This window comes from Argopecten irradians, chromosome 12, assembly GCF_041381155.1.
Source record: "Argopecten irradians isolate NY chromosome 12, Ai_NY, whole genome shotgun sequence".
Taxonomy (NCBI): Eukaryota; Metazoa; Mollusca; class Bivalvia; order Pectinida; family Pectinidae; genus Argopecten; species Argopecten irradians.
The window spans coordinates 7,401,817-7,630,091 of NC_091145.1; the positions used below are offsets into that span (position 1 = coordinate 7,401,817).

Below are 228,275 nucleotides of genomic sequence, written 5' to 3' on the forward strand. Positions count from 1 at the left end.
GGAGTATAATAATTTGGTTTTAACGTCCTTTAAGGAGGGGCTTAATTTTGGGAGGCTGTGGTACATTCGTATTTTATCTCTTTGTAATAGTGTTATATCACTGAATTATATAGAGATATTCTAACCGAGGGTCACAAAATGTAGTAAAACCCGAGGCTTGTCGAGGGTTTTGCAACATATTGTGATCCCGAGGGTTAGAATATCCCTATCCTTCATATCCACCTATGAAAAGAGTATTTTTTTCTTCTCATACCTCTCGACGTTTTATTGCAATTTTACATAACTATATATCACCGACCATTTTGAAAAAAATTTTGAAGAAATCCAACGGCCTGAAAATCGCAATTTTTTCATACAAGAAAACTTACCATATATTTTTCAACATAAAACTCGGTTTTTTGCATCTTTTATAGTAAAAACCAGTCAAGATGTTGTGAAAAAAATTAATGGTTAAACTTTTAAACGAGTGAAATAGAATTTTGTTGGACGCCGTGACGTCACACGAGGCTTTATTGCATGTATAGCCATTGCAATTACAGCCCTCAGGCGGTATGAGTGTATTGCCCTAGACCAGCCAGTATTACACCCGTAGGTATGACAGAAAAAGTGTTCAACAGTGTTATCTAAGCTTTCTACAATGGCTTTCTTATTCTTTTTTCTTGTTCAAACCATTTTATTGACACATAAAAAAGAGCTCTATAAAATCCATGTCAAAGTAACAAGCATTTTTCAGATAAATAATTCTACATTTACTGATATATGACTATAAGTGTAACCATTGTTTCCCTTTTCTATTTTAATAAGTAGTGTGGAAATAAGCAGTACGTTTTTGGTGGGCGTTAAGAAAATCCATATTAATCAAACGCTCTATAAGTATAGTCCGGGATGCAAATTCTTTAAAAAACATATTTGCGGTTTTAACCAAAGTAACATACCTTGACCATTCAGCCTAATATCTTAACACCTTTTGTCGGGCTATAAAATGTTCTTAATAACGTGATGCGAATGACTGTGTTAAAAAGGTATAGACACATGTAGCCTTATAATGGTACATTGGCACCTTATTGCAGATGATAGGATGTTGGAGTTTTTTTAACAATATTGTATATAAAGCCTAAAATGTAACAGCTGTCAGGATGATAATTGGTCCTATAACAGTTTATACAATCTTACCAAATTACATTTTGAGGACTTGTTTCGATAAATGATTGTTTGTTTCCTTGTTAATCTTATGATTAATATTATCTCATTTACTCTATTCCCTCTTCGCCCGGTGTTATTTATTGGTTCATTTCGGTGGACCTAATCACTGTTCTGTTTTTCTTAAATAATAATTCGTGTAATAGTGATATTTCAGATATATTAATGTAAGTTAATTTAAAAATATTTCTGCTCATGCGTTACTTTTAATGGTAATCTCTAAATCAAGAAGGCTGTGTTTCTTTCACCAAGGTAAAGTCAAAATTTCACTAATTTTACACCCGGACTCCACAACTTGATTAACGATTTAGATCCTGTTTTATGTTTGACCGGATTGATTGTTTTGTCATCAATAATCTACATACTCTCCCAAAGAGACCAAATTCTCCTACAACTGGACATTCTAGACCAGATAAATAATAGAATAAATACTTTTTACATCCGTATTAGAAATATCCAAAAAGACTTGAGTGATGCAAGGGAAATAGCAAAGAGCAACAAACAATTTTGCTTCAGGAAAATCCCGAACTTACCGAAAAATTTTCAAGACTACAAATACAATCCATGAAAAATAATTTGTTATTCTCGGGAATTCCAGATACCTGTGACCAGACAGAAAACTCTGAAAATACAGTTAAGGCTTTTCTCCGCGATTTCTTAGAAATTGAGGGCGTTAATGATATCGTTAATGGAAGTTTAAACATTGCTTAACATAATTATGTGACCTGGCTAAAAAGACGCCTCAAATAAAGATTCCGAGCTACTGATACTTCTGATTTAAGTTGTGTCTGGATTTATCAAACAAGTTGTTTACCTGATAATAAGTTTGAATTAAATTATTATTCAGAAATTACGTGGTCAGTTAATATACTCATGGTTCCCAAATCTCTTCGAGAGGCTCAAGGGAAGTGGTATGAGTCTGAAATTTTGAAGCGGTAGTATGTAATGTATGGTAAGAATTGGACAAACAGCATATCACCCAGAAGGTAATAGTCAAAAGAAAGACAACCACACGCTCCATAACTTACTGCGAACTCTGTGTCCGGCAAAGAAGAGGCGTTGGCCAGATCATATACTTGAATTAGTTTTTATGTATAATGTCAAGCCACAGTCATTCATGGTTTGATTAATCAAAATCAAATTTATAGCCAGGGTTATGTAAGGATGGCCTCCCATATATGCGGTGTGTACTATGTATGAAGTGAATGGGTGTGTGTATTATGAGACTTCGGTATATTCGAGTTGTGTCTTCTCGTATAGTCGGACTGTTGCCCTTCTTATAGAACTATATCACTGAAGCAGGCGGCGAAAGGCACCAAACAACACACTCCACCCGATCACATTATAACGGGCGAACCAGTCGTCACACTCCCTTAATGCTGAGCGCTAAACAGGAACAGAAACTACGTTACCAGTATTAACATCCTTTTAACAACAAGGGTCGTGTAAGAACGGCCTCCCATGTATGCGGTGTGTAGCTTGTGGTGCATGTTTTGGAATACTGCGGTATGTCAGATGATTGTCTTATATATTACATGCACGTGCCGGAATAGTTATCAGATGTCCAATGTGATAATGATGTCAGCCAGATACGTGGGGATTTACATCAAGTATAAGCCTCATGCCTATTTCTATGTTAAAGATGCTCCACCGCCTACAGAGCATAAATGATATTCATCATTTGAACAATAATTGGTGTTTAATCGTGTATATATATATGTCTAATTAACACAAAAATAATATAAAATAATTTTATTTCGCCATTGGTGCATGAGCAATTAGTATCTCATTCAATATATGAATATAGTGACACGGGATTTTTTTTTTTGGGGGATATGCAATTAATTTTTTTCCTATATTTAACTTAAAAGGATGCTCCACCGCCGACAGAGCATAAATGATTATTCCATCATTTGAACAATAATTTGGTGTTTAATCGTGTGTAATAAAAAATGCCTTATTAACACAAAAACATAAACATAAAAGAAAGTTTTTCTTTCCTCTTTGGTGCATGCGCAATCATCTACTTCATTGCCGTATAGGATATAGTGCAAAAACGGAAATTTTTTCGGGATACAATTAATTATTTTTTCATATTTTTAACTTGAAGTACAATTAGAAGCTCAAAAATTTTCAATGGATGGTAATGGTGTAAAGTAAGTAACTTTTGAAACTGAAGAAAAATACAAAATCGTCTGCTCCTGTTTTTGATAGCGAAAACATACCATTTGTCAGCGGTGGAGCATCTTTGAAAATGTTCAGAATGAAATAATTAGTTTTACGAAGTATTATATATGATTTTTTTTGTTTGATTAATTAACGTCCTATTAACAGCTATGGTCATGTAAGGACGACCTCCCATGTATGTGATGTGCTGCGTGTATGTTGTGCGAGGTGCGTGTTTTGGGAGACTGCGGTATATTTCATATTGTGTCTTCTTGTATAGTGGAACTGTTGTCCTTTTTATAGTGCTATATTACTGAAGCATGCCGCCGAAGACACCAACCAACACACCCCACCCGGTCACATTATACTAACCTACGGGCAACCAGATCGTCCCACACTCCCTGTTTGGCTGAAGGCGCTAAGCAGGGAGCAAGTAAACTAAATTACATTAACATTTTTGTTAAACAAGCATTGTACATAATAATGTATTTACATTTTTGCCTCGTCACTTTCCTTACAAAATTGAAATATACAGTGTATTACATAAACTTAGATACTGAGGGAAAAACAAGAAAAAAAAGTTAGGTTGTATAATCACTGCTAATAACCAAACATGTGAAAAGAGAAAAAAACTTGACTAAACTAGCATTTCTGTCTTGGTGGAGAATGAAATGTTGTTTTATGAGTTTCAAAAAATCAAATGTGGTGCACCTTATAATCCCGTTAAGAATATGGAATCAGTGCTGTTAGTATTCCTTAACTCTGTCTTTCTTCTGTAGTCGTCTATTGTTATATCGTTCATCAAGTTTTACCATTAATGCTATGATATTCGCGCATTGATTCCTATCTCCATAGACAATATCACCTGATGAGTGTATGCACGATTCAATTTATCTCATAAAAAACATAAATTATGGTAACTCCGCATGAGTTTACATGAAATTCAAATATTGAGTATGATTACTAAATTTTTTGAGAAATGTTCTCGTTGCATAAAGAATATTACATTTTGAAAGGATTTAGATACAAATGATACGTGGATAATGGACTTCCTTGTTACCCCGCTTTCAATCCTGACGCTTCTGTCCTGATTGCAATATGGACACATTATATCGGGAAAGCAAATAATGTCAAATATTTTTATAGCACTTATTCGTTTTTAATGAGTAAACAAGACGTAATGATTCGGTTTATTTTTTTATTTGACATAATAAAAACATGATAGTAAACATTTACAAAATATAATCTCAGACGTATATTATCAATTTTGCGATCGTCAAGTATAGTTATTATTACGATATGCGCTGTACTCCACAGGACTTGTATATGCGTACATGTATACTTCTCACAGTCTTATTATATATAGAACTACACATCCTGATGCCTTCTGGGTCTACATATCCGTCCCTTTATTTCCCCTGTGTACAAAGGACCCTGGTAGATCACGCGTATCGCACTCGACAAAGCAACGTATTAAGGGGTCTGTTTCCCTCCCTGGCCCCACACATTAAGTCCGTCCGGTCGACCGGAAACAGCTGGCGGATGACGGGCGCACAACAAACGGAACACGAGTTTTGGACCTTTCACTCTGATAGGCTCTGTAAATCCACCTGAAAAGCTAGTTAAAAGATATTTTAGTTGTTGTGAAACATTATCGGAATTTTTAGTTTGATAAGGCACATAAAATTGCTGATAAGATTGGATTTCGTCCGATAGGAATACCATTCTTGCATAATTCTTACATTTTCAGCAGCCATTTTAATTAAGCCGACGGAAAACAGACTTTAGTTCAGTGAGACAAAGCCTTGTTAAAAAAAAGGGGAGGAGTCACATAGGCGATTAACCACTAACAATAAGCCTTCTAATTTTTAATAGTATTTTCTGTAATTAATTTTTAAGGGATTGCTTCATACACTAAAAAAAATTAATTTAAACTCGTTTATTTAAAGTTTTTTGCAGCGGAAGACCGAAACGACAGAATATGACAAAGCAAAATATTGGAGAATAACGAATCTTGGTGTTTTACCATATTTCGTAAAATGTAAGGAATTGTGACTTACACGGATCCTTTGGTTCAAATCTGTCTCCACATTTCACAGAGTCTGGATGGGCACATTGCTTTACTGTCCTCATCGTACAGGGAGCGGGTAGGGACACTCACGTACTTCCGGTATAACAGGCAGAACCAGGTCCCCGGAGGCTGGACAATGTATGTATTTGGCGCAGGATTCTTTCACACCAGCATTACATTGTGGAGCAGGGTATGAGCCTGGGAAACGAAATAATAAAAGTTTTGATTTGGGATAGGGTCAGAACCTTTGAGAGTAACTCTGTTGTGTTTTATTTGTTATTGTTTTATGTTGGTTTGATTATGCTTGTGTGTATTTGCTTGATTAGCTTATTGTTATGGGCATGCTTAACCATAATGGATTACTTACATTTGTCCAGTTTGGATCCTTTGGGTATACATGCTTTACTGGTAGGGTCCGTCACCATGTTCGGAGGACACGAGTATTTCGTTCTTAGTCCATTGTAACACAAATAGAACACGGAACAATCTGTCGGGTCTTCTTTCCACTGAACACCGGTACTACTCTCGCACTCCTTGGTTATTTCAAAAGCTGACACAACTGACAAAGCTGATAAGAGAACAATTACTTTCATAATGAATGTTTGATCTAATGCTTTTTAACATGCAGTTCTTTTCCAATATCGGCTGAATGTGTGTCTGATTTTTCCTTTCTATATTTCCCTTTATATACATTTTGATCATCCCACTACCTCTGTGATGACGCCATTTTGATACGATTTACTGACCCGTATTTCCCCCACACTCACCTCACCTACCCACTACTTCTAAACGATACACACGTTCCCTCTTCGACAATGCTGATACCTCAAAACTTCTAGTAGTTACGATAAATGTGACGAAACATGTATGAATGGGTGTATTCCTGACAACCAAAAGACGCAAGAAATGCTGGCTATGTTGATCAGAACAAACGAGGTGTTACACATATACAATGTCCTCCGTAGATCATTTAGAAATTAAACAAATTACCCTCCCATCAACGTTCAAACAGGGCGGTCATTTTATTAATTATACGACTCCTGGTCATTGAAAGGTTAGACCAGATAGTAAGGATAAACTTTGGACTTCCAGCCACCTACTTATAATCCATCTTATCAACAGTTACTAAAATGTTATTGCGATGTCGGTTTGAATACGATTGAAGCAATCATGTATTGTTACCTTTTATTATTGGTTCTATCAAATAAAACTACAAGACGTTAGTTAATAAACAGAATAAAAACAGAATAATGTACATTGTATATCAAAATAGCAAATGAGTTTACTAGTTCTTTTAGTATTGTGTAATTTATTTTGAAATTTTAAGAATCTTCATGTATGTTCGACAATAATGATTCAATGTCGGGATTTCAGGTAGCTTACAATAAACTCACTTGTTGAAAATGAGTACAAATGAAATATTATAAAATATGAAACGAGGGAAGGTATGCAATTTATGTTTACCGTACATACATAATTGTAGCAATAAAGTTTTCGTTAAATTCTTTTGTGGATATCGACTACACATATTAGCAAGAAACATTACATACGGTTTAGCGAATTAATTATGTACTTATACTATTAGTTTGCGATTAAGGGAATTGTATTTATTACTTTTCTTTTATTTAAAATTGGTTATACAATGTGCAAATATGTTCTCTATCTAAACTCGTAACTATTGTTTTAGGTGGAAATATAATACCAAAAGGCCTTCTAAAACTCTAAATAAAATTATCAATTCTAGAGGAGAAGATTCTAAACACATCAATACTAATTGGATTACAATAAATCAGATGATGTTGTCTTCCACATTGATCTATTTAACCAATACAGTTTCTGTAGCTAAAGGTTTCAATGAAGGCTGTTTCCGCTGTTGCAGTTAATGTTAAATAACATAAGATACATCAGAACTTGATATTTTTGTAATTATATGGATCCTTCATCCAGGGCATAATTGCACAACACTGTATTCACTTCGAAGAGCAGGAAATGAACGATAAAGGTGAAATGTTAGCCATATTTTAATATAGTTATATAATACCTTTGAAGCTCTCTTTGGAGTTGAAATGGGTAGGAAAATGTTTCATTTACTATTCATTTCTATATTCAATAAGATTATAACAAGAGTATTTTACGTATTTTATTAGAAGTATTCGTTCTATGATATGATGATGATACTGTTATTTTTGCGGAAAGATATGCATGCTGCACTGAATAATTTCAACGCATATTGTAAAGTATGGAACTAAGTTAGAAGTAAATGTTAATAAAACTAAAGTAATGATATTTAGCAAGTGTAGACAGCAAAACAACTTTATACTCGATAATAAAATATTGGAAGTTGTAGACTGCTTAACATTTCTGGGAATTACTTTTGAATTTAACGGAAATTTTGTGGCGGCTAGACAGAGGCTTATAAAACAAGCACAAAAATCTATATTTTAAATTTTTTAAAGATGCTCCACCGCTGTCAAATGGTATATTTTCTCTATCAAAACAGGAGCAGATGATTTAGTATTTTTCTTAAGTTACAAAAGTTACTTACTTTACACCGTTATAATTAAATAATTAATTGCATCCCGAAAAAATTACATGGCACTATATCCTATATTGAATGAAGTACTGATTGCGCATGCACCAAAGGCGAAATGAATAATTTTATATTATTTTTTGTGTTAATTATACATATATACACACAACTAAACACCAATTATTGTTCAAATGATGAATATCATTTATGCTCCGTCGGCGGTGGCGCATCTTTAACAAAGTGATCGGAACAAAACATAACTATTTTACTATTACAAAATTTCGTACCTCTTATATGAAGTTCCCTATTGAAACTGGGCGATGGCGTGGTATCCAAAAATAGAATATAATATGTAATTTATGTCATGTTGATATTGGAGATGATTTTCATTTACTTTCATGAAAACAGGGAAATTAAAGCTATTAGAGAAAATATTTTGCTCAGTACTACACTAAATATGCTATTTTTTTAAATTAGGACGTCTATTGAATATTTGCAGTGTCCAATTTATAAACAAATTTGCAATTTGTCTTCTTTTTTCTATTTTTACACCTTGTACATGTAGATTGTGTATCCATCTTGTCATGACTATGTCTATGTATATTATTATATGTCCTCATGTAACACGTTTTCATGTGTCTGAGTGAAACAATTAAAATCTTAAATCTTAAATAAGCAACTAAACATTGAATACTGTAAAATGTGAATTTGATGCAATAACGAGAAATGATTAGTACAATATTTTTTTTCGATTTCAAAGATAAACGTTTTGGTGCGTTTTGACAATCCTCCGACCAGAATTACGGAAGATGTATATAAGATTTAACAATTTAAAGTTTAAAGTTTACTTTTACATCTCACGTCACCTTGTATTAGTGACGTAATAAGATATTAAAATAGCCGCCCATGTTACAGTTTTGTGAGAGGAGAATTTTTTAATTTCTATAGTAGACAGTAAAAGTGTTTGTACAACACTTTGGATGTCTCCACCAGCATTTCAGACGTTCCTGTCGTACCATGGTTGTTAGGAATATCCATGTCCATTCATGCTTCGTCAGAATTGTCGTGATGACCAGCAGTTTTGAAATACACTTACTACGTATACGCATAAGTACTGGGTAGATCACCGTGTGGGGGCGACATAAGGATCAGCAATTCATACCAATATGGCGTCATCATCTTCAAGTTTGTGGGATGTTCAAAATGTATATAAAGGGGAAATATGGACAGGCAAATCAGACACACAATTACTCAATATTGTAAGAGAACCACCGGAGAGAAATCATTTAAAAACTCATGAAAATGAACGTACTAGTTATTTTATCGGTGTTGACCTATGTCTCAGCCATAGATATTGGTAAGGAGTGCGAGAGTAGCACCGGTGTTCAGTGGAAAGAAGACCCGACAGATTGTTCCGTGTTCTATATGTGTTACAATGGACTAAGAACGAAATACTCGTGTCCTCCGAACATGGTGACGGACCCTACCAGTAAAGCATGTGTACCCAAAGGTTCCAAACTGGACAAATGTAAGTTTCTCGTATAAACATTACTCTATCCTTAGTATGTATATTATGTTGAAGCTACCGTCAAATCGCTTTAATGTAATAAAGATATCAGACTCTCTGATAATTAAAAGTAAAGTAACAATAATCGACTCCGAGTTATCCAGGTTTTACTTAAGCAATGATGTCACTATTTTTTAATTTTATCGGGTATGAAAAAAAAATTGTTTGCAAACTGTGTGAATCCGCGTAGCGGATCTCACAAAAGTTTGCAAACAATTTTTTTTTCATAACCCGATAAAAATTAAAAAAATAGACATCAATACTTATAATTAATTTTATACTCTATTTGATAAAATGAAGTATGTTTAAATGTAACATTATAGTGGTTTTGCAAGGGATTCAATAATCGACTCCGAGTTTATCCAGGTTTTTTGTTTTTGTTATTTTTTTTTTTTATTATTTTTTTTTTTTTTTTTCTGAAATCAATACGCAACGTCCATGTCTCTATTGTGACGTCCCACGTTAACGTCTGGGTTTCGCGCCGTTCTCGGATTTTTTTTTTCATAGTGGTATGCAAAAAAAAATATTGGCCAATCAGAAAGCCAGATTTGGTATGAAAACAAAGAAAAATTAATTATTGTATTATAAGAAATAGTTGAAAATTCGTAATCAACAAAATAGAGTAAATAATATCTTAATGGATATTTCTGTTTGGCGTTATTTTTATAAGGTAATTTTCAATGAATATTTTTTTTATTTCTACAGGCTCAGTCAAACTCATTCGTCCAAATTGTTATGGTGCGTTGAAAGAGTCATGTGCCAAATACATGTACTGTCCAGTCCCTAGGGAGCTGGGGACCCCCGTTAACCCGGAAGTACGAGAATGTGCATATCCACTGCTGTATGATGAGGACATGAAACGGTGTGCCCATCCTGACTTCGTGAAATGTGGGGACAGATTCGAACCCAAAGATCCATGTAAGTAGTGAAACGTTATATGGTAGTATTATTCTTCAGTAATTCAGTCGAAGTGAAATAAGTTGGTTTATAACTTTACAGTACTCTATATAGAAAACTTATATCTTAACCAATGATCAAGTTAATTGCTTTTTACTGTATGATTTATAAGGCCCTAAAACGGAATACTTCATTTTGATTAGTAACCTGCACTTAAGGATGCCTACGGTGTGTCGGAATCAGGCATAAGTAGCTAGATGGTCAATGAAATGTTCGACAATCGCAAAGTACTCGAATAGCTACTTCGCAATTGATTCTGTCTATATTTAAAAATATTTGCTTCAGGTGATTACAAAGCCAATCAGTGTGGAGGTCCTAACTGTGTTCCGTGTAGCGCCCGTCATCCCAGCTGTACTGGACGACCGGACGGACTGAATATGTGGCCCGGTAGGGAACAGACCCCTTATTTTGTTGTCTGTCGAGGCGAGCGTGTGATCTTACCAGGGTCTGTGTCCACAGGGAAAGAAGGGCCGGATATTTGACCCAGAGGCATCAGGATGTGTTGATATATAAAAGACTGTGATGTAATTTTATACGTATATATCATTCATTTAAAGTATTCCACGATGTTTTAATATTAATGTTGTGTTCACGATATTTATTTCCTGAGATTAACTGCAATATTTTTATTACATTTTATTTAATAAAATTTAGATATTTGAGAATATTGTTATTTTGGTTTTTTCTAGGACCCCCGATTTAAGGAAAAATATATCAAATAGTTTTTGTTGCTATTCTATGCCTATCTATACATTGTCCTAGAAACTAAAGATGTATAGTACGAATGAAACTTTGGTTGTAATTAAGGTTCAACTGCATGTATTGACGCTCAGTCATCCTACAACCTATTTAATTACTTCTCCTTTTGTCTTGATAACAACATTCTTGCAGGGATATGATCAAAATTTTTTCGTACGGTGGTAGATTTTAAGGAGGAAGATTGTTGACCATCCGAGTTGCCCTCCTTATACTCTTTTAACTGTTTCAGTGTATCATTACATTGTGCTAGAAAGTTCTTCTTTCGCCTACTTTTTAGGAGTAGCATAATGGGGAAGTTTTGATTTAACAGTAGCTATAACCTGTTTAATATATATTTCAAATAGATATGATCTGTATTGAGTCCAACATTTGCTGGAGTATAATAAATTGGTTTTAACGTCCTTTAAGGAGGGGCTTAATTTTGGGAGGTTGTGGTACATTCGTATTGTATCTCTTTGTAATAGTGTTATATCACTGAATTATATAGGGATATTCTAACCGAGGGTCACAAAAATGTAGTAAAACCCGAGGCTTGTCGAGGGTTTTGCAACATATTGTGATCCCGAGGGTAGAATATCCCTATCCTTCATATCCACCTATGAAAGAGTATTTTTTCTTTCATAACCTCGACGTTTTATTGCAATTTTACAACTATAATATCCCGCCATTTTGAAAAATTTCGAAGAAATCCATGGCTGAAAATCAATTTTTGATACAAGAAAAATTACGTGATATTTTCAACAAAAACTCGGTTTTTTTGCATCTTTTATAGTAAAACCAGTCAATGTTGTGAAAAAATGTTAAAATTTTACCGAGGAAATAGAAATTTTGTTGACGCCGTGACGTCACGAGGCTTTATTGCATGGGTAGCCATGCAATACATCCTCAGGCGGTATGAGTGTATTGCCCTAGACCAGCCAGTATTACACCCGTAGCTATGACAGAAAAAGTGTTAAACAGTGTTATCTAAGCTTTCTACAATAACTTTCTTATTATTTTTCTTGTTCAAACCATTTTATTGACACATAAAAAAGAGCTCTATAAAATCCATGTCAAAGTAACAAGCATTTTTTCAGATAAATAATTCTACATTTACTGATATATGACTATAAGTGTAACCATTGTTTCCCTTTTCTATTTTAATAAGTAGTGTGGAAATAAGCAGTACGTTTTTGGTGGGCGTTAAGAAAATCCATATTAATCAATGCTCTATAAGAATAGGTCGTGATGCAAATTCTTTAAAATACATATTTGCGGTTTTAATCAAAGAACATACCTTGACAATTCTTAATAACATAACACCTTGTCGGGCTATAAAATGATCTTAATGAAGTGATGCGAATGACAGTGTTAATATGGTGGTTTGACATGTAGCTTTAAAGGTACAGTGGCACCATATGCAGATGATATATGTTGTTTTTTTTTAACAATATTTATTTAAGCATATTGAACAGCAGTCAGGTGATATTTTGCAATAACTTTTATACAAATTAACCAACTTTCTTTTGCGACTATTCGAAAATGATTGTTTTTTCTTGTTAACACATGATTTAATTCTCAATACAATATCACATCGCCGGAGTTGTTCAAGGTTCATTTCTGGTACCACCACTATTATTATTTCTTCAAAAATTTTTGTGTAAAGTAATATTTCACATATATAAAAGATGCTCCACCGCCGACAGACCAAAAATGATATTCATCATTTGAACAATAATTAGTGTTTAATTGTGTATATAATAGTCTAATTAACACAAAAAATAATATAAAAATAATTTATTTTTGCCTTTGGTACATGCGCATTCAGTAGTTCATTTCATATAGGATATAGTGGTACGGATTTTTTTCGGGATGCAAATTAATTATTTTTTTATATTTTTAACTTGAAAATAAAATTAGGAGCACAAACTTTTCAATGGTGGTAAAGGTGTAAAGTAAGTAACCTTGTAACTGAAGAAAAATACTAAATCGTCTGCTCCTGTTTTTAATAGTGAAAAAATAACCATTTGTCAGCGGTGGAGCATCTTTAATGTACGTTGATTTAAAAAGATTTCTGCTCATACGTTACTTTTATGGTAATCTCTAAATCAAGAAGGCTGTGTTTCTCTCACCAAGGTAAAGTCAAAATTTCACTTATTTTACACCCGGACTCCACAACTTGATTAACGATTTAGATCCTGTTTATGTTTGACCGGTTTCGAATTTAAATGTTTTGTCATCAATAATCATACTCACATACTCTCCCAAAGTGACCAAATTCTCCAACAACTGGACATTCTAGACCAGATAAATAATAGAATAAATACTTTTTACATCCGTATTAGAAATATCCAAAAAGACTTGAGTGATGCAAGGGAAATAGCAAAGAGCAACAAACAATTTTGCTTCAGGAAAATCCCGAACTACCGAAAAATTTTCAAGACTACAAATACAATCCATGAAAAATAATTTGTTATTCTCGGGAATTCCAGATACCTGTGACCAGACAGAAAACTCTGAAAATACAGTTAAGGCTTTTCTCCGCGATTTCTTAGAAATTGAGGGCGTTAATGATATCGTTAATGGAAGTTTAAACATTGCTTAACATAATTATGTGACCTGGCTAAAAAGACGCCTCAAATAAAGATTCCGAGCTACTGATACTTCTGATTTAAGTTGTGTCTGGATTTATCAAACAAGTTGTTTACCTGATAATAAGTTTGAATTAAATTATTATTCAGAAATTACGTGGTCAGTTAATATACTCATGGTTCCCAAATCTCTTCGAGAGGCTCAAGGGAAGTGGTATGAGTCTGAAATTTTGAAGCGGTAGTATGTAATGTATGGTAAGAATTGGACAACAGCATATCACCCAGAAGGTAATAGTCAAAAGAAAGACAACCACACGCTCCATAACTTACTGCGAACTCTGTGTCCGGCAAAGAAGAGGCGTTGGCCAGATCATATACTTGAATTAGTTTTTATGTATAATGTCAAGCCACAGTCATTCATGGTTTGATTAATCAAAATCAAATTTATAGCCAGGGTTATGTAAGGATGGCCTCCCATATATGCGGTGTGTACTATGTATGAAGTGAATGGTGTGTGTATTATGAGACTTCGGTATATTCGAGTTGTGTCTTCTCGTATAGTCGGACTGTTGCCCTTCTTATAGAACTATATCACTGAAGCAGGCGGCGAAAGGCACCAAACAACACACTCCACCCGATCACATTATAACGGGCGAACCAGTCGTCACACTCCCTTAATGCTGAGCGCTAAACAGGAACAGAAACTACGTTACCAGTATTATAGACTTTGGTGTGTCTCGGCGGCCAGGTGACAGAACACACAACTATTTACTTTTTAGTATTTAGCGAGGAACCGAATCTTTGAATTGATGCGGGCTTGGTGTACGTAGTTCAGATCAAGATCAGGATGTCAGTAATGATCGTTGTTTTCTGGAAAATCAGGGGAAGCTCTGAGCAGTGCTTTGGAACAAACAGGGGAGCAGCTTCGTTTTGGTTGTTTGTTTGTTTGATTAAATTAACATCCTTTTAACAACAAGGGTCGTGTAAGAACGGCCTCCCATGTATGCGGTGTGTAGCTTGTGGTGCATGTTTTGGAATACTGCGGTATGTCAGATGATTGTCTTATATATTACATGCACGTGCCGGAATAGTTATCAGATGTCCAATGTGATAATGATGTCAGCCAGATACGTGGGGATTTACATCAAGTATAAGCCTCATGCCTATTTCTATGTTAAAGATGCTCCACCGCCTACAGAGCATAAATGATATTCATCATTTGAACAATAATTGGTGTTTAATCGTGTATATATATATGTCTAATTAACACAAAAAATAATATAAAATAATTTATTTCGCCATTGGTGCATGCGCAATTAGTACCTCATTCAATATATGATATAGTGACACGGATTTTTTTTGGGGGGATGCAATTAATTATTTTTCCTATATTTAACTTAAAGATGCTCCACCGCCGACAGAGCATAAATGATATTCATCATTTGAACAATAATTGGTGTTTAATCATGTATATATATGCCTTATTAACACAAAAACTAACATAAAATAATTTATTTCCTCTTTGGTGCATGCGCAATCATTACTTCATTCCGTATAGGATATAGTGCAACGGAATTTTTTCGGGATACAATTAATTATTTTTCATATTTTTAACTTGAAGTAAAATTAGAAGCTCAAACTTTTCAATGGTGGTAATGGTGTAAAGTAAGTAACTTTTGCAACTGAAGAAAAATACAAAATCGTCTGCTCCTGTTTTTGATAGCGAAAACATACCATTTGTCAGCGGTGGAGCATCTTTGAAAATGTTCAGAATGAAATAATTAGTTTTACGAAGTATTATATATGATTTTTTTTGTTTGATTAATTAACGTCCTATTAACAGCTATGGTCATGTAAGGACGACCTCCCATGTATGTGATGTGCTGCGTGTATGTTGTGCGAGGTGCGTGTTTTGGGAGACTGCGGTATATTCATATTGTGTCTTCTTGTATAGTGGAACTGTTGTCCTTTTTATAGTGCTATATTACTGAAGCATGCCGCCGAAGACACCAACCAACACACCCCACCCGGTCACATTATACTTACAACGGGCAAACCAGTCGTCCCACTCCCTGTATGCTGAGCGCTAAGCAGGAGCAGAAACTAATTTACTTCATTTTGTAACACAGCATTGTACAAATAATGTATTTCATTTTTGCCTGTCATGCCTTCAAATTGAATTATATGTGTATGACCTGAACTTATATCTGAGGGAAATACAAGAAAAAAAGTTGTTTGTATAATATCTGTAATAACCAAAATGTGAAAAGAGAAAAAAACTTACTTTACGGCATTCTGTCTTTGTGGAGAATGAATGTTTTATGATTTACAAATAAAATGGGCCCTTATAATCCGTTAAGAATATGGAATAGTGCTGTAAGAATTCCTTTACTTGTCTTTCTCTGTAGTCGTCTATTGTTAATCGTTCAGCAGTATACATTAATGCTAAGATATTGCGCTTGTTAAATTCCATAGACAATATCACCTGATGAGTGTATGCACGATTCAATTTATCTCATAAAACATAAATTATGGTAACTCCGCATGAGTTTCATGAAATTCAATATGAGTATGATTACAATTTTGAGAAATGTTCTCGTTGCATAAAGAATATTACATTTTGAAAGGATTAGATACAAATGATACGTGGATAATGGACTTCCTTGTTACCGCTTTCAATCCTGACGCTTCTGTCCTGATTGCAATATGGACACATTATATGGGAAAGCAAATAATGTCAAATATTTTTATAGCACTTATTCGTTTTTAATGAGTAAACAAGACGTAATGATTCGGTTTATTTTTTTATTTGACATAATAAAATCATGATAGTAAACATACAATATAATCTCAGACGAATAATATCATTGTGGAGATCGTCAAGTAAAGTATATAACATCATCAATTACATGAATATGGTCAAGTATATTATCACAGTCTTTTATAAATCTACACATCCTGATGCCTTTGGGTCAAATATCCGTCCCTTATTTCCATGTGGACAAAGACCCTGGTAGATCACGCGTTCGCCTCGACAGACAACAAAATAAGGGGTCTGTTCCCTCCCAGGCCACACATTCAGTCCGTCCGGTCGTCCGGAACAGCTGGGATGACGGGCGCTACACGGTACACAGTTTGGACCTTCACACTGATTGGCTGTGTAATCACCTGAAATGATAAGTAAAAGATATTTAGTGTTTGGAAACATTATGGAATTATTTATATGGCAATACAGTTGCAGTAAGATTTGATATCTCGGATAGGAATGCCTTAATGCATATTTCTACATTTTCAGCCACTTTTATTAAGCCGACGGAAAACAGACTTTAGTCAGTGAGACAAAGCCTTGTAAGGGGAGGAGTCACATAGGCGATAAACCACTAACAATGCCTTCTAATTTTTAATAGTATTTTCTGTAATTAATTTTAAGGGATTGCATCATACACTAAAATAATAATTTAACTCGTTATTTAAAGTTTATGCAGCGGAAGACCGAAACGACAGAATATGACATAGCAAAATATTGGAGAAAACGAATCTTGGTGTTTTACCATATTTCGTAAAATGTAAGGAATTGTGACTTACACGGATCCTTTGGTTCAAATCTGTCTCCACATTTCACAGAGTCTGGATGGGCACATTGCTTACTGTCCTCATCGTACAGGAGCGGGTAGGGACACTCACGTACTTCCGGTATAACAGGCAGAACCAGGTCCCCGGAGGCTGGACAATGTATGTATTTGGCGCAGGATTCTTTCACACCAGCATTACATTGTGGAGCAGGGTATGAGCCTGGGAAACGAAATAATAAAAGTTTTGATTTGGGATAGGGTCAGAACCTTTGAGAGTAACTCTGTTGTGTTTTATTTGTTATTGTTTTATGTTGGTTTGATTATGCTTGTGTGTATTTGCTTGATTAGCTTATTGTTATGGGCATGCTTAACCATAATGGATTACTTACATTTGTCCAGTTTGGATCCTTTGGGTATACATGCTTTACTGGTAGGGTCCGTCACCATGTTCGGAGGACACGAGTATTTCGTTCTTAGTCCATTGTAACACAAATAGAACACGGAACAATCTGTCGGGTCTTCTTTCCACTGAACACCGGTACTACTCTCGCACTCCTTGGTTATTTCAAAAGCTGACACAACTGACAAAGCTGATAAGAGAACAATTACTTTCATGGTGAATGTTTGATCTAATGCTTTTTAACATGCAGTTCTTTTCCAATATCGGCTGAATGTGTCTGATTTTTCCTTTCTATATTTCCCTTTATATACATTTTGATCATCCCACTACCTCTGTGATGACGCCATTTTGATACGATTTACTGACCCGTATTTCCCCCACACTCACCTCACCTACCCACTACTTCTAAACGATACACACGTTCCCTCTTCGACAATGCTGATACCTCAAAACTTCTAGTAGTTACGATAAATGTGACGAAACATGTATGAATGGGTGTATTCCTGACAACCAAAAGACGCAAGAAATGCTGGCTATGTTGATCAGAACAAACGAGGTGTTACACATATACAATGTCCTCCGTAGATCATTTAGAAATTAAACAAATTACCCTCCCATCAACGTTCAAACAGGGCGGTCATTTTATTAATTATACGACTCCTGGTCATTGAAAGGTTAGACCAGATAGTAAGGATAAACTTTGGACTTCCAGCCACCTACTTATAATCCATCTTATCAACAGTTACTAAAATGTTATTGCGATGTCGGTTTGAATACGATTGAAGCAATCATGTATTGTTACCTTTTATATGGTTCTATCAAATTAAACTACAATAAGTTTGTTAATAAACAGAATAATGTACATTGTATATCAAAATATCAAATGAGTTTACTAGTTCTTTTAGTATTGTGTAATTTATTTTGAAATTTTAAGAATCTTCATGTATGTTCGACAATAATGATTCAATGTCGGGATTTCAGGTAGCTTACAATAAACTCACTTGTTGAAAATGAGTACAAATGAAATATTATAAAATATGAAACGAGGGAAGGTATGCAATTTATGTTTACCGTACATACATAATTGTAGCAATAAAGTTTTCGTTAAATTCTTTTGTGGATATCGACTACACATATTAGCAAGAAACATTACATACGGTTTAGCGAATTAATTATGTACTTATACTATTAGTTTGCGATTAAGGGAATTGTATTTATTACTTTTCTTTTATTTAAAATTGGTTATACAATGTGCAAATATGTTCTCTATCTAAACTCGTAACTATTGTTTTAGGTGGAAATATAATACCAAAAGGCCTTCTAAAACTCTAAATAAAATTATCAATTCTAGAGGAGAAGATTCTAAACACATCAATACTAATTGGATTACAATAAATCAGATGATGTTGTCTTCCACATTGATCTATTTAACCAATACAGTTTCTGTAGCTAAAGGTTTCAATGAAGGCTGTTTCCGCTGTTGCAGTTAATGTAAATAACATAAGATACATCAGAACTTGATATTTTTGTAATTATATGGATCCTTCATCCAGGGCATAATTGCACAACACTGTATTCACTTCGAAGAGCAGGAAATGAACGATAAAGGTGAAATGTTAGCCATATTTTAATATAGTTATATAATACCTTTGTAGCGCTCTGTTTCATTTATCATTCATTTCTATATCCAATGAGATTATAACAAGAGTATTTTACGTATTTTTTAGAAGTATTCGTACTATTATATGCTGATGATACTGTTATTTTTGCGGAATGTGTTGAAGATATGCATGCTGCACTGAATAATTTCAGCGAATATTGTAAAGTATGGAACTAAGAAGTAAACGTTAATAAAACTAAAGTAATGATATTTAGCAAAAGAAAGTATAGACAGCAAAACAACTTTATTCTCGATAATAAAATATTGGAAATTGAAGACTGCTTAACATTTCTGGGAATTACTTTTGAATTTAACGGAAATTTTGTGGCGGCTAGACAGAGGCTTATAAAACAAGCAAAAAATCCAGATTTTCAATTTTTTAAAGATGGTATTTTTTTCTCTATCAAAAACAGGAGCAGACGATTTAGTATGTTTCTACAGTTACTAAAGTTACTTACTTTACACCATTACAATCTTTGAAAAAGTTTGAGCTTCTTTTTTTATTTCAAGATAAAAATATTAATAGTAATTAATTGCATCACGAAAAAAATCCGTGGCATTATGTCCTATATTGAATGAACTTCTGATTGCGCATGCACCAAAAGCAAAATAAATTATTTGTTACTTTTTTGTGTTAATTAGACATATATATATATATATGATTTAACACGAATTATTGTTCAAATGATGAACATCGTTTATGCTCTGTCGGCGGAGGAGCATCTTTAAGAAAATCGAAATCAGGCAATACCAGTAGATCTACAAATTAGGCTATGTGAATAATAATATTTCAACCAATTTTTATATGGGTCAGAAATCTGGCATTACGAAGATTAAAAGCTTTTAGAGCAAACCGATCTGAAATTTTGCAAAAGAATTTTAAATGTTAGGGCTAGCAAGCCTTGTTATGTGATCTATGGTTCGCACACATAATCCTCGTCCAAAGGTAGGTTTTATTAAAAATTTGAATAATAATTTATTTTCGAAACTTATTTAACAAAGTACAAAACATAATAACTATTACAAAATTTCGTACCGCTTATATAAAATTCCCTATTGAAACTGGGCAATGGCTTGGTATCCAAAAATAGAATATAATATGTAATTAATGTTATGTTGATATTGGAGATGATTTTCATGAACTTTTCAAATATGAAAACAGAGAAATTAAAGCTATTAGAGAAAATATTTTGCTCAGTACTACACTAAATATGCTACGGTTTTTTTTAATTAGAGCGTCTATTGAATGTTTGCAGTATCCAAGATATAAACAAATTTGTGATTTTTCTAAAAAAATTCTATTTTTATACCTTGTACATGTAGATGTCTATTTATATTATCATGTAGATGTCTATTTATATTATTATATATCCTCATGTAACACATTTTCATGTATCTGAGTGAAACAATTAAAATCTTAAATCTTAAATAAGCAACTAAACATTAAATACTGTAAAATGTGAATTTGATGACGGTATGGTGTTTCTGTCATTTTCTTGTGCAATAACGAGAAATGATTAGTACAATATTTTTTTTCGATTTCAAAGATAAACGTTTTGGTGCGTTTTGACAATCCTCCGACCAGAATTACGGAAGATGTATATAAGATTTAACAATTTAAAGTTTAAAGTTTACTTTTACATCTCACGTCACCTTGTATCAGTGACGTAATAAGATATTAAAATAGCCGCCCATGTTACAGTTCTGAAGAGAGGAGAATTTTTTAATTCCTATAGTAGACAGTAAGAGTGTTTGTATAACACCTTGGATGTCTCCACCAGCATATCTGACGCTCCTGTCGTACCATGGTTGTTAGGAATATCCATGTCCATTCATGCTTCGTCAGATTTGTCGTGATGACCAGCAGCTTTTAAATACACTGACTACGTATACGCGTAAGTACTGGGTAGATCACCGTGTGGGGGCGACATGAGGGTCAGCAATTCATACCAATATGGCATCATCATCCACTTTGTGGGATGTGTAAAATGTATATAAAAGGGAAATATGGACAGGCAAATCAGACGCACAATTACTCAATATTGTAAGAGAACTGCCGGAGAAGAAGCATTTAATAACTAAGGAAAATGAACGTACTAGTTATTTTATCGGTGTTGACCTATGTCTCAGCCATAGATATTGGTAAGGAGTGCGAGAGTAGCACCGGTGTTCAGTGGAAAGAAGACCCGACAGATTGTTCCGTGTTCTATATGTGTTACAATGGACTAAGAACGAAATACTCGTGTCCTCCGAACATGGTGACGGACCCTACCAGTAAAGCATGTGTACCCAAAGGATCCAGACTAGACAAATGTAAGTATTCTGTATAAACATCACTCTGGCTTTAGTATGTATGTGATGTTGAAACTTCAGTCAAATCGCATTAGTTTAATAAAGATATCTCGGACACTCTGATAATTCAAAGTAAAGTAATACTAGTCGAGTGTGTTATCCAGGATTGACTGTATTAGAAATAGTAGTTGAAACTTCGTAATCATCAAAACAGATTTAAAAACTATCTGAATAGATATTTATGTTTCGCGTTATATTTAAAAGGCCATTTCAATGAATATTTTTTTATTTATACAGGCTCAGACAAACTCATTCGTCCAAATTGTTATGGTGCGTTGAAAGAGTCCTGTGCCAAATACATGTACTGCCCAGTTCCTAGGGAGCTGGGGACCCCCGCTATACCGGAAGTACGAGAATGTGCATATCCACTGCTGTATGATGAGGACATGAAACGGTGTGCACATCCTGACTCCGTGAAATGTGGGGACAGATTCGAACCCAAAGATCCATGTAAGTAATGAAACGTTAAATGGTAGTGTTATTCTACCGTAATTCAGTCGCACTGAACTAAGTTGGTTTACAACTTTACAGTTGTCTATATCGAAAACTGATTTCTTAACAATTGATCAAGTTAATTGCTTTTTACGGTATGATTTACAGGGCCCCTAATTAAGAATACTTCTGCATTCTGCACTTAGGGATTCTACGGTGTGTCGGTATCAAGCACCAGTACCTATAATGGTCAATGAATGTTTCGAATGTATTCAACAATCGCAAAGTACTCGAATAGCTACTTCGCAATGGATGCTGTCTCTATTTAAAAATAATTGTTTCAGGTGATTACAAAGCCAATCAGTGTGAAGGTCCTAACTGTGTTCCGTGTAGCGCCCGTCATCCCAGCTGTTCTGGACAACTGGACGGGCTGAATGTGTGGCCTGGTAGGGAACAGACCCCTTATTTTGTTGTCTGTCGAGGCGAGCGCGTGATCTACCAGGGTCTGTGTCCACAGGGAAAGAAGGGCCGGATATTTGACCCAGAGGCATCAGGATGTGTTGATATATAAATGAAAAACTCGGATATATTTCCATGCATTATTTCGCAATGTTTTGACATGCATCTATTCTCCACGATATTCATTTTCTGAGATTATTTGTGAAATTTTTATTATGTTTTTTTAATAAAATATATATATATTGTGAATATATTTTGATTGTTTGTGAGAGCCTTAGTAGTTATTAAAAATAATTATCAACCTTCGTAAGAAATGTGGGTCATAATTGCAGTCCTGCTCATTATTGTTAACTATATATATATTACCATGAAATCAATAACCCTTCTTATAAACCCGAACAGCTTACAACGTGTTTCATTAGTTCTCCTTTGTCGTATCAAATATCCTCGCATGAATATGACCTAGAATTTCGTACGGTGGGAGAAAGTCATCTCCTGGTACTCTTACATAAGCTTTCGAACAACGTTATATCGTGATTGAGAGTTCTTCTATTATCTTCTTATTTAGACATAGTTTTAAATTTGACCCTGCGGTTTTGGAAATATTGTACTCTCAATAACCCCACTTTACAGTCTGTTTTTTCTCAAAATAAAATTTTACACACATATCTAAGCTTGGTAATATACTGAAATATTACAAACAACATCATTTTTTTATCTTTAAAATGTAAGTTTATATGGCTATTAATGACCTCAATGTAGTTTCCACTCTTAAAAATACATTGATTGTGAAATTTTACGGGAATGCTTATAAATGATAGCTAAAATGGCGAAATTTTCCATTTGTATTTCAACTTAAATACATAATTTCAAAAAATTGTGTTTTCCTGATATTTTGTCCACATAATTAGACAGTTGAATGAGTTACCAATAAAGAATATAAAAAATTGACCGCGGAATTTTTTGAGAAATTAACCTTTCTATACCCCTACCCCCTAAAAGACTTTTTCACAATTATATAAATAGACCAAAGTCGTGCGATATTATTTCTGTAAAGTACATCTTTTATATTCAACATTATAAAATGTAATGGTCTTATTATACAATTGTTATAACTGTTAATTTTATGTCACAATGCCAACGATATGACTCTCTACAAAGCTAAGAAATGGCACAAATAAGCCATCATTTTGCCAGAATATCATATTAAAAAAATAATTATGGGAAATTCTTTGTAAAGATTCCACTTCGTTTACCCTTTTGACAATCCATATTTCATACTGTTTTAACGGGAAAACATTTGATCAAAATATATTTGTCTGTCGTCAAGATATCTTAGCTTCAATAGTCGTTTTAGGCAAATATTCAAGCAGAAATTTGAATTTTGACGCCAAAAATGTAGCCTTGAAAAGCGTCTACGTGACAACGATCGAAGTTGATAACTTCAACTCGATCACAAAAATGTCGATAAAATCGATGTCATCATACACAACTGTATGCCTTTGTATGCTTTTTGAAGAGATATCTGCATACCTAATACATGTAGATATATATTTAGTATCCGAAGTATGTAAACTAAAACAGATTTTTGGATCCTCCTGGATTTTCACCCAGTATCAAGCTTTGGGCAAACCGAACTACAAATGTAAGTACAATCTGACAAATATGTCTTTATCGATTATACTATCCTGATTTTAATGTTAAAAGGTTAAGATACCGTTAGGCGGATAACATATAGATCGCTATAGAATGGATTACATACCTTAGTACCAATTCTCTCCGCTAGGTTGCGCTCATAAATACTATTTTCGAAGCGAAGCCTAACGGAGAGTAGAAAAACTACAGTAGGAAATCCAGTCTAAGATCGCTATTCTTCATAATCTTAGTCACAAAAGTGTTTTCATGTGCAGTTCCGAATGCACTTATTGACCCGAGGAGGTCCGAGAGAACGGCGCATTCGATCACTGTTCGGAACGTCCATAAAGACGTGTTTGGTTTTAGGAGGCTGTGGTATATTCGTATTGTGTCTCATTATAACAGTGCTATTCCAGTATGTCGCTAATGACATCGCCCCATACATCGCCCCATGCACCGCATCCGCACATTACACTGTTAACCGGCAAACAAGTCGTACCTTCATTTATTCTAAGCATTAAACTGGAGAGTAACTACCACCTTTGTAGAAGAAGAGAAAATATAAGATCCCCAATTTAGCCGCCACTTACGGGGCACGAGAAGAGAAGAACAGGTACAATTTTACCTATCGGTTCAATGTTAGCACAAATTAAATCCAAAGTTGTATACGGTGTAATTTAAGAATAATCCAATAATTTTGGATATTTCCATTTCAAAATAAATTCCCGCAGATTTACTTTCGGATAGCGAAACTTGAATATTATGATCTTTCTTGATTTCGATCGAGCAATACGTAAAAGTTCATCATAAATGAAAAATAGTTTTAAAATTAAACTATTTGAATGATTTTTTCAAGGCTTAGTTTTGGGACCACATGTATCATTTCTTCAAAACATTGTCTTGTTAAGGTATATTTATGATAGTTTACTGAAAGTTTAAATTTTCGCTGATTTGTAATTCTTGTGTTAAAGTAATAGTTGCTTTAAGTAAAGAATTTATTACAATACGTGGTTTTATTCATATATAGACTTTTCATAATTCATATAATGTCTACATTTCTAAAAAAAAAATATATTGGAATATTTAGGAATGAACAGATACTATTTGATATACTAAAATATACCCTTATCATAGCAATATATATTTTTTTTCTATTTTTTTTTTTTTTTTTTTTTTATATTTCCTTTGACAATTGAGATGTGAAATGAAATCTACATTAAACCATGTAATGTGCGACATGATAATAGAAATAAATATGTTACATAGCTTGACAAGTTTGTACAAAACAATTCTAAAGACAAATGAATAATTGACTATTTTACAAAATCCTGTGTATCGTGGCCTGGTTACCAAAATTGTCAGAACATTCAGATGTTCGGCACTTCACAGTCCTAAACATAATTATGAACGTTCATTGAAATTGAACTAGTCGATAAGGAGGATTTGCAATCGACATCCAGACCGGGTAATAAGCCTCAACGTCGATGCAGAGAGCACATTATATATAATGTTTTCTTTTTCTTTTCTTTTTTAAATTCAATCTACTGAAATTAAAATTGTTTAAGGGAAATGAATGCTCGCTTCATGCAGCTTTGAATAAAAGTCTTTAAATATATTAGAAATGTTTGTCTGGGAGCAATTTAAATTTAAGTTCCCATCTTTTCTTATTTTAAATATAAAACCAGTAACTAATTATTAACAAGGCTCGAGCTCAACTGTATTGTAAGGGGATACATTACATATAGTTTGTTTGTTTGATTAATTAACGTCCTATTAACAGTTATGGTCATGTAAGGACGGCCTCCCATGTGTGCGTAGTGTTGCGTGTATGTTGTGCGAGGTGCGTGTTTTGGGAGACTGCGGAATATTCATGTTGTGTCTTCTTGTATATTGGAACTGTTGCCCTTTTTATAGTGCTATATCACTGAAGCATAACGCCGAAGACACCAACATTACATATAGATTATTCAACGTTTATTTATAAAATCGTTATATTTTTATGATAGGAAACAGCTCTACAATCTCACTTTTGACCCCGATTTCTCGAAAAACGCACCTATGCAAACCTTTAATCTCTGTCATATTCCATGTAATTTGCCTAAAATATAGGAATACGATTGCTAAATTTTGTGGACTTATAGTAATTAACCTAATCGTGTTTATTTACTGTTATAAGTTTTAAGGTTTGTTGTCGGCATCCGTTTCCTATATAGCAAAACGAGGTTTTGATCGGTATATCATCCATGAAACAAAAGTTGTTCATATCCTCCAGAATTTTTTTCATGTGTTTAAATTATCGTTATATCATTGATTATTTTTTGGGTCTTATTTAGCTAGTTTTATTTTTGATTTTAATTTCAATAATATTTTCTGTTTGTCCTTCGGGGTCAAGTCGCGTGGGCGTTAGGTAGATGACAGTCCATAGTCCAGTTGCTGGGCAGGCGGGCGTATATAACTAGTACACAAACAGACGGATGATTATACATCAGTATTAAGATGTATGTATCATCCCTTGTAAATACCTATCAAGTACTTCCCCATAACGGGTCCAAGGTCCGTCACCCAAAACAACGCCAAAACCATATCAGCGGAAAGATTTTCTTGTTTAAGTGACATAAATCCCAGTCATTTGGCCTTTAAGTGGCAATATTACAGGACTGTATATGAATTGATTTCAAAAGTTAAATATTGAAATTTCAAAATATTTAGTGGATGAATAGTAATTGTCCTAGCCCTGTTAATCAACTGAGTTGTAAGTGTGAAACACAAGCTTTATCTTTGAAATGAAAATAGCGTCTATATCAATAGTATCATCTTAATTATATAAATCTCGGACAAGTATATATTAGTTTTTCAGCAGAAAATATCAGCTAAAGGATACTAATGTAAGTGTTAGATACATAAACCACTGTACATTTTCATTTTTGGAATGCGCTTTTTTATATTGTATTGTTTTCAATATCTGGGCAATCATTTTGACATTAACCTTTCAATTGATATCTAAGAATTCTAATTCATAAATGTATTTTTTAATTTTTAATCTGCAATGTTTGATTCAAAGTTGTTTTTTTTTATATGTATAATGCATCTATTTCGACGATAATGAAACTTTTGGGCGTTTTAATGTTTTATCATCAAAGACAGTAAAAATGCCTCGTGCAAATTGAAAAATTCACAACAGGTCCAAAGAGATTTTGTTTAAATCATCTAAACATTAATTTATGAAATAAAAACGGCAAAAGTTCCATTATTACAGAGTCACGACACGAGCATACTGCAGTCCATCCTCGATATTCCAGGGGTTCCGATCACTTACGATCTATGCACCCCAGGACTATCTCATAGTGAAATTGAATGCAGCTCAGAGGAAAATATTTGACCAATCACTGGTTATCAAAGATTTCCTTTGAAGACTACAGAGGGAACGACGCCTAACATCAAAGCCACACAGTCAACCACAGTGTACTGTAATACGGCTCTTTTGATGTACATGAAATGACTACATTACCTGTTCTTTTCTGTTGCCTCCAGTTTTACTATGAGATAATCCAGAGGTGTATAGATAGTAAGTGATAGGAACCCATGGAGTATCGAGGATTACTGCCGTCTCCCACACACAACACACCTCATTCATTAGACGTCGTCCTTACGTGATCCTGACTGTTAATCTAACCAACCAGCATACTTAACATGCCATTGTGTGATTTATCATTTGTAAAATTTTCTTTTTGTTACGATATGCCCATGATCTAGCCTTCTTTGTAATAGTAAATATACACTAATAGTACACTAGTGGCCATTTTTTCAAATACTAGCTGGAAATGCAGCTTTTCTCAAAACATTACTGCGAAAAAAGTTTCTTAAACTTGCTTTGTTATTCATGGTACTATCTTCCTTAAAAAGAAACTTGTTCTAAATGCACAAAAAAGCAAAATATACCTTGATAACGCAAAATAACGTTAAATAAATAACGTTAAATAATAATATTTTTTTGCATTCCAATAAGATAATGGAAAAAACCCTATAATGTTTGTTTGTTTGTTTGATTAATTAACGTCCTATTAACAGCTATGGTCATGTAAGGACGGCCTCCCATGCATGCGGTGTGTTGCGTGTTTTGGGAGACTGCGGTATATTTATGTTGTGTCTTCTTGTATAGTGGAACTGTTGCCCTTTTTATAGTGCAATATCACTGAAGCATGCCGCCGAAGACACCAAGCAACACACTCCACCCGGTAACATTATACTGACAACGGGCGAACCAGTCGTCTCACTCCCTGTGTACTGAGCGCCAAGCAGGAGCAGAAACTACCACTTTTATAGACTTTGGTGTGTCTCGGCCAGGGGACAGAACCCAGAGCCCTCCTCACAGGGGCGAACGCTCAACTCAAGGCCAAAAGTGAGGCGGTGCCAAGGGAGGCATTAGGAAAGATAAAGTCAGTTAGGAAGAAAAGAAAAGATCCTAAATTTAGTCGCCTTTTACGATCATGCAATAGGGGATTCTAACGCCCTACCTGTAGGGCCAGAAAACCCTATAAACAAACGGGCCTAAATGGAGCACCCTGTAGAACACACGTAGGGAAAATTATTTAATGTTGATAAGCTAGCACCAGATACTTATAACACTGATTGAAATGATTTACAGTTAGGGTCATTGAACAACTGCTTGAAATGTAAACAATGTTTGGAACATTGTCACAATCACTAGCGATGAAGGAAGGAAGCCGTCTTCTATAGAAACTTGGAAGATGTGCTCCTCTTGCGTTGATCATCCTTGTACAGCATGAAGACTCTGCGTTGAGTCTTCTAGTCACGTAGAACGAATACACGTACCCGGCCTACAATACCTTTCGGCCGGGTACGAAATGGTGCCTATGTGTCCTAGTTAAGCAGTGCCTCAGAAAATCACGCAGTTTTCTATACTTTTGTGTAGGTTTCCAATTATTTTGTGCGTATACATTCATTTATATATTATGTTTGTTAAAAATAAACATTACTATCATTCTTATGATATCTAACGTCCCGTTCACATAACGTGAAAATCACAATTGGTAGACTTGCCGTGTAAATTCCCTTCAGAAAGACTTTCATATGTATAATGTAAAAAAAAAATGTCATGCTGAAAATTTGCCATTTTTTACGGTTTAGTTTTATTGCCTAGTAGGTAAAATATATAAAACAAGTATGGTAAAATGCTTACAAGCGTTTTAATAATGGTTTGCATAATCATTACTTTGCTCCATTAACAGTAATAGGCACCAGTTGTAGCTCTAAAGTCGACACCATTATCTGTCTGTTTAAAAAAGTCTTTTGAGCTACAATATTACAGCTACTAGTCACACTACCTCTGGATCGACGGAGTTTCCCTTCTGTGACCATTCTGAGTTGAACGGGCATAGATGATGCCTCGTGATAGAGCTCCTGGACCAAGAGATAGAATGGCACAGGTCCCTTGATGTTGACCCCGGTGTTGAGGCGGTGGTGCTAACCTTTAATGTCGTTATTGGTGCGGATTGGCGTCTGGAATACGCTCCAATCACCGATGGGGAAGATTCTGAAGTAGAAATAAAAGTTACATCAAGAAGAAATAAAAGTCACTTCAAGTAGAAAAAAATGAACAAATTATTTCTTTCTTGGATTATTTTCCCAATAGGAATAACATACAGATCCTTTATATCACTACGTTGATATGAGGACCTGACAACATCCAATTAGGGGTCATGTTCTGGTGACCTTTGGAAATGGCCAATCAATTGCCGCTGCCAGAATCTTGACTGGGGACGAAATAGTTTGAAAAAAGCTGTCAGAATTATTTCCGTGTATGTAGTCATCTCGCCCAAAGAAGCACAACAAAGCTAAAGGTATACATATACTGGAACGAAATGGAGTTTCCAATGTCTACGTGGTAAAAAGGTCATCCGAACATGACCCCTTGTAATTCATCAATTCCAGAAGGGGTCCAGAGAATGTGCTCTCTCATAGGGTATCAAATGCTACAAAGATATGCTCCATAGGTAAGGCAGTGGAGAGCCATCACCTCGCTCAGAAAATTGTAGACCTCGGTGTGATCCTCTTAGGTTATATCCCTGCATTATTCACGTCTGGGAATCTGCGATGGATGGCCTGCTATAAACCTGCCTCAAAATCCAAACGAACCTATCTTTACTGATCCTGTCCAGACGTCGATTGATAGTTCTCAGAACCTGAAAAACATATTTTTATTCTATAAAATTTGTATTAAAATCATTACCCAATTTGAAAAGCAAATCCGCCGTTAAATTTTTATACTTGATATGCATAGTTTATCTGGAATTCCATAGCTTTGTTGATATCCTAATTACATGTGAACATGTACATGTTTCTGCTTTTGTATGTATAACGGTTTTTACTTTATTTCTAAATATTGATACTTACGGCATAATAATCGTTTCTCGCTTTCCAGACATGAAACAAAATGCCCAGGGGATCTATTTCATGCATTCGTCGGATTGATGTTTCGTGAACTGAAAACAGCCGCGTCCAAGGCTCGTTCACCAAATGGAAGGCGCAGTCCATGTACCAGGTCTTTGTCTTCTGGAGCTACTCCACTACTGACGATCTGACATCAATAGGATATGTCGGCGACCGTCCACCACGATACCTTTCCTGTAGAAACCTGGCTCTGAGGTGTCTACAAAGTCAAGATCAAGCTGAAATGAAAAGACATGTTAATCAGGCTACATACAAATATAATCATTTCGAAACACACTATGATTGGGACTAAATATTTATCAGTTGAAACAATTGAAAAGGGTTCATAAAATTTCGTTTTAAAAATGTAATCACAATAATTTTCTTTTTTTAGTTTCATTGATTACTCATTTAAATAAATTAAATTAATAAATTATTTGTCTTAAATAAAACTTATTATTTCTCTTCGTTATTTCATATTTATCTCGAAAACCATGTCCTTCGGGTCCTATATGGTTTTATTCTAAGACAAAACGAAATGGCGAAACGACCTTTTCATGAGTACTGAAACGACTTCCAAGAAGTGCCGAAACGACTGTGCCCCTTCCACTGGGATATATATAACATAGGCCTAAAACGCTATTATTGATGAAAGCAACAACAAATATACAGATGATATAAACAACTGCGATGAAAACAATAATGATGATATTGACTATCATCCTGACCGACCTATGGAGGATTGGGAACTGAACCTTCTGGAATGGAGACAAGGACATGGGGTTGGGAACTGGCAGTGTTTGTTTGTTTGATTTATTAACGTCCTATTAACAGCTATGGTCATGTAAGGACGGCCTCCCATGTATGCGGTGTGTTGCGTGTATGTTGTGCGAGGTGAGTGTACTGGGAGACTGCGGTATGTTCGTGTTGTGTCTTCTTGTATAGTGGAACTGTTGCCCTTTTTATAGTGCTATATCACTGAAGCATGCCGCCGAAGACACCAAGCAACATATCCCACCCGGTCACATTATACTGACAACGGGCGAACCAGTCGTCCCACTCCCTGTATACTGAGCGCTAAGCAGGAGAAGAAACTACCACTTTTATAGACTTTGGTGTGTCTCGGCCAGGGGACAGAACCCAGAGCCTTCCTCACAGGGGCGAACGCTCAACTCAAGGCCAAAAGTGAGGCGGTGCCAAGGGAGGCATTAGGAAAGATAAAGTCAGTTAGGAAGAAGAGAAAAGATAAGATCCTAAATTTAGTCGCCTTTTAAATGGAGACAAGGACATGGGGTTGGGAACTGGCAGTCACAAGTGACTTTTTTAGAGAAAGGGTGTGATGAATGTGACAACTTACTGAAATTATGCAATATTACAAATGAGCGTAGTCTTCTATACATAAAGGTTAATATCTCTAAAACTTTTGTAGTTCTGAAATTTTGAGACAATAATTAATTAGCAAATGTCCAGACATAATTGCCTCTGTGGCATAATAAGCATATATTGATTTAAAACAAATAAGCCAATGTCCCACAAACGGAATTATTTCAGCGTAACGGATATTCCAGCTACTACAAGTATATGTCACCTCACCGGTAGACATGTAGTCTCAGGTATTATAGTTTTTGGTTTTGTTTGTTATATTTACATGTACGTCGTTTTAACAGTCATTGTCATTTAAGGACGGCCTCTCGTGCATGTGATGTCTTGCGTGAGTGAAGTGCGATGTGCGTGTTTTGGAAGACTGCACTATGTTCCTGTTGTGTTAGTACAGCACGTACGCGCGTTCTTCCATATTTTATTTGTTATTGGACTGAAAAACTCGGGCTTGTTTTACCACTTTCAAAAGAGGTGTCCAAAACAACACCCTGCTAAACACAATATTAAACTAATTTTACAAAATGTTTAATGAAATAAAATATGACATCCCACAAGGTGATGTATTCAACCTTTCATAATTGTTTACAAATGTAAATTACTTACGGACACACATCGCGAGACGTAAAACAATATTCCAAAATGACAAAAAAAAAATCGTAGGTTGCAGGCAAGACACCACACACACGGGAGGCCGTCCTTACATGACACTGACTGTTAATAAGACGTAAATAAAATAAACCACGCCAAACCAAAGTCTCGGTTAATCTTATTTCATAATTTAGTTACCTGTAATTATAGTAGTTGTCCCCCTCCCCAATATAACATGATATCGACTGTGATCCCCTACTTTAACTCCCCACTTGGATTAGGGTTAGAGGTTGATCTACAACACTTCACATGCTACTTGAAAAATGTTAGCCATTCCAAAACTTGAAACTTCTTCATATGATAAATTGGATTTGATCCATATGTTACCACTTCAAGTACATACACGTATTCATGACCATTTTACAATGTATTTTAAAGAAAATGTTTGTCGAGCAATATGTTCTGCTGTCTCTCCTGGCCCTTTTCCTCTTAGTTTTAATTTTCCGTCCATTTTTATGCGTGAATTTGATGCTGTTTGATCTTCCAGTTTCTATCCATATGACATTTACAGAAAGTTTCGTGTCTTCCTATTTTCAAAACTCTCCTTCAAAAAGACCAAAATGGCTATGAAGCAATCTTCCTATCGCCATGGATGTTAAAAGAAATATTTGGATATTCAGACATTAACCAGGTAAATATCGACTTCTGGTGTGAGTCCCTATCCCCTACTTATACACATCATTTCAAGACGGCGCCTAGGTGGGAATACTTCGTCATTTCCTGTCACTCTTCACGCAGGTGTCGTCTTCAATGCTCCTTAGTAAACACACAAGGGTAACGTGCTCGGGCGTTTCTTTAGCATACGACGTCATTCATCTCAAATCCGTCCTACATTTTCCGCTCTGGCTTTTGACCACAAACGTTTTATTATCTATAAATAAAAATACTTCTTACGTTAAAACTAAGCAATGTTTATTTACAATTGCCATGTAAAGCATGTGATGGTTTGTAGAGTTTGTTCGTTTCTAGGCTAGATGGAAATTTAAAAGTTTACATAGGGGGGTTTTCATCACGTCCACTTACAACGCCTAATGCATATCAATTATAGTGTCTGGTACTCGCTATCTGTCGCGTACTTCAATCCGATGACGAAAGCAACATGAACCATTTCCTATAAAACACCCGTCTCTCGAGTTGGTATCATACCGATCTTTCCGACAAGGACCACCTTCTTACTGGATATTGCTCTAAACACCACAGCCATGTTTTCTAGAATTGTAGTCCTAGGTCTACTTGTGTGTTTTACAAAAGCAGACGATATTTGCGAGGGAAATACTGGTATTCAATGGCTGGCAGATCCTGATGATTGTTCCGTATTCTACCTGTGTTTTAATTCTGCTTCATTCAAATACACGTGTCCAGTCAACTCCGTCCGAGACTTCATCACGAAAGCATGTGTTCCTCAGGGATCCAAATACGACACATGTAAGTATTTTTGCATCAATGGTTCGTTTAGAAACAAAAAGTTTCTTAGCGAAATGGTTTAAATTCATCTGATAATTTTGAGGTAACTTTCTAAGCTACGCCTGCGAATGCCAGAAAGCAACTCATTTTGCATTCATAGATTGTTTTTGAAATACGGAATACATAACTTTTGATCTTGCCTGGAGTGACACTTTATAAAGACAATAGTCTATAAGGTTATTTGCTTTAGACTTGTAATAAATTATTTCTAAGAGAAAGGTACTACCAATAGACAACAAATATGCTTCGTTGACATTATACGATTAATCAGAAGCAGTTTATGTATACTATAGCATGATTAAAACATACAGGGCAACTACTTTTACTTATTGTAAAATCAATTAAAGTTAATCGTCAATTAGCTTGTATATCGTATGCCACGTTTGAAATCCTTTACAGTGGATTAGAATGTTAATATCCTCTTACATTGGTTTCGGTATTTGAAGAACATTAAAATTGGTAGTTTGGGTTTCCAATATTTTTGTTTGTTTGTTTGACTTATTAACGTCCTATTAACAGCTATGGTCATTTAAGGACGGTCTCCCATGTATGCGATGTGTTGCGTGTATGTTGTACGAGGTGCACGTTTTGGAAGACTGCCGTATATTCATTTTGTGTCTTCTTGTATGGTGGAACTGTTGCCCTTTTTACAGTGCTATATCACTGAAGCATGCCGCCGGAGACACCAAGCCACACACCCCACCCGGCCACATTATACCGACAACGGGCGAACCAGTCGTCCAACTCCCTGTATGCTGAGCGCTAAGCAGGAGCAGAAACTACCACTTTTATAGACTTTGGTGTGTCACGGCCAGGGGACAGAACCCAGAGCCTTCCTCACAGGGGCGAACGCTCAAGGGTTTTCAATCAAATATTTCAAGAACTAACATTATCAAAGCTGGCATCATATAATTATGAAATATATATATATATATATCCCCAGGTACACAGAAGGAGGAGTCCATATGCTTACCTGATGACACACTTAAACCCCACCCCACAGAGAACTGCGCTAAGTACGTGGACTGTGAGATGTTACTGACCAGAGCCTCTGACGTCAGATCCGCTACAAAGGAATGCGAGTACCCGATGTTATTTGACGAGAAGACGGGAGGCTGCCAAATGCCGGAAACTGCAGAATGTGGAACTCGCTCTGTTCCAAAGAATCCTTGTAAGTTATTTTTTAATACTGTGACGAAATGTAATTTATTAAATCTACTTTATAGAATATAGATTTTTACATCGAATACACATTTATATAGATAAAAATCACCCTACATAATATTGCTTAATTTGCGGATATTTATGGTCACGAATAATTGTTTGACCGTGAATGTAACGATATTTAATCTATCTCGGAAAAAAAACCCAGAAATTATACAGTATATTCGATTGTATTCTCATTTCTATTTTTGATCGATGAAGGAGATAGTCTGTTTTATGTTCAGTATCTAGTATGTCATTCAATGTGTAAAATTACTTTTTAATATTTGAAGATTTTTGTTAAATATTTTAACAGGTGATTACGAGGCTAATCAGTGTCAGCAAGGTCACTGTATTCCATGTTACATCCGGTTCCCAAGCTGTGAAGGACTTCCGGACGGTTTGAATGCCTGGAAAGGGCGGGAAGATTCTCCCTACTATGTCCTGTGTAAGGCTGAACGTGTGGTATATCACGGACAGTGTTCAAACAAACTCATGACTCAGCTTTTCGATCCTAAGGAGCGAGTGTGTGTGAAACAGTCGCACTGATAATGTAAAAGACTCGGACATTTTATAAACACATATAATCGTTATTCATGAAGTCGTATTGTAATTCTCATTAAACATATTCATCAATTTTTGTAGTCTTTGTTGTTCAAAAATAGAGAAAAAAAAATATAAACGAATTCTGTCCTTATTCGATAACAGTGTCTTTATGAATCTTGATATTACCAATATGCACGTATTCATCATATATTACACAATAACGTGATGTTGAAATGGGAGTAGGACTTGGCCAAATCATTTAACCTTTCAGAACTAGAATTATAAAGTTAATACGTAACTAGAAATACGATCAGGATTTAGAAGAAGGATAAAATACCCGAAATAATTCTTTAAATTGCATTTGAAAAAAAGATGACGTTAAAACGCGTATACGTCGAGTATTGCATGTTACATAATTTTTCAATTAAGTGAAAACACTCCAAAATTATACCTGCTATTCTCTACCAATTTCTCAAACTGTGAAATCACAATGATATATAGATCCTGTATAGTTTTTCTTTTGATTTAAATGTGTGCTGCTGGAAGATGCGATAAACTTCATTATCAAACTCGTTTTATTTCCTTTTTCTGAGTAAAACACCATATCCATTACTAAAGTATATTTACCAAAGATCGCAAAAGACGACTATATCTTGAATTGTATTGTCCTTTCTGACCTTGACACTACTGCACTTTTGCCTAGTGTTAGTCTCTATGAGGAAGGGACTCCGGGTTCTGTTTCCTGGTCGAGATACATCATACTGTAGTCTTTTTTAGAGGTAGTAACAGTTTCGGTCTGGCGTTCAGCATTTATTACAAATATGCTTCATATCCAAGGAGGATGTCCATGGTAGTGTTTACTTAAATGACATGATAATAGCTGTTAATAGGGGGCGCTAAACCTAATAAACTAAATCATACCGTAAAGGACTTTAAGTCGTAGCAATAACTCGGTAGCGTAACAATTAATATACAGGGAATGATCAACCTTTTCCTTAAATTATAAGCGAAAAAACGCCGACATAAGACAGAGAAATTATTTTACATGATAGATATTTTATTTGTTATTTTCATAATTACGTATGACGGAGGGAATACGCTACATATGGATATATATATATAATTTTGTATAGTATAAATACACATTGAATGACGGTTATATTGAATACCGTCTTATCAGAAGTATTTTCCCAATCCTCGAGTGTTAGTAATCCGTGTGTCTTAATGAAGGAACAGATTGCTTCTACATTTGATAGATATATGTTTCATATTATACCTTCAATACAATCTGTTTTTGTTTGTTTGATTAAATTACATGTAGCGTCCCCTTAACAGCCGGGATCATTTAAGGATGGCCTTTAATTGTATGCGTATCTATAATACAACCCTTGACATTAAGTTTTGATCACGCATTAAAACAAAGCTTCGTGTTATTTTCCATTCATTTATTGTAAAACAGCATTGTATCTTTTCCATAATGAAAATAATGAAATGTACAATCCTAAATCTCATATCAAATCAACAAATAACAAAATTATTCAAATTATTTTAATTACCATTACGTAATCTATATTTCGGTATATTCAAGTTTCTTGGCATCCACGCATTGTTTCTTAACGGGGTCGAACACATATTCTCCTGCACTAGAAGCATCCAATGTGCATTTTGATTGGAATGTTAGTCTTTCCTTGTAGCATGTTATGAAGTAGGGTGTCCATTCCCTGCCCGTCCATGGGTTGGGGCCGTCCTCAGCTCCCTCACAGCTGGGGAATCTCACCTCACATGGAATACAGTGGGAGGATAGTCCGCATTGGTAGGCATCGTAGTCACCTGAAAAAAAAGCGCAATAACTCATTGTGAAAAATCAGGTTATTTAAATCGTTAATAAGGCCTTGCATCGATACTGATATCTTAAGTGATGCCATGATTTTAGATGATGTGCATAAAATAAACTTATTCTAAATAAGCTAGATCTGGTTGTTCACAAACCCATGAACTGGAGGTCGGAAGGGCCAAGGAAACAATTTATTATAACCCCGCAACGACATTAAGGGGATATACTGGAATCGGTTTGTTTGTCTGTCTGTTTGTAGACACGTTCAACTTGCGAATTCCTCCTAAACTACTTGGCAGATTTTGATTAAATTTGGTACACAGAATATGGACATAAAGGGGAGTTGAGGTAACTTTTGTTTGTTTGTTTGTTTGATTCATTAGCGTCCCATCAACAGCTATGGTCATATAAGGACGGCCTCCCATGTATGCGTAGTGTTGCGTGTATGTTGTGCGAGGTGCGTGTTTAGAGTTCTGCAATTCCCAATTAATGTTCTAGTTTATCCGGATAAGAAAATATCATGAAAGGTTAATTGAAGTTAAACAAAATATTTCGAATTACTTAGTAAGTATTTCCAAATACTTTGTTGAAGAGAGCGGGGATGTAACAAATATCTTAGCTCAGATAAAAATAGAACCGGGTGGTCGTCCTTGTCAAACTTCCTCTTTTTAGAAGTTTTTTTGCGAAAACATGAGATCAGTGAGCTATTTAGGACTTTTAAGATAAACTTTTTATCCTTATAGGGACATTAATCACGTCCCATCAAAGCTCGGAGTAAATGTGTTTACATTGTGTGCTACTCTTGTCTGTGTCATCTGTCTTGATTATTTTATAGAACAACCTTGTCCTCACTTTTACCTCATCGCCTGATGACAAAGCATTTCAAAGTATGTAAGTCGGTTACATCAGTGTCCTTCAACAGTAATACACAACAAAAAGGTGAAATGCATTAAAATACATTAATAAGTACAGTTCTACGTTTTGGCAGTTTACGAAAGCTAATACATGTAACATCATCGTAAAACTGCACGTGCAAGCGTTACAAGTGTAACTGGCGGAATGGACTTACAGGGTGATTTTGGCTCTTCCCTCGACTGGCATTGAACTTTGTCGTGATGTTGGCACCCCTCGGCGTTGACGTCATACAACTGGGGATATGGACATTCGCGGACGACTGGAGTTCCTGAGTGGCAGTCTACATACTTTGCACAGTTCGAGTGAGGTAGCTTGTCCTTGGGGGTAGACTGACACACTGTCTGGGAGTGTATCACGTTCAGTCCTCCTAACGTCGGTTTCACCTGATCAACATCCGGTTTTGTTTGTTGAGAGATGGGTTTTCCTTGATCAACATCCGGTTTTGTTTGTTGAGATATGGGTTTTCCTTGATCAACATCCGGTTTGCCTTGGGGAACACTTGGTTTTATTTCGTCAGTATTTAACTTTCCTTGGTCAACATCTGGTTTTGGCTTGCCATTGTCCGGCGGCCCTTGTCCCTTTTTACCTGAATATGAGAAAGTCAACGGTTTAACTGTCATTTACGTAAACAATAAAACCAAACAACAGGAACATAAGCAAATTTACAGACATTGTAATTAATTGACATTATAACGAATTAAGTAAGGTAATTGTGCATTTCATTAACATATAAATAACATCATGCATTATTCCGGAAAGTATATATCAAATTCGTTGACAATAACCGATGAAGTTAGAAGTTTATTCATGTGCTACATGATAAATGAAAATAATAGAAACGGGAATATTTATTTGGTATTCGTATCACACTAAATATTCATTGTTAACTTTTAAACAGGCTTCAAAACAATTTTCCCCTTTGTTTTCATGTTTAATTCGACTTTCTAATTGGCCGATTCTTTTCTTCATATCACTATGGTGACAAAAAATCGAAAATGACGCGGAAAGAGATATCGACGTTACATATTGTTTTGGAAAAAATAATCCATCGGGAAATCAATGGAATCGTACATGTGAAAGAATTTGATTTAAAGTAGTCTGATGAATTATTTATAAGCACTGATGTCATTATTTGATACTTTCATTGGGTTATATGAAAATTGTTTACGTGGATCAACACATTTCGCAAACATTTTTCCATAGATCAAATTGAATTTTAAAAAAGCGACATCCCTTCTTTATTGAAATAAAACATCGTTTAAGGTTGCTAAATTTCAACATGAAAGAGATGACAACGAAATCCCTTATACCATGACTTAACTAGGCATGACTCGTAATAGTTGGACAGTAAAACAAGAGCAGATGTTCTGGCAATAACGTTGACACGGCTTATATTTACACAATTTGGATGTTAGAGATAGTTTTCTTCGTATTTAAGCTCAGTTTTCCATAAACATTTCATTTCTACAGAGTAACATAAAGTATCACTAATTGAAAATCATCAATTAATCGGTTCTGCAAACTAACTTTCTATCGCTACTACCAAATTTTGCGATTCCCATTTTTAAATAAGTTCGCAAAGATTAACATTCTTGGATTAAAATACATATCTGGAAATTCCTATCAGTGTCTATTATGTAGAATTTACTTGGATTGCGAAATTCGCTTAAAAGTAAATCGCATGCGAAAGAAAGATGGTTTACAGTATTAACAATCCGAGAAATCCGGGACAATACAATAAAATATTTTTTGCGAAGAATGCAAGTAGTGCACAAATACGCTGGAACCCACATTTTATAATTTTGTGAAGGTAAATCCAAACATTGCATTTAAGGTTACAAAAGATTATCTAGTTGTGTGCAGAATCCCAATTACTGAAACATTATAAGACAAAGCAGGCGTCTCCTAGGTTATGTATATGTATATATGACTTTACTTCAGTTAGACAAATTATGTATTCCATAAAACGAATTACATTCATATGTAGCAATGTAAATTATGTTTGTAAACTATTATACGTCAACGACAAACTAAGAATTACAACTTTAACTGTTAATATGACGCTCGTGTCTTGATCTTATAGTCAGGTTAGCGCAATGGCGAAATCTATATAGAAATTAGATTAGCACAATCAGGTCTTCGCGCAATACTGGCACAAAAAGCACTAAAATAAGATCTGTACTGATAAAATATGTACGTTTACAGTAAATGGCAAATTTTATAAGCTCATCATTTTTAAAGGTCCACTGTCTCTCAAAAACGGTGGGGTTTTTTTTAAATTGGAAATAAAACTAGTTTGATAATTTTGTACGGTCGTAAAAGTTAATAGCTTACCGTTAATATGACACTAATCATAATCGTTTGAACAATTTAATGAAAATAAATAAAATGTTATTTTCGTAAAGCGGGTCGTATTATGTTTCCCGTCGTCCTTCTAATTATCGCGTGTTAGTTGACTGTCACTGCGCCAGGCGGTAAAGCAGCAAAGTGAATCTTCACTGTTAACGTAGTTTATGCAACGAATCTTGTATTTAAATTAATTATTGTGTAACAATTGTTTTTAAGATATTTTATTTGGAAAGGTAGTGGACCTTAATATCGTTGTTGAATTTGGTGGTCACAGTATATTTTTCAAAAGTAAGAAAGGAGAAAAAAAACATTGTAAAGAATAAAAAAAAAAATAACTGTCAACTTACATATATCCAATCGTGATCCTTTTGGAACGCATGCGCGGCTTACAACATCTGTAACAGTGTTTGTCGGACAAGTGTATTTGAATTCCATTCCATGAAAACAAACATAAAAACTACTACAATCGTTTGGATCGGCTAACCAGCTGGATCCCTTCACATCTCTACAATGGTCTTCTCCAACCGCAAGGGACACGCACAAAGCGAGCAAAGCGAATAACAACATGTCTCCAAAAGTGAAGTTTGGAGAAGTTCAGGCTTCTGTACGGAAAGTTTGCTCGAAGCTGAATATGGGGTCTGGCTGGGGTCGAACGTATTTATAGACCTAGGCGCCTTTGTTTTCGGAAGTAGAAGCAATATTTATCACAATAAACACCAGAGGCGTGAAGGTTGGGAGATAATGGCGCGTGGACTTTAACTTTGACGGTGACGTCGTCGTGTTTGGCTGGTGGCGCTCCTTTGTGATCAGGGTTTGAGTCAATAGACAGCAGTAGTATCAGGGAGACGAAAGACATTCTCTAGATAGCCCGTCAATACCGGACATACCATCAGTTACAGGGCGGGCAGGGTTACATCTATAACGAAGGGATGACCTTACCCAAATAGACTTTCTATAATCCATCATGTAATACCACATAAAACAAAACGAAAGCCAGACCAGACATTCCAAAAAAAATTCAAACAAGTTATTTCCCCTGTCGGATGTATGCAAATACTGGTAACGATAAAGTATGTCGCATACCAACTGTCTTTAGGTAGGGAACATTCTTCTGGTGTGCGTTGATAACTCGTCACCATCAGTGTCCAAAGCGTCAGCATCAGAAAACAGGATGCGGATGTATATGGTATCATTAGCAGGATACGAATGGAGATAAATGAAAGTATACGTGACACATACACTTCGAGTGGCGACATATTGTGTGTTCTGTCGAAGTGAATCGCCGAGCATTGAACCCATGCTAAAACTATTCGTACGAAATAATTATGTCGGTGGTCCTTTTTGTGATCCCTATTTTATATATTACTACCTCAATGAGGCATTTCATTGGCAGATTTGTATGGGACAGTCTCCAACCGTTTGCTATTAAAAGGGAAGGAATTCACAAATGATAAAATGTTAAAAAAAATAAAACCAACAAATCAGCAATAAAATTACAAAGGAAATTTGGTCCAATATAGTCCAAAGGAAGATAATTTTATGCTTAAAGATGCTCCGCCGCTGACAAATAGTATTTTTGCTCCATCAGAAACAGGAGCAGACGATTTAGTTTTTTTCTTCAGCTACAAAAGTTACTTACTTTACACCATTACCACAAATGAAAAGTTTGAGCTTCTAATTTTACTTCAAGATAAAATATTGAAAATAATTAATTGCATCCCGAAAAAATCCGTGGCACTATGTCCTATATGGAATGAAGTATTGATTACGCATGAACCGAAAACAAAATAAATTATTTCATATTATTTTTTGTGTTAATTAGACATATGAATACACGATTAATTACCAATTACTGTTCAAATGATGAGTATCGTTTATGGTCTGTCGGTGGTGGAACATCTTTAAATAATCTATTTTAGACACCGATTATTGGAGATTAACAGACAAAGAATAATAACTTCAGAGACTTAACATTGAATTCTGTGCTCTCTGATTTCTGAAGCAAATTTCATTCATTATTACTGTAAAAACTTTCATTTTGAGATCATTTTATTATATTGCGCTACTCTAATTTTCTTTGACTTTCTACAACATAGGGTTTATTAGGGTATTTGATAATAATTGTACCTGCTGCCCCAATCCATGATCGTAAAAAACTACTTAATTTAGGATTTCATATTTTCTCCTATTTTTTCCTAGTTCTGTCTCTATGGCAAAGACACATGAATAAGGTTGTAGTTGTCGTTCCCGATTAGTGCTCAGAATCAACACTAGGAGTCCCGCTTTGATAAGGAGACAGCATCCTACCATCCAATACAATTTCAAATATAACATGTATAGCTTATTCTGCTCTGCTACCCTTATTTCATGATCGTAAAAGGCGACTAAATTTAGGATCTTTTCTCTTCTTTCTAACTCGCCGCCTCATATTTAGCCTTCGGTTTAGGCCTAGCGCTCGCCACTTTATATATGTCCCGACATATTACCATAAACCCTCCGAGACCTCAAGGTCGCGATTTCGAATCCCATATGGAACAGTTGCCAGGTACTGACCGCTGGTCAGTGGTTGTTCGATCCACATGTTCAGGATTTCCTCCACCAACAAACCTGGGACGTCATTACATGAGCCTGGCTGCTAATAGGACATAAAACTAAGCAAACCAACCCATTGCCACTGTAAAGTAGGCTCTGTGTTTTGTCTCCTACCCGAGAGGCACCATAGTCTACACCTGCTTAGCTAGCCCTGCAGGTAGGGCGTTAGAATTGTACCTGCTGCCCCTATTGCATGATCGTAAAAGGCGACTTAATCAAAAAGTTTATCTTTTCTCTTCTTCCTAACTGACTTATCTTTCCTCATGCCTCCCTTGGCACCGTTAACTTTTGGCCTTGAGTTGAGCGTTCGCCCTTGTGAGGAAGGCTGTGTGTTCTGTCCCATGGCCGAGACTCGCCAAAGTCTACAAAGTGGTAGTTTCTGCTCCTGCATAGCGCTCACCATACATAGAGTGGGACGACTGGTTCGCCCGTTGTCAGTATAATGTGACCGCGTGGGGTGTGTTGCTTGGTGTCTTCGGCGGCATGCTTCAGTGATATAGCACTATAAAAAGGGCAACGTGCCTTCCTTACATGACCCTGGCTGTTAATAGGACGTTAAAATAATCAAACAAACAAATCCTGCTGAGCGCTCATAATTAAGGAGTGGGAATGCTGGTTTGCCCGTTGTTAGTATTATGTTTGTTTGTTTGAATTAAGTCCAGTGAGGCGGTGTCAAGGGAGACGTTAGGAAGAAAAAAAGTCGGTTAGAAAGGAGAGAATAAATAAGATCCTAATTTTAGTCGTCGCCTCTTGCGATCATCCAATAGGGGTAGCATGTACAATTCTAACACCCTACCTGCAGGGCCGCGGTGTAATGTGACCGGTCGGGGTGTGTTGCTTGGTGTAATGTGACCAGATGTGATGTGTTGCTTGCTTAGACAGCATATTTCAGTGATATAGCACTGTGATGAAGAGGGCAAGAGTTCCACTATACAAGAAGACAACAAACAAAATGGTGTCTTCGGCGGCATGCTTCAATTATATAGCACTATAAAAAGGGTGAGGGTTCTACTATACAAGAAGACACTGTCACAACACGAATGTAAATTATATGATATTAATTTAATACAATATGTAATATCACTATTATCTATATCTATATCAAATATTACAAAAGATACATTGTTTGTTAGTTATTTCTTCTGGTGTGATTGAATGTTCTATAGATCTTCATTCTATACTTGTACGACCAAAACAAGCACAGACATTGCCGCAAGGCGATTCTGCCTTCAAAGTCGTATTGAGGAGGGACATTTTTTTCTCCAATAATTGTCCTGTATGAATTCAAATACATGTATTAAACATTTGTTACATCTATTCCGAATTTGCATATTGCAGAGTTATCTGCACTTGCGGGTAGGTATTGATTGTGACGTCATGTATTTGCGAGCGTAAGACATACGTTTAGGAGAAAACGGCGTGAATTGCGCTCACAAAATAATGACGTAACAATCGATATCTACCCGCAAGGGAGCTAACTCTGTAATACGCAAAGACGGAATAACATGCTGTGGCAAATTGCTCAATACATCTACAACGTGGAAAGAAAAAAAATAGGACATAATAAAATAAACATATAATCAAATAGGCAACCTCAGCAGCTGTCTCCTCTTTATGGCCTTAACTTAAGTCATAAGCTTCTCACACCCTCCGCATATCGTACAGATCTGTCTCACTAATTGCTCTTCTCTTTCTTGCTTCCTCTAGTTCCTCTAAGCTGTCACTCCTTCGCCTCATTGGTTGTCTGTATGTTTCGGCTTCGTTGCTAGTGGCTGAATCATGTACTTGATGAGTCTAATATTGGAATAACCGAAAAGAACTTTAATATCAAAATTCAATATCACATCAATATGTTAAAAATAGTCTAGCCCTACGCATTTGCTGTAATTAGCCAACGCTACGATATTTGTTGTATTTACTCTGATAATGGTAGAAAACCACATCATCGACTTTATAAGTCTGTTAGTTTCATTATGTAAACAAAGACTAGGGGCCAAAGGCGCCACAAAGTAAGGTAAGTTCATTGGAAAACATATCGCATAGAGCAATTTAAGAAATAAATAAATAATAAGTCACCTCTTCCCATTGTTTTCTTTGGTATTTCGATGGCACGCTACCACACCCACCACTCGCTGTTATTTTCCCAATCAACACATGGCTGCAGTCTATTTTAGGTAGGGCGTAAGAATAGTATCTGCTGTCCATTTTCTTTCTTTCTAACGTCTCCCTGACACCGACTCGCTTTTGGCCTTCGGTGCAGCGCTCGCCCTGTGAGGTAGGCTCTGAGTTCTATCCCTCTTATCAAGACACACCAAAGTCTGTAAAGGTGGTAGTTTCTGCTCCTGGTTTAGCGCTCAACATTAAGGGAGTGGGACGACTGGTTCACTCGTAATCACTATAATGTGATCGGGTGGGATTGTCTTTCTTGCTGTATTAGACGCATGCTTCAGTGATATAGCACTATAAAAATGTCAACAGTTCCACTTTGCAAGAAGATACAACACGAATATACCACAGTATCCCAAAACACACACTTCGCACTTCACATACGCAAGACACCACATACACGGGAGGCCGTCCTAAAATGACCCTGACTGTTAATAGGACGTAAATTTAACAAACCAAACCAGAGTCTATATCGCAGCTGACACTGATTCTAACCTTTATTTCCTTGGCGTTTCATGTTTTGACAGTTTGCGGGGAAAATCACGGTTTTTACAATAGTTTTCGATCTCCTTTCCAAAACTAGTTATTGTCCGAGCCGCTTAATCTTCGCAAAGACGTCTCAACTTATCTACAGTTGAGGATATTCTCGAGTAGCTTGAGGAAGTTTTGTACAATCGAAATTTGAGGAAAGCTTGGGTAACGAAATTTCAGATTGAGAAAATAGTGCGTAATTTTTTAGATCACCTGATGAGACAAAGTCTCAAGTGACCTATTCTAATCGCCTTTTGTCCGTCGTCGTGTGTCCATAAACAATTTACATTTTCGACTTCTTCTCCAAAACCGCTAAAGCAATTTCAATGAAATTTTACAAACCTTCTACGGCATAAGGCCAATCAAAATTGTGAATTGTATGACCCCTAGCCCCCTGGGGGCTGTGGGAGGGGCCAAAAGGCGTAAAATTGACTAAAATTTCAAAAATCTTCTTCTCCACTCACAGATCTGGTAGAATCAAATACTCTTCATAGATAGAAAGGTCTCAAGTTTCCCCCTGGGGAGAGGGGTTAAGTTTACTATATTTTGAATAAGGAAAACACATTTTTGAGCATTATTTGGTCATTTATAATAAAAAAAATAGTCAAATGTTGTCATAACTATCCATATGAGATGGTCATTGAATCCTATTAACAAATTTTCCATGACTGACCCCCAGGGGCCTTAGGGGCGGGGCCAAAAGGGGTCATATAGGCAAAAACTTCAAAAATCTTCTGAAATTCTGGAACTGATAGAATCAAATACTCTTCATAGATGGAAAGGTCTTAAGGTCCTTTTCAAAAATTGTGAATTATATGAACCTTGGGGTCTCGTGTTTCCCATCTGGGGTTGGGGTCAAGTTTACTATAGTTTATATAGGAATAACACATTTATGAACATTATTTGCTTATTTTTCATAGGAAATTATTCAAACTGGGTTAGAATTATTAGCCTAAAATAGAATTTTAATGTCATGTCCATATTGGTCCTTGCCGACCCCCAGGGGCCAGAGGGGCGGAGCCAAAAGGGGTCAAATTGGCTAAAATTTCAAATTCTTCTTCTCAATTCACAGATTTGATGGAACAAGATACTCTTCATAGATTGGAATGTCTTAAGGCCCTTTACAAAAATCGTTAATTTCATGGCTCTGGGATCTCAGATTTCCCCCTGGGAAAGGGGCCAAATTTATAATAGTTTATATAGATTCATTTATGAAAATTATTTGCTTAGTTTTCATAGGAAATTAGTCAAACTGGGTTTGAATTATTAGCCTGAGATAGCATTGTTATCCATATTGGTCCTGGCAGACCCCCAAGGACCAGAGAGGCGGGGCCAAAAGGGGTCAAAATGGCTAAATTAAAAAAAATCTTTTGAATTTACAGATTTGATGGAACCAATAAACTTCATAGATTAAAAATTCGAATTTATAAAATCCCTGACTGACTTCAGGGGCCTGATGGGCCAAAACATAGTGTTTATATGTCTTTGTTTCATTCTGTATCCGAACTCAGATGACCGTTAAGGCACATGGGCCTCTTAGTTTTTCTTATTATATATTTCAGTGAGAAACGCTACACACTGGGCAATAGTTCCACCTTACTTATTGGTGCAACATTTATACACCAAACCATACACTCGCACACAATACATTATATACATAGGAGACCGTAACCAAATGACCTTAGAACCTACATATAATCAAACAAAAACCAAAACGTTATTCATGTCTAATATGTCTTTTGGTTTTTATAGCATTGTTGCGTAAGACTACACGACCTTTCTATCGACTTTGTAAAACCTCCAAATCTCCACTGACAAGTCAACATAAACACACTAGCCCAACGTTTAAATAAGACTAAAGGGATCATACCTTAGGATAGGGTTGTTTTGTACACACAGATGTGGCGATCAACAAGAGGCTATCGGTGATACCCGGTCGTGACTGTACCACGCCTAGCATGCTAATGAAACCAGGCAAAACAAGGTCGTACTTGCAATAGGATTTAAGACACTCTTAAATATTCAAGTGGCGAAATTCTCGTTGTACATATTATGTTTATATTTAGTATTTTATTTATATCCTTTATTTTTCTATGTTATGCTCCACCGCTGACATAGCATAAACGATACCTATCATTTGAACTACAACAAATGGATAATCGTGTTTATATGTGTCAAATTAGCACAGAAATACATATACAATGATTTGTTTTGCTTTTAATGCATGCGCAATAAGTACGTAATTCCATAAAGGGCATAGTGGCATGGATTTTTTTCGGGACGCGATTAATTTAAATATTTTTATCTTTAATTAAAGGAAGAAGTTTAAACATTTTAATGTTGGTAATTGTGTAAAGTTAGTAACTTTTGTAATTGAAAACACTGATTTAGTCTATTCCTGTTTTTGATTGAGAAAAAGTACCATTTGTCGGCGGTAGAACATCTTTAAATAAATAAAGATATTAACAGAATAATATCAACGCGGAAATATAAGAAAGTAACAATAATACTGCGTATCATCATTAATGGAAATGATTGTTTGTTTGTTTGTTTGATTATTTTAACGTCCTATTAACAGCCAGAGTCATGTAAGGACAGCCTCCCATGTATGCAGTGTGTAGCGTGTGTGAAGTGCGAGGTGCGTGTTTTGGGAGACTGCGGTATGTTCGTTTAGTGTCTTCTGGTATAGTCGAACTGTTGCCCTTTTATAGTGCTATATCACTGAAGCATGCCGTCGAAGACACCAAGCAACACACCCCACGCGGTCACATTATACTGACAACGGGCGAACCAGTCGTCCCACTCTACTCCTTTTTCGCGCGGCTAGGGGACAGAACCCAGAGCCTTCCTCACAGGGTCACGCTCAACGCAAGGCCAAAGGTGAGGCGGTGCCAAGTGAGGCTAAGGGGTGAAAGTCAGTTAGGAAGAGGAGGAAAGAAAAGATCCTAGATTATGTCGCCTTTTACGATCATGCAATAGGGGCAGTAGATACAATTCTATCGCCCTACCTGCAGGGCCAAGTTAATCAAACAAACGAACAAACAGTGTAGCGTGTATGAGGTGCGTGGTGCAATGGTTTGTCTCTGCCAGAGGAAACCTTCCACACAGGGGCGAGTAATCAAATGCCAAAAGGAAAGTGGAAAGCGTTCTTAAGATCAGCGTCAATGTAAAATTCGCCATTTCCTAACAGACGCCAGGCGGAAATTTCTATATGACGTCATTACGTAATTAATCCATGACATCAGTCAGAACGACGTCACGAAATGTGTTCTACATATCACTACACCAACGGGATTTATTGGAGAATTATGATCTCGTGAGTTCCGGTTTTTGTTAGGTGACGATATTGTCAGTCCCGAACAAATGCAAGTATTATTTACACACACATTTGTTTTATTTCTTCGGGTATCCAACAGGGATCTATTTTGAAACCTTGCTTGTTTTATGAATCTCTGTTGTTTTGTTTAGCTCCTTAAACTATGTAAATCATTTGGTAAAATTTAAAAAAAAAAGTGATTGTTTACAATTTATGACGCAGAATTATTATTAGAATCGCACCTGCTTCCCTCACTGCATGATAGAAACTGTCGTATGGATCTGGTTTCTGCCCCGAACCCAAATTGAAGTCTGGAAAATTGATTCTTTTTGGCTACATATTTTACTGAAAGTGCTTAACTGTGTCGAGAGATGTACGCGTTGTGCTCCAGTTGACATGAAAGGAGTCCTGCCCCTTGTCTCAACCCTCTTATAATACATTTAAATACCTAGATTTGAATATCATTTGATTCGAATTTCTTTTTGTTTCTGTTTTGTCTTCAGTATAATTCTCATCGACCAATCATTTAAAGTGAAGAGATATGAGATTACATTCCTTTAACTTTCTCTCTAATAATACATGTAAATACCTAGATTTGAATATAATTTGAATCGAAGAGATATGAGATTATATTCCTTTGACTTCCTCTCTTATAATACATATAAAATACCTAGATTTGAATATAATTTAAATCGAATTTCTTTTTGTTTCTGTTTTGTCTTCAGTATAATTCTCATCGACCAATCATTTAAAGTGAAGAGATAGTAGATTACATTCCTTTAACTTCCTCTTCGAGCAGTTCTTGCTAAGAAAAATGATGGTTGGATAAACATTTCCGTCTTGCAAATGAAACAAATTGTAAGATCATTACAAAAGGATGTTCAGTGTCAACGCATGAATCCTAGACTAAACTGCAAAAACACTCACCATGTGTGTCTAGACAATTCTTGTTTGCTCGATTCTGTTAGTGTTTATAATTGCTGTCAGATGTAAAATATATAGCGTTAATTCTGTTGCCCTCTGTGCCGAAACGACCAAACCTTGGCAGCCATATAATGCAACAAAACACGACTTTCTCCCGCCTTGGCCGTAACAGCAACACATAGTCTACGTTAAAACATAGATTATGACCACAATACAGAGGATTTCTATGTATCTATGCAACACGGTTGCCCTTGTACTTTTGTATGTGAAGTGTTTTGGATGCAACGGGATTCGTTTAGCAAGTAGTTCCGTCTCAACATCATCAGCATTCTCACATGAACGTCTGGTGACTAACCTCCAGAGAGACGCCCAAATAGCCCAATAAACCTTGTCGTTATCACACTGTCTGGTATTGTTCGTTAGGTCAGCCATCTCTGTCCATAAATTATGATCTAAGTGCGTGAGTAGGAATTAGCATGTTTGCAAACATACAGGTTAATAATAAACGCTACACGGCAGTGTTGAATCATCATTGGAACATTGATGCGAAATTATCTAACATGACTAATTGTTTTGCACCGAATACTTTAATGCTTATGATACCCATCCCCCATTGGAGCCTCTCATATGACTCCCAGAAAACTAAAATGGGGTCAGTGCACACATGAACTCTGCAGTCAGGTGTTTCTAAAACTTCGTCATTTAGGGGATTGCGCTTCATAAAGTTTGCCCGTAAAGTGTGTGTCTAATTTCTGATTTTGATTTTGTCGGGTAGGTCCTGGAGGAAGTTGTTCCTCCACCCGTAATTTTTCTAAATAATGACATAATGACTTTGTTATCCACACTGGTCATGAAATGTATAAAAGAAGGATGACTTGGTTCCGTATACATACCTAGCCCGGCCACACGTCTGATTCTAGTCTTCCCTGTAGTCTAACCATGTTGATCCCGTTCGCCATTGTCGCCGTATTTGTGGGAGTGCGAGCGGATACAGTATGCCCGCAAACATCCACAGTTGTGTGGATTGAGGACAAGACGGATTGCTCTACGTTCTTCATGTGCTACCAAGGACGTCATTTTAAGTATATATGTCCATCTGGGCTCGTATGGGCGCCGGACAGCCGCATGTGCGTCAAGAAAGGGTCACCCGAAGACAAATGTACGCATGCCAATATTTCCTTATTCGCATGTAATGTTTCCCAAATTCATGGTTTGAATATTCAATAAGGTATATATACCTCGCCGATACAGCGATATAGGTGGAAGTAGTGCAATGTCAATTATAGTAATTTTAGCCAACCATAGGAAACGATTTTCCTCAAACTTGAGATTTAAAAATTATATTGAAAATTTTGCATTTTGTCGACATTGCTTCCTGTATTTGAAAAAATAAGGGGGGGACAAAAACATAATTGAAGACTTTGTTCTATAGATGTGTAACCGTTTGGCTGTTGGTACACCTTGACGAAAACGTCATGACAGTTGTTTAACAATTATGTTCTGTTTTAGGTACAACTCCCGTTACGGCCAGACAGCCGTGTGTGTCCGGGGTAAAAGCCCGGGAATCACAACAGGACAACTGTGCTAAGTACTACGAGTGTGGCGTGAGCCGAACAGCAGGATCCAGTACCCCAACCCTAATGGAATGCCCTTACCCTCTCCTCTTTGACGAACAGAAGGAGCGCTGCGAGTTCCCGGAAGTGGTGAAGTGTGATCAACGCAAGGAACCAACGGATCCATGTAAGTTAATATCTGAAGATCTTAGACATGAGCGGATTTCTACCGTTTTACGAAGCTACGGTTAGATCGATATGCAGAGTATCGTTTAAATTTCCATTGAACGAGCCTGTACTCCTGTTGCTGTCTAAATAACTGAACCTTGGGTCTCTCAAGGTGGCACATAAGCAGAGTATTGTTTACTGAACGAGCCTGTACTCCTGTTGCTGTCTAAATAACTGAATCTTGGGTCTCTCAAGGTGGCGTATTTTGACCATTTTCTGTTTTTGAATAGCATTGTCTAACGACGAAATCGAATTTATAAAGCTGAATCGATATCTGATGTCAAAATTAAGGTCTTTAACCTTTAGGGTCAAAGAAGTAATATCAACAGGATTTTCCAGATGACACGGGATTCAATCAAACATAAGTCTTTTTTACGAATTACTTCAAATGGTAAATATGGGACAAGGGAATAATTCTAACGTGTGGAAAAAACAAAATTGTCAAATTTTCGAGGCGATCTGCCCCTTTATCAAGACATACAAAACGAACACGATTACATAATAGGATACGAACAGTAATGTGGGACAAAGTAGACAAATATTGAACTATACAGCACAATGGAGCGCAATTTACCATTCGCGGCAAGTGGCAGCCGGATCTACAAAAATGTATCCATGCTGTTCGGCAGACTAATAGACTGTATGATGTTATATCTTTGTAAATTCAGAATTATATTCGCTTTTCTGATAATTATCAAAGCAAAATGATATTGCATTATTTCAAATTTTACCAAGGCGGTATAACACCATTTGGACCGAAAAAACTTCCTGTATTTTCATCTTGGATATGTATTTTCTTTGGCAAATGTCAACAACTTTCTCTGGTGTACATGTTAATTACAAGAAAAACGTTGACCATAGGACGCCACCCTGAAGAACGCGACATTTTGGCAATGAAGCTCACAAAGGAAAATTAACTCGATGTTATGCTATGTATATCGAATGTCGCGTAGCCATTTACAATGTGTATTGGCCAATGATTATGACAATGGGAAAGGAGAAAAAAATTCATAAGGACATCAAGCGAAAAAAAAAGATATGAAAGCGATGAGAGGTTTCATAAATACATAGCTTTTATCTACCCCAGAGTCATTGCGTGTTGTATTTTCTTTCAACTACCATAGTTACTAGCTTCAAGCTTCCAAACAAATAAGCATGACCTAAGTTATTAGACATTGTATTTCTATTTGTAGGTGAATATGATGTTAACAGGTGCGATGAAAGTGCAGACTGTCCTCCGTGTTACGTGCGATTTCCGAGTTGTAAAGGACTACCGGAAGGTCTGAACCCATGGAAAGGCAAGGAGTGGACCCCACATTTCACCGTTTGCAAAAAGGAGCGGGTTGTTTACAGTGGCACGTGCACTCCCACGGACAGCGGACAACAACGCATGTTTAACCCTGACGAACGGACATGCGTGGAACCCAAGATCCTTACTTTCTCACAGCCTTAGAAAACTTTCTAAACATTAAGTTCTTGCGTTTATGACGTATGGATGTATTTGTAAAATGGCAAACTATTCTATGCATATTTCTAGCCGTTCATCCTGTTGAAAATTGTCTGTCCTATTTTCCAAAATCAATCGCCCATTAACTGGAAAGATCCTTTCCATTTACACTATACATTTTGTTTTCTTAATTAAGATTGGAGAATGACGACTTGTGCTGGACCAATTATCTTTTATCTGATATAGAGTTTACCAGTGAGATATTACATTAAAATTCACCTTAAAGTATGAATTTCTTGTTGTCTTTATTTATGTGATCAAGAAAGAACACTATTTTCCTTTTCCTAACAATAATTATTTTCCGTACCTCGAAGAGTCACTGAGTGTAAGTGTACATAAAATGGTGTGTTTAGTTGAAGGAATATGACATCCAATCCGGTTGTACGTTTCACTTGAACATGAACTTGAATTATTTTTTCATATGTTTGTCAATATTTACTCAACAAATAACGCATTAACTGGAAGACATGAGGTTAGTTATAATGTACACTGTCTAAAAGTGAAAGATGCTGCACCGCCGACAGAGCAAAAACGATATTCATCATTTGAACAATTACTGATGGTTAATCGTGTATTTAATTGTCTAATTAACACAAAATACAAATAAAATGATTTTGTTTTTGGTGAGTGCGCAATCACCACTCAATTCCAGATATAGTAGGACATAATGCCATTGATTTTTTTTCCAGGATGCAAATAATTATTTTTAGATACATTTTTATCTTGACGTAAAATAAAAAAGCTTAACTTTTTATGGTGGTAATGGTGTAATGTAAGTAACTTTTATAACTGAAGAAAAATACTCAATTGCATGCTCCTGTTTTTGATAGAAAAAAAAAATATCATTCGTCGCCGGAAAGGATATGCTCGGTGTGAGAGAATCTCTTATAAATGCTTGGTCGACGGTAGTCCGCTAAACCTGCCTATATTATTAGGCTTTTTTTAATTTTTTTTTTTTTGCCTAATATATAGTCAGCTCGCGGTACCTCTTAAAAATGTGAAATCGTAGGCCAGATTTGGCCTACGCTACGTCAGCGGTATATTTCTAATATATCGTCCATGCAATGCCGGGAAAACATACACATACCTATATATTGGGATCTTATGTACTCCACTGCCCCCATGTTACATCCCATTTATGAAATTAAACAACTCTGCACAATGAAATACTTCCGAGACCCTTCTATTTCACACATTTGTAATGGCCGCCGTATACACATTTAGTAGAGCAAACGGCAGCCAATCAACTTCGCTTCCGGTTTTATTTTTAAAAAACCACGTGTAGTTGAAAGATAAACAAAATGCTAGCCAGTTAGAGTTTTTATAGTGAAATTATGGTCGACATACACGACATGTTGTCAAATATTCAAATTGAACACGACTATTGCTGGTACCGCATCACTTTCGCGATATTCACGTTGCATATACATGTAGCATATACACAGCTAGCATTTTGTTTGTCTTTCAACTACACGTTTTTTTTTAAAATAAAACCGGAAGCGACGTTGATTGGCTGTCGTTTGCTTTACTAAATGTGTATACGGCGGCCATTACAAATGTGTGAAATAGAAGGGTCTCGGAAGTATTTCATTGTGCAGAGTTGTTTAATTTCATAAATGGGATGTAACATGGGGGCAGTGGAGTACATAAGATCCCAATATATAGGTATGTGTATGTTTTCTCGGCATTGCATGGACGATATGTTAGAAATATACCGCTGACGTAGCGTAGGCCAAATCTGGCCTACGATTTCACATTTTTAAGAGGTACCGCGAGCTGACTATATATTAGGCCAAAAAAAAAAAAAAAAAGCCTAATAATATAGGCAGGTTTAGCGGACTAGGTCGACGGTGTCGCGGGGTTGGTTAAGGGGAGACAAATCTTTCAAGAACATCGCACAATGATCCAATATGTTTTTGTTTGAATTCGTACAAGGACGTATATGAAAAAGATATCACAAGTATAAATCCTTGATTCGTGTAATATTTCTACATAAATGAAATATTCTATAAACAGTACTGAGGGATATGGTTTACGAACAGATGGTTGTTTTTAAGAACAGTGCTGTTCAATATGATTATTTAGTCCAAAAATTAAATGAATTAGTCCAAAACTGAATTTTGTCTTCATGGGATATCCTATTTGTAAAATAGAGCATGGGCTTAAACATGAGTAACCGCAAACAGATTTACAATTAATGATAATAACAATCGGCTTATTAATCTGTAGTTAAATTATCGATCGAACTATCTCAAAATTACCGTACACAAGATTTATAAGTGATCTACGCCATTGCCGTACATATGTTATGTATACATATAACCGGATATTTTCGCGGGAAAACAATTTAGCAGTTTAGACTTAAAAGAGAAATTCTCAAACTTAAATTTTAGCGAATAAAATTTTGCGATATAGATATACGAGTACATATGGTTTTATCCATTACATATACTATTTTGCGTATGATATTTCCACTACCACGACAATGTACCGCGAAAATTTTATCCCTGGAAACATCTCCTGCTAAACAGTACTTCTTTCTAGAAGCAAATTAAATACATGTACATGTATTCAACGATGATAAGGAAATCATTGAATTCAGAAACTTAACCATTTCAAATATTGTCAATAACATGACACTTTTAATTCCATTTCTGAAAAGTTTGATTGTTACATGTTACTAGGTAATTAGCCCTAGATACTGGGCTACTAGGTGACAAAAATCCCTTCATTAGAAATATATCCGAAATATCACTCAATTCATATTACGTACTATATAAAGTAATTTCATTTTCAACATGTTCAGGAAATATCAGTTAGTATATAGGAAAGCAAATATAGAATATCACCTATTTATAATATCCAGCCTTAAAGATGCTCCGCCATTGACAAATAGTATTTTCCTCAATAAAAACCCGGAGTATAAGTTGTTTTCTTCACTTACAAAAGTTACTTACTTTACACCATTACCACCAATGAAATGTTTGACCTTCTGATTTCATTTCAAGATAAATATATATCAAAAACAATTAATTGCATCCCGAAAAAAATTCGTGCCACTATGATCTATATGGAAAGAAGTACTGATTGCGCATGCACCAAAAGCAAAACAAATCATTTTATATAATTTTGTGTGTGTTAATTAGACATATATATACATGATTCAACACCAATTATTGTTCAAATGAAGAGTATCATTTTCGCTTTGTCGGCGCTGGAGCATCTTTAATGCATAAAATTGAACTTAATTTGTATTGAATTTGACAAATGAATGAGAATGTACGGTGGTTATTATATAATTATGATGGCACGTTGTCACACCGCTGTGAGACTCGTGTGAATTTATATATCGGCAATGCAAAATATCACAATGTAACCTTTTTGCATAACCGGGAAAAATACACGTTTAAAAATCATTTTCATCTTCGTTCCAAAAATCTCTGAAAGAAATCGATGGTCTTTCAAAAATCAATAATCTGCAGTACAGCTTTTAATTTCTATGAGTTGTTTTCCCTCCGTACATTCAGTGTAAAGTATTAATATCCAAGCTAGCCCCTTAGGGAAATTCGTCTGCATTTTCTGAAGAAAGCCGACAAATATTATGCAATCTACAAAATGCAATATACAATAAAAAAATGTATATGTCTCAGTGTTGTAGAAAACGTATATAGGCCTCGTCCCCAAAGTCCGCGACGGAGGATTACGATTGAGATCATCATTATTTGATAGCTGAATATGATATGGCATTTTCCCGTTATTACTACTAAAAGTTAATTAAATGAAAGTTCAATGAAAATTGATGTTGTCATATTTGGTGTATGGATTGATAAATATATACCTAACAGTCTTGTGATTTTTTTCAGTAAATACGAAATTTTAAAAATTATCTAAAAAATATATAGGAATATTGAACTGGCTCCCTGTACAAACGATCGCGACCTTCCTCTCTCTACCCATGCCCATGGCGATTGTACTTCACACGTGTCCTCTATATCATCTCTTCCATCTAACAACGTTTCTGAGCAAACAGGTAAGCAGTACGTTTTACCTGCTTGCTCAGAACCGTTGTTAGATGGTAGATGATATAAATGACACAGGTGGAGTTCACAAACTATCACATCCCCTCACCGCCCACCCCAGCTACAGTCGCAATTTCCACCTGTTTGTATAGAGTTTCCGCTCCAACTAACAAACGGTCACACCTACCCCCTCCACCCACCCCGCCCTACTAATCAATTACACTGATATTTACCTTTGTGTTATTTGGAGCGGTTATTACAACTATAGGAGGTGTTAACAGGTATGACTCCCACCTTTTGACCTCTTGACCTTTCCCCAACCAATATTTGCCATTCCACACCCTATATATCGTAGGGACAGGTAAATCGTAACCGTTCTCTGAAATTATACTCCCCCCCCCCCCCACCCCTGACTCCCTTATTTTCCTAACGGCACCTGACCGCTCCGGACCATTGTTAATTATTCCATTATGCACATATATAAGTGTGTGGGTGGATATGAGGGTGTGATATGTGCGAGTCAGTGATTTTGCTTGACTATTATACATACGTCCTTGCTTAGCAAATAGTATTATTTCACTATCAAAAACAGAAGCAGATGGTTTGGTATTTTTCTTCAGTTACAAAAGTTACTTACTTTACACCATTACCAACATTGAGAAGTTTCAGCTTCTAATTTTACTTCAAGTTAAAGATATGAAAAATAATTAATTGCATCCCGAAAAAATTCCATGGCACTATATCCTATATGGAATGAAGTACTGATTGCGCCTGCACTAAAGACAAAATAATCTTTTTTATTTTATTTTATTTTTTGTGTTACTTAGACATATATATATATATACACGATTAAACACCGATTATTGCTCAAATGACGAATATCATTTATGCTCTGTCGGCGGTGGAGCATCTTTAACCATTCGCAAAGAAATAAATGTTCATAAAACATAAACAGGTTTGAACTTCATTATACATAGCAACTAAAATCGATCTTTCAATATATCAATATCTTTAATGCAAATATCTTTGCATCTCTGTCCAAAATTAACGTTAAGCTATTTAACAGAACGCCTTGAAGTAAGTTTATATATTGTCACTTACAAAGTAGAGTTGGGAATTTTTGTTTTTTTTATTTCTCTGTGAAGGCAATCCCGGTAACTCTGATTTCTTTCTATTACCTGTATACCCTTGTGATACTGGTGATAAAACTAAAATTGTTGTATTTAGAAATGGAGGTCGCCTCCGAAATGATGAAGTGTGGTTTTTTGATGGAAAGAAGTTAGAGGTAGTCAAGGACGTATATGAGATATCACTTATAAATCCTTGGAGGTAGTGGAACAGTTTACCTACCTGGGTTTTGTTTAAAGTATAATAATAAATCTAATATTGGACTAAAACAGCTTGTTGCTCAAGGCCGAAAGGCAGTCTTTGCTCTACTGTCAAAGTGTAAAAAGAGGAATTTAAATTGCCATACTTTAGTTAAGCTTTTTGACACTTATGTCGGCAGCATACTTTGTTATTCATTTGAAGTATGGGGACCTAGTAATGGTAGTGAGATTAGTAGAAAGTACAACTGGAATTTTGTAAAAAAATTTTAAGTGTTAAAAATTTCTACATGTAATATCATGATATATTTTGAATTAGTTTGATTTCCTTTAGTGTATACACACTATTATAATGTGATCGAGTTCTGGTTTAAACTTTTAAATAGTAGTAAATGTCTTCTTAGTACAGCTTACCAAATATGTTGTTGCCTAGACGTAATAGAATTTTAATTGGTAACTTTTGTGAAAGATAAACTTTTTTTTCACTTAGTCTTGGTGGTGTATGGTTAAACCAAAACAATTTAGATATTTCTGTAGATTTACCATATATCAAGCAAAGAATTTTTGACAATGCGCTCCAAAGTATGTATTTTTTACTAGAGAACTCTCCGAAATGTCATCTGTACAGACATTTACTTGATGGATTATCATTACAGTTTTATTTGAGTAAATATGTTTCAAACGGTAATAGAATTGCCCTTACTAGGTTGAGATTATCAGCTCACTCGCTAAATATTGAATCAGGAAGATATAGAAATATTGTTAGAAATGAGCGTTTTTGCAGAATCTGTAACTCTGGTGATGTTGAAGATGAATACCATTTTTTTATTTATATGTCCAACTTTCCATGACATTCGTTCAAAACGAATTGCACTATATTATTCGAAAAAACCATCTGTGTTTAAAATGATACAATTACTAAGCTCAATTAATTTGAAAAAAATTGTTTATGTTAAGTAAATACATTTACGAGGCTAACCAAATAAGGAGATATTTATTACCATGAGAAAAACTTGTCCGTTCTCTATGTATTTATTATACATGTGTACATGTAACCTGTCCTCTCTACACTGCTTTAGTGCAGTGCCTGTTTTGTAATAATGCTGTATTTCGTACTGGTGGCCTGTAAAGCGTTTCAACATGTGGTAAAAAATTTTTTTTAATATTATAAAAGATCAAAACATTGAGATATAAGCAAAAACAAAACTATTTTTTTCAGACCGTGCGGTCGCTTTCAATTGCACGGTCGCTTTCAATTTTTAATCGATAAACGAGTAGATACACCGATTATAGATACATTATTAGCCATGCCTTTGGTTTGATGGTTATGTAATACCTTGACCAGGATGTTGTTTACCTGTACACAACGCCATTCATCGAACTCGCCTGTGATTACCTGGCCGCGGGCAATTTGCTATATTCGGTCGACTATATCGGGTATTTGCTATTGTCTTACTGACAATCACGTTAGGACATCCGTTAATTGGATTGTGATTTGAAATATGGAAACCCCGTACATCTATGCTCTAGGTTTTTTATTGTCACCTCCATTTTTAAATGATGTAAAAGCAAATGGAAATGAAATATCCCTGATCATACCTAGGAATATATATTACATATATACATATATATGTCGTACCAAGGACGAATCACTTATAAATCCTTGGTCGTACACAGGTAAAACAATAATGAAAGTTGACTTATTCAGAAAAAAAATGGTTCTAAGAACTATTTCAACTAAAGGTTTACCTTAAAAAATATTCAAGTCTAGTACTGTAATTAAGGAATCGTCGTAGCAATCTTCCGTAATATCTAAGGTATTAGTAAAAATTCTAAGCATGTATTTCCACCGTTTCGAATCTACATATACATGAATAGTCATACAAGAAGGGTTACAACATTACCACACTAAATATACTTATTTAGATATCACTAAGTATATTTTAAAAAGGTACAAGATATTATATCTATTTATAATTCCTGTATACAAGTAATTCCATTTTTCATTTGAACACTATATGTGTCCACAGTTATCACATATTACGCAGGAAATCTTGCATTTCTTTGGTGTTGTTACTTTGTCTTAGGTCATCGTTATGTATTTTCTTATGATATTAATCTTTTAATCTAAACCTCAGCAGTTATAAATTTTGCTCCGAAAAGTAGATCTATGTAGTGGGCCTTCTTAGTGCGCTTGGTAAAATAAATAAAACATCATAATAGGAGAAATGGTGATATCAACTATAATATAATGTGTAGTAATATTGAGTTTAAAATTACACGAGCTAAGAAAAAGGCCTAAAACCAGGCAGAAGTCCCTTCTAAAGTTGCATTAGGCCCATACATGTAACGATGATGTACAACAGCCTCATATATTTTTTACTGGAATTATCTCCCTTTCCCTAGTTAAGTAGAACTTTAGCTTACCAGCCATTTAAATGTGTATCTGAGATATCACTGCTAATGTTGATATGTGCTTACTACAAAGATACACATGTTTTATTTTCCTGTCTTAGTTGATATCAATATACGTGTAAAGTAGATATGACACAGATTTTAGCATTCGATTTCCTAAGGTTGATAACTGAGTGGTTTCGTTTACTTTTTGTCCGCTAGGGGTCAGTGCGTGCAGCAGTCACGGAAGCGATTGCTTCGCGAAGGTAAGGCTGTGAAATGTTGTCAAGTTTGGATGTACTTCGTGTATGCTTTTGTAAACTTCATCACTGACAAATATTGATTGTAGTCATTCAAAAATGGATTTCATTTTTTCAGACGACTCCCTAAATATGTACTGAAGTGAAACGAGACGTTAAATTCCACCTAAGTGGGCTCACACCAAAATTTCGGCATGACAGCAGACGATTTCAGAGAAACAGAATAAATTCTCATCTAAAATGTCTGCAACGGTGTTACATTTCGGGGATATTGTTTCCTTGTATGCTGAAGGGAGTGTTTGTGGATTTATTTCGACACTTGGGTAAGTTTTACGTATTGTCATTTTGTTTGAAATGCGTGACCTGGCTATGTTTGAACACCCGTCAAAAGGGAAAACTCGAGTCTACACGAGTAGGCCTATGGATTGACAACCTGCATTCTGGACATAGCGGTGCATTTATTGCCCTTACCATAAATCCCCACCCTAGCTAAGGTTTCCACACACCAACGGATGTCCAGCCATCTACTGTATCAGATTTAATTTGAAGTAGGCCGAGAAATTCTATCTGCTTGCTGCTGGCCAATGTTGTAAAACAGAACTGATAACGTTTTATTTACCTACTTGTTTACACTGTCCTTGGCGCCAGCTCATCTTTTTAGCCCCAATAACCATGTCAATACACCCAAATTGTAAATCCTGATCCACATTGTTTGTTTATGTTATGAAGAGGGTGCACTTGGAACCCTTGCTGTTTTTTATCGACATTTTTAATCCACTGCAATGATGTTATAACTTATAAATCAGGCAAATGTTTTACTTGCTAAATATTAATTATAAAATAACCAGCACTGCATGCAGTCATCAGTGTCTTGAATTAATTTTGCAAATTTTGATTGCTTTGTAAAATTACTAGGCTAATGTTTGTCTACACCTCTTATAATTAAACATGAACATACCGCAGTCTCCCAAAACACTGACCCCGCACAAAATACACGCAACACACCACATACATGGGAGGCCGTCCTTACATGACCATAGCTGTTAAAGATATCGATGCTCCACCGCCGACAGAGCATAAATGATATTATTCATTGGAACAATAATTGGTGTTTAATCGTGTATATATGCCTAATTAACACAAAAAATAATATAAAATAATTTATTTCGCCTTTGGTGCATGCGCAATCAGTACTTCATTCCATATAGGATATAGTGTCACAGATTTTTTTCGGGATGCAATTAATTATTTTTCATATTTTTAACTTGAAGTAAAATTAGAAGCTCACACTTTTCAATGGTGGTAATGGTGTAAATAAGTAACTTTTGTAACTGAAGAAAAATACTAAATCGTCTGCTCCTGTTTTTTATAGTGGAAAAAATACCATTTGCCAGCGGTGGAGCATCTTTGATAGGACGTTAATTAATCAAACAAACAAACAAACTATATATAGTGGACCAACAATGCCAAGTAGTGGGCCTTTAAAGAGTCAAATTACCATACAAGTATAATTGGTGTTACTGCAGCTGTAACAGGAGAGAAAAAAATGTAGTGGCCAGACCGGGATTCGAACCCGGGAGCTCTGAACGCTCTAGAGCTCTAGCTGATGAACTACCTGGTTAAACCGATGATTGACCCAGTCCAATCCCACTACACTCCTTCCTCTCTTTTCAAAGTCTTCAGTTTTCACTCTCGAACACATGCAAGACCCTTATACCACCACCAATAATCTGTTAAACCTGTCTATATTATTAGGATATTATAAGTGGTAATTTTAGCATTAGTGGATGCCAATTTTGTAACAGGAGGAGAAAATGTTGCGGCCAGACCGGGATTCGAATTCGAGACCTCCAAACACTAACCAATGCTCTGCCACTGAGCTACCCAGAGCTCTCCAGAGCTAATATATATATAATACATATATGTATACCTGGTAGCTAAAGTTAATAAGCACTGTAAAATAGCGATGAAAATATGATGTCCTGAATGATGTAACTGCACTAGAGACAAATTCAATGTTATGAAGTGATTATTCAACTTAAAAACACCTTGCTAGCTTATTCATATATGTGAACTTGTCAGATCTATCATCAATCTAATTGAACTGATAACAGATAAATATACTTAAACTAGGTCATTATAATAAATTATATATCATGTACTAATAAAAGGCCTAAAAAGCCTGAGTCTATAAATGTGTCAAATTATTGTTGTAGGGTTATATATAGTACTGTACTAGCTAATATACATGTACTGTATACGGTTTACATCAATACAGAAGAAAACTTTCATAGTTTCATAGCTGCATGTACACAAAGTCCATATATATCTTTTCTGTCGATAAATCTTGTTCATTATATATTATATATTGTCAGTGAATTTCAATCACAATATTTCAAATCAATTATTATTGTAATCGGAATAAACATTTTCACATGTAATTTTATAGTATACTGTATTAGTATCAACTTCAATGTTTGTAACACATACTATATAGTTTGCTTTGTGTTATATCTTATAGTAACAGCCCACTTCATTTAGGATGTACTAAGGTTTACTAGGTGAAGGAAAGCCAGAGTACCTTGCGAAAAACCTCCAATCATGCAGTGGTCACATTCTTAGCAACTTGTTCCCACTAGAGGGATGTAACAATTAACAATACATCAGACTATTCATAAAATATATTGCGATTGTATACTTCCAATCAATTAATGACAGATTCAACAAGTCGATAACAATCGCCGATAATACACCAAGCTATCAAATTTGTTTTAATTGTCAGATATTTTTCAGAAGCTTGGACTAATTTATACTCACAGAGGTTTGATACAGTAACAGACTAACAGTCAGGGTAAATCTTACTTTTTGCAGGCTATTCAATGCCAAAGCAAAGACTGACAATATTAATGTTCTTCCTCGATTATGATTGTCAGCGTATTAAATTGCTACTGACGCTAGCAGGAAAAGGGAAATAACTCTAAACCCACATTGCCCTAGCAGGGATCAATCTAGTTATGATTTATTACCGTTTATGGGTAGTTTCCCTTCAAGGGATCAATTCCCTCTGGTCTAATTTCCCCTCAAGATTTAAAAATTCCTCTCTTTGAAGCTAAAAAATGACTTCCCTTGTAACACAATTTCTCCCTTGTGACTTATTTTTTATTTAATGTTTTAGACTCAAACTGTTCGTGCATACAGCTACTGCATATAATGATAAACTCAAACTTTTAATTTTATTGAGCTTAAAATTGTGCTTTACTAAATCTAAAAATATAGTTAGTTGCAATTGTCTTACAGTATTTTTTTGTCAAAATAAAAATAATATTTTATCAAAGTAAGAATGGTCAAATTCGCCGATATTTTGTCGAACTTTTCCCCTATTTTGAAAAGGGTAGTTTTCCCCAAAACTTAGATTGATCCCTAACTAGATTTACGCCATGGCAGCCAAATCGTCAACTGGAAGTGGAATTTAATAGAATTCAGAATGCAACTCCATTGTAATACTATTTCAATTGTAGTCTGCAATAGCAAACTATGCTATCGGAATAGTGTGTTCCTGAAATATATAGCAATAGTATATTGCATTGGTTAAAATTGTAGGTGAATCTGATATCACCAGATAGTCACCCCTAGTACCCACATGGGCTTATTTTCAACCCAGATATGTGGCGTGGAGGCCTAGCTATATATATAGTTATAGGCTTATTATTATATTAAGACTTGGGGAAATATGACATCTTAAATCACTCTAGGGAAATCTGCCTTGATATTGAATCTTCAGTGTTTTATGAGTTACAAAATGAAGACAACCATTTTTGCAATACAGTATATAATGTATGCATAAGATAGATAAGAAGAATCAATAGTGATTGTCAATTTGTCATCTTCGATGTCTCAGTTAAGAGCTTATGGACATCTTAAAAGAGTCGAGAGATCAAAGAGCTAGATAAAGATAAAATATCTCCATGGTACCATAATACAGCCATTGGCAATTTAAACATTTATCATGCATTATTTATGGGTTTAATACAACTATACATCAGTGAAGTGGAAGTAAAGTAAACAAAACTGGTTCTTTTACCTCAGGGAAATAGGTCACAATATATTTAAAGTCTAAAATTTGTATCTGAGAAATAACATGAATAAATAATATTTATTGTGAATTTGTGTGTAGACCTGTATATGTCTATGTTCATCCGTTTCTCTGTATAAAATGATTATCAGTCTTAATCACAATCGGTTTCCACAGATTTTCTCAAAAGTTCTGTTATTTAGTTTTTAAGTTTGACTGTAGAAGCAGTTTTCTAGAGATAGACGTATAGACGCCCCAATTTAACAAATGTTTTACAACATGTGATATGCCTCTAACATCAGAATTGTATCCCATATTACATGAACTTGCGAATCGATATCCTTTACATGTGAATCACGAAATAAAAATGTGTCTTGACTTAAACAATTAAAGGCATATATGCATGTATACTGTAACAGATTATGTGCCATGAGTACAGAAAGATTTAAAATATGGATGACTTTTTTTCGTCCACAACTTACATTTTGGTTCATTTATAATAGAGATGTCACGGTTGATGTTTTTTCAGCTCAGTTCAGTTTCAGTTTTTTTTAGCGGTTTTTGTTTTTTTCGGTTTGGTTCAGACAAATCTTACTTAAACACTATCTAAGTCTAGATATTTACTATCAAAAACAAGTTTTGCTTTAGATTTAAAAAGATGGTACATCACTCAATCAAACAAATGTTTTTTCCTATCAAAATTTTACTTCAAATTAAAAACATTAAAAATAATTAATTGCGACCTTAAAAAAAAAAAACCACGGCACTATATCCTATATGGAATGAAGTACAGATTGTGCATGCAAAAAAATTTTTATTTTATTTTATATCATTTTTTGTATGTGTGTGTGTGTTAATTAGACATATAACACGATTAAATATTATTGGCAGACGGAAACGGGATTGTTTACAATCGCAACACAATAGCGGCCTGATTTAGCTGCCGATAGGCTTCGGGATTGTTATCGAAAAAATTATAATAAAAACATCAACAATTACAATATATAAAACAATAAGTAAAATATATCATTTAGATATTATGTATGTGCAAAAAAATACCTGCATACAGCAAAAAAACGATCTTCTGAATGACTGAACTTGTACATGTGTTACACATATATGTCGGTCTACATGTATATTTCCTGGGATTCTGACAAACAATTTCGCCGTATTTTCAATGAAATTATCAGCAGCTGTACAGTTTATACACGTAAATTACAGGTAATATAGGACATTTAATTTTCTAATGAACCAAACCGAAACTAAGAATCATCGTACTGAACCGAACCGTACGTTTGATTATTTCGGTTAACCGTAATTTCGGTTAACCGTAACACTCCTAATTTATAAGCCCCCCCCCCCCTTTGTTACAATTATTTAAGGGCCCTGGCCATGGGCACTAATTACGGCTAATACAGTATTAGGAATATTTTGGTACAGAAATATAATTAAACAACTATAAATGAATGGCCATGAAGCTTCTAGCTTTTGAAGATGAAATGCATATTGATTGATCTATAGTATATAAATATACCGATAATGTTATGCTATAAACGTTTACGTTGTTGCCCTTGAAGTTTAGGGCATTGCGCATGGCTACATATAAAGACTGTACTAAAGCAGTTTAAAAGGCTTATTAATTGTGCATGGTCAGACTATAGATATCTATATCAGTAGCTGACCATACATATAATTATAAACAACACAAAGTCTATATTAATAGTAAAGTTAATTTGGGTCAAAGAAGTAATATCAACAGGATTTTCCAGATGACACCGGATCCTATCAAACGTAAGTCTGTTGGATACGAATTACTTCAAATTGTAAATATGGGACAAGGAAGTAATTCCAACCGTGTGGACAAAACAAAATTGTCAAATTTTCGAGGCGATCTGCCCCTTTATCAAGACAAACAAAACAAACATGATTACATAATATGATACGAACATTAAAGCGGGACAAAGTAGACAAATATTAAACTATACAGCACAATGGAGCGCAATTTACCCTTCAGCAGTAGCAGCCGAAGGCCGGATCTACAAAAATGTATCCATGATACAGTAAAGTAAATTTGATACTGTATGCAGTACATGTACAGACTAGCTGCTTCCTGATCTGAATTGTATTCTGAAGGGTTTTCATGTACAGTAATTAATGTGTATATGTATTATTGATATCAATCAATGGATGTCTTATTAGTATCTGGTGTCCAAGCTAGTGTGTATAGCAATTGCAAGTAGCTTTAGTAATACATATATATACTCAGGCCTGGGTCTATAGTTATACTGGTAAAACTTGGCCAGCATCTGACACTTTGGTGGCCTTGGCCTCTGCTCTGATTCTATAATTCTTTTGTGCATTACTATTGCAGATTTAATTAGTTTGGTTCTGGTGTTGATGTTTTGATTGTACCTTGGATTGGTTCTGATGCTTTGTCTGTACACCAGGATTGGTTCTGATGGCTTGGTCAGGTGCTTTTACCCTGGATTTGTTTTGATGCTTTGGTGGTACACTGAGTTCTGATGTTTTGGGGTAACTGGCTTGGTTCAGGTGCTTTGGCCGTACCCTGGATTGGTTTTGATGCTTGATGGTGCACTGGATTCGTTCTGCTGCTTTTGGGTTTAGTTCTAATGGTATCCTCCATTGGTTCTGTTTGGTGGTACCCTCCTGGCTTGGCTCTGATGCTTTGGTGTACCCTACTTGGTTCTGATGATTTTTCTGTGTACTGATTGGTTCTGATGCTTTGGTGGGTGGTTGATTGGTTCTGATGCTTTGGTGGTACCTGGCTTGGATAGTTGGTTCTGATGCTTTGGTGGTACCTGGCTTGGATAGTTGGTTCTGGTTTCCAGATGCCGCTTTGACCTAGTGGTAATGTGGCCCTGGTTTGATTGTGATCTTTGACCGAGTGGTAATGTGGCCCTAGTCTAATTTTTATATTCTGACCCTGTAGTAATTGCTAATTTGGCCCTGGTCTGATTCTGATGCTTTGACTCTGTAGTAATCTGGCCCTGCAATTTTAATTCTGGTGCTTTGGAAGTACTTTGTCTGGACATGTTCTGGTGTCACTATGCATTATCTGAACAACAAAGATGTATTACAAACTCCCCAACATTCTGTTCCATGTACTGACAATGAGGTGCTATTTAGTATAAATCACCAGACCTATGCAGACTATGGTAGATCTGCCACAGTGAGTTACATTGAGGTGTATAGTGGAGATGATTAATTACAAGTACACTAGGCAGTGATATACCAGGTATATACGTGTGATACATGTATAGTTTCACTCTAGAGTTGATTCTGAGGTCAATATGAACCCTATAACTATACAATACAACTATACACAGGTATACACACACAAATGTCACTTCTCATTTTCAGTGTGTTACTTTGTTTAGTAGTCAAAGCTCCTTGTTAACCAGTCTTTATTACTGCGAAGCTACAGGAAGCATTATTAATGTGCACTGCTAACTTAATGAACACTCTGGACCGCCTGGACAGACTTCATCTTTGACTAGCAGCAAATTTAGTTGATGTTGGCCATAAGCCCACCTTTGAAGCTGTATATATATCATGATACATGTACATAAAATCTAATTTTCTGTTGTAGAACTTTACAAGACCAAAGCATGTTAATGTCTTTGGTGACATATGAACAAGACTCAGAAGAACACTTAGGAGAATATTTGATAAAACTGACAAAAGCATTATATTGGAAAATATTTCTACACTTTTGTACAACCTTTAGTAGTTATACAATGTTACCGTATTCGCCATAGTTAGTGACCACCCTCCTATACTAGCGCCCCTTCCCTTTTCTGGAGAATTAAGAGTTGAAGTTGTATAAACGCCCCCTTTCCATGGATTTAACAAAGTTTTACAACATGTGATGTCTTTAATATCTGCATTGTATCCCATATTACATGAACTTGCAAGCTTTTTCATATGATTCATGACATAATAGTGGTATCAAAGGATAAAAGGCATATGCATTCTTACTGTATCACAGAAAGATTTAAAATATGGCTGATTTTTTTTGTCCACAACTAAGATTTTGATTCATTAATAAGCGCACACCTTAAGCTTTTATTTGCAATTATTTAATCACCCTGGGCGCGATATATAATTACGATGAATACGGAATATATTATTGATAGTCTATACACACAGATAAACACAACTTCCACAATTATACTATAATATATCTTAAGCTTCATGTCTTTGAAACTGACAGAAATGAAAACTAGAGTTAGAGGCTAGCACAGTGATGGAGTGTTGCAAAATGAACAGAAGAGCCAGGGAGTCAGTGTTAAAATCCTAACATATATATAAGCACAAGAATTCCACCTCTGGATCACAAATGCAAATCCTTTTAGGGGTCATTATCAACTATTGACCCCTGGTCATTAATGTTTTTCTCCTGGTACTCATATCCCAGTATTTGTACAAATTGTTTTAACTTTGATACAAATGAATGAATTTAAGATAGCAACAAAGTTAATCTGTAAGCTTGTCAGGATGAAAATGAAATACTTGGCCACTAACCCTAGACAATCATTTAATCGCTTTGTTCAGATTGTTCTATGTTTCAAATCCAGCTGATCAGGTATTGGTAATACTATGTAACCTTATATTATATGTTTGGTGTCTAAAAGGTGTTAGGATCGTGACCAGGTGTTGATCAGTGACACCGAGGCTTCATTTGCTTCCAATCCGATCACACTATAACCAGCATATATAAATTGGGTCTGACTGCTCTATCTAGACTTCTGATACTGGTGGTGTCTTTACTGTAATTTGGTTTGGTCTGTGTGAACACATCATGACAGTATGGCCTATTGATTTCAGGGAACAACGGATGAGACGCAGCTCAATATAGTGTTTAAAATCCAGAGTATTAAATCTACAACATGCAACAACCCTCTCTGATAAGATTTTTTAAGCAATCTGTCTGCAGATTAATTAAATTAGGATGTGCGTGGCAGTTGCTGTTAATTATTTAGCCTGTCTTGTAACATTTTGCTTTATCTTGCCTACACATTTTCCCATGTGCACAGCTGACCTTCAAAGCTTTCAGCTTCCTTCCTTGATGATCGTAACAACGATTTACCTTTAATATATTATATTTATAGACATAAATATAAAACAGTTGTTGATCTTGAAGTACTGTTGTGCTTCTGGTATAATTTTCGTAAGATAATATATTCTATATAGAGATTTATAAACTATTTTTGGTTTGAAGATGTCATAATGTAGGAATGATATAGCAACATCGTATGTAGTACACCTCTAAAATTTGATGGAAATTCCCAAAAATTGCAGTATTTAAAGTAGATGGGTATTGTAGATAAAACAAAATGATATACCAATAGTTTATGCAGATTATGACAATTTGAATGATGAAGCTTGTTACATATATATAGGTTCTAGATCTACTGTAAATGATTTATGCTATATTTTGCAATAAGACATGCTTTGATATTCTCATTCAACTTCTGAATATAATCATTAGTTCATTTTCTTACATGAAGCTTGCTGTACAAAATCCCTGATAAGGAATACATGAGCTTAAGTGTACCTCTTCTATTAAATTGCAATTGATCATGATGCATACATATATCTGGGAAAATAATTTAATTAACTCACATGCAGAGTGTTGGTATATATCTATATATAACAGATATAATTATCAGAAATGTTTGCTACTATGCAATACCCTAGAGTTCTGCATGATGGAAACCGCATTGCATATTGATATCACAAGGCATGTATCCAAGAAAAGTGATTGTGATCAATAATTATTTCTATATATGTATGCATATATATATATGTTCAGCAAACATGAATGCAACACTTTTTACCTACACATGACAAGGTTTTAACATATTACACTCAAACCTGTCTATAAAGACCAATCAAGGGACAGATGGAAAATTGTTTTTATAGCTATACTGGTGGTCACTGCAGCCCCATGTCACAAGAGTGATCCATGAGCTCATTTTAGCTGTTGCAACAAATGAACGAGCCAACTTTGCACAATCAAATCTAAATGCAATGTCTTGAATATAATGAAAATATGAAAATTGAAATAACTGGGGAATAAAAATATAAATTATTACAGTACATTGAACATTATGCAAATTCTGTCCCTTACACATGGACTATGCATTATTTAAGGAAACATCTTGTTGACATAATGATTATAGGTTTATTGATAACAGTGCATTTAGGAAGGATATTGATTAAGACAGAAGGTTAAATATTCTCACTCACATTGGGTTTTTTTTTTGGCGCTGTCTTGTTCAGGTTTACAGCTACCAAATTAGCAAGTGGTGTCTATTTAGGGTTTGCTGGAATTAGATGTTAAATGCTGCAATTATTGTATTGCATCCAAGAACGTTTCTGCTGTAGTTCTCTAAGCTCCCAGTGCATGGTCTTGCTGTTCCATTGTGATTGTATGAGAAGATACTTTGATGTTTAAGCTGCATTTCAAATTATTTCCATTTGTATGTTTACTGCTATGTAATATTACATATTAAACTACAATGTATAATAAGGAATTGCAGGTTTATGCATATAGAATCTTGAGAGATGAACTTTTGGTATGTAACAGCTGTGAGATCTATCTTTGAAGCAGTTATCTGTGTTTATATACAGGTGCATACAATTACATACTAGAATATACTAAATGGTAGAAATATTTCCAGTTATATATATAGAGAAACAGCTAACACTTGTTATAAATATTTATGTGGATAATATTTTTAGCTCACCATGCCCCAAATTGCAATTGCAAAATTAAAGGCCCAGACTATGAGCTTATAATTATATCATATATAGCGTAGTGTCTGTCAACATTTCCATTAAATTGCTACAGTATAGTCATAGAGTTCTGCATCGATTGTGATCAAAGGTCAGAAACATCCTTAGGGATAGGAGTTTGTATAAATCTTGGCCCTCACAAGGGGCTGAGCCCAATATAAATCCTTTAAATTGCTACTATAATCATATATTATGATGAAGTCTGTATGGATTAAAATCATATTTGGCCAGAAACATTTGCTTGGGACTGCTTGGGGCAGAAGGGGTGGGTCCCAATAGGGAAATTATAATTAGAGTTACATTTTCAAAATTATTGAGGAGATAACCGCTGAAACTGTATTCAGAACAGGCCCTCTAGACCTCTTGTCTTATGAATGCCAGTGACAGTATGCATAAAGAACAAAGAAACAATTCTGAGTTCCCGGGGGTGCTTTCACAGCTGTTACTGCTCATCAGGGAATGTATATATAACTATTTTATGTAAATGTATTTCATTAAACTAATTCAATGGAAACAGACTTCTGTTTCCAAAACTTCATCACATTTGTGATTTTGAAATTCAATTTAAGGTACAACAATATGAATCTTTAACAGGATGGCTATTATTTTTGAAAATGCCTATTTGGATTCAAGAGGGTTCCTTCCAGAGATAATACTGCATTAAGTATCCTCTTGTTTAAAATGTTTTATTAAACCACTGGGTATTTGTTTTAAAGTGAGCCTGGATTTGTACTCAGAACTTCCTATAGTGTTGTTTACTAGCATCTGTTAATGAGATGGGAATGGGGTTTGGCAACCAGAGGTTTCTATGCATCAAACTTGGCTCTGAGATTTGAATGTAAACACTCACTGCATGAGTACATGTATGAGACAGTGCTTTAACTCTAATGTATCCTACTGTAAAACCATGGCAGGATTGTGAAACTTATTGTTTATAAGAGGATGCTTAGGTTGGGAGATAGATATAGAAGTGTTAAAACACAGTACGTTTATCTCCCAGATAAGTATAGAGGAGGTTTAAATCTGGATTTTCTCACTCTGACACTCTTGAAATGGGATGGAAAGCTAATCATGTGGCAAAGTTGTAAGATTAGGGTAATTAACCTATAACTCCCAAGGACAAGATGAGCTAGAATGCAGATTTAGCCCCATTCCTCCAGGTTGATGAAGCTGATACACTAAGCCTTTACCAGGAGATTTGATCTCTGACATGAATATGATTTACACAGCATTGCATGGCCCCAGTCTGATATGTAAAAGTACTCAGGAAATTGAAAGCTTAGATAGGTGGCAGGTCTCAAAAGCCCTGATAAAAAATCCCTTAAGATTATGAAGTTTGAGATAATGGCCGGGTGTTCATGCAACCCAGTTGTATAAAGGAGCAGGACGATGATCTCAGAGTAGAATATAGGAGCGAGGTGGTGCTCTGAAATAATTATGTTGGCAGATAAATAGGTGTAGCTTTGTCCTTCAACTCTAAATATATTGGGATTTTAGATTTGTGTCATGATCAGGCCAAAGATGTTCAATTAAACATTTTGAATTGCTTTGCCTTTATCTAGACAGATTGATGAGCATGCTATATATATATGTATAGCTGTAGTCAACCCAGTAATAGTTGTTTCACAGAAGGGCAATGCTATCAGAATGATAACTTCTGATTTTCCCTTATGAAAAAATGATACCGGGGTAAACTTCTGATATTCCATCTCGTGTGATGTATTGTCATTAATTGCAGGGTACTGGTAGAGACACTAGACTACATTTTGTAAGCAACTGTTTAAGGAATTCCAAACTCTGTTATGTAGATATGTATGTAATACTTCAGTCCAAGTGTTATTGTCTATCAATCATTGCTCTGTTATTTTCTCCAGCTTTATCTTTCTGTTAATTGATATTTAAGCTGTTCAGTTGCATTTTCTCTACGTTTAATTACCTTTAAAACCTGCAATTGCCTATACTATTATAACTGTGCAGCATATTCATGCACCATAGAATATATATACTACAAGACTCCCTTGTGCTTTTACATTGGTATGTAAAGCTCCAGAATAATGTCTGCTGGGAATATAAACAATCTCAGGTCCTCAGAATTCAGACTTCTTTTACAGCTGTCTGTATTTCAAGCATCAACTTGAAGAGTCAATTCCTGGATTTCTCAGTTGTATAAGAGCTATATTGGCAGATGTATTTGGTTAGAGAACTAGGTGCCAGTGTTACTGATGTAGGCTGGCATAATTATGCCATTTATCACCAGGTATTTATCGAATAGTGAGAAAAAAATATCTTGTAAACAAATATAACGCTGGCCATTCTCCACACCTGCAACATATCAATAAAATCAAAATAAGCTGTAAAAATGCTTGGTATTTTTTGTGAAATACTCGGAAAAAAAAGTATACCAATATTAGTTTGTACGTTAAGAATTGTTTCAGTGACATATTTATTGCCTTACCATGAGAACAGCTCTTCTCCTTGAGTATACCCAATTTAAAATCTTCTTGGTTTTTCTTTGTCGAGAAGTATGTGGTATCTTTTTTTTACCAGTAGTAAATCAAGATTTCTGTGTTGCTAATGTCATTTTAAGAGCCTTTCGTACCTAAGGGAAAAAATGGCTTGATGTGGTATCATATTGAGAGGAATCTAACCGTTACGATGGAGCAGTTGATATCTACTCGGGCTAAAGATATAGATGCACCTTTCTTCTGTACTGTACTCATTCAGTTTATATATAATTTCACTGATTATTTTCAGCAATTAAAAAAGTAAAATACTAATGAAGAACACACTTTTAATTCATATTCCATGGACAATCATATAAAGACATTCAGACTGCAGAGCTGGGGAGAAATATGGTTTCAGGCCAATATTAATACAAGTTTTACATGTTGAAGTGAGAAACAGGAGTAATGGTACCTGCAGTAGGCAATAATGTTTTTGGCCAACAGATCAACAAGTTACACCTTGAGATAAAGAACGGAAGTCAGTGAAGAAGTTCTGTGAAGCGATATACCACCTCTTAGACACTTTATGTCTCCTTTATTAGATGGCTGTGTGGTCCCTTTGATTGGACATGTAGCTTTTGTGGGTAATGCTGTTACATAGAACTTTTTTACTGGGAGATAATGGCGATATTATTTGGTTTGATTACTCAGCATAGAGCGAACTGCATGAAGCTAGCTGGAAATTTAAATGATGGTGGTTTTATATATGTTTAAGTAGTGGTGGAGATGTAAGGAATAGAACTATTGCAAATTCTGAACTAAAACTTATAGTTTTGAAAATTCCTCAATATTCTTGGAACTTTCGAATTCTCATAATTTAAATTAAGGAAACATTGATGATTGGAGGTTTTAGGTGATTAATATCAATATTTACTGCATATAATAAATATTTATGTATATATCAACCTAACAATAGGGAGAGATTATCTCCTCTTCCTTTTAAGACAAGGTGGAAGGTGAGACTTTAAAAGCTTAAATTGAGGTGTTGCTTTTATGGCAGTGACAAAGGTGTCATTACGTTTGCATTAAACTCCATTTTTGACAATATTAATTACATCCATTGGTACTGATCTCAAACTTGATCAAGTTAACTCTTTGCATCGATCAGAATTACCTGTAAAACGTACAAAGATTTAAATAACAAAAATAAATAAATAAAAAAAAACAACCCAATCAAACAAGTTGAAGTAAGGTACTTTTGAAGTTAAAACCTAAGAAATGGTGGATTTTGAGAATTTGTTGTGAACATTTGGGAATTTACCATTACTTGCATTTCAAAAATGCGCGAAAGTAAATGCTCCGGAAATAAAATTAAAAGTGCATGAAGTGCATGGATACTGACTCCAAGTGATCCACTTTTCTACTGATAACTACCTACTGTAATAAATGTGTATAGACAGATAAATTATACCCTCTATAACAATAACACTCTAACCGAGACAGACCCCCGTCACAGAATTATGATTAGCAAACATATTTTGAGATTTACCCGATTATGTGAATGAGTAGGTCAATTAGAGTTCAGACTGTTACAAGAAACTGCAGGCTTACTGACTTACAATATAGTTCATTTTAATATAGTTTGCCTTCGTATCTCACTCGGAATTTAAATCATCACTGTAGACTTTTCTTATCATGGCGCCTTAAGTTTTGATAAATTGCAGTCTTAGAGGAAAACTTAATGTAAGATAGGGTTAATTTGATATCTTAAAATGATGCACAAAGATTACATAATTAATTTATTTCCACTGAATACTCCCCCTGTCCCTCCAAAAAATAAATTGCACACACAAGTAGCACATGTTTATTTTATGTTACTTATAATTGATTCCACAGCAGGTTATGTCTTAAGCTTAAAATAGCAAGACAACTAATTAGATTCCATAAGCATTGGCCATGGGTAGTGACTTTATTTTTTAAAGGTCAGGAACAACTACAGTAATACAAACTTACAGGATCATTCTCTCAAGTAATTCATGTTAACATGCAAGCTACTCTGCCTTACTATTGATGATCCAATTCTGCAGAAAATCATTATGTAGCTTTCTTTAGCAAATATCTCTCTTGGAACAACACATGGTTTTCAGCAATGGTTTCCAATTAAAATTACAGGTTGTTTTATGTATGGCACATTTTCACATCAAGGTGCTAATTATCTGCGTTTGGGGCTGGGTTATTGTTATTCTGTGGTAATCAGAATTGGAACAATGTGGTTTCTTTACTGGTTTCTTCATTTAGATGTGAAACAAGTTAATTATTTTTGGAAAACGTTTTGAGACTAATTCTAATTAAATTTAAAAGTGCTTTAAGTTGAACAGTATGTTTGAAGGAAGAATTGCTACCAATTGAAGGAACTTTGACTTGTAGGATTTAAATAAGAATCAATTCAATGTGATTTTGCTTCCATTAACATTCACCTGAGTACACATGCTATTTATTGCAGAGACTAAAATTGAACTCAGATTAAATTTGACATTGCTATAGAAGGCAAAATAAGGCCAGAGAAAGTATCCTTAATGTACACACAGAGAAAGGTAAAACGTTATTGGGGGATTGGAAATTCTATTATCATCGATACCTTGTATGGGATAATTGCGCAATGTGGCTGATACATTTATGTAGTGTAAAAGCAGTCTATGTCACTGACAACTCATGAAGCATGTATGATCTCTTTTCCTCTGTGAGCTGAACTGTGAATCAATCTGTCTGGACACACAGAGACTTTGATTTCTCATGTCCCAGCGCTCTACCATAATATGTTTTCCCTATTTTTCCTCACATTGGGGGTTTCCCACCAACAAACCTGTTTTTCCTCACATTGGGGGTGGAAACAAATAAATAATACACAACTTTTTATTACCCATGCAGTCTTTGAATTCGTTCTAAGGTCATCAAAGTTTTTGTTCCCAGTACAAATGATCTTTCATCTTCTTCAAAAAGTGTTTTGTTGTTGGTTGAGATAATAAATTTACTTGCATCTACCATATAAAGCAACAAACCTCATATAGGAAATGGGAAACTGGTCACAAATTGTTTGAATGCATTTGTAGTCTGGGATCTGAAGGAAAACCACTAATCACAATTAGCTGTAAATCTCTCTGGGACATCATGGCCTGGCCATTAATGTTGTTATATCATTAACAAGCATTTAGACATCTGAGCACTTGACAAAAATCCGGGGCATCGGATGGAGTTACGGCTATGAAGAGGACATCCCTTCCCACAGGTGCAATGATAGCTTCACACAAGTACGCCCACCTTTGACTGCTTGAATTCCATCAACATATATACATGTACATGTTGATGCCATTCAAGTCCAGGAAGACCTAGCTTTTTGTAAGTGAAGAACATTTAAAAAAAACCTATCACAGTTGATTGAAGGCAACAAAACAGACCATGTAACTTTTTGTTGAGTCCTTATGTATGAGGAGTACAAAATTTTCATGGGGCTGTAATTGATAACTGATAATATTAGGTGTCCTAACAAATCACCATGCCACTAGCCCAAGGCCTATGGTGCCTCAACCTTAGGGTAGTAAGTTGGAAAGTTGTGTGGGTGGGGCATAAGCGCAGGTGGCAGGTATATAAATACTGACTGTTCACAGGTTTTAAGTGAAATTTCTTCAGGTACTCAAGTCTTCCTCCATTGATCCTAAATCTAGCACAAGACATTAAATGATCCTGACTGTGAATGTTACTATTCAATGTAACAAAAAGTTTTGTATATGTGACTGTAAGTAAGAAAATAATATCTTCTAATTGAATGGATTAGTCATTTGAAGTGCAATAATGATATGTTTTGTGTTATTATGAGTAATACTGATGTGTCTTGTGTTATTACGAGTAATACTGATGTGTCTTGTGTTATTACGAGTAATACTGATGTGTCTTGTGTTATTACGAGTAATACTGATGTGTTTTGTGTTATTAAAAGTAATACTGATGTGCCTTGTGTTATTACGAGTAATACTGATGTGCCTTGTGTTATTACAAGTAATAATGATATGTTTTGTGTTAATACGAGTAATACTGATGTGCCTTGTGTTATTACAAGTAATACTGATATGTTTTGTGTTATTACAAGTAATACTGATGTGTCTTGTGTTATTACAAGTAATACTGATACGTTTTGTGTTATAGGTTGGTTGACAACAGATGTGTAGTACAACCAGAAGCAGGCGACCTCACCAACCCTCCAAAGAAATTCAGAGGTAAAATACTGAAACATTCAAATTCTATACTCATGATTAATAATTAGAGTTTTAGACTTGTTATAGTTGTGATTCCTCTGGAATATGTTTTTCAACATACAGTATAACTTGTCTAATCCAGATCCCTGTGCATTTCGGCATGATTATATGGCATTGTTCCTTCATAATTTATGGTAATTAAATTAGCCTAGTGTATAATCTGGAAACCTGCATATATACCAACCGAATATGCTGGTCCCAGTGGCATTCGGTTCAGACAAATTATATTGTATATTGACTGTATTTCTGATTTTGAAGCCCAGATAGTCACCAGTCACTTTTGAAGCAATGCAGATTCATAAACAACTGGGTAATGATCAGAGTGTTCAAACCAATTATTTTTTCACCTAAACTTAGCCTCTATCAAAGCTGTTGATGTACCAAGTTGTCTTCATTTAAAGAGGGGGGGGGGAATAACTCGTCAACAATTCTAACATTATCTGTATCACTCTACCAAATCAGCAGGTGCCCTCCAATAATATTGGCCCTGCAGGTAGGGCGTTAGAATTGTACCTGCTGCCCCTATTGCATGATCGTAAAAGGCGACTAAATTTAGGATCTTATCTTTTCTTTTCTTCCTAACTGACTTTATTTTTCCTAATGCCTCCCTTGGCACCGCCTCACTTTTGGCCTTGGGTTGAGCGTTCGCCCCTGTGAGGAAGGCTCTGGGTTCTGTCCCCTGGCCGAGACACACCAAAGTCTATAACAGTGGTAGTTTCTGCTCCTGCTTAGCGCTCAGCAAACGGGGAGTGGGACGACTAATGTGACCGGGTGTGGTGTGTTGCTTGGTGTCTTCGGCGGCATGCTTCAGTGATATAGCACTATAAAAAGGGCAACAGTTCCACTATACAAGAAGACACAACACGAACATACCGCAGTCTCCCAAAACAAGCACCTCGCACAACAGACACGCAACACACCGCATACATGGGAGGCCATGACCATAGCTGTTAATAGGACGTTAATTAATCAAACAAACAAACAAACAAACAAAGCCCTCCAATAACCGCACTATAATGTGTATTGCAATAAGTGCTAGTATACCGACAATGACAAAGAAGAGATGAAAATATAACTGATTTAATCATCTGTTGATCTCTACCAAAATGTCAAATTATGTATTGTCATATTCTTATATTTATCATCACATTAACATAATTTTATTAATGCTAATTGCTAATCTTCAATCAGAGACAATTATATTAATGTAACATAAATCCCTATAGTACTACCCCTTGGCCAGAATCTGTATATTAGATCAAGGTTAATGTGGTCTGATAATTATAACAGGAAGAAAACTCAAACTGCTACTGGTGTTTTATATGTGTTAATTAATGTGGCGGAAGTGGAGAAATGGATCAGCAAGTTAAAACAGAAATATTCACAGGGCTCATTTCAATAACAGGTCCTGTATGTTCACATACCATCAAAATATTATTTGTACCAATTGATATGTATCCCAAACACCAGAATACATTTAATTACACAGCATCTTGATCCTTGAAATAAAGAATGCCAATCCTTATTGATGGAAGGTAATTAGTTAGAATGACAGGACAATGCACAGTCTTCTTATGTCTACTTGTGTTGTAAGTCTTCCTGGTACATCCTCCTATAGGTTTAAGTACATCAATTTTGTAGTTATTTTCTTGGAAAGATGATTAATAGAATCTTACATGGGTCTGTTTATTAAGTGGACAGGGATATCTCAACCCTAGTGAAAGATTTTGGCTGGTTAACCCCAGGCTTTTCTCCCATATTTAAAAAAAAAAAAATCAGATTAGGAATTATTTCTATAGTGTTGATCATTAATGGCGTCCTTGACAATAATCTATGTATCGATGATGTCATTGTCAAGCATGTGTGAGGTATCTTTTCCCTACCAAGGTAAAAGACAGAGTAATCTTTTCCCTAGCAAACGCGGGATAACCCTGTCAGGTATATGAGAGAAAAGATTTTCTGTAATGCCTGATTTATTTTACAATAGCTAATTATAAAGAAATGCTGTTTACATGAAACGCTAATGTAATTGTGGTGTCAAAACAATCTGTTCACATGTCACTCCTTCAATCATTAAACTTAACATTTTTAAAGTTCATTGGAAAATACATTTGTCTTTGTAAATGATTCTATCATTATATAAAACATTACAGTATGTTATAATGACAATAGGAGCCTTTACAATTTGTTTATTTTTAGGTATTATACATTAATTCTCCATATCTAATTATAATGCTTTGTTTAGAATATTGGTTACCCTCAAGTATTGTTTGTTAGTAGTCTGATTGTATAGGGTATGTATTGGTGCATTATACACAAATATAATAATGTACCTAAGGCCAAAAAAAGAAATATGTCTGTTTAAGGTTATCCGACCGACCCTAATTTTTTTACCCCCGACCCTAATTTTTTTCCCACTTTTCTACCAAAAAAAAATTTGATAGTCGGGATTTCGATCCCAGACTCCGGTTCTGGCCATTATTTTCGAGTGAAAGACACTAAAAAAAAAATCTAAAAAAAATCCCGACCTACCGACCCTATTTTTTTTGCCAATGTAACCCTAAACAGACATATTTTTTTTGGCTTAATGGAATTATGATAAGGAAAGGTTGCATTTGGGTTATAATCTCTGAGCCATCCCTTGGAATTTGAAGGTGTTGACTTCTGTTGTATGAGAATCAGAGACAACGACTGGCAGAATACTGTATTATGGTTCCAGAAGGGAAAACAAACCTTTACTTTAGAGATGTTTTTACCACCACAACATACTTTATGATTAGCTTCATATGTTCTCTTTTCCAAGAGTCTTCTCCATCGTACTAGTCCTCTTGAACAGTTCAGATATAACCTGATCTAGATTGTTGTAGCTAACCTGAAAAATACAAAACTTGTTTCCAAAGAGTAAACAATCAGGGAAAAGAGTATGAGAGGTCAAATCTGCCATCTGGACATACTTATACAATGGTCTACTTCATTTACTGTTCATTTACTTCACTTTATATTTCTGATATATTACTGTTTGTAAACTGTGGAAGCTACAAAGATCACATTTAGGTGATCATGTAAAGTTTGTATAATGTGAAACAGTTGTATTTGTTAGGTATATAACATGTGATACATAGAGACTAATGTAGTGTTATATAAACTCTGACATCCTTACCTTTCCTCACTGGGATCTTGTTACTGATAATTAGTGCCCCACCATTAGGCTTGTTAGGCCCAGGATAAGGTACTTCATCCAGGCTTTGATGGAATGAACGAAGTTCACTAGCAGCCTTGTGATGTTGATGTGACCATGTGGAAAATGAACGCATGTACATGAAAATACTATATCAATATGTAACAGTAATTCTGTCTCACCAAAACTTCCGACTTGTCAACATTTTTTTGACATATAAACTTACCAACATTGCCCCTGTTTACATTGTAATTTCCTGATCATCATGAAAAAGAGGTTGATTCATAAAAGTATCAGAATTTTACTTTTTGTATTTAAGCAGATTTTGTAATTTATCAAGATTTTTATATGATCAGAGATGAAGGCTTTTGTTGTACTTGTTACCAAATTCAACCAAAAATCAAGATTATTGCCCCATTAACCCATTTTTCATATGACGTTAACAACAATTTAGATTTTTTTATTCTTTCTTCCAATATCATCCTTAGCGGAATGTTTGAGTTAGCCTAGGTATGACCTTGACCTTTATTAATTAAAGGCAGCCTAGGTATGACCTTGACCTTTATTAAGGTCACATGAAGTAAGAGATGCTGGAGTATTTATGATTAAAACTTCAAATTTTAGTAGCAGCAGGTAACAAAAAATGAAACACTGATATTGAGGCCATATGTAAATTACTTCTGGGGTGAAATTATTGATTGTTTAATGAATACATTGAGAACTACTGTATTGTGCCCATTCAAATATTCAAAATTATTTACTGGAGTAACAGAGTTTTAAGAGAAATGATGTTTGGCCAGTTAAAACATATGCTAATTATATAATGGCAACCTGGTGAAGATGACGGGTGGGGAAAGAGGGTAGTGAAATCAGTATGCTATTGATTAAATAAGGCAGAAAGCTGACTTCATGTTAATATTACAAGTAATTTGATTAGATTCCAAGTGAAAATAGAGTTTAAATTAATTAATTTGTTCTTCATTCTTCAAACTTTAGCCTTATGATCAGCATTTAACCATTAATGAAGTTGTTTCTGTGGGGAAACGTCACACAATTCATGTTTGGCATTTAAGTTTTGAAGCATTTATGGGAAACAAACTCAGCAAAGTACATCTTACCAAGTTATAGTTTTTATCACACCCAAATATTAACATGAATATAATCGCTTTTAGAGCAGTCACTGTCACACCAGCTGATATATTACAATGAATATTGATTCTTTGTTTATCTTGTTTATCCACATAACACTTTCAATACCTCTATATAGTATGCAGTAGTTATTTTGGGCACTTCTAGCCTCATTCTGGCAGATCTATAACCCTGGTATCCTAGCTAGCTTAAACTGAGTGTAACTTATAGTAAATGGAACTGTAGCACAACTATACTGATGTCTTTCCAAAGGTCAAGGCCATTATCTGTCTGCATAGAAGTCATTAAATACTTAGGATTAACAAATAAAGCTTACCTCATGTTTTGGATAAAGCAGTTAGTCTTGGAGATCTTTGGTTTCAATCAGAGATGGGAGATCTTAAGTTTCAATTAGAGATGGGAGATCTTTGGTGTCAATCAGAGATGGGAGATCTTTGGTTTGTCAATTACAGATGGGAGATCTTTTGTTTGTTGATCAGAGGTGGGAGATCTTTAGTTTGTTGATCAGAGATGAGAGATCTTTGGTTTGTGGATCAGAGCTGGGAGATCTTTTGTTTGTCAATTAGAGATGGGAGATCAGGATTGTTGAACAGAGCTGGGAGATCTTTGGATTGTTGAAAAGAAATGGGAGATCTTTAGATTGTTGAAAAGAGATGGGAGATCTTTGGTTTGTCAATCAGAAATGAGAGATCTTTGATTTGTCGATTAGGAGATCTTTGATTTGTCAATCAGGAGATCTTTGATTTGTCGAGGTGATCTTTGATTTGTCGATCAGAACTGGGAGATCTTTGGTTTGTTGATCAGAAATGGAAAATCTTTGGTTTGTGGATCAGAGCTGGGAGATCTTTAGTTTGTGGATCAGAAATGGGAGATCTTAGTTTGTGAGTCAGAAATGGGAAATCTTTGGTTCGTGGATCAGAGATGGGAAATCTTTAGTTTGTGGATCAGAAATGGGAGATCTTTAGTTTGTGAATCAGAAATGGGAAATCTTTGGTTTGTGGATCAGAGCTGGGAGATCTTTGGTTTGTCAATCAGCGCTTGAAAATCTTTGGTTTGTTGATCAGAGCTGGGGAATCTGTGGTTTGTCAATCAGAGCTATGTACGTTGAAAGATTTTGATTCTGAATTCAAAAGAAATGCTTAATTGGCAATTTTGATAGAAATTTTTACTGGTTTAGTAAAAAAAGAGCTAGATTATTCACTGATGGTGTGGAATATTTAAAGGAAAAAAAGTAAAAACATTAGGTTAGGGTTAAATCTTATGTAAGTGAAAGCTAAAAATGTTAATTAATTACTCACTAATCATTTAAATTACAGTCATATTAAATAAAAGTGTCAAAAATCTTGAATCCCATGCCGGGTTGTTGGTATTTATAAAACGCTGTCTGTCAAAAGTCAACACACTTTGTAGATCAAGTTACATTGAACAATTAAGTCAAATCCAATAACTAATAAAAGATTTAATTTCTTATTCATCATAACAGATTGATTACACAAATCTAGCTATTAAATCTGGGGAAGTTTGGGCTTCCATAGAATAGGGAAACTAAAGGCTATTGATTTTGTTGTGATTCTCCTTAGGTCAACCAACAAGGCTTTTACTGAAATGGAATTGTCTTGTCTATTGACGCTATAACAAATAACTGCACAGAGCTTAGGCAAACTAATTGGTATGTGTGAAGATATAGGGAAAATATGGATAAATGGGGTTGATCTGTCAGTTAAGATATAAATTTATCGTGTCCAAATTCTGATTCAGAATGATTAAATTATCATATGGACATGGCTCTGAGGAAGAATGATGGGGTTGTTGCATGAGCATTAGCTGAAGGAATATCAAATTCCATCAGACTTTTTTTTTTTTTGCTTAGATCTTGCAATCTAAAATATTGAGGTCATACATTGTCGTGAATTATTAAAAAATGTATTAATTTTGGACAGTTTATATTATCTTTTGTCAAAAGTTTGCTATTATTTTTCATTAATGCAAAATCATAGCAGATACATAGCAGAACGAAAGCCAGGCTGCAATGGTGTTAATACAGTATGTCAAGACATCTTAACTGCTCGGCACCACAGTCCGATATTTTACTGACATTGGAAATGATACTAATTTTGAAAGTAGCACTTTTCGATTACTCTGTGATCCTATGATAATGTTGATCTACTGTGGAAACCATTCCTGAAGGTTATAGTGGGAATGAATGAAGATGAACTAGTGTACACATTTATTTTTGGAGTTTGAAGATAAGACTTGGCAGAAGGCCTGCAAATACCAGTTTCTATATTACATACTTACACTCATATACCATGTGAATTAGTGTATTATATCATTTATTGATGAAAGTTGTATGGTCCATTGTTTCTAAATAATTGCATAAATCTGTATCAAAGTTGAATACCGTATTCCACCCAGTAAGAGCACGGGGCACTTATAATAATTACATTGTACTTGAAAACAAATGTTGGGGGTGGGGGTGGAAGGTTAATAGGACAAATTTTGAATATTTTTTCACAAAATTTTTGCACATATTTTTTATAAAAAGCTTGGGATGCTAATAGGGAGCAGGAGTGAGGGATGTCGCAGTGGGGGTAGCTGATTTGATTGAATATGGTATGTCAATAAAAAGTAATTTGATCAAATACAGTATGTGCTTGCCTTGTAAAGTCAGGTGTTGTAACCAGAGACTGTCACTATTCTTGATCATATTGGATAAATGTCTACAAGGTGGTTTATCTTGTTAGCCTTGCCTGTAACCACTCAAGTCCACCACTGACACAGACAAGATATTAATCTTCAGATTCTGTCAGACTCCCCACAGGATGGGGCAGACTTGGATGAATGGCCTGATGGTCATAGCCAATATATACACCAGATTTCCCTACCTGACCAAATCAGATCCTTAATACTATCTCAAACATAACCAGATTTCATTACCTGATCAGCTGAGAACTGGTGGAACATACCAGATTTCATTACCTGATCAGCTGAGAACTGGTGGAACATACCAGATTTCATTACCTGATCAGCTGAGAACTGGTGGAACATACCAGATTTCATTACCTGATCAGCTGAGAACTGGTGGAACATACCAGGTTTTATTACCTGACAATGAGATCCTTAATTCTGAACTGCTGGAACATACCAGATTTCATTACCTGATCAGCTGAGATCCTTAATTCTGAACTGCTGGAACATACCAGATTTCATTACCTGATCAGCTGAGATCCTTAATTCTGAACTGCTGGAACATACCAGATTTCATTACCTGATCAGCTGAGATCCTTAATTCTGAACTGCTGGAACATAACCAGATTTCATTACCTGATCAGCTGAGAACTGGTGGAACATACCAGATTTTATTACCTGACAATGAGATCCTTAATTCTGATCTCTGGAACATACCAGATTTCAATACCTGATCAGCTGAGATCCTTCTGAACTGCTGGAACATACCAAATTTCAATACCTGATCAGCTGAGATCCTTCTGAACTGCTGGAACATACCAGATTTCAATACCTGATCAGCTGAGATCTTTCTGAACTGCTGGAACATACCAGATTTCAATACCTGATCAGCTGAGATCCTTCTGATCTGCTGGGACATACCAGATTTTATTACCTGATATCCTTAATTCTTAACTGCTGGAACATACCAGATTTCATTACATGATCAATCGAGATCCTTAATTCTTAACTGCTGGTACATACCAAATTTCATTACATGATCAACCAAGATCCTTAATTTTTAACTGCTGGAACATACCAGATTTCATTACCTGATCAGCTGAGATCCTTAATTCTTAACTGCTGGAACATACCAGATTTTATTACCTGATCAGCTGAGATCCTTAATTCTTAACTGCTGGAACATACCAGATTTTATTACATGATCAACTGAGATCCTTAATTCTGAACTGCTGGAAAATACCAGATTTTATTACCTGATCAACCGAGATCCTTAATTTTTAACTGCTGGAACATACCAGATTTCATTACCTGATCAGCTGAGATCCTTAATTCTGAACTGCCGGAACATACCAGATTTCATTACTTGAAAAGCTGAGATCCTTATATTAATTTTAACTAACAAACATAGATTAATAGTGAGCTGTGCAATATATATGACCAAGTGCAGCACATCTCTGTCAAGGATTTTGACCATGAATTAAGTTAAAACATTTCTCAATAAGAATAACTCTCATTTTCTGGAGCTCACAAAATGCAGGAATTTGTATTGTTTTGGCTCATTATACACAAACTTCCAAAAGAAAGACTTAATTTGGGGTGTTCCCAAGGTCCTAGACTAATGTAAAATCTGTTAATGCTTGAACTTTATCTAGAAATGCATTAGTTAAGCCACCGCAATGCAGACATGTTAGGTAGTTTCTTTCTTTCTTTCTTTCTTTCGTTCTTTCTTTCTTTCTCTTTTTCCTTTTTTTTCTTCTTTCTTTCTTTCTTTCTTTCTTTTTTCACAATGCAAACATATTAGGTCAGCTTCTCTTTCTTTCTTTTTTCTTCTTTCTTATACAGAATTTGTAAGATTAAAACTAAACATCAGTGATCAAGTCTTGTTTAAGGGCAGTCACTTATATCACAAAGAATTAAATTCCGCCTCAACTATTTCAGAAGGTAATTCCTTTTCACAAGACCTTTGTTTAATATTTTGGTTTTGTATTATTCAACACACTAAAGTTTGTTTATATACAGATTTATGTAAATGTGATACCAATGTTTATTCATACTGGAATGTGTAAACATTTCCTAGGACCCGAACAGAGGGTAGTGCTATCAAAATGATGATGATTCAGATGTTTAATATTACAGTCGTCTAATTATCTTGTCTTTCACATCTTCACTTAATATATTTTACCAGGATGAATGGCGACAAGCCAAGCCTCTCATGATCATGATCAGTTCCATGTCCAACATAACGCTTGTTTGGTAACCGCCTATAGATGAAGCATAATTACGAAAAACCGCATAATCATTTTAACGTCACCTTTTATGAATTTTTACATCAGCGAGTATGACACTTCATTATAGAGAGAGGAAAGTGGTATGTGACGGTTGTCATTCACAGAGTACAATACACTTATACAGTGATCAAATGTTAGGTAGATTGATAAAGATTGGGGAGACCATTGTCAGATGGGTCGACAAAACGATAGACATTTAAAGTCCAGCCCACAGGTTGTGATAAGTGATAGCACTCTACCTGTAAGTTTTATATATTCCTTGGGAGGTACCTTAAACCTGACACTTATAAATCCTGATCAGACATATAGTCGCACAATCGGGTACAACGTAAAATTGTCATTGACGGATGGACAGGGAGTTTTTCAGTGAATCACTAATTTCTTCATTAACTTCCCGAGAGTATGTATCTATATGCTCCTGTAGATCTGAAAGCTTTTGGAGTTCACACACAGAGAAGCTAGCCCCATGTGTTCTTTTACGTAGACTTTTTTGTGAAGTGGATTACATGTTCTATATAGGTTCCTATCAAATGCTGCCTTGCTTGTGTAGAGGCACTATTCAAACCGAGTGAAAACTTGTAAATATTTAAAGGTTAAGCCCAAACAGGTGTATAAACTATCAGTCCACATTGATCACGCCTACAGCCCAGTAAAGTTCTCGCTAAACCAGTTTTGATATAATATTTATATTGTACCACAAAAACCATGCATTCTAAAATTCTACTATTCTAAATTATAATGCATTATGTTTGTTAATCTAAACATTAGCTATAGATTCCGCCTACTGCTCAGTAGATTTCTCACTAAACCAGTTATATATTCTACCACACTTAGAAGTATTTAGAATATCCTTCAGTTTGTTCTCAATAAAAAGGCATTATGTATTAAACTTCAACATTTGCTATAGATTGTTTTGAACCTATTCAGATATCAGAAATGATAAGAAAAAAGAAAAAAAGGTTTTTATAGCAGAGTACAGTGAACACTGGCCTTTTGCGATCACCACTGTTAATAAAGACCACCTGCTAATTGAGACCACTCTCCAAAGGTCCGAAATGGTTAGCTATTACACATTTCACCTGTGTATAAAGAACATGTAGCCATATAGACTAATGTTCCCTTGACCCACGGGTGGTCTTTATAGACAGGTTTGACTGCATGTATATATTACAAAATTTACATAATCATGAAGAAATAATTATGGAAAATTATCTATGGGGTATTTTGTGATGTAGATTGATATATCTCCAGTGTGTAAGTTTTCAGGAAAATTATAAGGTTTACCAAAAAATCATTCTGCTCATCTCTAGACATTATAACCATATATGATTTGTATAGCTATAAATCTCTGTGTGTATTGATTTTGTGTGTACCCAGCAGTTTGATGGATTAGTGGAAACCTTATTCCCGTTACTTTGACATTTCTCAGTTGAAGCTCATAATTATCATGCTCCAATTTTACTGCAGTGATGCTTTTATTTTTACCCTAGCACTGGCAAGTTTTTTTCTCCATGAATGTCTTAACAGTACATCTTATTAATATTGGTAGCAGTAAACCTTTCTGACATCCACGTGAATTATTTTATTCAATCCTATGCACAATATTTCAGAAACATATATTGTCGATTCAAAAGAGAAAATTTCATGACTTGCGCCCTATATCCAGCATCAAGCTCACGTCCATGAAGGCACCAAGCTGCCTAGTCAAACTATCCATGTCCTTAAAAGGACGATTTAGTGGCAAAATGATACTCGGCACGATATCCTGACATGATCATTGTGGCAATTAAATTATTTATATGCATGGATACGCTGTATACGTGGTATAATTTGAGGTATAAATATATTATTCCCATTAAAACAGTGACCATTATGTTGAAATTAATTAGATTTCAGTGATTGCAAATACAATATTTCATGGTTTCTATGGTAACCAAGAAGCGGTTTATGGTAACAGTCATAAAATAAGTATTGATCAGATAAATACATTAAGGGAAATTTTTTATTACAATTCATTTCACTTGAATATCAATATTATTAGATGGAGAATGACAAAGTCTGATGTCTGGAAATTATCTTTCCAGCCAAATAACTTTTTTTGCTAACAAAGCATAACACTTTAACAGTTTTGAAGCTAATACAACATAGGAGTGGTCCGATTAAAAAATCTGTTATTCAAATACAAATCTTTTTAAGTTGCATTTAAGGTATATATGTAGACGTACAACAATTGCATTGTTTTATGTATATTTAACATAAACTTACACTCAGATAAAACAGGAATTGTAATGTAAGCAGGAAGTGACCTTGCACTTAGATTTTGATCTGTGTATGAGAGACATTTAAGCTTCGTTAGAAGGAAGTGATATTAGATATAACATCTTGTGTTTTTGTGCATACATGCATATTCCGTCTCTGATAAGCTTAACTCCACTTTAGATGATACAAAATTCTCAAATGTTTTTCCTTACATCTCCAATTCCTGTGTTATAATTGGAAATGCATTGTTCTTCCATTGGTTGTTCATGATCAATTGTGAGTCAAGCAAAGTATAGGCTGAGGATGGATAGGTGAGAACTGCTTTAAGTTCTTTTTATTTTATATTTTAGGTCGCCTTAGATGAAGTCTCATGTTAATGCTTGAAGGAAAAAAAATAAAGGGAGACCATTTATTCTATCTGTCCATTCTAATATTGTCAAGTCTTGGTCAATTTGCTTCTAAATTATAAAGATTTTTTTTTCTAAAATTTCATCCCCTAAATCTAATGTGCAATGCATTGTCACTGTGATATGGACCACCTTAGTCTGATGAGATGATCTGTGTTGTCCAAATGATACTTTAAAAAAAATTACAAAGTGATCACTGATAGAAGATGTGCAAATCTACGATCCGTAATGTTGAGTTTTGGTGCTTTAAAATTAAACAACTGTATGCCTAAATGCAAAGGTAACACATGTACCTGAAAAAACTGTCATTCATTTTAAAAACATAAACAGAATAATGCTTTATAATTTTTGGTGTTCGCAAAAATTTTAATCCATTTCCTCTACAGATTGTTTTATGCATCATCTCAATGTTTAGCATCCTACAATAGTAGCTTGTGTTCTGACCTTTACTTAGAATTAAAGCCTGGTGGATTTAACCAGAATACCTGGGTTCAGCTGTCTTTTTCACTGTGATGTTGGATAGGCTGCTGTTGATTCCATCATGGTGTATTTTTGTTTGCTACGATATCCTGATGATAGTCTGATAAACCATGGCATATATATACAGTATCCTGATGATATATCCTACTGCTAACCTAGATAAGGAAGGCTTCAATGTAATCGCAGCATAGATCTTATTTTTGTATTTCTAGATAAAGAGGTGCAAATTAATCATTTGTAAGGTCATGTTTTATGGAAAGTAACAATGGATTCCATTTAATGTCATGAAAATCGCCAAATTGAAATAAAAAGTTTCTGAGCTGTTTTGCAGAATTTCCTTAAATTAATGAAGACTACATGATATACTTCTCAGGAAAAATGTGCTGAAAGCCATTGATTTGTTTTTAGATGTGTTTGTTTTAATGAATATCAAAAGATCTATGCAAGAATGAAGAAAATATTGATATCATCTCCATTTAATTATCTTTCTTTCTCAGAATCCTAACCATGTAGCGACCAAGAGTTTTGATATATTGTTTTAGTTCCAGCATATATATTAGTAAAACCAGTGCCTGTTGCCCTAGTCTGTCTGCAAAAGGCTGAATAATAATGGGGTTACGTATCAAAGCTATTGAGTTAAAATTGAGTATAAATTTGTTTATGAGTCTCAGACATCTTGAGTTTCAACGAAATGGTGACATATTTGTTTCTGTTCTGGCATTCAATGCTGTTATCTAGCTACTATGAGTACCATATATTATAGTTACACAGTTTGTTAGTGACCTAATATGGAAAAGAATTAAGGTTTAAAATCGCCTTGCAAGATACAAGTAACGAATTTATCCTGTCAAAGTCCCTTTCAATGAAGTAACTGCAAAATGCTAAATGCAAAAAAAAAAAAAAAAAAAAAAATACTGCTGTTGCTCAAAAAAAGAAATTTTATTGGAAAAAACTTATTGATCAATATAGAATTCACTTCAGATAATTTGACGTTGACTTAATCTTTTTTCAATGTTTCAATGACTCCTTCTTATTGTCTAAAGCTTGGCCACGATAATTGGCTGAATCCAGCTAAAAATGGATAATGTGCTAGTGTTGTACAATGTATTTGACGTCAATGTCAAATGTGTTATTTTGTCAATAACTCTTTAAAAATATGAGTGTCTTTCTTATGCATGTTTCCTTGGTAAACTTATATCTTTGTTCTGTTTGAATACCTTTCTGATGTTAAACCCATCTTATCAAACTACAAGCTCGATCGTCATATCTTTCCGCACAAAGTGATTTCGAATATTGATTTCCCAAACTGAAATGAACTATTCTGTTCATGTATTTGCAATTATATCATGGGAAGGAAAGCTTTTAGGCTGTTGTAGATTTCACTAAATATTTCTCTTGTATGGATTATTGATCAATGCATCTTTTATGGGAATTAATTCTTGGTGAAATGTGCACATGATCACGCAGCTTCCTGTTTTAGTCAGAGACGAGAGAAACTCATATAACGCTCTTTTGAAACAAGATTACTGTGTTTTTCAATAAAGAAGATCTTACACGGCTTAGCTGTATGTTTATATATCCTGTTCAAGTAACTAGAACAGTTACCGAGGCAAGTACTTGTCAATTGTATGAATTGCAGATTCCCAATACACATGGGCGTTCTGTACATGTGTATACTGTATGATAATTAGAACAATCTCACCCTGTGCAGCAGTTTAAATTAAGTTCCCTGGCCTTTTTTTGCTTGGGAAATTTTCTTTCTCTCCAGTCTCCTATCATTTTATGGCGGTCTGATTTACATGCACACTTATAATATTGCTGTGATTGAGAAGAAATTTCAATTTTCTATATCCCTTGGACTTTCCATTAGAGTAGAAAATATCTGCACACAGTTGTATGTCTGTCATTCATTAGATAAAAAACATATTAACAATTCTAATGAAATTTCTCTTTAGATCTCTTGACACGAGAATTATTTATGTGTGTATACATAAATAAAAAAACAATAATTAATACGTTCCTTTGTTGTATTAACATACAGATTAATTGAGATCAAATGAATATCATTTAAACAGTGTAAATATATACATCCGGTTTTGTGTACAGTGGCAGTGGTACACAGTGTTGTAGGAATAGTGTGTTATTTATTAGTGGTATAGTACTATACTTGTTAAGTAAGGATATAATCCTATTAGATGGTACATTCGTCATTCTCTCTACTGCCTAATTACATCACATAAAGTCGGTGTAAATGTGCCTCGCTGTCAACAACCTATTAACCTCTTACCTTATCACTGTGTATATGACAGCAAGAAGTGTTTCTCATTAGTTCTGGTGTACAGAACTGACAGAGTTGTCTCCCTTTCTCATGTCTTATGACACAGTATAGGGAAGGTTATTTTAGAGACTGGTGATCAGTCTTGCTATAGTATTTTGAAATCACTAAAATTTGGCTTGTTTGTCTCTGTGATGTAATCTGATTTCAGATTTGACCAGACTTTTAGTTTCAAGCTAGGGATACATAATCTAGTATTAGAAGTCTGCTGAGAAAATCTCATAACAACATAGCGGCTCTCAATAAAGTGGCCAGTCTAGGTATATACATAAATGAAGATACAGAGTTAAGCCCTAAGGAATTATAAATTAGCATCAGCCTTGCAATTAAACTATGAATTATCTACCGTCTTTCATAAATGATTAAGTGCTTAACAACCTAGCTCATCTCGAATGATTTATGATTGCTTTGATATATAGAATTAAATGTACAGCTCATGATACTATCTGATAGTTTGCTTACTCTGCAATTTATGAACCATGGATAAGGCTGAAACTCAACTATATATTTATATTGATTTGACATACTTGTCCGAAGTTATGTTCATTTTACATTGCTTTTTGGGGGTGGAGGTCACAGGATGGCAAGTAGATCCATCATTTAGTTAGAAAATGCTCCCAAATTCTTCTGCCTTGTTTACCATTTCCAAATCTAAAAAGTGAACAATGAATCCACCAAGTCGTAAAATTATGTAGATCATATTTGATTAAACCCTGATCCACATCAACGTTCTGTCAAATAAGGAAAGTGATGATTGTCCTCACAAAATTAACTTTAAATACAGTAATATCTAAACTCCAAGGGTTGAGATGTGCACATCAAATCTGCTACATTTACATATTTATGTAGACATATTATATTTAGCATATAAATTAGAAAGGGTCTAAAGATTGAAACTGAAAATGTTTGAAACATTTTGTCTTTACAGACTGCCTGTTCAAAATATGTCCTATGAACCGATATTCAGCCCAGAACCAGTTCTGGACAGCACAGCGTACTGGCGGAACAAACCTCACCAGTGCTCCAGATACAGTTCTTCTAAAGAAACTACACGTAAGTCTTAAGCAGATTCACCAGTTAACATCAGTTCCAATAAAGACTAATGTTTTAGTTATGTATATGATGTAGCAATATTGCAAATTAAGCTAACTTGAAAAAATTATTTTAACTTTTAAAATTTAAGTGTACATTCTTGTACCTGTTTCCTAGCACTGATACTCGATAGGGACTTAAGATATTGAATTCTAAAGGATTTATAAATATTAAATTCTAAAGGATAAAGTTTTAACTTTTTCAATTGAGTTTATAATTATTTCGCAACTGCCAAAGTAGTATGGTATTCAAAATGAAAACAATTGTAAATCTTGACTTCCAAACAAGCACAGATTTGGCTAACCATAATTCAAATAAAACTTTCAGTTAAAGATTTATATTGCATCCAGATTGGTAAAGCTGATTTTTGATGTCATTGAAGCCGATGTGTTTCTTTTTAGCATGCCGCGGAATTGGAGAAAAAACAGAACGAGGCTGAGAATAAGAAGCAGCTAGGGTCAGAAATCCAGTACGGCAATGTGATTCAGGTAACAATTTTACATGTTTAGATCTGTTCATAATAAACTGACTATCTCTTGACAAATCTATATGAAATGTGAGTTATGTACACTAAGACATCAAATTGACTTTTTATGGCATTTTCTGTTAAGTTTGAAAGAACAATTTCCTGACTGTTTCTAGCAAATTCCTATGTCTCATAGATATGCAATTTTGACGTTAATACATAAAACTTTTTTGTTTGTATAAAGTTTTATGATAATTCATTTTGTTAGTCATAATCGAAAGAAACATACTTGTTTATCAAAGCAAAAGTTGTTTAAAGATGTACCATTGATTTGAAATCCTAAGGCATACAAGTATTAAGCAATTAGTAAGTAAAATTATGGTTAAGTTACTCATATTATCCACAAGGAAAGGGTTGATCAGAGAAAATAATAAATTAAACATCAAATCATTCAATGATATTCTTTAAATGTACATATTTTAGTGTTAATCATATTTCAGCACTTTTCACGTCAGCAATAAAACAAAATTGTGTTAATTCATTATTGCACTAACCTGGTCAAAATCGTGTTAGTGCTAAAATTTGATTGCACAAAAATAAGTACATTTTCTACAGTAACTCTTAAGTGATGAAACAAAGAATTTATTTATTCCATAAGCAAAAAAAAAAAAAAAAAAAAAAATATATATATATATCTGATTCTTAAGTGATGAAACAAAGAATTTATTTATTCAATAAGCAAAAAAAAAAAAAAAAAAAATATATATATATATATCTGATTCATAAAAACTTATTGTTGAACAAATTGATAAAGCTAATGCCTCAGGGTTGGGGGTTTTGTGTAATGCAATACATAAATATGATGGCTCAATCCTTGTATGCCCAGCCACTGATTCCAATTATAAAATGTAGACCCACTGTATATATCACAAATACCAGCTATTTCTGGAAACATTACGCCTATTGACGTCATCTTAACTATTCATAACTGCTCCGTGCAGCTGATAAAAGAAGCTGGGAGAGTTGATTGATAAGGATAACTTGGTTAACTGTAATTATACCATCTCCCTGCAGACTTGTCAGTTCTAGAGGGAGCAATTGATCGGTAACATCACACAACTCCTGACAGAGCTCCAGCATTATTTATGATTCTCCGATCGGGGATCGTCTCAATAAGCGTGTCATCTGATGTATTCTAGTGTTGTATCTAGTAAAATCATTATGTCCCTATTTTCCGGAATGATACTGAAATGCTGCAAAAATTGCTGCAAAGAAGAATTTATCACTTTTGTGAGTGGAATTTGGTGTTTATAACACTCCTGAAAGTGTTTAGATTGCAATATGCAGTTATTGTTGTATCTAAACGAGATGCTCCATTTCTACATAACACCTACAGAACTCAATCCAGACAGCCAGAAACAATATTCACTATATATAGTCTAAGATATTAGTTCCATTGACATTTGTTCCCTGAAATTGGATTACTCTATACAGAATTCTATTATCAAAATACATTACCAAAGGTTGTGAACAACCAAATCTGATCGGTGTCTTGTTACCAAATGTTACAGTATGTTTGTCAGGTTGTTTTGTTATTGGATCACAGAACCAGCATTCCTTAAATGTCATAAGAAATTATAGAGTAGTTGTCGTCGGAATACGATCCATCATACGATTCTGTTCAGAATGTGATATGTCATAGGATTCTGTTAAAATTTATCAGCTGCCATTGCCTTTGGTTCTATAGTTTCTCTGCCAATAGGGCTTTAGAGCAATGCACTCCCAAACGAAGCATCTCAGTATCAATTAGGTCTAGTTTATATTGATTTTACAATATTTCCCTGTGTGAGAAGATATTAGTTAGGCCTACAGATTGTTACTGTATAACTTGACACCTGTCTTCATATCAAAGCAATAAAGAATATCGATCCATGCTAACCAGCTCCTCTACAAGCATCAGGAGGAATATGTGGCACTTATGATAGTAATACTACAATAATTATGATGGCTTGATTTGTGTCTTCAAACTGTTAATGCAAACTAAATTTTACATAATTTTAGTACAAGTGAGCTAGCTTATGGCATCACCCTTCCAGTATCTGTTACCCAGTCAGTTGGCTATCCAGTCATCAACTTTTCCCTATAAACAACTACTCTATAACTAAGAAGTCCAGATACATATCATTGTACATGGAACATTGTTGGTATGAAGGGCTTCCATGTTCGTTCAAATAAATTGGCCTTACCTTCATTAAAAAACAGTTGGGATTAAAAAGGCTACAATTCTTTGGACAACTTCTTGCCAATAACTGAGAGACCTAGTTGATATTTGATAATGGACCTGTGGCATACTATGAACATAATATGATTTTCAGCTTACAAACTAGTTCTCATGTGTGTATAATTTTATTACGTAGGTGCACCAATTTTGCAATTTAGAAAATTTTGTAGCCCTGAAAATAAAATTAAACAAATTCATCCTTTTGAAACCAAATTTACAGCTGAGCAAGCTATTAAAACAAACATTTTTATTTAACTTTCCAAGTTTGACTATTAGTTTATTGAATAATTTGTTCACTTTTGTCTGTTTGATGTTTCAGTTACTCCATCTGAAGAGTAACAAATATCTGACTGTCAATAAGCGTCTGCCTGCCCTACTGGAGAAGAATGCCATGCGAGTGACCTTGGACACAGCAGGAAATGAAGGTTCCTGGTTTTATATCATGCCCTTCTACAAACTCCGACAGGCTGGCGATCCGGTACGTCCACTATCGTTTAGGCTTTGTATTGTTTGATGATTAAATATTTCCTAATAACGCTATCATTGTTTCAATGAAATGAATTTAAATTCAACAAACAGGAAATATAAATAAATTTTGATATAATTGGTGAAAAAGAGGGGGAGAGCTAATTTATCGGATACCAGAGTTTTGATAGCTATACACTATTGCCAGTATTGGTCAATCAGTAAAGCTTTACATATCAACACAATTTAGATAAAATAGAGTTTTGACCTGATGCCTTTCCTTTGGTGTATGTTATTCTTATATCTGAATGTAAACATTTGATGTACCAATAGCTTTATTGTCTTATTCGATGTTCCTTTCGTTAATTTTCTTTTAAAAAGTCTGTTGCAAATGGTTTCCAAATGCCACTGATACATTGAGGTAGTGGCTGGCTCTTTCTTAAAATGAACACAAAAAATGGAAAGAAAAAAGGTGTGGAGGAGAGGAGAAAGAGAAAAATGGGACTGGGAGGGGTGGATAAATAAAAGGTGGTGGATCGGAGGAAGGAGAAAAAAAGAGGATGGGGATGGCAGGAAGGAGAAAAAAGAAGTCGGGGATGGGAGGAAGGAGAAAAAAGAGGTTGGGGATGGGAGGAAGGAGAAAAAAAACAGGTGGGGGATGGGAGGAAGGAGAAAAAAGAGGTGGGGGATGGGAGGAAGGAGAAAAAAGAGGTGGGGGATGGGAGGAAGGAGAAAAAACAGGTGAGGGATGGGAGGAAGGAGAAAAAAGGGGGTTAGGAATGGTAGGAAGGAGAAAAAACATGCTGGGGATGGGAGGAAGGAGAAAAAACAGGTGGGGGATGGGAGGAAGGAGAAAAAACAGGTGGGGATGGGAGAAGGAGAAAAAACAGATGGGGGATGGGAGAAGGAGAAAAAACAGATGGGGGATGGAAGGAAGGATAAAAAACAGATGGAGGATGGGAGGAAGGAGAAAAAAGCGGGTGGGGATGGGAGGAAGGAGAAAAAAACAGGTGAAGGATGGGAGGAAGGAGAAAAAAAGAGGTTGGGGATTGGAGGAAGGAGAAAAAAGGGGTTAGGAATGGGAGGAAGGAGAAAAAACATGCTGGGGATGGGAGGAAGGAGAAAAAAGCGGGGGGGATGGGAGGAAGGAGAAAAAAACAGGTGGGGGATGGGGAGGAAGGAAAAAAAAGCGGGTGGGGGATGGGAGGAAGGAGAAAAAACAGGTGAAGGATGGGAGGAAGGAGAAAAAAGAGGTTGGGGATGGGAGGAAGGAGAAAAAAGCAGGTGGGGGATGGGAGGAAGGAGAAAAACAGGTGAGGATGGGAGGAAGGAGAAAAAAGGGGGTTAGGGATGGGAGGAAGGGAGAAAAAAGAGGTTGGGGATTGGAGGAAGGAGAAAAAAGGGGTTCGGAATGGTAGGAAGGAGAAAAAACATGCTGGGGATGGGAGGAAGGAGAAAAAACAGATGGGGGATGGGAGGATGGAGAAAAAACAGGTGGGGATGGGAGAAGGAGAAAAAACAGATGGGGGATGGGAGAAGGAGAAAAAAGTGGTTAGGAATGGAAGGAAGGAGAGAAAAAAGAGGTTGGGGATGGGAGGATGGAGAAAAAACAGGTGGGGGATGGGAGAAGAAGAAAAAAACAGGTGAAGGATGGGAGGAAGGAGAAAAAAGGGGTTATGGATGGGAGGAAGGAGAAAAAAGGGGTTAGGGATGGCAGGAAGGAGAAAAAAAGAGGTTGGGGATGAGAGGAAGGAGAAAAACAGGTGGGGGATGGGAAGAAGGAGAAAAAGCAGGTGATGGAAGGAGAAAAAAAGGGTGAAGGAAGGAGAAAAAACAGGTAAAGGATGGGAGAAAGGAGGAAGTGGAGGAAGGAGAAAAAAGGGTTGAAAAGGAAAGAGAAAAAAGGGTTGTGGGAGGAGAGGAGGAAAAAAGAGGTGGGGGAGATAGAAGCATTTGAGAGGCATGTTCAGTAAAATATACATGTGTTCTGTAAAATGTGTAGCAACAGTTTACCAGAAATGAGATAACACTAACAATAATTAAGATGTTATTACACTGTTATATAGGTTGTGGTTGGTGATAAGGTGGTACTCAACCCTGTCAATGCTGGGCAGCCTCTACACGCCAGTACCTACGAACTGATTGACAAGCCGGGCTGTAAGGAGGTAGGTTTGTCAGGATTCTGCTACAGCAGATCCTCGAAAAACTGGACACTTGCGTCCCAAGCTGAAGCTGTCTAGACTGCCAAATTCTGTCTCACTCAATAATCAAATCTGTTCTATGACATTTAGGTCAGGATTGTGGATTTCTCAGACGATCAATGTCAGAATTATCTACTCTAGATAGTTCTTATAGTTGCTTACCAGAAATGTCCCTGATTCTAGTTTTGATTCTTTGTACAATTTAATTATCAACTTTCAACAACCTTTTAAACTTTACATCTTGTTAAAATCAACAGTGTTAAATTATTATCCATGATAGCAAATTCTTGAAAATTTGTCAGGATGTATGTGAATGTCCTTCTAAAATAAAGCTAGCATAGTAAATTCAATTTAATCTAAAGCAAATCAATGCATTTTTTGTATTTGAATAAATATGGTAATGTTTTACATAAGAGCTGTATCTGAAATTTAGTAAAACTTGTTATATTTCAGGTAAACTCTGTAAACACTGCTAGCCCAGCATGCTGGAAAATGACACTGTTCATGGACTACAGAGAAAACAAAGATGAAGTTCTCAAAGGGGTAAGATATTCTGAAGAAGTTTCAAAAGATTTTGAATTTTCGAAAATGGTCAAAATGTTTATTTCGCAGAAAAAGTTCTGATTCAGCTATATACTGGTTCTTGAAAAATCACTATATCATGTTACTTTAATAGGTTTGGCACAATTGTGAGGAAAAGAGATGGAAAATGTTACTTTGATTATATTGAATACTATACATTATCATGAGCAGTATTGTGCAGTATTGATATTTAAGGAAAATTAAATATGTACTTCTATTTTGTGGTATATATTTGTAGGGAGATGTAGTACGACTCTTCCATGCTGAGGAGCAGATGTTTCTGACGTGTGACGAGTATAAACGGCAACAATTCGTGTTCCTAAGGATAACTGCCAGGCAGACCGCTACCACAGCAACCAGCTCAAAGGCATTGTGGGAAATTGAGGTATTCATCGAACAAAAGTTTGATTCTTGATAGTGCTAAATATGGAGCAATTATCAAGTGTTGATTGAGTGATAGCTTTTTGGTACTCTACAGAAGTACAGATGTACTCTGTAGTATCCTGTAAAATAATTCAGTAACCTTGTTTGTCAACTATTGGTGCTGTATTTTCTGTTGGTTTAATTAAGATGTTTACTACTTTTAAAGGCTTCATTCATAACTACAGAGTTTGCCCTCGGTATTGTTTATATATGAGGTCAGTTTTAAGATGGACTCTCTGTATCAATGTCAATTGAATGCATTATCAGTATAAAGTGAGGTCCTTTAAATGTCTTTTTTGCAAAAACTAGCTAGATGTTGTAACAAAATATTAAAACTTAATACAATCAAACCTGTCTATAAAGACTACCCAAAGCAACCATGAAAAAATGTATTTATAACCAAGTGGTATTTATACACATGGCAATTTGTGTTGAAATTGACCAATTGGAACACTGACAAATTGGTCTTATCATGCATGTGGTCTATATTCGGTCTTTGCATATTACAGAGTTAGCTCCCTCGCGGGTAGGTATCGATTGTTACGGCATTATTTTGTGAGCGCAATTCACGTTGTTTTCTCCAAAACACATGACGTCACACTCACAAACACATGACCTCACAATCAATACCTACCCGCAAGTGCAGATAACTCTGTATGTAATATGCAAATTCGGAATACTGAAGTGGTCAAAAAACAGGTTTGATTTTATTGTCAAACTATAATTTGATATTGTACATTTAATTTATTGTTTGTAGGTGGTACAACATGACCCCTGTCGAGGTGGAGCAGGACAATGGATGAGTCTGTACAGGTTCAAACATCTGGCTACGGGACAATATTTAGCTGCGGAGGTAAACTTTACTTCAACTAACACATAAAATACATCCAAGTTAAAAAGAGGAGTTTTTGTTATCAGCGAAAATTTTGTCTTTGCATATAACAGATTTAACTCCATTGAGGGTAGGTTTCATTGTGACGTCGTTATTTTGTGATCGAAGTTCACATTGTTTTCTCTGAAAAGTTGCTTAATGCTTTAATCAATCGCATAGTGGAACAGTTAAAGAAAATTTGATCACTCCATATTTAATAGAAATTAGATAAAGTCTTAACTTAACTAAATAAAAATATTCTTTACCAGGTATTGACTGCTGATTGATGGTTTTTCTCTGGGTACTCACACTTTCCTCCACCACCTAAATTTGGCACATCCTTAAAAGACAGTAGCTGTTAATTGGACCTTAAACTTATCATTTGACCTTTATTTATTCAAGGTGGACAAAGACCAGGCCCCCGATACGATGAGGAACAAACTACGGGGGACCAGTACGACCCCTGTCTTCTGTCTCGTGTCTGTACCTCATGGTCATGATGTAGCCACCATATTTGAGCTGGATCCTACCACAATGACCAGAGATTCACATGTACCTAGGTATAACTGGTGCTATAAGATTTCATTTTCTTACTCAAATGGATTATAGTCTATTGTCCAAAGAAATAATTCTAACCAATAATGCTAATAATGCAACACTAGTTAGTGACATATATCATATTGTAATTTGAGAATTAATCTTGATGTTTTTGCCATAAAACAGGGGACATTTAGGTTAACCAAGGCCTGTCCATCAAGTCTTTGTGGTCCTTTCAATGTCATAATGGCTCTCATCACCTGCCGATTTCATATTATTGAAGTGGGAACATTTAAATCTTGCAGACATTTCTAGTTCAGTGACATTAAATGATAGTTTCAAGGTTATAGTAAATTTTTAAATACATTTTGTGGATGTCTATTTTGATGACAGTTATATTTACATTATTAACCTTTGATCTGTGATTGCCTTAATCAAACTTTTATCTATTCAATAATCAAAATAATATGTGTAAGACTGACTCTCCTTTACTGTACGTGTTGTAGGAACTCGTTTGTGCGACTACATCACCTATGCACCAACAGCTGGGTCCATAGCACTTCCATCCCGCTGGACAAGGACGAGGATAAACCAATCATGAAAAAGGTACATGCTTCTTCATTTTGTTTCTGTGAATGATAATTGCTAGACTTACCACCAAACCCTAAGTGTTTGATCAAAATTCACTGCTAAATTTCAAACTAGATGATTAAGTTGTATTTAAAGATGCTCCACCGCCGACAGAGCATAAATGATATTCATCATTTGAACAATAATTGGAGTTTAATCGTATATATATATATATATATGTCTAATAAACACAAAAAAATAACATAAAATAATTTATTTCGCCTTTGGTGCATCACAAACATTACTTCATTTTATATAAGATATAGTGCCACAGAATTTTTTCAGGATGCAATTAATTATTTTTTCATATTTTTAACTTGAAGTAAAATTAGAAGCTCAAACTTTTCAATGCTGGTAATGGTGTAAAGTAAGTAACTTTTGTAACTGAAGAAAAATACTAAATCATCTGCTGCTGTTTTTGATAATGAAAAAATACCATTTGTCAGTGGTGGAGCATCTTTAAACATTAACTAAAAAATCAAAAGAAGAAGACAAAATATCACTTTTCTGTCGCTAGTAGCTTTCAGAGTTGCACCATCCTTCTTCAGGCGATGTCCTATTTTAATGTCCTATTGCTAGAGTAGGCCATTTCTGTAATTGCCCCATATTCAATTTGTATACATCAGGAACAATGATTTGATAATGAGTAATTAGTAAATCTCTACTCTAGGTTGGCTGTGCTCAGATAAAGGAGGATAGAGAGGCATTCGCTATAGTACCGGTCCCACCATCAGAAGTCAGGGATCTGGATTTCGCTAATGATGCCAGTCGAGTACTGGCTGACTTTGCTGTCAAATTAGAAAAGGGCTGTATCACACAGAATGAAAGAAGGTATCACTTATTGTATTTTCAGATGACACCTTGTCATGTTGACAAAATTGGGCTTATATTCCGGAGTCCTGTTCTTGTTACGAGATGGATATAAGTGTGTTTTAACAAATTGTTCAGTTGTGATTTACCTTTTATTGAAACAATTAGGGATGATTTTCTGCATGTTCACAAAGTTTTGTCAACGAAGATCTCTTGGGTTGCTTTAGAAATAGTTAATTTTTTTTCTGTGAAAATCTAATAGATCTTCTTTTTTGATAAAAACTTGGTACATATTATTTTCTTGGTAGATTCATATTTAACTTGAATCTTGATGTTTATCGACAGATTTGTGACACAGCTGTTGTCTGATATATTACACTTTGTGACCCAACAAGAATCTCAAAACACAGGAGGAGACCCACTCAAGGTGGAGATGGCTAAACCCAAGGAGTGCAGAGAGAGACAGAAGCTGCTCCGAGAACAGGACATCCTCAAACAGGTTTGTCTGCTCAGTCTAGTTGTCTTTATCCTTTAATTAATAGTTAATAAGTCATTATAAGTGGCTATGTTTCGGCAGGATGTTCCCCTTTATCACCGGCCATCACTTGTTTACACGGTTTCCATCATGTGTTACTATGATGCATCAATTTCTGTTTCTTAGTTATTAACATTCTAGATATTTAGCCTGAGGAAAGGAGGGGGCTGGGCATCCCCTGAAAGGTGACCCTCTACCCTGTACCCTGTACCCTGTGTATTACGGACTATCGGCTTGCGCAATGCGCGGGTTATGACGCCTTAGATGTTCGAGTGAATTACAATAGATTATGAAGGAATCTTATTACTTGATATAAAAGCAATTTTTCAATTACTTTCATACCAATGATTTAAGTCGGTAAATTTATTCCGAGTCATACTTGCATACCTTGTACCCTGTACCCTGTACCCTGTACCCTGTACCCTGTACCCTCTACCCTGTACCCTCTACCCTGTACCCCTACCCACTACATGAGTTGCTATTACGGACTATCGGCTTGCGCATGCGCGGGTTATGACGCCTTAGATGTTCGAGTGAATTACAATAGATTATGAAGAAATCTTATTACTTGATATAAAAGCAATTTTTCAATTACTTTCATACCAATGGCAGTCGGTAAATTTATTCCGAGTCATACTTGCATACCTTGTACCCTGTACCCTGTACCCTGTACCCTGTACCCTGTACCTTCTACCCTGTACCCTGTACCCTGTACCCTCTACCCTGTACCCTCTACCCTGTACCCTCTTACCCTGTACCCCCTACCCACTACATGAGTTGCTATTACGGACTATCGGCTTGCGCATGCGCGGGTTATGACGCCTTAGATGTTCGAGTGAATTACAATAGATTATGAAGGAATCTTATTACTTGATATAAAAACAATTTTTCAATTACTTTCATACCAATGGCAGTCGGTAAATTTATTCCGAGTCATACTTGCATACCTTGTACCCTGTACCCTGTACCCTGTACCCTGTACCCTCTACCCTCTACCCTGTACCCTCTACCCTGTACCCCCCCTACCCACTACATGAGTTGCTATTACGGACTATCGGCTTGCGCATGCGCGGGTTATGACGCCTTAGATGTTCGAGTGAATTACAATAGATTATGAAGAAATCTTATTACTTGATATAAAAGCAATTTTTCAATTACTTTCATACCAATGGCAGTCGGTAAATTTATTCCGAGTCATACTTGCATACCTTGTACCCTGTACCCTGTACCCTGTACCCTGTACCTTCTACCCTGTACCCTGTACCCTGTACCCTCTACCCTGTACCCTCTACCCTCTACCCTCTACCCTGTACCCCCTACCCACTACATGAGTTGCTATTACGGACTATCGGCTTGCGCATGCGCGGGTTATGACGCCTTAGATGTTCGAGTGAATTACAATAGATTATGAAGGAATCTTATTACTTGATATAAAAACAATTTTTCAATTACTTTCATACCAATGGCAGTCGGTAAATTTATTCCGAGTCATACTTGCATACCTTGTACCCTGTACCCTGTACCCTGTACCCTGTACCCTCTACCCTCTACCCTGTACCCTCTACCCTGTACCCCCTACCCACTACATGAGTTGCTATTACGGACTATCGGCTTGCGCATGCGCGGGTTATGACGCCTTAGATGTTCGAGTGAATTACAATAGATTATGAAGAAATCTTATTACTTGATATAAAAGCAATTTTTCAATTACTTTCATACCAATGGCAGTCGGTAAATTTATTCCGAGTCATACTTGCATACCTTGTACCCTGTACCCTGTACCCTGTACCCTGTACCTTCTACCCTGTACCCTGTACCCTGTACCCTCTACCCTGTACCCTCTACCCTCTACCCTCTACCCTGTACCCTCTACCCTCTACCCTGTACCCCCTACCCACTACATGAGTTGCTATTACGGACTATCGGCTTGCGCATGCGCGGGTTATGACGCCTTAGATGTTCGAGTGAATTACAATAGATTATGAAGGAATCTTATTACTTGATATAAAAGCAATTTTTCAATTACTTTCATACCAATGGCAGTCGGTAAATTTATTCCGAGTCATACTTGCATACCTTGTACCCTGTACCTGTACCCTGTACCGTGTACCCTGTACCCTGTACCCTCTACCCTGTACTCCCTACCCACTACATGAGTTGCTATTACGGACTATCGGCTTGCGCATGCGCGCGGGTTATGACGCCTTAGATGTTCGAGTGAATTACAATAGATTATGAAGAAATCTTATTACTTGATATAAAAGCAATTTTTCAATTACTTTCATACCAATGGCAGTCGGTAAATTTATTCCGAGTCATACTTGCATACCTTGTACCCTGTACCCTGTACCCTGTACCCTGTACCCCTGTACCCTCTCTACCCTCTACCCTGTACCCTGTACCCTGTACCCTGTACCCTCTACCCTGTACCCTCTACCCCCTGTACCACCCCTACCCACTTCATGAGTTGCTATTACGGACTATCGGCTTGCGCATGCGCGGGTTATGACACCTTAGATGTTCGAGTGAATTACAATAGATTATAAAGGAATCGTTTCAAGGAACATCTTATTAATCAAAATCAAGATATTTCTCAATTACTTTCCTGACAATGGCAGTCAGTCATTAGATGTATTGTCATGTTGTATAGCACGAGTTGGAAGGGGTGACCGCATTTTGATGTTGATCGAAAATTAAATACGGCTGCCGTAACGTCATACCGCAAAAGTTTGAAATAGCTATAAATAAAAAAATGATTGAGATACAGGAAAAAATGTTCATGATGAATGTAAATAGTATTAAAGACTTACTTTTTTTCTAATATATCGTTATTAGATCAAATAAAAAAGTTCGCTATCGGGTCAAAGTTCACCTTTTTTCATTTTTGAAAAATGTAGCCTGTATGCGGGGCAACTTCACCCAATATACGTTTATACACGCATGCGAGCGTCATTGATGTTTCAATACCAATACTGCTGTATTTAGCACTTTGCTTGTTAAATTCATCGAAGACAGCAAATAATAAAAACATGCTTTATTTGACTTAATATCATTAATTACAATTGTACATAGGTACATGTAATATGTAATATTGCTCTCACATCTTCAAACTCAAGAACATGTAATCATTAACGGATGACGAAACGTCCGCAATGCACTTTCCCAATTTAGCATTTACATTAACTTTGTCAAAATTACACCATGCACGCATTTTTACACAGATTCAAAATCACCATATTCTATATCCATACAGTTACAAGCTTAAAGATATAATGTAATGATCTACAGAATGTTAAATCAAATACATTGCACAACTTTTATTGTATGTCGTTCAGCAGGTAAATATATTTTCGCGACTGTATATGTTACAATTTACATTTGTTAAGAAAGATTTAGCTCTTGCAATATGTATTTTGAACAACAAGAGGCCCATGGACCTTAACAGGAATGTGACAAGATGTTTTAAAGTTTTCCCTGGGGGTCAATCATGGACGATATGTGTATAGCGTGAAACTGCCATTGCATACTGATAGTTTAAATAAAGTATGTGTGCTAATTCGAGATGCAATTATAATAAACTATGCTCAAAAGTGTTCATGTATTTTACATATCCTTTAACAAATAACAACCTTATTCTATGAAAGGCAATAGGAGTGTAGGTCTAGAAAATATTCCGAAATAAACCAAAGTAGCTTTGTAAATTGGTTATAAAACAAAAATATTTTCAAAGCTTTTTAAAGGCCAACACTTCTTGGAATAACTTGAATTGTTTGGTAATTTAACTAACTTCAAAATCAAATGTTTTGAAATTTAACCAAATTAGATGTGTACATTGATAATGAAACAACAAGTTATACAAAGCTTCTTTAAGGCCAACATTTCTTGGAATAAATACAATTATTAAATAATCTAAACAAACCACAAAACCAAATGTTTTGATAAAGTATGTGAAACAAACATTAAATCTTGATACAAGTATGCATAACCACATGACATAATCTCTCACTTTTATTATTATTCCATATGCAATTCTTATTGCAAAGTTATCAAAATATCATATGTATTTAGTAAATATAAAGGTATGTTGTAGAATATGTCCTATAAACATTTTCTTATACATGTTTTATGTACATCCAACTAAAACGTGTGAGGCCCATTATATAAGTATACCTCTTATAATAATATTATAGCAAGGAATGACTACAGGATCTGAGAAACAATTACAGATTATAGTTATATTTGAACCACTGGAGTGTCCCATATGTAATTGTGGAAGATTTAAATTCGTTAAAGCATGCTCTAGATGTTGCATAGTAATCTATGATAAACATTTACAGCATGGTTTTGAAGATTGTTTTATCTAGACCAGAAATACTTCAAACAAGAAGTGCAGTCCTATGACATAATGTTTTTTCAATGTGGTAATTTTAGTGAATGTGGTATCAATCATGGATTTTAATAAAACTGCACTGCTTGAGCTGCCTTCTTTCACATTAAACCAATTTTAATCATTAGTGATTAGAACACCTTTAGATGTGCTTTTAAGATGGCACCATGGCGGTTATTTTAATTTCAGATTGTACTGTAAATATAGCAACACTGGGTCTATGTTATATCAGGATCATTCCAGGCAAGCTTGAGAAGAGGTTCAAAATACGTTTTCAAAATGGTGGCCATCCTGGCTTTAGGATAAATCGAAAACAATAACACTACTTGGTCATGACCAGGTCAGGATTTCCGGCAAAGTTTAGCTTAATGAGAAAAAAAAAGTATAAAAAAAAGATATGATAACTCACAACTAAGCATTCAAAAATTAAAATCTAAGTATTGATCAGACTATACAATTATAACAAAAACCGACACACAACCCATGTTTACATTATACTTGTCGCACAGTATCTTCAGAACAGAACCATCGTCAGTAACCAATGTAATTAGCCTATACTATGTACGTTGCCGTCTGGTTCCGGGTGTAAAAGGAGCACGATATCACTACGATAAGTTTGGTTAGTAATGGAATGTATTCGTTCGAAAAAATTATATCCTGGAAAAAGAGGTCCATGTGTATTAACGGTAATCTTATTATTGACACAAAACACAGAGAGACTATAGTTGAACTGTGACCTCAACTGAAGGTAAAGGTCATTGATTTGAACACATTTGGTAGCCCGTCCTCTATCATGCTACATAGGAAATGAAATATCTCTATGGTCTTACATATTGACAAGAAGTCGTTTTTAAAAAACCTTTTCGACCCTTGTGCTTCGAATGAAGGTCAAGGTCATTTATTTGAACATATTTTTTAATGGAAAAATTATCCACGGTGGACTGCACACGTCGATTGATGACGCATTGCCTAAAAACGCGACTTTGTTCCCAAATAAATATGCAAAACTTCTGACAAAAAAGACACTAAAAGTTAAATTTGAGGAAGCTAGACCTTTTCAGTACTTTCTGACAAAGTGGCAAAATTCAAGATGGCTGCAAATCAGTCTTATTGTTTACTTTTAATATTCAAAATGTAATTACAATGTCTTGGGACAAATATAAACCCTAAATTTGAAATTTCAGAAAGATGGCTTTATAATGTTTTAAGAAAAAGCAGTAACAAACTCCTACTATCAAAATTCAAGATGGCCAACTACCGGCCTTCTTGTCCGATTCTTCCAAAATTGCAATATGCAATATTGCCTATTAGAGCGGACTGAAGGGTGGACAGGAGACCACGGACTGAAGGGTGGACGGGAGACCCTGGACTGAAGGGTAGACTGGAGACCACGGATTGAAAGGTGGAGGGGAGACCACGGACTCAAGGGTGGACGGGAGACCCTGGACTGAAGGATAGACGGGAGACCACAGGACATAATGGTGGACGGGAGACCACAGACATAATGGTGGACGGAAGACCACGGACTGAAGGGTGGACAGGGGACCACGGACTGAAGGGTGGACAGGGGACCACGGACTGAAGGGTGGACAGGAGACCACGGACTGAAGGGTGGACAGGAGACCCTGGACTGAAGGGTGGACGGGAGACCCTGGACTGAAGGGTAGACTGGAGACCACGGACTCAAAGGTGGACGGGAGACCCTGGACTGAAGGATGGACAGGAGACCCTGGACTGAAGGATAGACGGGATACCACGGACTGAAGGGTGGACAGGAGACCACGGACTGAAGGGTGGACGGGAGACCCTGGACTGAAGGGTACTGGAGACTGGAGACCACGGACTCAAAGGTGGACGGGAGACCCTGGACTGAAAGGATGGACAGGAGACCCTGGACTGAAGGATAGACGGGATACCACGGACTGAAGGGTGGACAGGAGACCACGGACTCAAGGGTGGACGGGGAGACCCTGGACTGAAGGATAGACGGGAGACCACGGACATAATGGTGGACGGGAGACCACAGACATAATGGTGGACGGAAGACCACGGACTTAATGGTGGACGGGAGACCGAGGACTGAAGGATGGACGGGAGATCACAGACTGAAGGGTGGACGGGATACCCACGGACTGAAGGATGGACGGGAGAGACCACGGACTGAAGGATGGACGGGAGACCACGGACTGAAGGATGGACGGGAGACCACAGACTGAAGGAAGGATGGACGGGAGACCACGGACTCAATGGTGGACGGGAGACCACGGACTCAAGGGTGGACGGGAGACCACGGACTTAATGGTGGACGGGAGACCGAGGACTGAAGGATGGACGGAGACCACGGACTGAAGGATGGACGGGAGACCACGAACTCAAGGGTGGACGGGAGACCATGGACTGAAGGGTGGACGGGAGATCACGGACATAATGGTGGACGGAAGACCACGGACTCATGTGTAGACGGGAGACCACGGACTGAAGGATGGACGGAAGAACACGGACTTAATGGTGGACCGGGAGAGACCACGGACTGAAGGATGGACGGGAGACCACGGAATCATGTGTGGACGGGAGACCACGGAATCATGTGTGGACGGGAGACCACTGACTCAAGGGTGGACGGAAGACCACGGACTGAAAGGTGGACAGGAGACCACGGACTGAAGGATGGACGGGAGACCACGGAATCATGTGTGGACGGGAGACCACGGAATCATGTGTGGACGGGAGACCACTGACTCAAGGGTGGACGGAAGACCACGGACTGAAAGGTGGACGGGAGACCACGGACTGAAGGTGGACTACCTGATGACATATTTTATACTTACGATTCCATTGATTTTCCAATGGGTTTTTTCTAAATCAATACGCAACGTCGACGTCTCTATTGTGACGTCATGATAACGTCGAGTTTTCACGCCATTCTCGAATTTTCTTCAAAATAGTACGAAGAAAAAGAAACCTACCAATCAAATAGTAGAATTTAGTATAAAAACAATTAAAAAGTAATTATAAAAACATGCATACAAATTGAGGGTAGGTATATTTGTTGGGCTTTTTTTCCAATCACAATATTTGTTGCTTTTCGAAACATTTATATTTAATTTCTCTTCGTTTTCATAGCTAAACTGGCTTTCTGATTGGTCAATACGTTTTTGAATCCGAGAATGGCGCGAAACCCCGACGTTATCGTGACGTCACAAAGACATTGCGTATTGATTCGGAAAAATGAATCCCTTAAAAAATCACTGATTCACACAGTTTGCAAACAAATTGTTTTTCAAACCCAATACATGTAATATCTAAATAAACATTAATGCTTAAATATTAACAATTAAAACCACTTGAACAACACTCAAATGTCACAACCAACCTTTCGACAAGGTTTGAACAAAAATTCCTTCAGCAGAGAAGTCTAACAAGTCTAACAGGAGACAAAAACAGCAAAGTTCATTGTGCCTTGAAAGCTGGTCCCTGCTTTAATGGACTCACTTAATCCGTCGTACTCGTACCAGGATCCCGCAAATTTGATCTTGGCAATGAAATGGGACCTCCTACAGATAGTTACAGCAAAAAGTGCATAACTGGAACAAAAAAGATGAAAACTACTTTTTAATGCGAGTTTATGTACATGTATAACCAACAAGTAAAACCTACACTAAATAGAGTCATCTGAGATAATTAATACAGAAAATTAATTTTAAACCATACCCTTTTTGTTGATGCGTTTCGTTTTACATCTTACAATGAATGAAGGCTATGCTTTGGTGGCGGATTATCGCCTAAGTGACATAAATTTATAGTCAGGCGAATATCGGACAAAGTCAAATTGATTAGTTTGTGACAATATAGCGATTTGGAACGTTTAAATTTTAGGTAAATTTGAATAAATAGTACATTGTAGCGGAATGGAATATTGTTTTCTACTGTTCAGATAGAAATATAATATAATTGAATATTCTCCTCCAGATTTTCTGAAATCTCCTATTGTCAAACCATTTAGTACAATATATACTATTTTTCATCATAACTTCATTAAATGTGTATTCAATTGATACGATTAATGGTCCTTACCTCTTCTCTTGCACAGTCAGTCTTTGATCGATGTCGTTGATGGTCAAATTTCGCACACGGGATAGGAATGACACGTCAATAACCAATATTTCTGGGGCCCTGTCTTTGAATCGCCTTTGCGTGAAAGATCTTGTGCCTTTGCAGATTTTGTTCCTCCTTCAATCAATACAATCAATAAGAATTGATTTAAAGGAGGAGTGTCAATTTGGGCCCTCTGGTTGGCATGACCGATAAGCATTATTTTTTGTTTACAGATACCCGGGGGTTTAGGACATCATGATATGAAATATGATTAAGGTCAGGTCGGAGTCCGTTGTGAGTTATGGGGGGTTAAACAGGATGGATAATTTTCGGTTTTGTCCAGTTTTGTTGGAACCAAATGATATTTTTGAATGATTTTACATGCATTTATATGTTAAAAATAAAACTTTTTTTGAAAATAAAACTTAAGTGTCAAAATATAGGTCACAGTGATCTAATTTTGTAAAATGTCAATTTTGTAAGAATACTGTTCATCTGGTGCCATAATTTACCAGAAAAAAATGTTATATATATATATTATAATAGATTATATTGAGCAATATATATATATAATTTGCATATTATAAACTTAGGCATAGAGTATTGTGGATGGGATGAGATTGGGTAGGGGGTACAGGGTACAGGGTACAGGGTACAAGGTATGCAAGTATGACTCGGAATAAATTTACCGACTGCCATTGGTATGAAAGTAATTGAAAAATTGCTTTTATATCAAGTAATAAGATTCCATCATAATCTATTGTAATTCACTCAAACATCTAAGGCGTCATAACCCGCGCATGCGCAAGCCGATAGTCCGTAATAGCAACTCATGTAGTGGGTAGGGGGTAGAGGGTAGAGGGTAGAGGGTACAGGGTACAGGGTAGAGGGTACAGGGTACAGGGTACAAGGTATGCAAGTATGACTCGGAATATATTTACCGACTGCCATTGGTATGAAAGTAATTGAAAAATTGCTTTTATATCAAGTAATAAGATTCCTTCATAATCTATTGTAATTCACTCGAACATCTTAGGCGTCATAACCTGCCCATGCGCAAGCCGATAGTCCGTAGCAAACATGGTACAGGGTAGGGACAAGGTCATGTAGTGGGTACGGTGGGGGGTACAGGGTAGCAGGGTACAGGGTACAGGGTAGAGGGTACAAGGGTACAGGGTACAGGGTAAGGTACAAGGTATGCAAGTATGACTCGGAATAAATTTACCGACTGCCATTGGTATGAAAGTAATTGAAAAATTGCTTTTATATCAAGTAATAAGATTCCTTCATAATCTATTGTAATTCACTCGAACATCTTAGGCGTCATAACCCGCGCATGCGCAAGCCGATAGTCCGTAATAGCAACTCATGTAGTGGGTAGGGGGTACAGGGTAGAGGGTACAGGGTAGAGGGTACAGGGTACAGGGTACAGGGTACAGGGTACAGGGTACAGGGTACAAGGTATGCAAGTATGACTCGGAATAAATTTACCGACTGCCATTGGTATGAAAGTAATTGAAAAATTGCTTTTTTATATCAAGTAATAAGATTTCTTCATAAAGGAACATCTAAGGCGTCATAACCCCGCGCATTGCGCAAGCCGATAGTCCGTTAATAGCAACTCATGTAGGGTACAGGGTACAGGGTACAGGGTACAGGGTACAAGGTATGCAAGTATGTACCGACTGGGTGAAAGGGGTACAAGTAATAAGATTTCTTACATAATCTAGAACATCTAAGGCGTCATAACCCGGCATGCGCAAGCCGATAGTCCGTAATACAACTCATGTAGGGGGTAGGGGGTACAGGGTAGTGGGTACAGGGTACAGGGTAGTACAGGGTACAGGGTAGAAGGTACAGGGTACAGGGTACAGGGTACAGGTACAAGGTATGCAAGTATGACTCGGAATAAAATTAACCGACTGCCATTGGTATGAAAGTAATTGAAAAATTGCTTTTATATCAAGTAATAAGATTTCTTCATAATCTATTGTAATTCACTCGAACATCTAAGGCGTCATAACCCGCGCATGCGCAAGCCGATAGTCCGTAATAGCAACTCATGTAGTGGGTAGGGGGTACAGGGTAGAGGGTACAGGGTACAGGGTACAGGGTACAAGGTATGCAAGTATGACTCGGAATAAATTTACCGACTGCCATTGGTATGAAAGTAATTGAAAAATTGCTTTTATATCAAGTAATAAGATTCCTTCATAATCTATTGTAATTCACTCGAACATCTAAGGCGTCATAACCCGCGCATGCGCAAGCCGATAGTCCGTAATAGCAACTCATGTAGTGGGTAGGGGGTACAGGGTAGAGGGTACAGGGTAGAGGGGTACAGGGTACAGGGTATGCAAGTATGACTCGGAATAAATTTTACCGACTGCCATTGGTATGAAAGTAATTGAAAAATTGCTTTTATATCAAGTAATAAGATTCCTTCATAATCTATTGTAATTCACTCGAACATCTAAGGCGTCATAACCCGCGCATGCGCAAGCCGATTAGTCCGTAATAGCAACTCATGTAGTGGGTAGGGGGTACAGGGTAGAGGGTACAGGGTACAGGGTACAGGGTACAGGTACAGGGTACTAGAATCAGTTACATCACTGATTTGTATTTATAACAGTGAAAAAAAATCAAAGATTGGATCTGCTTTTTGATAATGATTTCCAGATTTTGGTGCCAAAGTATGATTATAATTTGTTTTGCCTTTCTCAAATTTTCTTTTAATTAGTTACCTCTCATATTGTTATTAAGATAGCGTGATTTGACTCTTTCCCTGACATTTCTTGAACAGGACATTTGGTGTTATGTTCTTTATTCCTGCTTTAGGTCTTTTCAATGCTCAGAACTAATAAACAAAAGAATTTCAGCTCTTGGAAATTTTCAAATTTCTTTATATTAATTACTAAAATGAATTTGATTTTGTTGTCCAGGTGTTCCAGATACTGAAGGCTCCCTTCAGTGGGTCCCAACCACTACTGAAGATGGAGGAGTTAGCTGATCAGAGACACGCCCCAATACGACAGATCTGTAAACTCTGTTATCACATACTCCGCCTCTCACAGCAAGACTATAGGAAAAATCAGGTAGGCTAGTACACAGCAAGACTATAGGAAAAATCAGGTAGGCTAGTACACAGCAAGACTATAGGAAAAATCAGGTAGGCTAGTACACAGCAAGACTATAGGAAAAATCAGGTAGGCTAGTACACAGCAAGACTATAGGAAAAATCAGGTAGTCTAGTACACAGCAAGACTATAGGAAAAATCAGGTAGGCTAGTACACAGCAAGACTATAGGAAAAATCAGGTAGGCTAGTACACAGCAAGACTATAGGAAAAATCAGGTAGGCTAGTACACAGCAAGACTATAGGAAAAATCAGGTAGGCTAGTACACAGCAAGACTATAGGAAAAATCAGGTAGGCTAGTACACAGCAAGACTATAGGAAAAATCAGGACTAGTACACAGCAAGACTATAGGAAAAATCAGGTAGGCTAGTACACAGCAAGACTATAGGAAAAATCAGGTAGGCTAGTACACAGCAAGACTATAGGAAAAATCAGGTAGGCTAGTACAAGCAAGACTATAAAAAATCAGGTAGTTAACACAGCAAGACTATAGGAAAAATCAGGTAGGCTAGTACACAGCAAGACTATAGGAAAAATCAGGTAGGCTAGTACACAGCAAGACTATAGGAAAAATCAGGTAGGCTAGTACACAGCAAGACTATAGGAAAAATCAGGTAGGCTAGTACACAGCAAGACTATAGGAAAAATCAGGTAGGTAGTACACAGCAAGACTATAGGAAAAATCAGGTAGGCTAGTACACAGCAAGACTATAGGAAAAATCAGGTAGGCTAGTACACAGCAAGACTATAGGAAAAATCAGGTAGGCTAGTACACAGCAAGACTATAGGAAAAATCAGGTAGGCTAGTACACAGCAAGACTATAGGAAAAATCAGGTAGGCTAGTACACAGCAAGACTATAGGAAAAATCAGGTAGGCTAAACACAGCAGGTAGGAAAAATCAGGTAGGCTAGTACACAGCAAGACTATAGGAAAAATCAGGTAGGCTAGTACACAGCAAGACTATAGGAAAAATCAGGTAGGCTAGTACACAACAAGTCTATAGGAAAAATCAGGTAGGCTAGTACACAGCAAGACTATAGGAAAAATCAGGTAGGCTAGTACACAGCAAGACTATAGGAAAAATCAGGTAGGCTAGTACACAGCAAGACTATAGGAAAAATCAGGTAGGCTAGTACACAGCAAGACTATAGGAAAAATCAGGTAGGCTAGTACACAGCAAGACTATAGGAAAAATCAGGTAGGCTAGTACACAGCAAGACTATAGGAAAAATCAGGTAGGCTAGTACACAGCAAGACTATAGCAAAAAATCAGGTAGGCTAGTACACAGCAAGACTATAGGAAAAATCAGGTAGGCTAGTACACAGCAAGACTATAGGAAAAATCAGGTAGGCTAGTACACAGCAAGACTATTGGAAAAATCAGGTAGGCTAGTACACAGCAAGACTAAAGGAAAAATCAGGTAGGCTAGTACACAGCAAGACTATAGAAAAAATCAGGTAGGCTAGTGTAGTGAGATAACACCATAAGTCACACTATTACATTAGGTAATAATTTTTAAGTATAACATTAACATTGCATTGAATGATTAGGCCAAATTGATAAAACATTATAGTTTCACAGAATTAATTTAAAACCGTTTTAAATGATCTGTCTGAAAAAAAATCTTACTACAAATTTAATCCTATCCAAACTTTTCATTGCATGTGTCATAAAATGACATTTCTTTTATATTGTACTCCTAGCAAAGTCAAACCTGTCTAAAAATATCACCCAAGGGACAATGAAAAATGATCTTTAAAGCCAACGTGTCTTTATACACTTGTCAAATTCTGCATAAATATGCCACATAGGACCCCGATTAAAGTGGTCTTAGTTAAAACAGGTGGCCTTTATATTTAGAGGTGATTGCTTAGGCAGATTTTGCTGCATATTACAAAAATTTGTATAGCTTATGATTAAAGACTTTTACTATATGTAATGTGTTTGACATGCTCAATTTTGTAATTATTTTGCAGTAAAAATTATTCAATTTTGTATTTTTACAGGAATATGTTGCAAAATACTTCGCATTTATGCAAAAACAGATTGGATATGATGTTTTAGCAGAGGAAACCATCACAGCTTTACTAAACAATAACAGGAAACTTCTGGAAAAACACATCACTAAGCAAGAGATTGTAACCTTTGTCAGCCTCGTTAGGAAAAACAAAAAACCAAGGTATAGTTTCTTTACATAACAAAATGTTCATCCATCAAATCTGTAAATATGCAGATTGCAAAATGGTGAGATATTTTAATTGTGAAATTATAATAAAAAAAATGTGACAGTATTATTCTAAGAGAAAAATATTATTTCATAAGGCGATATGAAGAATTAGGTGTTTTACGTATACCCTTGGGATCATATTGTGACCCTTGGGTAGAATATCCCTGTTGTTCATATCCACATATGAAAGAGTCTTGTATTAATGAAAGACTTTTTGTAATGAAAAAGGTATTCATTTGTAGGTTCCTCGACTACCAGTATGTGTTTTGTGTATCCTGACTTGATATTAACATTACTCTGTACATTTGTAGACGAACACATTGTATTAGTGTTATTTTGGACTTAAGAAGGCCCTATAGTGGCTGAATATATATTCCATAGAAATGATTTTGATTTTACTTTGAATTTATTTTGGCCTTTTATTTCGGATTATTAATATACTAGCTTTATACCGTTTTTACCTCATTATGGTACATTTGTAGGTTCCTCGACTACCTTTATGTATTGTGTGTGTCCAACAATCAGGCCATAGCAGCCACACAATATCTCATCTGTAACTGTCTTCTGAGTGAGGAGAACCAGGACATTCTTATCAAGACCAGGTACGAACAGCAATGATGACAACTTGACTCATACAATCTACACTTCGTCAATATAACTGTGGCAAGCTCCTAAAGATATGTGTAATAAAAACGACATGCACTTTTGTCAAAAACAATGTACAACCAAACCAATACTCATGACAATGTCATTCATATAAAATCTAGATATTTTCAATTCAGTTTTCATCTGGAATGTCTAACAGTGGTGACAAGGTCAACTCTCATGATGGCCAGCTTATTCCTATTCTCTCAAATTATTGAGTTTAATCTGAAAGCCTTTCAATTGAAAGTTTAATCTGAAAGCCAGTTTTAAAACAAAATTAATATTAAAAGTATCAGACATGGAATAATAGCTGTAATTACAAACATGAGGACGCTTTAGTGTCAGGTAATACTTCAAACATTTTTGTTGTGGGTCTTATGGATGTTGCATAGAAATTTAAGTGTTATCAAATTTTTTCAATTACTGTAGATTTGAAATGTTTTGTCGATACCATGCTGCTGTAAATAAACTTGCTAATCTTGCATTATCTATTTCTGATAACAATCAAAGGTCAAGAAGTGAAAAAGGGTAACAGTTTCCCATCTTGTTGGTGACGGAAATTCAAATATACATCGTGTACTGTCTTCACACTGTAAAAGCGAAAGAATTCACACACACATGTGCTTCAATGTTGGGAAAATATGTTAATGTGTTCGCTCATTACTAATACTTTTATGTTGGAAATTAATGGGACACCTAAAACAAGGAGGAATCCTAAGATTCATGGAATAGATAAAATTAATCACTGTCCTTTTGTACAATGGGAAAGCCTCTTGTAATTTTGAAACGGTAACAATGTCTGAGAATCTTTTGTATCCTACCAACAGATTGTTGTTATAATTATGTTTAAGTGTATTTTAGCAGATTTTCTGTATGACATTGATATCACAACTGTAGCAAAGGTACAAATTCATCATTATGCTATTTTGTTCATGGTCACTGTCACACTAAAATATAATAATTGATAAGAAGGATTAAATTCCTGAAATTGTATTTGAAGTCATGTATAAAACATTTTGATTGGTCAGACTTGAGAAGACACAGATGGAGGTTGAAATGGAGGTGGAGAACCCAGATGGAACCTCGGCTCCCGAGCCCATCGTTACTATCGAGGAAGTCGAGGAGGTTATGCTCATCTGGGATCTTGGTAAAAAGACCAAGAGTATACGGGAGCTGGCGGAGACTGCGGCAGAATCTCAGGGCCTCGGGGAGAGTTCCGAGGAACAAGACATCTTAGTCTATTATAGGTAATACAGGCTTGGTAAAGAAGTATCATAGATATTTAGTGAACAAAAGGACCCTTGTCTATATAGCGACCAAATATGCTCGTTCCACTGACACTTTAAACAAGTTATATTGTATTTCTGTCTTGATCATCGATTCTTCAAACTTTACAATTCATGTCAAGTTTTCAGTGTGAGAATCAGATTTTATCTCTTCTTTCTTCTTATTGAGGAAAAAACAAACACTGTTACATTTTAGGAAGGTGTTTTTGTTACAAATGCTCCACTGCCGACAGAGCATAAATGATATTCATCATTTGAACAATAATTGGTGTTTAATCATTTTAACTTGAATTAAAATTAGAAGCTCAAATTTTTCAATGGTGGTACACGTAATGGTGTAAAGTAAGTAACTTTTGTAACTGAAGAAAAATTCTAAATCGTCTCTGCTCCTGTTTTTGATGGTGAAAAAATACCATTTGTCAGCGGTGGAGCATCTTGCCATGGTGATGTAATTAGTCCTCCTTACCCTTGAATCAATGCATAAAATTAATGAAAACATAATTATGCAATTTCCACATGATTCTGTTATTGAATTGTATCTAGACGTAACAACTGATGTAAGATATTGTTGCAATCTTTGATTATTTTCTCTTTCAGACACCAACTAGATCTGTTTTCTCATATGTGTCTGGATAGGCAGTACATAGCTATTAATGCTCTCTCCAAAGAACTTGATATAGATCTGATTCTCAGGTAAGATACAACTCAATACAGGGGTTTCAAGATACCAAAATAATATGGGTAAAGTTTGAATAACTGTGGATTAGTCTCACCTTCCAGTAATTGTGACATTACTAAATCACTTAAAAAATGACATCACAATCACAGGAAAGTGGGACTCAAATCGTTTTTGGTATCTGATAGTGATGCATTAATAAAGAAACTTCAAAATCTGTTTCACTTTTTCACCATGAGTAAATCCAGATTCATTAGTCATAGCTGATTTAGATCCATTTCAATGTAATTATCCCTCATAAAACTCCACTCTAACACAGATATTGACCTATGATTCCAGTAATGACTTATATAATTATGATGATGATTCAAACTTCATGTTATCTGATTAATTTGATCAAATTTATAGAATTTTTATTGACAAATTTTTCACAAAACAGTTAGAAGTCATTTGACCAAAATTGGAAAACCTTAATTGACTGCAGAGGAATTTTGCTTTAAAGTATCATAAATCTGAAAAGTAATATTGAAATAGGAGTACATGTTTTTCCACAGAGAAGAAAACAAATAAAATAAGATAATCTTCTTCTGTTTACATAAATATATGTCTACTGTTTTCATAGTAACAGCATAGATGACTCTTTACAGGTGCGTGTCTGATGAGGTCTTGCCTTACGACCTACGAGCCTCGTTCTGTAGACTCATGTTACACATGCATGTAGACCGGGATCCTCAGGAAATCATCAAACCAGTCAAATACGCCCGTCTATGGTCCGAGATCCCCACACAGATTTCTATAGAGGAGTAAGTATTTCAACCAATCAAATATGCCCACTATGGTCCAAGATCCCCACACAAATCTCTGTGGGACACGGAGTTTCGGAGTGCAACCAATCAAGATTTAGACTAATACGAGCCTTGACGTCACACTTAAGTGGTGGTGTCCCGAAGATACATCCCCACACAGATTCTATAGACTTTGGACAGATAGTAATTTCAACCAATTACAAATATGCCGTCTATGGTCTGAGATCCCAGGAAAAAAATATTTTTCTTACACAAAATCAGGTCGCCAAAGAGATAGATTTCTATGGCGTCAAAAATTAGGAGTATCACACTGTTCAAAGGACCGATCGCTAAAATGTAGGTCACATGCCGTGTTAATCAAAAGATAGATTTCTAAATCGAGGTTTAATTTCTTAGGGTAAATATGACCTTCCAAACCATGTCCATCAAATATCTAAGGTTCATCACACCACACAGGTAAGATAGTGGGGTCATGGGGCCTGGGGCTTCCTTGGACACCCTTCCCATACAAATCTCTGTATAGAGGAGTAAGTATTCCAATGGTCACAGTCGGTCTGTCCTCTGGTCAGAATGCCCCACACAATTTGAGCTTCACTTACTAAGATACCATACGGATTTTCAGGGAGGAACTGGTTCGTATACAAAAACATGTACAAGTCATAAATAATATACTCTCTCCATGATAGAGTTGTGTGATTTTTTCAACCAAGCAGGTTAAATTGTATTGCCGTATTATTTCATAAATTCTAGGTATCGTGACTAGATTTCTGTTTAGAGGAGTAAACAGGCTTTGTGCACGGTCTAGTCTACTCACTGGTAAGTGTTTTGTTGATTAAAGCACATGGATCCAAATTATATGGGGACGCGGATGTAGTGCGTTGGTAGAAGGCGCAGGTATGTTTGGCTAGGCGATTGGGAGCCGTAGATCGTAAGTTTGAGGCTCAGATAGGGCATGAGTCTCAATAAATTGTCATCCTTTGTTAAATTGTGTTTCTTTGATATGTTATGTTATAGAAATATTTTTTTTACTTATTTAGTTCAATGTAGTGTCATTCTAACGAGATATCCAATTATACTCTTGTAAACCATTAAATTAATGGTCATATTATAATAGTTTGTGATACCAGGAGACAATATAAATCACCACACCAGAATAATCTGAAAATGATGATGAGGTTGATGAAGAATGTGTCTAACATTTCAGATATGATCATAATGCATGGGACGCTGAGAAGTAGGTAGCATGGACAGACACATGCTCCAACCATAATTGACTTCACTCCTTTTGACGAAAATTTCACGAGATATAATGCTACTTCTTATTGAGATGTATGATTTCCTTTAGAGTAACAGTGGATTGTAAAGAGATATTTCATTGCATGGTGATTTTGATAATAATATTGATTTTATTATTGTCTCAATTTTAACTGGTTGTAATCTAGATTGTAAGAATTAGATTTTGTTATGATTCTTTGAAATTATACATCTCATATATAATAGGTATGCAATTTATCTCTCCACACTTATCAGTTCCTAGCAATGAGCCCGGCTGTAACATAACACTAAAATGTAATATGCAAGTTCTTGTATATTAAATCTTCTTTTATTAAAACCACAGACAGTTGCTTTGGGAAGATTGGAATCCAGCTTTATAAATTAAAATTAATTGATATAAGGTATTTCAAATAAAAACATGTTTTCTTTTCGTTTGGTTGACTCAATATTTGTCCACAACAAAATGAGAATGAAAAACAAGAGCTTAAACAAGAAAAAAGTTAAATCAACCCATTCAAAACTCTTTTTCCCAAGCTAGATTTACAAAGAGTCACCATTGACTGTCATTTCTATGATAACTGATCTTCTTTCCGACATATTGTGTACCTTTTCCACGATTGAACTAATTAAAATCTGTGCCATTTTAAACCTTAATTGTACTGAAGCTAAAAATTCTATCTAGTTCTAATAAAACACTTCTCTATAAAGATATTTCTTTGGGATGTCTTTTATCAAGAAACTTAGATCATAAGTTTATGAGAGAAAGTTTAATGAAGTTAAGTTAATGTTTTACCTGTCTTTGTGTGTTCCCTTGTTATTATTGAACAAAAGAAACACTAGCTGTTTTAGTGTTTAGAATGTTCAGTGGATGATAGACTTTGATAAATGAATTGTGATGACCTGGTTTGTTTGTGGTGATTCCTCTTTAATCACTAACTAGTCATAAATACCTGTTTTATTGATCATCTGACCTGAAGTCATTGTACTTTATCCGGTGTCGCCGCCGCATGTGTTAAATAGACAAAAGTCTGTAAACAACTTCTTGACAATAACCACGACATCTAAAGACCTGATATTAGTCCTGTATCATATGCTTGGGTGAATAGCTACCAACTTTGTTCAAATGAATGACCTTGACTTCCATTTAGGGTCAAAGAGGTCAAATTGGCTGAAATCTAGAACGGACGTCTCTGTCAATAATTGGTTGGTGTTGAGATCCAAAAATGAGCTTGTAACATTCTGTGATGAAGGGCTACCTTACTTTTAAGGTCACAGAGATCTAGTAGGTGAAAATTTTCGAAACAACTTTTCAATAAGTGTGTAAGCCAGAGAGAGAAAAACAAAAAAAACTGCTCCTTGTTTACCAAAATTGCAAGGCTACAGTTGCACTGTTTGCTTTTGCTTTTCTCAACTTTTATTTCTATTTGTCTAGTTACGAGTCTAACATAGGAAAGGATCCTGAGAAAGAGAAAGTGAAGCCTCGGTTCTCCCGTACCATCCTGTTTGTGGAGGACTACTTGTGTAATGTTGTAAGCCAAGAAGGTGCCTTTGTGGACAGGAAACAAAACAAACTCACATTTGAAGTAAGTGATTATTTTTATCAATTCCTTAAGTACATTTGATGAAACTTTCAGGGCGCAGTTTTATCACCACTCCTTTTAAAACTCTTAGGAATTTCTTAACATTCATATAAAAGCAATACAGAATTAAAAAGGAAAAAATATGTCAAGGAATTCCTTAAAACTAGGAATGTTGATGAAATTGGGCCCAGGATTCATCTGCCTTGACCTTTTGATTAGTATGCCCCCTATGGGATAAAGTGGGAAGGGGCTGCTGTGTTGCCCCTCTCTGTCTAGTTCAGTATCCCAGTCACCTTTTCATATGGATGCAGGATGTATACCGGTGCATTTATGTCATACAGACAATTCAAGTTATTTTAATATTTGACAGTGATATTAGCTTTTAGAACTATATCTTTATGTGTTCATTTAGTTAAACTCATTCTCCTGAAATGACTATCACCCATGTGGCCAAGTAGGCTTCGATTTCTTGGAACAAATGTGCAGATTTCTGTCAAAAGAGTTTTTCTCCTTATGTAACATACATAAAAAAATTGACTTAGTTTGTTTCAAGACATTGGGGTCGGGGCATTAAAAAATCATAGCTTTTTGCCATTCTATTTGAATGATTAGAGGATGCACATGTTTTTGATGTTCATATTAATCACCAACAACATAATAACTAACTTCTATATTACTCTTTTAGGTGGTGAATCTGGCCAAGCAGCTTATCTACTTTGGGTTTTACTCATTCAGTAATCTTCTACGTCTGACCAAAACGCTCCTCAACATCCTCGACTTCGCACCAGAGAAGGAGATTCATGGTGTGGGGAAAGTGAGACAACCTGTCTCTCTTAGTGACCATGGTAACCAATCACATTGTCTACATTGATTCATGTTTATAAATTAAAATAATTAAATGTAATATTTTATATATTATCTTTAGAGTTGTCCATATGACAAAGAATCGCAATTTAACTCTTCTTACATTCAAGGATTATTAATTAGTTCATTCACAAATTATATATTGCTCATTTTAAAAGCTATTATCATAATAATTATATGTAAAATATACAGATATATGTTTGCTAAGTTATGTTATTGTATTGAGTAGGTATTGATGTTTGCTAAGTTATGTTATTGTATTGAGTAGGTGGTGATGTTTGCTAAGTTATGTTATTGTATTGAGTAGGTACTGATGTTTGCTAAGTTATGTTATTGTATTGAGTAGGTACTGATGTTTGTTAAGTTATGTTATTGTATTGAGTAGGTACTGATGTTTGCTAAGTTATGTTATTGTATTGAGTAGGTGATGATGTTTACTAAGTTATGTTATTGTATTGAGTAGGTGGTGATGTTTGCTAAGTTATGTTATTGTATTGAGTAGGTACTGATGTTTGCTAAGTTATGTTATTGTATTGAGTAGGTACTGATGTTTGCTAAGTTATGTTATTGTATTGAGTAGGTACTGATGTTTGCTAAGTTATGTTATTGTATTGAGTAGGTACTGATGTTTGCTAAGTTATGTTATTGTATTGAGTAGGTGGTGATGTTTGCTAAGTTATGTTATTGTATTGAGTATTGTACTGATGTTTGCTAAGTTATGTTATTGTATTGAGTAGGTACTGATGTTTGCTAAGTTATGTTATTGTATTGAGTAGGTACTGATGTTTGCTAAGTTATGTTATTGTATTGAGTAGGTACTGATGTTTGCTAAGTTATGTTATTGTATTGAGTAGGTACTGATGTTTGCTAAGTTATGTTTATTGTATTGATGTTGTAGTTATTTATTGTATTGAGTGGTGATGTTTGCTAAGTTATGTTATTGTATTGAGTAGGTACTGATGTTTGATAAGTTATGTTATTGTATTGAGTAGGTACTGATGTTTGTTAAGTTATGTTATTGTATTGAGTAGGTACTGATGTTTGCTAAGTTATGTTATTGTATTGAGTAGGTACTGATGTTTGCTAAGTTATGTTATTGTATTGAGTAGGTACTGATGTTTGCTAAGTTATGTTATTGTATTGAGTAGGGTATGATGTTTGCTAAGTTATGTTATTGTATTGAGTAGGTACTGATGTTTGCTAAGTTATGTTATTGTATTGAGTAGGTATGATGTTTGCTAAGTTATGTTATTGTATTGAGTAGGTACTGATGTTTGCTAAGTTATGTTATTGTATTGAGTAGGTGGTGATGTTTGCTAAGTTATGTTATTGTATTGAGTAGGTACTGATGTTTGCTAAGTTATGTTATTGTATTGAGTAGGTACTGATGTTTGCTAAGTTATGTTATTGTATTGAGTAGGTGGTGATGTTTGCTAAGTTATGTTATTGTATTGAGTAGGTACTGATGTTTGCTAAGTTATGTTATTGTATTGAGTAGGTACTGATGTTTGCTAAGTTATGTTATTGTATTGAGTAGGTACTGATGTTTGCTAAGTTATGTTATTGTATTGAGTAGGTACTGATGTTTGCTAAGTTATGTTATTGTATTGAGTAGGTGGTGATGTTTGCTAAGTTATGTTATTGTATTGAGTAGGTACTGATGTTTTGCTAAGTTATGTTATTGTATTGAGTAGGTACTGATGTTTGCTAAGTTATGTTATTGTATTGAGTAGGTACTGATGTTTGCTAAGTTATGTTATTGTATTGAGTAGGTGGTGATGTTTGCTAAGTTATGTATTGTATTGAGTAGGTTGATGTTTGCTAAGTTATGTTATTGTATTGAGTAGTACTGATGTTTGCTAAGTTATGTTATTGTATTGAGTAGGTACTGATGTTTGCTAAGTTATGTTATTGTATTGAGTAGGTACTGATGTTTGCTAAGTTATGTTATTGTATTGAGTAGGTACTGATGTTTGCTAAGTTATGTTATTGTATTGAGTAGGTACTGATGTTTGCTAAGTTATGTTATTGTATTGAGTAGGTACTGATGTTTGCTAAGTTATGTTATTGTATTGAGTAGGTACTGATGTTTGCTAAGTTATGTTATTGTATTGAGTAGGTACTGATGTTTGCTAAGTTATGTTATTGTATTGAGTAGGTGGTGATGTTTGCTAAGTTATGTTATTGTATTGAGTAGGTGGTGATGTTTGCTAAGTTATGTTATTGTATTGAGTAGGTACTGATGTTTGCTAAGTTATGTTATTGTATTGAGTAGGTACTGATGTTTGCTAAGTTATGTTATTGTATTGAGTAGGTACTGATGTTTGCTAAGTTATGTTATTGTATTGAGTAGGTACTGATGTTTGCTAAGTTATGTTATTGTATTGAGTAGGTGGTGATGTTTTGCTAAGTTATGTTATTGTATTGAGTAGGTACTGATGTTTGCTTAAGTTATGTTATTGTATTGAGTAGGTACTGATGTTTGCTAAGTTATGTTATTGTATTGAGTAGGTACTGATGTTTGCTAAGTTATGTTATTGTATTGAGTAGGTACTGATGTTTGCTAAGTTATGTTATTGTATTGAGTAGGTGCTGATGTTTGCTAAGTTATGTTATTGTATTGAGTAGGTACTGATGTTTGCTAAGTTATGTTATTGTATTGAGTAGGTACTGATGTTTGCTAAGTTATGTTATTGTATTGAGTAGGTACTGATGTTTGCTAAGTTATGTTATTGTATTGAGTAGGTACTGATGTTTGCTAAGTTATGTTATTGTATTGAGTAGGTACTGATGTTTGCTAAGTTATGTTATTGTATTGAGTAGGTACTGATGTTTGCTAAGTTATGTTATTGTATTGAGTAGGTACTGATGTTTGCTAAGTTATGTTATTGTATTGAGTAGGTACTGATGTTTGCTAAGTTATGTTATTGTATTGAGTAGGTACTGATGTTTGTTAAGTTATGTTATTGTATTGAGTAGGTACTGATGTTTGCTAAGTTATGTTATTGTATTGAGTAGGTACTGATGTTTGCTAAGTTATGTTATTGTATTGAGTAGGTACTGATGTTTGCTAAGTTATGTTATTGTATTGAGTAGGTACTGATGTTTGCTAAGTTATGTTATTGTATTGAGTAGGTGGTGATGTTTGCTAAGTTATGTTATTGTATTGAGTAGGTACTGATGTTTGCTAAGTTATGTTATTGTATTGAGTAGGTACTGATGTTTGCTAAGTTATGTTATTGTATTGAGTAGGTACTGATGTTTGCTAAGTTATGTTATTGTATTGAGTAGGTACTGATGTTTGCTAAGTTATGTTATTGTATTGAGTAGGTGGTGATGTTTGCTAAGTTATGTTATTGTATTGAGTAGGTACTGATGTTTGCTAAGTTATGTTATTGTATTGAGTAGGTACTGATGTTTGCTAAGTTATGTTATTGTATTGAGTAGGTGGTGATGTTTGCTAAGTTATGTTATTGTATTGAGTAGGTGGTGATGTTTGCTAAGTTATGTTATTGTATTGAGTAGGTGGTGATGTTTGCTAAGTTATGTTATTGTATTGAGTAGGTACTGATGTTTGCTAAGTTATGTTATTGTATTGAGTAGGTACTGATGTTTGCTAAGTTATGTTATTGTATTGAGTAGGTACTGATGTTTGCTAAGTTATGTTATTGTATTGAGTAGGTGGTGATGTTTGCTAAGTTATGTTATTGTATTGAGTAGGTACTGATGTTTGCTAAGTTATGTTATTGTATTGAGTAGGTACTGATGTTTGCTAAGTTATGTTATTGTATTGAGTAGGTACTGATGTTTGCTAAGTTATGTTATTGTATTGAGTAGGTACTGATGTTTGCTAAGTTATGTTATTGTATTGAGTAGGTACTGATGTTTGCTAAGTTATGTTATTGTATTGAGTAGGTACTGATGTTTGCTAAGTTATGTTATTGTATTGAGTAGGTACTGATGTTTGCTAAGTTATGTTATTGTATTGAGTAGGTACTGATGTTTGCTAAGTTATGTTATTGTATTGAGTAGGTACTGATGTTTGCTAAGTTATGTTATTGTATTGAGTAGGTACTGATGTTTGCTAAGTTATGTTATTGTATTGAGTAGGTACTGATGTTTGCTAAGTTATGTTATTGTATTGAGTAGGTACTGATGTTTGCTAAGTTATGTTATTGTATTGAGTAGGTACTGATGTTTGCTAAGTTATGTTATTGTATTGAGTAGGTTATGATGTTTGTTAAGTTATGTTATTGTATTGAGTAGTGGTGTAGTATGATGTTTGCTAAGTTATGTTATTGTATTGAGTAGGTGGTGATGTTTGCTAAGTTATGTTATTGTATTGAGTAGGTACTGATGTTTGCTAAGTTATGTTATTGTATTGAGTAGGTACTGATGTTTGCTAAGTTATGTTATTGTATTGAGTAGGTACTGATGTTTGCTAAGTTATGTTATTGTATTGAGTAGGTGATGATGTTTGCTAAGTTATGTTATTGTATTGAGTAGGTGATGATGTTTGCTAAGTTATGTTATTGTATTGAGTAGGTACTGATGTTTGCTAAGTTATGTTATTGTATTGAGTAGGTACTGATGTTTGCTAAGTTATGTTATTGTATTGAGTAGGTGGTGATGTTTGCTAAGTTATGTTATTGTATTGAGTAGGTACTGATGTTTGCTAAGTTATGTTATTGTATTGAGTAGGTACTGATGTTTGCTAAGTTATGTTATTGTATTGAGTAGGTACTGATGTTTGCTAAGTTATGTTATTGTATTGAGTAGGTATGATGTTTGCTAAGTTATGTTATTGTATTGAGTAGGTACTGATGTTTGCTAAGTTATGTTATTGTATTGAGTAGGTGGTGATGTTTGCTAAGTTATGTTATTGTATTGAGTAGGTACTGATGTTTGCTAAGTTATGTTATTGTATTGAGTAGGTACTGATGTTTGCTAAGTTATGTTATTGTATTGAGTAGGTACTGATGTTTGCTAAGTTATGTTATTGTATTGAGTAGGTACTGATGTTTGCTAAGTTATGTTATTGTATTGAGTAGGTACTGATGTTTGCTAAGTTATGTTATTGTATTGAGTAGGTACTGATGTTTGCTAAGTTATGTTATTGTATTGAGTAGGTACTGATGTTTGCTAAGTTATTGTTATTGTATTGAGTAGGTACTGATGTTTGCTAAGTTATGTTATTGTATTGAGTAAGTACTGATGTTTGCTAAGTTATGTTATTGTATTGAGTAGGTACTGATGTTTGCTAAGTTATGTTATTGTATTGAGTAGGTACTGATGTTTGCTAAGTTATGTTATTGTATTGAGTAGGTACTGATGTTTGCTAAGTTATGTTATTGTATTGAGTAGGTACTGATGTTTGCTAAGTTATGTTATTGTATTGAGTAGGTACTGATGTTTGCTAAGTTATGTTATTGTATTGAGTAGGTACTGATGTTTGCTAAGTTATGTTATTGTATTGAGTAGGTACTGATGTTTGCTAAGTTATGTTATTGTATTGAGTAGGTATGATGTTTGCTAAGTTATGTTATTGTATTGAGTAGGTACTGATGTTTGCTAAGTTATGTTATTGTATTGAGTAGGTACTGATGTTTGCTAAGTTATGTTATTGTATTGAGTAGGTCTGATGTTTGCTAAGTTATGTTATTGTATTGAGTAGGTACTGATGTTTGTTAAGTTATGTTATTGTATTGAGTAGGTGGTGATGTTTGCTAAGTTATGTTATTGTATTGAGTAGGTACTGATGTTTGCTAAGTTATGTTATTGTATTGAGTAGGTGGTGATGTTTGCTAAGTTATGTTATTGTATTGAGTAGGTACTGATGTTTGCTAAGTTATGTTATTGTATTGAGTAGGTACTGATGTTTGCTAAGTTATGTTATTGTATTGAGTAGGTACTGATGTTTGCTAAGTTATGTTATTGTATTGAGTAGGTACTGATGTTTGCTAAGTTATGTTATTGTATTGAGTAGGTACTGATGTTTGCTAAGTTATGTTATTGTATTGAGTAGGTACTGATGTTTGCTAAGTTATGTTATTGTATTGAGTAGGTGGTGATGTTTGCTAAGTTATGTTATTGTATTGAGTAGGTATGATGTTTGCTAAGTTATGTTATTGTATTGAGTAGGTACTGATGTTTGCTAAGTTATGTTATTGTATTGAGTAGGTGGTGATGTTTGCTAAGTTATGTTATTGTATTGAGTAGGTACTGATGTTTGCTAAGTTATGTTATTGTATTGAGTAGGTACTGATGTTTGCTAAGTTATGTTATTGTATTGAGTAGGTGGTGATGTTTGCTAAGTTATGTTATTGTATTGAGTAGGTACTGATGTTTGCTAAGTTATGTTATTGTATTGAGTAGGTACTGATGTTTGCTAAGTTATGTTATTGTATTGAGTAGGTACTGATGTTTGCTAAGTTATGTTATTGTATTGAGTAGGTGGTGATGTTTGCTAAGTTATGTTATTGTATTGAGTAGGTACTGATGTTTGCTAAGTTATGTTATTGTATTGAGTAGGTACTGATGTTTGCTAAGTTATGTTATTGTATTGAGTAGGTGTGATGTTTGCTAAGTTATGTTATTGTATTGAGTAGGTACTGATGTTTGCTAAGTTATGTTATTGTATTGAGTAGGTGGTGATGTTTGCTAAGTTATGTTATTGTATTGAGTAGGTACTGATGTTTGCTAAGTTATGTTATTGTATTGAGTAGGTACTGATGTTTGCTAAGTTATGTTATTGTATTGAGTAGGTACTGATGTTTGCTAAGTTATGTTATTGTATTGAGTAGGTACTGATGTTTGCTAAGTTATGTTATTGTATTGAGTAGGTACTGATGTTTGCTAAGTTATGTTATTGTATTGAGTAGGTACTGATGTTTGCTAAGTTATGTTATTGTATTGAGTAGGTACTGATGTTTGCTAAGTTATGTTATTGTATTGAGTAGGTACTGATGTTTGCTAAGTTATGTTATTGTATTGAGTAGGTACTGATGTTTGCTAAGTTATGTTATTGTATTGAGTAGGTACTGATGTTTGCTAAGTTATGTTATTGTATTGAGTAGGTACTGATGTTTGCTAAGTTATGTTATTGTATTGAGTAGGTGGTGATGTTTGCTAAGTTATGTTATTGTATTGAGTAGGTACTGATGTTTGCTAAGTTATGTTATTGTATTGAGTAGGTACTGATGTTTGCTAAGTTATGTTATTGTATTGAGTAGGTACTGATGTTTGCTAAGTTATGTTATTGTATTGAGTAGGTGGTGATGTTTGCTAAGTTATGTTATTGTATTGAGTAGGTACTGATGTTTGCTAAGTTATGTTATTGTATTGAGTAGGTGGTGATGTTTGCTAAGTTATGTTATTGTATTGAGTAGGTACTGATGTTTGTAAGTTATGTTATTGTATTGAGTAGGTACTGATGTTTGCTAAGTTATGTTATTGTATTGAGTAGGTACTGATGTTTGCTAAGTTATGTTATTGTATTGAGTAGGTACTGATGTTTGCTAAGTTATGTTATTGTATTGAGTAGGTACTGATGTTTGCTAAGTTATGTATGTTATTGTATTGAGTATGTTATGTATGAGTGGTCTGATGTTTGCTAAGTTATGTTATTGTATTGAGTAGGTACTGATGTTTGCTAAGTTATGTTATTGTATTGAGTAGGTACTGATGTTTGCTAAGTTATGTTATTGTATTGAGTAGGTACTGATGTTTGCTAAGTTATGTTATTGTATTGAGTAGGTGATGATGTTTGCTAAGTTATGTTATTGTATTGAGTAGGTACTGATGTTTGCTAAGTTATGTTATTGTATTGAGTAGGTACTGATGTTTGCTAAGTTATGTTATTGTATTGAGTAGGTACTGATGTTTGCTAAGTTATGTTATTGTATTGAGTAGGTGGTGATGTTTGCTAAGTTATGTTATTGTATTGAGTAGGTACTGATGTTTGCTAAGTTATGTTATTGTATTGAGTAGGTACTGATGTTTGCTAAGTTATGTTATTGTATTGAGTAGGTACTGATGTTTGCTAAGTTATGTTATTGTATTGAGTAGGTACTGATGTTTGCTAAGTTATGTTATTGTATTGAGTAGGTACTGATGTTTGCTAAGTTATGTTATTGTATTGAGTAGGTACTGATGTTTGCTAAGTTATGTTATTGTATTGAGTAGGTACTGATGTTTGCTAAGTTATGTTATTGTATTGAGTAGGTACTGATGTTTGCTAAGTTATGTTATTGTATTGAGTAGGTACTGATGTTTGCTAAGTTATGTTATTGTATTGAGTAGGTACTGATGTTTACTAAGTTATGTTATTGTATTGAGTAGGTACTGATGTTTGCTAAGTTATGTTATTGTATTGAGTAGGTACTGATGTTTGCTAAGTTATGTTATTGTATTGAGTAGGTACTGATGTTTGCTAAGTTATGTTATTGTATTGAGTAGGTACTGATGTTTGCTAAGTTATGTTATTGTATTGAGTAGGTACTGATGTTTGCTAAGTTATGTTATTGTATTGAGTAGGTACTGATGTTTGCTAAGTTATGTTATTGTATTGAGTAGGTACTGATGTTTGCTAAGTTATGTTATTGTATTGAGTAGGTACTGATGTTTGCTAAGTTATGTTATTGTATTGAGTAGGTACTGATGTTTGCTAAGTTATGTTATTGTATTGAGTAGGTACTGATGTTTGCTAAGTTATGTTATTGTATTGAGTAGGTACTGATGTTTGATAAGTTATGTTATTGTATTGAGTAGGTACTGATGTTTGTTAAGTTATGTTATTGTATTGAGTAGGTACTGATGTTTGATAAGTTATGTTATTGTATTGAGTAGGTACTGATGTTTGATAAGTTATGTTATTGTATTGAGTAGGTACTGATGTTTGCTATGTTATGTTATTGTATTGAGTAGGTACTGTTGTTTGCTAAGTTATGTTATTGTATTGAGTAAGTACTGATGTTTGCTAAGTTATGTTATTGTATTGAGTAAGTACTGATGTTTGCTAAGTTATGTTATTGTATTGAGTAGGTACTGATGTTTGATAAGTTATGTTATTGTATTGAGTAGGTACTGATGTTTGCTAAGTTATGTTATTGTATTGAGTAGGTACTGATGTTTGCTAAGTTATGTTATTGTATTGAGTAGGTACTGATGTTTGCTAAGTTATGTTATTGTATTGAGTAGGTACTGATGTTTGCTAAGTTATGTTATTGTATTGAGTAAGTACTGATGTTTGCTAAGTTATGTTATTGTATTGAGTAGGTGGTGATGTTTGCTAAGTTATGTTATTGTATTGAGTAGGTACTGATGTTTGCTAAGTTATGTTATTGTATTGAGTAGGTACTGATGTTTGCTAAGTTATGTTATTGTATTGAGTAGGTGATGATGTTTGCTAAGTTATGTTATTGTATTGAGTAGGTACTGATGTTTGCTAAGTTATGTTATTGTATTGAGTAGGTACTGATGTTTGCTAAGTTATGTTATTGTGTATTGAGTAGGTTGATGTTTGCTAAGTTATGTTATTGTATTGAGTAGGTACTGATGTTTGCTAAGTTATGTTATTGTATTGAGTATGTTATTGTATTGAGTAGGTACTGATGTTTGCTAAGTTATGTTATTGTATTGAGTAGGTACTGATGTTTGCTAAGTTATGTTATTGTATTGAGTAGGTACTGATGTTTGCTAAGTTATGTTATTGTATTGAGTAGGTACTGATGTTTGCTAAGTTATGTTATTGTATTGAGTAGGTGGTGATGTTTGCTAAGTTATGTTATTGTATTGAGTAGGTACTGATGTTTGCTAAGTTATGTTATTGTATTGAGTAGGTACTGATGTTTGCTAAGTTATGTTATTGTATTGAGTAGGTACTGATGTTTGCTAAGTTATGTTATTGTATTGAGTAGGTACTGATGTTTGCTAAGTTATGTTATTGTATTGAGTAGGTACTGATGTTTGCTAAGTTATGTTATTGTATTGAGTAGGTACTGATGTTTGCTAAGTTATGTTATTGTATTGAGTAGGTACTGATGTTTGCTAAGTTATGTTATTGTATTGAGTAGGTACTGATGTTTGCTAAGTTATGTTATTGTATTGAGTAGGTACTGATGTTTGCTAAGTTATGTTATTGTATTGAGTAGGTGGTGATGTTTGCTAAGTTATGTTATTGTATTGAGTAGGTACTGATGTTTGCTAAGTTATGTTATTGTATTGAGTAGGTACTGATGTTTGCTAAGTTATGTTATTGTATTGAGTAGGTACTGATGTTTGCTAAGTTATGTTATTGTATTGAGTAGGTACTGATGTTTGCTAAGTTATGTTATTGTATTGAGTAGGTACTGATGTTTGCTAAGTTATGTTATTGTATTGAGTAGGTACTGATGTTTGCTAAGTTATGTTATTGTATTGAGTAGGTACTGATGTTTGCTAAGTTATGTTATTGTATTGAGTAGGTACTGATGTTTGCTAAGTTATGTTATTGTATTGAGTAGGTACTGATGTTTGCTAAGTTATGTTATTGTATTGAGTAGGTACTGATGTTTGCTAAGTTATGTTATTGTATTGAGTAGGTGGTGATGTTTGCTAAGTTATGTTATTGTATTGAGTAGGTACTGATGTTTGCTAAGTTATGTTATTGTATTGAGTAGGTACTGATGTTTGCTAAGTTATGTTATTGTATTGAGTAGGTACTGATGTTTGCTAAGTTATGTTATTGTATTGAGTAGGTACTGATGTTTGATAAGTTATGTTATTGTATTGAGTAAGTACTGATGTTTGCTAAGTTATGTTATTGTATTGAGTAGGTACTGATGTTTGCTAAGTTATGTTATTGTATTGAGTAGGTACTGATGTTTGCTAAGTTATGTTATTGTATTGAGTAGGTACTGATGTTTGCTAAGTTATGTTATTGTATTGAGTAGGTACTGATGTTTGCTAAGTTATGTTATTGTATTGAGTAGGTACTGATGTTTGCTAAGTTATGTTATTGTATTGAGTAGGTACTGATGTTTGCTAAGTTATGTTATTGTATTGAGTAAGTACTGATGTTTGCTAAGTTATGTTATTGTATTGAGTAGGTGGTGATGTTTGCTAAGTTATGTTATTGTATTGAGTAGGTACTGATGTTTGCTAAGTTATGTTATTGTATTGAGTAGGTACTGATGTTTGCTAAGTTATGTTATTGTATTGAGTAGGTACTGATGTTTGCTAAGTTATGTTATTGTATTGAGTAGTATGATGTTTGCTAAGTTATGTTATTGTATTGAGTAGGTACTGATGTTTGCTAAGTTATGTTATTGTATTGAGTAGGTACTGATGTTTGCTAAGTTATGTTATTGTATTGAGTAGGTACTGATGTTTGCTAAGTTATGTTATTGTATTGAGTAGGTACTGATGTTTGCTAAGTTATGTTATTGTATTGAGTAGGTACTGATGTTTGCTAAGTTATGTTATTGTATTGAGTAGGTACTGATGTTTGCTAAGTTATGTTATTGTATTGAGTAAGTACTGATGTTTGCTAAGTTATGTTATTGTATTGAGTAGGTACTGATGTTTGCTAAGTTATGTTATTGTATTGAGTAAGTACTGATGTTTGCTAAGTTATGTTATTGTATTGAGTAAGTACTGATGTTTGCTAAGTTATGTTATTGTATTGAGTAGGTACTGATGTTTGCTAAGTTATGTTATTGTATTGAGTAAGTACTGATGTTTGCTAAGTTATGTTATTGTATTGAGTAGGTACTGATGTTTGCTAAGTTATGTTATTGTATTGAGTAGGTACTGATGTTTGCTAAGTTATGTTATTGTATTGAGTAGGTACTGATGTTTGCTAAGTTATGTTATTGTATTGAGTAGGTACTGATGTTTGCTAAGTTATGTTATTGTATTGAGTAAGTACTGATGTTTGCTAAGTTATGTTATTGTATTGAGTAAGTACTGATGTTTGCTAAGTTATGTTATTGTATTGAGTAGGTACTGATGTTTGCTAAGTTATGTTATTGTATTGAGTAGGTACTGATGTTTGCTAAGTTATGTTATTGTATTGAGTAGGTACTGATGTTTGCTAAGTTATGTTATTGTATTGAGTAGGTACTGATGTTTGCTAAGTTATGTTATTGTATTGAGTAGTGGTATGATGTTTGCTAAGTTATGTTATTGTATTGAGTAGGTACTGATGTTTGCTAAGTTATGTTATTGTATTGAGTAGGTACTGATGTTTGCTAAGTTATGTTATTGTATTGAGTAGGTACTGATGTTTGCTAAGTTATGTTATTGTATTGAGTAGGTACTGATGTTTGCTAAGTTATGTTATTGTATTGAGTAGGTACTGATGTTTGCTAAGTTATGTTATTGTATTGAGTAGGTACTGATGTTTGCTAAGTTATGTTATTGTATTGAGTAGGTACTGATGTTTGCTAAGTTATGTTATTGTATTGAGTAGGTACTGATGTTTGCTAAGTTATGTTATTGTATTGAGTAGGTATGATGTTTGCTAAGTTATGTTATTGTATTGAGTAGGTACTGATGTTTGCTAAGTTATGTTATTGTATTGAGTAGGTACTGATGTTTGCTAAGTTATGTTATTGTATTGAGTAGGTACTGATGTTTGCTAAGTTATGTTATTGTATTGAGTAGGTACTGATGTTTGCTAAGTTATGTTATTGTATTGAGTAGGTACTGATGTTTGCTAAGTTATGTTATTGTATGAGTAGTATGATGTTGCTAAGTTTGTTATTGTATTGAGTAGGTACTGATGTTTGCTAAGTTATGTTATTGTATTGAGTAGGTACTGATGTTTGCTAAGTTATGTTATTGTATTGAGTAGGTACTGTTGATGTTTGTAAGTAGTTATGTTATTGTATTGAGTAGGTACTGATGTTTGCTAAGTTATGTTATTGTATTGAGTAGGTACTGATGTTTGCTAAGTTATGTTATTGTATTGAGTAGGTACTGATGTTTGCTAAGTTATGTTATTGTATTGAGTAGGTATGATGTTTGCTAAGTTATGTTGTTATTGTATTGAGTAGGTACTGATGTTTGCTAAGTTATGTTATTGTATTGAGTAGGTACTGATGTTTGCTAAGTTATGTTATTGTATTGAGTAGGTATGATGTTTGCTAAGTTATGTTATTGTATTGAGTAGGTACTGATGTTTGCTAAGTTATGTTATTGTATTGAGTAGGTACTGATGTTTGCTAAGTTATGTTATTGTATTGAGTAGGTATGATGTTTGCTAAGTTATGTTATTGTATATGAGTAGGTACTGATGTTTGCTAAGTTATGTTATTGTATTGAGTAGGTACTGATGTTTGCTAAGTTATGTTATTGTATTGAGTAGGTACTGATGTTTGCTAAGTTATGTTATTGTATTGAGTAGGTACTGATGTTTGCTAAGTTATGTTATTGTATTGAGTAGGTACTGATGTTTGCTAAGTTATGTTATTGTATTGAGTAGGTGGTGATGTTTGCTAAGTTATGTTATTGTATTGAGTAAGTACTGATGTTTGCTAAGTTATGTTATTGTATTGAGTAAGTACTGATGTTTGCTAAGTTATGTTATTGTATTGAGTAGGTACTGATGTTTGCTAAGTTATGTTATTGTATTGAGTAGGTACTGATGTTTGCTAAGTTATGTTATTGTATTGAGTAGTATGATGTTTGCTAAGTTATGTTATTGTATTGAGTAGTACTGATGTTTGCTAAGTTATGTTATTGTATTGAGTAGGTACTGATGTTTGCTAAGTTATGTTATTGTATTGAGTAGGTTATGTTTGCTATTGTTAGTAGGTATGATGTTTGCTAAGTTATGTTATTGTATTGAGTAGGTATGATGTTTGCTAAGTTATGTTATTGTATTGAGTAGGATACTGATGTTTGCTAAGTTATGTTATTGTATTGAGTAGGTACTGATGTTTGCTAAGTTATGTTATTGTATTGAGTAGGTACTGATGTTTGCTAAGTTATGTTATTGTATTGAGTAGGTACTGATGTTTGCTAAGTTATGTTATTGTATTGAGTAAGTACTGATGTTTGCTAAGTTATGTTATTGTATTGAGTAAGTACTGATGTTTGCTAAGTTATGTTATTGTATTGAGTAGGTACTGATGTTTGCTAAGTTATGTTATTGTATTGAGTAAGTTCTGATGTTTGCTGAGATATGTTATTTTTTTAAGTAGGTGGTGACAAAGCCATCCCTAACGTGATCTCCACACGAACTAATGGTGATGCCATGGAAGCCGATACTCTGGTCATGGACACCAAACTCAAAATCATCGAAATATTGAAGGTAAGTCTCTACTACAAACTTAACAGAGACAAGTTTTATCAAGGGTAATATTGAAAATTAATATAGTCCTTAGATTTTATTAATTCATACTTTGGTAATTTTATTTTAAAATACTATAACCTCGGAAAAAAAAAAGTTTGAATAACATCGAATATAATATGAAAATTTATGTGTTGAATTCAGTTTGGAAACAAAAACGATCTTTTATACAGGTATGAAAATGGATGCATATTTCAAATTTTATAATTTATTTTTGAAATTGCCGAATGATGTTTATTCCTGATATTGAGGACATGGTAGTTTCTAGATGTACTAGCTGGTAGATTTAGTATAGTTTAACAAATAATGAGGCAAGGGCTGATATGTAAGTCACAGTTGTTGATGGATTTAGCTGAGTCTTTCACATTTATGTATAGCTATCAAATCATGTTGGTCAAATATTAGTAATATCAACAGTATATTCCAGGTAACACCGGATCCTTACAAACGTATGTCTGTAGGACATGATATACTTGAAATAGCAAATATGGGACAAGGAAGTAATCTTAGTCGTGTATACAAAATAGATTGTCAAATTTCTAAGGCAGTCTATTGCTTTATCAAGACAATGCTCTATAAAGGGATAGATTGCTTTGAAAATTCAACAACATATTTCATCTACACAGTTAGGATTAGTTCCTCGCCCCATATGAAAGCATGACAACTTTCAGGCCACAGTACTGATCAACCAAAAATATCTCAGATGAAATCACTTATGCAGTGAGCAGTGGATCCATTGATTCGTGTGTAGATTTAGTCTTTGTGATAGTTTAAACATTGAGCTACAATGTACTCAGTAGAGATTTTAGTATTAAATAGGTTAGGATATGCTTATATTTGTCTATTAGAATTTAAAAAAAAAGTTTTAATCTCATGTTGCGTAATTGCTTTTGACTGTCAGTGTATGTTTTAGTTAAGTGTTGGCACTAATTAATTAATCACTAATTACAATATATCTGCACCCCTCATGGTTATATTAATAACTACCAGTCGTATAATATACATCCTTTATATACCTATCCTGAGGTAAGACTGTGTATCAGGTTTATGTAGTACTAAACGGATGCTTATTCAGGGATCAATCTAGCTCTGATTTACTACCGTTTATTGGTAGGTTCCCCTCAAGGAATGAATTCTCCTCTGGCCTAAAATTCCCCTCTTTCAAGCTAAAAAATGACTGTTTTTTTTAACACTATATCCCCTATAGCTTTTTTTTTTATAAATGTTTCAAACTTATAATAATTGAGCTTAAAATGCCTTGTGTAATTAAATCTAAAAATAAAATAAATTGTTTTACAGCTCTTTTTCGTCAAAATAAATATTATTATGAACCAAATCAGGGGAGTCAATTTCTCCTATATTTCGCTAAACTTTTTCCCTATTTTGAAAAAGGGTAGTTTCCCCAAAAACCTAGATTAACCCCTGTTATTTTTTTTGAAATCCAGAGTTACTTTGAGCTTGAGACAATATAATAGCAATAAAAAAGAAGAGAGACAATTATTGTGATAAAGTTTATGGAAATTGTATTTTGTAAATTTCTTACAAACATTGTAGAATTTTAGAAAGATTCATCAGTAACTACATGTCACCTTCTTCATACAGAAATGATCAGTTCAGTTACTGTAATAATTGTATGTGCACTGAAAGTTACACATTGCTTAACTCATAGAACTGTTATAATGGATTTGTCTTTTATTGCGTGGTTTAATTTTTTCTTACCTTCGATGATAGTCAAGGAAGATAAGACTAGGATGTTGCTTTTCTGGCAAATGTGACATCAGCATTTGTGTTAAAAGTACTTAAAGTTGTATGGTCTATAACTTTCGCTCTTTTTGTCATAGTGAAAACTGTTTAAGTGTTATAAATATTTTTCTCCGTCTGCCTGAGTTTTAAACTTTCTAATTTTACCACTTTTTATACAGTTGCAGCACTGGAAGTATCTTTAATTATAAAAGTAAAAGATCTTTTTAACGTGTATACGTGAAAAATCAAGAGAAAACATCAACAATTTTTCATAAACAAAACATGTGGTCGACCTCATCAGACTCTATCTACAAAGAAAATAATGCTCGCACATTACTATATTTGATCCACACAATATTTTACGGTAATGTGTAAATTGGATGTTTCAAATACTCTATCTGTGGACATATACCAGCATGATTTGCTCATATAAGCCAGAAGGAAAACGTAAACAAACACATGTGCGCTTACGCTAGTTATCTGGCTCACCACGTGCAGGTCGTGTCGAACGTCAGTCACGTGATACGATTCGGAATCCGAAGTCACTGAACATGGCGGTGATTGAAGGCGCTTTATTCAAAACCAGGAATGTATGATTCCTAGATTTCGGCTCACTTATAGGCTGACATATGCTTTTGGGGAGCTAAATCATCAAGTTATATTTCAATGTTTGAATATCAAATGTTTAAGTTACATATTGTTACAGTGAAATTAGCAGCAACACAACTTCAAGTCCTCTCTTTAGAAAAAATATATTTGGTTTCTGAATTTGACATGTTATACAAATTGTCTTCCTCAATAATCAACTGTTGTTGTTTTTAACATTTTAAGAAACTACCCATGCTAAAAATAATATAAATTTGTGCAGTTATTAACCTAGTAATTTCATTAGAATCGGCAATTGTAGTATGACGTCGGCTCTAAGAACATTTGATAGAGTTAGCTTTTGATGCTAGTTTATATAATATCTGTGTTGTACTTTCTTTCCAGTTTATAACTGATGTGCGACTGGATTATCGTATCACATGCCTTCTGTCCATTTTCAAGGGAGAGTTTGACGAGAACAATGTATTACGGGATGAGGACGGTAATTAGCGATATCACTATCTTTAGGATGACTGGTTCAGAAGGTCTGCCTTGCTGGTTGATGGAACTTAACGGCATGGGAACTGACTCTTTACTAAACAGTTTATTTTTCTTTCAGATACAGTTTTCATACTTGCTGTTATATGTTTTGCAACAGTGCAGTTGATGTGTGGAAAAGAATTTTCTGTAAATTTACCTTTGGATTTCTAACATCAATACCTGACCAAAATCTTATGGCTTTACAGACACTAACCATTGCCTATAGAAGTAGTTGTTATGACTAACATTTCATTACCACATGCTCCACCAGTAGAATTATAAAAAAAATTCTTGATTGAAGGAAACGCTGGATTGGATTCAGCTTTTGATACCTTTGTTTCAGAGAAAGATTAAGAATAATTGGCCAGACTACAGATAAGTTTTAAATTTTTGATTTCAAACACAAAGAGTCGGCATTTAAGACTCAGAATAGTTGTCAAATATCCTACCATGCAGGTAGCAATTAGGGATATATTACTTGAATGGTAAGTTGACCGGAATGTTCTGAATTTTAATTACAGAGCCAGTCAATGTCATGAGGAGTTCACTTAACCAGAGATTATCCTGCCATTTGCAACTTATAAAAATTTATACTCAAATGAAAAAAGAAATGACTTTGTCTGATCAAATGAAAAAAAACCAAATGGCTTTGTCTTTGAGAAAAGACATCCTGAATAACATCTCTATAAATTTTGTGTAATACTAGATAACCTAATAGGTGGAGCAGGTGGTCTGTAATAGCAGTTAGTAGATCTCTGGCACCGTGCACCGCCCACTCAGCTGTACTGCTGCTTGTACATACAGCAGCCGATTATCTAGACTAAAAGTATACACTGAACGTAAGGTTCAATTTATGCTTCAGCTTCTGTTGTTGTCTCCGTCCAGGGGAATCTGGAAACAAAAACAAAGACTTTTCCTATTTTGGATTAATATCTTTTCCTTTCCCAAAAAATTTGAAAATAAAAAATGATAAAATTTTTTTTATAAGAAACGTATTGTATTATGTCATCAATGATCGGCAAGTTATATAACTTTGTAAATATCGGTTATTGCTCCTGAGAGAGACAACAAAGATGTTACAAAAGTTTAATGCATTTATTTGATTCTAATACAGCTACACAAACAGCATTAACAGCATGCCGGGTATATGAGACTATATATGGTATGGCTGCCTGACCTTAGCACGTAGATCTATTAACCTACGGTATTAGCCTTATTGAACACTACAGGCCTACTATATTAATCTACGTAGTAACAAATGCTACGTCTGTATCCGTGTGTGGCCTTTATCTACCCTGTTCATCTGTTTCAGTATTTAATGCATGTACGTTTGGACTACCGTTTAACGTGGATTCTCTCCATGTTCAAAAGTCAAATCGAACAACAGCCGTGGATCAACACCAGCGATGAGGATGAACTCAGTGGGTGGTTTTATATGAATGACCATGTATCCCTACTAAGTTTAATTATTATTTTTGCATCCCGTAATTGTTGTCAGTCTTTACCCCGAATGTACATGTAGTGTGTACCCCACATCCCCTCATATCTTGTGCACAGTTAGATTTGTTTAGGACATATTTATGGTAAACTGGAAGGTCAGGAGGGGTTTCATGTTAGATTAGACTAGTCATCTAGTGTGATGGTGTTTTAAATTCCTAATCTTCGCTCTTATAAAAAAAATATGATATACATTATAGCTGGTTGTGTTTGCAGGAATGATATTTTCTCAGTTTTGCAGGACATTGCTATGATTGTGAAAATTTGATCATTAAAACATTGAGAAATATATATATATATGTACTCCAGCATCTGGATTGCAGTAATTAAAACACTGCCAAAATTCAATGTTCACGTCATAAAAAATGTTTCACCTACATAAATAACTGCCGGTATGGTAAATAACTCTTGTAAATAAAGTCTTTGGATTGTTCTAAGTAAGTATTGATGCATTCAGAATTGCTCTGTATTCTTCCTATCCCCAGCCACGATTTGTTATAAAATGTTACCCTTGTTCTTTTCTTTGTTGTTCCTGGACATTCGATCTATTGTGAAAATGCTTTACCAGTCAATTCTCTTCTTTTTACTTACTTACTTACTTTTCAATACAGATAACATGTATAGTTTAGCTATTTTTTTTCTGTAATTTATTTTCTCAGTATCTACCCCTAATACTGGTAATTTTGTATGCAAACAAAAAATACCACTTTGTTTAATTGGTCTAAAGAGATGATATCTGAAATCATCACAGTTATCTACATGGAAAAAATATATTCTGTTGATATTTATGAATTTCTTAGGTGCAGTGCTAAGTAATATGATATAATTTTGTCAAACTCATACATGCCATATTTTTCTAGGGGTGGAGAGGGAGATTGATAACCATTTAGAGGGATTTTGGTCTCAAAAGAGGGAGGTATACGCGCGACATATATGAATAAATTAAATATCTGCTTTTTTATGATGAAATTCTGAATTCATATTGAATTTAACTGAAATAAAGGAATGTGTGGTTTTGCAAAAGTAGTCACATCCCTATATACACCCAGTTCTGGAGCAGTTGTATTGTTCGAAATATTAGACTTGGCTTTTTAATAATCTTTCACAATAACGGATAATTAACTTAGATTAAGTTCTAAATTTACAAGCACTAAATTAAAAAAAAAACCAGAATCGTTACAGTAATATTCAAAATGTGTAATTTAATCTGAGAGAGAAAAAAAGTAAATTTCTTTTTAATTTTATTTATTTAGATTCAGTTACTACTGATAATTTTTTATTATTAATATATTTTTTTCTAAAAATAAATTCACACAGGAATTCTAAGAAAATAATACTTTTTCCATTTTTAAAAACGTGGTTATTAGGAAATCCGGAAATTCTATAAAATCCGGATCATCCATTACAATTACCCAAAATGGCGGCCATTACGATTGCAAAGTTTGTGACATCCATCAAATACAGATAGGCCTATTTAACATTAAAAACGTAAGTAAATCATTCACAGTTGTAAGCAGTATTTGTTTTGTTGTAATGCTCACTAGCTGTAGTCATAACATTTATTGAAAGGCCAGCTGATTGTTTTCTAGGCGGCCGATCGGCTGCTTGACTTCAGTTTACGCACAGGGCCTCGTTACTATTGATGATATATATAAGATAGGTCACGTCTATTTACATACATTACATTGTAATGTATGTAAATAGACGTGACCTATCTTATATATATCATCAATAGTAACGAGGCCCTGTGGTTTACGTAATACACAGACGTGAGTGAAAGTGACACCACAAGCCAAGGTGGAAATAGCCCAAGGCTGCTAATTAGGGCCACTTGGGTGTTGGTCAGGGGGTCAGGGAGTTGTTACTCTCGTGCTAAAATTAACCTAGCATGTACACAAATGTGGCAACGAAAATAAAACGGAGGGGTTTATAGAAATCGGGAATTTAGACTCTCCTGCCGGGAGACAATAAAAGGCTTTAAAATACGGGAGGTTTTGTCTCACGCCGGGAGGTATGGCATGTATGCAAACTCATGATAAATCTCCGTCATGATAAATATTGTATTGTCATCATTAAATAGCAGCAGTACAGTAATATACACCAACAAAAGTAATTTTCAATTTTCTACAGTAACAGAAAATGAATTTGATGAAAATTTGACGTATCGTGAAAGGACAGGTAAACAGTATATATGCGATGACTATAAAATGCTTGAAATCAAATCAATAATATTTTCTGAAAAATTCGTGTGAATGCCAGCTAGTGATCATGAGAAGCAAATATTGATGGTGTTTCTGTGTGTGATTCCATGTAATGTGATGATGACTTCGTCATGTAAAATTGGAAAAATGTAAAATAAGAAGTAACTTAATATTATAGATTACAAAAGTAATGAATTACTATTGAAATGTGGAATTATGTAAGACTATTAAAGTAAATATAAAAGCAGATTTTATTTTAATGTAAATATTCCCTTTATTTTCCCCCTATTAATTCCCTGCTTTATCTAACATACATCAGTAACTGGAATTCCTATCTCACTTCCTTTTTACAATTATCACCTGGTAAACACATACTGCAGCTTCAACTTTACACAAATTTTGTTTTATTATAACCAGATCTCTCACTTTTGATGCCATTATTTGGATAATATTTTAAAATCTGCAAGATATATTCTCTGTCACGTTGAATACCCGTCACAGTATTATCACAACTTTCACTAATGCAAACAATTATCACAAAAAAAAGTCCTCTAATAAACAGCTGCAGATTGTTGTGTTGTTTTTATGACAGATATTTCTTCTTCATAAATTAATATTAAAGAGTTATCTGCCCTTGCGGATAAGTACTGTATTAATTGTGATGTTGTGTCTTTTGTGAGCGTAACACAGAACATGGGGTGAAATTTGCTTACAAAATAATGACAACTAGATTAAAATCAAAACCTTCCTGAAAGGGAAATATAACTCTAATATGCAAATACAGAATAGATTTACTCCTGATTGAGCTATGTAATATGAATTGATTGAAGGAGGGCAGGCCTACAGTGTTACCCATGTCAGTTACATTGTGTCTTAATTACCAGTAGGTAATTGTCTTGTTGAGTTCAATCTCATCCTGATTTCATTTATGAATGAGTTAATTTCTAGTTTATAGTAATAGTATCACAAAGAATTCTGTTTTGCCTTTTATTTGCAATTATTTTTAGTAATTCAGATTTATGTATACAATCTTCATTTTACCCTTAGACTTTAATTTCAGTAGTAATTTCGTATTACAGTACTTCCTAGTTGTGACTGAATAATTTCTTTTCTTCTTCCTCTGCTGGTTTTTACTGTTGTTAAAAATTAAATGTTTGAGTAAGTGTCTTTGATTGCAGTTTCTCAGCTTTTTATATACACATATTAATGAAGATTATATTTTACAATGCATGCCTAACATTATGTCTATATCACTGCTAGTGACTACTAATATATCTCAAATCTTTCTCTTGGTATTAGGAAGATGTTACATACGCTGTAAGATAAGCATTGAATTTAGAATTTTAAGTTCCTTAATATGATCTTAAAATTAAATTCTTTTAGCAAATTAAGTGATAAACATTAAGACAAAGAAGGATGTTGAAATGAGTCTTTATCTCCATTTTGTATTACCAATACCATTTTGATTTAATGATACCATACAAATGTATGCTTTTTGTCATTGAGAATACAAATATCTACATTGATGTATATCTTTGTATCTTCAGGCCTAGATCTAGACAGTATAGGCCAGCAGGCAGAGGAAATATTTGGAGGCAGGTAAGAAATTTCAGCTGATACAATAGTTCTCAACCTGTGACTGATACAGTTTAATTCTCAACTTGTTACAACAAGGTGTGGAGAAGATTTCTAACACAGTTAAACTTAAGAAAGATCTAGAATTGGATAGGATTTTATAAATTGATAAAGATTTCAATGAATTGATAAATAAAAATGAATTATTGGTACATCTACCAAGTAGTGATGCCCACATCTGTTCTGTCCCATCCCATCTCATCCTGTTGTCTTCTATCACATCCCTTACTTTGTTATATGATGATGAGAGTATGTTTGTCTTGTAGATAATTCTGGTTGATTCCAAATTGGTGGTCATATTTGTTCAAATATTTCACAATATATTTCTGCATTAAATAAAATAAAGAAAAAATCTAGTATTCAAAGGAATAAACAAATACTCAGGAAGAGCTTAAGAATGATGGTGTTCAATCTCAGCTTTAATAATACGTGATGTATTAATTATCCTTTGTTCTTCCCATAGCTCAACAACAGCAGAGTTGGACTTGGATGGTCAAGGTGGCAAGATGTTTCTGAGGGTACTACTCAACCTTGTGATGCACAATTATCCCACCTTGGTGTCTGGTGCCTTACAGCTGCTATTTAGACATTTCAGTCAGAGACAAGAAGTTCTTCAGGCCTTCAAACAGGTAACTTTTCTGGTGCCTTTCTTTACAGCTTCAGTTTCAATGTTCTTGTCAGAAGCTAGGGTGTCTCAAACCGTTGAACCCTTCTAACTTGAACCTCCATTCCTTGAATACCTTCCATTTGTCGAACGATTACATGGCCCATACATGTACAACACCCTCATATATTTTATGTAAACAAACCCATGATAGCTATGTCTCAGACTGCTATTTGTCGAATACTGTTATTCCTCGAACAGATATATACAATGTATTCCCTTTCCGTTATATTTATTGTATTAAAACTGTCTGTTTATCAGTGATGAATGACGTAAATGAAATATTTTCAAATGTGCATTATTTTTACAAGGTAATTTTATAAGGTATACTTTCAGTGTTTTAACTACTTAAACTTCAAAAAGTGATATAAATGAAATTGATGTACATAGTTGACCATACTTTTTGATCGATTTAAAACATTGACTGTTGATAAACGTCTTTACCTGTTTGAATTACCAGGGCTTGTATTGAAACCTGTCTGAAATTGTCTTACAAACTGGTCTGCTAACATGGGATTAACTGCTTATAAGGTGAATCAGTAAAACAGATGTATCCTCCATTTGACTGAAATAGTAGTATATGTGTATTTTAGGTCCAGCTGCTTGTGACGACTGCTGATGTTGAGAACTACAAACAGATTAAGACGGACCTGGAGGATCTGAGAAATCTGGTAGAGAAGTCGGAACTCTGGGTTTACAAGTCCAAGTCTGTAGCTGATACACCTAAACCAAAGAAGAAATCCAGCGAGTCTGGGGGAGGGGACAAGGTCAGGACAGCAAAGATGGGTCCTAATAACATGTCTTTTGTATTTGTTGTTTTAATTTGTTATTTATATTAATACATGTTGATAGCTGTGTAGCAGGACTGAGCTGATCAGGGACCAAGTAGCTGAATCAGTAGAGCACCTGGCTAGTGTTCTGAGGTTCCTGGTTCAAGACTCAGTCTGCAAGGCCACTACATTTTCTCCTCTCCTGTTACATTTGTTTTAACTTTGTTTGTCCTCTTGATGAAATAGTCATGCATTTATACTTTGGTAACCTAATTATCATTTAGGTAAATATAGTAATAATAGGCTTTTAGTGACTGTATTGGTCACATTATGATAGGCAGATGGTCATGCAGAATTTTTATCATAATATCAAAATGTTTCTATTCATAAGGTACATGATGTATTTCAAATAATCAGGTATGAATCATCAGGTATGAAATTCATTATATATTCATATTGTGTATATGAGTGATATGATATTTTAAGGCTATAATTTTTTCCCTTTACTTGTCTTATTCTAGGAGGAAAAGGAAGGAAAAGAGGGAAAGAAGAAAACAAAAGCACAGCCATCAATATGGGTTAGTCTTCTGAAATTTATCTTAAGTTTGGTTTTGATATTTATGGAAATAAAGAAATTTAAGGAGTAATGTGAGAAAAACATCAACAAAAGTTTTGAAAGGTGAACAAGTTGATCAAATGAAACTTGAAACGTAAAGTTACTCATTGCAATTATTTCAATTTTGCTTATGTTTAGAACATATCTAAGGACCAAGGCTCTGCGATAGATCTGGCAGAACTGGGACCGACGATAGATGAACAAGCTAGCAAAAACTACAAACGTATCAAAGAGGTAGGGTGACATTAGGGTTAGAGAAAAATACAGTAAAAATGCTCTAGCAGCAACATCTATATAAAGACCACTTGCTGATAAGAACACTTTCTTTGGGTCTCAAATGATTAGGTTTTAAACATTTGACTTGTGTATAAAGATCACTTGTCTATAAAGAACATTTTTCTTTGTCCCTTGAGTAGTCTTTATTGACAGGTTTGATTGTAATGACAGTAACACAAATTGAAATTAAAGTTAAAAATTTTAGGTTTAGTGGTTATATCACATACAGTGGAACTCGGTTAATACAAACTCAAAGGGTCCACTAGTGTTTGAATTAAGCGAATGTATCATGTCGCCTTGTAAGTCAGGATAATGTTGATGTAAGTACCGTGTACATGCTACAGGTTGGTTCAGTCATTTGTATGGTAATTTGTTAATTCAAATTTTGTTGTTTCATGAATTGTTTTGTTAATACTTTTTTACAGATTTTACAAAGACTGACAAAGTTATGTGTTCAGCACACAAGTGAACCTGGAGTGAAGAAAGCTCGCCGACATGAACAACGCCTACTCAGAAACATGAGTGCTCACTCCGCCATACTGGAGCTCCTCCAGATACCATATGAGCAGGTTAAAAAATAGATTAAACTTAGACTGTTGACCTCAATGGTCAGTAATTATAATTTCAAAAAATCTTCTGATAACACCATTATGTAGTTTGGGATTGAATTTATATTTTCTGAAAAAATTTTCATAGAAGCAGTTTTTTATGTGAAATTCAAGTCTGTATTTTGAATTACAGAATGAGGATACACGGATGCACGAGATTATGCGCCTGGCCCATGAGTTCCTACAGAGTTTCTGCTTGAATAACCCACAGAACCAGGGTCTCTTACATCAGAGCCTTGACCTCTTCCTTACCCCAGGGGTAATGTAACTTAGTATCTGCCTCACCCTTAGGGATATGTATAACTTCAAGGTCACAGGAGTCATATAGGCTAAAAATTTTATATGGCTACTTGTAAATAACTAGCAGGCCTAGTGATTTGATATTGGGCCTGTAGCATGCTGGGATAGTGTTACCAAGTTTGTTCAAATGAATGACCTTGATCTTCATTCATGATCAGAGGTCAAATAGACTAATTAACTTAATAGTTATCTCTCTTGGCCTGTAAATCCTTTTTTTTTGCATTCTGGTTTAGATACAAGCAATACTGACAGAGAAAGAAAGGCTCATTTTAATGTTATCACTTTTAGAAAAAATATACATTTTCCTCCAAGTTAAGAATGTTTTAACACAATTCCAATGATTTTCAGCCTTTTGGGCCTCTTGTATTTATGCTACCCATACCAACTTAGGAAAAATGTTTTATAATATTTCCATACATTTTATAGCTATTGGAGGCCCGAACCATGCAGGCAATATTCCAGGACAATCTAAACCTGTGTACAGAGGTACAAGATCGAGTAATTCAGCATTTTGTTCACTGTATCGAGACCCATGGCAGACATGTGCCGTACCTCAAGTTTCTACAGACACTTGTCAAAACAGAGGGAGAGTACATCAAGAAATGTCAGGATCTCGTTATGGCTGAGGTCAGTTATAATTTTAGGGACAAAGTCACAACCATACAGTTAAACTATAAACTATTTACACAAACTAGGCACCAGTAACTTTGATTAATCGCTGTTTACCAAACAAAGGTATAATATAATTTTAATTTCAAAGTAACTATCAACTAATTTTCATCCTTTGATGTATCACTTACTTACTCCATGTACAGATTTAAATCTGTTTAGCTCGATACAATCTAACGTAAATGAAGCACATGTGCATTCACAAATCAATTTCTATCAATTAAGAACAGAAAAAAACACCATTTGATTTCATTAAATATTGAATACAACAGCTTCTATCAACACTTCATGCATGTACTTAATCCATAATAAACTTTTTTTTTGTAAAATATCATATCAAGCCTGAACATAGTATTTTTTTCTAGAGGTCTTTGTACAAAAATACGTTAAAATCCTTTAATTACTTAAAAGAAATGCATAAATCTAACCAAATCATGTTTTTGTGTCCATAACAGTTGGTAAATGCTGGTGAGGAGGTGTTGCTGTTTTACAATGACCGGACTTCCTTTACAACGTTTCTGGATCTGATGAAGTCCGAGCGGTACAGGACGGACCAAATGAGTCCTCTGGTCTACCACATAAACTTGGTACAGCTTCTAGCCTTGTGTACAGAGGGCAAGAATGTGTACACAGAGATCAAATGTCACTCCCTTCTCCCCCTCGACGATATTGTCAGGGTCGTCACTGACAAGGACTGTATTCCAGAGGTAAACTTTATACATAGAATGTTTCGGAGAGTTTTTATCTCCCAACATGAAATGGAGGGACATCATGTTACTTATGTCCATCCTGTCTTGTTTTGATTTCATACAGAGATAGGGAACATTTTTAGTTGTAATTTGTATTGTGTATCTCTTCATGGGTCATCAGTAGCTATCTAAACTGAAAAATTGTCTTTCGTTTTTAACTGCCGCTTTAAACAGAGTGATATGATGTTACTAATATGCCCATTTCTTCCTGTTTTGATTTCATATGATGGTTGGGGACATTACAAATTGTAAAATTGTGTATCTGTTCATGGGGCGTCTCTATTTAGATGTAACTAAAAGTCTTCTGTAAAGTGGTAATAAACTGCTATTCATTATCAATATATGATATTACAACTGATGGCATGAAATAATTTGTCATTTCAATTGGTGTTACAGGTGAAGAATGCGTACATTAACTTCCTGAACCACTGTTACATTGACACCGAGGTGGAGATGAAGGAAATCTACACCAGTAACCACATGTGGACACTCTTCGAGAACTTCCTCACCGACATGGGCACAGTATGTTTGTCATGTTTATATCAATAAGACATCTTCATTGCTGTGAAACCATATACATTGTCACCTTTAGTATAGAAAAGTTTTAAGATTATACAACATATACATACTGACCCCTCCAGGTGGTTGATGTCATGCTAGTAAATTGGTCAAGAAGCACCAGTGTTCTAAATCTACGCCTCTAGCTCAGGGTTTTGAGAAGTCAAAAATATGTTCAGTTAATAAACAATTGACTTTCCTTCACTTGTGAAGCCAGTGAATTTTAAATAGTTGTTTGTTTAACAATATTATAATAGTCTTTAAGTAAAACATACTTTTTAGTAAGTCGAAGCAATATCTTAAGACATATTACATAAGAAATATTTGTTGAATCATTACCTTCATTGATTGCTTGTATCCTCCATTACTAGGTGTCGACAGCCACCCATGACCGACGCCATGCTGACACAGTATTGGAGAGTTACGTAACAGAGATAGTGATGAACGTTATCCATACTTTCTTCAGCTCACCGTTCTCCGACCAAACTACCCACCTACAGGTATAATATCTTGTATTCTTATCTATTTGGAAACATTCATCCGCTATGCTTTCCTGAAGATATTACAGAGAAACATTATATTAATACTAAAATCTAGGTCATGACGGAATGATTGATATGTAAAACAAATAGGAGAATATCATCTCTTATCACAACAAAAATGCAAACTTAACGGATTAATTACCATACTGATTATAAAGATGGTGTGCCAGCATGAAATAATACCCACTAGAATATTAAACTCTAATGAAATTGATATGGCATATTACACTAAAAGTCGTGATATATGATATATATTTATATAATGTAGTGATTTTCTGGGCTGGCATTTATTAGTCTGATGACCAGTACAGTGTGATTTTGCATTTTATTTAAAAACATGCTACCAAATGTTACACATATTTTATGATTTCCTAATAGACGTTGTAGAATCTTTTTTGTATAATTATAGGCAGATTCATATTTTTTGTTAACAAAACCTGGGTGTGGCACCTGAATATAATGTTTAGATAAAGTTTCTTTACTTTTCCAGACAATGCTCGGTTAATATGCACTTCTAACCTATTACTTTTGCATGATATATATTACAAAGCTGTTAAAGTCAATCTTTTATTCACCGTTAAGTTATGAGATATTTAGAGATACACACACACATATTTTGTTATTACTGTAAAGAAATGATGTGACTACTCACTGAATCAGTTGTTATGAAACTGTACTGAATATAAAGAAAAGACAATTTCAGATATCTACATTCTCACCTGATTTTTTACAAGCATAAGGTCAATATTGTATTTGATCCAATTAATGCCCCCATCCCTATAAACGCCCCTCCCCCTTTTTTGGCTTCAATTTCACTTACTTCGAATTAAATACAGACTGAAAATGTATCCTTATATTGGTTTCCTTAAAGATCTCTTTTGCATATTGATTTATGGCTTACTTCGTAGAATAATTCTATGAAGGGGCTAGTCCATATTTTTTTTCTATTAAGCACCCCCAATTTTTTAAGCGCCCTGGGCGCTTATTGGGTCGAATGCAGTAGGTAAAATATCCTTCAATTATCAGGACAAGATTTAGATAATATGTATTGGGTGCAATACCTTCATGATAAAATATTTAGTAGAAATTCAATAAATGGAGTTGATCAAGTGACAACAGCAAATATCGGAAGCTAAAAGGATGAGTAATTCGCAAGTTGTTGATACAGTATAGATACTCGTTAACTAAAAGTGTTTCTGATATACCCAACCATACAGAAAGATTATGATACCCAGCCAATCATACAGTAAGATATACCCAGCCATTTATAAAGTAACTAATTTAACCCACTGTGTTTTTTCTGTTCTTTTTGTAGAACAAAGTAAGTCTGCCTGATTTGTCACAATGTTGTGTGGTCCAGCATCACTTTTGCATTATACATCCAATATATATAATCTCCCGATTACGAATTATTTTGTTTTCCCCTCCGCCTTTTAACTCTCTTTTAGATTTTAATACGTCCATTTTGTATGTTTTTGGATTACAGGAGTACAACATGAAACTTAAGGTTATATACCCTTGTTTCAGGATACGTGTCCATGAATGTCAGTTTGAAATTAATTATTGATGCCGAGTGTTAAGAACAATTTAAATGTTGCCCTATGTTGGTTGAGAGATAACCTGTGTTGATGGTCTTAACAGGAGACCTTAACTACCGTGTGTTGTGTGCTGTTAAAATTTTCGAATTTAACACCAAAGTTTTATCTTCATAATTTGTTTTGTCTGCTTTAACATTGTTAAAAAAAATAAAGGCAAACAGAAAAAAAACCCAAAAAACTGAATAAAACCACAGGTGACTAAAGCAGTAATTGTTATTCTATAATACTGTTTAATTAATTGATAAATTAATTAATAGATTAATTAATACCAATTTTAAAATTGAAATATGGATGAGACCTGTTTGCTCATTGATGTAACATGTAACTTTTTTAAATCAATAAACTTGAAGTGTGCATCTGGATACATGGATATCTTTACATGAAAACATTTAGAATATGTGTATATTTAATGTTGATCACTCATTTACAGGGACCGGGTGTATTGACTCTCTAACCCATTATTGTCTGATACTATCTTTACATTTTGTACTTTGACTGGTTTGTTAGTGTCAGAAAAATCTTATGTTAGAGAAGTTTATCAAGTTAGAAATGGAATTATTATACAAAGCTTTTTGACTGATAAGGACATAAAAGCAGTGTTTTGAAAGGTTTTTGATAGTGCATATAGTGCGCTCTCAATTTAAGTTGATGTCCACTTAACTACACGTTTATGTCATCCGTGATTGTTTATTGTGTCGGTCAAGCCCATTATATTGTAGTATTAGAGGTCGTTATTTAACACATGGCCGTCATGTGATTAACTGCATCTGTCGACACCCAAGCTTTGGTAGAATGTTATCTTGGTCATATATTCATAGGCTAGGCATGGAGTAATCCAGTAGGTTTTGGAGTTTGCCAACCTTAGAAACCTTTAAAAGATTTAATATTGATTTAGAGGTAAAAAATTGATACCAGTGAATATTACTGGTTCCCAGAGCTCATTTAGTTATGTCCAATTTAAAGAATATATTCATATCTAGTTTCATTCATTTGGAACATTGTACCTTGTTATCGGATTTGCATTTTTAAATGAAATTATAGATTTATCAAATTAGTATATTTATATGAATTTACTTAAGCCTTATTGAAGCCAAGGTCACACATTGGCAAACCAGCAGAGTAATGCTTTTTTATGATTTTTTTTTTTATTGACAAGTTGCTTCTTTTTAATGTGTTATATATTTTTCTAGCAAATCAAAAATTGCTTTGTTGTTGTAATTGATTTCATCTATTTTTCATGTTACAATTATGTAGTGTAGTTTTCTGGTCCTTTTTGTTTTTTTGTTTCTATAAAATATTTCATATTTTTTTATCAGAACTTTGGTGTGAAAAAGGTGTATAATGGATTATAGATACTATTAAGAAATCAATTGATAATGATAAAAGTCATCGCCACATCATTTATTTGTGAATTGGGTAATTTTTTGAAAGCATTCATACATTTTGTTTCTTTGGACGAATCTGGAAATTTTGCTACTGACAAGTTCAAAGTCAATTAGCAGTTAACTTCATAATATTCTGTATTTGTATATTGCAGAGTTATCTTGCCTTGTAGTAGGTATTGATTGTGACATCATGTTTTTGTGAGCATAAAGTCATACATTTCAGAGAAAACTGCATTAGATTTGCTCAGAAAACAATGACATCACAATTAATACCTACCCACAATGGGAGGTAACTCTGTCATATACAAAGACAGAATATGATTACTATTTTTCATCACTATGTTGTGCACTATACAGTGTGGTTGCGTTAGGATGTCTCGGGTGCTTCATTCAGATAACTTTTTGTCTGTGAAGTACGTAGTCAACCAGCTATGTTCATTAAAATTGGAGCAAGATTGCTAGACATAACAACTGAAAAATGTTGATTTTGTTGATATTTAATAATGATAAAGTTTTCAAGGTAACTAGACTTTATATTTATAAACTTGTTTCTTTTACAGCTTTTATAATGTCTGTTAATTGTCAAAAGAACATGAAATTTTAGTATACAAGTGATGTAGTTAATGTTTTATATATTTGCACATATCATTTTCCCTGCTGATTAGTTGAGTTATCATTTGTATTTACATATGCCATTTTTTGTTGTAATTAGTCCCGACAGCCAGTGTTTGTGCGACTACTCCAGGGAGCATTCCGTGTATCCCACTGCAAATGGCTGTCCGGTATACAGAAATTCCATGTGGAGACCTGCATTAAAACATTGGCAGACATAGGTGAGGCTCTACCCAAAGTAATGTATAAATGGGTTAACAATTTAGTTTAATCATACCATGAACTGGACAGTCACTATACAAGAACAATCTTGAATCAAACTGTTCTTGAAGAATTTAATTCAAGAAACTGTTAATAAATAATTTGCTTCAAGAGCATTTGTTTTGTTTACTGTTTAATGAATGTTCTTTATTTTGTTTTTGCACTTTCCTAAAGCTGTTTTTTTTTTGAGAAAAAAAACCTGATAAGGCAGTTAAAGAATTTTACAATGTTTCTCAGTCTAGCTCACATGTATATTCTCTATAATTCATAATTATCATAATCTCTTATATTGATCCCTTGCAAAAATTATGATGAATTGAAGAGTCTGAAGATATCTCTTAAACTTGTAACAGGGGACTAGTGGCATGCAGGATAAAGTGTCTGTCCATTGATATGAATAACCTGCGTGAAGTGAATAATCTGCAGTCTTCTAGATAATGAGCTGTCATATAAATTATAAAATTTACATTACAGCTAAGATGAGGGGAATAGCTATCCCTGTGGATTTAGACAGTCAGGTTAATCTACTGTTTGAGAAAAATCAGAAGACACAAAATACAGCTATGAGGTGGAAAACTGTAGGGCTGATGAAGAGAGAATCCATTCCATCTATCTCCCGAGACTACCGCAATATCATAGAGGGATTGCAGGTAAAGTTCAAGAGATTTTGTAGCAAATAAAAAGCAATTGGATTTGGCATCGGGTAACAAGTTCTTAATACAAATAATGAGTCCTGTGGACAGTTAAATCAGATTTTAACACCTGTAAGTTAATACCTTCTTCAAAGTCAGTAACACATACTCACTGAAAAAAAAATGATATGCCATTTTGGAGAATTTTTCACATATTGACTGAGTTCCATGGATTTTAAGATGGTTCTGAGAGAAAATTTCTTTGGCCATATTTTACCAATGAATGCTTCTTGTTAGTTGAACAAACGAAAACTGCATCTTTCTGTCTCTTATTAATTTATATTGAAAACAAATTCAGATAATCAATTATTTTTGACTATCAGGAAATTGTGGACCTGCTGGAAGATCAGCTGCGGCCTTTGGTTCAGGCAGAGTTGTCTGTCCTTGTTGATGTTCTTCACTGTCCTGAACAGCTTTTCCCTCCAGGCACACAGTGTGAAATTGGAGGATTCATATCTAGGTAACAGGAGAATCTCTTCAACATCTTGTTCAAAAATGTCGAAAGTATTTTTGATAGATTTACTGTTTCAGTTTAATTCTTTTACTCTCAAATGCTTACTGAAGTAAAATGTTCTAATGTGGAAATTAAGTTTTCATGCAATACAAAAAAAAAAAAAAAATTGGTGCATGGCAGCTGCAGTGGTATATCAGCACAGAGGTTTATGGGTTACCATAGTAACTCAGCAAGTTTCTGTTAGCTGATCATTCTCTATCTTCATTCAGGCTTTCTTTACCACTAAAAATGCTGGTAGAATTATTTTCTATAGATCCAAAGTTCAAAAAATACAAAAAATGGAAACAAATTTTCATAGTGATAATTAAACTTGCTGTGGGATGATTAGTTTTAATTCAAGTTGTTACTGTTGTATTGGATTGATAGTTTAACATCCTATTAACAGCCAATATCATTTAAGGATATGCTAGGTTTGATAGATGGAAGAAAGCCAGAGTGCCTGGAGAAAAACCACCAACCAACAGTCAGTACCTGGCAACTACCCCACACATGTTTCAAACTCGTGACAAAGTGGTGGAGGGCTTGTTGTATTATGTTGGGACATTTTAACCACTTGGCAATAGCGACCCTTACTGTTGAATTAAATGAAAATTAAAAAAATATTGATTGAGAAGATTTATTAGGAATATGTGTCTGTTTCATGAACAGGTTGATAAAGCATACCGAGTGCTTACTGGAAGAAAAAGAAGATAAGTTATGTATAAAGGTGTTGCAGACTCTCCGGGAGATGATGACGATCGACAACGAATACGGAGACAAGGTATGCTCTACTTCTGCACACTGTATCAGTTACATCTTCTGTATGTAGTAGGGATAATGACCTGGAGTTGTGGTTTGTTCAGGATGATGTGGCTTCAATAGGGAAGATCTACTGCAGTTATGGCTGATTTGCATAATCCAGGATGATATTTGGTGTGTCTACAGATAGCTGTTTCACATTATAAATGTTTGGTCAGATAAGTGTGACTCACATTGGAACATAGATGGAGACTGTTCTGGAATATTTCTCCAACATCATAGTTTGTAAATAGATATTTGAGATTCATTTATGTGGTACATCTCTTTATAGAAAAAAACCCCAAATTCTTGTGTCCTTTTTAACTTGGAGACTTTTTCTCTCTGTATCCTCTATCACATCATATTTCACAATATTCTTGATTTAGAATAATTGTTCTTAGATTGTTGTAAGCTAAATTCCAGAATAATCTTTGTTTCACAATGTAAACTAGCTTTCTTTGAATGCAGTATTGAGTTAAATATGGAATCCATATGTGACAGTAGACCTCCCTGTAGGACACATTTGTGTACTGGTACCTCCCCTGTAAGAGGAGCACATCTTTCTGTATGTTACCACTATGATCACTACCATCATATCTATAGTGCTGATGGCACCTCTAAGTTCCCACCTGTTTGGAATATTTTGATAAGGAATGTGTATCCTGTTGCAGCGTTTATTTAGGAAAGGCTTTGGTGTAGCTGGTATATAAACACATCCTCTTCACATTGATTCATCTATCATAGAAATGTACCCATCAATTTGCAACTATGACATTAAAAACCCAATTGTTTTCTTAGAATTATTAACCTGTATCTCGAAATTTGACATCAATTTGAGTTTCTTCAATTAATGTAATACAATATATAACATAAAATTTCATTTTGGATGTTCTAATCAACTGTAACATGTGTTTTAATGATGAGAATAGGGCAAAGGTAAAAAAGTTCAAAGGTCACCCTGGTTTCTCATAGCTTTCTTGCACTAATTTGTTTGAATCTTACAATATTTCTTTTTTCCAACATAATGTTAAATGAAGTTATTTGAAGCATAGTTACTTAACCCTTAACCATTTTTGTTGATGCCTTTTGGATAAGTAACATGATAATTATAATAAACTCAACGGTAGTTAACCTCTATGAATCATTTTCCATAATTGACCATGCTACCTTGATGGTTTTGGCTAGCTGCACTAATTGACCCCAGGATTGACCCCTGTATGACCCCCTTCCCCCATTTGAGCCCCATTTGACCCTTATCACTTCTTGTTTACTATGGCTTACTCAAGGTGGATGTGAAGGCTTTGGGTAAAAAGGATCTTGATGACCACAGAAGGGTAAGCTATCCAGAACCTGTGTATTAACAGTGACCAACACGACAATTCTATACCACACACACATCAACCAAGTATAATTAGTAGATATACACATCTCATATCGCCATCAGCACTCTCTGCTTCTGACTGTCTGAGTATTCTGGTGATCCTAAACCGATCATCTCTGTTTTCTTTTGCCTGGTTGATCTTACACAAAATGTTTGACTGAAAGACTCCAAATGAGGTTAATTTAATCTAGTTGAGATATCATGAATACAAAATGCCAGTAATGTATGTTGAAATTAGAACTGAATCATTTCATATAAAAAAAGTTTTACAGTGTGACTCCAATTTTCCTGATACACGGGTAAAAGACTTGGTAGATGTGTAACATGGTGATGGAGACAAATCAGACTGTTGATAACTAGACCTACTATACATACAATAGTTATATTGACAGTCAACACATGTTCTTATGATGAGACAAAGGACTTCATCTGGACATAAACCATGACGCTGGTAGGATGTTTCTATTCAAAGTCTTCCAGAGTTCATATTATGATTGTTAGTTTGACTTTTCAAGATAGAGTTAATATGGGGGTCAAGATCCGAAAACGACGTGGGTAAAGTACAATTTACCGTAGACATAGTCCCACCATTTGGTGATTATGACGTCATCATTTGACAATATTTTTGTGACGTCATAATCACCGGAAGACGGGACTAATCGACAGTAAATTGTTTTTAACCCACGTCATTTTGGCATCTCGAAAACCTGGTATTGAAATGACGCAGTATTTTAAATTTAACAAAATGAAATATTGTATAACTGGTTATTTATTATGAGGTTCAAAAATTTCATGATTATAACTTAAAATGAGAAAATGAAAGTTTAGAGGTTTTCAATTTTTGGAAAGTGGATTTCAAAAGGTAGTCTAATGTGGAGGCAAAGGGCTCCTTAGAATGTCAAGATTTTATCTTTACTTAACTATTTAAATTTCTTAATATTTTACGGATCAAATATCACAAGGATGTCTTGGGAAATCGTGAAAATTCTGTCTCGGTGGAAATACCCAGGTACTATATGGTAGCTTGAGACAGAGACAAGTTTGTTAGAAGATATAATACTGTACATATTTAGCCAGTTATTTTTGCGGGGATGATATTTTTGCGATTTCGAGGGACATTGCTATGAATGCGAAAATTTAATCCGCAAAATAATGAGAAATGGTTTAATGATGTCTAATGTTAAATGCATATTGCGAAAATTTGAAAATCGCTAATGTTAGATTTTCTCACTTTTAGATCAAATCACGAAAATTTTGATCGTGAAAATAACCGACTATACTGTACACGGCCAGATCTTATGAAAAATTCCTGTATTCTGTAAATGATTAAAATTCAGGACGTACTAGACTGAGGACGCCTACAAAGGTCACAAAATAACTGCATGTGTAGAGCATTTTTGGTGGATCAGTTTATTAAATGTAGGCTATGTGTGCAAGGATACCAATACGCTTCCAATTCTGGTGTAACACATGAGATTCAGAGCCAGTCCACTATATACCCAGTGTAATCATACAGTGACTAGTATATACTCGCATGTTCTGTCAATTTAATCGGTCCACATTCATAAATTTATTTTTATTAAATTATTTAAAAAAATATGTATATATTCTTTTCTCAAAACTTTATGGCTCTTGGTCTGCTATTTTGAATAACTTAAAAAAAAAAAAAACCCTAATTGTGATGAAAATATGAGAAAAGAAATTTTGATCCAACTAACACTTAATTTTGTGCAAATTTTGTTTTTAAGCTTAGCATACACATACATATTGAAATAAGCATTGATTCAGAAGCATGTGAATACAAAAAGGCATTATTTGCTCATACAACACAATCTTGGTTTCACCAGAGCTAGAAGTAAATACTGAATTAGATTTTATGTTGGTGTTTAGTTCCATTTCCCTCCCAGTGTAGACTATTTGTTTGACTTGTCATCTTTAAAGACTCTAATCTTTCACATTTATTATATTTATGTTTCTTTTCAGTTTCAGTTTCCTTAAATTTTCTAAAACTTTGGTTTCCAGGCTTTCATCCTGCTTTACATGTATATCCATATCATCATAGTTCTATCTCTATCATATTTATTGTATAAAAATTAATATGAAAATGGTCATTTCAGTATGTTAAGATATGGAGTTGCATTTGAAGTTGTATAAGAAGGACTTGTTTAGTATGACAGATCACATGTAAAACCAGCATGCCCATGGTTTTGTTTATAGCTGCTAATTGAAACAAACAAATTATTAGAAGATTACTAATTTTAATTGTAGCATAACATTTTCTGCAGGAACACTAAATCTTAAATCCTTAGAGCTCTGGTCCAGAGATCCTGAGGCTAACAGCTTTGGTATTTAGTCCCCATCTCTGACTAACAGGCTATCATTTTGCTTGGCAGTATTAAAACCATGTTACATGATAAACTTTTGCTGTAAATGACCAAATGACCATCAGTACTGACCATTGAAGTAGTGTCTTCCTTTGTAAGGCCTGTTGTAGCAATTAGTAATTAAAAGTTATAGTGTAAGATATCTGTCCAAACCTGTGGACTGGTAAGGTCTAACGGTCATGTCATTTTGGACCCGTCTATGTCTAATTTACTATTAAATGATACAATTAAGCATTAAATTCAACCTTTCATTCATTAACCCCAGGATACACAGGTGAACTCTCATCTTGTAAATAATATTGGACGTCTTGAACAGTTCATTCAATTATCAAATTTTAGGGATTAATGAATTAAAGTGGTTAAGCTGTCAACAAGTTATGAATAGATCATGACCAGCAAGTGCACTGAGAGCTGTTTTATTAATATGATTTTGTATTTGCATTTTGTTGGTTTATCAACTTGCCTGATTAATATGATTGTTGTAGCTTCATTATGATTCAGTTTAGTTTATTAGCTATGGATTTTATTTTGCAATTTGTTACAATTGCATGGACTTTTTTTTATTTAATTTGAGGAAAAAATCTGTTTGATCTGATTTACATGTATTATTGAATGATTTTGTTAGCTACTTTAGCAGAAAAAGAGAGTCTCAGAGAAAAAAAATATAATATTATTTAAAATTAATATATAAAACCATATAAAGTTTCCTGTTTGTAGAATGATCAAAGTTTGGAAATGGGAACCATTTAACTTATTTTTATGGCAATTTTTGATTATTTTGCCTTTTCATGCTTAAATATTCACCTTTTCACAATTTACATTTAGGAAAAATCATAATTTGTTAACTTTCTTAATTTTTGGTTAGTAGTAATTCAGATCAAACATATTTTTTAAAGTTTTGCAACTCATTTTCAGTCTGCATATTTAGCTCAGCACCGATGTGCTTCACTGTTATAGTTGAATCATCCATGACCATTTAATTATGTGTTTTTATTATTAGAATAATCATAATTGATTAAAGTTTGATATAGATATATAGTGCTGATTTGTAGCTTTTGGAGTTTGGAGATGATGTTTATATTATCTAGCTGGAAGAATAAATACTCATAGAGCTGAAAGTGGAAATTTAAAATCCATTTTGTATTTATATGTTGATAAATTGGTGATAGATGTTATACTGTAGATACTCTAATAGGTAAACTAGATAATCATCACTAATATGGCTGCTTTACAATATCACCAACATTGACAACAGCCACTGTTTTCATTACGTTATCCAGTTTCAAAATTGTTAAAATCTTTAAAAAAAGTCTTAGAGCCTTAAGAATGCTACTTTCCAAATAGGAATTAAAGCATCAGAGGATTTGATATGAAGTAAGACCATAAATAGGTTATTTGATGTGTTGCTATCTAAAATCTAAAATTAATTAGTGGAGATGACATGGTTAGATTATTTGAAATCTGAAGTAAGCAGAACGTTTTGTTCTGTATCAAGGCATAAGTTAATAGGAGTCCCTAGAGAAAAAATGTACCTTACTATTGTAGGGCGAGGCACTTCGACACTGTCTGCTGACACGCTACTACGGTAAAGTGATACCGCGCCTGCCTCGAGATGGAAGCCACAAGGCGCAGCAGGGTCGGTCAGGGAGCGACAGTTCTAAGAGTGCGTCAGGAAGTGAGAGTATTAACACCCTCCATGATGTACAGGTAGAATGTCAGACGGGAATATTTTTATATACTTTGTATTCTGGCAAAAAAAAATTTCAATTATGTGTTAAGTACATATGAATACTATCATTGATACATTCCTACATAAACTCTACTCAAAAAATGTAATGACTTTACATATGGGCTGTAAAACCTTTTGTAAGCTACATTTCTCAACAGATTACTGAGATATGCACACAAATGATTATAGAAAATACAACATTTAGTTGTAACAAGATTGCACGAAATTTAGCCGTGTGAATTAAAAACTTATATGTTAATTTTAGTACCCGTCAACAGATGTTCACACAGAAATTAGATTGTCCATCAGCAGTACAAGCAATTTGAAGAGAAAAAAAACTTGCAGCTATAGTGGGTGGAATTTCTACATAATGGATATTTGATTTATTTAGCATTGATTCTAACTTTGAATTGCTATATAACAGTGTCGCCTTGATAAAGAGGGAGCCAGTGATTTGATTGTTGATCTGATCATCAAGGACACTAGCAACAAAATTTTCCTGGAAACTGTGGAGCTGGGTATAGCTCTGTTAGAGGGTGGCAATGAGGAGATTCAGGTAAGTTATATAACTATGCTGTCAAACCTGCTTTACTGACCACCTCTGTGTAAAGGCCACCTGCCTAATAAGACCACTTTCATTTTAGTACATAATGAGGAAAAACGGTATAAAGCTAGTATATTAATAATCCGAAATAAAAGGCCAAAATAAATTCAAAGTAAAATCAAAATCATTTCTATGGAATATATATTCAGCCACTATAGGGCCTTCTTCAGTCCGGAATAACACTAACACAACGTGTTCGTCTACATGTTTGTTTTACATCTATTGTGTGCAGGTACGAAATGTCTTGGCCCGTTTGATGTATACGGCGGGTTATTTCGACCCAACATGCTATGTGCACTAAATCAACCCCCAGTGTTTAAACAATGGTTATAACCACAAGATACTTTATCAGATAGACTCGTGTAGCCATAAACATAACACTGACGTATCAAAAGGGGATATTATATGCAATCACATGCACGGTCGAAATGTCAGATATACCAGCTTTTCGAGGTGACAATCGAAAGAAAAGTTTGACAATCGACTAAGGGCATGTTATTGTTTTGAGACAACTCGTACCTCACACTATTCTGTAGACATAGTGCCTATTCAACAAATCTAATAAAACAAAACACAGATTACTATTATCATTACGTTTGATAAAAAGGGATCAGAGAAAATCCCACAAGGGGCCACGTCCACGTGATCCTTGATAAAGACCAGGATAAAGACCATTTTAGTACAGTTGTGTAGTTTCAAATGGTCAAATTCAACACATCAACTTAGTGTAAATGTTTGACTGTATAATCCCCCCCCCCCCCCAAAAAAAAAAAAAAAAAAATCAACTCATTTATTTGAAAATGACCTTTTGAAATGTTATCTGTGCAAAATAGAAATGAATATGTAGACAACGATTTTATGTACGGAGTGAACATATTTGGAGGTTAAATATTAATATTGACTTTTTGAAAACGTCTCCTGTCATAGATGTCTATGTTACATACATGTATACAGTAAGGGTCTTATGTATGTCTATGTTAAATTTAGAGAGCAAACCTACTGTGTTCAGCATTTTTACTCTCTTGTACTTTTCAATTATTTATGAATGGATGACATTCTGTTTCTGTTTACTAAATTTTATTTACTATTACAGAAATCAATCTACAACCGACTGATATCAGACAAACAATCAGAAGTGTTCTTTAAAGTCTTCTACACCAAGATGTTTAATGCCCAGGAGGAGATCAAGGCAACACAGACCGTCAACACGGGGGAGGGGGAGAAGCACCTGACGGAACATAAAGATACGCCGCCTCACGAACAGCTCAACAACGTCAAGTCAGGACGAAATGGAGGTAGTAGACAATGTACAGGGATTTTGTTTGGGGTTTTATAAATGGAGTCTTTCTCAGGTTAAATGGAGTTCTGTTATATAAATCATTTGAAGTAGACTTTCAAAAAAAGAGGGGTGTTTTTCATTTTATGTTTATAAACGGGATATATGGATGGCAAAAACACAAACCATGATGTAATGTGAATCACAGACTTGTTCCCCGAACAGAGGGATAAGTATCCATCTACCATAACACGTTTGGGTTGTAAAATTGCTCAAAAAAATTCCACAGAACAAGTTGAAATGCTTCGTTGCACAATTTGAGTAATACAGTACTTTGATGTTAATTATAGTGATATAGAGATTTATGTTAAGCTTATATGGTAATAATGATAAAATTTACACCTACCATAAAGAATCCTCTGCTTATCAAGATAACTCTATATGGCAAAACCTGTATTATTGTAAAAGTATACAAATGTGTTGTAATAGGCCATCTTCAGAAGAATGCATCAGAGGCCAATCAACGTTCGTCTTCTGCCAAGGGAAGCCGGCTAGCAGTGAAGGTCTCAGTCAGACAAGGTCGTGAATATGATAATGATGAAGGTCAAAGGTCAGGTCATGGCCCTGCAGAGGAGTCGGCAGACAAACCGAACAAAAACAAAGACGAGAAGAAACTCACACCACATGTCGTCCTGATGAAACCAATTCTCCGATTCTTGCAGCTCCTCTGTGAAAACCATAACCATGATCTACAGGTTGGTCTGCCAGTTATCTCCCCTTTCTCTGGTGTATTCAACTTTGATTTATGGCTGTAATACAGTGTGTATAGAAGGCAATAATAATTTTGCTGCCTTTCTTTATAAACCTTTATCAAAACCTTGACAAAAGATTGGTCTTGTATAAATTTTCAGGATTTTAAATTTTAGCAAAAATCTTAATTGGCTATAATAGTTCCGTGTATGAAGATCTCATACAAAGTTGCATTCTATTTTTATCCCAAATAGGAGCAATGAGTTTTCTATAATGAAGCTTGATTTCCTTATGTGAATATTTCTTCCCCAAACTGATATTGTCTGTTTTTACCTCGTGTTACCCACTACATTCTATTCCACTTGTGACCTGTTAAAATGTCACCACACTGATTATATTTTGTGTTACAGAATTACCAGTTGTTTTATTTGCTCACTCTACTACTTTCCATCTTTGGCCCCCTGTTTTTACATGACCCTGGCTGTTAATAGGACGTTTAGGTCTCGATTAACTAATGATATATAAAATGTATTTTGTGTTACAGAATTACCTGCGGCACCAAATCAACAACAAGACACCCTACAATCTGGTGTGTGAGACATTACAGTTCCTCGACTGTATCTGTGGCAGTACGACAGGGGGTCTGGGACTGTTAGGGCTCTATATCAACGAAAATAATGTTGGTCTGATCAACCAGGCACTCACCACGCTCACAGAGTACTGCCAGGGACCATGTCATGAAAACCAGGTGAGGACCATGTCATGAAAACCAGGTAAGGACCTTGTCATGAAAACCAGGTAAGGATCATGTCATGAAAACCAGGTAAGGACCTTGTCATGAAAACCAGGTAAGGACCTTGTCATGAAAACCAGGTAAGGACCTTGTCATGAAAACCAGGTAAGGACCTTGTCATGAAAACCAGGTAAGGACCATGTCATCAAAAACCAGGTAAGGACCATGTCATGAAAACCAGGTAAGGACCATGTCATGAAAACCAGGTAAGGACCTTGTCATGAAAACCAGGTAAGGACCTTGTCATGAAAACCAGGTAAGGACCATGTCATGAAAACCAGGTAAGGACCTTGTCATGAAAACCAGGTAAGGACCTTGTCATGAAAACCAGGTAAGGACCTTGTCATGAAAACCAGGTAAGGACCTTGTCATGAAAACCAGGTAAGGACCATGTCATGAAAACCAGGTAAGGACCATGTCATGAAAACCAGGTAAGGACCTTGTCATGAAAACCAGGTAAGGACCTTGTCATGAAAACCAGGTAAGGACCTTGTCATGAAAACCAGGTAAGGACCTTGTCATGAAAACCAGGTAAGGACCTTGTCATGAAAACCAGGTAAGGACCTTGTCATGAAAACCGTAAGGACCATGTCATGAAAACCAGGTAAGGACCTTGTCATGAAAACCAGGTAAGGACCTTGTCATGAAAACCAGGTAAGGACCTTGTCATGAAAACCAGTTAAGGACCTTGTCATGAAAACCAGGTTAACATTTCAAAAACCTAAGGCGTCATGAAAAACAGGTAAGGACCTTGTCATGAAAACCAGGTAAGGACCTTGTCATGAAAACCAGGTAATGGACCATGTCATGAAAACCATTATAGTTCAAATTAAGTGAGTTCTGTATAGTATTTATATCTATCAATTTCAGAATGCCATTGCTATGCATGAGAGCAACGGAATCGATATCATAATCGACCTCCTCCTTAATGATATCAACCCACTTGGCAAGAACCGCATGGATCTGGTGTTAAGTAGTAAGTATTACACAAAATTCTAGACATGCAGTCTAATACTGTATGATACAGTCGTCCATGGGACCACAGGGACCTGGCAACGAAAAATTTTATCGAACAGTAATACATAATATATATTATAGTATCAAGGGTAAAACTTGGCGGTCAGGAAAAACAGACTATTTTTTAAACCAGGATTATTTTACATAAATGGGCTCTATACACCAATGATTTATATCTTGAAAAAGAAAATAATTTATCTTTCCATTGAGTGCTTGATGAACAAATTCAAGTATTGACGAAGTTATGGCTTGATGAATCGGAAAATTTACGAAAAATATTGCTATAACATTTCCCTGTCCGGAATCGATGTCCTGTCGACTCCTCGTTGCTAATGGGTAGCTCAAAAACCAAGCCAAAATCACAAAATCCACGCTTTTAGAGGTTAATAGTATTAAAAAATAGGTCAGTTTTTTTCGACCGCGAGTCAAACCCTTGTACTATAATATATATATATATGTATACTGTTGGTTAAAAATTTTCGTGCCAGGTCCCTGTGCTCGGGACAAACACAAAAAGGCTGCTTAAGACAGATTGTTGCTGAAAGAAAGTGCAGTCATGTACAAAGGTATCTACTGTATAGCTGGGGATATTTTCAGGATTTCAGGGGATATTGCTAGGATCTGGAAAATTTAATCTGCGAAATATTGAAATCTACCCTTCAGTTCATATCGCAAAAATTTAAAATCGCTAACATATGATTTTCTCGTTTTTAGATCTAAGTCTGGAAATTTTGGTTTGCAAAAATAAATGGCTATAAAACTTAATATTTGATGGGCAGTATTCACAGTATAAAGTGTAATGTGTTAGTGTTGTTTGTTTTTACAGAACAATGCTTCCAAACTCTTACTGGCAGTTATGGAAAGTCGTCACGATAGTGAAAACGCGGAGAGAATTTTGTACAACATGAATTGTAAACAGCTGGTAAGGTTTTTTCTTATTCAAAGAGTTTCATTAATAATTAATATTGCTCAAAATACCATTAAAATTTCGTAGACAGTATGTATGGTGCCCCTTTCTGCTTAAAGTGTTTGAAAGTGAAATATCAAAATGAAATTTAATTCAAATTAATTTGAAGTGTAATAAACAGCTAGAGTACAGTTATACTGTCATAGTCCAATTTCTGTATCGGTTTTAAAACAATTTGAAAGGGGTTGCCATATATAGCTTTTAACATTTTAACTCTTATTGACAGAATGATAATATTTATAAGCCTACTAGATAGCTTTTATTTTTCTTTTAATTTCAGTAAATGAATTTGCTTAAAATATATGCTTATTTGATAACATGCTTACTCAAACCATAATTAAGAGATCATCTTCACCTCGTCAAGACTGAAACCTACTGCATACTCTATGCTCTACTACTTCAATGAGATTAAGCAGAGGCCAGGAACATAATGTATATGTAAAAGATGTATAAAATCTGTTAATGTGAGAATCTGGCTCAAAGATTATGAAACAGTCTTAAGTTTATACTTAGCCAATCACAGATCATGTTACAAAAAGGTAACATCATTTTTTTATTGACTAAGCAAAGATTTAAGTCTAAGATTGTTTCATGATCCTGAGGTCAGATGTCTTATACAAATTTATTATTTGATCAGTGTGGTATGAGAGAAGAATAAGTCCATTCTACAGTGATATTTTCTATCTGATTAATTCTCTAGTAGACTGAAGTATATGTATCACCAACTATCATTATGGCAGTTTGATTGGGCATAGGTGTGCAGTGGGCTGAAGCCAATGTGAAGGTCACAGGGTCACATCTGCATGTGATAGGATTCAAATGCATCATGATCACTGTTTTTCTAAGTTCCCAACACAGCTGTTCAGTTAGTCCTGACTTCAGTTGCTTTTCCTTGCCCTCCACATATTTCATATTTGGAAAAGTGGTGTTGAAACGTCCACCGAGAGACGGACCCAAATTCAGTGTCAAGTCTTTCTTCAAAACAAAACTTAACTATGATGTTACCCTCCTCAATATTCCAGGGGTTACTATCACTGTCTATATTCAAGGGGTTACTGTCACTGTCAATATTCAAGGGGTAACTATCACTGTTGATATTCCAGGGGTTACTATCACTGTTATTCCAGGGGTTACTATCACTGTTATTCCAGGGGTTACTATCACTGTTATTCCAGGGGTTAATATCACTGTTATTCCAGGGGTTACTATCACTGTCGATATTCCAGGGGTTACTATCACTGTCTATAATCCAGGGGTTACTATCACTTTCTATATTCAAGGGTTTACTATCACTATTAATATTGCAGGGGCTACTATCACTTGTTATTGCCACTCATGAAATACGTCATTATGAAATTGCATGGGTAAAATTCTTTTGGGATATTAAGTGCCTTATAAATACTTGTTAGGAAATAGAATTAATGCATTTATGTCACCCAAAAATGTTGAAATGTGGATGACAAATGTTTATTATAATTTTACAACTAAATTCATAACTATTTTGTCCAGATAGTGCGAATTGGATAAGTTACATGATACGCTACATGATTTGACGTTGTGATTATACTGTATTGACAGGTTGAAGCTTTGGGCCATGTCTTTAAGCAGGCATTAGAGACAGGATTTATTGATTTACGAAAGGTTTTATAACTTATTGAAGTGTTGTATCCGACTAAGCATGTAGTGACTTGCATGTCCACTGTGTACATACATTATAGACGCTATACCTGTGGTTCATACATTATTTTTCCTTTCTGATACTTTGTAGACGGTGTCAGTCGGACAAATTCATTGACTATCACTTTTTCTTTTGCCATAAGATGTGAAGAATGTATTGCTTTTAGAAAATCTGGTGTTCCTATGCTATAATGACATGTGTAGATTTAGTTGTTTTTGTTAGGATATGATTGTGTATAATCATCACTTTTATTGTCATTTATTTTTATGTTATTTCATTTATTTTTATTTTTTATTCTCCATTTTTCATTTTTTTCTTCTGACAATTAAAAGATGCACATATATAGAACTTGAAAACATTATTTAAGAAATGATAAAATGTTTCCCCTTGTTTTACGCATTAACGATACATTAAGTACATCATAATTTGTATCTATCATTACATTCCTGCAACAAAGTTGTTTGGGTTTACTGGAATCACCAAGTCTGGATATGTCTGTCGTTCGCAAATCTTCTGACAACTACTTTTAAACAATAAACTGCTCGACTAATTTCTATGAAACTTCACCTCTTTGTTTAAAACCATATGTAGATGCGCAAGAAGGATTTATTTTCCAAACTTTTGGTTGCCATAGTTATCAGCTCACTATGCTACACACAGGGTTAAATTTGTAAAATTGCCAAGTTATGTAACATATGGATGCTTATTATTTAAAACAACAAAAGATTTTTTAATTAATTAATTTCTTATTCTTATTAATTCAGCTTTAACATAATTATGACATTGTATTGTTTGTAACTTAGCGAGACCTAAGATGGAGGGTTGGTAAGGCAAAATACAAGTAATGTGGAAGGGAGATTGTAGTGGGGAATTTTAAATATTTTTACTGTTAAAACATGCATGTTAACTTTTTATAGTTTATTTCCTTTGGTTGGGTTTTGATTATAATTGTTAGTAAATATAAGATATTTTTAATGAGTTTAAGTTCCCATGGTGTTTATATGTGCTGCTTATTTATGCTTCAGCTGTCACATTTTGTTGGCTGTCCTGTTTCTATCTCGCCCTAAACACCTGTTAACTCACCAATAATGTTTTATGATTGGCATGCATCAATTTATTTTACAATCATTTCAGGTGATGTTTATAATTATTTCACTCATCAAATTTGACCTCTAGTAAAATGGGACATAGGGTGGGGGTTTTATTTGCAGACAATCCCCACAGTTGTGGAAATTTTTGTGAAAGTAGGTGGGGCCATCTTATTTGTAGATAATCCCTCTAATTCTGGAACATATGGAAAACAATAATACAGTATTTTCTTTTTTACTCTTATACTAGACAATTTGATATGCATTCAAGTAATTTTTTCTGATATTTAAAAAATGTATTATAATAATTAATGTATTGAATTGATTTCTATTTTCTTGTACGTTACAGACATAATTCATATTTTCTGAAAATATGAATCTGAACACTAAAATCCTAAAGTTCCATCTTCCGCCCTTGTTTGTAGGTATTGCTTACAACATCATTTGTTTGCAAGCATAACAAGTTTTTCAGAGAAAACAATCATTATGTAAATTTCACTATCAAAATACATCACAATGAATACTTTTTCACAGGGGAGATAACTCAAATATAAGCAAAGACAGAAAAGTGATGTACATTCTATATAACAAATATATCAGACAAGTAAACTGATGTGGACTATTTTCATCATCTGTATGTACTGAGCATGTTATACTGGTTTACTTTGCTGAAATTCATTTTAAAAAGATTTTTTTCCGTAACTTCATCACAGCATAAGAAAAGGAAAAGTTCTGCTGTACTAGGAATCTTTTAACTTCAAATTAAAAACAAACACTAGCACAAGTAATTATTCCACATTACTGCCACAAGTACTTTCAAAATGTTGGTAGTCTTTAGCCTGTGGTTGATATTATCTCTCAAGATCTGTAAGTGTGAAGTATAGAACATTTTAAGTTTCCCTAGAGATCTATTAGTACCATAAATGTTGTGTAGATAACATTGTATCACTGGATATTAGATGCTGTGTTTTAGTGGTATGTAAATGATATTGACAGGCTTTGTGTGTATAAAAAAAGAAGCAGTGATAATATATGATACCATTCCCAATTGATAAATTGAATTGATAAACTTCAGATGTTTCAAAAGAATGACTTTGGTAATGAGGTTTTTTTAGAGCTTTTTAGGTCATCTGACCGAAGGTCAGGATGACCTATTGTCATCGTGCGCCGTGCGTCGTGCGCCGTGCGTCGTGCATAAAACTATTTATACAAAAGCCTACTCCTCCTAAACCCTTGAGTGAATTACATCCATATTTGGTGTGAAACATCCTGAGGGAAGGGCAATCATATATTATATAAATGAGCCTGGTCCGACCCCTAGGGAATGAGGGGTGGGGCCCCAGAAGGGCAAAGTTTCTTAATTTTAGCTTTAAAATTCTACTCCTCATTCATCCTTGGATGGATTTCATCAATATTTGTTGTAAAATATCATTGGGAAGGATGACGGTCCAACCCAGGGGTGATGGGCCCCAAAGGGCAAATTTTCTTAATTTTGCTTTAAATCCCCTATCCTTGGATGGATTTCATCCATATTTGGTGTTAAACATCCTTGGGGACAGAAAATCATATTTTACAAAAATGAGCCTGGGCCGACTCCTAGGGGCTGAGGGGTGGGGCCCCAAAAGGGCAAATTTTCTTAATTTTAGCTGGCCCACTTCCTGTTTTCAGGTTTCGGTCTCCGATCTGAATGAAAATTGGTCTATAGGTGTTTTAATTGATGCCGAACAACATGCAAACATTTTTGTAAAGATTTTGGTATTCCAAGATGGCCGCTGGCCCATTTCCTGTTTTAAGGTTTCAGTCTCCGATCTCAATGAACATTGGTCTATAGGGGTTTTAATTGATTCAGAAGGGGGACTTTAGGTGAGGACAATCATATTTTATAAAGGACCGAGCTAAGACCCATGGGGATAGTACGGCGGAGGTCCAAAATGGGAGCTTTGCTGAAATTTGGCTTTAAAATCTGCCTACTCCTTATATTAATCCTTGAATGGGTTACAACCATATATGGATGAAGGGCTACCAAGTTTGTTCAACAAATGACATTTACCTATTTCAGAAACTTACATATTCAACTAAGGAGTTCCTTGTATTGTTTATAATTAATCATTAACCAATACTGTATACTGTGACTGTTTTTGTGCCATGAGTCAGATGACCGTTAAGGCCCATGGGCCTCTTGTTTATTCTTGCACCATGGCATCTTTTCAATTAGCTTCACATAGGTTATTTTCACTTTTTGATCATGGTGTGATTTTGTCACTTCACAAATTTGCTAATATTGGCTTGATTATTACAGAGTAGAAATTATGTTAAACTTATGCTTGTCAGCTTTATTATCAATAAATGATTTATTTCAAGTTAAATTTGATATTTTTTCTCTTCAATACACGCAAATCACCCTTTAAGAATTTAGTTTTCAATATAAGCATAACCTGTTTTGTATTTATGTCTTGTTCAGCCTTCTTGTTCATTGATACAATTGATGATATGCTAAGCTTTCGGACTTGTGATAGAATACTCATTCCTGTCTGATATGTATACAGGTGGAGAACTGTAAAAATGCATTCCATAAAGAGGCTACGATAGACGATGACGATGAGGAGGAAGAGGACAGTGGGATTGAGGCCTCACCTAAAGCTGTCGGACACAATATCTACATTCTAGCTACACAGGTAAACATGGCTAATAAAGGTATCCATTGTCAGATACAGGTAACATATGCATATCACAAACTAAGGTAACTATACTCACACCACATAGCTAGCCACACATGTTATCAATACAGCCATATTTGAGGAAATGATTTAATATTGAAGTAGTCACACTTTTCTCATAGATTGCAGGTTGTAGCTGGTATATTACAGAATAAAGCTATACTACTTTATAACTAATTGTCTAAGTGTAATAATTCTTTATGTATGAGGTATGTACTTTTGTGATATATGGTACCTAATAACAGAAAGTCTCCTCTCTTGTAGCTGTCCCAGCATAAAGAGGAGCTAGCCAACCTGTTGAAGCCCAGTGATGATGATCTGTGGGGAGATCAAGCTCTCAAGTTCTATGAAAAACACACAGCACAGATAGAGGTAAGACAATACCCTACCTGGTATTTGGTAGTTAAAAATTAATTCTGAATTTGGGATGACCGTTTAAAGTCATTCATCCCTGAAATTTCATAATGAACTGCTCTAGTCTTTAATTTAGAAGAGTCTAAATGTGTTTTCAGGGGTACATTTAAAAGGAGTTAAACAAAACACCTTGTCTTTAATATGTTTTCTTAGTAATTTCCATATTTTCTAACTGTGGAAATGTCAAATATACCAACAATACATAACAATCTAATATTAAATCAACATGGAAAAAGTTTCCAGCAACACATATCTATTTGCATTTAAACTTATATTTATATATCATTCTGGATTTATCAATTATATTTATAACAATATCATTTACTATAAACTAAAACAATTTATGAATTCATATCATATTTATGTTGTGGATCTCTTTGCTCCTTCTTGTAGATTGTACGTGAGAACAGGACTATGGAGCAGATTGTGTTCCCAATTCCAGAGATATGTGAGTATCTCACAGAGGAAACTAAAACTCGTATCTATAATACGGCTGAGATGGATGAACAGGGGTCAAAGGTCGTCGACTTCTTTGACAGACATGAGGATATGTTTGCTGAAATGAGATGGCAAAAGAAGCTTCGAGGTATGGAAAAAGAAAAATCTCTTCAAAATAAATGTTCTCAATGATATACTGTATATTTAGATTCCCTTGATTGTCTCTCTTGCAAGGACACGAATCTCTTTTTCAGATCAGCCATTCAAAGCTTTTAGTTCTCAAGCTTTTCAAACCAAGCTTACAACATGTCTTTACATTTCGAATGATATAGAAAATACTTTGAATCCAGTCACACTACCTCTCAAACTACTGTGCAATATGTAGTATATAATACAATATGATATTCCAGCCAATCCGTACCTGTCCTGGTTCAGCAGTCACATGTCCTTATGGAGCAGCATTACATTTAACTTTGCCGTCCTCATCAACTTCCTCGTGGCTTGCTTCTACCCGTTCAGTGACGAACGTGACGGTAATGATATCTCTACGTAGTGGCGGTATAGTATTAGGATATTATGTTCAATGTATAAGAAATCAAAAATGTGTTATACACTGTATTGTTTTTTTTGTATATTAAAGAGTTAGCTGCCCTTGCGAGTAGGTATTGATCGTGACGTCAGGTGTTTCAGATAAAATGGCTTTGTACAAAAAGTAATACATCTACATTGACAAAAGTTCAGTACAATTTACAGTTAATTAGTTCCACCTTCCTGTGAAAAATATCATATGAAAAAATATGATGTCACTGTACATATATAGTAAAATAGCTATCATTACAAATTTAAAGTTTATGTGGTTGATAAAATAATAAATGTCTCGTACATATAGGAAAACAAATGTCATCTGTCGTCATTAATATTTCCCTTATTGTATTTGATTACAGAACTTGACCCTCGTCTGTCAGGCCTCGTGTGGACTGCGATGTTCGGATCTCTAGCACTAGTGATCAGTGTTGGAGTGTATCCATCCGCTATTAGAACTTTTATAGCCTCTATCATTCTAAGGTTCATATTCTCTGTGGGATTGGAGCCTACTCTGTGGCTTTTAGGTGCCTTAAATGTAAGTAAACTTGATAATTGCCCTTTTTAGTACATTTTACCTTTTCTTTTTACTCTAAAATAAAGACTTTTATTTTTGAATTATGAAGATGTATGATGTAATAAATTGCAAAAAATACTACAATATCATTGTCATTTTTTCTTCAAAACGTTTTAATTTTGATCATGAATTGATAAATAATGTATTGAAAATAAATTAAATAACATTAATCAATTCATGCAGAAATAATCATGATTTTATGTATGTATAATTATTAATTTATTTGTGTTCATTTTATGTTGTAGGTGATAAATAAAGGAATATTTTTGATAAGTTTGATGGGAAACAATGGAACTTTCACCAAACCTCCCTCTCAAGTGCTGAGGGATTTTCAATTTGTGTATAATGTTGGATATCTCATATTATGTGTGCTTGGACTGTGTGTTCACGAGTTCTTCTACAGCTTCTTGGTAAGTTGGTAGATAATTCATCCAAATCCTTTCCTGAATGAATTATCATTAAATTCAGAGAGTAGAAAAAATAAACAACACGTACATGGGTCAGGCTACCATAGAATGGGAGTAAAATGTGCTACATATGTCTGTCTAATATAATCTCATTTAGTGAAGGAAATGTCTTGTAGCATTTCATCTCATCTAATCCACCTTTGAATATAAGGGCTGTCATGTTTTGAAGACTTCAAATTTAGTCAATAATCAATGAGGAAAAAATTGAAACTTGTTTGTAATTTAAATAGTACAAATAACAGAAAATGGTATGTATTTACAACATTTACTAAAACAATATTTAAACCATCATTACATTTAAATTCATAAAATTATAAAATAACCAACCTGTAAATACACACATTAATTTACACAAACATGATATATAGTTCACAAACACTGTATAACATATATGTCTATACTAAAATGGTTTGGCATCTTTGGGGTAGACTCAACCTGACACTTCTACATGTACATGTGAACATAATGATTAAACCATTAATATTTAAGATATAACCATTCTGTTTCTGTTGTAGTTGTTGGACCTGGTGTATAGAGAAGAGACCATAAGATATTCTGTTTCTGTTGTAGTTGTTGGACCTGGTGTATAGAGAAGAGACCATAAGATATTCTGTTTCTGTTGTAGTTGTTGGACCTTGTGTATAGAGAAGAGACCATAAGATATTCTGTTTCTGTTTCAGTTGTTAGACCTTGTGTATAGAGAAGAGACCATAAGATATTCTGTTTCTGTTGTAGTTGTTGGACCTTGTGTGTATAGAGAAGAGACCATAAGATATTCTGTTTCTGTTGTAGTTGTTGGACCTTGTGTGTAGAAAAGAGACCATAAGATATTCTATATTTCTGTTTCAGCTGCTGGACCTGGTGTATAGAGAAGAGACCCTGCTGAATGTCATTAAATCGGTGACAAGGAACGGTCGCTCTATAGTACTCACAGCCGTCCTTGCTGTCATACTCATCTACCTCTTCTCCATCATCGGTTTTATCTTCTTCAAAGACGACTTCCTCATGGAGGTTGAGAGGATAGATCCACCTCAAATCATAAGTACGTTAAATTTTAGATATTGGTATTATATTGAGATTACACATGGGACTGCAATGGTTGAGTGGTAAAGACCTTCCGACAGATGACCACAAGCTCTCCATCTCAGGGTGCCGAGTTTGAATCCTATATAGGGTACTAGCCAGGTACTGACCACTGGTCAATCCAAATATGGCACTGCATTAAATAACCCTGGCAGTTAAAATAGGAAATGAAACTACATGTAATCAAAAGAAACACAAATTGTTTGATATTGAATTTACTTCAATCAGTTAATTACAAAAAACAAACGCTTTAGCGTGTGTCTTTTTGTAACTTTTAAAAAATCACTTATGAATGTTGAGTCGATTCCATATTCAATAACCTCAAAACCTGTTTCTAACTTATATACATATATTATATATATTTATGGTGACCAGATTAAAATAAATATAAATTTGTTTTGTTTCAGATTTGACAGATACAAATGCTACAGTGAATGGCTCATGTGAAGCTCATGGAAACTGCAGTTTATCTGACACTGTAGCACATTATCTCAGTCCCAAACATGGTACAGTATTATATATAGAACTAATCATTTTGGGGCTACCATCAATAAGAACAAAATTTTAGAGAATTTTTTGTATTATGTAAGCACCGTTTGCATTCAATTTGGTAGTTTCGTAAGCTAATTTTGAAATTTTAGTAACATTATCTCTTACTGTATAGCCGTTATTTTCACAAAATTCACAATTTGAACTAAAAGAATATTGAATTTCAGCAGTTTTAATTTTTTTTGCAATTGGGCTTTAAGGATATATATGATTCAACAACTGTTTCTCATTAATATTTCTTGGATCAACTTTTCACGATCATAGCATTTAATGTCGGGAAAAATCGTGAAAATATCATTCCCAAGAGAATAACTGCCTATAGGGTATTTTCATTCCCAAGAGAATAACTGCCTATAGAGTATGTCAATTTGTTGATATTCAGAGGTCTAAAATTTCTATTAGTTGGTGACTCTGATTGAAGTTCATCATTCTTTACAGAGGTATCAGAAGAAGAGCCCAGTGATAAACAGCGTGTGTGTGATTCCCTGATCATGTGTATCCTTACCACTCTCAACGAAGGACTGAGAAATGGTGGCGGTATTGGGGATGTACTCCGAAAACCGGATACCAGGGTAACTTCACTCTTGTTTATAACAAAAAGCCTCCCAAAACCAAGATAAATTTAGCATTTAATAACTGGTAATTAAAGTAAGGTTAGATTTCATTTTCTAAAGGCCAGGGTCAAGAAATGTTTTTCAGAATTTTTGAGATAATCAAAAATGTTTCATCTAACAAATATTTTATGGCTGAAATCTTACCTGATTTGCTTATTTTGAGTTCAATATTGTGTTTAGATGTCGGAGTAAAGGATGCTCCACCGCTGATAGAGCATAAATGATGTTCATCATAAGCACAATAATTGGTGTTTAATCATGTATATATATGTCTAATTAACACGTAAAATGATATAAAATAATTTATTTGCCTTTGTTGCATGCACAATTAGTACTTCATTCCATATAGGATATAGTGCTATGGAATTTTTTTGGGATGCAATTAATTATTTTTCATATTTTTAACTTGAAGTAAAATTAGAAGCTCAAACTTTTCAATGGTAGTTATGGTGTAAAGTAAGTAACTTTTGTAACTGAAGAAAAATACTAAATCATCTGTTCCTGTTTTTGTTAGTTAAAAAATGCCGTTTGTCAGCGGTGGAGCATCTTTAAGAGATAAGTTGATAAGTTTATGTAAACCCTTTAGAAAAACAAATTGAAATATTGAAATTTAATTCATTTTTGGTGAAATAAATAAGTTTTAATGATTTTGTGTTTCAGGAACCTTTGTTTGTAGCAAGAGTTGTGTATGACATGCTGTTCTTTTTCATCGTCATTATTATCGTCCTCAACCTCATCTTTGGTGTCATCATCGACACATTTGCTGACTTGAGAAGTGAGAAACAGAACAAAGAACAAACATTAAAGAATACCTGTTTTATTTGTGGTACGTATCCTAAAACGCACATATTTCTTTGTAGATATTTTATTGTTGTGAAATTACTGTATTTAAATGGAAATTTATGGGATAAGAACATTTTCGCTAATTACGGGAGGGCCTTTAAACCACCAAAATTTCCAAAGCACAAAAATTTTTGAATGAAGTATTTTATTTGTATATGTTTTCAGGTTTAAATCGTAATGCATTTGACAACAAAGATGTCTCTTTTGATGAACACAAGTCTAAAGAGCATAATATGTGGCACTATCTCAACTTCATTGTACTTGTGAAAGTGAAAGATCATACAGAGTTTACGGGGCCTGAAAGTTACGTTCATGCCATGATTAAGGTAGGCAACTCTCATACTGTTTGTGATTTTTAAGGTAGTGTGCACTTTTATCAAAAAGAAACATATAAAACAAACATCCTTTCATGATATACAATTAATAATTATAGAAGATTCAAGAAGACAATGGAATCAAATGTTATTTTAAAGTATAGCAACCTTTTCATATATAAGTCATACACCTCCGCTAAATGTGTTATTTGTAGGAGAAAAACTTGGAGTGGTTTCCGAGGATGCGAGCCATGTCACTGCAGGCAGAAGAGAGTGATGGGGAACAGAATGAGCTGAGAAACCTTCAGGCCCAGCTGGACTGTGCTAATACTCTCATCAAAAATCTGTCTAAACAGCTGAGTGAACTCAAGGACCAGGTAAGAACAACTTTATTATACATTCTCAAAACAACTGATTGACCTCAAAGATCATGCATGTACCACTTAATAATACTGTGCTTACACTCTCATCAGAAATCTCTCAAAACAATCGAGTGAGCTCAAGGACCAGATGCATAAAACTTAATTATACTGTGCTAACACTCTCATCAAAAACATGTCAAAATAACTGAATGAGTTCAAAGATCAGGTGCGTAACTTAAACTGTGCTTACACTCTAATTATCAAAAACCTGTCTAAACAGCTGAGTGAGCTCAAAGATCAGGTATGTACAGCTTAATTCTCTCATCAAACAGCTGAGTGAGCTTAAAGATGCAATATGTACTACTCGACTAGTATACAAGTACCCGGGTGAAACTCCCATAAAAAAACTGACCTTGATTAGTTATTGAGGCTATAAAGTAAACATGGTGGTACACTTGCAACTCTATTCTATACAACACGAATATACCTACCACAGTTTCCCAAAAAACACGCCACACAGTACATACACACTGCACACCACATACGTGGGAGGCTAGGACGTTAATTAATCAAACAATCTTGTATAAAACAAATGTTGATATTATAGATGAAAATATTGTTTTGTTTCAGATGACCGAACAAAGGAAACAAAAGCAGAGGAAAGGTTTTCTTCACTCCACAACAGTACCAACGATAATGAACCCCAACTCTACATACTGAACGAAAATAGCAATCAAAGTTGATAAACTTTCCTGAACGTGCAAGTTTTTGTCTGGGTAGTCCAGAAAACTTTCCTAAACATGCAAGTTTTTGTCTGGGTAGTCCAGAGTTCTGGTCCCATGCACTTCATGGACTAGCAAGTTAGATTCTGCATCCAAATGGTCCAAGATTCCAAATTGTATTTGATACTTTGTGTACCATGTGTTATTATGCTACATTAGTGAAGTTGTGATTTCTAATGCACCGTATTGTCCTTCATTGTCATTCTTTTATAAGTCCGGATCATAAATACTTTAATATCAACCAATGGATTGTTCAGTTGTAAAAATAACAAGTAGTTAGGATATATCATATTTGAATTATATATATATATATATATATAAATGTTGATCGATATATTTTTCAAGCATTATATTATTGGCCTGCTACCATACATCCATAGCTATTTCTGATAAGTTTCATTTTCATCTCTAATCAGGTATTGTAATATACAAATATTTTGTCAGTGTATTAGCCACAAACGCCAAAAAAAATGTAACAAACATTTAGAAAGTTTCTTGACTTTATCATTTAACTTGAAAAATCAGTGGAATCCTTTATGAACATGTCAACAGGGATTTTTTTGTCTAGAAAAAATGTAATAACACACTTTTATGAATAGTTTTTGAAATGTGTTTTTGAATGAGACTTGGATCTTTCTTGCCAATTATCATGACTATTTTTGTATCTCAAAAAAAATCATATGTTAAGCATAAAAGACCTGGACCTTTTTCTTTGCATTATTTAAAGGCAGCTACGAAGGCAACACTCTCTGATGAGAAGATGAATGATGACATATTTTGTAATTTGAAAGATTTTTCAATAATTTTTCCAAAAGTTAACTTTGATATTGTCACTGATATACAGATAATATGGCATTATCATTTTGATCATGACAAATGTTTAGCTGCTTTCAGCTCTTGAAATTTCCTTTTGATAAACGAAAAAAATATATCGATTTTGTTTTAAGTTTTATTATTACAATTACAAGTGCTGTATCAAATTTAGCTTAAACTTTGTGCTATATATGATATACGAAGGCATATTTTTATAGCTGTTTCTAAATTATTAGAAACATACTGATCTTCATTTTTATGTTTAGTTGAAAAAGTATGGATAAGATACAAAGGAATAGTGCTATCTGATGAAAAGAGGTTATAACTAAACATGAAGAGTCTTGTAATATGTGGTAAGTGATATTTAAACGCATTATTTAATATGTTGGAATTACATTATTGTTTAATTTGGCTAAATGCTTCTAACATTTTGATGTTAAGCATAGGTTCAATGGCCGCCTATGTTTACAATTCATATGATGCAAATTTTAGGAAAAAGCCATAACCACGAAGAAGTCATACGATTAAATAATTTGGTATAATACTTTCTGCTTTGATGTAACTCCACATGCATAATTTCCCTTTCAGTTATCTTGTACATGACTGAGCAACTTCGCTAGTCAAGGGTATTCAGTACAATTTCAGTACATTTTTGAAATTTTCACTCGTGAATTGTGAAATTGTGGACATTCTATGACTTTCTTTGAAATTTCAATATCATAATTAAGAAAAACAATGAAGTGATTCAAAGTCTGCATGTATGCTTTAAGTTTGATAGTTACAAAAGCTTGTATGATAGTAAGGTTATGGCACTTGTGATAGTTAGCTAGAAGTCTATTCTTAAACATACCTTTATATTGTCGTTAAGCACACAAAATTAAAAATCTAATGAATCTAATTGTTAAAAACAAATTTCAATAATTGTGATCAAAATGTGATTCTTAATATTTGATCTAATTCTTGAATATCGACTTACTGTATATATAGTTCTGTTAAGATATATGTGTTTTGTAAAATATGAAGATATATTGATGACTTATAAATAATATATATTTATATTGGGATTAATTAAGTTCTGTAAAGGGATAGACATTTTCATCATACATATCAAAATGTTGATAACATGTAACTCGGTGATTTGAATGGGTTAGATTTTGTAAAAGTTGTCATTTATCTGACAATCATTCAATTTGTGTTCCAAAAACATTGATCAAATTTAAAATTTGAACATGATTTCATGAAATTATTGTTTGCAATGCATTATGCACCTACTAGATTAAAAACAATCTACCCAAAAGTGGAAACCTATAATAGAGGCTATCACCTTATCATACATTGATCTAGTGCATTGTCTATTAAATTATGTATTAATCCATATGCAGAATGCTCGGTAAGATTTATTTGGTGTGAATGTATTCCTACAACCGTAGTTAAGAGCATTGATTATGAACAATAATACATTATTTACTGCTTACTTAATATTGGCAAAGCAAATTTTTCATTTTCATCATAATTTACTACTGTGTAAGTCGCACTGGTGTAAAGGTCGCACTCCCGATTTTCAGAGCTGGGGAGTTGTGACTTATACTCTGGAAAATACGGTTATTAGTCTTATATCTATTGATATATAAGCCAATGTTTTAAACCCCATATAAGACAATGTTGAACTGCATTTATTGTTTCTAGAGTAACAAAAGAATTATGATTTTGTTATGTGAACCCTGATGTATAATTTATTATACTAATATATTGACTAACTGTTGGAGCCTGGTGTGATGTTTTGTTATCGTTTGTTACCTACTGTAGTTATTATTAGTGTTACAATGTGATTATCTATCATTCCATAGGGCCAGGATTTCTGTGTAGAATACCTTTCTCTAGTCGTGTCTGTACAAAACTTATAACAATCACAGCCACTGGGAAAACGAGTTTTACACTCAAGGAAATATAGGAATTGATGATCTGAAATCTGTTATAAATGAATATCAGCCAAATTAAATTTTAAGCGGTCTATGTTGTCTTACAAAACGTCAAATTTCAGTAATCCTTATAGTTAATCTATCACTGTTTTTTTACATTTGACTTGTAAATTTTCAAAATAGACTTATTGATGTTTAAGGTTTAAATCTTCAATACAAAGAGATGTTAGCATGCAACAAGCAATATCAAAGTCCTAAAACGTATTATTTAGTGTATGCTATCATGTATACTAAAACGTGTATATGTGCACTTATCATTTATCATTATCATATAATAGTACACCATTTAATTTGATTTCTGTCCGCCAATTATCAGCAACAAGCATATGGATAGATCTTACTAGAATGTTGGTCTGATTATCGAAAAAAAAACTTCATTCTTCAGAGGTATGTCCAAGTATTGTAATTGGTGGTGTTTTCAACACAGTGAAAGTTTAACACAAAAAGGATTTTAACGGGAGAGCACAATAATGAACTTCCATTAACAATAATTGCGTTTATCATAATTAAAGACTTGCAGAAAATGCAATTACTTGTAACCTAATCATATTTTAACACTAGCATTTAAGTATTGAGACTTTAAAACATGATAACCAATAAATATTTTCATTCGTTTTACAATCCAACCGCGAGACCTAATAACAATCAATCAACCCTTATTATTTGATTTTAAATTCATCGCTACATTCAAAGCTGTAACAATCTTTTTCATTTCACTGCCTCCAATCACAATGCATTTTTTACACCAGAACAACAAGATTGTTTACTTCTCAGTGAAATATCACGCATGATAAGTGCCGAACTAGTACATGTGTATTGCTTTGTAAAATACTGCGCGTTTTACAATGACTCGTAAAATTTCAACAAAACCCCGATATATTAGATGTACATTGATCCAGCAGGCACGGTGCTATGTTTGTGAGTAAACACAGACCAAGATTAAACTCATTCTGAAGGTGTAATTTAATGAACAAACCACAATATATGTACTACTTTAATACTGTTTTCCAGCATATATGTGTATGCATTGTAATAGTTAACAATTGCTATAGTAACAACATTGACCCCCTGTAAGTGACACGGGTTTGTCTGAATAAAATCACATTTACATGATTTCTCGAAAGGTCTTTGTGATTTATTATTTGTTATTCATATTCGTGTAAACGCAAAAAAAACCACAACATTTGCCTGGTAATGACAAGTTAATTTCTAATGAAAATATCTTACTTTTATTAAGAATATCTAATTTTAAGACCAGGGATTGTATAAAAGAAGCTTAAAGTGAATAATCGGGCAAAGGAAGGGTAAAGACGGTAAAAATGGCGTTATACAGATAATTTCTTATGAAATAGAAAAATAAAATTTCACATCAAAATCGTTCTGCATGCGAAGAAATTATTTATACTACATGTATAAGAATCTGAAAACGTTCTCACGGCTGGCTTTGTCCGTGTTGATATTCCCACGAAGCCTCGCTTTCAGAATTTATTTTTAGAACTGTGCTTAATTTACACGGGGGTTTTCCAATTTGATGGTCAAAACTTGACAACGAAAGCAGAACTTGACCATTGTTTTGATATTTAAAAACTTTTGGAAGGCCAACGAACACATTTCGACTGTTTTCATTGCCCGACTATTCACTTTAATGTATTGCATGCGTTTAAAGCTATAATGTGTTTCGCAAAGAATTACATAAACCTGTATGTAAATTAAAGGTCAAAAATTCATAATTTGGTACTAGATATACTATTTTGAGAAAAAAATACAATAATGCGAAGTTTGTCAAATATTTTATTTACGTCCTTTCAACAGCCAGGGTCATTTAAGGACGGCCTCCGTTTATGTGGTGCCTTGCGTGTGTGAAATGCTACATGTAGATGCGTGTTTTGGGAGACTCTGGTATATTCGTGTTGTGTCTTGTAACGTGGAACTCTTGCCCTTTTTATAGTGCTATATTACTGAAGCATGCCGGCACCATGCAACATATTGCAAGTAAAGCATTATTACCGTAAAGGCGACCAAAGTACATGTTACACATACCATTGAATTTTGCCCACGAACCAATTTAACTAAACCCAGGAGCATTTTTTAGTCCTATGACAGAGAACCTGTAAGGTATCCACCAGGGTTCCCTTTTAGGTCAAAAACTATAACCAATTAAATGCTTAATTTCGAAAACCGATATTATGTTCTTAAAAGTATACATTTCCGCAAATTTTGACTGATCATATCTAACTTAAAAATTTGAAATAATTTTTTACAGGTTCTTGAAACCAAAAAATAGCCAAATGTGGAGGTCAATTTTTAGCAACATCAAATTTTCACCAGAATGGTACCCCCACTTCCAATTCTTGTACACAAAAAAAAAAAAAATATGACCGGTAAAGTTGTCATCTAAAAGACAAATTACTGTGGGGTATTTTTTTTCCAATTTTTTTTCTTTAAATGGCTCATTTAATGATAAATTAAAGGGCGCAAACTATTATATTTCTATTGACATGTTGTGTTTTCATTAATGGAATGATTTTCTGATAATATTAGGCACTGAAATGTTATTATTAAGTGCATTTAAGAAAAAAAAATATTTAATCTTCAACCCCTAAAGATAGGATACTTCTATAGAAGATTTGTAGCTGCACAGTTTTAACCAAAAGAAAAGTACTAATTCGTCTGCTCATGTTTTTAATAGAGAAAAAATACCATTCGTCGGCGGTGGTCTTTAACTTTGTGCAGAAGAATGTCGATTACAACATATTGCAACTTAGGCATTCTCTGAAATACATGAGATTTACATTGCAAATAGTTGAACACTCAGATAATCGATATTGATTGACATAGATAATCGATATTGATTGACATATGTACATGTAAATGTAATACAAGGTGAAATGTCATGCCTGTGTCATCCGAGAGTAACGTCCTGGATAGATAAAACCTGTAAACTGCGCCTCCCAAAACTCGAACTCCTAGTTAGGAAATGATAACCCAGCGGCCTGGGAAGTTTGAAGTATGCAAACATTTCAATCACCCTCACGACATTATATAACGTATTTATACGTCCTGATTAAGTCTGTGTCATGATAAAGCTTATGTGGATTCAAACTTTTAAATTATCCAGTGTATTGTTTATGCCTCTAATAGTGTCGTTCACGGCACAAAGTTTGATATGCAATGTACATTATACACCTACTTGTCCCTTTTTCGTCACCCATGTCGGCAATATCTTTTGAATATGGGTTAGAACAGCGGACGTTGTTGAAGCACGGCGCTGTTAGTCTGAACAAGTCGTCATCGTAACGCTTTTCTTGTATAAGTGTAATATATACTTAGTCTTGTTTTCTTGCGTAAATACATTTTGTACATAGAGATATGGTAGAACAGTTAAGTACATATTTATGTAGTTTTACATAGATACATCTAAATGTAATACAGTAAAACCTGCTGTATCGACCATCTATGTATAACGACCACCTACCTAATAGGCCACAAATGGCCAATTTCAACACAATATAACCTGTTTATGAAGACCATGTTTCCTCTGTCCCGTGGATGGTATTTATAGATAAGCAATACGATACTTGTTGTGATACAGGTGGATAAATAGTATCGTCTAACCCACAGGGACCTGGCACGAAAAATTTTTAACCAATAGTATACATATATATATTATAGTATCAAGGGTATGAACTCGGCGGTCGAGAAAAACGGACCTATTTTTTTGAAACCACAATTATTTTAATAAATGGGTTATATACAACATTGACGGATATCTTACCTTAAAGAGAAATAATTTATCTTTCCATTGAGTGCTTGATGAACAAAATTGGCCAAGTATTGACGAAGTTATGGCTTGATGAATCGGGAAATTTGCTAAAAATATGCTAGGTAGACATTTCCCTGTCCGGTCGAAATGTCGTCTCGGCTCTAATGGGTACCTCAAAAACCAAGCCAAAATCACAAAATCTACGCTTGTGGTGGTAAACAGTACCCATAACTGTGTTCATCCACAATCTCATTTGGAGGTGTCATGACCCGTACTTTGTAGAAACTCCATTTAAACATCGTGTAGCTCACTTACTTTAACCGTCACCGCCATGTTCATTTGTTTTTCGGAACGCTTCTCGACTTTACATATCGTCACTACATTATGCAAATTATGTAATGTTGTGCTTGTAAGTAAACTCGAGAAGCGTTCCGAAAAACAAATGAACATGGCGGTGACGGTTAAAGTAAGTGAGCTACACGATGTTTAAATGGAGTTTCTACAAAGTACGGGTCATGACACCTCCAAAGGAGGTTGTGGATGAACACAGTTATGGGTACTGTTTACCACCACAAGCGTAGATTTTGTGGTTTTGGCTTGGTTTTTGAGGTGCCCATTAGAGCCGAGACGACATTTCGACCGGACAGGGAAATGTCTACCTAGCATATTTTTCGTAAATTTCTCGATTCATCAAGCCATAACTTCGTCAATACTTGGCCAATTTTGTTCATCAAGCACTCAATGGAAAGATAAATTATTTCTTTTTAAGGTAAGATATCCGTCAATACTGTATATAACCCATTTATTAAAATAATCATGGTTTTAAAAAAATAGGTCCGTTTTTCTCGACTGCCGAGTTCATACCCTTGATACTATAATATATATATATGTATACTGTTAGTTTAAAAAAATCGTGCCAGGTCCCTGTGGTCTAACCCGTAAAACACTAACCACATCAAACAATCATGATTAATTAAGTCGAACTATGTTTGTGTGTAAATATTTTAATCACTATCATATTTATGTCATGAAAAGCATATCAACAATATGAATAGATCAGAACTGCTAAATGAATTAGAACAGCAGTGACTAACTGACACCCCGCTACCCCTTATTTGCAACCATGGCAACAAAATTACCCTTATATTTCAAAGCCTAAGGTAACCGTTATTGAAGTAATTTGTCAAATTAGAGACAGCAATAAATTATGTTACAATTAATTTCAAAATTTGAATATTTGGAAAATTTGGATAAAAAAGGTCATGTATATCATATACATCACATAAACGGAATGAAAATCTAGATAAATATATTACATAAGATGGATAAAAATGTTTATTAGTAACCATTCCGGTGGGATTCGGGATCAAACATCGATTAGATAGATCACACCATTGATGTGCCTTTTGATTTATCAGGAATTTCAATTGGTGTAACAGTTGGCACTACAGCCCCAGTTCCACTAGGATTTGTAACAGTCGGCGCCACAGTTGGAGATCTACTCGGAACACCTAGAGAATAAACAAATGGATTAATTGAAAACAATATGTTGATAATTTATTAGAATATCGGATAATATACAAGTAGAAGGTATATGAGGCACACCAATGAATTATGTCATCATTTCTAGTTAAGGATAGTGCAAAATCCTTGTAATGGAATAGTGTTTCCTCAAAGTCCTAAAAAATAATTTGATTATCGAAATATAAAATTACGGTGATGCTTGCTAAAAACGAAAATAGAATTATCATAGAAAAAAATAATATTCCGTGTAACTGGACTATTATACTAATTTAGCAAACATTTATACGCAATTGCCACAGAAAGAGATGAGTATTATGCTAACCTTGTTCAACATTGTGGGAGACAGAGTTGATTTGGTTTGTCGGCCTGACGGTGACATGTCGTTTATATAGAAGTGTACATTCCAAACATGGTGTGCATCGGCAATTTTCATAAATCGTACAGCATAGAACCCCAATACCATATATTAACATACACAGAATACCAAGGCCGACAATCGATCCAAACACAATCCCAGTGATGGCTCCACGCGACCTGGAAAAGGAAAACATAATCGATGTGATATATGATTTTTTTCTTTTCTTTACCAATTTTTCTATCATGTTTAACACGACGTTTCCCGAATTGGAACACTTTGAAACTAATTGTAAAATATTTCTTACGTGTGTTTACATGTAGATGCCTTCAGTTTTAATTGCATGATTTGTTTACTTGTCAGCAGTGCATATATTCATTAATTGAGAGCGTTATAGCATGTCCGGGCTAGCTATGTGTTTTAGCAGGTTCGAGTACCAAAATGGAACTAAATATAGTTTGATTTATAAATATCTATACACTTTAAAAATGTTTTAATTGACTTAAGAAAAGTTCAAACATTTTTTTAGTTTATTTAAGTCATATATCTGTCAACATTATTCCATTCAGCAATTGTTTTTCTTGTTTTAAAATATATGGTGTTTTAGGTTGTCGCACGGCGTCGTTTTCCGGATTATTTCACGATTTAATTATTTTTATGTTTAAATAGAGATAAGTAGATTATCACAGTTACTATTTAGCACCTTAATTTTTGTTCATAACAGTTCTTGTTAGTTTAGACTACTGTACCAAGTATTTTAAAAGTGTTCCATGTATATTTTAGACACATAATAAACATGTACTTTATTAACACTATACAAAAGTTACTTGGTTCAATTTACTAGCTTCCTAATTTTGTCCAAAAACCTCGATCAGCTGTGCACTAGTTCCAATCCTACAAGCTAGCAGGCCATCCATAAATGGCCCTCGCTGTTGATAGGACGTAAATATAACAAGAGGCCCAGAGGGCCTGTATCGCTCACCTGGTTTGTAATGCTAAGTTATGTTCTGGATACAGATTCATTGTTTCTTTTTTTAAGGAATTTGAATATTTACCTCTAATTCCCCTATTTGATGTGTTAATTATTTATTTATACATTATATTTATTATTATATGTATATTATTAATATGAAAAATCAATAACATAACTGACATCACAAAAAGAGTAACAAATCATAAGATTTTTCCATGAAATATTATTTCCATACATGTACATCAAGTTATACATAAATGATACCCTTATGGAATAAGTACAGTACGTATCACAGGTGAAATTCACAGGTAAAACACAGGTAAATCCAGGTTAACTTCTCTGAAATAGACTATAATCTTTGTCACAACATTCTGCTAATTATCAGATTATAAAAAGTGGGCAAATGGAGATACAGCCATTGGGCCAAACCCCTCCTGCCCCCAGGGGGTCAGAGCCAAAATTTATACAAGTTTTGTTCCCCTTCTCCTAAGGATGTTTGTGACCAAATTTGGTCACAATCCATGCAGAACTCTAGGACAAGTAGCAATTTATAGGATTTACCTCAAATTCCCCTATTGGGCCCTGCCCCTCCTGCCCCCGGGGGGTCAGAGCCAAAATTTATACAAGTTCTGTTCCCCTTCCCCCAAGGATGTTTGTGGCCAAATTTGGTTACAATCCATGCAGAACTCTATGACTAGTAGCGATTTAAAGGAAATGTTGACGGACAGACGGACGGACGGACGCCGCGCCATGACATAAGCTCACCGGCCCTTCGGGCCAGGTGAGCTAAAAAACTAAACAAAACAAACAAGCAAGCGCATGTCAGCACTCGGGTATTTTCGTCGAGCGAATCAGTTTCGAGGTGAGCGGGCCTCGAGGAAAAACAGAAACTTGCTATATCCCTAAATCTCTTACTTTACCTTGAAATAAAGAACATGTTTTGAGAACGGCACATCCATTCTCTGGAGATAACGAAATGTTACCGGTAAAAAATAATTCAACGGTGTCACTTCTGTTTACGCCCGTATAATAGCTCTAAAAGTATTGTCATACGACGGTAGTGTAATATGACCAATGTAGTGTTAACGTATGGAAAATGGCGTGCTGTGATTCCAACATGGCTTGGGGAAAGGCAAATCAACTGTTCACTGATGTCTGCTGTTTTAGCCGTGAGATATTTCTCTTTCAACACCTAGACAAATTGTGCGAACTCAATTTTTGAACCGATATGATGTAAAGGTAATGAATTTAGGCATCCGTGGCGCGCATTGTCAACAAGGTCATCAATATTGACATAAAGTCGATCGACCGTGCATGTTCGTCATGATGTCTCGGTCTAATATTTATATCTCATTCTTTTTATGTGAGAGGGAAATAATCATTCTCTACCCTGAGTATTTCACAACAAATGCTGTCACCTCTCTTGCCAGGAAAAAATCTAAATTTTATCAAACTTGCATAGGAGTTAGATACGTTATAACCTCACGCAACTACATCAAGTCATTACTATATTCGGCGTATATTAGATAATGACGTTACCTTTTACACATAACGACTTTTGTATGATGATCTGGCAGGATAATCAAATGGAATTTCAATTAATTTCTTTTTAATTCTGGGAGAAAACTAATCGATGGAGGGTCTGAGAAGTGAACAGGAACACCTCAATTCGAGTTTTTGGCTATTAAATTTGTTTTCCAGACAAGGTTCGAATCCTTAAATGTAAGTTGTTTTTTTGTAAGTTTCTGACGAGTTTCTTATGTGTACAAATCACGATACCCCACAAATATATACTACAGTAATGTGTAATTAGTTTCCTTGTTTTCATACTAAATCTGATTTTATGATTGACTTATTCTCTTTTTCTCATATAGAATGGCTCGAAAAGCCGATGTTTTCGCGCCATTTCTGTATGAAAAAAACAGGTTCATCATTCGAATGTTTCCATAAGTACACGCAAGTGTGGGCAGGTGCTCGTAGACACGCGAAGTGGTTTCCATTCTAACGGTGGATGTCTTAGAGGTCTATCATAAATGCATCGATATCAATTTATAATTGGATTACAAATCCATACAGTGTATTACAATGTAGGTTTTCAAAAGCCAACACAGAACCTGTGTTGGTACATCTCCTGCTTCGCCTTTTATAATGGCGCACTACTATTGTCAGGTACGAGATTAGATGTTTAACAAGAGGCCCAGAGAGCCTTTATCGCTCACCTGGTTGTTGTAATGCCAAGTTATGTCTGAATACAGGATCGTTGTTTCTTTTCTGAAGGAATTTAAAATTTACCTCAGATTTCCCTATTGGGACCTATTTATATGTTTCCCTTCCCTAAAATGTTTTAAAACGACTGGAATTTGATTTTGCTGTTTGTAGACTTTACTCCCTCACCAGGGGGAAACATGAGACCGTAGGTTCATACAATTCACATTTTTGTAAAGGGCTTTAAGACTTTTCCATCTAGAAGGAGCATTCGATTCTACCATTTTTAGAATGTTAGAAGATTTTGAAGTTTTAGTCTATTTGGTCCCTTTTGGCCCCATCCCTCAGGCCACTGGGACCGGGACACTATTTCCCAATTCACAATTTTGGTTTCGGCAAAATGTTAACGAATTTGGTTCAGTGGTTTTGGAGAAGTCGAAAATGTAAATTGTTATCGCAATAGGACGGACGACGCATGACGGACGACGACGGACAAAATGCATCTCAGGTGACCTAAAACACTATAGGAGCTGATAGATTACTGTGATACCTACAATCCTTTTTTGTATGTGGTATAGTACACCCATGTACAACAGGCCTCGGGACTAGTGTAGTCACAGCACACATGCCTACAGTAGTGGTAATATGTCATCCCATATTTGTCTTTTGCTTCACATGTATCGGTTCTCGTTGGCGTGGGCATATCTACAAAAAGATTATGTGGAAGTTATTAAGTAGTTCTGTCAACCATACTTTAGCTTTACCAACATACACAGTCTTATATCAAACGAATTAATGTGTTTTTGAGGTTAAGCTTGATACACATATCATATATTTAAAACTGAATTAAGAAATACTGTAAATGTATGTTTTCAAAAACAATGGATTGCAATTAATGTAACAAAAAACAGCCGAGGTAAGTCTCATTACGATACTCATACACGCAACACACTGCATACATGGGAGGCCGTCCTTACATGACCATAGCTGTTAATAGGACGTTAATTAATCAAACAAACAAACAAACAAACAAACGATACTCCTAATGTGTCGTAGAAATAGCATGTGCTTTTTCCAAGAGGAAACCACACTAGCTTTTTACGCACATTGTATAATTTGGTCAGTTCAATCACCAGTATATAACAAGGAAAAAGGAATTGCATAAGAGATCGCACGTGACTAGCTATGTACATATGAAATTTATTAAACGGGTAAATACTTTATACATTTCAATTTTGTTCCTATACACTACGGATGAAATACGGCTCGCATATGACGGTTTGCGTCTTACCGAGATAATAACTTGACGGTACATAATATATGTATATTGATCATACCGTCAAAATTCCGTATGGCATAGCTGAACGATTGGAAAGTACTAAGCTCACCTAATCTGGCAGTAACTGGTGAAACCTGTTTCTTGTTGAAGTCTCATTTTACAATTGATCAAAGTGTTTTTGAAATTTTCAAAAAACAATTATCTCTATTTGTAGAAAGTTGTTATATAAATAATGCGGCAAAATTAGGTTTATATTTTTCATTCACAAATAATTTACCAATTTGGCGGCCATTTTGAAAGATGTGTGTTTCTAAGAATTTACAGAGAGGAGGAATTGCACCTTTTATTTATTCGAACGTATCACTTAAATCGCCAGTACTACGGCAGTTTAGCTATATATCAAGTTCATGTTTGATGTAAATCGTTGCTTTAATGAAAATATTAAGCATTTACGTGTTTAGGAATTTGAATTTTTAGCACGAAATGCTGAAACAATAACAACTGCTGTAAAGGGACAAACAAGATACGAAAAAGGTAATCATCAGAACGTTTTCTGCTTAAGCTTTGATGTCACCCTTTTTAATATTTTTTCGGGGTATGGAAAAATTGTTGGCAAACTGTATGAATCCGCTATTTCATACCCCGGTAAAATTGAATAATAATGACATCAATGCGTATAATTAATTTTATAATCTATTTGATAAAATTAAAGAAAAAATAATCATAAAGCATTGTGTCTGTCAAAAATTGCTATCTTTGATTCACAATACATTTGTATTTCAAAATAATCACACGAAAATATTTTTTTTATTCCAATTTTGGTATGAACTCCTGTTTCCATAAATCTACATTAGAAAAAGGTTAATCATGAAATTTTTTTTAAAGAACATGTATGCTATAAAACATTATGTGACATTCTTCTATCACTGCGTTGGTGATACATTAGACACTAATATTGATTTTCTTTGAATGACTTATCACCAAAATAAGGTCAAAATATACCTTGTTAATTGATTTGTTTATCGACTTCTACCATTCAAATGAACTCCTGACCCCAGAATCCTAACGGCGTTTATTTCAATAACCCTTATAACCATTTTACAAAATCAGATAGCATTCATTAGGTCATTTCAACTTTTGAGAAACATATTAATTGATCGATTACAAATGTGATGAAAAGAACAAAAAATTAAGATCCCAAGTTTATGCTAATATTCGTTGCCATACCATAAACATTTAGGTTTTTGAAATAGCGATTCTCGAACTTGTGTCAGCTCAGACATTCTGCTAGCAATTAAAGTCCTGACCTTTTTGTGATCATTTGAGAAATTCTTCAAAATGTCGTTGTAAATTCGGTGATGAAACAATTTAGTATTATTTATTTATATGTTCATTGTTTTATTAACTTAGAGCAGTGCTTAGAAGAATCCATGTGAGTGATCCTATTGATCTTCGTCCAAGTTTTAATATTTAAACCTTTATATATATGGTTATCATGATTGTAACGAAGAAACGGATTAATGTCTATTAAATTGTATATCAGAATGCATAATTAAAATCGACAGCTTTGTCCAGTTTTTTGTATTACTAAGTTTAATAAGTTGGAAAATACACTTAGATAATGCTATGTTTACTATTTATATGTTTTGTTGGAACCAGAATTGTTTGGAGATGGCTAAACGAGACCTTGCATAATAACTCGTTTTTTTTTGTTTTTTTTGTTTTTTGCAAAAAAAATGTTAAAATTGAACTCGAAAATATTCACTGCCAAATCCATTATTTATTCTGTTCGAAAAATGAAGCATGAATGAAATAATAAATTAAGTTAAAGAATATCACTTTCATCTAGTATGTAACTTATCACATAATAAGCAGCATTTACATAATGGTTTTTGACACAGTCTTGCAATATGGTTTTGTATTACCAAGGATCTAATTAAGGGAATCTGTTCTTCAAACCACAATTCTAAGTAATATCTACTGGCTATCTTTATTCTGCTTATTATCTCTTTAAGAATGATTATATTATGATATATTCACATGAATTTGTTAGGCCTTAGAGAGAGAGGGGGTGGGAGGGAAAGAGAAAGAGATAGAGAGAGAGAGCGAGAGGTTTACCTATTACGTAATAATTATAAATAAATAATTAAATGCCTAATAATAAAATTTAAAAAAAAGTTCTTTTAAAAAGTAAATATTTCTGATACTTCCCTCATGGCGATTGAAGATAGTTAAGCGAATTAAAACAATGTACTTACATAACACACAGCCAATTAAAAATGTCAAGTAACTTATCATAGAGGATATAATGGTTTCATAACTGTTACTGTAATATTGTTTCCTAAAAATCACAATATAATTTGATAATACAAATATAAAGGTATAGTGATGCTTACTAAAATAAAATTGAATTATCAATTTATTCCGTATAACATCAATATTGATAGTGACATCAAAATTAATTGGAGGGCTGAAGTTGGTTGCGAGTTCCTAGTTCCGTTTAATAAACGGAACTAGGAACCAGACCCGAGATCCGTTTAAGCTTATACGGAACTAGGAACCAGACCCGAGTTCCGTTTAAGTAAAACGGAACTGAGGTCTAGGTATCAGATCCGTTTAAGGAAATCTGTGTTATAGATATTAATTCTGTTCTGTATTATGAACGTAAGCTTTAAGTTCGATTCCCGTATATAATATGTAATTGAACATGCAATTAGAGGTAGAAATCCTAATAAACGGAACTCGGCTCGTTGACCAGCATTTTTGTTGAACGGAACTCGGGTCTGGTTCCTAGTTCCGTTTAAGTTAAACGGAACTCGGGTCTGGTTCCTAGTTCCGTTTATTAAACGGAACTAGGAACTAGGAACTCGCAACCAACTTCAGCCCTCCAAATTAATTGTGTCTTAAGATAAGACATGGTCGTATGACATGGCTGAACGATTGAAAAGTACTAAGCGCACCTAATCTGGCAGTAACTGGTGAAGTTTCAGTATTGTTGAAGTCTCTTTTCAATATTAATCAACGTTTTTTGTTGTGATTTTCAAAAAAACAATTGTTTCTATTTGTAGCAAGTTTTCATACAAATAATTCGATAAAAAGGTTTTTGTTGATAGAATTCACATAGATTAATGAGAGGCCGAATTTCACCCTTTCTTACTTCGATATTTTCACTTCAATTACCATTTCTACGACATTTTAGCTAAATGTAAGTTTAATTTTGCTGTAAATATTTTCAACATTTGCGTATGAAATTATAATCTATTGGTTTTGTATTTTTACATTTTAGTGTAGTTAAAGTAATGCTGAAAAAATAACAAATGTTTGTTTGATTATTTTACGTCCTATTTACAGTCAGGGTCATGTAAGGACGGCCTCCCATGTATGCAGTGTGTAGCGTGCGTGAAGTGCGAGGTGCGTGTCTTGGGAGACATCGGTATGTTCGTGTTGTGTCTTCTTGTATAGTGGAACCGTTGCCCTTTTTATAGTGCTATATCACTAAAACATGCCGCCGAAGACACCAAGCAACACACCCCACCCGGTCACATTATACTGACAACGAGCAAACCAGTCTTGCCACTCACTGTTTGTTGAGCGCTAAGCAGGAGCAGAAACTACCACTATTATAGACTTTGGTGTGTCTCGGCCAGGGGACAGAACCTAGAGCCTTCCTCACAGGGGCAGACGCTCAACTCAAGGCAGAAAGTGAGGCGGTGCCAAGGGAGGCATTAGGAAATATAAAGTCTGTTAGGAAGAAGTGAAAAGATAAGATCCTAAATTTAGTCGCCTTTTACGATCATGCAATAGGAACAGCAGGTACAATTCTAACGCCCTACCTGCAGGGCTATTCAATTGCTAGCAGAATGTCTGAGCTGACACATGCTCCTATTTCATGATCGTAAAAGACAACTAAATTAAGGATATTATCTTTTCTCTTCTTCAAAAGTGACTATTCTTCCTAACGTCTCCCTTGACATCGTCTGTTAAGCGCTCGCCCCTGTGAGGTAGGCCCTGGGTTCTGTCTCGTGATACAATAGCACGCAACCGTAGGTTATCATCATGCAAAAACAAATAAACAGTCATGCTCATATAATTACATATTTAGATATTTGATTGGTAGGAAAAAAGGAGATATGTTCCCCCATAAATGACATCACTCGTGATCCTATTTTGTTTACGACATTACGTCTTGTTACTTTATTTGACGAAGCGATCCACTGTTTGACGCATCGATGTAAACTATATTAGTATAGTTTTATTCCACCGATACCTAAATTTTTTTTTTGATAATTATGCCTCCGTTGTAAATCACCTTGTAAACAAGTATGGCGCATATTGGCCCGTTTCGACCTAAGGTGATAATTTTCAAAATCCAAAAATGAACATCAAAATACAATATTTCTGGATAAACATGCTTTCCGTGTAACATATACATGGTCTTATTTGCGCAAAAGTAGTCTGTTAATTGCGACTTTTGGTAGGGTTTCCCCTTCCTAATATACACTTTTTACAAAGAGCGCATCAGAGAACGAACTTTTATAATGACTAATTTTATTCAGTATAATGAAATAGCACTTAATCTAATGCCTAAAAAGTGGTCATCCGATGCGCTCGTACCGAAAATAAGAAAAACGTAATTGATAAAATATTTAAATTTAATATAAGCTAGACTGCGTATGAATTTTCAGTCAGAACAGTCGGCTATAGCCACGCGGTTGGACTCACATCGATATATTATATGGATTTTGTTATGTACTTAGACATTTTCACACTGTGAATTTTATGTAATATTAGATTAACTAAGTAGATAAGTTCAGCTGAAACAACTTTTATCAGAAAAAAGTACTCTTTTTGTATCTCTCCATTATCAACTGTAACCATTGTTCTTCGACGTCAACCCCAGTAAGGGAAGAGGAATAAGTTGTATACAATGCATTTTAATATTACCAAAGAATTATATATATTATTACATGTACAATTTAGATATTATAATTATTTGTCTTTACCATTTACATGCGACCTATGAATTTGACCATGCCATTCTATTTTGGCCTGGAAGATCAGTAAGAATGATCAATGTTATAGTGCATTGTATGCAGAAAGTTGTAAAACTATTCTGGGACTTTAGAGTTATCTACCTTAACTGGGTGAATATTTTAACATTTATTTATTTACCTTTTGCTTTTTTTCTGTTGAGATGAAAACATATCTGAAGAATTCAAGTTACAATTACTTATATCTAATAAAGTATGTAAAAATTGGAAATGATATTGTAGACAACAACTTGGCTTCCTGATTTGACCATGTGTACTCATTTCACTACACTCAAGACCTAAATATCATGGATTTTGGCAGTACTACTAAAATTGAGACAAAAAGTCTTAGTCGACTTTAAAGTAGTCTATGATTATTAATTAAACTTTTTATTGACACTGATTTCTACTTACTGTCATAGGGCAAACAATGAATAGGCTGTTGTTGTGAATCATGAAACATAAATCAAATATCAGTATGTATTTCGGAACTACTTAGACTCATTGGTGTTTTACGCGAAATGAAAAGAAGCAACATATAAAGCTTTGCCAAATGTTGCAAAATTCCTCTATACCAAAAATAAAAAACTTCAAATCATTAATATGGATATACGCAGTTACACTTAGTGACAGTGATACTGTGATATTGCTGTTGTTGGTGGTACTTTTGGTGGCGGTATTCGTACTCTTGATGCTGGTATTCGTACTGTTGGTGTCGGTACTGGTGTTGGTGGTACTGTTGGTGGTACTTTTGATGGTGGTAAAGCTGTTGGTGGTACTGTTGTTGGTGGTACTGTTGATGGTGGTACTGTTGATGGTGGTACTGTTGGTGGTGGTACTGTTGATGGTGGTACTGTTGATGGTGGTACTGTTGATGGTGGTACTGTTGATGGTGGTACTGTTGATGGTGGTACTGTTGGTGGTGGTACTGTTGATGGTGGTACTGTTGATGGTGGTACTGTTGATGGTGGTACTGTTGATGGTGGTACTGTTGTTGGTGGTACTGTTGATGGTGGTACTGTTGTTGGTGGTACTGTTGTTGGTGGTACTGTTGATGGTGGTACTGTTTTGGTAAAGCTGTGTGGTATTTGATGTGGTACTGTGTGGAGCTGTTGATGGTGGTAAAGCTGTTGGTGGTTATGTGGTATGGTGGTACTGTTGATGGTAAAAAGCGGTAGTTGATGGTGGTAAAACTATTGGTGGTACTGTTGATGGTGGTAAAGCTGTTGGCGGTACTGTTGATGGTGGTAAAGCTGTTGGCGGTACTGTTGATGGTGGTAAAGCTGTTGGCGGTACTGTTGATGATGGTAAAGCTGTTGGTGGTACTGTTGATGGTGGTACTGTTGATGATGGTAAAGCTGGTGGTGGTACTGTTGATGGTGGTAAAGCTGTTGGTGGTACTGTTGATGTGGTAAAGCTGTGGTACTGTTGATGGTGGTAAAGCTGTTGGTGGTACTGTTGATGTTGGTAAAGCTGTTGGCGGTACTGTTGATGGTGGTAAAGCTGGTGGTGGTACTGTTGATGGTGGTAAAGCTGGTGGTGGTACTGTTGATGGTGGTAAAGCTGTTGGCGGTACTGTTGATGGTGGTAAAGCTGTTGGCGGTACTGTTGATGGTGGTAAAGCTGGTGGTGGTACTGTTGATGGTGGTAAAGCTGTTGGCGGTACTGTTGATGGTGGTAAAGCTGGTGGTGGTACTGTTGATGGTGGTAAAGCTGTTGGCGGTACTGTTGATGGTGGTAAAGCTGTTGGTGGTACTGTTGATGGTGGTAAAGCTGTTGGCGGTACTGTTGATGGTGGTAAAGCTGTTGGCGGTACTGTTGATGGTGGTAAAGCTGTTGGCGGTACTGTTGATGGTGGTAAAGCTGGTGGTGGTACTGTTGATGGTGGTAAAGCTGTTGGCGGTACTGTTGATGGTGGTAAAGCTGTTGGCGGTACTGTTGATGGTGGTAAAGCTGTTGGCGGTACTGTTGATGGTGGTAAAGCTGTGGGGTACTGTTGATGGTGGTAAAGCTGTGGTGGTACTGTTGATGGTGGTAAAGCTGTTGGTGGTACTGTTGATGTGGTAAAGCTGTTGGTACTGTGTGGTGCTGTGTGGTATGTGTTTGGTACTGTGGTGTGGTAAAGCTGTTGGCGGTACTGTTGATGGTGGTAAAGCTGTTGGCGGTACTGTTGATGGTGGTAAAGCTGTTGGCGGTACTGTTGATGATGGTAAAGCTGTTGGTGGTACTGTTGATGGTGGTACTGTTGATGGTGGTAAAGCTGTTGGCGGTACTGTTGATGGTGGTGGTGGTACTGTTGATGATGGTAAAGCTGTTGGTGGTACTGTTGATGGTGGTAAAGCTGTTGGTGGTACTGTTGATGGTGGTAAAGCTGTTGGCGGTACTGTTGATGATGGTAAAGCTTGTGGTGGTACTGCTAGTGTTGGTATTGTTGTTGCTGGTTTTACTGTTGTTTCTGGTACTCATGTTGGTGATCATCCTATTCTTGGTAGTATTGTAGGTGGTCATCATGTTGTTCGTAGTACTGGTGCTGGTGGTACTGCTATTGGTGGCACTGCTGTTGGTGGTACTACTGGTGGAAGTATTGCTTTTAGAGGTACTGTTGTTGATGGTAAAGCTCTTGGTGGAACTGGTGGTGGTACTGTTGTTGATAAAGCTGGTGGTGGTACTGTTGTTGATAAAGCTGGTGGTGGTACTGTTGTTGGTAAAGCTGGTGGTGGTACTGTTGTTGTTGGTCATCCTGTTGTTGGTGGTACTCGTGTTCTTGATCATCCTGTCCTTGGTGGTATTGTTGGTGGTCACCATGTTTGTGGTACAGGTGTTTGTAGTCATCATGTTGTTGGTGGTACTGGTCATTCTGTTGTTGGTGGTACTGTTGCTGATGGCACTGCTGTTTGGTCAACTGCTCGTATTAGGGTCAGGGAAAAATTCAGACTGAGTAAAACTGGCCAACATCAATGTTTAATTTACACTCGTGTCTCGGAATACCTTGACAGTGATTTGTCTGGGTCTAGAGTTCCGAGAGATGATGTCATACCAAAAATATCAACAGCATCGTTCAGTATTCTTTTATGCCAAACATCATCTGCGGTACCGTCACAAATTCTGGAGAAGAAAGAGGAGACGAGCGGACGATTTGAATTCTAGAATGTATTGTTTTTACTGATGTATGAAGACAACATTATACACTGCAAAACTAGAAAACAATAAGACGATTATGTTAAATAATACTTTCGGACTTTTTTTTTTGTTTTTTAAATTTATATTTGACATATCAATTTGTTGAAAATTGATATTTTTATATTTCTCTCGTTTATTGGCGTCAAGGCATGACTTCATAATAATTTTCTGTCCTTAAGTCAAATCACATATTTTTTATAAAAAAAATATTACATATGCGAAGTAATATTCTATTTACTTTTATATTTCTTTTTCTTTCTTAGATGGAGTAGTTCTGACTTTAGACACTGAAGTACTTGCATACTGTATAAATTGAGCTACGATGTGATAAACTTAAATGTTCTGCGAGAAATACATGGAAATTGTTATATAGTCCATAATGCTTTAAGCAGATGAAACAAATGATTTCGTTGATAGTTGTACCTGTTACATTGTTAGAACACTTTTGTTCTACTTTTCATGACTTATGATATTTTTATTTTGTTAATATTTAGAATTGAAGAGTGAAAATTGAAATGAAATTCAGGTGAACCACAAAGTAGATTTTAAAATGGTTACTGTACATGTTAAATCTTTATTTCATTTCAATAATACGTTACCATAACTTTAGTATGCAAATACGCTACCTACACCCATCTTTGTAGCCCCAACAAACATAAGATTTGAGAATCCCGTCTCCCTACCGTACCTCATCTCGTACTCGACGAGAGTAACATAGAGTGGTCTCCCTTCCTCTTTCCTTTATGGCGCTACACAGCCCGGACGGCAATTGCATTATGTCTATTTCCTTTCGCTGTTAGGTCCATTTGTTTGACGTTTTAGTCAAGTTTTTTCACACATTCAGTTGTGTGTTTACCCATCTGCCCTGTGTTGTTGTCTTTTTGTACTGTCATTCGTTTTTTGTGCCTTTTTCGGCCGTTTTTTGACTGTTCGACGTGCTCGCCGGTGTTCCGTGCGATCCGTCATTACTGGTGACGTCTCGCCGCTTCCGGTTTGTTTACGTTTGTTTTTTGTTCGGTTTTTCGTCGCTGAGGCTTCGTTGCCGTTTTTATTAGGTAAGATTTGTGTCACCTAACACTGTTTTTTACGTGTTTAGTGTGTGTTGCTTATATTTTACGTTTTTGACGTATTTTTCTTACCTTGTTTACGTAATTGTCGTTGTAATGCCTGGTATGTCCCGCTCGGGTCAGCGTCATGGGTGTTCCCATTTCTATGAGGAACGGGACCCACATGATGCATGTCCCCTATGTCGCCCTTGTCATGAGTCCTCTCCTTGTGAACTTTGTCGAGTTGGAGAGGCTCTTGGCCAGGCCGGCATTACACCAAGGCGATCTTCGTCCTCCCGTAAGAGGGATTCGTCCTCATCTTACGGGAGGAGAAGGAAGCAGGCTTCTAGTTCTGTTTCTGTTCCTGTCTCGGTAGTTCCTGTCTCTACAGGTTCTTCTCGAGATCAGGGGGTGGTCCCTCCTGTCCAGGATGTTCCTGGAGTAGGGGAGGGGCAGCCTGACCCTGACGTTTCTCGGTCTAGGGTCGAATTGGCTGGGAATGCTCGTAAGCTTCCATGCTTGCCTTCGGGTAGGGACTACCAGCCGCCGGTCTCTGACGTTGTCAGCGGCTCCGGCATTCCAGGTGGTGTTGCTGTTGGGGGCGGTCTTGATGCCGGAACTATTCGTCCGAGTTTGGGTTCAGGGACTACAGACTTCCTTTCTGGTTTGTCCGTTTCCACTGGGATTAGTGATGCGTAGCTCTCTAATCCCGGCATCAATTCTGGTCCAACTTTCCCTCCCGTCCAGTTACCTGGTCCCGGTCCTATTAGGTCCGCTCCTGAGTGTGCTGGCTCGGTTTTCCCAGGGGGTCATCCTCAGGGTCCTGGGTTTGTTGGTCAGGTGTCCGATTTTCGGCCTCCTTTTTCCCCCTGGCTTAGGGTATACGGGTGCCTGCGGGCAACCATCCTTGGGCCGCCCAAACCAGCCTGCGGATGGTTTTGGGTTTCAGCAGCATCCCGGCAGTTATGGGCCTAGCCCATACATGTCCGGGTTTCCACTTGGAGGGAGTGGTGGTCCAACCTCGTCCTTTGGTCAGGTTGGCCAGCCCCAGTCTCAGGCAGGCCAGTTTGGCCAGTTCTGGGGTCACTCCCAACCACGGGACCTTTTCCGTATTTTCAGGGATACGGTTTTAACCCCATGGCTATTCCTTCTTGGAACCCTTGGGGTTTGGTCTCTCCCTCGCGGAGACCTGTCAGCGGTTCTGTTGCTCCCCCCCAACCTACTGCTGCTTCGGGTGCCGTTACGGCCGGTCCTAGAAAGGTTCGCCGGACCTTTAGGACTTCTGCTTCTCGTGCAGTCCCGTTTGTCTCCGAGTCCAAGGGTCGAGCTTCGTCCGTTAGGTCGAAGCCCTCAGCTTCTGTGGTTAGGAGTTCGGCTCCTAAACGCCACTTGTTGGAGCCTGCTCAGGAGAGTTTTCATGAGTCTGTCTCTTTTGCTGGCCCTTTTCTCCCCGTTGGGACCTCGGGTCCAGGCAACGAGGAGGATATGGACTGTGAGGTCGTGGGTTCGGCAGAGGATGATGATGTTGTTCATCTCTCCCCTGGCTGCTCCGATATTGACCAATCTGGTTTGTCGGATGCAGATCCTCAGGTTGAGGATTTCCAGGAGGAGGGTGACCTCGAGGCTGCTGAGGTGGATGCCCAGCAGGTTTTGCCTGGGATGCGGGCCCTTAGGGCCGATGTATCTCGGATTATCGGGGCGGAGGTCTGCCCACCACCTTCCGCATCATCCATCCCGGAGTCCACCACCCTTTTGGGTTCTTTGGTGGCTCCACGGGCATCTGCTCAGTCAGATCGCTCACTGCCAGAAGGCACTATTGTGTCTTCAGCTCTGGCCACTGCCCAGTCTCGAGTTATGGAGAAGAATTCTTCTTCATCTCGCACGCTTGGGTTTGCCGGGTTGCAGCTCAGTGTTGGTGATTTATCAGAGGTTCAGGCCTCTGATTATGCCATTCACGATGGACTGCTGTCCTCTCAGCCAGCTAAGCTGGAGTCTAGAGAATTGGCAGCTTGGCCCGGCAAGTCAGTGGACCAGGTGGTGTTCGGCTCCAAGGAGCACCACAAGATGGAGAGGCTGCTGCGCCTTTCCATTCAAATTCTGTCTTATATAGACTTTCTGACGGTTAGTCTATATAGGGTATCCGATGTGCCTGAGGGTCGGATATCTGAGACAGAGCAGGCCGACATTCAGGACAGAGTTACCTCTGCCCTGAACAGGGCATTGAGAGCCTTGGCGTCTTTACAGGTGTCATTGCTCGCCAATGTCTTGTTGGCTAGGCGTTTTTCTGTGTTTAAAAACCGCCCGGTCGAAGAACCTTACCGGTCCCGATTGTTAACTGCCCCCTTCTCTGGGTCCAGTCTTTTTGGAGGGACTCTTCCTTCTGTTCAGAAGGATTTGAAGGAGGACTCGGTCGCTTCTGCCCTTCTTTTGAAGAGATTGCAGACCGTGAAGGCCAGTACCTCGCAGGGGTCCGTGCCTCCCAAGAAGAAGGCTAGAACTTCAGCTCCTCAGTCTACTGCGCAGCCGAAGTCGAAGCCTTTCTTCAAGGGCAACAAGGGGAAGGGTAAGAAGGGCAAGAACCCTCCTGGGGGTAAGAAGAAGAGTTCCTCACTCTTTTTCCCCCTCCTTGGCCATTCCAGACGAGGGGTCTGTTCTGGAGGACTCCGCTCCTCCAGTTTTAGATTCCGGTCCTTCTCCCGCAGGATTCAGTTTCGGGTTAGGAAGCGATTCTCCCGCCTGGGAGGGTCTCGATCTTCCTCGTCCCGATCTTCCTGTAGGAGGTCGTCTGTCCTTCTTCCTCTCAGAGTGGAAGGAAATCACAGAGGACACATGGGCCTTGTCTGTGGTCAAGGAGGGGTTGGGCATTCCCCTCTTGCGGGATCCGCCCTTGGCATCAAGACCTATCTTCTTCCCTCCTCCGGGGGATCCAGAAAAGGCACTTGCCATCCAGGAGGAAGTAAGGACCATGCTTTTAAAGGGCGCGGTCGAGGAGGTGCCTATGGTGGAATGCACTCCGGGCTTTTATTCCAGAATGTTTCTGGTTAGGAAAAAGTCCGGAGCTTGGCGTCCCATCATAGATCTAAGTGCCTTCAACAGGCACGTAGATTCTCCTCACTTCAAGATGGAGACTCCACGGAGCATCATAGCTTCGGTGAGAGAGGGGATGTGGGCTACTTCAGTAGATCTGAAGGATGCCTACTTCCACATTCCCATCAAGAAGTCGGCACGGAAATTCCTCCGTTTCACTTGCAACGGGAAGGTTTTTCAGTTCCAGGCCATGCCTTTCGGGCTCACGAGAGCTCCTTTGGTTTTCACCAAGCTGCTGCAGGTTGTCGTGGGGTTTCTGCACTCCAGGGGAATAGATGTTCACATCTATTTCGACGATTCCCTCATGCTCCACCTAGTGCGGGAATCTTTGGTGCAGAACACCCGTCTGGTCCTGAAACTTTTGCTCAAAGTCGGCTTCATTCCTTCCAGAGAGAAGTCCGAGGTCTCCCCTTCTCGAGACTTTGTCTTCCTGGGAAACCGTTTCAACACGGTTCAGGGCATTGCCCTTCCACCTTTGGAGAAGTTCGAGAAGGCCAGAGATCTTGCTCTGACCTTCATCAGTTGGTCACACGTCCAGGTGCGTTGGTTTCTCAGTTTTCTGGGTTATCTGAACTCCCTGGCAGATGTAGTCCCCCTTGGGAGACTTCACATCAGACCTCTCCAGATGTTTCTCCTCGCGAACTGGGTTCCTGCCAGCAGGGAATGGGAGGCTTGGCTTCCTCTCAACCAGTCCGTGAAGGAGTTTGCACGGTGGTGGACTCTCAAAGACAATGTTCTACAGGGAGTTCCGTTGTCCAAGCCAGCTCCCACCATGACCTTGTTCACGGACGCGTCCATGACAGGTTGGGGGGCTTACCTCGATGGCCATTGCCGGTCGGGGGGGAATGGTCTGGGGATCAGCTCTCCGAGCACATCAATGTGCTGGAGATGAGGGCTGTTCTGTTGGCTTTGCAGGCTTTTCGAAAGATTCTGCATTCCAAGGTGGTTTGTGTGGCTACGGACAACTCTACAGTTGTCGCGTTTCTGGAGAGACGGGAGGGGGGCAAGGTCCCACGTCCTATGTGCCCTCGCTATCCGTGTTCTTCTTCTCTGTCAGGAAATGCAGTTGACTATTCTAGTCAAGCATCTTCCAGGCAGGTTGAATGTTCTGGCAGATACTCTCTCCAGGCGCCGCCAGCCGGTTCTGACAGAATGGCAACTAAATCCCTCGATCTTCGAGGGCATTTGTCAGGTGTGGGACAGGCCTCATATAGACCTTTTCGCCACTTCCCTGAACAACCAGCTGCCAACCTTTGTCTCTCCGGTGCCAGACCAATAGGCTTGGGCTGTGGACGCGCTATCTCTGGATTGGGAGGGGATGCAGGCTTATGCATTCCCTCCATTCAACCTGGTGGGCAGGGTTCTACAGAAGTTTCGGACGCATCATTGCTCCCTCCTTCTGATAGCGCCCCTGTGGCCGAGACAACCATGGTTTCCGGAGCTATTGTCGTTTCTGGCGGATGTTCCTCTGGCTCTTCCACTCAGATCCAATCTCCTGCGCCAGCCTCGGTCACGGACGATGCATTCATGTCCCGAGATCCTCCACCTTCACGCGTGGAAGCTATCTCAGGAGGCCTCGCTCAGGCATGCTTTTCTTCGGACGTGTCAGCCCGCATCGCCCGATCAATTAGGTCTTCCTCTTCTGCCGTCTACCAGTCACGCTGGAAGATCTTCTGTGATTGGTGTATCGGCAGGAAGATTGATCCGATCAAGGCTTCTGTCCAGCTGATTGCAGATTTCCTTCTCTATTTATTAAGGGAACGGAATCTCGCCTCTGGTACTATTGCGGGATACCGCACGGCTATTGCCAGTGTACTTTCTTTTCATGATAGACGAGAGGTAGGTTCTTCCACCTCGTTGTCTGCTTTGATTAGGGGCTTCAGTTTGGACAGGCCTAGGGTACGGCAGTTAGCTCCACAGTGGAACCTAGCTCTTGTGTTAGAGTCACTGAAGGGGGCTCCTTATGAGCCTTTGGGGTCTGTCTCCCTAAAGTTTTTAACTTTTAAGACTGTCTTCCTGCTTGCCCTTGCCTCAGGCCGTAGGAGGAGTGATATCCATGCTTTGTCTGTTCACTCTTCGTGCCTTCGTTGGGCCAGAGATAGCTCTGCCGTTACCCTTCTCACTGATCCTGCCTTTTTGGCAAAGAATCAGGTCCCTGGTTTTTCGCCCGATCCCATTAGGATTCCTTCCTTGACAGTCTCTGTTGAGTCTGAGGAGAATGATCAGTTGCTGTGCCCCTGTCGAGCACTTAGGTTTTACCTTGATAAAACTAGGGGGGGGGGGGCGAGGTACTCGATCTCGTCTATTCTTGCCCATTAAACAGGGTCAGCAGGATATCTCCTCCCAATCCATTTCCAGATGGATATGTCAGGTGATCAAGATTGCTTATGAGCTATCTAATGATCTATCTCGGGCGAAATGTAAGGTGAGGGCTCATGAGGTTAGAGCCCTTGCAGCTTCTTTGGCTCTCCTAAATGGGTCCTCATTCCAGGACATCATGTCTGCTGTCTTTTGGCGTGGTCAGTCTACTTTCACTGACTTTTACCTCCGGTCCCTGTCCTCTCATTCTGAGGGACTGTTTTCCTTGGGTCCAGTTGTGGCGGCTCAGTCTGTGACTGTTCCTCCGCCCTAGACATGGTATTTATTTTTGGTTTTTACTGTATGCGGGCAGGCATCACGATGGTACTCCTCTATTCTCTGGGAGGTATTCCATTTTTTATCCCTTTCCTTCGAGGGGTTCCTGGAACCCCTTTTTATTCTCCCTACTGGAGCTTGTCTCCTGGATTTGACGTTTGATTGGGCTGCCTGGCTTCGGACTCTCCACTACGGTAAGACGAATTCGCATACTAAAGTTATGGTAACGTATTACTGAAATGAAATTGAGGTTTTTCAATGTAAAACCAATTTTCATGATGTAATACTTACCATAACTTTATGGAGTCCCACCCTTCTGTTTCCTCCCCTTTCCTCCTCAGCCATTTTGCCCCTGTGGCTCCATTAAGGGTTTTTTGAGGAAGGGAGACCACTCTATGTTACTCTCGTCGAGTACGAGATGAGGTACGGTAGGGAGACGGGATTCTCAAATCTTATGTTTGTTGGGGCCACAAAGATGGGTGTAGGTAGCGTATTTGCATACTAAAGTTATGGTAAGTATTACATCATGAAAATTGGTTTTACATTGAAAAACCTCAAATTACTTAAGTTGCTTAACACAATGTCGTATCAATTCGTTCTGCCATTTTCGCTACAAAATATCTTTTTATCCAAATGACAATTAAAGTGTATGATTGACAAAATTATTACCTATAATAATATAAAGATAAAAGATATCACTTTATTGCAATGAAAGGTCTGACTCAGCACTAAATTTTATGCATAGTGTTACGTTTAGGGCCAAGTTATATTCGGTAATAACCTACTTTCAATATCCACGTTGTTAAACTCGAGCTTATTGGCTGATAGTCTAAGCCATCTGGCAAAATCATCTGTAAAAATAATTCTGATTGGTCAAGGAAATTTCTGAGAATCTGGATATGGACGGGTCCAATATGCTGTCCTCTCACACTCTAAAACAGCAGCAATAAACATAGTAAGTCTCTTTATTGATATCGTCGTTCGGTATATGTTGTGTTTGTATATATAATCACATAGGGAATTGGTTTTGTAAATAATAAATTATTTTTAATTATCTTTTATTACGGTATGAAAAATAATGGCAGCCTTGTATTCTTTTACTTTTTCAATTTTAAGATAAAGGCCATTTGAGATAACAGTTTAATTTTAATATTTTGATAATTAATTGCAATTAAAGGACTAAAACACTATTAGCTGGTTTCTGCTCCCTTGTTTGACAGATCTATTTTTCAAGTTAAGTTTATTCTGTGAAGAATTAAAAAGAGAAATAAAGAAAAAGTTTGTGGTGTCATTTGTTTTATATGTTACATATACGGCTGATCTAGAAATAAAATATATATGATCCATTGAGTGGAATAGACGACGTCATATTGTTATGTATTTTGATACTTTTAACACAAACAACACTTTAAAAACGAAGTATCACAAATATATCGGACAAAGTCATTATATCAAATATTGAGATAAAATCTCAGTTCAGTTCCAATATAAATATGTACTTTTGTCAAAATTTATTTCTTATTAGTACAGTGGTCTAGTTTACACTTAAAAAAGAAATAGAGCGCATACATGTGCCATCAAAATAAAGACACGTCAATAATTGAAATAAATTGTATAATGTGCACATGAGCACATGCATGTGCCAACAAAATAAAGACACGTCAATACGTGCTGAATTTAAGCAATTTATTGAAATAAATTTTATAATGACACATGCATGTGCTCATATCGTCAAAAGAACAAAATGCTTGAGATAATATCGGGAAAAACGTAATTATCTGCTGTTGCAACTTCAACGTCATGTTACGATATTTTCGGAAACAAATACCCCCCTAAAATGTCACAGATTCTGTCACGACAGACTCACTGTATGGTAGAAATAAAACCGGGACGCCAATTGTTAATAAAAGCGAAATGCTACAATAAATCGTTTCTAAATATATTTTAATGTGTATAAAATTGGGATCCTTTTCTTATTTACACTCACAAAATTGATCTTGCCTATTCTATCATTTGAAAATGTCACAATCGCCACTGGTTCGTCTTGAATCATGATGGTTTATTTTAGTTTTTCGTTTTTGTTTTTTCTTGCTGGATGTTTTTTTTCTATTGAACAAATTGAGCAATGCTTTTGTATTGCAAATTCGCTATTAAATTACAATATTTTGTGTTTTCGTCCAGAAAAAGCGAGACCTTCGTCAGTGCTCCAGATAGTCTGCTTATCACTGCAGGTCAATTTTATTTATATTCGGTTATCATCGAACAAAAATATTTTGCGTTGTAAAGAACTGTACGATGGCACTTTTAACTGCATTTAAGTTAACTGGATAGGTTAATATATAGCATATGAACAATTATATATATTATTAACCATATAGGTGAGATGTCTGGAGTAGGCATGGAGAGGATCACACCATTGACGTTACATTATATAATTAGGTATATCAGGGATTTCGACTGGTGTAGTCGTCGACGCCGCAGCTCCACTTGCAATACCTGTAGGTAAACAACAGAATTTAATTTTAACAAAAAATATCGTTTAATGTTTTAGAAAGGAAAAGCACTGTGGTAAAGCAATTCATTTTATATGTGTATATTGATATATGTCTGGTTTAGCAATTGGGCTCACCAGCACAGGAGGATGCTGGTCTTATAAATCGTTTGTGTTATGTTTAATAAAGTAATGTTGATTTATTTTCTCCTTTACATGACAGGGTTACCCCGCGGTTAACAGAGATCTCTCATACATGATAAGGTTATCCCGCGGTTATCAGAGATCTCCCATACATGACAAGGTTATCCCGCGGTTATCAGAGATCTCCCATACATGACAAGGTTATCTTGCGGTTAACAGAGATCTCCCATACATGACACGGTCATCCCGTGGTGAACATAGATATCCCATACATGACAGGGTTATCCCGCGGTTAACAGAGATCTCCCCTAAATTGCAGCGTTATCCCTCGGTTAACAGAGATAATCCATACATGACGGGGTTATCCCGCGGTTAACAGAGATCTCCCCTAAATTACAGCGTTATCCATCGGTTAACAGAGATAATCCATACATGACGGGGTTATCCCGCGGTTAACAGAGATCTCCTCTAAACTACAGGGTTATCCCACGGTTAACAGAGATCTCCCCTAAATTGCAGCGTTATCCCTCGGTTAACAGAGATAATCCATACATGACAGGGTTATCCCGCGGTTAACAGAGATCTCCCCTAAATTGCAGCGTTATCCCTCGGTTAACAGAGATAATCCATACATGACGGGGTTATCCCGCGGTTAACAGAGATCTCCCCTAAATTACAGCGTTATCCATCGGTTAACAGAGATAATCCATACATGACGGGGTTATCCCGCGGTTAACAGAGATCTCCTCTAAACTACAGGGTTATCCCACGGTTAACAGAGATCTCCTCTAAATTACATGACAGGGTTATCCCGCGGTTAACAGAGATCATCCATACATGACAGGGTTATCCCGCGGTTAACAAAGATCTCCCATACATGACAAGGTTATCCCGCGGTTATCAGAGATCTCCCATACATGACAGGGTTATCCCGCGGTTAACAGAGATCTCCCATACATGACAGGGTTATCCCGCGGTTAATAGAGATCTCCCATACATGACAGGGTTATCCCGCGGTTAACAGAGATCTCCCATACATGACAAGGTTATCCCGCGGTTAACAAAGATCTCCCATACATGACAGGGTTATCCCGCGGTTAATAGAGATCTCCCATACATGACAGGGTTATCCCGCGGTTAACAAAAATCTCCCATACATGACAGGGTTATCCCGCGGTTAACAAAAATCTCCCATACATGACAGGGTTATCCCGCGGTTAATAGAGATCTCCCATACATGACAGGGTTATCCGGGCGTTAGAATTGTACCTGCTGCCCCTATTGCATGATCATAAATGGCGACTAAATTTAGGATCTTATCTTTTCTCTTCTTCCTAACTGACTTTATCTTTCCTAATGCCTCCCTTGGCACCGCCTCACTTTTGGCCTTGAGTTGAGCGTTCGCCCCTGTGAGGAAGGCTCTGGGTTCTGTCCCCTGGCCGAGACACACCAAAGTCTATAAAAGTGGTAGTTTCTGCTCCTGCTTAGCGCTCAGCATACAGGGAGTGGGACGACTGGTTCGCCCGTTGTCAGTATAATGTGACCGGGTGGGGTGTTTTGCTTGGTGTCTTCGGCGGCATGCTTCAGTGATATAGCACTATAAAAAGGGCAACAGTTCCACTATACAAGAAGACACAACATGAATATACCGCAGTCTCCCAAAACACGCACCTCGCACAACATACACGCAACACACCGCATACATGGGAGGCCGTCCTTACATGACCATAGCTGTTAATAGGACGTTAATTAATCAAACAAACAAACAAAAAAATTATCCCGCGGGTAACAGAGATCTCCCATACATGACAGGGTTATCCCTCGATTAAGAGAGAAATGATTCAGACAACTTTACATGGATTTGCAAGTATATATGTATGTATATAAGTGATATATCCGTGTCCACTAGGCACACCTGCGTTTGTTTTTTGTCTCCAATACGCATACATGGGAGGCCGTCTTTAAATGACCATAGCTGTTAATAGGACGTTAATAAATCAATCAAACAAACAAAATCCAATACTGATGGAGTTTCAGCGCCATCATCACAGAAACGTCGTTATGCATCACAATGGATAAAAGCGTTACGTCATTTTGTGCGGAGAAAAATAATCAAACATATGTCTGTCAGGTAGACAGCGCTATATCAACACTCGTGGAAGATTTTTGTTATCAGCATTAGACGGGCCTAGTGATGACTAGCCAAAATCTTTAATTCGAGTTGATATATCCCTGTCCAGCTGTCCTATATTTGAGCATATCAATATATATAAAGTGATATTGCGATTTCTGATAGCCATAAAATATTATTAAAGTTCAAAGTCTTTCATGTGAATCTTTATCAGAGAAATACTCGGTATTTTACTATTTTACCGAAATGTTTACGTAAATATATTGAGTTTCGATGTCCTCTGTTTTTTAGATGACCTCGATGTGCTGGCGGTTGTAATGATTGTTATTTGACAACAATGTGATTGGCATTGTTCTGGTCATCCAATGGTGATGGGGATACTAGTCGACGTTAGGTGTAATTACGTTGTATTGGCCAATCAAAAGTCACGTTACAAATATAAACCTATGTAGATCCTTGATACAACAAAGGTTAAATAATTGTAATCTGACATCCGTTCTTTATTTCACTAATTAAGTTAAATTTAAGATATTTTCAAGATGAGTAATATACCAACCTAAATTAATTCTGTGGGATACAGTGTTGATTTCGTTTATCGGACTGACGTCGACATGTCGTTTACACGGAGGTCTGCATTTACAACATGTTTTGCATTTTTCATAAGCCTTGTAGCATAGAGCCCCAATACCATATATTAACATACACAGAATAATAAGGCCGACAATCGCTCCAAACACAATCCCAGTGATGGCTCCACGCGACCTGGAAAAGGAAAACAGATTGATAGACTTTTGTTGAAGTCGGAGCAGGGACCTTATAAAGTTTATATATACATTGAATATTTAAGGAAAGGTACTTTTTAAATGGAGTTGCTTTGATACTTACAAGGTGTACGTGGTGTAGTACTTGGTGTAGTAGGTGGTGTAATAGACCCATCTGTACGTGGTGTAATATACCCATCTGTACGTGGTATAGTATCCGCTTAATTTTTTGTGAGCTGTTTGTACGCGACGTATAGCCCTTTTTGCACGCAGTCCATAGTCGTTTTTGTACGCGGTATAGTGCTCTGATTCACAACAGGCCGGGGGACTAGTGTAGTCACAGCACGCATCGCTGCAGTAGTGGTAATAAGTCATCCCGTATTCGTCTTCTGCTTCACATATTTCGGTTCTCGTTGGCTTGGGTATATCTACAAAAATGGTTGTATGGCAGATATTATTCAATATAGTCAGATAGATAACACCATATTTTCAATGACCTTAATTTTTAGTCATTTCAATAGCATACGAAATCTTACAAGAAATCATTAGTTTGGATTAGGTTTATCTTTTATATTTTTGTGTTAAAATATTTAGACGAATTCTAATGACGATTTGAAAAATTTTGAAAATAATGAAATTTTTGCAAAATATATCTAAATCTCTGCATATAGTAAACAAAGAAGCTAGCCCATAATTTCAATTTGTCGCAGAAAGTAGTATGCGACCTATTCAAAAGGCTGCAACACACTTCTTTTAAAATAATAATATGCAGACTACGGCAAATACGCCTTAGACATGCTATTCCTATAATATTGCAGAGTTAGCTCCGTTGCAGGTAGGTATCGATTGTTACGTCATTATTTTGTGAGCGCAATTCACGTCGTTTTCTCCGAAAAGTATGACGTTAATCTCGCAAACTCTTTACGTCACAATCAATACCAACCTGCAAGGGCATTTAACTCTGAAATATGCAAATATAGATTGTATTACATGATGCGTCTACTTTAAACTACATTGTAAGTTAATCATCATTAGTTAAGAGTAGGTTAAGATGGGGTTTGATAGAGACATCATTTTTAAATATCTTGTTAAGATCTGAAGGTTAAAGATCTGACATATTTATTAAGATAAAAACTGAACAATGCCGACAATAAAGGGTAAAGGATATGCAATCTCTAGAGTAGGAAAATATATACACGTATATTACCAAACGAACAATGAATTTGAATGAAGACTCCCGCAGAAAAGTCAATGCACTCACATAGGACCTTAGCAACTGCTTACCAGTACATTGTATATGTTTGTAGACTTATGACGCAGCAAGTCAAAGTCAGTTTAAAGTTGTTATGCAACAGTAGCACCATATAACAGAGTTTACCTGTATTTATATTATTTACGATTTCATCGGTACCTTTAAATTGTAATTCTATGGCCTCAAGGACACGTGCCTTTCTAATCTGGCAGATTTACTCTTTGAAGGTGAGAAGTCATGCTGTTAGATTCAGAATATTGCAAAAAATATTTTAAAAAATAACAATAACAAACAAACAAACAAACAAAAGAGATCTTACCTCATCGCTTCAGTATGTAGTCATCGATTTCGGTTACTGCAAACTAACATTCTTTCGTATAATACGTGTGATAAAATACTTATAAAATGTTGTTATTATTATTTATTATATGACTGGTGCTTTTGCTGTATTTTGATTGGCCAATAAGTTTCTCAGAAGTATTCATCAACTGCGATATCAACCCCGAAATCGGCGGCAAAAAGCACGCGAGGTTACTGGACTCAGTCCAGATACCTCTCGCGAGTCCAGTAACCTGTGTCAAAAATAGATCGAGGAAAACTCCCTTGAAATGTGACGTCATAATCACTTTTGACGTCAAGTCGTACCCAAATATAGCGTAACAGGAGTTTCCCTCATTCAATGACGTCGGGATAATCTATTGTGACGTCAATATTATAGTCGGTAACATACATGGCGGAAGGCAGCAAGTTCACTGCGATCAACGGTGACAACTGCAAACTTCAATTTAGGGAAAACGTTCAAGAATGCCAGACGGGCTGCAGTTGATACAATATTCCAGTTCTACCAGTATAAACCGTTAGCAAGAAGCATTTGGATATTTACCATATACTACATGTAATTGCTTTTGTAAACAGAAAGTTTGCAAATATCATCTTGTTTTTTGTAGTTTTAAAAGTCTTTTTGAAGAGCCGGCTTAATATCATGTAAGTGTCATATAATAAAACAGTTATCGACCTATTTTCAGGTGGATACGGTGAGTTATCAACCCTCGAAAATGATATAACCCTCGGCCTCCGGCCTCGGGATATATCACTTACTCGGGTTGATAACTCATCGTATCCACCTGAAAATAGGTCGATAATTGTATAGTATCAAACACTATTTATTATAATTAAGTAATAAGTGTTTTTCCATTTTGATAGAAGTTTGCGACGATTACTTTCGTGGATTGAAAAAAATGAATGTACAACCTTATTATCAATACATCAAGTATGGGGAGATAAACATTCGCGAATTTACTTGTATCGCGGAATTCGCGGAAATAAATCGCACGCGAAAGAAAGTTGTTTACAGTAACTGGATATCTCCGAAGTACTTGGGTATGTAAAACTATCTCGATTAATTGTCATATTGTATAATTAGACCTCAAGTGAAAAACTCAGCATCTACATGGACGATCATGAATCAATGGCGTACAGTTGCACCCACTATTTGGATATGACTACATATATTATTATAATTTAAAGTTACATTTAATACTGAGGCTTTGCAGGCACCAAGGAAACAAATACATTCATGCATTATTTTTTTTCGCTTATTTACAGTAGACGCTAAAATTTAATTAGTTTCGAAAGACTAACTACGAACATATATGTTGACCATTGATTTAACGGCGTTCACTTCATTTATAAATATTTCACAAAAAAAATATAGCATTAAATACGGCATTTTTGCTCTTGTGAAATGTTATTTGCTTGGCATGATAAAAACGATAACTGTAGGATTTTCAGTTCATGTTCATATTTACTTCAACGTTAGAAGTTGTGTTACTTTTGTGTACCTCATTCATGTTATATATTTACAGTTTTGTTATAATTGTTGCCAAAAACAGCAATTATAAATGCTAGGACGTGACTGTTTTAATTATCATATTAAGAATTAATTTTCTTAATAACGAAGTATTAGATGCGTAGTAGCAAAAATACAAGAATGAATATAGGTGCTACTTCTCTCACGGGATTAAAGTTCATTACGCGAATTAAAAACAAATTACTTACATAACACATAGCCAATTAAAATGCACCATAATACGCCCATGATTGCCGCTGGTCTTCCAATATGAGTTTCTGTGTTTAATAATTACGAGTAATCGCTATCGATAGTTTTATAGTAGGTGCCCTGATTTTGAAACACCTTCCTATTTTTGCTGATATTTATTGTCTTGTTACGACCGTTATAAAACATACAAGGTATATTGACTAGCGCTGTTTAATTTATTGCACATTCAGATAAAAATATACAAATGTAGAATACATACTGGAAAAATAAAAAAAATCATGTTCCAAGAAATAGCCAGACAATCAACATCCAAACAATCTACATAAACAATATGAATTGAAATAGAGTTAACAGTACTTTCTAAATTGCATTTAATTTTTCTCCTTGTGAATGAGTAACTAAAAGTAGATCGCGAAAGTTTCTCTACACAAAACTAAACAAACATACAGTATAAACTATACCCAAAAAATACTTTAAATGACATTGTCACATATAACAAGGTTATTCCTCAGAAATAATATCTTTCTAATCACATCGACTGTTAGAATAAAGCGTAAAAGATAATAAATATCGACCACCAATTTCATCATAATGAGTAATACAAACACGACATACTTATACTTATTTAACCTTAAAAATCAACTTTGGAAATTATCTTTACATGTTCAAAGATGTATAGTTTTGACAAATGAACGATTTCAGGGATGTTTTTGATGGTATCAAAATGCAAATCGTTATCATATGGCACCACGTAAAATTTATTTCTTGGAATATACATAGGGTGATCGGATGGTATAGTCGTTAAGCCAACGTTCCTCATCCCAGCTGCACCTTGAAGGTCAGGGTTCGACCCTCTGCACGGACGTGAAATGATCAGGGTTCACATTTTTCTACAGGTACTCCGGTTGTATGTGATGGTCACCATGCAACGACGTTTCCTCCCAGATATCATCATTGCAGTGGATTAAGAATGACCCTGTAGTATAATTAAAACCCAATATACCTTACTAGCTAAAAAAATGAGACCCCGGATACTGATAACAGTTGTAAATGTTGCTAAAATTAAGATTTACCAAAATGTGTTTGTAATTATTTCCTAATTACATCTTTACAGCAGTCGTTGAAACCCGAGGACTGTCAATATGCTTTCATTTAAACTTTTAGCCATAGAAATTCAGATTAATGCCGAATGAAAGTCGGAAAGTAAATGGCCCGTTCTCGTGAAAGTTAGGGAAACGCGTCAAGTAGTTACATAGTGTCCTCGGCGATGACGTTACTATGTCGACTAAGTTTGGTTCAATCGGAATTCCTCGGGCCTTTCCGGCAAGCACGGAAAAACAAAAATGCCCGAGGAGTTCCGATTTAGTTTGGTTATTTTAAAAAGGGACCAACGATATTCGCAATTTAAATGATTTTTTATCAAAGTTTTCGAATCGTTACAAGTCATCTATAAATCGATTTGGTCTTATTTATACATGATAAACAATATGCAATATGACTGTTTTCAGAATACAGTAGATACGTTATTTGGACTTAAATTGAAAGAAAACGAAATTCGCAAATTGGGTTCGACTAACATACATTTATTTTACATATAGTGGTAAAAAAACGTTGTCTGCCATGGGAAAATTTTTAGATCATGCTGTTTCAGGAATATTGCCAACTTTTTCACCGCTACTCTTCGCCACCGTGCCTTCACCACCTTGGGAATTACCCTGCAAATCTAAAGGTTATAGTAGGTTAAGTATACGGAAGCGCCTTCAATATAATTGTATTGAATAGTTGTATTAATATACCCTTTTATCTAGATATACATATAAAGGATCTTAGATGAAAGGCTGTATGATATGAAATTTATCAAACGAGTTCAATAATTTGATATGCCACGAGCCTTTATGCGAGTGTCATATCATAGTATTTAACGAGTTTGATAACTTTCATATCACATAGTCACTAGTGTAAGATTATATTTATCACATAGCTTTTTTTATAGATATATAAGTAAAACTTGACTCTATATAAAACAACTGAGATTATTATGCGACGTCATATATATATATATGAAATAAAAACAATAACGAATGACTAGTGAGCGCTTTCGCCCCATTCAAGGGAGCTCTTCAGACTGTTTATTATAATATTGACGTTAAAACTACATGTGACATCATAATATTATTATTACACATATGTCTTACGATATTCAGGACATGGCTGGACGGGCCAGTTACGTGATAAAAATGATTCTATAGAGTAACAAACAAGTTCTGTTCGACCAACGAACAATCAACCTCATACAAAGCATAAGTAAAAATTCCACTAAAATACATTGTACATGTATGTTATATGTTATCTTATGTGTCAAATATAAAATGATTATGGACATATTGATAGAAGATCCATTTGCTTAAGTAATTTTGACCGCATTTCTCAAGATACAATTGTATTGATTAATTGCACGAGAGAGCTCGACCGTGGATGTTTATACGGTTGCCTGAACAAAACTTTTGTTGCGTGTTCATGCATTAAGAAATCTGTTGGGATTAACAACGATGACTCGAAATCTTGTACACATAGTAAAGTCAGATGTCATGAAGTAAGAGAGATAATGTCTAACTGTACCTTTGAGATATTATGTATCTTGAGTATCCGGTATGCAGTTTTAATTTTAAAATAGAAACAGCGTTGATAGATAGTATGTTAATCAATGCTTTGAACTATTATCTTTAAAAAATTGTATCAAAAAGTTGATTGACCCCTAATATATTGCCAAAATGACGATGACTGAACATTTTATGTCGCCAAAAGAAACTTTATACATGCATGTATGAATGTTTGACAAGGTTTTCTCATGATTACATTTATATAAACTATACATAAAAGTTAAAACGGAACTGTATACATGTATATAGAGAGCAACCAACTAAATGATTTTACATAGACCACAGTGTTAAACTTTGTTTAAGTTTTGTACTGTATTATTAAAACAAAGGAATATTAGTTAGCTGTTGTGTTCTATAATTAAAGTCTAGGTTCTCATATAACACTAAATAGAAAAAAAAGTTTGGGTCCTTCTGCTCAAACTCCAACCAGGGTAGCTTTATTGAAATCAGGCGCATTTTGCACTAAAAAATCCTGAAATTCTAATGCTTTTACCTATTCATTATCAAAGTTGATATTTTGAACCTAAATCTCAATATGAATTTCCAAATTCATATCATGGTTATCTAAGAATAATTACCTGTCAGAAAACATTTTTACTTTTGAAATTCATAATTAGCCAGCCAATCAGCGGCCGGGTTAAAATTCTATCCTGGGCTCAATCTTGTATACACAGGGGCCATTTCGAAGGTCTTTTTTTATTTAGTTGGTTGATCCATATATGAATGTTTGACAAGTGTTTCACACGATTACAATTATATAAACTGTACATACCTTGGTTTATATCGTATGAAGTTGTGTGTCTGTACAATAGATCATCATTCTAATAGTAAATATACCCAGGAAAACAAACCCAGCTATACATCCACCCACTATGACTGCGATAGTTCCACCTGACCTAATAAAAGAAACGTCATCATCATAATCATTACCACCACACCATCACCATCATCATCGGAATCATCATTATCATCATCATCATCATCGGCATCATCATCATCATCATCATCGTCGTCGTCATCATCACCACCACCACCACCACCATCATCATCATCATGATCCTTGATATCATCATCACATTGGTCATCATCACCATCCATCATCATCATCATCACCATCATCATCATCATCATTAACATCGTCATTATCATCATCATATCATCATCATCATCATCGTCGTCGTCATCATCACCACCACCATCATCATCATCACCGTCGTCGTCGATATCATCATCACATTGGTCATCATCACCATCCATCATCATCATCATCATCATTATCATCTTCATAATTTCAATTAATTAGGATAATAAAATCATAATATTGACCATCTATTTGTTTACTTTCTTATTTCTTAATGATAAAAAACAAGATTATTTCATCAACAATTAATTATCCGACACCATGCAAGGTATCGGGCAGATACGTATATCAAATATCACAAGATACATTCGTTTCAGAACCTAGATGGGTAATGAAGCACATTTCAGTTGCCAAGATAAAACCATAAAATGGTCAAGAGTCTTCTAGTTGATCTCATTTTTTATGATTTTAGGACACCTACGACATACTGTCTAAAAACTTATTATACCAAAGCAACAAGTTAAGGAGACAACACTATTGTCCTATTCTTAGGATCTATATGAGTAAGAATTGATTGTTTTTGACAATGAACATCATACGCTGCTAGACATTATTAAAAAAAAGTATTTTACGAAAACATTTCAGTGAATTTTATATTGATTTTAAAACCAATAAAATGACAGTCACAAGAAATGATTAACAAAACACATTTTGTTCACATTTTGATCCCAAGTTGATAAATGATACCTGTTGGAAACGTGTACAATACATAAAAGTAATTACATATTTTATTCGGCCCATCAGAGTTGTAAAATACTAAAATACTCACATATCTCAACTACTGCAGTTTATTTTGCGTTACAACAAACAGTGGAATTGGTAAGTCACAGCATATGATACTAAAGGTAAAATTTTGGGTACAGTTTCTAGAGAAGACGTCATAAGGTATTCATCAGGCGCAGCCAACAGTCTGTCACAATAAAATGATGACCATAAATATCATATAAGAATAATAGACAACACACATGCATATTGATTATTTTCTTTTGTGATTTTTCCTCGGGGGCCTTTTAACAAATCATTAATCATTATAATGTGGCCTTCGACTTTAAATTTATGTTACATTATGTATAATTGTGTCTGCTTGACTTCCTGGTGCAGATATTGAATTTTTGGGATAATATTATGAATAGAGTCGATTGAAATTTAAATACAATATTTGTATGTACATGCACCTGCTTTGGAAATTTCCAAACTGCAAACATTTATAAATAGACTATTCATATTAAAATGAACGGAATTACAATATTCCTGGTAGAAATCTAATTAGATTTCTAATTCCGCTCCACTACGATGCTCTACGTTACGCATACATAAATACTATTAGCCGTTCCGAAGATTTCGTTGGCGAGACGCTGATTGGCTAACCACAAGGGTCACGCTGAGGTGACCCCGAACGGGGTATTACTGTTATTAATTGTTAGATCTTGTATTACGTAACGTACGTAGAGCATCGTAGTGGAGCAGAATTACAAGTCTAATTTTGATTAGATTGTCCTGGTATCCACTTTTAACTGTTATCTAATATTCACTACCTATTTGTGACAAACATATCCCATATGTTGTATCCATGTGTACCTTAGCAAAAATAAACAATCGTGAAACGCAATCTCAACACATTTGTGAAGACAATGTGGGGCAACTTTATTTTGAGTAAATGCACCTTTGTTCGGACGACGCTGCCGCCGGCTCAGTTGTTTAAATGATGGGTATTCTAATCAGTTTTAACGACAATTTCTAAATCAAGACAAAAATATTTTCTCGTAATACCAATTTTATGAAATTTCATACGATTACTTAGAACTCCCTACGCACTGACTTTAGAGAAGATATAATTACAAATTTTGTAACAAACTAAAAATCAAAATTTCACTAATCAAGTGATAAAGCTAACCATTCGTTAAACAACAGGGCCCAGAACTCGTAATGTATATTCTGATGCACGTGATACTGTCAATTCTTAATATAGTCACAGTGCCTGTATCAGTAAAACTACTCAATTAAAAATGTTTGATCCTTACAAGAGTGACATTACAAGACAGGATTACCGTCTCATTTATAGCGTAGATTGTTTACTGTGTTCAATATAACACATAAAAGAAATATATTTTGACATTTATACGTGTAGTTATTCAAAACATTTACTAATATGAATAAGAATCATTTGCTAGGTGATAAACTTATACAAAACTTATAATTTAAAGACACTTCATCACATCTACTCCGGGAATATATGATAATTCCTAGGAATGTTTCTATAGAGGCGTGCAAACGTTCCGAGAATTTTCTAAGTGAAAAGTAAAATAGAATGTAACTTACCAATATGTCTATTGCACTTGTATGTTTTGGTATGAATTGGGTATAATAGAAAACATTTTCTCTTCGAAGAGCCCCATTGAATAACACTACCAGGAAGCTTAATGTCATTTAAACAGACAAAGAGTGTTTGGTCTTATTATCATGTAAATGCACGTTAGCGAAGCTATTGTATTTCAATTTTGACCTTTACAAAAACGTGTCTCTTGTTGAACGACAGTTGCCGTGAATACAGCAATGGGTTAGGACATTTTCGATTCAACTGGTCATAGTTGTCTTCAATTTTTCAGCATTTCTTTATTTATCCATAGTAGGTACTGTTCACAACCAATCAATAATTTAAATGCAGTCTTACTAATTTTATCAATTCGCTAGAGCAACAGTTTGTTTGTTTGTTTGTTTGATTAAATTTACGTCCTATTAACAGCTAGGGTCATGTAAGGACGGCCTCCCATGTATGCTGTGTAATGCGTGTATGTAGTGCAAGGTGCGTGTTTTGAGAGACTGCCATATATTCGTGTTATGTCTTCTTTTATAGTGGAACTGTTGCCCTTTTTATAGTGTTATGTCACTGAAGCATGCCGCCGAAGAGACCAGGCAATACAACCCACCGGGTCACGTTATACTGACAACGGGCGACCAGTCGTCCTACTCCCTGTATGCTGAGCGCTAAGCAGGAGCAGAAACTACCACTATTATAGACACATTGTGACGATTTTATTTTCACTATCGACTTCTTATTTAATATTATACAATACCATTCATATTACAATTGAAACCATTGATAACCAAACACACCACTTGTTATGTTGATAATATTGTTTTTTTTAACAATAGGTTATTAATTTCGAAAACAAGTGTTGCATGTTATAAATCCATAGCTATTGCGATTGAAAGTGCTCCACAGAACGGCCTCAAATACAAATGCATTACACGATGCAGAAATCAATATCAAAACGTATTTTTTTATGATTATAAGCTATTGGACCTTATGGAAATTATTGGAATTTTATGTTTACACAGTTAAAACAGCCTTAACCAAAACAGCAGGGAACCCAGTTAATAGTTCGAGGAATACAGGGTATTCAAGTCAGCAGAGGTTAATCATCGAGAGTCAAAACAATGGTTTCAAATTACGACAAATAATGCAATATTGTGTGAAAATATATACTTTAAAAATGGCGAGAGTAGATTTTTACGAAATGATAGACTATTGATTATATTCGCGTGGGATGTGAAAAAAAATATTCATCGTTTTGGTTTTTTTCAATTACTTTTTTTATAAAAAGTGGACTATGAAACGATATATATTCTAATTTGCATATAATAAGATAGTTTTTTAAAATCACGTTATTTCCGCGTATACAAATTTTTTATGTCGTCGTTATTTTCTTCATATTCGCGATCAAAATCTTTTACCGACATCATTTCATTAATATACAATCATAGACACACTTAAATTCGCATTCGAACTCACTTAAAATTTGTATCTCGCAAAAATAAAGTGGTTTACAGCACTCAAAAAGTCTCTTACTAATTTTTTCTATGGAAACCGTTGCAGAAATGCCAATGATCAATGTGGTGTCAATGTTGTTTTGTGGGTACTTTCTACTAACCTTCAGTCGTCTCACAGTGACGTTCCACCTGGCAGGCATTTGTATTACTTGTGAGT

General features: G+C 35.3%; 10 protein-coding genes and 2 pseudogenes across 10 annotated transcripts; 6 read left to right on the forward strand and 6 right to left on the reverse strand.

The window, feature by feature from the left end:
• Positions 1 to 4,775: 4,775 nt before the first annotated feature.
• Positions 4,776 to 6,078, reverse strand: LOC138336623 (uncharacterized; annotated as a pseudogene).
• Positions 6,079 to 8,920: 2,842 nt separating this feature from the next.
• LOC138336721 (uncharacterized) lies at positions 8,921 to 11,104 on the forward strand (annotated as a pseudogene).
• A 5,522-nt stretch (positions 11,105 to 16,626) lies between these two features.
• LOC138336958 (uncharacterized) lies at positions 16,627 to 18,492 on the reverse strand. The gene is made up of 3 exons (XM_069286600.1): positions 17,782 to 18,492; positions 17,406 to 17,612; positions 16,627 to 16,988 (listed from the first exon to the last, which is right to left on the reverse strand). Exons 1-3 carry the CDS (start codon positions 18,005 to 18,007, stop codon positions 16,762 to 16,764), a joined length of 660 nt encoding a protein of 219 aa, XP_069142701.1. The 5' UTR covers positions 18,008 to 18,492; the 3' UTR covers positions 16,627 to 16,761.
• Positions 18,493 to 21,358: 2,866 nt separating this feature from the next.
• Positions 21,359 to 22,940, forward strand: LOC138336905 (uncharacterized). Its single transcript, XM_069286522.1, has 3 exons — positions 21,359 to 21,765; positions 22,042 to 22,254; positions 22,581 to 22,940. The coding sequence occupies exons 1-3, from the start codon at positions 21,540 to 21,542 to the stop codon at positions 22,805 to 22,807; spliced, it is 666 nt and encodes a 221-aa protein (XP_069142623.1). The 5' UTR covers positions 21,359 to 21,539; the 3' UTR covers positions 22,808 to 22,940.
• A 10,947-nt stretch (positions 22,941 to 33,887) lies between these two features.
• LOC138336904 (uncharacterized) lies at positions 33,888 to 36,112 on the forward strand. Its single transcript, XM_069286521.1, has 3 exons — positions 33,888 to 34,233; positions 35,216 to 35,443; positions 35,792 to 36,112. The coding sequence occupies exons 1-3, from the start codon at positions 34,011 to 34,013 to the stop codon at positions 36,022 to 36,024; spliced, it is 684 nt and encodes a 227-aa protein (XP_069142622.1). The 5' UTR covers positions 33,888 to 34,010; the 3' UTR covers positions 36,025 to 36,112.
• A 1,339-nt stretch (positions 36,113 to 37,451) lies between these two features.
• On the reverse strand, positions 37,452 to 41,772 carry LOC138336285 (uncharacterized). The gene is made up of 3 exons (XM_069285715.1): positions 41,467 to 41,772; positions 38,925 to 39,356; positions 37,452 to 37,851 (listed from the first exon to the last, which is right to left on the reverse strand). Exons 1-3 carry the CDS (start codon positions 41,684 to 41,686, stop codon positions 37,589 to 37,591), a joined length of 915 nt encoding a protein of 304 aa, XP_069141816.1. The 5' UTR covers positions 41,687 to 41,772; the 3' UTR covers positions 37,452 to 37,588.
• A 9,757-nt stretch (positions 41,773 to 51,529) lies between these two features.
• LOC138336452 (uncharacterized) lies at positions 51,530 to 54,168 on the forward strand. Its single transcript, XM_069285959.1, has 3 exons — positions 51,530 to 51,807; positions 52,158 to 52,388; positions 53,623 to 54,168. The coding sequence occupies exons 1-3, from the start codon at positions 51,588 to 51,590 to the stop codon at positions 53,880 to 53,882; spliced, it is 711 nt and encodes a 236-aa protein (XP_069142060.1). The 5' UTR covers positions 51,530 to 51,587; the 3' UTR covers positions 53,883 to 54,168.
• Positions 54,169 to 61,946: 7,778 nt separating this feature from the next.
• On the forward strand, positions 61,947 to 187,695 carry LOC138336069 (inositol 1,4,5-trisphosphate receptor-like). The gene is made up of 62 exons (XM_069285354.1): positions 61,947 to 62,257; positions 79,473 to 79,543; positions 95,298 to 95,422; positions 95,863 to 95,949; positions 98,528 to 98,686; positions 100,740 to 100,838; positions 101,328 to 101,417; positions 101,695 to 101,841; positions 102,637 to 102,732; positions 103,153 to 103,310; positions 103,794 to 103,893; positions 104,588 to 104,748; positions 105,073 to 105,226; positions 116,687 to 116,839; positions 118,892 to 119,064; positions 119,595 to 119,714; positions 120,786 to 121,004; positions 121,641 to 121,736; positions 122,367 to 122,522; positions 125,233 to 125,383; positions 126,066 to 126,225; positions 140,431 to 140,540; positions 144,760 to 144,868; positions 148,693 to 148,744; positions 149,244 to 149,409; positions 150,038 to 150,211; positions 150,736 to 150,792; positions 150,969 to 151,064; positions 151,532 to 151,675; positions 151,848 to 151,973; positions 152,441 to 152,641; positions 153,139 to 153,390; positions 153,829 to 153,954; positions 154,362 to 154,490; positions 156,019 to 156,039; positions 158,228 to 158,348; positions 158,863 to 159,038; positions 159,404 to 159,540; positions 160,243 to 160,354; positions 161,658 to 161,705; positions 165,682 to 165,843; positions 166,290 to 166,421; positions 167,563 to 167,764; positions 168,235 to 168,500; positions 169,040 to 169,243; positions 170,159 to 170,256; positions 171,027 to 171,039; positions 171,132 to 171,227; positions 172,851 to 172,913; positions 176,585 to 176,713; positions 177,020 to 177,127; positions 177,563 to 177,755; positions 178,018 to 178,140; positions 178,552 to 178,727; positions 179,012 to 179,176; positions 180,083 to 180,275; positions 180,724 to 180,822; positions 181,304 to 181,437; positions 182,140 to 182,305; positions 182,488 to 182,648; positions 182,852 to 183,013; positions 183,629 to 187,695. Exons 1-62 carry the CDS (start codon positions 62,175 to 62,177, stop codon positions 183,716 to 183,718), a joined length of 8,250 nt encoding a protein of 2,749 aa, XP_069141455.1. The 5' UTR covers positions 61,947 to 62,174; the 3' UTR covers positions 183,719 to 187,695.
• Positions 187,696 to 191,433: 3,738 nt separating this feature from the next.
• On the reverse strand, positions 191,434 to 204,557 carry LOC138336624 (mucin-22-like). Its single transcript, XM_069286145.1, has 8 exons — positions 203,812 to 204,557; positions 203,103 to 203,753; positions 202,802 to 203,071; positions 202,315 to 202,764; positions 198,930 to 199,012; positions 195,947 to 196,097; positions 192,182 to 192,393; positions 191,434 to 191,846 (listed from the first exon to the last, which is right to left on the reverse strand). The coding sequence occupies exons 1-8, from the start codon at positions 204,555 to 204,557 to the stop codon at positions 191,722 to 191,724; spliced, it is 2,688 nt and encodes an 895-aa protein (XP_069142246.1). The 3' UTR covers positions 191,434 to 191,721.
• A 2,507-nt stretch (positions 204,558 to 207,064) lies between these two features.
• On the forward strand, positions 207,065 to 209,906 carry LOC138336626 (uncharacterized). The gene is made up of 2 exons (XM_069286148.1): positions 207,065 to 208,517; positions 208,567 to 209,906. Exons 1-2 carry the CDS (start codon positions 207,065 to 207,067, stop codon positions 209,904 to 209,906), a joined length of 2,793 nt encoding a protein of 930 aa, XP_069142249.1.
• Positions 209,907 to 213,435: 3,529 nt separating this feature from the next.
• Positions 213,436 to 220,624, reverse strand: LOC138304739 (uncharacterized). Its single transcript, XM_069244987.1, has 4 exons — positions 220,486 to 220,624; positions 217,300 to 217,603; positions 216,971 to 217,176; positions 213,436 to 214,144 (listed from the first exon to the last, which is right to left on the reverse strand). The coding sequence occupies exons 1-4, from the start codon at positions 220,523 to 220,525 to the stop codon at positions 214,071 to 214,073; spliced, it is 624 nt and encodes a 207-aa protein (XP_069101088.1). The 5' UTR covers positions 220,526 to 220,624; the 3' UTR covers positions 213,436 to 214,070.
• Positions 220,625 to 224,016: 3,392 nt separating this feature from the next.
• Positions 224,017 to 224,427, reverse strand: LOC138336627 (uncharacterized). The gene has a single exon (XM_069286150.1). The coding sequence runs from the start codon at positions 224,425 to 224,427 to the stop codon at positions 224,017 to 224,019; it is 411 nt and encodes a 136-aa protein (XP_069142251.1).
• Between the last annotated feature and the right edge of the window lie 3,848 nt (positions 224,428 to 228,275).

Coding starts and splice junctions, on each gene's coding strand:
- LOC138336958 (XM_069286600.1), bottom strand. CDS start 18,007: ATGAAAGTAATTGTTCTCTTATCAGCTTTGTCAGTTGTGTCAGCTTTT. Junction 17,613..17,781: donor AGGATCCAAACTGGACAAAT/GTAAGTAATCCA, acceptor TTCGTTTCCCAG/GCTCATACCCTGCTCCACAA. Junction 16,989..17,405: donor ATTTGAACCAAAGGATCCGT/GTAAGTCACAAT, acceptor TTATCATTTCAG/GTGATTACACAGCCAATCAG.
- LOC138336905 (XM_069286522.1), top strand. CDS start 21,540: ATGAACGTACTAGTTATTTTATCGGTGTTGACCTATGTCTCAGCCATA. Junction 21,766..22,041: donor AGGATCCAGACTAGACAAAT/GTAAGTATTCTG, acceptor TTATTTATACAG/GCTCAGACAAACTCATTCGT. Junction 22,255..22,580: donor ATTCGAACCCAAAGATCCAT/GTAAGTAATGAA, acceptor TAATTGTTTCAG/GTGATTACAAAGCCAATCAG.
- LOC138336904 (XM_069286521.1), top strand. CDS start 34,011: ATGTTTTCTAGAATTGTAGTCCTAGGTCTACTTGTGTGTTTTACAAAA. Junction 34,234..35,215: donor GGGATCCAAATACGACACAT/GTAAGTATTTTT, acceptor ATATATCCCCAG/GTACACAGAAGGAGGAGTCC. Junction 35,444..35,791: donor CTCTGTTCCAAAGAATCCTT/GTAAGTTATTTT, acceptor ATATTTTAACAG/GTGATTACGAGGCTAATCAG.
- LOC138336285 (XM_069285715.1), bottom strand. CDS start 41,686: ATGTTGTTATTCGCTTTGCTCGCTTTGTGCGTGTCCCTTGCGGTTGGA. Junction 39,357..41,466: donor AGGATCACGATTGGATATAT/GTAAGTTGACAG, acceptor TCTCATATTCAG/GTAAAAAGGGACAAGGGCCG. Junction 37,852..38,924: donor GGAAGAGCCAAAATCACCCT/GTAAGTCCATTC, acceptor CTTTTTTTTCAG/GTGACTACGATGCCTACCAA.
- LOC138336452 (XM_069285959.1), top strand. CDS start 51,588: ATGTTGATCCCGTTCGCCATTGTCGCCGTATTTGTGGGAGTGCGAGCG. Junction 51,808..52,157: donor AGGGTCACCCGAAGACAAAT/GTACGCATGCCA, acceptor GTTCTGTTTTAG/GTACAACTCCCGTTACGGCC. Junction 52,389..53,622: donor CAAGGAACCAACGGATCCAT/GTAAGTTAATAT, acceptor TTCTATTTGTAG/GTGAATATGATGTTAACAGG.
- LOC138336069 (XM_069285354.1), top strand. CDS start 62,175: ATGTCTGCAACGGTGTTACATTTCGGGGATATTGTTTCCTTGTATGCT. Junction 121,737..122,366: donor GATATAGATCTGATTCTCAG/GTAAGATACAAC, acceptor GACTCTTTACAG/GTGCGTGTCTGATGAGGTCT. Junction 153,955..154,361: donor TCCTCACCGACATGGGCACA/GTATGTTTGTCA, acceptor CTCCATTACTAG/GTGTCGACAGCCACCCATGA.
- LOC138336624 (XM_069286145.1), bottom strand. CDS start 204,557: ATGACCAGTACCACCAACAACATGATGACTACAAACACCTGTACCACA. Junction 199,013..202,314: donor CTGTCACTAAGTGTAACTGC/GTATATCCATAT, acceptor TGTGATTTTTAG/GAAACAATATTACAGTAACA. Junction 192,394..195,946: donor ACCACATACAAAAAAGGATT/GTAGGTATCACA, acceptor TTCCTTTTCCAG/GTCGCGTGGAGCCATCACTG.
- LOC138336626 (XM_069286148.1), top strand. CDS start 207,065: ATGGCTATTCCTTCTTGGAACCCTTGGGGTTTGGTCTCTCCCTCGCGG. Junction 208,518..208,566: donor GGGCAAGAACCCTCCTGGGG/GTAAGAAGAAGA, acceptor TGGCCATTCCAG/ACGAGGGGTCTGTTCTGGAG.
- LOC138304739 (XM_069244987.1), bottom strand. CDS start 220,525: ATGGGCGTATTATGGTGCATTTTAATTGGCTATGTGTTAT. Junction 217,604..220,485: donor TTTAATTGGCTATGTGTTAT/GTAAGTAATTTG, acceptor CCATTTTTGTAG/ATATACCCAAGCCAACGAGA. Junction 217,177..217,299: donor TACTACACCACGTACACCTT/GTAAGTATCAAA, acceptor TTCCTTTTCCAG/GTCGCGTGGAGCCATCACTG.
- LOC138336627 (XM_069286150.1), bottom strand. CDS start 224,427: ATGATAATGATGATGATGATGATGATGGATGGTGATGATGACCAATGT.